At 43.6% G+C, this 265,327-nt stretch overlaps 2 protein-coding genes across 5 annotated transcripts; one reads left to right on the top strand and one right to left on the bottom strand.

The window, feature by feature from the left end:
- Positions 1 to 49,766: 49,766 nt before the first annotated feature.
- Positions 49,767 to 147,671, top strand: ADAM11 (ADAM metallopeptidase domain 11). 3 transcript variants are annotated; one of them, XM_077460087.1, is made up of 27 exons: positions 49,767 to 50,005; positions 63,235 to 63,422; positions 72,130 to 72,206; positions 75,802 to 75,865; positions 84,377 to 84,471; positions 87,459 to 87,519; positions 90,298 to 90,352; positions 92,475 to 92,530; positions 94,878 to 94,952; positions 95,699 to 95,767; positions 97,316 to 97,482; positions 100,846 to 100,930; positions 104,739 to 104,829; positions 104,923 to 104,974; positions 107,182 to 107,281; positions 108,143 to 108,214; positions 110,013 to 110,108; positions 110,706 to 110,786; positions 113,085 to 113,135; positions 116,376 to 116,439; positions 121,487 to 121,586; positions 123,229 to 123,348; positions 124,156 to 124,324; positions 127,255 to 127,369; positions 131,372 to 131,462; positions 137,191 to 137,208; positions 143,261 to 147,671. In XM_077460087.1, the coding sequence occupies exons 1-27, from the start codon at positions 49,945 to 49,947 to the stop codon at positions 143,274 to 143,276; spliced, it is 2,289 nt and encodes a 762-aa protein (XP_077316213.1). In that variant the 5' UTR covers positions 49,767 to 49,944; the 3' UTR covers positions 143,277 to 147,671. The 3 variants fall into 3 exon arrangements, with proteins under 3 accessions (XP_077316213.1, XP_077316212.1, XP_077316214.1); XM_077460086.1 differs by having other exon boundaries at positions 113,085 to 113,150; XM_077460088.1 differs by lacking the exon at positions 143,261 to 147,671 and having other exon boundaries at positions 137,191 to 137,212.
- On the bottom strand, positions 111,862 to 256,352 carry GJC1 (gap junction protein gamma 1). 2 transcript variants are annotated; one of them, XR_013263586.1, is made up of 4 exons: positions 256,270 to 256,352; positions 181,494 to 181,567; positions 163,293 to 163,428; positions 111,862 to 112,775 (listed from the first exon to the last, which is right to left on the bottom strand). XR_013263586.1 is itself a non-coding variant. In XM_077460089.1 (3 exons), exon 3 carries the CDS (start codon positions 180,645 to 180,647, stop codon positions 179,475 to 179,477), a length of 1,173 nt encoding a protein of 390 aa, XP_077316215.1. In that variant the 5' UTR covers positions 180,648 to 180,661; positions 181,494 to 181,567; positions 256,270 to 256,352; the 3' UTR covers positions 175,497 to 179,474. The 2 variants fall into 2 exon arrangements, 1 of the variants encoding a protein (XP_077316215.1); XM_077460089.1 differs by lacking the exons at positions 111,862 to 112,775; positions 163,293 to 163,428 and adding an exon at positions 175,497 to 180,661.
- Between the last annotated feature and the right edge of the window lie 8,975 nt (positions 256,353 to 265,327).

The raw sequence follows: 265,327 nt of genomic DNA, 5'->3' as shown, positions 1-265,327 counted from the left end.
AGATGAGGTTGTGTTTTTTTTTTTTTTTTTCTTCATTATTACATCACAATTTAGTGCTCCCAGGTGTTTTAGGGAAAAGGCCTGGACCAGGGCTCCTGGAGATGCAAGCTGGCCTTCTGTGAACAGCGGATTATTTATTTTACTGCCAGCATAGAGGTGTGTGTGTGTGTGTGTGTGTGTGTGTGTGTGTGTGTGTGTGTATATATATATTTATTATATAAATTTTTTATAGTATAGACTGTTGTTTTTGACCAACGTAGATTTATTGAACCTCCTGATCCTTCCCATCCTTCAAAAGGTTACATAAACGACCTCCCAGATGCAGCGTATTCATTTTCATAAGGGCCATCCCCCTAACACCAGGGTTGCCAGCTGTCAGAAAATAAGGGCTAGTTTTGTGATATTTATCTCTGTCTGTGAATATTTATTATGGAGATGCAAACTGCAGGTCCGTAAATGAGCATTCACTGACTGATGTACAAATCATGGATTTTACGAGCTGGACGTGAATTTACTGACAGTTGGTAACCCTGCCAGTCTTCAGTTGCTGGGGTTTTTTTTGTCTTTTTTTTTAACGAGGAACTCTGTAGTACTTGATGACAACTTAAGCTAATGTGTAGCTAGAGACACTGGCCTTTAAAAATAAGACCATGGAAAGGAGTGTGTCTGGTGTTTTGGAAGAAAATATAACACATTTAAAGCAGTGCAAGCTCTGTTGCACTTTTTTTGCAGTTGACTTATATACTTTTATATATATATAAAAATTTTAATACCCCAAGACCAGAGCAGATTTCTCTGTTTTGAGCAAATCGGGGAGTTGATTTTGCACCCAAACACAGTTATGACTGTCTAAGTTAAATCTCCATATGGTTTTAAGAAGGGGTTCTAGGGGCAATACTAAAACTGCAGAGTGCAAAATCTTGTGCAGCTCTGCATATAAACCAGCTTCCAGGTCGTGTGTGTGTTTTGTTTTTTTTTTTTGTTTTTTTGTCAAAGCTTAATTTAAACAAGCTGAAGTTGGAAGCTGGCTACCATGCACAGCTGCACCAGATTTTGCACTCTTCTGTTTTACTAAATCAACCCCGATGTGTGTCACGCTCCCTCTAGAGGATTGTCTTAAAGATCTGGAGTACTTTAAAAGACCCTTTTACATCCCTGTAGTTTAGTGTTTTTTCTCTTGATTTTGAGTGGAGTTTCATGGCATGGGCAGCAGGAGAGGTGAGTATTTTCTACTTTTACAGGTACAGCTTTGATTTAAAAGAAAAAAAAAAATAGGTTTAGTGATAAACTCACTTAACCACTTGCCGACCGCCGCACGCCGATGTACGTCATCAGAATGGCACGGGCAGGCATAAGCACATACATGTACGTCCTTTGCCTCCCGCGGGTCGGGGGCCCGATCGGGCCCCCGCCCGGTGCCTGCGGCGGTCGGTTTTCGTTCGGGAGCGATCCCGGACGAGGGGACGGCCATTCATTCATGGCCACCCCCTCGCGATCGCTCCCGACGAATGGAAATCCCCGGTGACATCACTTCCTCTCCTGTAATGTAAACACAGGAGAGGAAGTGATGTATTCTCTCCTCCGTGTCGGTATTTTTCGTTCCGACACGGAGGAGAGCGGATCAGTGAGTTGCACCAACACATCCCACACACAGTAGAACATGCCAGGCACACTCACACCCCCCCTTTACCCCCCGATCACCCCCCCAATTACCCCTGCCCCCCAGTCACAGTGACACCAATGTCATTTTTTTTTTTTTTTTTTTTTTTTTTGCATTGGTGTCATTTGTGACTGTAATAACTGTTAGGGCAGTTAGGGTTAGCCCCCTTTAGTTCTAATGTACCCCCCTAACCCCCCCAATAAAGGTTTAACCCCGTGATCACCCCCCGTCGCCAGTGTCACTAAGGCTGGGTTCACATTGCAGCGGTTTATGAGAACGAATGTGATTCGCACCGCACTGCAGTGCAAATCACATCCGATCTCTGTGCGATTCGAGTTCAGCCATTCGCCACACCCGCCGCACCCGCCGCAAATTCGCACGGGACCCTTTTTTTGGCCCGCAGCAGAATCGGATCGCATGGGTGTTCACACCATGCGATCCGAGTTTGCAGATCGCACTGCGATATGCGAACTGATCTGGGGGTGTCAGTAACATTTCACTGACACTCCCAGCAGTTCGCATAGGGCAGTGTGAACTGCCGCCGGGAGGCATGCGATGCGGGAACCCGCCGCGGATTCGCGGCGTTTCCGCATCGCTCCAGTGTGAACCCAGCCTAATAAGCGATCATTTTTCTGATCGCCGTATTAGTGTCACAGGTGACGCTAGTTAGGCAGGTAGGTATTTAGGTTCGCCGCAGCTTTTTATAGCGCTAGGGACCCCCATATACTACCGCATAAAGCCCCCTGATTGCCCCCTAGTTAACCCTTTCACCAGTGATCACCATATAACTGTTACAGGTGACGCTGGTTGGTTAGTTATTTTTTTATAGTTTCAGGGCACCCGCCATTTATTACCTAATAAAGGTTTAACCCCCTGATCACCCGGCAGGTGTCATTTGTGACTAATAACTGTTAGGGCAGTTAGGGTTAGCCCCCTTTAGTTCTAAGGTACCCCCCTAACCCCCCCAATAAAGGTTTAACCCCGTGATCACCCCCCGTCGCCAGTGTCACTAAGGCTGGGTTCACATTGCAGCGGTTTATGAGAACGGATGTGATTCGCACCGCACTGCAGTGCAAATCACATCCGATCTCTGTGCGATTCGAGTTCAGCTATACAGATAGTATGGCTGAATTCGTGTCGCACCCGCCGCAAACTCGCACGGGACCCTTTTTTTGGTCCGCAGCAGAATCGGATCGCATGGGTGTTCACACCATGCGATCCAAGTTTGCAGATCGCACTGCGATATGCGAACTGATCTGGGGGTGTCATTAACATTTCACTGACACTCCCAGCAGTTCGCATAGGGCAGTGTGAACTGCCGCCGGGAGGCATGCGATGCGGGAACCCGCCGCGCATTCGTGGCGTTCCCGCATCGCTCCAGTGTGAACCCAGCCTAATAAGCGATCGTTTTTCTGATCGCTGTATTAGTGTCACAGGTGACGCTAGTTAGGCAGGTAGGTATTTAGGTTCGCCGCAGCTTTTTATAGCGCCAGGGACCCCCATATACTACTGCATAAAGCCCCCTGATTGCCCCCTAGTTAACCCTTTCACCAGTGATCACCATATAACTGTTACAGGTGACGCTGGTTGGTTAGTTATTTTTTTATAGTTTCAGGGCACCCGCCATTTATTACCTAGTCTCACTAGTGTACCCCTAAATTTAGGGGTGTCTACTTTCTAAAATGGGGTCATTTGGGGGGGGGGGGGGGTTTGTGCCATCTTGGCATTTTATGGCCTTCAAAACTGTAACGCCCTTAGAAAGCCTGAAGGCGGTGCTTGGTTTTTGGGGCCCCGTACGCGGCTAGGCTCCCAAAAAGTCCCACATATGTGGTATCCCCGTACTCAGGAGAAGCAGCAGAATTTATTTTGGGGTGTCATTTCACATATGCCCATGGCATGCGTGAGCAATATATCATTTAGTGACAACTTTGTGAAAAAAAAAAAAAGTTTGTAATTTTCCCGCAACTTGTGGCAAAATATAAAATATTCCATGGACTCAACATGCCTCTCAGCAAATAGCTTGGGGTGTCTACTTTCTAAAATGGGGTCATTTGTGGGGGTTTTGTGCCATCTTGGCATTTTATGGCCTTCAAAACTGTAATAGGTAGTGAGAAGTGAACTCAAAAAATTACGCCCTTAGAAAGCCTGAAGGCGGTGCTTGGTTTTCGGGGCCCCGTACGCGGCTAGGCTCCCAAAAAGTCCCACATATGTGGTATCCCCGTACTCAGGAGAAGCAGCAGAATTTATTTTGGGGTGTCATTTCACATATGCCCATGGCATGCATGAGCAATATATCATTTAGTGACAACTTTGTGAAAAAAAAAAAAAAAAAAAAAAAGTTTGTAATTTTCCCGCAACTTGTGGCAAAATATAAAATATTCCATGGACTCAACATGCCTCTCAGCAAATAGCTTGGGGTGTCTACTTTCTAAAATGGGGTCATTTGTGGGGGTTTTGTGCCATCTTGGCATTTTATGGCCTTCAAAACTGTAATAGGTAGTGAGGCGTGAAATCAAAAATTGACGCCCTTAGAAAGCCTGAAGGCGGTGCTTGGTTTTCGGGGCCCTGTACGCGGCTAGGCTCCCAAAAAGTCCCACATATGTGGTATCCCCGTACTCAGGAGAAGCAGCAGAATTTATTTTGGGGTGTCATTTCACATACGCCCATAGCATGTGTGAGCAATATATCATTTAGTGACAACTTTGTGTAAAAAAAAAAAAAAAATTTTTTTTTTGTCATTATTCAATCGCTTGAGGCAAAAAAATAAAATATTCAATGGGCTCAACATGCCTCTTATCAATTTCCTTAGGGGGTCTACTTTCCAAAATGGGGTCATTTGGGGGGGTTTTGTACTGCCCTGTCATTTTAGCACCTCAAGAAATGAGATAGGCAGTCGTAAACTAAAAGCTGCGTAAATTCCAGAAAACGTACCTTAGTTTGTAGATGTGACAACTTTTGCGCAAACCAATAAATATACAATTATTGACTTTTTTTTTACCAAAGACATGTGGCTGAATACATTTTGGCCTAAATGTATGACTAAAATTGAGTTTATTGGATTTTTCTAATAACAAAAAGTAGAAAATATCATTTTTTTTCAAAATTTGCGGTCTTTTTACGTTTATATCGCAAAAAATAAAAATCGCAGAGGCAATCAAATACCATCAAAAGAAAGCTCTATTTGTGGGAAGAAAAGGACGCAAATTTTGTTTGGGTACAACATTGCATGACCGCGCAATTACCAGTTAAAGCAGCGCAGTGCCAAAGTGTAAAAAGACCTCTGGTCATTTACCAGCAAAATGGTCCGGTCTGAAAGTGGTTAAACATAATGTATATAAAAGTCAGGGAAAGTGAGACCCCTTAAGGTATTAAGCCCAAAAACAGAAATATATTGTAGCTAACCAATTTTTATATATTGCTATATCTTATTTTATATAATGCTAGCTTACCAATCCTTAAATGTGATGGCTGCATTTGCTTTTCCTTTTACCAGCTTGTAATTTGTCTCCTGTCTTATTGTGTTTCATCTCTGGATCGGAGCAATGGAGGCACCTTTGGACAGTAGCATTTTCATTCTGAGATGTATCTCGTTTGTGCTGGAGACCTCACTGGATCTGTCGCTAGTCGTGGGTGGGTAGTTGTGTGGGCAAGTAGAAAGGCATTCCTCCAGGAAATAGTACCCAGTATTAGATAATGGCAATGAAACCTTTTGGGGTTTGGGCTGCTGCCTTTTTTTGGTACGGCCTTATGGTCGTTTCCACATGAAGTCGTCGTTCCCCCGCCCCCAAAACGCATTGACTCAGTACTTGTCCCTACTTTTAGTAAACTCCTTTTAACCTCTTCCGTTTTTGTTTTTTTAGGCATCGTCCGCTCTTTCCCCTTTTGTACTTTTGCAATTCTGTTGGGAGGGTGTTAGATGCTAGATTTTAGATGGTTTTGACTGACCAATAAATCCAGACTCCAGGTAATGCTGCTACAACTTATTTTACTTTTTCTGGAGAAAAGGTTACCTGAATTATTAAAGTTGACCATTGTAAGCACCCTTGTCTGTGTTAAATGGGTTACCTCAGAGCAGACTAAGCTGTCCAAAAGTGTCAGAGGAAGTTAGAAAATAAGATGTACTGACAGGACCAACAGGTGAAAATAATATAATCTAAACTCCAATTTAAATAATTGGTAAACTACAACAAAATTTTTGTTTTTCGGTTTAATACCCCTTGGAGGGTTGACACACCTAGGAAGACTTTTTTTTTTTTTTTTTTTTTTTTTGATTTGGTGCACGACATCCACCACATTCTATATATTACTGTTGGTGGCCACTCTCCGATTTCCAAATCTTTTGTACAGCTCCAAACGAAAATATTAGAATTAAAAGGGATTGGATGCTGTGGGTTTTCTGAGGAGCAACTGGGTAGCCTTTGGTAAAGCCTGTGCATGTATCTGGTCCATCATCAATATTGAGACTAAACTGACATTTAGGCTCCTCACTCTTGCCCCAGTTGTGCTATACACAGGCTTGGCTTATACCTCATTAGGAACAACCAGGATTGTTAACAGATTTCCAATGGCTCAGCATAAACAATCCCACCAACTCTGAATTGTTTGTTTTTTATTTTTTTTCAAGCTTGAATTGGTTTAAATTATTTTCTAGTATTTCCCAGTACTAGACTTTTCTACCTCCAAACTGTGAAGTTGTAATATACATTTAATTTTTTATTGTGATAAAATAAAAGTTTATTTTTATACTTTGTAGTATTTGTTTTTATGAGGCCGGGATTGTGTGTGTGTGTATGCATGTACCTATATTTTTTTTTTATTCTATATATGAATCTTCTACCACATTTTTCTTGTGGAGAAGTTGTTAATGCGGTCCTGGTTTGAGGAACCCAGAAGTGAGTAAAGCTGGATACACACTATACAACTTTTATATTTAGGTATATATATTAATCTTGATCTCTAAATAAAGTTGTATTGTGTGTATCCATCTTAAGGGCTCATGCAGATGGAAGTTGTTTCCCTGTGATATTAGGGCTCATTCACACTAGCTGTTGGGGAGCACTACTGCCATCTGATCAATCCATTCAAGTGAATAAGGCGGCTCTGAAGCCGCCTGGTTGCAGTACGTTAGTGTGGGGTTAAAGTAGTTGGTGAGGAGGTGAAAGCAGTTAAATACAAGTCAGCAAAATCCATTGACTTTTACTGAGCAGTACCTGGTGGCAGTAGTTCAGAGGCTACACTGATCTGCTTTTTTATTTATTTTTTTATGCAGCATGTCTTATTCTGGTGCATTTGAACTGAATGCAAAGTGGGTAAAATATAGCCTTTCTTATCAACTTCTGTTTTTTTTTTTCCAATGTGAATGCAGCTGCATGCTTTCAAATAGAGTGGTTGACTAGGATGCTCATCAACATTGAACCTTTAGAGACCCATTTTTGGCTTTGCGTTTTTTAGCCTGCTTTTGTAACTAATCAAAAGTAGATTTTCTATTAATGCGGAGTTCACACAGCTCACGGCAGGGGTCTGGTGTGTCTCCAATCACCATTTCAGGTCTGATTTCGGCCTGTATTTGTACCTGAAACAGACCAAAAGATGCACAGGACTTCTGTGCAATTCGCACCGGAGCCGCTGCGGAGATGTTAACCGGCTCCAGAGACGGCTCTATGCTTTGTGAGGCCTTAGGCACAACTTAAACATGAGGCCCCACTCATGCCCTTAATGGGGGGAAAAAAAAACTTTTAAGCAACAAAAATGGCTGCAGAAAGATGCACGGATCTAGCACACAGTTCATCAGCACCACTTCCAGGGCACTCTCCTCACCCATCAGACACATGCAGCCAATAAGACAACTGGGACCCAGCAAGGTGACAACCCCTCTAGGAATTTTCCCTGTGCCTTGGGAGAACGACAAGGGGTGTCAGTCATTCTACATCCATATGGGGGGGGGGGGGGGAGCGGTGAGGGAAAGCGAGAGATATCCCTAGCTCTGTCCCTGTCTGCAGCCCCTTCTGTGCCCCAAGTCCCTGTCTGGGAAGGTCTGTGTGATGCTCGGTACTGTACCGTCTATGCCATCAGGTTATCCATGATGGCCAGCAGCAGGCAGGGTCTGTTCTGGATGGGGACAGTGTTCTGCTCCTTCCAGAGGATCTGTTTGGTGTGAGATGGAGTGGTCCCAATCAGCCTGTCCTGGGAGGTCTTCAGAGCTCTTCTCCCTCCAAGGCTATCAGTGCTTGCTGCCCTCACTGCTCCTCTTCCTTGCCAGGCCCACACTGGGACAAAAAAAAAGCCTAGCATTTTTGACTGAGCAGCATGATACCGGCCCCTTCCCCACTTTCCACCCTGACAGAACCCCTGCAGCAGTCAGTGGGAGAAAGGAGGGGGGCGAACCTAGAAGAGCTGCAGAGGGTGAGGGGGGCCGGGAAAGAGCACTGGGGGGGGCTGGAGAGAGTACACGGGTTGGGGCTGGAGAGTGACTGGGAAGCTTGAGAGCACTGCATTGGGGGTGGCCAAAAAGAATGGGTGGGGGGGTGGATAGCACAGCGGGGTGCTGGGGGGGGCAGAAAGCGGGGCTGGAGAGAGTACTCTGTGGGAGGGGGGCAGAGAGCAGGGGGGGGGGCTTGAGAGCACCAGGGGTGGCCAGAAAGAACTGGGGTGGGGGCTGGAGCGCACTGGGTGGTGTAGAGCATTGGGGGGGGCAGAAAGAACGGGTGGCGAGCACTGGGGGGTAGGAGTGGAAAGCACAAGGGGTGGGGGCTGGAGCTCACTGACGGGGCAGAAGGAACTAGGGGGGGCAGGAAGCACAAGGAGGGGCTGCTAGAGAGCATCGAGGTGGGGAGTGGACGACAGCAAAAGAAGTTGGATAGGAGGAAAAGCGGGGCAGCTGCATATAGAGGAATTGAGCTATTTTTCTCCATGCAGCTGCTGAATGCCTGATTTTCCTCCTCTCCTTCCTGCAAGCATTTAGTGGCTGCATGGAGGAATATGGAAAGCTCATTTTATTTACTCCTGTCTTGGCCTATTGGAGATGTATCTGCATTGCAGGCAAAGTAGGTCAAATAAAAAGCTTGTGCTTGAATATAAAAGGTTGTGGTAGACAGCAATGTCCATGTACACAAGCCATTATGGTAGTAATGGATCTGGGTTCCACCACCAGAATCAAGACGCTGTGATCAGTAAAGCCTTCAAATGATTCAACATAGTGGTAAGTTTTATACTTCAATTGGACTTTATTTTGTGTTTGATTTGGTTTGTACATAATGTAAATAACTGAATGTTTCTTTCCACCTACTCTGTCTGAAGACTTTTTGTGACGAGTGAAAGAATGACATTGAAGACTTTGTTTTGCCTGCATTGTGGTTGTTTTGCAGAGTGCACCCACTCTGCCAGTAGGACTGAAAAAATAACAAATGTGATGCAGGCAAAATCCTTGTCTACAGGATAGAGCGTGCTTTGTATAGCTAGAACAGATGTTCAATTATGGGTGGCATTGGGATGCATAACCTTTGCGAGAATAATGTATTTAGAAGGTGGGGACCAGTCTTATTTATCAAGACTTAAATGCTGGCATCCCCAGTTCTGTGTAACTTGGTGTTACTGAACCCAGGACCCTGCATTCACTATATCCGGTCTCCAACAGTACACTGAACATGGAAATGCAATTATTTGAGTAAACATAAACTGCTAAATACCTTTTCTCATCATCAGAATATGACAGTCTTGTGACCTCCGTCAGTGTTTGGCCAAGCACTGGTTAAAGCTCCTCTGTCCTATGAGCAGGGCTGGTGCAGAGATTTTTGACACCCTGGGCGAAGCCTAATTTTGCCACCCCCCTCCTTACTACACTCCCTTTGCCCTGCCCATGTATGCCCCACCTTTTTAATGAAGTGCCCATCAAAAGCGGCCTCACCAGCATCCATCAATGAATGTTTGCTTGCTTTCATTCATTTGGGAGTCAGGACACAGAGACGGTACTCATCTGCGCCTCTGACACTATGGGGGTTATTTACGAAAGGAAAATCCACTTTGCCTTGGAAGTGCAGTCGCTCTAAATCTAATTGGAAGATCTGAAATGAGTGGAAGCTCTGCTGTTTTTATCATCCAATAATTTGCTAGCTAAAATGCAGTTTTTTTTTCCCTTTACATGTCCCCCTTGGATCTACAGCGACTTTACTTCCAAGTGCACTTTCAGTGCAAAGTGGATTTTCCTTTAGTAGTTCTGTACTATGGAACCGTTCTAATAGGAGTGACTCAAGTCACTCCGACTTAGAAAAAGGTTCCTGTACTATTTTTGGGGCGACTTCAGGCGACTTGCATTGACTTCTATACAGTCGCCGTTTTGCAAGTCGCTGCTGAAGTCGTGTGCAGGTCGCGTCTGTGAGTCGCGCGCAAAGTCGTGTCGCCCCTGTGTGAACGGGCGCTCAGTGTGAAAGCACTCTGTCTTTCACACTGACTGCAGGGGAGCCGTTTTGCAGGCACTTTACAGGCGCTATTTTTAGCCCAAAAGCGCCTGAAAAATGTCCCAGTGGGAAAGGTGTGTTAGATTTTATGAGATCAAGGGGGATTTAAAAAAAAAAAATCGGCCTAACATATCGTCCCAAAAAAATCGGCATCATATATCAGCTATCGGCCGCCATGATTTCTAAATATCGGTATCGGCCAGAGAAAAACCCATATCGGTCGACCTCTAGTATATGTGCTGTATGTCAAAAATTGTTCAATAAACCTGTTCGCGGTTCAAAAACCAAATGGGGACACAAGCCCATTTTGGATGTAAGATCCCTGAACCAGCATCTATTAATCCAGTCCTTTTTAGATGGAGTCAGTCCACTGGGTAGTAGCCTCGCTCCAGATGGGAGACTTCTTAGCCTCCATCGATATCAAGGACGTGTATTTACACATACCTATCTTTCAACCTCATCAGAGGTTCCTGCGTTTTGCAGTAGTGGAATGTCATTTCAAGTTTGTGGCTCTGCCATTTGGGCTTGCCACAGCACCCTGGGTGTTTACAAAGGTCCTAGCACCAGTACTGGGTCTTTTAACCACTTCAGCCCCGGAAGGTTTTACCCACCTCTTGACCAGACCCTTTTTTGCAATACGGCACTGGGTCGCTTTAACTTTCTTTTGGTGGTATTTGATCACCGCCTACGTTTTTTATTTTTATTTTATTTTTTTTGCGCTATCATTTTTTTTATTATTATTTTTGCAGATCTCCCTCATTTAGTAATTTTTAGCAGCATTGCAGCGGAAAAATCTGACCCCAAGTGACACGTTTTGGGGACCAGTGACACCAATACAGTGATCAGTGCTAAAAACAAACTGATCCCTGTATAAATGACACTGGCAGGGAAGAGGTTAACTACAGGGGTGATCAAGGGGTTAAATGTATTCCCTGGGAGGTGTTTATATCTGTGGGGGGAGTGGATTCACTAGAAGAAAAGAGATTGTAATTCAGCTTAGCTGAAACACGATCTCCCTCTTTTCCTCCCCGGATAGAGCAGCAGTGTCCTTTCTTTACATCAGCTCACTGCTGTGGTTGCAGGATCAGAACCTGCAAAAGGAAGATCCTTTCTCCCGGGGTCTTGGAGAGTACTGACCACACACTCCAGTCTCGTGCTGGGGAGCAACCCTAGAGGGGCTTACAGCTCAGAGGAGATGGTCAAGGGCAGAATAGAGCCCGCCCATCAACATCCTGGAGTTTGCGGGCAGTGGGTCTGGCTCTACGGTTCTGGACAGTGGAGTTTCAGGACTGTCCGATCAGGGATCAGTCCGACAATGCCATTGCAGTGGCCAAAATAAACCACCAGGTGGTACAAAGGGTCGTTCAGCTCAGGAAGAGATGAACCACATACTAGCCTGGGCAGAGGGACATGTGCCAGTTCTATCGGCGATCCATATCCCGGTGGTAGAGAATTGGAAGGCAGATTATCTCAGCCGCTAGAAGATCTGCCTGGGGAAATGGTCCTTACACCTGAGGCATGTTCCAGGAAATTCCAGGCAGTGTTGGGGATGGCCACATGTGAATCTGTTTGGCATCCAGGTTCAACAACAAGCTACATCGGTTTGTGCCCCAAACAAGGTATCCCCTGGCAATCAGAGCAGATGCTTTGGTGGTTCCAATGAGCCAGTACTCCCTGGTTTATGCTTTCCTCCTGATCCCTCTCCTTCCACATTTTGTTGCGCAGGATTTGGAGAGACCACCAGCCTGGCCCAGAAAGCCTTGGTTCCCAGAGATTGTGAGATTGGCAATAGATGGGCCATGGACACTTCCACGCCACCCAGATCTACTGTCTCAAGGTCCTATATTCTACCCCAATTTACAGTCTCTAAAGTTGACAGCATGGCTATTGAAGTCAGGGTGCTGAAGCATCGTAGCATCTCTGGACTGGTGGTGTCTACTCTAGTGAATGCTAGGAAAGCGGTCACTAGTAAGATCTATCACAAGGTCTGGAAGACTTCTAGTGCTTGGTGTGAAGCCAGAAAATGGCATCCTCGGAAATACGTGATTGAGAGAATTCTCTTTTCTGCAGTCAGCTTGGCTTTGAGCACAATCAGAAGTCAGATTTCGGGCCTGTCAGTATTCTTCCAAAGGCCTTTAGCCTCCCATTCGCTGGTCCGAAACTTTTATGCAGGGGGTAACTCATTTGATTCCCCCATTAGGTCACCTAAGTGTCCTTGAGACTTAAATTTGGTGCTGTCTGTTACAGAATAAACCATTTGAGCCTATCAAGGAAATTCCATTAGTCTTGCTGTCACGCAAGCTAGCCTTCCTGATGGACTTCACCTCGGCTAGAAGGGTGTCGTATTTATTCACCACGATAAGGCGTCCTTATTCTTCACCATGACAAGGCGTCCTATTCCATCCTTCCTGCCAAAGGTAGTGTCGGCCTTTCTTTTAAATCGGGACATTGTTTTGCCTTCTTATTTATCTCAGCCTCGTTTGGAAGAGAGACGATTGCATTCCTTGGACGTCGTCTGGGGACTCAGAGTTTGTCTAGACCTGCAGAGATCCAAGGATCAGACTCCCCTTTTTTTTTTTCTTTTTTTTTTTTTTAACCACAAGGCCCGAGAAGGGGAAAGCAGCTTCTAAAACTTCCATTGCTTCCATTGCCAATTGGGTCCAGCAATTGATCATTCAGGCCTATGGGCTGAAACTTAAGGCTCCTCCCTTCAGGGTGAGAGCTCATTCTACCAGGGGTGAAGGAATCTTCTTGGGCTTTTCGCCATCGGGTATCTGTGGCTCAGATTTGTAAGGCTGCTACCTGGTCTAAAGTGCATACGTTCACAAGATTTTATCAGGTAGATGTTAGAGCAGTTAAAGATTTTCCTTTTGGCTGTAGTGTACTACAGGCTGCTGTTTAAAGTCTGGTGACTATTTTTTTTGTTTGGCAGGGTGTCTCCCTCCCGTCAAGGCTAGTGCTCTGGGATGTCCCAGTAAGTAATGAATAATAGCCCAACTGTGTCCCGTGATGTATAGTAAAGAAAATAGGATTTTTTTTCATCATACTTGCCTGTAAAATCCTTTTTCTTTGAGTACATCATGGGACACAGAGATCCCTCCCTTGTTTTTTTGAAGATTTAGTGCTTGCTACAAAACTGAAGTACTTCCTGTATGGGAGTGGTTTATATAGGGGCAGACTTCCTGTCTAAGACTTTGTCTACCAGTGTCCATTCACCTGCCGTATAACCCAGTAAGTAATGATTAATAGCCTAACTCTGTGTCCTGTGATGTATTCAAAGAAAAGTATTTTACAGGTGAGTATGATGGAAAAAATCATATTTTTAAAACACAAAAGAGATCAAAAGGACCTCTATTTAGTACAATTGTGCAAATGTATAATAACTAGACCTCTAACAACTCATCCTATCCATGTGGATGTTGAAACAAATACTTTGCTTGACTGAGTCACATAACTTAGGCATCTACACATTTCACAGAATTAGTCTGCTTCTTCAGGACCCTACAATATATTAACAGGCTAGTACTTAATTTGAAAAAGCCTAATGGTGGTCTTGAAATATATCTGCAAACAAGATGCGTACATAAAAAATAAGACAATAGAAAATAAATACCCTATTTATCGGCGTATAACATGCACTTTTTTCCCCTTAAAATCGGGGGAAATTCGCGGGTGCGTGTTATACGCCGATCCGCCACAATTCCCTTGCGATTTTTGGTCTCTGGGGGGTGGCTTTAAGCTGCCTTCGGCCCTTCTCTGCGGTTTTCGAGAGCGGCCGAAAGGCTCAGAGTGCGGCCGAGAAGCGGCGAGAGCGGCCGAAAGCCACCGAGAACTTCCGGGTGCCGCCGAGATATGAAGGACATCTAGGCTGCGCCATTTTTAAAAACAAGCTGAGGGGACAGCGATGCACAAGGCTGCAATGACGGACAGGCTGCATGACAAGGCTGCAAATGACACTGACAAGGCTTCAGATGGACACTGATAAGGCTGCATTGATGGGCATTTAAATGTAAGTGTTTTTTTTTCCTTAAATTTCCCTCCTAAACTTGGGGTGTGTATTATACGCCGATAAATACGGTATGTGACACAACATTGTATCTTGATTTTTAGATGTTTGTTAGTTTTACATCTTTAAAGAACCTGTAAGTACTAAAAAAAAAAAAATCCACTGACCTGCCAGAAATTCACTCTGTTTGCTCCTAATTTCCTGTGGACCACATGCCTCTCTCTCTTCCTAACCAATCTTGCCTTTTTAAACCTTCCTATACTTTTGTTTTTCTTGCAGTCTTCAGCTTAGTGTGGCAACCTTGGGTCTCTGCTTGTGGTCCTAATGGTGTTCACATAGTGCCATTTGCACAAACTCAGGAGTACTGTGAGCCCAAGCTGTGTGAAGAAGCCACCCCCAGTGGAAGAGTCCATGACGGCCAGCTCACAATAAATGGGTTTGGATGGCGTTGACTTTTATTCAACTTGGAAGACTGGCGACATCTAGTGGCTGCGAGGTACTGCAGGGGGCAGCTCCGCATGAAATTCTAGCTTTACAATAAAAGATGCATTTTTGTGTGTTTTATATAATTGTGAAGGATTTAAGTAAAATCTTGGGAGTTACACTTTCAGGACAAAACAAAATGTTTAAAGCTAGTAAACAAAAAAACTTTCTGCATTTAATTCTGTCCAAACTAGTAACGATGAAAGAAATATAGAAAGCACACTGTAATTACCCAGGGCCCCCTCTAGCACACAACGCATAATAATGCTTCATATGTCCCAGCACCACTCCCCTTTGTTGTAGTGGAGCTGCTGTGCTCAGCAGACTTGAATAGGCAACATCTCATTAATATTCTGATATTCTAGTGTCTTGAAAGCCTGCTTCCATTTAACAGCAATGTTGTAGTGAGTCCAAACCCACCCAGCTGCAGAGGAAGTGTGGTTTGATGTACTTTCCTCTTCTTGAAAGAGCACCAGATCATAAATCTTTGCCAATATTATTTTATATTGTACTGTATCCTTATGAGGCTGGATAAAGGGCACTTTAGTGTCTACTGCTCTTTCACAGTACTGGATGTATTATTATTCAGGATTTATATAGTGTTACAGTGCTCTACAATATAAAGGGAGGCAGTACAGTGACAACACCATTCAGTACAGGAGAGCCCTGCGCCTAAGAGCTTACAATCCATTAGGGATTTAAATTGTTTGTCCTCGAGATTTCCCTCTCTTGCTTGGCTATAATTATCAGAGTATCTATTCCACAATGGCACACAACCTGGAAGATTAATTTTGTTTGCTCTGTTCTTAAAGAAAATATTCAGTAGAGATCTAAAGCTATAGCTCAGACACAAGCACACTGATCTTTTTAAGAAGAATTCAAGAAAAAATAAGATTTTTCAGGGCACCGCTAAGGCATGATTACCTAAAGCATAGCAAATCTTCTGTTTTTGAATTCAGATCTGTTTCGTCATCCCTATTTCCTGAGCACTGTAGTCTGCCATAACATGGAAGATTTCTCTGATACGTTTGCCTCTATTGTGAGTCTGTTGTCTGCATTCCACAAGCCTCTTCGTAATTAATTTTCCCACTCAAGGAAGATACTGGTCTCATTATTAGCTGGGGCATCTGGTGGGCAGTAGGTGAGAGAATAGCGAGGGTTTGGTCTCAGTGTGACAAATACCATATTGTGCTTTCATTGCAAACTGCATCCCCCCCCCCCCCCCCCCCATTTAAGAACAGAGGATCCCTGTGCTACAGTATTAGGTCCTTTCACATTTCAGACCGCAATGCACTTTAGCTGCAAAAACAACCAGACTGGAATTGTCCTCTAAAAATTTTATTTTAAACTTCTCCACAACTTTTTTTTCTTTAAGAGATGTTAGTGTAGTTAAGCTTATCCAAACTTCTCACTTGAGATATGCCAGCATGTTCTTAGCTTACCCATTGGGGTCTGATTGACTTAAAATAGATTCTCTTCAGTCTTTAATTACATGAAATATTCACAATGCTTCTGGTAGTCAGAAAACCCAGTAAAGCGTTAAGTGCTAATTCTAAATGGGTAATGCAGGCCATACACGGTTGAATTTCGAACGAATTTTCTTTTCAAAAATCAGAAAATTCGTTTTTTTTTTGTGATCCGATGATGCCACCATTGATTTTCGAAATTCGGCCGACCAAGCCTTAGATTTCACCTCATGTTGCTACAGAAAAGAATTTTCTTGGCTGGGAATCTTCTTTTCTCTCCGTACATTTTCTTTTCTTATTACGCTTCTCGCACGATTCTCCCATCATTGATTAGAAAATCGTTAGTTTTTCTAAAAATTTCCAACATGTCCGATTCCTCTAATTTTATTTCCGCACGAAAATCGGCTGTTGCTGCAGCCCACTAATGGTGCGAAATTCATACGAAAATTCTTATACGATTTTCGAAAGAAAATTCTTTCGAAATTCGAACCGTGTATGGCCGGCATAACTCCACTTTTGTGAAAAAATTTAGCAAATCAAAAAAGCATAGCATTTACAATTGCTCCACAAGCCATACAGTAATTGAATCCTCCTTACCTTTTCAATTTGCATCAGCTGTTTGTTTTCTGTAAATGTCAGTGCTATATGGCAACTTGAAGGTATTCTGTACATAGTTGATGTACAGAACACCCCCAAATATGTAATATCCTGCTTGTGTGATTGGGTCACTAATTTTTTTTCCAGAAGTCTTCACTAAGATATGTCACATTTTAGGCATCCTCTGTAATAGGAATGATTTCCTTGGTAAGATACTCCCCAAGGGTAAATTTCATACCTCCCAAAATTTTGAGATGGAAATGAGGGACACCTAATAGAAAACATATGTAGGCATAGGAGATGCCCCCTGCCGCACCCCCTTAAAGGAGAATTAATGGAAAAAAAAGGTTAATCAAATCCACAAGAGTATTTTTTTACCACTACTATTCCTTTACATTGACTTTTAAACTTTACAAATGCAGCAATTTAGAAATTGGATAAAAGGTTTAGCACTGGGAAACACTTTTTGAACTATAAATAGTGCATTTTATATGCAACTCTATAGATCAGACCAAAATGAGGGGGGAAAGAGGCACATTGCTCCAAATCGGGGACAGTCCCTCGAAATCAGGGACAGTTGGGAGCTATGTAATTCTAAAGGGATGCAGACACTGAAACTTCTCCCAGTAGAATACCCTAAGTGCATTAACTGATTAGAATGATCACAGGCATGCCCATTCAGGAATCGTCCTTCCAAGGACATAGTAGAATATACACCTTTTTCACTTGTCTGTTTTGGGGGGTGCCCTTCTTTAAGAACAAAAACATGTGGGACTCTACTATAAAGTTTGTTAAATCCCTTACAATGTACATGGATCACCCAGAAAGGCTTTTTTTTTTTTTTTCCCCCTCAACAAAAGTGGAGTTATTTGTTGGGTGCAGTTACCTATAGCAACCCATAAGAATGCATTACCGTATTTATCGGCATATAACACACACTTTCCCCCCTGAAAATAGAGGGAAAATCATGTGTGAGTGTTATATGCCGATCTGTACCTGGCTGCCTTGGAGGGGAGTGGCAAGCACCTCCAAATTACACAGATGGATCTCCTGTTTACTCGGCACTCAGTCACACACTGTCCCATCTCCTGGACGGCTCATAGGATAGACATCATATGTCCCAGGAGGAGGAGGGACTGTGTGACTGAGCGCCGATTTAACGGGAGATCCATCTGTGTAATCCGGCAATGGTGAGGCTGCACTGTTTGGCACTAATTGGTCTGCATTGATGGGCAATAGAGAGGCTGCAGATGGTCACTAATTAGGCGGCATTGATGGGCATTGTAAAGGCTGCAATGATGGGCACTAATCAGGCTGTATTGAGGGGCTATAGAGAGGTTGCAGATGGGCACTGATCAGGCTGCATGGATGGGAAATGGAGAGGCTGTATTTTTCGGGCACTGACCGATTAAATATGGTATGACTTCAGCAGTGTGAGTTTAGACTGGCTGCATTTTAAGAAGTAAAATCTATATAAAGCCAACTTTTTTTCAGGATTGAGATATATGATATGATATGAGATATATGATATGAGATATATGATATGAGATATATGATATGAGATATATGATATGAGATATATGATATGAGATATATGATATGAGATATATGATATGAGATATATGATATGAGATATATGATATGAGATATATGATATGAGATATATGATATGAGATATATGATATGAGATATATGATATTGAGAGAGGGTGATATGGCTGTTTGTAACTAATAGATTAATGTGGGATAAATTAAACTGGGCAGTAAAATAAGTCCACATAAATCAATAAATCCATGTAAGGAGAACAATGTGCTGTCCTTGGAAGGCTGCCAGCTCAAAAGTTAGAAGAGACTATGGAACATAAGAAAGACAAAGAATAGTGCCTTCTAAGTGTAGCAAGTTAGGTAATTTAATAGTAAAAATAGATATGAAAACACTCACAAACTAGCAATATATTCCGGCACGGTATACACCAGGGGGTGTCCAAACTTTTTTCAAAGAGGGCCGGATTTGATGAAGTGAACATGCGTGAGGGCCGACCATTTTGCCTGACATTCTTTGAACCACTTAAATTCGGTCTAAGTGTGTCCATCCGAGCACTAATACACGGCCAACAAGAATTCTCTTGCCGTTGTCACGCTCGTTCCCAACACACAGACGAATGCTCTGCACTTCATGGGTACCGTTAATTCTTAATGGTACCCCACACATCGGAAAATGTAGGGTGCAGTGCAATTTAAAAAAAAAAAAAGCTTTGGAACTTCTTTCCCTGCATTTTTGTGAGTAGGGAAGTCCATTGAAATTAATGGGTTGCCCTACACACAGTACGTAGCCACACAGATGTTGCATTTACGGGCTTAAAACAGGTGGTGAGGAGGCAACGTAATGCCTCTTTACTGCCATTCAAATGCCTCTGAAAAGAGATATGTGCATGGATTGCTTTTCAGAGGAGCAGCAGTCCTGGTTAATATCACACACAAGCCCTACAAAAGAAGGTTTTGATGGGATAAGAATGGAGGGGGGGTCCAGATTAAAAGTAACATACACACATAAAGACAAATGCACGCCACAGACGCATGCGTACACATACATACTTACTTACAGACATGCCTACACATACAAACGGACAGATGCATACACATACTTGCAGACACATGCACACACACACACACACACACATACACAGACACGTGTGCACACACAGAAACAGGCATACATGCACACACATACAGATATACAGACACGTGCACAAAGACATACATACAGACACGTGCGCACACACATACATAATGACATAAATGCACACACACATACATGCAGACACATGTGCACGCACGCACACACACACACACATACATGCAGACACATGTGCACACACACACATACATGCAGACACGTGCACACACATACATGCAAGCACATGTGTGCACACACACATACAGACACATGTGCGCGCACACATACAGACGTGCACACACACATACATGCAGACACATGTGCACACACATGCATGCATACACACACACACACACACACACACACACAAACACACGAATAAAGCCCTTTTTTTTTTTTAACAGTAATTTAGCTTGTAGCATAGTACAGTACCTTTGGAGCTTCCTCATTCAGCCCGGTCCTGCACTGTAGGGGGAAGCAGAGAGCACAGCCACTCCTCTGCAATTTACTTTCACTTTTGAAGTTCACAGAGCTTCTCACAGTGCCGGGATCAGGCTCATCTGACAGCCCTGATCCCACGGCACACTAAATTGAGATAGACCAGGCGGGCCGTTCAAAACCTGACCGCGGGCTGGACTTTGGACATGCCTGGTATACACTGTTCATCCACTCTGTATCAGGGTGATGCCTTGTGTCACTGGCTGTAATGGTAGTCCGTGATCTGGCCATACTCCCTCCACACTGTTGGCTCACAGCGATTCCAGTAGCTGGAGCGATTGTGCACGGTGAGGATGTCGCTTCCGGGTACAAAGTCAGCCGGTGTGAGATGTTTCCATGTATATTTTTACTATTAAATTAACTGACTTGCTACACTTAGAAGGCAATGTTCTTTGTCTCTCCTCTTTTTCAGTAATGGACAGAGTGTTGGAGTAGAATACTTGTCAGGTTTTTATTGCTGTCTGTATTACCCTTGGGGAGATTCACCATCTCTATATTTGTCCTTGTGTCACCAAAAATGAAAGTGAGGGAAAATCCATAATTTTGAGTTGTCCGAATAGGAATGAAGGGCAATTAGGGCACCTGTTCCACTGCCTGTCTACATGGACAACTCTGCCACTAAAGACCAATTGCCCTTGACTAGATAGACTAGCTAAAGAGGGTACCTGTCTGTCCCTATGGAATCACTCCCTTTGTGACCACATGCAGTGACATCTAAATCTGTCGTTGGCCTGAACGCTGATGAATATTGATCGACAGTGAAGGGAGTGACATCTTGCTGGCTCGGGTATGGAGGGAAAGGTTTCACCACTGGGACATACAGGCAGACTCTTGGTAATCCTTCCACAGGTGAATTTGAAAAATTAACAGTAGCTGTATAACTAGTGAAAAAGTCACCTGTGTCATCAGCCTTACAAAAAAAATAAAACTTAAACTGGAGTTCCACCCACTTTTACAACTTTGTCTTAAAGTGGGTATAAAGCCTAAAAAAAACCTGCAAGACAAAGGCATAATGAGCTAGTATGCATAGTATAAGTGTCCTTATTCGAAGTCAGCAGCTACAGTGTTTGTAGCTGCTGACTTAAAAAATAAATAAATACATTTGCCGCTGGAACTCCACTTTAAAAGTGGTTTAATCATTTCTCACACTATCTAAAGATGTTTTTGCTAGTGTCCTAAATTGGGCTGTATTGTCACTTTCCAGACCTGTGTGTGCGTTAAAAGTTAAGCACAAACTGCTTTCAAGGTCCAGAGCCCTGGCACATTCCAAAGGGTGACCCAGTCTCTTCAGTTCCAGAGGACCCTGCAGTGTTTGGTAGTCTGAGGATACTACGACACAAGATTCTGTCATCATGGGTTAAGTCTGTTTAATCCATGGACAGATTGATCCATCTATAACCCAGGTTGTCCCTGGCTTGGTGGCTCAGAAATCCTTCTCTGGAGATGGGAAACTCTTTTCTTCCAGTTTTCTGGAAGATCCTCATGGTGGATGCCAACCTTTTCAGGCTGGGCGGTAGTCCTTGGCACCCTGTTAGTGCAGGAGACTAGGCCGTCTGAGGAAGCTCATTTCCCGATCAGCAATCCTGGAGTTACAGGCGATTTTGGTTGTCCTTGCAAAGCTGGACCTCCTGACTGGAATTTCATTCGATCCATATTTAGTTGGACAGCGTCACTTAACAACATGCACTAACCATCAGAGAGCATCCAGAAGTTACACCAAGAGAGGTAGAATGGATCCCATCTTGGGAAAATTTCAGGTTCCTTGTCTGTTTACATCCTAGGCATAGACCATTAGCAGACAGACTTCCCCTGCTGGCAGCATCTGGTTCCAAGTGAGTGGCCTCTACACCCAGAGGTGCTGTAGGACCTGTGTCACAGGTGAAGGACACTAGATGTGGCTCTCCTTGTCTCCAAGTTCAACAACAAACTGGAGAGGTTTACAAGATACAAGGATCTTCTTGTGGAAGCAGTGGATGCGGTTGTGGCTTTGTGGAATTGGCACTTCCCAATCTAAGCTTCCCCCCCCTAAAACTTCCTTTTCATCCAGCTGGAGGACATTCTGGTTATTCTAGTAGCTCTCGTGTGGCCCAGACAGATGTGGAACTCTAATCTGATAACAAGTAGAAGTTCTATGGACTCTTCCAGAGCTTCTGCCTAAAGGACTAATTTATCATCCTGCTTTATGGTTGCTGGCTTGAACGGCATAGCTTCTAAAACCAAAGTTCTGAGAGATGGGGGCATTGCTGAATCTGTGATTCCCATGATGCTAAAAGCTAGGAAATTGACTTCTCACGATATGTGGAAGGCATACTTTGCTTGGTGCGAGTCCCTAGGAAATTCTCCATAGGACGAATCGTCTCCTCCTTACAGATGAGTCTTGACCAGCATCTGAGCCTTCACTCTATTAAGGGTCAGGTCTCTGTGCTTTTGATCCCGTTCCAGAGGCCGCTGGGGTCCCACCATTGTGCAGGGTGTTTGCCATGAGGCTCCCAGGGTTCACTCCCCTGTGAGTTTGTGGGATCTTAATTTAGTTCTCTCAACACTTCAAAAACTGCCTTTTGAGCTCATCGTGGATCTTCCCTTTCCTTTACTTAACAAGGTTGTGTTCCTTTTTGCAATCCTGTCTGCAAGGTGTTTCTCTTAGCTGTTGGCAGCATGTTGTAAAGAACCCTTTATTGTCTTGCACGGGGACGAGGGGGTTGAGGCCTAGAACTTCCTTTTTTCTTCTGAAGTTTCTACCTTTTACCTTAACCAAGACATTGATTTTTATTTGTTTTTCGCTTTGACTGACTCAGTCACCAGATTTCCCTGCTCTGTCTGGATGTAGCTTGTGCTGTTAGTTTAGCTTGCAGCTATTGCCTCCTTCAGAAAGACTGAATCTCTTTGTAATTCCTGAGAGTCCCCATGAGGGCGAACCAGCTTCTTCTTTCCTCATTCCTTGGGAGTTCAGACAGACGAGCTATTATTCAGGCTTCTCAATTTAGTAATCAAGTGCCACAATTTCCTGTTGAGGTATACACCAATATATTTGTAAATGCTTCTTGGGCTTTTCAGCTTCTCAGATCTGTGCACACATTCTCCCCCAAGGTGGCTGCTCGGGTCTCACCTAGTGCCAGGTTCAGGCGACCCTTAGAGCTGCAGGCAGTCCCCAGTTCTGTTGGGATTTTTTGTGGACCTGTAAGTTTTTTTTTTTTTTTTTTTTTTTCTGTTGCCCATCCCTTTAGTTGAATGGCTTTATGGTGTCCCAGCAGTCAACATTTCATGTGCCCCTCAATCCTTTTTCTGATCAGGACAGCAGGCCCACTCTATTTATAATCATGCCTTTGGTACTACTTTGCTACAAAACTGAACATTGTTTTTTTTGTTAGCCAGTGTCCAGTCCTACTGTAGATGGCAGTATAACCTGACATTCAAGACTTCCTGTGTCCTTTAATGTACTCCAAGAAAATAATTTTACAGTAAGTGCAAAAAAATTTTTTCAGACCTCTAGAATACTTTTTGTTCTAAAACCAATATTCTTCATTAATGCGGCCAAGTGTCCTATTGAATCGCATGAATGACAGGAGAGGCTCTTTACAGGTGATATGCAGGTGCTATTTTTTAGCACTGTAGCGCCTCAGTGTTAAAGGGGTATAAGCCATGCATGCAATAAAGTAACAAGCATTACTGTAGCACACAGATGTGAATGGACCCTAAAAAAAGTGTTTGTAAAAGGTATACATTTTTATTTATTTATTTTTATTTTTTTTATTTTGGGATAGAGTAGGAGGGTTAGAACCCCTGTCAGGTTGTTATTGCAATGGACATTTGGGGAAGTCTTTTTTTAATTTTAAAGTTTTCTCGAACAAAATGTGATGGTAAATCAAATCTTCCACTGGGGACACCTGTTCTGGTAACAACATAAAGGAAATTTCTACAAAGTTAGTTGTTTACTGTTAGATTGCAATTATTCCCTATTCTAGCCAAAACGTAAAAGAAAAAAAAGTTGGGCCTTTTGATAGCTCCACTTGAATAGTATTAAAATTAAATTACAAAATGCCTTGTGGTTCACAGAACAAAAGGAGTTCTGTGACTGGCCAAGGGGAGAGGAGGCAGATAAACGACATTACCCCTTTAGTGTATGCGATCCACAGCTCTCAGCACAGCATGGTGGAAGTACAACGGACGTTGTATAATCTAGTGTGAAGAAAAGTATAATTTATAGAGCACAAAAAGGCCGGCTGTCATGCAGACCCTTCTGTTTTAATACGTTGAACTACTGTCCCAGAATAAGTATGCAAATAAGAAATTCTGGGCCAGTTCACACCAGGATCACACAGGAACATGTGCGCTTCCATTCAATTCCCACATGTCCCCATGTGGTCTACTTTGACAGTCCATTCATTTAAAGGGGTTGGAAAACACAGTGAACTGCGCAAAAAATGGTGCTTTCACTTTTAAGAACTTACTGCACCAGCAAGAAATTTGCCAGGGCAGCGTGTTCACCTGCTGTGCAGGAAAAGAACACGGAAAGCACCATTCTTTGAGTCCTTAAAAGTATTAGGATCAGTATAACAGTCAGGCAACTTGCATTTCCCAAAAGAGGTCAGAAAGGCAGCCCCTTCCCCCTAAGAAAACTTTGTTGAAGGAATGCTTGTATTTTGAATTTTGTGTTGGAAATTAAATGAATTTTTTTTTTGTGTGTGTCTAGTGGACAGGCTGGAGGTGTGATGGAAGATGCCTATGAATACTGGTATCGTGCTCTGGCTGTACAGTCTGACTTGAATCACAAGCGTAGCTAAAATATTTTTGCCAGGTAAAAAAAAATTCACGTATGTACATTTCAGCTGTACATTAAGCTGGCACTTGTGTATATTTACTTCCTATGGGCTCACGTACACAGGGAAGTTGAAAATGTCTTCTGAATGATGGAAACCCGACAGTGAAAACGTCCATTTTAGAGAGTTTCAGTGGCGGCTGGTGCTCCATGGGGGGGCCAAACAAACCAACCCAACAGAACTCTCCCCCTGTCAGTCATGCCATCCCCAGTTGTTGCCCCCCGTTCGGTCGGCAAAACCCCGCACTTACACCATCTAGGTTGTGGACCTGAGTAGTCTCCTGCACAGCATTTCCTCCTCAGTGTTTCATGCACGGAGTCTCCTCTTCCGCAGTGGGAAATATGATCGCTTCTCCTCTTGGCCAATCAGGTCTCAGGACCTGCTTCCTGTTGGGCCAGGAGGAGAATTAGGAAGACAATAGCGAATATTAATAAACTATTGTCCCACAACTGAGGGCTCAGGGCGCCGGTGCTCTGCGCCCCAAGCCCACCCTTTTTTGAAGCCAATTAGAACCTCAGGCTCTAATCATGTGCTTAAAAAAAACAATTTAAATCCCATGTGTCCAGCACCCTGCATGTAGATGGAGGGCGGTGTTCCGTATGGACAGGCCCCCGCTGCTGAGTTTGTGTGCGGTTTATCGTTTGAGATTAGAAGCGTTCTTTAACCACTTGCCGACCAGCGCAGGACGATGTACGTCGACAGAATGGCATGGGCAGGCAAATGGGCGTACATGTACGTCCCTTTAAATTTGCCGCCCTGCCATCGGGAGCGCGCCGCCGGCAGCGCGCTCCCGCACTGGTCGGGACCCCCATGAGTCTGGTCGCGGGACCCGCGGACTCGCTCGCCGCGGGCATCCCCGCGATCGTCTCACGGAGCGGCCGAATGGAGAAGTGCCGTTGTAAACAACATTTCTCCATTCTGCCTAGCAACTAGTGACGCTGATCTCTGCTCCATGTGATTGAAGCAGAGATCAGTGTTCACTAAATGAAAGCCCAACCCCCCCCCCCAGTTAGTAACACGCCCCTAGGAACACTTAACCCCTACACTGCCACCCACTGGTTATCCCCTTCACTGCCAATGTCATTTACACAGGAATCCCTGCATTTATATAGCAGTGATTACTGTATAAATGACAATGGTCCCAAAAATGTCCGATGGGTCCCCCACGATGTCGCAGTCACAATAAAAATCGCTGATCGCCGCCATTACTAATAATAAAAAATTAATAAAAATGCTATAAAACTATCCCTATTTTGTAAACTATAACTTTTGCGCAAACCAATCAATCGCTTATTGCGATTTTTTTTTTTTTGATTTTTTTACCAAAAATATGTAGAAGAATACGTATCGGCCTAAACTGAGGGAAAAAAATGTTTTTTTTATATATTTTTGGGGGATATTTATTATAACAAAAAGTAAAAAATAATGCGTTTTTTTCAAAATTGTCGCTCTATTTTTGTTTATAGCGCAAAAAATAAAAACCGCAGGGGTGATCAAATAACACCAAAAGAAAGCTCTATTTGTGGGAAAAAAAGGACGTCAATTTTGTTTGGGAGCCATGTCGCACGACTGCGCAATTGTCAGTTAAAGCGACGCAGTGCCGAATCGCAAAAAGTGGTCTGGTCTTTGACCAGCAAATTGGTCCGGTCTGAAAGTGGTTAAAGATGACCTCAGATGATCCTCCCAAATGCCCACACTGCATGAAAAACAAAAATCTATTTCAGCCATTCTGTGAGCAAGCAGAGTGTTTAGAGATAGCTGTCTTATTTTTTGTGTTTTTTATTATGGATCACATTATGAGGGTGTGTGTGGAAATGCTCCTTATGTTGCTGAGGCCCAAAAGACATAGAAAATTGCATGAGGGAAGCAGAGTTTGTCGCTACTGGACTCATCCTTAGAAGCAGGTAACAGCCTGTGGCGAAATTTGAGTTTTTTCCAAAAAAATCTTTTTTTATATGTTCCAAAATTATCAGAAATGTTTTTTTCCCTTTTTAAAAAGGCTTATAAATGCAAACGCACACAGTTTACCGAAGTTAAACGCATGGTTACAAGCATTTGGCGTTTGAAATGTAAACTACAGTCCTGAACGCAATTTTTCTGCTTTTACAAAATACCTGTAACCTCAACTGCCTCTAAACTACTATAAACGACTGAGTGTACATGTACACATAAGATAACCTACAGAAGAGTTCTGGGGCTGCTGAAAAAAAACAGCCAACTGCTCCTAAATTTCAGTTTAGCAGCTGTAGCGTACATGAGACCTTAGACCTACTTTATGGAATCCATGATTTCTGCATTGCTGACTGCTAATCAGCTTGAAACAGCTGTATGCAAGTTGAATAAATTACCTCTTAATAGTAAGGTGTGGCTCCAGTAAGAAGCTACATTTCACAGGATGTTAGCTGAATGGATTTAGAAAACTGATGTTCAGTGTCGTTCAGCTAACACTTCTACTAGAGTTCTAGTCTTTCCAAGAAGATCAGGCTGTGATTCCTTCAGGATGGGCAAGTGTTTCTGCACCTCATTTACCAGTTCTGTGTTGAGCAGGGGCTTAAATTGTATGCAAATTCTAACAAATTCTTAAGTTGTCCATAAATGGATCGAAATGTAGCTGGTTCAGCAGAAACTGTCTGAATTTCAATCCATGTATGGCTGTCCCCATTTGAGAGGAGTTGATCTAGTGATTAACTCCTTTAACGGAACTGTTGGTGTATTGTCGCTCGATCAGCCCTTGCAGGTGATCACTGTATTCTGGCAGCAGAAAAGTCTCGCTTTCAAAATACAATAGTGCAGTGAGGGGATTCCTCCATCCAGCTTGAATGTGTGTATAGGGGGATCGGTTCATATGCATTATTATTATTTATTATTATAGTTTGTCTATCTCTTTCGGGCGGTGCTAAAAAAATAAAATAAATTTAGGGGTGCAAATGAACCCCTCCCAGGTCCGCACTCACCCTACAAACTGAGCCCTCCAGCAGTCACATTTCCCCTGATACCTGGCGCCGCAGTTTCTGTGTTAATCCGGTCTTCTTTCCAGGTTCCAAATCCGGTCTTCTTTCCAGGTTCCAAATCTTCAGACTCATGTCCTGACAAGAAGCTGGAAACTCGATGGCAAATATTGTTTCGCTAAAATCACAAAGTGGGAGGGTTCATAAAAGGACAACTTAAAACAAGCCATTTGGGGGTGTGGTCTGGATATGGCTGCAGGTGGACGCATGTAGCTTGAGCTCCCAGCCTGCACTCACCTTGCCTGGCTCATAAGACTGATATTTGCAGAATGCCCTTGGACAGGAAGCACGAAGGGAGGCAAACAGGCAGCTAAGGCCAGCGACCGTATTGACCGTTGCCTCCCCATCTCCCAGACAGCCTCCCCAGATCACAAGATGGTGGAGCCACAAGGCTCTCCACCCACGACCTCTGGTCTGCACTCTCACTCGACCTCGCCGGCTGCGTCATCGGCCTCATACTCAGACTTCCCACCGGCGCTCCGCTCCACCTCTCAGAGCCTATCAATACAACCCTGCTCCCTTCAAATGGACGCTGAACTCCGAGCCCTTCTCCAGGCTCTTCTGACTAAATTGGATATAGAACTAAGGATCGGGCGCCCGGAGGAGAAACACTGCAAGGATTTACATATGGTTAGAAAAGACGTTCAATCCCTCTCCACCAGACTAACAAAGTCCCTGCAGGATGCCCATGTGGATGCTGCAGTGTCCCTCCATATTGAGGACGTGGAATGCAGGAGCAGACGGAATAACCTGCGGATTAGGGGTCTACCTGAAGTGACGGGCCCTGAGGATCTTGCGGAAACAGTCACCGCAATTTTTTCAGAGGGTCTCGGGAGGTGCCCTCTGTAACCAGGTGGCGTTCAACAGAATCCACAGAGCCCTGGGACCCTACTCTACTGGCCCCGCTAGACCGAGAGACATGATCTGCAGGCTGCACAGATACACACTCAAGGAGATTGTCCTCAGGAAGGCATGGGAGTTTGGGGAACTGAACTTTGACGGTGCACTCATCAAAATACTCCCTGACCTCTCCACAGCCACTTTGCAGCAACGGGCTATGCTACGCCCGGTCCTAGATGTTGCCAGTCAGTTAAACACCACATACAGATGGGGATTCCTCCCATCAGCCAACTTTCTCAGTTGATACATAGGCTGATACGTATTCTACATATTTTTGGTAAAAAAAATCACAATAAGCGATTTATTGATTAGTTTGGGCAAAAGTTATAGCGTTTACAAAATGGGGGATAGTTTTATGGCATTTTTATGAATTATTTTTTTTTTTTTTTTTTTTTACTAGTAATGGTGGTGATCAGCGTTTTTTTTTTTTTTTTTTTTTTTTTTTTTTTATTGTGACTATTATGGCAGACACATCGGACATTTTTGACACATTTTTGGGACCATTGTCATTTATACAGCAATCGGTGCTATACAAATGCACTGATTCCTGTGTAAATGACACTGGCAGTGACGGGGTTAACCACTAGGAGGCAGTGTAGGGGTTAAGTGTGTCCTAGGGTTGTGTTGCTAACTGTGGGGGGCGTGGCTGTGTTTTACACATCACTGAACTTTGCTCCAATCACTGGGAGCAGAGATCGGTGTCACTGTTGCTAGGCAGAACAGGGAGATGCTTGTTTACTTCATCTCCCAGTTCTTCCTCCCCGTGAGACGATCGTGGGTATCCCTGAGGCGATCGAGTTTGCGGGACCCGCGATCGGACTTGCGTAGGTCCTGACCGGCGCACACGATGGCACGGCGGCAAATTTAAAGGGATGTACCTGTAAGGCCATTTGCATGTCTGTGCCATTCTGCCGACGTACATCAGTGTGCGCTGGCAGGGAAGTGGTTAAAATGTCCTGTGATGTAGATCCATCTCATGCCGCCCGGCTTTTTTTTTTTCTTCCTTTTTTCGGCTCAACAGCTCAGACTTTTTCTGAGGCTCCCGCTAAGTGATGCTACTTCTCAATGACAGCTGATATTTAGCCGAGGACGGGGCCTCTCAGTGAAGTAAACGGACGATCCCGCCTTCCTCTGATGTCACGTGATGTCAGAGGGGGTGGGGTAAGCTGTTTACGTCACCACCCTCGGCTATATAACAGCTGTCATTGAGAAGAGGCATCCCTTGGCCGGAGCCTCCCATGAAGGAAGAGCTGTTGCAGCCTTTTTTTTTTTGACTTGTCGGGCGGCGTGAGATGAATCTACATCACGGGACATTTTTAATAAAGGACTTGTCCCAAAATGTTTCCTATCTTTATTACTATTTTTTACACTTTTTGTTTATAGGAAATGGGGAGGCCAAGATCTGGGGCTCACCTTGTTAAAGGGGGCTTCCAGATTACGATAAGCCCCAAGCCCGTAGACCCCCACAAGTACTGGGCAAGGGTTGTGGGAATTAAGCCCTTGTCCCGATCAACATGGGGACAAGGTGCTTTGTGTTAAGGGCATGTGGCCTGGTACGGTTCAGAGGGGGGGGCGCTCTAGAAATTTAATTTTGCTGTGGTACTGTTCTAAACATGGGAAAACTGCTACTTTACAGACATACTATAGACACCTCCCAGTCACGATAGTTAAAGGAATATTACATTTTTATTGTTTCACTTTAAACATTATTAAAATCACTGCTTCCAAAAAAAGGCATTTTTTAACACTTTTTTGGCATTGATACATGTCCCCTGGGGTAGGACCCAGGACCCCAAACACTTTTTATGACAATAACTTGCATATAAGCCTTTAAAATTAGCACTTTTGATGTTTTATGTTTGTGTCCCATAGGCTTTAATGGTGTTTGTCCAAATTTTTTGCCTGTTCGCAAGTTCTGGTTCAAACCGAACCAGGGGGGTTGTTCGGCTCATCCTTGCTTCCCTTTACAACTTGCCAGACCAGTCCCCATCCCAGACACAAATAGAAGACTACATTGCCTCCTCTCAGCTCCCTCAGCTGACCCCTGAGCTACGAGAAGATTTGGAATAACTTTAGATGAACTGCAAGATGCACTTAACAACTCAAAGACAGACAAAGCTCCAGGTCCCGATGGTTTCCCACTACAGTAGTACAAGTGATTCTTCCCACTTCTGGGTCCCCATATGATGGGTCTGTTCAATAGAATAGGTTACGAAACACTCTGCCCTAGAGATACCTTTTAAAGGCCTGTGTAATCCCTAAAGAGGGTAAAGATCCAACTTGCTGTGGCAGTTACAGACCTATCTCATTCTTGAACTGTGATGTTAAATTGTTTACGAAGATTATCGCCACGCGAATTGCACATTTACAACCACTGATTCACCTTGATCAAGTGGGATTCATTCCAACTAGAGAAGCTTGCGATGACACGCTTAAAGTGTTAAACCTTATCCACACAGCACAAGAGACATGGACTCAATGTGTTTATAATAGGAACAGACTCTGAAAAAGCGTTTAACTGTGTGAACTGGCGTTTCATGTTTTGCAGTCCTACATCGTATTGGCCTGGAAGAACATATGTTACAATGGATCACCAAGATTTACTCACATCCAACAGCCCAAGTGAAAGTCAATGGGATTCTATCGGATCCCTTTCCCATTAAGAACTGGACAAGGCAGGGGTACCCACTATCCCCCCTGCTCTTTGCTCTCTCTCTGTAACCCTTTCTTTGTACGATCCAAGTGAACCCTGACATCACTTGAGTTCAGAAATGTTGGGCTGTTAACTTTCTGTGCTCTTTGCCTGTGCTTCCTCTTATCAGTTATGTTGTTCCAAACTATCGCTAAGCACTACAGAACTCTTCTCACCTATGTTATCAGAAAAGAGGAACAAGTGTTCTGTAATAGTGTCCTTGGGTGACAACACTGCTCCTTCATAGAGTGAGTAAGCTTTGTCACCCTTGGACAAGAAGGGTGTTACTGGCAGGATCACCAGGTGAAAATAAAGGCAGTAATGCCTATTTAAAAAGAAAAAAAATACTTGCCTCTTGTTCAGTTTCTATTACTTTGTCATATGAGGAACTCCTGGTAAGTTTATAGTTATATTATTTAGATCGGGGTAGGCAAACTTTCAGAGGTTGAGATCTACCTGGACCTGAGTTAGCCATTCCCACCCTTTCCCCAGCCCAGTACTCCTAAGTACAGGAGGGACAGTAGTGTGGAATAAATTAAGGTTTAAAAAAAACTTTGGACTTTAGAACCACTTTAACCTCCTAAATGCAGCACCACAATGCATGCTTTTGCAGAGTGACTACATTCATTTGATTGGGTCATGTTCAACAGGTGGTAGTGCCCACGGAACGTGTCAGATTTTATAAATCATGCTGCAGCTACAGCATGCGTACACCTCTGCGGGTAAAGGGGGAGAAGTCGGGGGGGGGGGGGGTAAAATGCATGCTTAACACACACGCACACACACGAATAAGAACCCTCAAGGCATTATCCATATTCTGTAGCCTGAATTTTATATATATATATATATATTTTTTTCCATGATCGTATTGAGATAGGATCTCTAATATGTTGATATCTTCTATTCTAAGATGGTGCTGTCACATTTCTTTGTACCCTTTTAAGGATTTGGTGTACAATTATTTAGTATTAGGATTGGCTTGTCTGTGGCCTCTGACCGTATTCATGGCTTGACTTGCTCTGTGCCAAGTACCACACTGACATCTGTCCCCTTTCCTGCTAGTCTCCATACATACAGACTGTGTACACTTTGTTTGCTCTACTGGTTAATACACACAGATCAAAGCTTCATAAATTAATTATTCACATCCCACAGGTAGGAAACATTCTCTAGAAATATTCATTATTTATGCAGCGCAGTATGCATTAAACCCAAACATGGACTGTATCTACTCTATACTATTACACACACACAGAGCCTCCATTATTAATGCTGCCTGGAAAGCATTATTACCTAGACCTATACAAGGAGGAGGCCAATAGATCTAGGTGGAGGGGTTATGTGAAGTAATAATAGGACTTATAGAGAGTAATGGCAGGAGTTAGTGCCACTTTAGCTGCATATGGACTCTCTATCCTCCCACTTATGCAGGTCATATGGAACAATCATGTTCAAGGTAGTCATTCTATGAAGACATTACGGGAAGATGTAAAATAAAGGGAAGACATAGGGAAATTACCATTTCGAAAAATCGCCTCCCTTTTCAATCAGTCAGTACCTTACTGACACCACCAGAAGCATGTCCACATGGCACCAGCCCTTTAAAGGGCCAATATATGGGGGGGGGGGGGGGGCAGCTGTGATTGGGCGTCATGGCAGTCACATGATCAAAACTCCCAATCGCAAGCAGCGTTTGTTACCCACCAGTCACTGTACTGTTCTGTGAAGCCATCAGAGGTTTAATGTTTTAAGGTTTAGCCTTAATGAATCAACCGCATCATGAAGGCCAAGGAACACATTAGACAGGTTGGGAAGGGATAAAGTTGTGGAGAAGATTAAAGCAGGGTTATATTATTAAAAAAAAATATCCCAAGCTTTGAACATCTCACGGAGTACTGTTCCATCCATCATCCGAAAATGCAAAGAGTATGGCACAACTGCAAACCTACCAAGACATAACCATCCGCATAAATGGACAGGCCGGGCAAGGAGAAGCAGCAAAGAGGCCCATGGTAACTCTGGAGGAGCTGCAGAGATCCGCAGCTCAGGTGGCTGAATCTGTCCACAAGATAACTATTAGTTGTGCTCTCCACAAATCTGGCCTGTATGGAAGAGTGTCAAGAAGAAAGTCATTGTTGAAAGAAAAAGCCTTAAGAAGTCCCTTTTTCAGTTTGCGAGAAGCCATGTGTGGGACATAGCAAACATGTGGAAGAAGGTCAGATGAGACCAAAATTGAACTTACTAGCCTAAAAGCAAAACTCTATCTGTGACAGAAAACTAACACAGCACATAACCCTGAACACACCGTCCCCACTGTGACACATGGTGGTGGCAGCATCATGTTTTAGGTATACTTTTCTTCAGCAGGAACAGGGAAGCTGGTCAGAGTTGATGGTAAGATAGATGGAGCCAAATACAGGGCAATCTTAGAAGAAAACCTATTATAGTCAGCAAAAGACTTGAGCCTGGGGTGGAGGTTCACCTTCCAGCAGGACAACAACCCTAAACATACAACTAGAGCTAGAATGGAATGATTTACATTGAAGCATATTCATTTGTTAGAATGGCTCAGTCAAAGTCCAGACCTAAATCCAATTGAGAATCTGTGGCAAGACTTGAAAATTGCTGTTCACAGATGCTTTCCATCCAATCTGACAGAGCTTGAGCTATTTTCCTAAGAAGAATGGGCAAAAACTTCACTCTCCTAGATGTGCAAAGCTTTTAGAGACATACCCAAAAAGACTTGCAGCTGTAATTGCATCAAAAGACGATTCTACAAAGTATTGACTCAGGGGTGCTGAATACAAATGCATGCCTGCTTTTCACATATTTATTTGTAAATAATGTTGAAAACCATTTACCATTTTCCTTCCCCTTCACAATGTGTTGGTCTATCACATAAAATCCAAATAAAATACATTAATGTTTTTGGTTGTAACATGACAAAATGTGGAAAATTTCAAGGGGTATGAATACTTTTTCAAGGCACTGTATATCTTATACAGCTTCCCGTGATGGTGTAGCAACTATGCTAAACTGCTCCTAAATTCAGAGCAATGTTGTAGCTCTCAAGTAGGCTGAATTTGCTTGCACTACAGTGGGATAAAAATCTTGCAGGAGCTGTGGCTAACCATCAATTAGCACCTGGCTATTGCTTTCTGGATTGACAACGCTGCCTCTTTTGTTGTAACCCTCCCTTGGGAGCATATGAGACACAAATGAAGGAGAATTTGGCTCAGTCAGGGAAGGTAAAAAAAAAAAATATATATATATATATATACATGTTTTTTTTTTTTGCTTACTTTAGGAGGCTTGTACATCACTTTTTAATGTTGCTTTTTCATTTTTCCTTTCTCTTCAGTGTATTTACCATCATCTTCAAACTTTTTGCCTATACCTGATGAAATTCACAGTCACCACATGAAAGGCAAGAATAGAAAATATATTTGCTTATTTAAGAGTTATGCGAAAAAAGACAACACCTTGATAAAACTGTAGCTGCTACAATCGTAATTTTTATTTTCATTTTCTGCATTTCCATTTATTTTAAATCAGAAATATTTTTATTGAAAAGCCAATTTCCAACATTTCTAGAACAAGCCAAAGGAATAACATCTGGATCACATACAAACTAAAACCCATCCGTAAATCTAAACATGTTATATTATACCAATAATGCAGAACTGGCATTAGACCATACTTTTATCATACCTGAGAGAACACCCATGTCGGCTCACAAAGTACAGCTAGGTAGTCTTCCAGACATATAAAGCAGTATACTTCAGGAGTGTGTTATCCTACTAGATGTCTATTCATTACTAGGTAGAGTAGGCTCAAGATTGGGACCAGGTTTCCAACCAGGTACCCCAGAGGTTCTCATATTTGGTGGAGCCACCACTGTTTTGGTGTATATATATTTCTCCCATCACCCATACATTGCAACCATTCCTTCTGGGTAGGGGGGTATGATGACTTTCAGTGCTTTAGTTGAACCCTCTGTACCTAGAATAAGGCCCTAGCCACTGCTGCCCTAATGTAGACAGGCAGTTGGAGATCATCTAGGATTCCCAATATGCATTGTTTGGGTTCAAGTGAAAGTGAGGAGTGGAGTACACTATTCAGAGTGTGCGATTCCCTCCCAGTAAGTATGCAATGTTTGGGACATCTCCTTGATATAGCTGTTAATATGCACTGTTTTTTTATTTGTTGGTATAGCTACTCAATTCTATTTATTTTTCCACTTTTTTTATTTTATCATTTAGAAGTTTGTTTGAAATCTTTGCAAAAAAAAACGGAAAAAAAAAATCACATGTACATATTGTAAGTATTCGCAGCATTTGCTCAATCATTTATATTGAAGCACTTTTGGCACCAATTACAGCCTCACGTCTTTTTGAGTATGGCTACAAGCCTCGTTTTGGACAATTTCTTCCATTCTTCTTTGCAGGACTTCTCATGCTCCATCAGGTTGGATGGGGAGCGTTGGTGCACAGCTATTTTCAGAGCTCCCCAGAGATGTTTAATCGGGTTCAAATCTGGGCTCTGGCTGGGCCACTCAAGGACATTCAGAATGTTGTCCTGTAGCCACTCCTTTGTTATCTTGGCTATGTGCTTAGGGTCATTATCCTGTTGGAATTTGAACCTTCGCCTCAGTCTGAGGTCCAGAGCACTCTGGAGCAGGTTTTCATCAAGGAGGTTTCTGTACATTGCTGCATTCATCTTTCCCTCGATCCAGAGTAGTCTCTCAGTTACTGCTGCAGAAAAACATCCCCACAGCATGATACTGCCACTACCATGCTTCACTATAGGGATGGTATAGGCCAGTTGATGAGCGGTGCCTGGTTTCCTCCAGACATGACACTTGCCATTCAGGCCAAAGAGTTCAACCTTTGTTTCATCAGATCAGATAATTTTGTTTCTTGTGGTCTGAGAGTCCTTCAGGTGCCCTTTGGCAAATGCCAGGTGGCCTGTCATGTGCCTTTTACTGAGGAGTGGCTTCTGTCTGAACACTCTCTACTATACAGGCCTGATGGATGCAGTGCTGCAGAGATGGTTGTTCTTCTGGAAGGTTCTACTCTCTCCACAGAGAAATGCTGGAGCTCTGTTAGTGACCATCGGGTTCTTGGTCACCTCCTTGACTAAGGTCCTTCTCCCCCGATCAGTGTGGCCATGTAGCCCGCTCTAGAAGAGTCCTGGTGGTTCCAAACATCTTTCATTTACATGTGATGGGGGCCACTGTGCTCATTGGGGCCTTTAATGCTGCAGACATTATTTTGTACCTTTCCCCAGATCTGTGCCTCCAATACAATCCTGTCTCTGAGGTCTACAGACAATTCCTTGGACTTCATGGCTTGGTTTGTTCTCTGACATGCACTGTTATCTGTGGGACATTATTTAGACAGGTGTGTGCCTTTACAAATTGTCCAATCAACTGAATTTACCATAGGTGGACTCTAATCAAGTTGTAGAAACATCTCAGGGATGATCAGTGGACAAAGGTTGCACCTGAGTTCAATTTTGAGTGTCATGGCCAAGTCTGTGAATACATACATTTTGGGGTACATTTTGATTTTGTTCATTTTTTTTTTTTTATTTGCAAAGATTTCAAAGAAACGTCTTTCCCCTTGTCATTATGGGGTATTGTTTGTAGAATTTTGAGGACAATAATGAATTTATTCCATTTTGAAATAAGGCTGTAACATAAAATGCGGAACTTTCCGGATGCACTGTATGCTGCTCAATTTTGGTTAAAGGACTTCAAGACAGTTCTGAAGTGCTCTTCAGAAGCCTTCAACTTCTGGTTGCACAGACCTCATTATGAAAATTTCCAGAGTTTCAACACATGGCATTCTTATGGACAATCTAGATTCCAATTTTGTCTAATCATCTGGCCACTGTAGTCTGCTGGTGAAGCAACCTCCTATGGCTTTTAAATTTGTATGCAAGTTCTTCAATCAAATAATGGAGACTATGGACAGAAGATCATTTACAAAGGAAGTAATTTTGGAAAATGTAAGCGAGACTTCATTGCAAGTAGGGAAAACAAACTGGATGTAGGGCTGAAGGCCCTTCTCTTGAACAAGAACTGTCGTGGTCTGCTTAGGAAACCACTCTAAGATTAATATGAAAGGAAGATTAATCTTTCAGAAATGTAGGAAACTTTAACTTCACTTGACACTGTCTCATTTTTGTCCAAGCTATCAGAGAGGCCTTTGGGAAGGAGACACCAACCTCTCACTTGTGAAAGTTTTACTCTTATGTATAAAAAATTGTTTGTCTGAAATAAAGGAACATATTGATAATTAAGATCATGTAGGCAAGACAAGAAATGCAGTGGAAGGTATAAATTGACTTTGCTTCATCCTCTGAAAGTGGTTGTACGTCCTGTACAACCACTTTTACCTACAGGTAAGCCTACATTAAGGCTTACCTGTAGGTGCTTGAAATATCTCCTAAACCCGCGGAGGTTTAGCAGATATTTCAAAGAGCCGATGACTATGGTGCATGCGCCGATGACACCGGCCCATGTGCAATTTCTGTTTCTAATAGGGGGTCATGCTGTGACTGGTGGTTACCGCGCGCATATATGAGTGACATCACGCGACTCCGGCTAGTCACAGAGCCAGAGTTTGTGGCCCCGGAAGGAAGAGGGGCAAAGATGGACGCTGCCTTCAAGTGGGTACAATGGTGACATTGTGAGCTTTGTTTTCAGGTTAGTGGCACATAATGGTCGAATGCAGACCCAGCTCCGTGACACACAGTGGGAGATGCCCGCTGTGTGTGATCCAGCCTGGCAATGGTGAGTTTGTATTGATGGGCGCAGTGAGGCTGCATACATGGGCACAGTGAGACTGCATTCATGGGCACAGTTAAGCTGCATACATAGGACCATTTGGCGGGGTTTTGTGCTATCTGGACATTTCAGGGCCTCCGTAACTGTGATCGGTAGTGAGGAAGTGAAATCGCCATTTTACGCCCTTGGAAAGCCTGAAGACGTGGATTGGTTTTCGGGGTCCTGTACACGGCTAGGCTCCTAAAAAGTCTCGCACGTGTTATCCCTGTACTCAGGAGAAGCAGCAGAATGTATTTTGGGGTGTAATTCCATATATGCCCATGGCATGTTTGAGCAATATATAATTTAGTGACAACTTTGTGCAAAAAAAAAAGTTTGCCATTTTACCAAAACGTGTGGCAAAATATACAATATTCCATGGACTCAACATGCCTATCAGCAGCTTGGGGTGTCTACTTTGCAAAAAGGGGTCATTTGGGGGGTTTTAAATTGTCCTGGCATTTTATGCACAGCATTAAAAGTTTATGTCACACATCGCCCACTCTTCTAAACACTTGTTTACATGAAAAAAAAATATTTTTTTTGCTAGAAAATGACTTTGAACCCTAAACAATATATATATATATTTTTTTTAACGCAAATGCCCTACTGGTTAAAATGGTTGGTGTTGATTTTTTTTTTTTCACACAGTATTTGCGCAGCGATTTTTTTCAAACGCAATTTTTGGGGGAAAAAAACATTTTTTTTTTTTTTTTTATTTGAATGCACTAAAACACTATATTGTCCAAATGTTTGATGAAATAAAAAATGATCTTATGTCGAGTACATGAATACCAAACACGACATGCTTTCAAATTGGGCACAAACGTGCAGCAGCGACAAACTACATACATTTTTTAAAAGCCTTTAAAATCCTTTACTGGTTACAGAGGAGTTTTACTGCTAAAATTACTGCCCCCAATCTGACCTTTGCAGTGATACCTCACATGCATGGTGCAATTGCTGTTTACATATGACACCAGACTGATGCTTGCGGTCGCCTTTTCACGTGCGCATGGTGGGACAGGGGTGCTTTTTTTTTTTTTTTTTTTTTTTTTTTTTTTTTCCCGATTTTATTTAATTTTGCATTTTTATTTTTTTTAAACTGTTCCTTTTCATTTTTTTTTTTTTTTTTTTTTTTATTATCTCAGAGAATTTAAATATCCCCTATGATAGCAATAGGAAGTGACAGGTACTCTTTTTTTTTTTTTTTTTTATTATCTCAGAGAATTTAAATATCCCCTATGATAGCAATAGGAAGTGACAGGTACTCTTTTTTTTTTTTTTTTTTTTTTTTTTTTTTTTTTTTTATTGGGGTCTATTAGACCCTAGATCTCTCCTCTGCCCTCAAAGCATCTGACCACACCAAGATCGGTGTGATAAAATGCTTTCCCAATGGTGCTGTTTATATCCTGCTAAAACAAGAAATGCTCCCAGCTTCCGCTTTCTTAGGCCATAGAGATGATTGGAGCTGTTCTGCTCTCCGATCAGCTCTATAGTTAGCTTGCAGAACCACCGGCTGCATTTTCGGATTCCCAGTTGGGACAGGAGAGCCCAAGAAAACCATGGAAGACGACGGGGGGAACGTTGTAAAAGCAGTCTAGAGGCTAATTAGTCACTAGGATTGCTTTTACATGAAAAGACCGCTGGCTGGCTGAAAAGAATGCTACCAAGATGATACCTTAACCTGCAGGCATCATTCTGCTATAACCACTCAAGGTTATTATTATTATTATTATTATTATTTATATAGCGCCAACAGTTTACGCAGTGCTTTACAATGTATAGGAGGGACAACACAATTACAGTACTGTTCACTACAAAAGGTACAGGAGGGCCCTACTCGTAGAGCTTACATTCTAAAGGGAGGGGGTGATTGTACAAAAGGTAATAGCTGCAGATAATGATTTGATGGGGGCGGCTCTGGGACAGTTAGGTGGGTGTGGGATAGCCTTCCCTGAATAAATTAGTTTTCAGGGATCTCCTAAAGGTGGACAGGGTAGGGGCTGATCGGGTATTTTCCGGGGCAGGGAGTTCCAGAGGATGTGAGAGGCTCTGGAGAAGTCCTGAAGGCCAGCATGGGAGGAGGTAACAAGGGAGCTAGAGAGCAGGAGGTCCAGTGAGGAGCAGAGAGGATGATTTGGGCGATATCTGCAGATGAGGTTGATGATGTAGATGGAGGCGATGTTGTGAATGGCCTTATATGTTATGGTTAGCATTTTGAATTTTACACGGTGGGGTAGGGGAAGCCAGTGAAGGGATTGGCAGAGAGGAGCAGCAGTCACGTGAGGTGTGTTAGTCTAGCAGCAGAATTCATAATAGACTGAAGGGGGGATAGCCTGCTTAAGGGTAGGCCATTGCAGTAGTCAAGGTGGGGAATAATCAAGGAGTGAATAAGTTGCTTTGTGGTGTCATTAGTCAGGAAGGGTCGAATTCTGGAGATGTTGCAGAGGTTAAGGCGGCAGGATTTGGCCAATGATTGGATATGGGGGCTGGAGGAGAGGTCAGAGTCGAGGATTGCACCCAGGAACCTGGCATGTGTAGAGGGATCAATGGTTGTGGAGGAAATATAACAAGTTTTAGTTTTAGAAAGATTGAGCTTGAGGAAGTGGTGTGACATCCATATCAATATGTCATTCAGTAAGTTTGAGATCTGTGAGAAGATCGAGGGGACGAGTTGAGGAGTGGAGAGATAGATCTGGGTGTCGTCGGCATAGAAGTGGTATTGGAATCCATGAGAGATTATCAACTGGCCCAGGGAAGAGGTATAGAGTGAGAATAGAAGAGGCCCAAGGACGGAGCCTTGGCATACCCCAACAGAAAGAGGAAGGGGAGTGGAGGAGATAGTTATAAGTGACACTGAGATAGGTAGGAGGGGGTGGTCAACTGTGTCAAAGACAGCAGAGACGTCTAAAAGTATGAGTATGGAGTAGTGCCCATTGGTTTTAGCAGTTAGTAGGTCATTGATGAGTTTTAGTAGGGCAGTTTCAGTAGATTGTTGTGGGTGGAAGCCTGAATGTAGGGGGGTCGAGAAGGTTGGATAGGGGAGGAATTTGGATGTTGGATATCTCCTTGCGAATTGTCGATTTTTGCTATTGAAATGGTTGGCAATCGGTTGAGCGGTAAGCAAGTTTGTGGGTGGGGGGTGAAGTAAGGAATTAAGCGTAGAAAAAAGTGGACGAGGTTTGGATGAGAGGGTAAAGTCTTGCAGGGATTTAGATTTATGCCATGCTCGCTCAAGAGCACGGCTGTGTCTTGAGACTTCTGGTGTCATCTGTTTGCCAGGGTTGTGGCAGATGGGGTCTGGTTCTGCATGTAGAAAGAGGAGCAAGTATGTCTAAGGAGAATGACAATGTGGTGTTGTAGATGGAAGTGGTTAGGTCTGGGAAGGACAGAGGTGCGATGTTGTCATAAAGGCCATCAGTAGCAGAGTAAAGAAGGGAAGGGTTGAGGTTGCAAAGGTTTCTGCGGGTAGTGGTTTGTGGGTTGGCAGCATGGGATGTAGGAGACAAGGAGAGTGTGAAACGGATAAGGTTGTGATCAGAGAGAGGAAAGGGTGTGGTATGCCGCGTACACACGTAGCAGACTTTCCGGCGGACTTTCCAAACGAGCTACCTGCCCACACACGGTACTTTTGCGGCAGACTAATACGGCGTACTAAGTCCGCCGGACTATATGCCGTACTTTTGAAATGAACGGACTCGTCCACACACGCGGAGGAAAGTCCGCTCATTCTGAGCGCGTCTCCAGGTAGCCGGGACCAGCGAAGGAGGTGTCTCTGGCCTCGTCACCTGGTATGGACTTAAAGGGGAAGCCCTACGCCGAAAAAACGGCGTGGGGGTCCCCCTCTAGGTCCATATCAGACCCTTATCCGAGCCGGCCGGCCAGCCAGGAAAGGGGGTGGGGACGAGCAAGCGCCCCTCCTGAGCTGTACCAGGCTGCGTGCCCTCAACATGGGGGGTGCCTTGGGGAAGAGGGGGCCGCGTGCCCCCCCCCCACCCCAAAGCACCTTGTCCCCATGTTGATGAGGACAAGGGCTTCTTCCCGACAACCCTGGCCGTTGGTTGTCGGGGTCTGCGGGCGGGGGGCTTATCGGAATCCTTTAATAAGGGGGCCCCCGGATCCCGGCCCCCCACCCTGTGAATGAGTATGAGGTACAATGTACCCCTACCCATTCACCTGTGAAAAAAACACAACACACCAGGGTTAAAATTAGTTTATTGCACAGCTCTGGGGGTCTTCTTCCGTCTTCGGGGGTCTTCTCGCCGGACTCCTCCGCTATCTTCTGCTCTTTTGCTAGCTCTTTCACTAGCGGAGGAGCCCGGCTTTCTTCTTCGCCGCTGCCCTCTTCTTCCGACTTCGGTGGTTTTGTCCCCCTCTTCGGTTCTTCTTGCCGGGCCACCGCGCCTTCTTCTAGCTCTTTTGCAAGTGGTCATCTGTCGCCGCTGCCACTGTCTTCTGTTGTTCTCTTCTGGAGATGTTGCCTCGTCGCTGTCTCCGGTCACAATGGCAGGGATGCGGCGTGCGGCGACTTATATAGGGACATCACCGGATGATGTCCCCGCCCATTATGATGTCACAGTCCCAGAGGATGCTACCTGGAGCCGCGTTCAAAATGAGCAGACTTTTCTCCGGGCGGGAAAAGTCCGTTCATTTCAAAAGTACGGCGGACTGGCACACACACACGGCCGTACTGTCCGCCGAAATGCGAGTCCAGCGGACAGATTGCAGTGAAAAAATACTTTCTTAGTCCGCCGGACTTTTGGGTAAAAAAAGTCCACCGGAGCCTACACACGGGCGGATTGAGTCCGCCGGACTTTTCCACCGGATTGTTTGATCGTGTGTATGAGGCATTAGAGAGATTGCAGGGAGTGCAGCGATGGGAGAATACAAGGTCGAGAGTGTTGCTGTTGGAGTGAGTGGTGGTTTGTGTCCATTGTGTTAGGTTTAAAGAGGAGGTTAGGTTGAGTAGTTTAGAAGTGGTAGCAGTATTAACATTGATTGGAATGTTAAAGTCACCTAGGATGATGGCAGGTACTTCAGATGAGAAAAAGTAGGGTAGCCATGCAAAGAAGTCATCTAGAAAGCTTGACACTGTTGCAGGAGGCTGATAAATGACTGCAACCCTCAGACAAGCTGGAGAGAAAAGATGAATGCAGTGTATTTCGAAAGAGCAGGGGGAAAGAGAGGGAGGTGTGGGAAGTACCTGGAAGGTGCATTGTGGGGAGAGAAGTCCGACACCACCTCCTTTTCGTCCAGTGGGTCTGGTGGGAGTGAGTCAAGAGGAGGCCGCTGTGGGACAGGGCAGCTGGAAGAGGTAGTGTTGAATTCCTGGAGCCAGGTTTCGGTTATGGCAAATAGATTAAGGGATTTGGAGAAGAAAAGGTCATTGACAGAAGCTAGTTTGTTGAAAACTGAGCGGGCATTCCAGAGGGCACATGAAAGAGGGGGGTTGACTTGTGGAATCAGGGCAATTGGGATGAGAAGGTTGAGGTTATGAATACTGTTGGAGGAAGTAGGTGGCAATTTTGGCATTGGGTGTGGGAGGGCCGGGGTTTGGTGCGATGTCCCCAGACATTAGTAGTAATAGGAGGGTGAGGGGGGTAAGGCGGGAGTGGGATTTATAGGAGGGCAGATGCTGTGGTGGAATGGAAGTGGTGATGCTGTGTGTGGGCTTAGAATGAGCAGGTAGTAAGTGGTGTAATATTGAGTGGGCAGAAGCGAGGGAGATATGTACAGGTTGGGGGCTGGAGAGGACCTGAAAGTTTTAGAAGAGAGGACGTTGTAACAAAGATTAGTGTGAGCATTTTGGAGGGTGAGGAGAGGGGAATAGAAGGAAATCTGAGGAAAGTTAGACAGTAAAGAGGAACTTCCTGCAAAATAGCAGTGGAACAATAGTGTCTGTACCTACTTTCTTTGTAGCAGTGCCTTAGTCAAAGTGCCCGTGTACAAGTGCCAAACACTTGTTGCCGGCGAGACACATTGTGCAAGGAGTGACCAGCCTAAACCCTCGCCAGCCGTCCCAAGAAATGAACTACATTTATACTAGGAAGGTGTGGGGGTAAGATTCAAAATTATTCAATTAGAAGCTGATAACCAGGCTTGTGGGTGGGGTTTTACAACTGGCTTGGACAGATTGCAGTGCAAGAGGGGGCAACAGAATAAAGTTAAATGTTTGATCTTGGTCAGGGCAGCATAATACAAAATAGTGACGCTTTTTGAAAAACAAACAAGTATAGACAGCAGTTTCAAATTCAAGTCAATCTGCCCCTAATGTTAGGAGCAAATCGCTCCTCCTCCACCCCTGCTCCCATGCTTCGGCATATATGCTCTTTTTTCTCAACTGTGGTGGTGAAATCGCCTCCTAAAAAACATACTAAAAATAAAACATTACAGTTCTAAAATACAGTAACAATAGATATAAAACAATAAAGACTGAACAATAGAGTGGACAATAGAGAGCGAGCACAAGAATAGACAAGAAAAATAAAACCACAAGTATTTTTGGGCTTTTTTTTTTTCACTTTTATATAAAGTGTAAACATTCCAGATTTGAGTCTCTCAAAATGTGATGGCCATCTCATCTTTCGAGACCCCGTGTAAGTGTGCCATAGGACTGTGTAGTGCTGTACCCTACACTAATACTCCACTAGTGTGCGGTAGCATTTAAAACAGTCACCGATGCAGAGACCAGGTTGGTCAGGACAAGAGGGACAATAAAGCGGGTGTCACGCCTAAATCCGTGTTTTCTGCAGACATGAGGAGGTGGTGGTGTTTGGGGTGTTCGGGGGTGTTCTTTGGGCAGGGGTACCAGGGAGGACATATGGAAAATGCCTCTCATGCGGTTGGCTCACTGCATTTGTGTTGGGAAGGTGGGGCATAGCACAGTCTGGAAACAGAAGGGCTGTGATGATCTCTTCCTGGAATTTAAGGAAGGATCCAGTTCGTCCTGAAGCTTTGTATAGCACATAAGCATTCAGCAGAGCCAATTGGAATAAATATACAGATGCTTTTTTATACCAGTGTCTGGCCTTAAGGGCAAATAGGTACAGCTCCAACAACTGGTCGTTGAGGTCCACCACTCCCATGTTAAGTTTGTATTCATGGACACAGAAGGGTTTCTCCACAACACCAGTCACTATTGTATCTGCGTGAAGGGAGGACAGATCGAAAACATTCCGTGAATCCCTCCACTTCACTGCTAACAAATTATTAAATTTCAAGCAGGCTCTCGCCCCCTGTCTAAGTTGGGACTTTACAAGCCGTTGGGGGAAGCCCCGGCGATTAGATCGCACAATGCCACATGCTCCAATTCCACAATAAAAAAGGTGACTAAAAAGTGGCACACTTGTGTAATAATTGTCCACATACCAGTGGTACCCCTTTCAGAATAAGGGTGACACCTAGCGTTCCCTATATAGTCTGGGCAGTTCTCCAGCTCTATGTAATGATCTCTTCCCTCGTAAACCATAAAACTATATGTATAGCCTGTTGCCCTGTCACAGAGCTTATACATCTTGACCCTATATCTGGCATTCTTACTGGGAAGATACTGTTTGATAGACAGAAAACTTAATCGGGGAATCATTAACGCAGACAACTTGATCGGGAGTAAACAAGGCTGCAAACTGCTGGTTGATGTGGTTTACGAGGGGCCGAATTTTGTGGAGCTGATCATATCCAGGGTCACCCTGAGGATGACAGAGTTCATTGTCATTGAAATGCATGGACCGGACCGCAAGATCTGCAGAGAACACGGGCATATGTTGAATTGGGTCAGTGGACCAATATGACCGCAACTCACTTTTTTTTTTAATCATGCCCATGAGGAGGGATAGGCCCAGGAAAGTCTTAAATTCGGAAACCGTAATAGGTTTACAATTTCTGTAAAGAGTCAACTGGGGATTGGTGGCGATGAATTGACCAGCATACAAATTGCTTTGGTCCACAAGAGATCTATAGAGATCTTCCGTGAAAAACATGTAATAAAAATCAAGTGACGTAAAATCGACTATTTCCCCCTGAATTCTGGGTTGGTCCGTGAATGAGGGAAGTACGGGTGCTGCAGGAGTGGTGGACTCCCAATTCGGATTGGCACTATGGGCTTGATGGGCTTGTGTTTGTCTTCTTGGTGGCTACGGGACTCTATTTGTGCTAGCCACCTACCACCTTGAACTGCACTTATGGGACTCGCCATGTCACCAAGTGTTACTACAGTGCTGGATGCACAATCAGGATGTACTAGGCCGCTGGTACTTGCCAGTTCACCAGAAGGATGAGCGGCACTAGTACTAGCTCTCTGCTCCATACAAGAGCCCTGCGGTTCTTGCACCTCAACAACAGCAAAAGAACAGGGTCAGGTACGCCTGACCTTGGCAGGGACCACTACTCCGTCGTCAGAGCTATCTGTCAGGGTGCTGCTGCTGTCCACTGGTTCATATTCTGAGCCCGATTCAGACAAATGGGTGACTTCCTCTTCACTTTCATCTGTCAGGCTCAGAAACATGTAGGCATCTTCACTAGTGTACCGGTGATTGGACATTTTGGCCTCTGAATTTACTGGTACACTAGTGAGACTCACAGGGAAAAAGAGCACCTGACTGTCAGTGACTGCTTCAAATGCTACCAAAACAACTGTTATGCCCCATACACACTATACAAATTAAAACTCCTAAGGTTTGACCTCATATTATATGGTTTTGGTAAATCTGAAGGAAAAACTCAGCAGAAAAACTGATAGTGTGTATGAGGCTTTAGTGTTTGCAGGGATCAAGTCTGACTCTGCGAATGCTGCAGTCGTGTTTAGTGACAGTGATTGATACTGCACTTGGGTGGGCTGGGCTGGGCGGAGGGGCTAAATGCAGGAGCTAGCAGGTATCTGGGTTGATCCTGCTAATGCTGTGTTTTTGGGAACCCTAAACTATTGGGTATGCTAATATAGTTGTAATCGGATCAAACATATCGATCCGTTTAGACACTGTACTACTAAGGGAGGTGTATGGTATGTGCATGGGTGTTAGCGCTACTGGCACTAATCTGACGCTGCCTGGGGCGATGCAGACCATAACTGACGTTAAAACCTAACTGATATCACCCGCCAGGGGATCAAGGGGTTAAACCTTTATTTAGGTAATATACAGCGGGTGCCCTGACGCTATTAAAAAAAGAACTAACTAATCAGCGTCACCCGTGACACTAATAAGGTGATCACTGGTGACTGGGTGATCAAGGGGTCAAACCTTTATTAGGTCCAGGGACCCCCCTATCTGGGCCTAACACTAAGTACCCTAACTCTGATTATTGTCACAAATGACACCAGTACAGTGATCAAAAAAAAAAATGAATACTGCACTGGGTGACACAGTGACAGGGAGTAAAGGGGTAAACTGGGGGAGGTTATTGGGGGGTGACTATGTGTACTGTGCCAGTGTAGTGTTGGTGCAACTTACTCTCCTCTCACTGGAACGGAAAAGAGTTTGTCGAGGGGAGATGACATCACTTCCCCTGCCTGTGTTTACACTTACACAGGCAGGGGAAGGATTTCATTCGCCAGGACTGATCGCCAGGTGCAAGCCAGAAGTCATTGGTCTGGGCCTGGAGACTGATCAATTCTGAAGCAAATCTTTTCATCATGGCTGCCTAGGGGGCACATGCGCCACGCACCCGGCCTACAGCTAGGACGTTTCGCCCGGCCGGGCCAACCTGCCGCAGTATACCTGTGCCGGCTGGTCCGGAACTGATTGAAGAGGAACTGCAGTGTGCTCACATATTTTGTAATAAAAACATATTTGCCTTTCTGAAGCTTCCCTCCAACCACTTTGCATATTATTTTATATATACTGTGATTCTGTACCAAATATGTTGCAGAAATCTCCCTCCACTGAGTCTGGCTGCTGCAGCCATTTAAACTGTGGGCAGCTGAAGCTGCTGCCTGTTCACTTCCTGGATTTGCATAGACACCCAAAGGCACACCTCTAGCCCTGCAGCTCTCATTGGCCCTCTTATGACTCATCGCCCCCTCCCTTCCTGGCAAGCTCTCACAAGAGTGAGAGAGAGCTGTGTATGATGTCATTAGCCTAGGCTTTTTACCAGACAAGAAACAGGAAGTGGGCTGTATAAGGTATTTACTGGCAGAAAAAAAATCTAAAGTTAAAACAACAAGGGCAGAAGATTTAGTAGCTGAAAAGTTAGTAGCTAAAAAACAGCTCCTTGCTTGCTTTTATCTAGCCCATGGAGCACTATTTTATTCAATGACATCAATGAAGGGCACAATTCTTCACAATGACACCAAGGTTGGGGCACAGTTCCTCCCAATGACACCAACAATGGGGCACAATTGCTCTCAATGATACCATCGATGGGGCACAATTGCTCCCTATGACACCATCGATGGGGCACAATTGCTCCCAATGACACCATCGATGGGTCACAATTGCTCCCTATGACACCATCGATGGGGCACAATTGCTCCCAATGACACCATCGATGGGGCACGATTTCTCAGGGCAGAGATTTCAACAATCCGTGAGAGGTATGAAAAAACTACATGAAGGACAGTGTTTTTTTACACAAAGAATAGCTCATACTTGGCACAGACTTCAAAGAGAGATAGTGAGTCAATTGACAATAACATTTTTTATCAATAAGGTGTAAAAAAAACAAAACAAAAAGCAACAAAGTGTTTGAAAGTTTAAAAGAAACACTAGAGATTAATATTTACTTAGTCTTGGGTCACACTGGCGCAAACTGAAAGTCACTTACAGTGGGACTTTGCCAGGTGACTTGGAAGCAACTTTAAGACTAGGTTCACATATGTTCAGTGCGAATTTCCCCTCTGTTTCCACTGTAAATTTCCAAAGCAGCCGTTCATGAATTTTTGGAGCGGCATAGCTGGTTGTCAAGGAGCGGGCTGAGAAGATGGCCACCGCATCATTAACAACAAATGACTAATCCACTGTCAGCAAGGTTCCCCATTGACAGCTGAATGTAAAAAAGAACCTGGTGTATGGGCCACAGTTTTGGAGACCACTGCTTTAGGTCATGTGAATTTTAGGTACGGTGCATAAAAAAAAAATGCTTACTGCATCTTTGATGCACTTTTTATGAAAACGCATGTGAAAATGGTAATGCACCTAAAACACATTGCACAAATGTAAACCAGTCCTTAGCGTTTCTAAACACGAGATATGCAAGAAAACCAAATCTTATCGCTAGGAATGCAGTATGACATGCATCAGGTTGCCTGTAATTTGAAGTTCTGTGCAGACTTCTCAGAGAAGCACTAAACCAATTATAAAAAGGTGGTGAGAGGTAGGGATGTTCAGAGGACTTTTATTTGCAAGGAAAAAAAAGTGCTTTGTCCTGGCATGTATCAAATCTTTACTTGCATCAGCTGTAAATAGAATTTTCACTGCCGTCAAATGCAATGCAAATTTTTTTTTTTTGTGTAGAAATGTTTTATACATATATAATGTTTTAATCGTTTTATTTTTTTTAACACTGGAGTTTTCCTTCTAATAAAATCTGTGAAATGCAGGAAGGAGATTGATGGGAGCACAGCAGAGTGCAATGTATGAGAAGGGGGGAGGGGTGGAGAGGAATACTGAAGATGAAGATGGAGGGGAGGAGGGAGGAGGAGAATGGTCCTCACGTGTCTCTATGTTAATACTGGATCTCCCCACACGCACACACTGCAGATCCAGCATCCCTGTGCACACACATCTCTGCACTACACACCCCGATGGTGACAGGCACACAAAGGACCCGGGCTGATGTCCACTGTAGCCGTGCTGTGTGTCAGGCTGCCTGCTGTCCCTCTCCTGTCCCCTTTCCCCGGGGCTGAATGGTTATGTATGAATGATGCGTCTAGAGCTGCTCTGGGTTGTAGCTGCTGTGATCTTTGCCATGTCTGAGCTGGGTAAGTATGATGCTGCAGGAGATGGGAGGGCAACCTGCCATCCTCTCCATCATTGCCTGAGACTTGAATGTGTCATATCTGCCCCAATTACCCCAATCTTTCCACCCCCGGTATGCCCATCTGCTGTGTTTCCTAATGCAACTCTGCTTGTGTCACACATCATCTTCAATTCCCAGCATTTCCATCCTTCACTCATGATCACTAGGGAGATTCTCTGCTTCCCTTCTATTCTCTATTGCTCCCCATGCATCAATTACTCCCCCTCTGCATCCATCCTCCAGCTTCTCTTGATACCCGCTATTCTGGAGCTATCCAATTTCCCCCCTTCCTCCGACTCCTCTCTCCAGAACTTCCAGACCTGATGGTTCTCTGTTCCCTCATTCCCAGGCCCACCATTTTCCTGTACCCCGAATCCCCAGGCACACCATTTATAGCCATAGCTTCCGCTTTCTCTGTACCCCTAATTTCTAGGCCCACCATCTCTCTGTACCTCCAATATCCAGACCCATGGTTTCTTTGTAACCATAATTCCCAGGTTCACCATTTTCCTGTACCCCTAATTCCAAGGCACACCATCTCTGTACCCATAGCTTCCAATGTCTTTTTGTACCCATCATTTCCAGACACACCATCTTTATGTACCTTCAACATCTAGACCCACAATTTCTCAATTCCCTAATTTCTAGGCCAACCACCTCTTTGCTACCCTAATTCTTAGACCTATCTCCTGCTACCATATCCTTGTGACCCCCCCCCCCCCCCCATTCCTTCATCTAGCTTCTGCTACCTAATTTCTAGACCCACTATCTTCCATACCTCTAATTCCAAGACCTATTATCTTTTGTACTCCCAGCCCAATCATCCCCTCGTAACCCAATTCCTAGATACATCTCACAAGTTCTAATTGCCAAACCGTCCATTCTCCTGTACCAAATTCCTGTCTTCCTGTTTCCACACCCTACAACCCAAAAAGTTGTTCTTTTCCTGTTGCCCTCATTCATGGACCACTTTCTGGTGCTCATGTTCTCTACATTTATAAATCCCATGTCTTAGTCCTCTCCCTAACTGCTCCATGTACCCTTCCGTTAATTCCTTGTTGCTCCCCTTATTCCCATACCTCAGTTTTTCATGACTTTATTTTCATTTTGTTCCTGACCACTCCTATCCCCGATCCATTTTCTGGCTAAACCCTCTCTGTACCCCAAATTCTTCACCCTTTAACCAGTTTTCTATCTTGTGTCTGCATCCAAATTTCCCTTTAGTAATAAAATACAGTTTGTGTGATTGCTAATTTAGCTCAGCCCTGAATTTATTCCCGATCCTTGACCTATGTCACCCTCTGTGTAACCATCCCTGTCTGTGTATCCCAAATTTTTCACTCTTGTAACAAATTCCTTTCTGTATACCCCGAAATCCTCTCCCTATGTATCTTCTGGGTTTCTCCTGTACCCCACATCCCCGCATTACACCCAGTTTGTTCGTCCATCATATGCTGCCACCCCTCCTTGTCCGGCGTAATTCCCTGATGTCTATACACAAGAGTCACCTGTGCACACTTATTGATTCAGCACAGGTCATGTAGCAAAAACATTAACGGTTAAAAATCAGAGACCCCCTCCCCCTTCCAAATTTGGTATTTTGGTGGGGGCAACTCTAGGCCAGCACACAGGAGGTATAGAAACCGCAGCAGATTCTGCACTGTTAAGCCCTTGGCAGGCGCTCAGGGTTGCCTTAGAAGCAGGTGTTAAGCTGCAATCGTTCCTGGAAGGAGCAGGACTCCCCTTCCTCCCCGCGCATTCTGTAACATCAACAGATATACTGCAATGCATCAGGTAGATCTGTGCAATGTTGGGAGGAGGGAGAAGAGAGGTAGCTGATTAGAGGAGCAGGGTGGCCGATTGTTAGAAGGGAGAGGAGGTCATCCTACTGGCTCTCCTGGGACAGTAGGTGATTGGTGGAAGTACAAGCTAGAATTGTCAATGGATTTGGTAGCTGAACAGGTGCTCTTACCTCTGATTCCTGGTCTGCAACACATGTATTTACATCCGTCTTTATAGCTGTTACTCTGCATCATCCTTCTGTTACTCCCTACACTTCCATTGCTCCAATTCGCTTCTTGCAGTCCTAGAATTATTCTTGATTGTTTTTGTGTGTTTTTTTGCAATGCAAATGTTTGTGGTACCGATCTTTTACAATTGTTATATTGCAAATGTTTTAAAGGAAGCCTATCATTTTGAGAAATATGGATGCTGCCTTTTGCTTCTTTCTCTCTGACAATACTGTGTACCTGGTTGCTATGTGGATCCTCCTGCCTTTGGTTTGTTAGTCACTGGCAGCACAAGGATGCAGATCAGGAGGCCTCTCTCTTCCCTCTAGGCTTAGACTTGTTGCAGGTTAGTCATTCATAATTGAAGCCAGAGCCAAGAAGCTAGTCTTTTTAGGAGGTTGACAATGACCGTATTTTACGTGTATGTGCAAGCAAAAATAAATAAGCAGTACATCTTTGCAATACATGCACATTTCCCAGTGCCTTTTCCCTTTTAAAGACCCTGCAAGTACAGAAAAGCATACCTCCCAACACTTTGAGATGGGAATTAGCCAATGTAGGCATAGGACACCCCCACCACCACCAAACCACCCTTAACCACTTCAGCCCCGGAAGATTAGGCTGCTCAATGACCAGGGCATTTTATGCGATATGGAACTGCGTCGCTTTGACGCTGTACCCAAACAAAATGTATGTGCTTTTTTTTTCTCACAAATAGAGTTTTCTTTTGGTGGTATTTGATCACCTCTGCGGTTTTTATTTTGTGCGCTATAAACAAACGAAGAGGGACAATTTTGAAAAAAAAAACACTATCTTTTACTTTTTGCTATAAAAAATATCCCACATTTAAAAAAAAAAAGAAGAGTTTTCCGCAGTTTAGGTCAATATGTGTTCTACGTATTTTTGGTAAGAAAAATCTCTAAACGTATATTGATTGGTTTTCGCAAAAGTTATAGCATCTACAAAATACGGGATAGATTTATGGTATTTTTCTTTTTTTTCTTTTACTAGTAATGGTGGAGATCTGCGATTTTTATTGGGACTGCAATATTGCAGCGGACTAATTGGACAGTTTTGGGACCATTGACAATTATACAGCGATCAGTGCTATAAAAAATGCACTGATTTACTGTATAAATGTCACTGGCAGGGAAGGGGTTAACACTAGGGGGCGATCAAGGGGTTAACTGTGTTCCAACTGTAGGGGGGATATGGCTGTCTAGGAGGAGAGAGAGATTGGTATTCATACTTAGTATGAACACACGATCTGTCTCTACTCCCCTGAAAGAACCAGGATTTGTGTGTTTACACGCACAGATCCCGGTTCTCGCTCTGTCACAAGCGATCGCAGGTGCCCGGCCGTCATCACACCCGACGGGCACCCACATTGGCTCCAGGCACACGCCGTGGGAGCGCGTGCGCCCCTAGTGGCCAAAAGGAAAAGTGACGAAAGGTAATGTTGATTTGCCCAGCCGAGCCAACCTGCCGCAGTAAAACTGCGGCGGCTGGTCCGGAAGTGGTTAAAGGAGATTTAAACAAAAAAATTTGTTAAACCCACAAGTGGTGTAGTGGTGGGGCAGCACAGTGGTGTAGTGGTTAGCACTCTCACCTAGCAGTAAGAAGGGTCGCTGGTTCGAATCCCAACAATGACACTACCTGCCTGGAGTTTGCATGGGCTTCCTCCGGGTACTCCGGCTTCCCACCACACTCCAAAGACATGCAGGTAGGTTATTTGGCTTCTGTCCAAAATTGACCCTAGTATATGAATGGGGACCTTGGATCATGGGCTCCATCAGGGTAGGGACCAATGTGAGTGCGCAATGTACAGGGATAGGGACAATTGTAGACACCTCACTCAGGTTGAACTGGATGGACTGGTGTCTTTATTCAACCTTACTAACTATGTAACTATGTAAGTGTTTGTTTTTTTTGTTTTTTTTTAACCACTACTATTCCTTTATACTGGCTTTTGGAATTTACAAATGCTGCAATTTAGAAATTGGTGAAAGGTTTAGCACTGGAAAACACTTTTTGAAAGATAAATAGTGAATTTTTTTATACAACTATATAGATCAGACCAAATAATGAACAAATGAGGAGGAAAGAGGGACTTCTTTCCAGATCAGGCACAGTCCCTCAAAATCAGGGATAGTTAGGAGCTATGGAAAAGTACCTGCTGACCTTCCAGAAATTCACACCGTTCTTCAGCCCTGTTTTGGTCTGACAACACACAGCATTTTTGTGGACTGGGTGTTGTCAGCCTTGCCCAGGGTTTTTGCTAATTACTTTAATCACTTCCACTCTTAGATCTCTACAACATAGTCTAATTATTTTGTAGTACAAGATGAAAACAAAAGTAACTGGATTCATTTTAATCCATGTAGAGGCCGTTCCCATTTGAGAGGAGTTGATCTAGTGATGGATTTCTCCCAAATAGGACTGTCAATGTCTTTGCTTGATCACTGCTTGCAGCCAATTGGCCTGATCAGGCCACAGCGCTGTCAAAATACAGTAGCACAGCAGAGAAATTCCCCCATCCACTATCACAGTCCCACTATGTCACTGATCACTGCCATTACTAGTATAAAATAATAAATAGAAAATTCCAGTATATATACCATTGTTTGTAGGTGGTATAACTTTCACACAAATCAATTAATATACACTTATTGGGATTTTTTTTTTCTTTTACCAAAGACATAAAGCAGAATACATATTGGTCTAAATCTAGGAAGAAATTAGATTTTTATGTTTTCCTTTTTTATTGGATAGGTTTTATACCCGAAAGTACAAAATATTATTTTTTTTTCTTAAGATTGCTAAATGACCTCTTTGTGATAAAACAGGGCACAGGACAGCTCCAAATTTCTGAAAAGACGAACCAGTATTTGTTTGCACTAATCAAACAAATATAAAAAATGCTTTCAATGGTATATTTAAAATGGTATGCGATAAAAATATTGGACAAAAGATCATCTTTTTTTATTTTTTTCGTATTGAAAGCCAATAGGTTACTGAAGTTACAAATATTCTCGTAAGGCAGAATACAACTTGGGAAGTGATGTCATGTATTGTATTCTTTTATTTCCAGAATACGTGGCCCCTGGTCACATGATTTTTATTTTTTTTTGTACTATATTATATTACAAGAGAATCATTAATTCTGTTATCCTTTCAGATATTTTCGCATGAACTATAGTGATCAAAAGCTGTGTACTAACACAGATTATCAGACGATCATTCTGAAAGCGGCATTTTTTTGTCCGATTTTCTCATCACGTGTACTAGGCTTAACGGTGAAGCCTTGTACACACAATGAGAAAACCAGACGAAAAATTCTGCTTTCAACGCGATCGTACAATAATCTGATCATTGGTACACAGCTGTTATATGAAATGTTCTGAAGGGGCAAACACGAAAAAAAATTCTCGTACGATACTAGATCGTATGATTTTCCTTTTTTATCAGTACAATTTTCACCCAAAAATACAATACAGGTACATCACATCACTTCCAATTTTTTTTTTTTTTTGTCGTACGAGAATTTTCGTACTTTAGTAAGCTATTCGCAGTCGATATGAAGACTAGCATGCAAAAAATGATTAGTCTGATAATCTCATTGTGTGTACTAGGCTTAACTATGCCCCCTCCCCCTACTGATTCTTACCTAATTTAGTCTGCTCTGGCCACGTGATCCGCATCTCTGGCTCCCCTGTGTCAGCTGCAGGGAAGAAGAGGGAGCACTAGCATTGGCTGGGATGTGGAAGACTTTGAGTGACGTCATGGTTCCAGGAATTCACAGCTGTTGTTGGGTCGATCCCTTCTCTTCCCAGCAGCCACCGCTCACTGATACAGGGGACCATGTGACTGGAGCAGACTAAAGATAGCTAAGTTTACACCTTGGGTTTTTTTTTTGGTTTTTTTTACGCTGATAGATCACAGGAGGGGGAACTAGATACTTTTAAAAATAGCTAGTGTTAGGCTCAAATTCTACTAAGAAGGAGTAAATAAGAGAAGTTCAGTGTTTGGGGTTTACATACACTTCAGGTAAGTCCATTAAAGGGCTATCTAACTTTTTTTTAATGTTTTATTCGTTTTGTATATAGAAGGAAATGGTTAAAATTCCTGTAAATTTAATTTTTGTCATCTGTGTCCCATTGGGGAAATTTCCCTATACAGTGGCAAGTACAAATATTTGAACCCTTGGAATTATGTGGTTTTCTGCAGTAATTTTGTCTTAAAATGTGATATGATCCTCATCTAATTCCCAACAATAGCCAAACCCTGTTCTTAAGCTGATAACACACAAACAATTCTAATTTGTTTGTGACTTAATTGTGACTTTATTGAACACACCCATTAAACATTGACAGTTTTGATGGGAAAAAATAAGTGAACCCATAGACTAATGTTTTGTGGACAAATAAAACCAAAAGTTGAATTATTCAGGAGGAATACTCAGCACTATGTGTGGCACAGCTTACCAACATCAAAACGTCATCCCAACAGTAAATTATGGTGGAGGGAGCATCATGATGTGGGCTTGCTTCCCAACCTCAGGGCCTGGACCACTTGCCATCATCAGGGGGAAAATGTATTCCCAAGTTTACCAAAATATACTACAGGATAATTTTCAGGGTGGCTGTCTGTCAGCAGAAGTTCAGTAGAAGTTGGGTGATGCAGCAGGACAATGACCCTAAGCATTAAAGTAAATCCACCAAACCTTTTGGGAGCGGCCCAGTCAGAGCCCAGGCCCTAACCCTATTCACACCAGTCACCCTACAAATGCATCTGAGCTGAAGCAGTTTTGTAAAGAGGAATGGTCAAAAATTCCTCTTGAGCATTGTGCACATCTGATCTAGAGCTCTTGAAGCGCTTGAAGTCATTGCTGCTAAAGGAGGCTTGACCAGCTATTAGCTCCAAGGGTTAATTGACTTTTTTCCTCCAGTACTGTGAATGTTTAATAGGTGTTCTTGCATAAAGATGCAAGCAATTATAATTGTATGTGTTATCCGCTTAAGCATATTGTGTTTGTCTATTGTTTTGACTTGGATGAGGATCATTTTATGGCAAATTACTGCAGAAAACCAGTTCATTCCAATGGGTTCACCTACTTTTTCTTGTCACTGTATATGCTGTCCTGTAGACACAAGAGGAAGTATAAGAGAGGGAACTCATCTTGCCACTGGAATGTGTATTTGTTGATTCCTCTATATTCTTATGCTGGTGATAATGTAAAAGTTTGCAATTCCCATTACTTTAGGTCTCCGTGACAATGGAGAGAGGAAATCTTTCCAGGAGGAACACAGATTGGAGTAAAAATTAGGGATTATAAAAACAATTAAAAATGGTTTTACAAATGTGCCATGTCCGAAAAATAGGTTCTGCTGTTTCTTCTGTTTCTCTAGTTCTCTTTATACTAATCCATTGGCTTCTGTATTTGAGTTATAGACCTGGAACATGAATGCTGATCAGAAAAGCCAGATTTAAGGCCTGTACACACAATCAGAAAATCTGAAGTTAAATTCCGTCCAATTAACGATCTGCTGATTTTGTAATTGTTAGTATGCTGCTTTGACAGCTGATTACGAATTTTCGTCAGACAAAAACTGGATGTGCAGGCTCCAAAATTTTTGTCTGATGTGCCCACAACGTCCAATTTTTCTTTTCATTGGTACAGTTTTCGGCCAAAAAAAAAGTCTGAAGAGCAAGACATGCTCAAACAAGGCATACTCAGAAATGAAAGCGCACATACAAGACAATTCAATACATTACGTCACTTCTGACGTTGAATTCTGTTGTCCGAAAATTTTCTGATGGTGAGTAACCTCTTCACTTTCGATTTGAGACTAGCATGCAACAAAAAAACTGATGAAAATTCGTCCATTAATCTGATCGTGTGTACAAGTCTTTAGGTCAAAACTTCCAATCTGCATGTTTGTTCTGGGTCAGTGTTTTGGAAAAGTCGCAGTATATTCTTCCCATTAAAGAAACTCATTGGCAGTAAAGTGGGGTGTGTTGGAAGAGGATTGTCTTCATTGACGATTTCTGCAGGTTAGCGTGACCACTGAACTTCTAGAGGGCATTTCCTCCTGCATATTGCCCCCTCACCATGTGCAGTAAAGGCAGAAGACTAGGTTGGACATTTTAGGCTTATTGTTTGCTTAGTTGAATAGAAGTAATGCAGAGTTCAAAAATGAAAACGAGAAGTAATTCTGAACAAAAAAAACACTTTACAGAGTTCCCATGCTCCTATAGCTGCCTATAGAGAACAGACTAATCCTAGAAAATTCAGAATTGTATACATGACACTTTCCAACAATGTTTCCTGGGCCAATTTCTCAAATAACAAGAACATTCTAGCTCTTCATTATAGGGTGCTATGGAAAAGGTAACTTAACCAGCCAGGTTCTTTTTTTTTTTTCTGCCTTTCAGCATTTGTTCAGGACTGTTGTGTGCAGTCTCCATATATTGTCTTCTAATGTGCACAGGCACAATAAACAACAAAGCAAAAATAGTCCATAGGACTTTGTGTGAGGTGAGCACAGGGGCCAATAAAATTAGAAATGAACGTGGTTACATAGTTGAAATCCTGAGTAATACATGGACATGAAAGCCAGGCTATTGAGAATGGCATAATGACAGATTGCTTAAAAACATTCATATGTGGTATTATACTGGATATAAGGAGTTATATACTCAACGTGTTTCACGAGCCACTGCTCGCTTCTTCAGGAGTAAATCTTTATATTCAGTATATCTAAAAAGCAAAGTATCAATTGAAAGTATATATCACAAAAAATATCTTTTTGCAAATAGAATCCCTAGAAGAGCCCCATACTTACAAATCAGCAAAGCCGAGGTTCCAAAAAGTGATCTCTCAGGAGGCAGCCATGGGATATGTCTGGCCCAGGAGCTGAAGGCGTGAAACCAACAGCAAACCACCTGGGGAACACTTGGGGGGCAGGCATGGCTCAAAGATTAAAGGGTGTTCTCTCCGTGGTTTGCTGTTGACTCCACTCCTTCAGCTACCAGGCTAGCCATACCTCGTGTGGCTGCCTCCTGAGAGATCACTTTTTGGAACCTCAGCTTTGCTGATTAGTAAGTTTGGGGCTCTTCTAGGGCCTCTGTTTGCAAAAAGATTTTTTTTGTGTGTGTATGTATATATATATATGTATGTGTGTGTGTATATGTATATGTATATATATATATATATATATATATGTATGTATGTATATGTATGTGTGTATATATATATATATATATATATATATATATATATATATATATATATATATATATATATATATATATATATATATATATATATATATATATAAAATATATATATATATGTATATGTATATATATATATATATGTATATATATACATATACATATACTTTCGATACTTTGTTTTTTAAATATGCTGCGTATAAAGATCTACTCCTGAAGAAGCGAACAGTGGTGTGCGTTGAGTATTAGATGCTTGTATAACTCCTTATATTAATTATAAAAAGACGTGAATGTTTTTAAGCAATTTGTCATTATGCTATTCTCAATAGCTTGGCTTTTACGTTCATGTATTTACTCATGAGTTAAATAAACTATGTAACCATGTTCATCTCTACTTTTGTAGGTCCCCCGTGCTCGCCTCACTCAAAGTCCCATGGGCTATTTTTGCTGTGTTGTATCGTTTAGGGATGGAGGTGTGTCACAGGTAGTACCAGACCTTTCTCTTCTTTTGTACGAACACACTAAAAGTCATACAGGTGGAATATTTCAAGATTTTTAGAGCTACAGCATGTGAGGCCAGTCCATAAAACAAATTGTCATGATACAATGCTGTGAAAATTACAATTAATAGGTTGTTATCTCAAGATAGGGCCTGTATAATTTGAACTCATGCTTTTGGAAACCTTTGCTAGCTTGGTTTTGATGGTGCAGTCTGTAGGGTGGCCACCCTCCTCTGTGCTGCATTTTTTGTGAATCTTATGCCGCGTACACACGTAGCAGACTATCTGGCGGACTTAGTCTGGCGGACTTCCTGGCGGACTGTCCGCTGGACTTTTCGAACGAGCTACTTGCCCACACACGGCACTTTTTCAGCGGACTAATATGGCGTACTAAGTCTGCTGGACTATCCGCCGTACTTTTGAAATGAACGGACTCGCCCACACGCGCGGAGGAAAGTCTGCTCATTTTGAGCGCGTCTCCAGGTAGCCTGGGCCAGCGAAGGAGGCGCCGCTGGCCCCGTCACCTGGTATGGACTTAAAGGGAAACCCCTACGCCGATTGGCGTGGGGGTCCCCCCTAGGTCCATATCAGACCCTTATCTGAGCATGCTACCCGGCCGGCCAGGAAAGGGGGTGGGGACGAGCGAGCGTTCCCCCTCCTGAGCCGTACCAGGCCGCGTGCCCTCAACATGGGGGGTGCCCCCCACCCCAAAGCACCTTGTCCCCATGTTGATGAGGACAAGGGCCTCTTCCTGACAACCCTGGCCATTGGTTGTCCGGGTCTGCGGGCGGGGGGCTTATCGGAATCCGGGAGCCCCCTTTAATAAGGGGGCCCCCAGATACCGGCCCCCCACCCTATGTGAATGAGTATGGGGTACAATGTACCCCTACCCATTCACCTGTAAAAAAATAAATAAAAAAAACACAACACACAAGGGTTAAAATAGTTTATTGCACAGCTCCGGGGTCTTCTGTCCGTCTTCGGGGGTCTTCTCGCTGGACTCCCCCTCTATCTTCTGCTAGCTCTTTTGCTAGCGGAGGATCCTGGCTTTCTTCTTCGCCGCCGCCCTCTTCTTCCGACTTCGGGGGTCTTGTCCCCCTCTTCGGGGGTCTTGTCGCCCTCTTCGGTTCTTCTTGCCGGGCCACCGCGCCTTCTAGCTCTTTTACAGGCGGTGGCCCGGTCTGCTGTCGACATCTTCTGTTCTTCTCTTCTTCTCTTCAGATGTTGCCTCGTCGCTGCCTCCGCTCACAATGGCAGGGACGCGGCGCGCCGCGACTTATATAGGGACGTCACCCAGATGATGTCCCCGTACATTATGATGTCACAGTCCCAGAGGAAAAGTCCGTTCATTTCAAAAGTACGGCGGACTGGCACACACACGGCCGGATTGTCCGCTGAAATGCGAGTCCGGCGGACAGATTGGAGTGCAAAAATACTTTCTTAGTCCGCCGGACTTTTGGGTAAATAAAAGTCCGCCGGAGCCTACACACGGGGGGATTGTCCGGCGGATTTTTCCACCGGATTGTTTGATCGTGTGTACGAGGCATAACATAGGCCAAGAATGCAAGCTGTGAACCCAATTACCAGCGGACATTGGTATTTTGGTTGTACTGTCACTCTTAGCCAGCCTTTCTCAACCAGGGTTCCTCCAGAAGTTGGATAAGCAATTTCTGCCTCTCTAATAAGTACCCGCTGGCAAAAATGAGCAATTTAACTACCTGTAGGCCTCAAACAAAGTGCAAAATATCCAGTGCTTTCCTGCACTCGGAGAGCTAATGCATTGGTACAGCCATACCCACATGCATGGACTCCTGCAGACTGTCGGTGTAAGCTGTCTGCTCATACAAGCAGGCAGTTATACACTGATGGGAAGAAACGATGAACTAGCTAGAACGCTCAACAGCACCCTAGTAATTCATTGAGAACTACAAGCCGACAGCTGCAAAGGCTGTCTGTACTTGTAGTTCATTTGTGCACAGAAATGTGACCGTGAGTTTGGGGAAAAGATCCCTTGTTCGCTGTCACTAGAGGCCAGGTCAGGGAATGGATGCAGCAATTGAAACATGGTTACATGTTCCACCCTAAAAGTGGGTGCAACATGTAACATGTTCCCAAAGGTGAACTTATCCTTTTTATAAATGCAAATTCTTTGACATATAAAAAGCTCCCTTATACATACATACATTATGTATTTTTAATCAATGTAACATGAAAGACTCCCTCATTGGATATGATATGAATGGAAGATTTAGTTAGGCCCTCACATTAACCAGTTTGGTAAATCTGAAGAAAGCTGTACAGAGATTGTTTGTTTCAAAGGATTATAAATTGTATGGACGGTTTTAGGCTGATGAGGACAATACAGAGTATTGAAATACATTTCATCACCATCCCTGAAATATTCAACAAGTTTTGATGAGCGATGATTTTTATACAAATATATATTTGAAATCAAATAGTTTTATTTTTTTCTGGATTTCTGCCAGTCACAGTCTGTGTCACGCCCCTCCAGCCTGTGTATTAGAATAAGAGGGAGGTGAAGCCTCCATCAATCTACATGTAATTTCCTGCCCCCATTGTGTTTAGCTGGATAGTGGGCATGGAGGAGGAGGGAGGGAGTGGGCTGTCATTTACCTCTGTGTATGCACCCACATGTGTGACACTATAGTCACATGGACTGTTAACATGTGATAGGGAGGAAATGCTCAGGGTAGAAACAAGCTGAAAACTGAGCATGTGCACAGCTTCCCGACACAGCTGCAAAATCGCTAGCTGAATTGGAGACTTGGACATATGGTGGAGATAGAGAACAGTAGGGTCAACCAGCTTTTTTTTTTTGCAGAATACAGAAAATGAATCCTATAGTGACCGAGTGAGTATAAAGCTTTAAAGCGGTGTTCTGCCTCCCAAAAGAAATACAAAATAAAAAGCCAGCAGCCACATGTACTGCAGCTGCTGGCTTTTAAAAATAGGACACTTACCTGTTCTGGAGTCCAGCAATGTCGGCACCGCAGCTGATGTTTCCATCAGCTGTCGGGTGCTGTCGCCTCCATTACGGTTAAGGGAACCTGGCAGAGTAACCTCGCGGCTTCACGCCAGGAACCCTACTGTGTATGCGCAAGGCCCCGCTCCTTTCTCCTACTGGCCCAGCGACAGGGAGGGGAGGAGGATGGAGCCCCACGGTGATGTCATGGGGACTCCCAGAAGTGAGAACAGGATACCTGTCAAAAAGGTGCCAATTGTGGCACCAGAGCAGGAGAGGAGACAAATGAGCCGAAGTTCCACTTTTGGGTGGAACTGCACTTTAAGTTGAACTCCAGCCAATAAACGTTTTTTTTTTTTTTTCTCTTTTTGTCTGGACTTCAGTTTTATGTAACCGTGGTTTGTTTCATATTAGATAAGAAATTTATATTCTTACAGTATCTCTCTATGCTTTTTTGTATTAGGGTTTCCTCTGGAGAACTCTTCATTCCCCACTGACACTGCTCAGCCTGAAAGCGTCACCCAATGGCACCGGACCCTGGAACTTCCCCAAGTCACTTACCCCAGCAGGTTGGTTGGGCGGACCTCAGGATCCGAGACCCCCAGATATCAACTGGACACCTGGGTCAGAAATGAGACCAGTCCAAATTTGGTAAGTGTTTACCGACCTAGCACAATGCAGAATGCTATCACTTAATATACTACTCGTGTTTTGTTATCTACGTCACATATGGTGTATGTGGACTTTTTTAGGTATGTCTGAATTTGGCTGTAGCACATCGACAATCTCTGATGGTTTCCTGTGACCAATCCCTAAAGGTTTTGTGAGAATTTGGCAGTCTCTTGTGACAATTTGACAGTCTCTTATGACTTGTTGCAATCATTTGGCAGTTTCTGTGGATGCGTTGGTAATCTCTGGTGGTCTCTTTTTGACTTGTTGGCAATCGTGTGGCAATTTCTGTGATGTGTTGATAATCTCTGGTGGTCTTTTGTGATTGGTTGGCAACCGTGTGGCAGTTTCTGTGATGCATGCATAATCCCTGGTGGTCTTTTGTGACTTGTTGGCAATCGTGTGGCAGTTTCTGTGATGCGTTGGTAATTTCTGGTGATCTCTTGTGATGCATTGGTAATTTCTGGTGATCTCTTGTGATGCATTGGTAATTTCTGGTGATCTCTTGTGATATATTGGCAATCTCTGGTGGTCTTTTCTTACACAGAGGCAGTGTCTCACAGTTAAATGTATAACTGGATAAAACGGTGTTGTTTATGCACCGGGTGTTGAGCGTTTCTTTGTATAGTTCAACAGATTCCACGTAGAGCTGATTCTTTTCTCCATTGGGTCCTTATATTAAGTCAGGTCGTAAAAGTACACTCTTTAGGACCACTTAGGTCAGAAGTCAGTTTACCATCCAGTATGTTTTTCTTTTGGGTTGGGGGAAGAAAACCACACCACTTGCAGGAAACCTGCATAAACATAGGGAAGACCTATAAACTTCCTATAGAGGGTGTCATTGCAGGGAAACTGATCACATGACTTGAGGCAAGACTTTCAGCTGCTTTGGCACCATGTCACCTATGTCATCAGGGACACAAAGGCAATAAAAAAAAAAAAAAAAATTGTAACAAGTAATAAGTTTGTTGTTCGTAGCAATAGGTGAAGAATTGGCTTTCAATTTTTGACTTGCAGTATAAACACATAAGATCTGGAATTGCTAAGGACAACACCCCCCTGTACTCAGAGTTAAAGGTCAGCCTCAGCTAAACCATTTTCCTATGTTTGCTGATTAGCAGTGAGATTGATCTCTCTCAGAATTCTTATACATGCTGAAATTGGCCAAATGTTATGTATGAAAAGTACAGCTTTTGAAGTGATCGAATGATAATCTGATCATTATTACACAGCTTTCGAAAGCCGATCACGACAGTTCATGCAAAACTACCTGAACGGACAAACACGGAAATTTTTCTAGTATGATACCAGAACAAACTAATTTCATTTTAATCGGTACAGTATTCATCTGGAGAAAAATCAGAAGACCAAGGCCATGCGTGCTTGGAAACAAAAGAATACATTACAATACAATACAACACATTACATCACTTCTGAAGTTGTATTCTGTCGTACACATTTTTTTGTAACTTTTAGTAACCTCCTCTTTTTTGATAAGCATCCAAAAAAAAAAAAGACGTTAATTCGTCCAATATTTTCATATTGAGGCTTTAGACATGAAAAAGATTTTTCATACCAAATTTTGTATGACCATTTTATTATCTTGAAATGGGGAAAATAGACATTCTGTAACTAATGCCAAGAAATTCCAGCTCTACAGATAATTTTTTTCTGGTGCTGTTTGCCTATGAAAGATTGCTTGAAAACTGCCTGCTTCTTCAAAACAGATGTCTATGGGTAGTCATTTTACCACAAAGGCCTACCTGATTACATATACATATAAATATAAATGAACAATCTAAGCACGCAGCAGGTATGCAGACATGTGATCTCAGCACAGAGATCCCCAAGATATACAGTGCCAAGAAAACATATGTGAACCACTTGGACTTACAGTGGTTCTAAAGCCTGAAGTTTTTTTTACCTTGATGCATTTTCTGCATTAAGGTTAAAAAAAAAAAACCTTCATTATGCAGCCACTCCCCTATACTTACCTGAGCCTGATCTCCATCCAGCGATGTACACGAGAGCAGAGGCTCTCTCGGCTTTCTCCCTCCTCATTGGTTCACACACAGCAGCAGGAGCCATTGGTGAGGAATTTTTGGTCCAAACAAACTAGTTAAAGTGAAATGAAACCTGGAGATCAGCATACAGCAGTATTAAAAAACAAAAGCAAACCTTTATTATATTGCAGCTTACCAATTCCTAGATGCGATGGCTGCATTATTTTTTAGGCTTTCTTTCCCTTATTTTCACCTGGTGATCCTGCCAGTAAGTCGTCTGTTTTTGAACCGAACAAGCTTGTAAGGGGTAGGGGGTGGTTGACAGTCCACTGTTTCCCTCCTCGTTGGGCACCAAACAAGGGTCACATGAGAAGCCAACCCTGTGGGTTCTTCTGAGCTATGCTAGGGACTTTGTTACAGGGTCACTTTACATAACCAACACATGGAGTACCTTTTACTATGCGTTGTTTTCTCAATACCTTGTGACAAGTCTGAGGCTGCTGTGGAGTAATAATCAACCTTATGGCTGACCTCTACACTTGAGGTAAACGTACACCATGTACACTGCGCTGCAACTGTTCTCCAGTTAACTCTCAGTTCCCCATGACAATGTACTGTACACCTTCACAGTAACATGCATTATGGAGAGACCCATAGAGGCCTGCCCATAACCAGCTGTCCAGCGTTTTCCACTACAATCTCCAGTAGCAGAGTGGGGCCCCACCATGCACTCAGTGTAGGCTCCACACATGCACTCACTTAGCTCTCAAATTTCCGTACCTCTGTACAGAATGGGAAACCTCTGTGGTGCAATTCACTCCCATTGCTATTTGAGACAGATCACGGGCATGAGGGGCGCCAACATCTCCCTCGCTGCTAGAGGCCATGTCGCCTATAACGGGGACACGCTACTGACAGGCTGCTTGTTACACTTCCGTTACTCTTGATGGCCACTCATGGCTTCGCATTACTCTATACCGATGTCTTCATACTCCAATGTGTTAAGATACTTTTTTTAGGTGTGTGTGTGCCGGTTACTTCTGATACACCTCTTTAATCACTTCAGACCAACCAGGGACAATGGTTCAATACTTTATTTGGCAAAAGTGCAAAAACAGACATTTCAGAGTTCGTCAGGCAAGACGCTATACTTTCCTAGTTCCCTAACTATAACAATAGGCTGATGTGCTGCCTCTGCATACCTGCAAAAGTGCATTCCAGTATTCATAGTGCTTTACAGGCTCTCTCATGCAAGTGTAGGTCCTTCGGAGGTATACTCCAGTGCTGGAGTCTTTAGAGCGAAGCCCAAGTTATAAGTCTCTGTTGCATGCCATGGCAGACAAGTCTCTCCAACTCCTATGAGCCTCTTCGGAAACCATCCCCTGCGAGACTCACACTTAAGGCTGAACCCTGTTCAATAAGTGTCTCCTGTGGAACCACTGACAACTCCCCTGACTCCCACAGGGGACTTTCTCGGACCAGGCCAGTGTCCCAATTTATATCACACAGGCAAGTGGGCCAGACTCAGACAGGAAACCCCCCCAAAAAGATCAGGAGAAGGGGCAAAACATGAACCACACTAACTAGTTTTGTTGCTTTACGTGGCGGTTAATATACAGTAGGTATGTAACAACCACTTCCGTACCCTTGATTTGTCCTGTAAACCATGGCTTTAAAAGGGTTGAAATCGGCAAACAAGCTGTGATCTTGCTATATGGCTCAGGGCTATTTATTAAAAATGATCTGGGCGACTTTAGAACTCTGATTTTTATATTTACGCAACTCATAATATCCCCGGACCCTCCTCAACTCCCACCCTCCATGATTTCCAAGCTCTCCTGCTCCTCCTGGGAACCAAAGACCACAAAAACGTTGTCAGGATGATGAGCAGGAGGAACAATCAATGTTCTTTGCAGAGTGCGAACCTACAGTAGATGCAGTCAAAATCTTGGCTGCAAAGCTGAGTAAACAGCAGATCTAGCGCTCTACAACATAGTGCCCCATCGACTTACGCAGAGGGCAGAAGAGGTATTTGGGGATTATAGACTCCACCGCCAGAATATAGATTTATTAGCCCCTTTCTGATTAATCAATGAAAGTGTTCAATAAATAAAAAATAACACACACACACACACACACACACACACACACACACACACACACACACACTCTCACAAAAATGAACACACCCCTCACATCTTTAACACTTTGCTACAATGTAAAGTAGTGTGTGTACAGCTTGTATAACAGTGTAAATTTGTGTTTGGGATCATTACTGTGTTGAAATACTGCCCTGCAGCCCAGTCTCTGAAGGGAGGGGATCATGCTCTGCTTTAGTGCCATGTTGAACTTCCAGTGATCAGTATGAGAGCGTGAGAGCGATATCACCAAATTAGCACACCTGCTCCCCATTCACACTTGAGACCTTGTAACACTAATGAGGCACATGACACCGGGGAAGGAAAATTTTAAATTGGGCCCAATTTGGACATATTCACTTAGGGGTGTACTCGCTTTTGTTGCCAGTGGTTTGGACGTTAATGGTTGTGTGCTGAATTATTTTGAGGGGACAGCAAATTGACACCGTTATACAAGCTGTACACTCACTACTTTACATTGTAGCAAAGTGTAATTTCTTCAGTGTTGTCACATGAAAAGATAGAATAAAATATTTACAAAAATGTGAGGGGTGTACTCTTGTGAGATACTGTGTGTGTGTGTGTGTGTGTGTGTGTGTGTGTGTGTGTATGTATGTATGTGTGTATATATATATATATATATACATAACATTTAAAAGCACCCTTGCTGCCCCATGCACACCTACAAACATAATCGCCTACAGGGGGCACACACTTTTTTGTAAACAATTATGTAACACATATTTGGCATCGCTGTGCGTGCCAAAGTGAGATAAATCCTTTTAGCTTCCTCATTTAGACTTAAAGTGGTTGTACACCCTCCATATACCTAGTGAAGTGACTGACCTCAGGTGATACAGAGGTGAAACAAATCCTCCTACATAAGTTTTACTTGTTTATCTGCAGTCTTCTTTTCCCTATACCCCTTCAAGGGCAAAATCCATGTTAAAATCCTTCTCCATCTGTTAGTATCACAGAGGAGGGGACAGAAAGATGCAGTTACACTGTGTGAGAGCTGATTGGAGGAAAGGCACACACAAACCCCCCTCCACACAGCAAACAGGAGTGATAGAAGGCTATAGAGCTGTGTTCTGAATAGAAAAGCTGTGCGCTGAGCTCCCTCCCCCATCACAAATGTATCTCATATGTGAGGAAATCTTCTTAGAAGTAACTCATGCTGATAACAGAGGAACAAATCACCAGAGAGAAATTACAAAATCTAAGGCTGCATTTACACCCGTATGTTCTCAGGAACGCATGCAAAAATGCAGGTCACGCTTGCAGTATCATTAATTGTAAATGCGGCTCGCAAACACATGAGGCTCAATGCCAGAAAATGTCCCAGAGCTTCTTTTGGTGCATTTGTCTCAGGTATGCAGACGTTCAAAAAATCTTGTCAAATGCAACACGGCGGTATAAATGGTGCCTTCATCTTTAGATTATGAGAATAAATACACCATGTAAATTGTATGTGTCAAGTAGATCATCTTTATTTGTAGGCACTGTTTGAATAGACCTGTTTTCCTACTCACATTCAAATATGTTGAGTGCTAACATTTTCCATGGGTCTATACTTAGTTTTTTACATGATTGTGAGGGATGAGCTGATGGAGAAAATAAAAGTTTAGTTGTTAGGTGGAGGCAGGAAAGGCCTTTCTGAAGAGAAGGATTTTCAGAGATCATCTAAAAGTGGACAGAGTAGGAGATAGTCAGATAGATTGGAGTCAGGAGTTCCAAAGGATGGGAGAGGCTCTGGAGAAGTCCTGGAGGTGGGCATGGGAGGAGGTGACAAGGAAGCTAGAGAGCAGGAGGGGAGATACTTATATCTTAGATACTCCAACCGTGAAATCTCACTGCCATAATTCCCAACTCTGTTTTTAGGTTTTTGGGTCTTCCTGCCCACCGTTATGTGTTCCAGCTGCTCCTGTTATATTATCCTCAATATCAAATAATTGAATTTCTTATATCAGAAATATCAAATTAAATGTAAAATTATGTAGTACCCTTTATAATGGTCAAACCCATTATACAGAGCTGGCATCTCAGAGTAGAGGGCTTACCAGGAGAGTCTGCAATAGTCCCTAACAAGAAACTGTCAGCTAGTTAAACCAGCGGCGGCTGGTGCTAACAAAAATTTGGGTGGCATAAACTGAACCCTCCAGGTCCGCACTCACCAGAGGATGCCTGGAGACTGAGGCTTGCCTATAAACGGAGTCCTCCAGTGGTCACGGCTCCCCTGATATGTGGTGGCTTCCGTGTTTACCTGCTCTTCTTTATGGGTTCCAAATCTTCAGCCTCCTGTCCTGATTGACCAGGATGAGAAGCTGTAAACCGGAAGAGACGCGATGGCGAATACTGATTTGCTAAAAATTTGCAAGTGGGAGGGTTCTGAGGACAATGTAAACAAGCCAATTGGAGCCTCAGGCTCTAATCACATGCTTGTAAAAAAAATTACGGACCTAATGGAAACCCATTAGTCCAGTGCCCCACACACTGCAATGAGTGCACACACAGAGAACAATTGATTTTTAAATAAATGATAATATGACTCACATTTTTTTACTTTAAGATGTTATGGACTGGCCATCACTGAGTTTAATGCTATAGCATTTTCCAGGAATGGATTTCTGTGGACTGATCCTTTAAGCGAGGTATATGTAACATTAGATCACCTATAAATAACTGTATTGCATTATTCCGCATACTTAGTCTCAGGTTACACTAACCACATCGGAAGTATTATAACTGGCTAAGAAAGCACTTAGTCTGGGCTGTAATTAGGATCCCATTGATATCATTTGATATTGCTACTGCAGCAAACTGACCTGTGTGCTTAGACACCAAATTGTTACAAGGAGAGAGTTTAATAAGAACCTAATTTCCAAATGATCTGTCTAACATCAAACAGATCATTTCTAATTCTGGTTGGATGGTCATCAAATCTTGCAGTATATGGCAGTTGTTAAATTTGGCACTACCCCCACCTCCTTGCAAAGTTCTGAAGTTGGTATCTCGTGAATTGGGTTCAAGCCTGGTTTTTAGTTTTAGTGGTCACTGAGCTGTACCTCCAGAGCCATGAGCTGCTGACATCCTTCCATATAGAGTGGGTTGTAAGGCATAGTGGGTATAGTGTAAAGTAGATTCATGGGCGCCATACACTTCTTGAATTCAAAGAGATTTTATTTCTCTTGAACAGAACTTTTGAAGAGATGGTTAGGGCCAGGACACCCTTAGGCAGTTGCAATGTTAATTTGGCAGACTCTGAGACTTCTACAGGTAGACAACCATGCAGGGAAAGGCATCCAGCAAGACTCCACATCTGCATATGTAGGAATGCTGTCTCTTATGGCAATGGTTTTTTAACAGTTTCTAACACAAAATGTAACGGTTTCTTCACTTCCACTGCAATCACTTCTTGTAGTTCTTCAACCCCCTGAGCTCCCAGTCTCTCTCTCACTAGACTAGATGATTCACTGCCACTGAATATCTTGAGCTCCTCCAATCTTTACTGTAGTATCTTCCTCAAAGCGTCACCCCCACTTCTCTGCTGGGTCCCTAGCTTGGCACTCCAGATACTTCTCAGGCTTCACCACACCTGCCTGCTCAGTGCCTGGTTTGACACACAAGGCTGCTCTGCATCACCTCCACTGACTGGGTCCCTGGCTGGACATCTGCTGAAGTTTCCCGATTCTTCACTGTCCCCGGTTGGTGAGAATTCTGCTCCGGTACTTGCTACAGCTACTCACAGTGGTCCCTGGTAACAAGTTGTATGTCCCTTTAGTGGCGACAGCTTCCCCTCTACCTCTGACCATGACAGGTTCTCTGGCTGGCAGAACCGTCAATTCTGGTTGGACTGCAAACCGCAATCCCAACCCTGCACTGTTCTCTTGTTTATGGATAGGCCCTCAGACAGCCTAGAAGCCAGATGTCCATGGGATAGGCCCAAACTCTGGCCTAGCAGCCCGGGCAATATGGCACATGTCCACCCTGACAGCCATCCAGGTGGCACAGAAAACCAATCACCTGACTCCACCCAAATATATATAGGTTCTCCCAGCAGGCCAAGGGATTCAAGAAAACCCCTGCCCATTGGCTGAGATACCCCATATACTCCTAATCTGTCCTTGCTTTGCCCTTGTCTTATCTAATGCCACCAGGTACCCGGCCATCTAGTAGCAGATGGGAGAAGTGCAGCAATTCTAGACTTAGGGTGAAATCAATTGTTTCCTAACAATATGCCAAGTTAACTACACCTGGCAGGAAAAATTCAGGAGCAACCCTGCCTAAACATCAGGGTGCTACATAAGGATACAGACTGCATTCCGCTTCTCTGCACTAGAAGCATAAAACAGCTGTGCTGATTGGTTGTTATAAACTACTCAGACAGTTAATTTAGACCTTGGAAAATGTAAATGAGTAAATTCCCGCTCTCCAGTTGTGTATCTTCATATTTAATAAACAGCGTAAGGGCGATCCACAAAGTGATGAATCTTTTGCCAACTTTTTTCCTTTCGGTTTGCATTATCCTTTTCTGTCTCTGTATTGCAGTCAGCCCATCTCGCCAGAGTCAGTTTCCTGGTCCCAGCGTTTAAGAAAGAGCTTATCCTGGACTTGGAGCTAAAGCAGTAAGTACTTTCTATCATTATACAGTTATGCATTCATCCACAGGGCAGGCGACCATATGCACCTTCCACCTGTACTGTACTAAGATGAAAGAGTCCCAGAAACGGCAGATTGTGATGCTACAGGGCTGATGGATGCTTTATATTATACAACACCGGAGTAACTGGAAATGCAACAGCTAAATGTTACCACAGAGGTTGGAGACACGCAGTGACTTCTGTGAAAAAAAAACTGTGGTGGATTTTCCCAGGACCTGCACGGGACAGCTGCAGATCAATAAAGTGTCTGTTGAATGCAACGTGCTGTATACTATATACTTCAGACTGCTCCTCTCTGTGCACTGTGCTATTCAGTACATTCCACACTGTACCTCTGTGTATTGTGCAGTATATAATATACTTCACCACGCTCCATCTCTGTACACTCTGCTGTAATTACACATTTTACATCACTCTACTCTGTGCACTGGGTTGTACATTACTGTATATACTCTACATCACTCTATTCTGTGCACTGGGTTCTACATTATATACTCCATGTCTCTCCTCTCTGTGCATTGTGCTGTATATAATATACTCCACTCTGTACACTGTACCATACATGATATACTCTATACTGCTCTTCTTTGTTCTCTGTGATTTACATTATAGACTCCATACTGTTTCTTTCAACACAATGTGCTATCCATTATATATTCCACTCTGTACATTGGACTGTACAGTAAATATTTCATATCACTCAAATGTGTGTGTGCTGTGCTATACATTATATACTCCACATGACACCACTCTGTGTGCTATACGTGACATTTTCCTCATCACTCCACTCTATACATTGTATAAAGTATACTGTATGCTCTTCACTGCTATATTATTATTATTAACGATTTATATAGCCCCAACATTTTAAGCAGCGCTTTACAATGTAGAGGGGGGACAACACAATTACAGTACAGTTCAATACAGAAGGGACAGGAGGGTCCTGCTCATAGATCTTACATTAGAAAGCAAGGGAGTGGTGGTACAAATAGGTAATAGATGTGGGGAATGATTTAATGGGGTTGTTAGGTTGGTAGGCTTCCCTGACAAAGTGAGTTTTCAGAGATCTCTTAAAGGTGGACAGGTTAGGGGCTGATTGGATATATTGGGGCAGGGAATTCCAGAGGATGGGAGAGTCTCTGGAGAAGTCCTGAAGGCGAGCGTGAGAGGAGGTAACAAGGAAGCTAGAGAGCAGGAGGTCCTGGGAGGAGCAGAGGGGACGATTTGGGGGATATCTGCAGATGAGGTTGGTGATGTAGCTGGGGGCGATGGAGGCTATACTTCTTGTTACGCTGTACGTTATACATAGATCCCAACTGTCCCTAAATTTCAAAAGGCTGTCCCTAATTTGGAACAAAGTCCCTCTGTTCCTCTTCCCCCCTCATTTGTCCCTAATTTTGGTCTGATCTTTAGAGTTGGGTATATAAAATGCACTTTTTATCTTTCAAAAAGTGTTTCCCAGTTGTAAACCTTTCATCCAATTTCTAAATTGCTGCATTTGTAAGTCTCAAGAGCCAGTATAAAGGAATAGTAGTGCTAAAAAGCACTTGTGGGTTTAACTAATCTTTTTTTTTTTTTTGTATAATTCTCCTTTTAAGGGGGCATGGCAGGGTGTGTCTTTTGCCTGCATACTTTTGCTAATAGGCGTCCCTCGTTCAAATTTCAAAAAGTTGGGAGGAATGCAGTGTTGCCAGCCCACCAGATTGAAATTTACTGACACAACACCCCACATTTACTGACACAGCCAAGTTTTTACTGCCATTTTCAAAAGTTACAAAATTACAGTTTTAAGTGAACATTTTAGTATTTAGGCTACACACAATACAACATGCAATTAGCAATGTGATTTATGGTACATATTAAGGCAAAAAAAAAAAAAAATCTTATTTTATTTACAATAGTGAATACAATAGATTTACTAGTAAGTATGTAGCTCAGGAACAGGACTCAGGAGGACAAGAAATTAGAATGGGCAGGCACACACACATGAAATTGCCTCTCACAGTGTCACTGACAACAGTGTGCAGCAGCACAGATGATGACACCTCACTGACATGACACGTCCCCTCCTCATTCACAGTGACAGTCTCTCTCCATGCCAGATGATCCCTTCAGTCCACTCCAGTCTAAAGAGCTCTGTCAGTCCCGCTAGCAGCTTGCCTTGCTCACACAAGGTTCCGGTCACTCGGCTCCCTTGCACTATGACATCACACGAAATGCTCAGGCGCTGCTTCCATAAGACCCGCCAGCACTGCCCGAACACACTGTAGAAGGCACTCAAATGGTCTTGGCCAGGCCAAGTGTCACAGCCATATTTTTTATTGGCAATCTTTTCCTGTTACTGGCAGGAGAAAAGTGCCCATTTTTTACCGGCTGCCAGTAAAAATACTGGTGGGTTGGCAACACTGAAGGAATGCGTTATACACACATACCTCCCAACTTTTTGAGATGGAAGCAAGGGACACCTATTAGCAAATGTATGCAGGCATATGACACACCCCCTGCCATGCCCCCTTAAAGGAGAATCATACAAAAAATTATTGGTTAAACGCACAAGTGCTTTATTTTTACCACTACTATTCATTTATATTGGCTTTTGAAGTTTACAAATGCAGCAATTTAGTAATTGAAATTGATGAAAAAGAAAGATTTAGCACCGGGAAACACTTTTTGAAGATAAATAGTGCATTTTATATACAACTATAAAGATCAGACCAAAATGAGGGACAAATGAGGAGGAAAGAGGGACAGAGGGACTTTGTTTCAAATCAGGGACAGTTGGGAGGTAGGTTCACATGGTATACTGGTGCTGTATGTTATATACTCACTGCCATTAAACACTCTACTGTATGTTATATACTCTCATGCTGCACACTGCACTTAGATTATATATTCCATAACACTTTTTTGTGCAGTGTGCAGACTCGGACACTATATGCTTTAGCTTTAAAAAAAAAAAAAAAAGAAAGTGGTTAGCAGAGGGCTAACTGACAAATGACTATTCTCCACTACTTTCTGCAGTCTTCTCCCTTTTGCTGGTAGTTCCCCCATTTATAAATTAATTGCTTTGTTCTTCACTGTGTCTCTGTGTAGAGGTGGCCAACACACCAAAAGTCAACCTACTAGCGGGGCAACGTTAGATCAAGAATCTGCAGATGAGGTTTAGAAAGCACAGATTTGCAGAACAAAATATGTAGAGAGATCCTTGCACTGCAAGACAAAAGGTACAGCTTTATCTCCAGCAAGGTGAGAAGCTAGGGTTGCCGCCTCATCACTTTAAAGCCAAACGCACATGAACAACACAGGTTCTGGGGTTAATTTAATGCAGATAAGGTACCAAGGCAATCTAATTACCACCTTAATCGACCACAGAACCTGTGTAGTTTAATATGTGCACAGTTTTAAAGGGATGAGGTGGCAACCCTATGAGCAGCACAGTAGTGACATCACCAAATCTCACTCTCATCTAATGAAATGTGGATGTATGGCTGTTAAGCTGAAGATGCAGGTGTTGTATATTTACAATGTACTTGGACTATGATGCCTCTTTCTTTTTCAGCCATCTTTTATCATCTGGCTACACTGAAATAATCTACAATGATCACAATAATACTCGGGTGCAGGTGAGTGTTTCATTATAATGTCACTTAGGCAAGAGAACTCTGGTCTATTAGAAAATCAGGAAATGAAGAGCTGCTGAGTTCGCTAAATATCATTCATTATATATATATTTTTTTACATCTTGCTTTTGTGATTGAATAGAATTTACCATGCAATCCATTACCTGACACCCTTTCATATGCGGTGTCTATGCCCGCCCCCTCCATCACATTATGCTGATTGACAGCACAGTTTTCATTAAGCAAAGCTATTCTGTTGCCTTAGCTCAAAGTGTTAAATTGTATGAAATGTCAAACCTTTGTAAGTTTTGAAGTGAGTAGGTAATAGTTAAACACCTGGTTGTTTTTTCTCTTTTTTGTTTTTAATGTCTTTGTCTCAATAGGTAGTCTTTCCTTCATTTCCTGTTTCTGAGATACAACAGGAAGTGAAATGAACTCCCTCTGAACTGTTCCCTTTTAGACAGTTGTCTGGTATTCTTACTAGAAGATTCCCACTTGCCTCCTATTCTACTGACAACTGTAAAATGTGAATTTCCCATTAATATCCGTCTCATTGACATTGTACCCTGACCATCCAAAGCTAAATATAAAGGTTTTTGCCTTTAGATGCACTTTAAACTCATTGGCTGTTTTTGTATTAATCACTTTGTATCACATGCTAATTAACAATTAGGTGATAATACAAGTAGTACTAATATCACATCTGTGTTTTCTGCTCAACAAGGTGTAAACAAGTTTTAAATAATAATTATTTAAATTAATAAAGTAATGGAGACCATTGACCTAGCAAAGTGTATGGTATTGAACAAGATGAAGTGGTGTTCACTTTAAACCATGTGCTAAAACAAAATCCAGTTTTTAATTGCACTGTCACATGACTGGGTTGTTCAAAGTGAATGCAGCTTTAGCTTCTTCACTAATATCCACTTTGCTGGGGGAGCAGCCTATTCTGTACTCCAGGGGCGTTGCTAGGTCTACAAAAGATCTGGGGCTAGAGCCCATAGCAACGTAGGAAAGAAAGTCATACGTTTGGGCGGGCATACATATGTATATACAATAATGTGTGTGTGTGTGTGTGTGTGTATGTATATATCCCCAGAGAGCCTCCCCTTGCATCAGGGTCCCCAGGGAGCCTGCCCTTGCATCAGGGTCCCCAGGGAGCCTGCCCTTGCATCAGGGTCCCCAAGGGAGCCTGCCCTTGCATCAGGGTCCCCAGGGAGCCTCCCCTTGCATCAGGGTCCCCAGGGAGCCTCCCCTTGCATCAGGGTCCCCAGAGAGCCTCCCCCTTGCATCAGGGTCCCCAGAGAGCCTCCCCCTTGCATCAGGGTCCCCAGAGAGGCCTCCCCCTTGCATCAGGGTCCCCAGAGAGGCCTCCCCCTTGCATCAGGGTCCCCAGAGAGGCCTCCCCCTTGCATCAGGGTCCCCAGAGAGGCCTCCCCCTTGCATCAGGGTCCCCAGAGAGCCTCCCCTCCCCTTGGGGACCCCTGCAGAGACTCTGGGCTATGGGTCCCAGATTCGGGGCTACAGCCCCAAAAGCCACCACCTGGCGACGTCACTGCTGTACTCCTTTTATGAAATAGAACCCCGCTGTACCATGCAGTGCTGATCTATTCGTCATTTTAAAGCTTAATTTTCCTGTTTAGTTTTTTATTTTAGTTTTTTCCTTTCTCTCAAGAATATCAAATCTTTCTTTCTGTAGCCATCAGATTCCAGCTGTCACGTTTGTAGAGGAGTTCCAGCCTCCCACCCTAAAAAGTAAAAGTCAGCAGCTACAAACACTGTAGCTGCTGACTTTTACCATTAGGTCTCTTACCTGTCCAGGGATCCAGCGGTGTCCTCACCCGAGCTGATTCTTGAGTTGGCTCTTAGGTGCTGGCGCCTCCATCCTGACTAAGATGTTCTATTGGGTTGAGGCCAGAACTCTGTGCAGGCCAGTCAAGTTCCTCCACCCCAAACTCACTCATCTATGTCTTTATGGACCTTGCTTTGTGCACTGGTGCGCAGTCATGTTGGAACAGGAAGGGGCCATCCCTAAACTGTTCCCACAAAGTTGGAGTGTGAAATTGTCCAAAATGTCTTGGTATGCTGACGCCTTAAGAGTTCCCTTCATTGGAACTAAGCGGGCTGAGCCCAACTCCCAAAAAACCCCCCACCATAATCCCCCCCACCAAATGATTTGGCCCAGTGCACAAAACAAGATCCATAAAGACATGGATTAGTGGTTTTGGGGTGGAGGACCCTTTTGGGATGAATTAGAGTGGAGACTGCGCACCAGGCCTTCTCATCCAACATCAGTGTCTGACTTCACAAATGCGCTTCTGGAAGAACGGTCAAAAATTCCCATAGACACACTCCTAAATCTTGTGGACAGCCTTCCCAGAAGAGTTGAAGCTTTTATAGCTTAAAAAGGTGGGACAACTAAATATTGAACCCTACAGACTAAGACTGGGATGCCATTAGAGTGTGTGTGTGTGTGTGTGTAAAAGGCAGGCATCCCAATACTTTTGACAACATAGTGTATCTCTCATTACAGGTTTCCTTTAAATCTCCAGTGTTCTGCCTTCATGTTAATTAATTGGGTCTCGAATTAATTGGGACTTGGGAAAAAAAAAGTCTTGGCATCCATTATTTATTGCTGCTGAAGAGATGTGGGAAGAGGGAGCAGCTCTTGGAGCTTTGTGGATAAAATGGGTCATAGAGGGAGGTATGGGCTCTCACCGCGCAGCCCCGAACTTGGCACATCCAGTTCTTTTAACCGCGGCGCACTAATAAATGAATCTTCAGTTTACCTCGGGCCACGTTCTGTGGGGAGGTGGAGGGACCCAGATATTGTCTTATCATTATTTCCACTTCACTTCAACACTTGGGCCCGTTATGTAAGGAAAATAAAATGTTCGCGCTAAGACAGAGGACGCATAGAAGGCATCCTATTTCCACTGTGAGCCTTACCCGTTCAGAGATGACCTACATAAAACGGGAGCAAAGAGAGACAGTATGGGCTCAATGAAAAATGTATGTTCCTGTTTGTATGTATGCAGAAAGGCGCGTTCGCCTACAGTTGGCGATTAACCCACTTTGCGGTTTTTGTACATTGTCACAGTTTTGCAGCACCTGTCCTGCAGATCACACAGGCCCTTTCTATCATCTGCTTGTGATGTGAGCTGCAGAAACATAGTGGGGTCTCTAAATTAACTCCCGACTCCCTTGGTCTCTCCTTACCTATTTTTCCACAATTCTTTTTTTTTTTTTTTTTTTTTTTTTTTTTTTTTACATTTTGTGTACCTTTTTTATTCATTTTTTCAGTTTCTTTTTTTAAAAGTGTGATGTTAATAGTCAAAACTTTCTTTGCTTTAGATGGAGTTGTAACCTCATGGCAGTTTTTATTTTTATTGCTGTCTGAAATTTCACCCTCTCATCCTGGTGACTATTGTCAAGAGGACAGAAATTGAACAAGTGCAGTATTGGATTTAAATATGGATTCTCCATCAGAAGACAACTGTCCACAGCCTTGTTCAAACCAGCGAATGAGGGAGGCTAGCAGTGCTTAAATGCAGCAAAACTCCCCATGTGGGCACAGCAGCACTAGGGCCCCATACAAACTGGATGATCAGCAGAGTCTTGAACTGCCACCTCTGGGCTTTGTCCAGGGCCAGCCAGAGACCCTAACTGCAATTACCCACCTGGATTAGAGCTTGTTGGGATTGAAATTAATAGACCATGCACAGATTCCAATACCGATGTAAAACCAGCTCTATTATAATAAGTCAAGGATTCACAACATAAAGGGGTTGACTTACTAAAAGGAACTTTGCAAGGGGGAAAAAAAATCTTTTTTTTTTGCACATGATTGGATGATGGAAGTCAGAAGAACTCCCCCTCATTTACTAAGTGCTGGAGCAATTGCACTTGCAAAGTGCACAGTCTGTTTGCCTTTATTAAATTAACCCCATAGCCTCACTTGTCCACCTCCCACTACAATGCATTACACCCCATGAAGGGCTTCATCATGGAGACAACACAGTGGTTTCCATGATTAAGCCTTCTGTGGGGTAAAAGGCATTGGAGTGGGAGGTGAACAGGCAAGACTATATGTTGTGTTTCCTCTAGTTATTGGGCCTTATCCACACAGGCATACCTATGCTTCCACCTGTGCAAAGAGCTACCTGACCTTTGCCTGCACGGGATGCACAGGTGTTCCATGCAATCACATGCAGGCAGCCCTTTAACCACTTGCTGCCAGTCACCTGTCATATGACGGCCAGGCAACGCGGCTCTCGTTCTGGGTGGACATCATATGACGTCCGTCCATTTAAACAGGGAATGCACACGATCGTGTGTGTGCATCCCTGTACTTTCGGTGGCGGCGTGTCACAGAGACACCGCTCGCCACCGAGGGGGGGGGAACAGCCATTGGGCATGGCTGTTTACCACGTGATCAGCCATGATGAAGTCGTGGCTGATCACAGATGGTACTACCCCACTTTACATGTCATATACGTGCGAGCATGTCGGTGGCAGTGTGTTCCCAGGAACACTGCTCGTCACTGACGCTGGTAAACAGCCATTGGCCGGCGGCTGTTTACCACGTGATCGGCTGTGATCTTTTCACAGCCGATCACTAAATGTAAATATAGAGCAGTAAAGAGATCTTACCAGGTTCTCCTCACACACCGACCGCGTGTGAGAAGGAGATTGGGGTAACATCTCTTTACCACTTACAATGTACACCAATCACACTGATTTCCCCTGCCCAATAAAGAGGACCTGTCTCCACCCATTAAAGTACCATTCACAGTCCATATGAGTACCTGTCACAGTCCACCTGAGTACCCGTGTACCTGTCACAGTCCACCTGAGTACCCGAGTACCTGTCACAGTCCATCAGAGTACTTGAATACCCAGGTACCTGTCACAGTCCATCAGAGTACCTGAGTACCTGTCACAGTCCATATGAGTACCCGAGTACCTGTCACAGTTGATACGAGTACACCCGAGTACCTGTCACAGTCCATATGAGTACCTGCCACCGCCCTTCAGAGTACCCCAATACTAGTCACCAGCCCATCAGAGTACCCGAGTACCTATCTGTGGCCCATCAGAGTACCCGAGTACCTATCTGTGGCCCATCAGAGTACCCGAGTACCTGTCACCAGCCCATCAGAGTACCCGAGTACCTGTCACCAGCCCATCAGAGTACCCGAGTACCTGTCACCAGCCCATCAGAGTACCCAAGTACCTATTTGCAGCCCATGCCTCATAGAATATACGTTGGGGTGTTTGCTTTCCAAGATTGGGTCATTTTGTGGGCAATTCCATTGTCCTGGTGCTCAAGGACCTTCAAAAGTGTGATGGGCAGGAATGAAATGCTCAATTATGCTCCTAGAACACCTGAAGGTACAACTTCAATGTTGGACCTCTGTATGTGGCCAGGCTGTGTAAAAGTCTCACACATGTGATATCGCCATACTCGGGAAGAGTAGCAGAATGTATTTTGGGGTGTAATTTTTGCTATATAAATGCTATGTGTTAGAAATATCTTATCAATTGCCAACTTTGTGTAAAAAAAAAAAAAAATTCATTTTTTTCTGCATTTTCCCAAAATTCTGGAAAAAAAAAACTGTTCAAAAGACTCATTATACCTCATATATACGTTGGGGTGTTTTCTTTCCAAAATGGGGTCATTTTATGGGAAATTCCATTGTCATGGTGTTCCAGGGCCTTCAAAAGTGTAATAGGTGGTTGAGAAATGGGATGTGTCATTTATGCTCATAGAACGTCTGAAGGTGCTACTTCAATGTTGGTCCCCTCTATGTGGCCAGGCTGTGTAAAAGTCTCACACATGTGGTATCACCATACTCAGGAAGCGTAGCAGAATGTATTTTGGGGTGTAATTTGTTGTATGCATATGCTTCTGTTTGTGAGAAATAACCTGATAATATGTGAAGAAAAAAGTGAGATTGCGCTATGGATTTAAACCAGAAAACGAATGGGTATGAACTGCCTCTACTTAATACCTCCTCCCAATATAGGGGGGGGGGGGGGTGAAGTTTATGAAAAAAAGGGGGGAGTAGACTTGGCGCTATACCTTAAAGGCACCTGTTTTCATAACCTTAAAGTGAAAAAAATGTGTAAAACATGATAAAATTAAATAGTATATAAAAATATTAGAAAATCTGTTACTTACTCCGTGTGCCAAATGTATAAATTCAGAACATGAATCCGTAAATGAATTAGTCGGGTGAAGGTGACAGGAAAAAAAAAAATTATATATATTTTTAGATAATATCAATCACTATACGTGCATATAAATATCCAAACATAAATTTGCACCTCCAAAATTAGTGCTCAAACACATGTGCCATGAATGTGAAACTGTCTACTTATACATGCAATAAATCTTAAAGTGTGAAAAATGTTTTGAAGTAAATAGTCCAGCTAAAAGTTACAGCAAAAATCCCAAAGAAATTCTTATAGGTGACTGGTGCAGAAAGGGTATTGCCACTTCTTAAAGAAATTTCCCCGGTGCGTATATTTGCAATATAAAGTGATGCTATTGCCCTCACCAGATCCCCTGCCCCTTTCACAGTGTAAGCCCCTGTGTCGCTGCCTGATTTCTCCCTGGGAGGTCCGTTTTTCATCCGTTGGAAATACCTCATTCAAATTGTTAATAAAAGAGAGGCACATCTATAGTGTAAAATGCTTCCATGACCAATTTATTAGAAAGAAAATTACTCACATTTGACTCTGTATAAAAACGCCAGTATAAAACAGCCGCCAGCAGCTACAGTATGTGAAGGAGAGTGTGCGTCCTATGGCCACGCCCTGATAATATAACAATTTTTTGTAAAAAATTAAAAAACATTTTGCAAAGAATTGTGGGAAAAAATTGCAACTTAAAAAAACCTCCCCATGCTACTTACTTAATACCTTGGAATGTCTACTTTCTAAAAAGGGGTCATTTGGGGGGTATTTGTACTTTCCTGACTTGTTAGTGTCTCAAGAAATGAGATTCACCTGATGTACTGAAGACCTGATCAGATGTGATCAATTTTTAGTGATTGGCACCATAGTTTGTAGACTCTATAACTTTCACAAAGACCAAATAATATACACTAATTTGGGTTATTTTTACCAAAGATATGTAGCAGTATAAATTTTTGGCAAAATTTATGAAGAAAAATTACTAATTAGCAAGCAAAGAGGCATTTTTTTCACAAAATTTACGGTCTTTTTTTATTTATAGCACAAAAAATAAAAAACCCACTAGTGAGTAAATACCACCAAAAGAAAGCTCTATTTGTGTGAAAAAAAAGGACACAAATTCATTTCATAGGAGTACAGTGTTGCATGACTGAGTCATTCAAAATGTGAGAGCGCTGAAAGCTGAAAATTGGCCTGGGCAGGAAGGGGGTGTAAGTGCACTGTATTGAGTTGGTTAATGCTTGTCCCAATTTGCCAGCTGTGTGGGTGTGTGTCCCTAAAAAACGACAGTGCGTTTGTGGGTGCACACCTACAGGGCTGGCATATTGGGACCAGCAGCTGTGTCTCATTAGACATGAATGGGACTGCCTATGCAGGCAAAGCCGGTCCTTTGCACAGGTATACGTATAGGGATGCCTTTGTGAATAAAGCCTTATATTAAAGCTGGTTTTAGATCGGTAAGGGCATCGGAGTGCTGCCTGTTCACTTCTACTTGACAAGTGAAACAGCTGAACAGTAATGCGCTCCTAAGTGTGCACCTAATGAGAGCTGGAGGTACACGGAAAGAGGCAAGTTTGGAGCGGCATTGCTCCTATTGATTTGTTTGGATGAGTAGTTTGATGCAAAACAGTGGCCATTGATTTGTATAGTCTGCAGCTGTTCACACACAGGTAATTTCACAGCCTGTAAGGATCACACATTCTCTATGGCAGTATATATATATATATATATATATTGTTGTATAGAAACACAAGTGGAAAGTCCCAAAGGTGGAAAGACCTTAAGGTAAATTGATATAGAGTCCACCACAAAAAAGGGTTGTTCAGAAGTGGGGTACAACTCTAAGAAAGAATCCAGGAAATCATGCAGATGGACGTGAGGCTGGAACTCGGATGCTAAACAGCCGAAGTGGAAAGCCAAAAACTCTCATCTGAAGGGATATAGAAAGAAAAAATGCCTCCATATGGTGTTGGTCAAAAAGGTGGGTTTTATTGAAAAAAAAAAAAAAACATGCATCCATGAATATAAAATTGTGATCACAGAATAAAAAGCAATATGGGGAGCTGAAAGCCAATTGCATACAATTTTACCATGGAGAATGTAGCTGTTCTTTAACAGGAAATCAGATCACAGCAGCATCACAGCAGGAGGCCACGGGCAATAGAAGAATATAAACATTTTTTTGTAAACCAGTGTTTGTCAACGAGATCCCAATGCATGTGGCCAGCTTTAAATAAATAAGCTTTGGTTTAACCTTCATGGATCTTTATTTTTGGACTAGTGTTGTAATTTTACATGGTGTGTGTTTTGCAGAGTCCTGGTTCAGCGGGAGATCACTGCTATTACAGCGGTCATGTGCGTGGGGTAGAGGTGTCATGGGTTGCCATCTCCACTTGCTACGGGCTCAGGTGAGTTTCTCCAAAGAGATGCGCGTTGGCTGACTGTCAGTGAAGCTCTCTGCTTCTCTCTAATGACTTCCTACGATGTGGCTTGTGGCGCTGAGACATTTGGTGACAGCAGCAGGAGGTGTGTGGGGGTGGCGGAACAGCGTGGAATGTTACTGCGGAACTCTCAGTTCATTCCTTCCTCTGTGCAGAAATTTGCTACTGACTCTTTATCATTATGTCTGATGAGATCACCTGCTCTCTGTGTTCAGTCATTACTGTCATCAGAGCAGACATCCCTGAGGTCATCTATTGTAAGGACTATGGATCACAGAGACAGCTGAACAGCCCTCAAGAGAATAAAATCTATATACAGTAATTACATCACATGCTTCATAGCTGCAGGTCCTTCCAGGTTTCCAGGAATGGTTTCAAGTTTTCAGTATTTGTCTTTGGAATTTTTTTTTTCATGCCAGGAAATCTTTTGAGGTTTGAAGTCTGACAAAAAAAAGCCCCCCTTTCTTGCATGTTTGATTGAATTTGTTGATTTTATCTTCATTTGGGGGTTAAAGGAGAAGTGCAGCCAAAGTTCGTTTGGCTGTACTTCTCGTATGGATCACAGGAGCGCAGTTCGCTCTGCTCTCCTGTGACCCCTTTTCAGCAGGTAGCAGGCTGAAGTCCGTTGTCTGCTGACGTCCAGGCTCGGGTAAGATCACATACCTGAACTGGCACCCTTTCTCATCAAGCCACTGAGAGCCTGAGATGACCGCTTCCGCCCCTCTACATTACAGAGCTCCAATGAGCGAGGGGGGCAGAGCTCTCTGCTCATGAATCACTGATTGATCAGCACTGTTTGATCACAAAGTTATGAGCCTTAGAGATGGCAGGGGACAAATGCAGCATTGGACTGCTGCTGCATCCACTTGAATAAAAAAAAACAACCCATACTTCTTTTAAGTGAATATTTAACCACCTCCCACTCGGCCACTGCACATAAACGGCCGGGTGGACCTTTCATCGTTCTGAGTGGAAATTCAGGAACGCCTCTCAGAACAAGTGCTCACAGCACGGCCACAAGGCACGCTGCGGCTCGATCTTGTGATCATTATGATCACAGGATCCAGCTGAGCAGAGATTGGGATATGGCCGCTGTGATTGGCCCTCCCGATCACCTGACGGCTGTGTCCAATCATAACCGTCAAAATGTACACAGAGACGCGTGTCTCGGTGACAGTTCTCCACGCCAAGCTCATTGAGAGCTCAGTGCAGAGGGAGGGGGAATCTGCAGATCTGTGACAGCTCTCTGTGTGAGGATGATTTTACACAGAAAGCTGTTGCAGATCACCCCCCAAATACACAAAGCACCACTGATACCCCTGTCCCTATACACATTTCAGTGTCCCCATAAAAAAAATCTGTCTGTCCCCCATCACTGCCAACACAAACTAAACACTGATTTGGGTTATTTTTAGCAAAGAAATGTAGCAGCATCATTTTTGGTCAAAATTTATCAAGAGAAATTATTTGAAAAATTTTATAACAGAAATGAAAAAAATTTTTGGCCTTTTTTATTAGCATAAAAAATAAAATCCCCAGCGGTGATTAAATACTACCAAAAAAAAAACTATTTGCGTGAAAAAAATGCTAAAAATGTCATTTGGGTGCAGTGTTAGATGACCGTACAATTCTCATTCAAAATGTGACAGCGCTGAAAGCTGAAAATTGATCTGGGAGGAGAGGGGTGAAAGTGCCCACTCTTGAAGTGGTTAAAGCCGCACTCCAGACGCAAAAACTTTTATTCAAATATATTTCAAATACCCAAATCTCACAGGTGGGCTAATAATTTTGTCAAGGAGATTTGGGTGTTGGAACATACAAGATATACAGGAAGCTGGGGTTGACTCAACCTTCAAAGCGCCTCCTATTGCTGAAATATAATTTTTAAGGGATCAGCTTGTGACCTAGCATTTTAATAACCAATTTGAGGCAGATAATATAGTGAAAAATATAATAGTTCATGGCTTTCATAGTATCATGCAATTAATGACTTGCTTAAAATCAGCACCAAAAGACCATAACATTTTTATTTTAAATTTTGGCAGCCATACATATTTGCTCATAGATGACAAAACACAGTGCATCATGTCATCTAATGTCTGCAGGACCCTTACAAATGCCACTGGGTGATGCTTACGTGCAAAAATTTTGATCAGGCCTTGCATATCACAAAGCATGCTGAGTCTGATAAGAAAGCCCAGCACTACCTTGATGCCTTCTTGCAGATTGTATTAACCTATAGCTGTCCATTTAACACAAATGTGCAGCGGCAAAGAGGTGGGCCTTGACATCTTTTTTTGTGCTAAGACAGCTCTTGATCCATACTAAGCAGGGCTGACTCCCAATCATGTAACTGCTGTGACAGCCAATTACAGTGACCATGTGATCAGCCGATCCTGTGACCACTAATCCCCCCTTCCCCAGACGTAGAGACCCAGTTAAAGGGCAGGAAGGGATCAAGATTGTTTTTGCTTTTTCCCTTCCCTATGATTAAGCTTTTTAGGTCACAAGGAATTAAGATTGCCATCTTTGCTAGCATAGGAAGAGGGATCATTCCCTCCACTGGATCATTCAGATCTACCCTTAGCACAGTAGCTGCTCTCTGACTCGTTGACCACTTTGTGACTTGCTTATAGCGTCACCTACTTGGTGCAAGTGGTAAATATGAAAAATGAAAAATACGGTACCTATTCAGTATTTAATAAAATTTGTAAAATATGTTTTACATTTTTGTTAGTACTCAACGTCACATTGAAAGTTCAGAATCTGATTGCAGTAGTGTGCACCTAGCTGAAAGCCCAATCTGGCCTCCTGCTCTAGAAGTAAAACTAACTTGTGTGGAAACCTAGTTGGATGACCCATTCTATTACTTCTAGCCATGGTTACATATAGGGAGTGATCAGGATATGGCAGTTTCTGTGTAATTTTGTACCTTTTTTCTGCATCTATTGCAGTGGGGCATTTTCGGACGGCATGTTCACCTATACCTTATACCCCCAGGAACACAGCACTGAGGTAAGTGTGTCCATCTGCTTCTTCCTGTCTTCATTTTATGACAGAATGTTTAGATTTATAGCAATGCCTATGCATCCCAAGCTGGAAGATCATATTATTGCAGGGAAGTTCCATTACCCATGTCACCGTATTAGTGGGGCTGCCAGGAAATATCTCCTCTGTTGGTCTTCTCCTCTATATATGGCACTTTTCAGGTGTTTTAACGCTAAAAATAGCACCTGTAAAGCGCCGGAAAAGCACCTCTCAAGCCACCCCAGTGTGAAATCCCAAGTGTTTTCATACTGGGGTTATGTGCTTGCAGGAAAGGGAAAAAAAAGCCCTGCGAGCTGCATCTTTGGGGCAGTGTGTGAGCGTTGTATACAGCACTCCTCCACCACCCCTGCCCATTGAAATGAATGGGCAATGCTGCCAAAATGCCACAAAACGGGCACTATTAACCCTTTCCTCAGCCGCTAGCGGGGCTTAAAAGCACCCCGCTAGCGGCCAAAAAGCCCTGCTATTACAGTGGTAAAGTGGCGCTAAAACTAGCGGCGCTTTTCCGCTAACGGGCCCGCTGTCCCAGTGTGAAAGGGGTCTAAGATTTACAGGTGTCAGTTCTTGCAGATTTTAGGCTGTCCTTGTATGAGCCCACCTCCCTAGCTCAGTTTATTTTGGAGGCTGCTTGGTAGCACACAGTCCAGTTGAATATAGCTTTCCAGAGACCAAACCAGCATTTTGAGAGCTTAGTGAGCTGCTAGTTATCAAAACCACATAATTCAACAGTGCAGTTTTAGCTGTGCCAGTACCACAGACCAGCTTTTATTGTGAGTGATTTAGCTCTAGAAAATCTCACTGTTCTAATGAAGAATTTACCAGGTGATGTTAGGAAAAGGTGACCAGGTAGGGTTCCTGTGCTGTAGATCGCGACAGACCAGTCCCTGTGTCATTTATATGATTTTTTTGCTCATAAATCGTTTTTAAAAATGTAAATATTGTTGTGTCACTTTTGTATTGCTTGATAACACCATGTCATAAGAAGTGATTTAAATTGAATTACGTTTGTTCCAACATTTCCAAATATAGGGAAAAGACCCTCAATTGCTTGCTACCATTACAGTGCAAAAGGAAGCAGGATGTGATTTTCCTTTTCTCGTTCCCTTCTGTCTTCAGTGCATGTTGGGAACTCTGTAGGATGTATGCAGTGCTCTCGGCCAACTCCTATGGCAGTGCTTACATAGTTATTGCAGTTTTTCTCTCTTTTCCATTCATGCTCCCTGCTGCCACCTTGGCAGTCAGCCTACGCGTTTTGCCGAGATCTCTTGCACAAAACATGCAACAAAAATGGGTCTGTATTACCCAGCCAATCACTTGCTTTTCATTAGACATGTGCAGTTAATTTGGTTCCGAATCGAAATATTTCTGAATCACAATAGGAATGAATTTAAACAAATCTGAAATAAAATTATAATAAAACAAAATTTTGCTTGAAATCAAAACAAATTATAAAACAAATTTAAAAGCGAATTTGAAACATAAACATATTGCTGTTTTGCTGTATGCAAGTGTACCTAAAAGAGATTGGCAGTAATAGGAGTATTGAGATTATAATGGTTCCCACGACAAAGGAATATACATAGTTTATATAAAAATAGAAATTTTAATACATAAAACAACAAATGATGGGTTTATGTTTTATGTAATAAAGTTTATATTTTTATATAAACTATGTATCTATGTATATTCCTATTACTAGCAATCTAAATTCAATAGGGATGAGGTGCCGGATACCATAGTGTCACCCAACCTACCCCTCAAACCATTGTACCTAAAAGAATTGATGCTGTTTTGCAAATTTATGAAGAAATTTCATTTTTTTGTCAGGTTTTGTAGATTTTAAAGTGATGTGCTCATTTGCTTCCCATTGGCTTCAGACCATCATGCTAAAAACAAAAAAAACAAAAAAAAAAAAACACTGCTGAATCATTGCCCTAGGACAGTGATGGCACCTCAGATGTTTTGGAACTACAGTGGAACCTTGGATTACGAGCATAATCCGTTCCAGGAGAATGCTTGTAATCCAAAGCATTTGAAAGCGAGTTTCCCCATAGAAGTCAATGGAAACGAAGATAATTTGTTCCGTATTGACTTCTATTGCATAAAATACAGAATGTGGCCAGAGGTGGGGGGCGGATAGCCTCAAACAATACTTGGGGACAACTTGGCTGAACTTGGAAACCCTCAGAAACGCTCGGGAATGGAGTATTTCCGAGTGTTTCCAAGTATTTCCGTCAGGCTTCGAACAGAGACGGGTGTCCCCGGCGCCCCCACACCTCTGGCCAAATGCAGTACTGCACACCACATTAGCTTGAATTCTGCTGGTTTTGCAAGACAACACTCGCAAACTGAGTCAGGATTAAAAAAAATAAAAATCTGCCGTCTTTCAAAGCGCTTGTTAACTGCGTTACTCATTAACCAAGGTTCCATTGTACATTTCCCATGATGCTCATCTATGCTGTAGAGTGCATGAGCATCAAGGGAAATGTAGTTCCAAAACATCTTGGGTGCCAAGCTTCGCCATCCCTGCGCCTGGGGTTATTTAATAGAAGTCCCTTCCTATACGTATACCTTTTTATATATTAAAGAAACCCACTAAAATGCTGACATTGGGCAGTTGAGCTCAACGCTGTTGTATGGATTTTGTTTTATGTGCAGCTACAAAGTTTGTTTAGCTGATTTCCTGAATATACAGAGTTGGCAGGTTATAGTTCAGATCACAGACATTCCATTTCTTCTTCACAGAAGTCTCTGCCATGGCCTCATGTCATTCAGCGGACCAGGATGTGCACAGAACCAGGTATACAAACCCCCCCCATATAACACAGCTAAGGCCCCTTTCACACTTGTGTGACTTGTCCTGCAAAGTTGCATGAGAAGTCGCACCCCATGATTTCCAATGTGTACTGTTCATATTTGTGCAACTTCAAAGTAGTCCCTGCACTACTTTGGTCTGACTTTAACCACAAAATTGTCACTCTATTTTTGTTTATAGCACAAAAAATAAAAACCACAGGGGTGATCAAATATCACCAAAAGAAAGCTCTATTTGTGGGGAAAAAAAGGATGTCAATTTTGTTTGGGAGCCACGTCGCACGACCGTGCAATTGTGAGTTAAAGCGACAGTGCCAAAGTGGTCTGGTCTTAAGCCAACAAAATGGTCAGGGGCTGAAAGTGGTTAATGTGACTTGAGGACCATAGACCACAAGATTACACAGGCATTGCTTCAAGTCATGTCAAAGTTGCATGAATTTAAGGCCATACAAGTGTGAAAGGGGAATAATTGTTTAGAACTAGTTGTTGTAGTTTGCTTATTTATTTTCTTAAAGAATTACTTATTTGGAGTTTTAAATGATCCCCTTTATTGGCTAATAACTTAAGTTTTAAAAGACACAAGCTTAGATTTCTTCTTCAGGCTTTATATATGATGAAGAGATCCTGCATCCTTACTAACTTCCCCAATAAAAGCTATCACTTAAACTCCAAACTTTCTGCATGAATTGATAGCTAACGTCGTACAATATTCTACTAGTCCAGCCAGTTCATTTAATAAATGGTTTGGGAGAGGTAAGTGTAAATGTTACTTAATTGCTTTGCCACAATGTCCTGATTCCCAGCTTGGCAAAGATGTTAAAGGTTATCTAAACCAATCCAAAAACACCTGGTGATCCTGCCAGTAACACTCTTCCTGTCCCAGGATGACAACACTAATGGCCCGTACACGCGATCCGAATATCGTACGATAGATCGTACAACTTTTTTCACTTAATTGTCGCAAGTAGAAATTGAATAGGTAACTAAAGTCACAAGAATTCTCGTACAACAGAAAAAAAAAATATCTGAAGTGCTGTCATGTGTTGTAATGTATTCGTATTGTATTTTCAGACAACTTTATCGACTAAACGAAAATTGTATGATCTGGTATCGCACAAGGAAAATTTTCATGCTTGTCTGATCCAATAATAGCTGTCGTGATCGGCTCTCGAAAGTAGTGTACACACGATTCGAAAATCGTAAAAATCTTCCTCGGGCAACAATTTTTGTACGATATTCAGATTGTGTGTACGGCCCATAACTCGGTGTACTACTGTATATACCAAGGAGCAGCCCTTGGTAACTTCTCCTGATTTGGGCTACATGACTTCTCCCCATCTCCTCATCTCCATAACCACAAAAAAGTACACAGAAAATGACAAGCTCACTGGATTTCTGGACAAGTTTTTTGTTTGCACTTCAACTATATTTATTGTTAGCGTTTGCATTCACTTTACATTAGGGATCGTTAGTGTTAGATTCACGGTTTGGGTTACAAGAGAAGTTAGTGTGAGGGTTAAGGCTAATGTTAGGGTTAAAGGAAGGTTGCTGTAAGGGTTGTGGGGAAGGTTGGTAATAAGCCCACAGGAGAGTTTTTAGTGTTGGGTTTAGGAGGAGGGATGGTGTGAGAGTTGCAGAGTTTTAGCACTGGGGTTAGGGTTGGTGTGAGGGATACAAGGAGAAATAGTGTAGGGGTTACATGAAGTGATAGCCTGAGGGTTACAGGGAGGTTTGGTGTGAGGATTAATGTGGGATTACAGGGATAGTTAGTGTTGGGGGTTGATGATTAGTGTTGTGAGGGTTAAACGTAAGATTGGTGTGAGGATTACAGGGAAGGTTAGTGTGAGGAATATAGGGGGGAAGTTGATGTGAGGGTTCATGTGAGCAGGACCTTCGAGTAGAGTATGGTTCCAAGAACTCTGCACATATGTCTGTATAGAATTTTAGGGGCTTGAATTTAGTATTGGGGGTGCACTGAAGCTAGCCAGGGTCTCCTCCCCCCGTTCCCCCCTTTAGATTATACTACATGGATAATACTTTGATCCTGAGTATTGCTCCCCTTCAATTTTTAGAAGTTGCTCTCTCTTTCTCTTCTCTGATTTCCACAGATTGTGAGCACCCCACTGACATTCCAAGAAGCTCAAAAATTCGCAGGAAAAGACAGGTTAGTGCAATACATGTATAATCTACTTATGTATGTCCTTTTAAACTTTGCATTCTGGAGAGCTGAGAAGGTGCTGTGTTGTCCATGAATAAAGCATCTTTTATGATGCAGAAGAAGACCGTATTGCAAGCTAGATTTTATTCCTAGTAAAGTAAAGCAGCAGTCCCAAACCTTTTTGATACCAGGGACTGGTTTCATGGCAGCCAATTTTCCCAGGGACCGGGGGTGGGGGGGTTGTTGGATGGGTCGGAAGGATGGGATGTTCACGGAGTCTGTCCACAACCCCTTTTATATCCTTGTCCTCAGATCCCCTTTATATCACAGCCCCCGTTTACATTAGTGCCCCTTTATAGTACAGTCCCCTTTACATCACTGTGCCGCTTTACATTATTGTAACAGGGACTGCTTTGTAAAGGGGGCAACACTGAAGAAATGGCTGCACTCCACGAATCATCAAAATTCTTATTTAATGAATGAAAATCCCAAGTGTTACAAACAGTTCAAATGGTAGATGCATTTCACACACTAACAGGTGCGCTTATTCATATGAATAAGCATAATTCTCATGTTATCAACTATTAAGTACAATTCAAATTTTATTGAACAAAATAAAAAACTTACAATGCACTGTTCCAAATTATTATGCACAGTAAGTTCCAAAACACTTTATAGGTTGTAGGTTATAGGTTGTAAAGAACTGAAAATTGTCATTTGTTGTGTTTGCAGCATATTTACTGAAATCAAAAGCTATTTCAATCAAACTTTGAACAACATTTTAACTTTTTAAAAATGTTAACAGGTCACGTTACATTTTAACATCGGACCCCTTATTAGATAGCAGCTTCACAAGTCTTACATTTTTTGGACAGTTTCTTGAATTTGTTTGCAAGATGTCAAAATAGCCTCCCAGAGCTGCTGTTTGGATGTAAACTGCTTCCCACCCTCATAGATCTTTTGCTTGAGGATGCTCCAAAGGTTCTCAATAGGATTGAGGTCAGGGGAGGATGGAGGCCACACCATGACTTTCTCTCCTTTTATCTCCATAGCAGCCATTGATGCAGAGGTATTCTTTGCGGCATGAGATGGTGTATTGTCATGCATGAAGATGATTTTATTACGGAAATCATAGTTCTTCCTTCTGTACCAGGGAAGGAAGTGGTCTGCCAGGAACGCCACATACTTTGCCGAGGTCATCTTTACACCTTCTGGGACCCTAAAGGGGCCGACCAGCTCTCTTCCCATGATTCTGGCCCAAAACATGAAGCCACCACCACCTTGCTGACGTCACAGCCTTGTTGGAACAGGGTGGCTGTTCACCAACCATCCACCACTCCATCAATCTCAATTTGAAAATTAATCTTCATGTATTTTTCTGCCCAATGCAGCCATTTCTGCTTGTGAGCATTGGTTAGTGGTGGCCAAATGGAAGGTTTATGCACAGTTGCAAGACTCTGGAGGACTCTACACCTTTATGTCCGTGGGACTCCAGAGGCACCAGCAGCATCAAATATCTGTTTGCTGCTATGTAATGGTGTTTTAGCAGTTGCTCTCTTGATCGAATGCATGGATCTGGCAGAAATCTTCCTCAATGTTCCTTTATCTGCACGAAACCCGTCTGTGCTCTGAATCAGCCACAAATCTCTTAATAGTGCGATGATCACGCTTACATTTTCGTGAAATATCTCATGTTTTCATACCTCGTCCAAGGCATTGAACTATTTCACTCTTTTCGTCAGCAGAGAGATGCTTTTTCTTCCCCATGTTGCTTGAAAATGGTGCTCTGCTTAATAATCTGGAACACCCTCCTTTAGTAGTTTTTTCCTGTAATTGGGCTCACCTGGCAATCTAATTATCACAGGTGTCCGAGATTGTGTTCAGTGATCAAAAGAGCCCTGAGACACAATGCCATCCATGAGTTAAACTAAAAAACAAAATATTTAATCTTTGTGACACTGAAATAGAATTTGCATAATAATTTGGAAGAGGGTGTACAGTTTATTTTTACTAATTTTTATCTCTGAAGATAAGCACTTGAATCGCCAATTACCTGACCCATGCTGTGCCAATGGGATGGGGGGACCAGGCATACCCCTTAGCATGTGTTTTGGATTGCTCTGGGTATTTTATACTTGCTGGTTATTGAGGATGGTGGACTGGAAGCAGATGCATAAGAAGACGCTCGGCTTTCACCAACTGGCAATACACTGTCAGATCTCAGTTTAGAGCTGGCCATGAATGCATAGTCACATCACTCGCAGATATAATTTGTCCATGAATTAAATACATTGAAGGCCCATGTTACTGTAAATAGTTTAACTGCTGCTTGTGAACCTGTTTGTTCTCCTAGGTGCGCCGGATTGTACGCTCTGCTTTGTCTGAAACCAAATACATCGAGCTCATGGTGGTCAATGATCGACGTTTGGTAAGTGACACAACAGACAGAAAAATGGCAATAATGAAAATGCAGCCATATAGTTACAAAGTTAGTCCAGTTGAAAAAAAGACACAAGTCCATCTAGTTCAACCAATAAAAAGGGCGGGGGGGGGGAATCATACAATCCGATATACACAATTCTATACCCACAGTTGATCCAGAGGAAGGCAAAAAAAAAAAACAGCAAACCATTATCCAATTTGCTCCAACAGGGGAAAAAAGTCCTTCCTGATTCCCCAAGAGGTATTCCCTGGATCAACTTTACCTATAAATGTTCGTGCCAAGTTATATTACGTACATTTAGGAAAGAATCCAGGGAGTGTCCCTTCCCTCCAACTACCTCTCCTCACTGAGCTGTACAGTGTGTAATTTCGGTAAACCCTCCCCCTGTTTTCTGACAGCTCAGACAAGCTTTATAAATTCTGGACTTTGCACAAATGTAGAGAAGAGAAGACTGCAGATAGACAGGTACATCGTATGCAGGAGGATTTGTTTCATCTGTGTATAACCTGAGACCAGTCACTTGATATGTCAGGGTTTGCAACCACTTGGGGAACATTCCTCAAACTTGTTATTTTGACACCTATGTATAAAAGAAGCCAGTCTAGACAGGAAATGAACAAAACAATCTGTTTTATTTTTTCATTTACAACAAAGTAATAGTATTATAACAGAAATGATTCCCAGACCCTTTCTTTTGTATTGTTTTTAAAGCTGTTCCTTGTTTCCTTCAGCTTGATCAGCGGCAGTCTCTGGGTCTTACAAGTAGTTTTGCCAAATCAGTGGTGAATTTAGCAGACACTGTAAGTATAGCCTGCTGATTTATATTGCCTTGTATGTTATATTGTCATTGTCAGTCTGCTCAGGTGCCCTGACTGTGAAATCATTCAAATCAATGGCCGGTACCAGGACGTCTGATTGTCTATCCAGAAGCATTCATAAGGGACAGGAAGTGATGGGAAATGTCTGCAAAAGGGACACATTTTGAAGGGTTACACCATATAACAATGTGTCCATTGCGGTCTATGCATTCATGTCCTGGTGATAGCCTCTCCCTCCCCTATTTATTGTCTAGGCATCACAGGATGGTAGGATCAAAGGCAGAATCACCCCATCCAAAAAATGTCTTGAGTTGAGCGAAGGGTTTGCTAGGAGATATAACCCCTTCACCCTCCTTGACCTTCATGATCATTAAGTTTGCTTGTTTGCTTTCAGGAGTGCTCACTATTGTGCATATCCAGTTGCTTCAGACTGTTCCCTATGGAGAATTTCATACCACACATTTTCACGCTGAATCAAAAAAATAAATAAATATATATATATATATATATACACACCGCCCACATTTTTGTAACTATTTTCATGTGGCAACACTGAAGAAATTACACTTTGCTACAATGTAAAGTAGTGAGTGTACAGCTTGTATAACAGTGGAAATTTGCTGTCCCCTCAAAATAACTCAACACACAGCTATTAATGTCTAAACTGCTGGCAACAAAAGTGAGTACACCCCTAAGTGAATTTGTCCAAATTGGACCTAATTAGACATTTTCCCTCCCTGGTGTCATGTGACTCGTTAGTGTTACAAGGGCTCAGGTGTGAATGGGGAGCAGGTGTGTTAAATTTGGTGTTATCGCTCTCACTCTCTTACTGATCACTGGAAGTTCAACATGGAAGCTTGTGGCAAAGAACTCTCTGAGGATCTGAAAAAAAAGAATTTTTGCTCTACATAAAGATGGCCTGGGCTAAAAGAAGAGATTGCAAAGACCCTGAAACTGAGCTGCAGCATGGTGGCCAAGACCATACAGCGGTTTAACAGGAAGTCCTCTTCCACTCCTCCATGAAGACATTGCGGAGTTGGTGGATGTTCTTTGGTGGACCATGCCAACTCCTGTTCTGAGTGGAACCTGTCCTGTTAAACCGCTGTATGGTCTTGGCCACTGTGCTGCAGCTCAGTTTCAGGGTCTTTGCAGAGTCTGGATTGTGGCTCCTACCTGTTTTTTTTGTGTGTATGGCCTTTTATACATTTTGACAGTTGGCATAATATACTGTACAATCAAACCTGTTATTTACTTTCTTTTTAAACCTGTTTTGTTGAATTGAAGATGATTGGATAACCCCAGGAATCGGTGGATGTAGATAAGTAATGAAGACAATCCCAGCAATGGTAGTTTAGACTGTCATCTCCCTGTTAGTTCTCAATACCTATCTGAACCGATTTTCTAGTCTAGGATTGTCAGTGTTCTGCCCCCCCTCCACCCCTCACATCTCTAAAGATCCCCTCACCAGTTCCATTCCCCTCCCGTGGTTTCCCCAGCCCACCCTGGTTTATTCCTGGCTTCTCCTCTTAGATTTTCAGGGAGCAGTTAAATACCAGGATCGTGCTGGTCGCCATGGAAACCTGGACTGCAGGAGACAAGATTGCAGTGAGTGAAGACCCTCTGCAGGTGCTGGCTGATTTCATGAAGTATCGAAGTACAGAGATACCTGAACATAGCGATGCCACTCACCTCTTCTCGTGAGTCCAATGGGGTTAGCTGCACCTTATTATATAATCCATTAAGCATCCCACTGTTGTCACTCCTAGTCTTTGTACATTACGGCAGAGTTTTGTTAAAGCCCCTTTTCATCCAGTTAAACCGTGTTACTCATACATTTGTTCTAAACTGAACCTGTCCTGGGCTAAAAAGTGCCTGGGGTAACCATAGTGTTGAAGTGTAGAACCCTGTGGTGCATGCAGATATTTGAGTTATGCCGCGTACACGCGATCGGACTATCCGGTGGACTTAGTCCGGCGAATCCATCAATTCGACTGTGTGTGGGCTCCGGCTGACTTTTTCTTCCCAGAAGTCCGTTGGCTTTTTATAGAAGTCTTGACTCAAAATTGTCCGCTAGACTCGGCTTTCTGGCGGACAATCCGCTCGCCTGTGTGCTAGTCCACCGGACTTTTCAAATGAATGGACTTGCCCACACACCGAGTAACGTCCGTTCATTTTGAACGGACTCCAGGTAGACTGCACTAGCTAAGGAAGTCAATGTCGCCTCCTCCATCGGTGAGATTGACACCTTACTGGCTCCGTCACCTGGTATGGATTTTAAGGGGAACCCCTACGCCGAAAAAATGGTGTGGGGGTCCCCCCAGAATCCATACCAGACCCTTATCTGAGCACACAGCCCGGCCGGTCAGGAAAAAGGGTGGGGATGAGCGAGCGCCCCCCCCCCCCCTTTCTCCTGAACCATACCAGGCCACATCCTCTTAACATGGGGGGCGGTGCTTCGGGAAGGGGGGCGCCTTGCATGGCCCCATGTTGATGAGGACAAGGGCCTCTTCCCGATAACCCTGGCCGTTGGTTGTCAGGGTCTGCGGGCGGGGGCTTATCTGAATCCAGGAGCCCCCTTTAATACCCCACCCTATGTGAATGAGTATGGGGTACATCATAGCCCTACCCATTCAGCTGGGGGGAGAAGTGTCAATAAAAAAAACACAGGTTTTTAAAGTAGTTTATTAGACAGCCCTGGGGGTTTTCTTCCAACTTCGGGGATCTTCTTCCGACTTCTCCCGCTCTTCGTTTTTCCTGCCGGGCTCCTCCGCTATCTTCTTCCAGCTCTTTTACTAGCGTTGGCCCGGTCTTCTCGTTCATCGCTGTCGCCTTCTCCTTCTTCCTTCCGATGTTGACATGACGCTCTCTCTCGCTGTAATGCCAGGGACGTGTTGCGTGGTGACTTATATAGGCATATGGGGCGGGGTAATTGGGTGATGTCACATGGTGACTCCACCCCTTATTATGTCAGTCCCGGGGGATGCTCTGAACGTGTGTACGCGGCATTAGTCTTTAGAATGGTTCCCTGAGGAACCTCCTTGGATCCTAGGCTTGGGCTGTATACAAGGCTTCATGTTAAGCCCCATACCTATCATTTATCTGTCAAACGCCAGAACCTTAGTGGGCACTGCGGCTCTAACAATTAAATGACAGGGGCCAGAAGAGGTCATGATTTAATCTTGCTTTGAGAGAAGTCATAGCCCTTTGTACAACGTACACTGCTGATGCAAGGGGCTCTACTCAGATATGATGATCAAATTGAAGACCAACCAGGTACTTGATGCATTGAGTGTCACTGCACTTCAGCATGCTTACCTTTTTTCAGGCTCGAACAGGTTCATTTGAAGGTACTGCAACATATACAATTGTAGTGCCATTGGATTTGGGATAGTGGGGGTGTACTGGAATCCTCATAACCAAAAACATTTACCAAAAATAGCCAGATTTCAACTAGACCTCGAATGCCAAAGCAATCCACTTATTCACTATGGGCCCCATTCACCATGTCAAACCGCTGCACAAAAGAAAAATAAACTGTGGGGAAGGGGGCAGGGAGTTAGGTGGTATAACCTTTCTTTCCCCGAGCCTCTCCCAGGGTGTGATGTCCTCATCCAGACATCCTGGAGAATACGGAGTAGTCCAAATCTATGTCATGAGTTGATGCTTCAGCACAGTGCAGACTTGTCTTTTTTGCAAACTATGGGCTGCTTGGGATTTCCTAGGACCCTACCTAAAAGATGGCGACGTCACCCCCACCTAGGGTTAAGCATATTAGCTAACTTTTACTCTACACTGATTATTTTTGTGCAGCATTTTGAGATGGGAAAGGGGGCTCTCAGTGTACACATGGCCTTTGCTATATTAGTGCAATGTCTGCTTTAAGAATTCTAATGCCCTTTGTCTGTGTTCCCTGGATTTGCTAAGCCTCACAATATACCTAAATCAAGTCCTTTCTAGAACAATAAAATCATCTTGTACTATATCATATCAATAACACATGGTTAGCAATGTATTATGAGATTTCCCGGGGCACTGACCCTTGTGGTAAACACGGCCCTGTCTAGTATCAGAAGTAGTACCAGTGGGCATAACAGTCACGGTTGTGGCTTTTGTAAAACATTGGGCCTACTAGCCTATAAGTGTGTAATTTGTTTTCACTTCCCATCACATGCAAGTGTCATTGGTGCATACTGTATGTCCTCTGCCCCACAATGCATTCCCCTCTATGCCTTCTATCTTCTTTTATATCAAGTAAAGATGTGCCTATAAGAAACAAGTGAAAAGATGAAAAAAAAAAAGTGCTTCTTTGTAATGTTCTGTGCCTCATTAATATAGTTTAGAGTTAATAACCATCTTGGTTAAAAGGCAAATAATGCAAATAATTGTTTTCTTTATTGCAAGTGATGTTACGTACTTGTTTCCTTATTAGGTTTATTTTTATGGCATTCTGCTCTGATTATCTGGAATGGAGATAGTCTGCAGCATGTTCACATTGGATATCTCCTCGCCAAGTTTGCCTTATGAGGCATTGATCAACAAATCTAATTACAAACCTTAAAATTAATAACTCTGTGTGTTCTGCCCCTGCTAAAATAAATATAAAAAACAGACACACACAGAGACACGAGTTGGACAGTAAAATATGGAAAATACTATACATGATTTGCAGGTGTGAAACTGATGACATGTTTTGTGTTGAAAGTGGAAGTGATGTAACAAGGGATATAACCGTGCGATTTGATTGTGGCTTGCAACTTCATTTAACAGAAGTCTATGTCACAATTAAATCGTCAGAAAGTACTGCAGGAACAATTTTTCAGAATTGCTGTGATCTCAACGGGTTCCGTTGCCGAAAATAGCCTGTGCCTTGCGTTTTTAAACAGTCAAATCGCTTAAGTTGCACCGGTGTCAACGGGGGCTTAATCCGCTCCCCATTTTACCAGAAAGCCAGAATCCCTGTCCAATGTATAACAATGAACTTAACCTGCCATCTTGCTTTCAGCCAGGCATCATTCTCACCCAGAACCCTTCCACTAACTCTCGCTCTTTCTTGCCTTTAGAGGGCGCACATTTAAAAACAGTCGTAGTGGAGCAGCCTACTTTGGTGGAATCTGCTCTCTGAGCAAAAGTGGAGGATTGATAGAGGTCAGTGTTCTTTATTTTCCGGTTTACTCTTCTTTTACAATAAATTAAACACTGGTTTCATACAAAACTGACTTGACACATGTTCATGCTACACAAGCCTTTTTATTAAAAAGTATCTTACTATATCAGTGAGCAGCTTCACCCTCTATTTTATCTGACTGTTTTTTTTTTTTTATTACATTTTTTTTTACTAGTAATGGCGGTGATCAACGCTTTTTTTTCATCATGACTGCGGCATTATGGCTGACACAAATCGGACACTTTTGGCGCTATTTTGTGACCATTTACATTTATACAGTGATCAGTGCGATTAATGAAGGGGTTAACCAGGAGGGGGTGCTGCAGGGGTAGAGTGTGTCCTAGGGAGTGATTCTAACAGTGGGGGGGGGCTGGGCTGTGTGGCACATTGTGAGATGATCGCGGTTATCCCCGTGGACATCAAGTCCGCGGGACCCACAGATCTTGCGGTGCGCACCTGCTATGCGGACCTCGCGACATCACATACAATAACGTGATATCGTGCAGCGGAGCCAACTTGCCGCATTTAAACTGCGGCGGCTGGTCCGCAAGCGGTTAAAATGAAAAGACTGCAGGCCAGCTGCATGTTACCTACTTCAGAGAGGAACGATAATGTCTTCAAAGTGGACCTGTTGCTTTTTTCTGCTATGGACAAAGCCCATATTTGCTTTAATGCCCCAGAAGCGCAAGGTCAGCTTGCTGTAAATAATACTTCAGACACATGCCTGGAGTACTATTTACATGGTAACATTTAACATGTATTAACATACTAACATGTAATTATTTGATGTAAAGTTTGTAGACGTATGTGTACACGAGGGCAGCCATATTGACCCATTACATACCTCAGACTCTGCAGTGCTGCACAGAGGTTGTGGCTAACGGATCCTCCTATCTCACACTCAGATTGAGTTACTAAAACTGGAGAGTGCAAAATATGGTGCAGCTCTGCATGGTAACCAATTAGCTTCTAACTTAAGCTTCTTCAAGTGAGCGTTGATGAAAAAAACCTGGAAGCTGATTGGTTTCTATGCAGAGTTGTACCGGTTTTTGTGCTCTCTAGTTTTAGTAAATCAATCCCAGTGTGTCTATTAGACGGGGTCAGACAGAAGAAAGGTGTGGGGTTGGAGATCTCTTAAAGCAGTAGGTTTACTCGGATCTTATGAATCTCCATAGGCAGCTCTCCTGGAAGTGGAGTCCAAAGGTTGGCTCTTTGCTCAGAAACCACACATATCAAGTCCAGATTTAACTTTATTCAAACTTAGATCTCAAAAAGCCAATACTTTTTGGTGGTTCAAAGGGCCCCGCTTCATCAGGGATTGTTGAGCTAAGTATGTACTAGCCCAATAAAGATGAATGGGACCCAGAGGGCTAATTAGTATGACTGCTTCAGATTCCAGTTAAGCCTTAACCTTCCCAGCTTGCACACCCAGTCCCTATGGGTTTATCTTTCTGAAAACAGTCTCTTAGGATATGAAAGATCTACAATGCTGCCGGTAGTAGCACCATGTGATCTTTGCCAAGGCTTTACCTCACATGAGCTCAGTTTTCTTATGCATGGCAAAAGAAAGTTGCTTAAGGCTGGCAACACATTTTTTTAATTCAGTTTCCTTTAGATTTACCTTCATCTATGTAGTGCCAGGGCTTGTCAGGTTGTATACAAATTAAGAGTGTTTAGGTCTGACCTCCTATTATATGGTATTGGTAAATCTAAAGAAATGTTGTACAAGAAAATTGTATTATGTGCGGCCAGCCTTATGTTGTGCGCAAGTGTTTACAGCCTATTTCTTGTGCAGCTTTGTAACCACTAGATGGCGCCATGTGTGCAAGAACATTTCATGTCATCTAGGTATTGCTTGCAGAGGTTTTGCCAGCTGTTACTTGCTTTACACGGATGACTGGTGCAAGTTTAACTATCATCTCCAGGTTTTCCTTTGTTCCACCACACTGCACAACAATTACATCCCCGTATGCTTTATTAAACATTTATGCAGCATATGATTTATTTAATGTGCTGCAATTTTGGAAGTTTTGCGCTTCAAAATCTCCAAGATTTCCTCTGTTCGTTTAATTATATGCTTTTTAGTAATCCGAAAGGATTTCCAGATCTATCTGGCTTCCAGAGAGGTTGTCTCTGGAAACCGGTGCCATCTCCGCTGTGCAAACCTTAGCACTTTTTTCCTACCCACTTTGATAGAAAGTGAGAAGCAGCCAATTGGAAATCAGTGGAGCATTTGGTCTGTTGCCATGGCAACATCTGTATAGGCAATCCTGATTTTATATTATGTCCATGCTGATTTTTTTTTTTTCCCTTTAACTAAAAAGTGTACCTATCACTTGTATACTTTAATATACTATAAATATTTATGGTTAATAATGAAATTAAATACATTTAAAATAAAATATAATATTTGAATGAAATGATCATACCCTGAACTATTTCTTGGTGCCCAAAGTAATGTGTTTTGCAGCCCGAGTCTATCGGCCTGCGCCTTTTTTCTATATGCTATTTGATTACGGCACCAACACCTTAATTAAGGATGAATGATTCAATTTTTGGTCTCGCAAAGTGACCTCTTGCATTTCCCTTCCCCCCCCCCCCCCCCCCTTCCCTAAAATTAATCTATATAGGAGGAGGATAGAGATGATGGGCTTTTTCATTTTTTTATTTATTAATAATAAAGGTTTTAGAAAACCATTAGCCTGCATCATCGTATATTAGCATATTAAAGCCTAGGTTTAGTTTAAAAAAAAAAATCTGTGCAGAAGACGGTACTTTCAATGTAAAGTGTCCCATGTGCTGCTGGCTGCTCTCTTAGTTGAAATCTGAAGCCTGCTGCCCTTCCTTCAATGGTAATCTTCCAGTGCTGTGGGGGTAGTATGAATAATGGGAACTCTGGACTATGCCTGGCCTTTCCGCCTCCCCCCCTCCATTCATAGAAGCTGTGCTATATAACTTCCATCAATGAACAGTGATCTATGAATGGAGGAGGTGGACCTCTATTCATCTGCTTGTCCTCCATTCATAGAGCACCAGGTCCAGCCCTTGTATTAACCTCCACAACCCAGGAGGATTATAGCTGTGGAGGTATGGGAATGTGAGTACCGTCCGTCCCTTGTTGGTAGGTTTTCAAATGAATGTTCACATGAATATTCGTATGAAAATTCTCATTTTTTGGTGACATTACAAACGTCGTTCAAAAGTACCTAAAAAAAAAAAAAAAAAAAAAAAAAAAATGCTTATGGTGTAAATGCACTTTGCCAAAGGAAATCCGTATTCACTGTTATAAATTCGTTCATTTGAGAAACCTTTTCCATCCTTCTCTTTTGCATTTCCTCGTCAATGTGGTCGACAACAAACCTTGATTTGACCCCACTAACGACAGAAATTCTACTAGTGTATGGCCAGCTTTAGGCTTTAAGTCGTGAAGATGACAGTGATCAGATGAGCTTGTTACACTTCTACACCCTAATCTGATAGTTCCCCTGTGTATATGAGGTCCCTCTCCCTGTACTCCGACTAAAGTCCATACAATTATCTCAGACTGTCATAGGACTGTAAGCTAGAAGCCTATGCCTAGATAAAAACGCCAATATTCCATTGCTGATGTTCTTTAGAAAATGTTATTTTACTGGCTGCAATATGTTCCTGACTTTTCTGAGTCGGTGAAATTCAGCATTTGCAGTCAGATTTTTCTTGAACTGAAACTGTAGTTGCTGCACACATCTACAGAGATCTTATTTGAGGCCACAAGATGACTTTTTTTTCTGTTTCTTTTGCCCCATGTAGTATGGAAACATTGCTGCCATGGCAGTGACACTGGCACAGACTCTGGGACAAAACTTGGGCATGATGTACAACAAACCCCGACCGGCTGCTGGTAAGATCTCCCCTAGAGGGCTGGGCCTGGGTTAGATGGAACTTTTCTACTGCTGATGGGCAGTGCAGTGGTAACATGGCTTGTCCATTGCAGGCGAGTGCAGCTGTCCGGATCTGTGGCTGGGCTGTATTATGGAGGACACAGGGTAAGTGTAGTATGACATACATTTAAGGGAAATCTGATTTGTAGAATTCCCAATTCAGCAGAATGAAGTTTTTCCATCCCATAAAGTGAACCTGCCAGAATAACTTTTCTAAATGCCTGAATAGCAGAACTGCAGACATATCTATTTTGCACCTCACTATTGGTCTATCGCTATGATAGGTGGCAAAAAAGGACAGGATAGCCTGACTCTGGGAAACATTTAAATTGCCCTCATTTGTTTAGGACTAGGGGACGTGGAATAGAAGATTTACTTAACGGGTTCTCCACGCTGCTAGACCAGTCCCTGGAAAATCTTCTCTCCCTTGCTCTAGCAGGCTACAGTGCATACCTCAATACCAGTGGCATGGTCCAAAGCCTTGCATTGGATGTGATGACATTAAAAGCGAAGTACCTTAAAACGGATTGCGAGTAACGCGGTTTACGTGCGTTTCGCGATACAAGCTGGTTTTTCTGTTTTTTTAAATCCTGACTCGATTTGCGAGCATTGTCTCGCCAGACAAGCAGGATTCAAGCCTCCGGGGTGTGCAGTACTGCATGTGGGCAGAGGTGAAAGGGGGCGCTGGGGACACTCGGAGTGTTTTGGGTGTCTCTAGTGCCCCCCCCCCCCCCCCCCCCGCATTTCTGGCCACATGTGGTACCACATACACTAGCAGTGTAACTGGAACTAATTATCTGAGTTTCCATTGACTCCTATGGGGAAACTCTCTGTGATATACGAGTGCTTTGGATTACAAGCATGCTTCTGGAACAAATTATGCTTGTAATCCAGGGTACTACTATATGGGAATTTTTTTTTGTGGGGGAATCATGCTTACTTAGGTGGATGCAGAAATGGTCTCCCATTGATCACTCGGTTCTCAAACACTGCCAATCACTCGCTTCTGCTCCCTGAGCAGAGAGCTGGTGCCTCTGCTCTGCCCCCTCCCCCTCGCTCACTGGAGCACTGGGCTGTGGAGGGGGTGGGAGCGGCCACTCAGACTCTTAGCAGCTCGCTGAGAGGCTGAGCCGGGTGACAGTCCAGGCAAGTGGGCAGATCCCAACCATATGGTTGCAATCTTTTCCAAGTTAGACCAGCTCTGTAATGTCACCCAACAGTGGGCTTCAGCGGGTCACAGGAGTGAAGTACAAACTGCATTCCTGTGATCCACAACAGAAGTACAGCCAAATGAGCTTTGGCTGAACTTCAACTACCTCCCACCCACCGTATAGTAAAATGACAGCGGGCGGGATCTCCACGCATTCTGGGATGATGTCATATGATGTCTCCCCAGTGTCACTGCTCTCGCCGGAGCGCAGCAATCCTGGGTGTCCTGTATCCCTGATCTCGGTAAAGAGCAGATGACGTGGCTCTTTACCCATGTGATTGGCTGTGTCCAATCACTGATCGCATGTAAACACAGAAGTACCGTTTATCGGCTCTCCTCGCTTCACACGCACAGAGTGTGCTTGTATATTCATTTTTACATGTGAATGCAATATATACTTGTTTTTGAGTTTTAGCCTGGGTTCACACTAATGTGAACACAGACATCACATGTGATCCACACCGCATTACTGTGCCGATCACATGCAATGTCTGTGCAATGCAAATTCAGGCATACAGTTGTATGGCTGAACTCGCATTGGATTTGCACTAAAAAGGTACAGGAATCTTTTTTTTTTTTCCCCCGCACTGGAATCGGATCGCATGTGATCCGATTCTTGTCTGAATTCACAGTTCGCGCTGCAACCTGCAAACTGATCTGGGAGTGTCATTAAATTTGTATTGACACCCGCAGCGGTTCCCAGAGGGCTGTGTGAACTGCCTACAGGAGAGATGCGGTGCAGGAACCTGCACTGGAATTCCTGCTGGATCCCGCATCACAATAGTGTGAGCACAGGCTTAATAAATGCTACATTTAGACGGTGGAGCTTGGCAATCTCTCTCCCTCTTTCTTTTTGGTGTTTACATGTTCTGCTGGTGGGAATTGTCCCAGATTTTGCATGAAGGAAAGAATGCCGACGCGGTCTTCATATGAACATTTCATGGTTTTCATGGACTCGTTGTTCATGTGTGTGCATACATTAGGGTAGCGAGTGCAGTTTATCTAGGTAGCTCGAAAGTCTTTAACTCCATGTTTGTCCAGTCTGTGCTCCTCCTTGATTGTCTCTGCAAAAATATTTCCTAACTTTATTCTCTCATTACAGGTACTACCTCCCCAAAAAGTTTTCCCGCTGCAGTATTGATGAATACCGACAGTTCCTGCAAAATGGAGGAGGGAGGTGCTTATTTAACAAACCCCTTAAGGTAGATCGCTGTCTTCTCAAGCCTGACTGCTGGTTCTGATTGAGCATTGTACAAAGCAAAGGACTGCAGTGTTTTATATTTATAATGACATGGCATTTGGTGGCAGTCCTGTTCACATAAGTGTGGGTATGCCAATCAAAAACCCACCCACAAAACCTGTGTTGCTCTAGCATTGATGGCCTTAGTACATCGTGCAAGGAGCAATGTTCCAAGTCCTAGTCAACAAGAAAAGAAACCGGTTTACTTACTTGCCTAACCCACCCCCACACACCGATACTGGCATTCCACCCATCAGAGCAATATGAAATGCCTATTTGAGGAGGCATGTGACCTTCTTGGGCAGCACTGGGTCTAAACATCACCCAGAGGACAAAGATGGAAATCTTTAAAAATTAAAACCTGTTCATGTATGTACCTGCAAGTGTGGCTGTCCCAGATTGATTTCCTTCAGCACTTTTCTTTTCTTATACTCCATATGAAATAAGGACATTGTTTGCAGTAAACATGCCATACATTGGTATACTATAGTGTTACCTCCGAGGAACAGAGCCATCAGTAGCTCAAGCACTGGAGTCTGAAGCAAGGTCAGAGTGACAAAAGTGGCCCTGTTGAGGTCACTTTGTGGAATCAAATTTTTGACAAGGGTAAAATGCAATTGAAGCCATAAAGTCCATTGGGAGTATGTGCATTTATAAATCTCATCCTATTTTTCAGATCTGTGAAGTTTCCATCTGTCACCTTTGAACTTCAAAGATGACAGCTGGCTACTATGGGCATTGCAGATAGTGTGTTTTATATCAGCTCCATTGTTATGTATTGTGCCGTCCACTTGCATTATCAGTGTTCCATTTCCCCTCTCAGCTGCTGGACCCTCCATCCTGTGGGAACGGATTTGTGGAAGTGGGGGAGGAATGTGACTGCGGTTCTCCTGCTGTGAGTAAATCACTGATACCTATTTACGGTCTTCCATCTGTAAATGCCATTAGTTTGTGCAGCTCAGGATTGTATTTAGTTCACATTATAGAAATCGGAGTACAACAAGACTGAAATGTACAACAAAATTCTACACAACCTTTTATTGCAACTGTGTTTATTACAATGCTATGGTTTCTTTTGTGTGTTAATACTTACCTGGACTAGGGAAAGTGCCAGGTCCTCTATATACCAGGGGCCACAAGGAATGTATACTTACCGTCCCTGCACTCCTCCTGCCTCAGCTACTTCCAGGTATGGGTAAAAATTAGACGCTCACCTCTGCTTTCTGCAAAGCTGAGCTCTCTTGGCCTTGTCAATCATCAGAGCCAAATGTTGCCATGTGAAGACAGTAGGGCGGGTACGCAGCCTGGGCAGGTTTGGACTTTATATTTTCAGATGCTGCTGTTATGTGTGTGTATGAATGTGAATTGGGGACCTTGGATTAGAAGCTCCTTGAGGGTAGGGACTAATGTGAATGTATAATACATATGTAAAGCGCTGCGTAAATTGATGGTGCTATATAAGTACCTTAAATAAATAAATGGGCTGGGGCATCAGGAGAGCATGGGAAGAGGAACCAGTGACACTTTGTTTGGGGTCTACTATCGAGTGGACCTGTTACTTTGCTTAGTCCAGGTGAAACCAAGTAAAACACAAAAGGCACCCAGAGCAGTGTCTCTTTGGTGGTGATGACCACAACCATTGACTGAAATGAATTTAAAACAAACTTCTTTCACGTTGTCATTATGGGGTATTGTTTGTAGAATGTTGAGGAAAATAATTTATGTAATGCATTTTGGAATAAGGCTGTAACAAAATGTGGAAAAAGTGAAGCGTTGCGAATAATTTTGGATTATGTGTGTGTGTGTATATGTGTATATGTGTATATATATGTATGTATGTGTATATATATATATAATGACCTACATCATCTCGCAATAGGATTTTTAAGTCTATGTATATCATTCTTTTATGGCCCAGAGGCCACCTGTGGATGGGGAACTTAAACCCAGAGCCATGTTTCCATACTACCCTGTTTACCCTAAAATAAGACCTAGTGTGATTGTCGGTGATGGCTGCAATAAAAGCCCTACCCCCCAAATAAGCCCTAGTTAAAGTCCTTGTAGGTCTTCTTTTCAGGGTAGGGCTTATTTTTGAGGAAACAGAGAGTAGGGCTTATTTGGGTGGTAGGGCTTATATTGCAACCAACACCGACAATCACGCTAGGTCTTATTTTAGGGGAAACAGGGTACATGGAGCTGCATCACCTAAGTCAGCCAGTTGAAGGATGGGATTCATGTCTCTGCTCTTCTTTTTATGACATATAGAAAAACAAAAAAAAACACATCATAACATTTATATCTTTTTTTTTATTTTATTTTATTTATTTTTTTTATTCAAAAAGAAAAATATTCTGCTAAACCACATAAAGACACAGATAGTAGAGTTGTAGTATGAACACTGTAGTCATCACTGCATACGTCACAAAGCACATAAGGGAACTGCAGATGAAAATAGCAGCAGAGAGTGAATAAAGTTATGTTGGAAGATGAAGCATCCATGGGTGAAAAGCAGTACAGCATTAAAAGGTTATAGATCAAAATAAATAGTTTTGAAGGAAGGCAGTGCAGAAGATTCATGAGCATAACATGTCCAGCTTTTGGCTCCTGTTGGAATTCCTCTGTAAGTAGTTTATGTTGTGTTGGGAGTATTCTGGCTCTATACCCATGACTTCTGTTTGAATTGTGAATTGCAGGAATGTAACAGAACTGGAGCTGGAAACTGCTGCAAGAAGTGTACACTCAGCCATGATGCCATGTGTAGTGATGGTCTGTGCTGCCGCCGATGTCGGGTAAGGAGATTGGGTCAGACCATTTGTACAAATTATTTCCGCAGTGTAGCCGAGAAGGTGTGCAACTTGTAGCTGTGACCAGTAGTTATGTTTCTTTCCTTAATATTTACCGATGGAGCCACCAATGAGTTTTAACACCACGTAAAGGTTTGTGCAGAGATGTGGGTCATGCTGGCTGCCGTTCTGCAAGGGTTCTCATGTACAATAGCAGTAATGCCGACTTACATCTCCCCCTCCCCCCTGCTATTTATCATAGCTGAGGCAGAATAAGAGGAATTCTTCTAATGTGGCCATGCAATCTGTTACATCACCCTGGCCTAAGGGAATGCATGTGAAGAGTTCCCACAACTCTTCTGACACCATGGATCTTGAGGTTTAATGGGGTAGAGGTTTACATTTTAAAATGTGAGCCAATACGATTATTTAATCTTGCCTGTTTATATTTCAACTCCACCTACCATATGTGCTGCATCCTCATCATTTCTTCCTCTTTTCCTTAGAACTTCAGAAATGTACCAGTGCTACACTGTAATAAAATCAACACTCAGTAAAGTTTTTGTTATGACATCAGTGTGTATTATCTGTTCATATTCACAGCATGAGCCTCGAGGAACTGTCTGTCGGGGATCTGTTAATGAATGCGATGTGCAAGAAACGTGTCCAGGAGACTCCAGTGTGGTAAGGGTTTGTCTTATGAATCCTGCTGACTTTTAGTCTTCCCACCTCTGGAGAGCAGCTTGAAGAGTGGCTAAGCTGTTCTCTAAACGTTTGTGGAATATGTTGCATACATTTCTGGATCTATTGTTATGTGAACTTCCCGGATATAAAGATTGAGTCCAGCCCCCCTACACCCATACGAATAAGAGCACCACTATGGCACACTCTTTGGAAAAGATGATAAAGCTGGGTATGGATTAGTCTCAAAGGCAAGGGAGTCGAGCAACAAAGTGAAACCAGTTTCATAAGGGCACACAGAAGGGTTTTCTGGTTTGTAAAACTATATAACAACAATACTGCGCAATAGTCGGCTAGAGAAAAATGAGGATAAGCTAAAGGCTGCTGACACGCTAAAATTGGGAACTTTTTAGCTGGGAGAAAATGTCAAAAATAAAGTGTAAGCGCCCAACTTATATATATGTGACTCTTAAAGTAATACAAACGTGTGTGTACACCTGTGTGAAAAAATATGTGTGAAGTGACCCCAAAAGAGATGGGGGCAATACTGATATATGTATTGAAACAATTAATAAGAAAAAAAGTGATGACCTGTAAATATGTGCATGAAATCAATTGGGGACTGTATGAATACTTATCCCAGTGAAGAGGGAAACAAAGCAAAAACCAATCAATATAAACACATAAAAATATGATTAATAACAGTGGTAAAGTCCATAATAAGACATGCAAAATATAAAGTCCATATAAAGACGTGCAGAATGTCAGTCTCAACGTGTTACGATATCAACCGAGATCCTGTAGTGTTGTGACCAAGAAAGGTATTTCACCCTGTGACGATCCCACCACCTTATAGGGTGCAGGCTTACCGAATCAATATGACCCTAGCAGACGTACGCCTCAGGGGTCAACCAGAGCTTGTAATCTCGGCCAAAGTAGTCCCAAAATTGGATGTTCCAATCGTGCCACATACGGTTCACACAGACGACTAGGTGTGATCACTGTTTTTCATATACATGAACAACTCCGACAACAACTCAGGCATGGAAGATGAAGAAACAAAGCCAACATGGCATAATAACGTTTTAAAAAAGCCTTTTAATAAAAAAATGGTTCAAACTCACATTTCCAGAATGATCAATAAAGCATATCAGAGGAAAATAGGCAGTAGCGGAGTCCTCCCGACGCGTTTCGACCTACAGGTCATCATCTGGGGTGGGCTCCAACTACTGACATACTGCCTTATATAGGTACTTACACAATAAAGTGATGCCATTCCCCCATGTGTTGCAATCATGCCCACTTCCGGTGTATCCAAGATGGCGGGCGGGCGTGCGTTCCACGCCTCCGTTTTTTGTGCGTTCCACCTATATGTCCAATGTATTTGGACATAAGAGGCATGATTGGGGATAATAGCGGCCCCACTTCTGGTTTGTGGCAATAACAGCAGACACCTTCTGGTGGCTGTAATTAGACCAGACTTCCCCTTTTAACCTCCTCCTTCTGGCTGTACGCATATATGTGGCCTTTCAGCAGGTGGGCTTTGTTTATTTATTTTTAGCTTTCAAAGCTTTATTGAACCTTTTTTTTATATTACACGCTTAGTCACATATAAAAATCAGTTGGACTTTAACACTGAGAAGGCCACATATATGCGTCCCAAATGTAAAAATTTCTCTGCTACTCCCAGCACAGTTACCGGCAGGTACTGGAAAGCTCCCGATGCCTACTTGCGATCGGGAGCTTTCTGATCATGTGACCGCCGATCACAGCAGTCATATGATCAGAATGCCCGCCTCCCAGCATGTGGAACAGCTTACTAGTCTTTAGATGGGATGGCTGCATTACGTTCAACCTCGCTGGACTTCAAACATGTCTGCCTTTATCACCGTTGTAGAGAGGATAGGGAAATTGGTAGTTTACAGAAGGAAGGGAACATGGTCTTTGCTTTCAGTTCAGGTATTTTCTGTACTTGCTGAAAAAGTTCTTATCCTGAAAAAGAAAACACATATTGGGTAAACTACAATATACTAAAGAAAATGAGACACAACTGTAACGAGTGAGAACATTTTTGCCTGCAATTGCTGATCTCCTAAAATGCTAACCTTTGGGTCAGACTGATGTCAGAGCTTCTGATCTGCATACTCGTTTCTCCATATTTCTCTCCATACAGGTTTTATTTTATTGGTCTCAACAACTTTTTCATTAAAAATGATAATAATGTTTCTCTTCAGATTAGAAATCTTTTTCATTCATTGTGAAATTTATATTGACGATCATTATGTATCTTTGTCTGCACAGTGCCCACCCAATCTCCACAAACAGGATGGATACTTCTGCGATGATGAGCAGGTGAAGGACAACTCTGTCAGTGTCTTTATAACCAGCTGTCTGTCACTTTTTAATGCCATAATACGAAAGCAGAACTTTGTTGTTTTGTTTATAATATTCGTATTTTAAAATTAAGTTTTAAAGCCTAAAAAAATATTGACTTGCATGTAAATTCTGTTTCAATCTTTTTATTCAGTTTTCAAAATAACAGTATCAACTTTACAGTTTAATACAAGAAAAAGTGCAATATGGTTTAGTCGACTTGCATGTAAATTCAATTTATTATACAGTGGAACCTTGGATTACAAGCATAATCCATTCCAGGAGAATGCTTGTAATCCAAAGCACTCGCATATCAAAGCGAGTTTCCCCATAGAAGTCAATGGAAACTAAGATAATTTGTTCCACATTGACTTCTATCTCACGCAATACCGCATGTTGCCAGAGGTGGGGGGGGGGGGGCGCAGAAGAGCCTCGGAAATATTCGGAGACAGCTCGGCTGAAATTGGAAACACTCTGGAACGGAGTATTTCCAAGTGATTCAGAGTATTTTCGAACGGCTCCGAACCATTCCGAGTGTCACCGGCGCCCTCACACCTCTGGCCAAATGCGGTACTGCACACCACCTTAGCTTAAATTCTGCTTGTTTCAGAAGACAACACTCGCAAACCGAGTCAAGATTAAAAAAAAAAAAAAGTTGCTAGTCTTTCAACCTCGTTAACCAAGGTTCCACTGTAATACAGTGCAGACACAGGATTTTGAGTCACAGACCATGTTATATGCTGCAAACTTCAGATTAGACACTGGAAACATTATCTCCCCATCTCAGTGCACTTGTTTCTGCCATTGCTGAACAGATGTGGATCGAGAGGATGACCTGTAAGTTCTTCTCTGGAAAAACAGGTAGGAAAGAGCAGTTGTGCTTAAAATAGTGGATAGAAGTGTGCCAGCCATCAGACATTTGCAATTACATCAAAACCCCCCACCCCCAAGCAGCAATGTCGTGTGGGAAAAACCCACCACATTCAAAAAGGTACCTACAGCCAATCTACAGAGAAGAATACACACTAAATGTTACCCTCATCTTACCTTACCCATATAGGGTCTTGAAGGGGACCAAACTTTATCTGTCATGGTGGGCATACCCTTAAAGGGGTCTTCAGGGGTTAGGTGCTATAGGAATGGATGGACCTCCGCATCTGTATAGCACCTTTGTGGCTAATTACACTGATTCCACCACTTTCAAGGCGAGTGCCAAATGCAGGTTCCAGCATCCATAACGAATATTACAAGCCGGCCAACTGTTGAGGGTATAGTTGCCAAGATGTACCAGGGCAACTGATCTGCAAACTGCTGAGGCAATAAGTAGTTGGATCTTGATAAAATGTCAAAGTAGTGAAGAAAATTTTAAAAAAGTATGGTGTAAAAATGTCTCCAGAGGAGAGGTGATTCATCACCTAAGGACACTACCAAAAATCTGGAGTCCCAAGGAGTTTGTGAGGTTATGAGGGTGCACTGGGTGGGGGTGTATTTCCAGCAGAGGTTTTACCACTGTCCAATCCCCTGAAAGTAGTGGCATGTAACCCATTGTCTATGACTACAAGTCCTGTACTGTACAGTTTAATGTTCTTCTAAAGACAAAATACTTTTTTACCTTAATGCATTCCCTAAGTTAAGGTAAAAAATGTCCCAGTAGTTTTCCCTTTCTCCCTAAACACTTACCCAAGTCCTCAATGCAGTGCTGTGCCCATCTGCAGCGGCTCACTCTCTCTGCTCTCACAGGACACAAGGCAGCAACAGGAGCCATTTTCTCCTGTTGCTGTCTGTGTCTATGGACTCAGAGGGGGAGATTTACTAAAAGTGGAGCGCTCAGAATATGGTGCAGATAGGGTTGCCACCTTATCCCTTTAAACCCGAACACATATGAATTACACAGGTTCTGAGGCTAATATAATGCAGATAAGGCACCCAGTGACTTTAATTACCACCATAATCAGCCACAGAACCTGTGTAATTCATGTGTGTTCAGGTTTAAAGGGATGAGGTGGCAACCCTAGGTGCAGCTGTGCATGGTAACCAATCAGCTTCTAACTTCAGTTTGTTCAATTAAGCTTTGGAAATAATAAATGGATACTGATTGGTTTCTATGAGAGCTGCACCAGATTTTGCACTCTCCGGTTTTAGTAAAGAACTACCACAAAGTCCAGCTCAGGAGTACACCTACAGCTTGCTATGGGGGCACAGGCAGGGAAGGAGGAATGTACAGTGCTGGTGGGGGACCCCAGAACAGCATGTAAGGGACCACTCTGTGCAATACCATTTGCACAGAGTAGGTAAGTGTCTCACAAGGTCGTTATTGTGGGTAAAAAAAGAAACTAAGATTTATTGTTTAGGTTTTTGGGTAGAATGGGGGAGAGTTGCCATTTGTGTCTGTGTCCCCACTAGGGAAATTTTCTCTGTTACACCCACACAAGAAATGGTGGAAGTAGTTATCAAGACACAGGTATAAAAACATTGTTAAAAGTTTAACTCTTTCACTCTACTAGAAATACATCCCTGTTGGGAGAGATATTCCATAGTTTCCTGTCTTGGCATGAAGTGAATGGAAATCTCTCCAGCAGGGACACATACCTGCCAGGAGTGCCAATTCTTCCCTTCTCTATCCAAAATAAAATAAAAAGGGAAATATTTGCCTTTTAAAATCAACTTTCCTGATTTATGAATTTATCTGACCCTGTTCCAGTTTTACTTTCCAATCATATTTATCTACGTTTCGGAGCCGTGCAGGACCCCTTCGTCAGGCATGTGATACCACATGCCTGATGAAGGGGTCCTGCACGGCTCCGAAATGTTGCACTTTTCCTTTGTGATGGGATTCTCTTCATTAAACCTTTTGGACGAAAGTTTGTCAATCCATGGTGTTCTGGCGAATATGTACGCTTGTTTGGAGCCCAAAGGGTGGCGCTAAAGATCTAAAACAATCACATAGTACATCACTACGTTCGTAATTGTTGGCCAACATTTGTGTGACTGTGTATGCAAGACAAGTTGGTGCCAACAACCCTCGAATAAAATTCCATGGTTTTGTTGTCAGAAAGTCCGATCATGTACAGGGCATAAAACTTCCTAGAAGACTGCTCTTTTGCTTTTTGTATTTCTGGTCAGTTATTTCGACAAATGGGAATGCACATTGTTGTACTTTTAACCTAAAAGAATAAAGATAAACATTTTTACTTATCATAAAATATATTTGTCCAACAGGGCCGATGTTATGGAGGCCGATGCAAGACCAGAGATCGTCAGTGCAATACAGTGTGGGGACGCAGTGAGTGTCATATCATTTACTAGAGCCATACATGTGGAACTTTACCCAAAATCTATGTTTCGGTTTTGGGTAGAGTAGGGCAGAATTCAATCCTACACTCTGTCTTTACACTTTTGGGACATCTGCTACAATCATAAGCATGGGGGTGTGACCAGTCATGACTTATCCAACTAGTTGTATGTAGACATTCCCAGGAATTTGAGGAATCTACTTCTGCAGGTGACCCTGGAGGATAGGCAGAGTCTGGTCAGTCAACCCAGGAGAGGGAATGGCATGCTCTTGGCACAGGTTATACAGGCTGCAGTTTACACCCCCTTCCCCCACAAATATTGGTTCTTTTTGGTGCCATGAGTTGCATGCAATTTCTGCTTTCTTGTGAAAATGCTTGTTACCTGACCCCAACACTCAGCAAACATTAGCAACACATAACTTGTATTAGTAACACTTAAGCTGGCCTTTAGGCTGAATCAAGAATTCTAACAGATTCCTCCATCCACTAAACTGCTCCAACAGTGCCTTCATCTGATTGGACGCAATCACTGTTCAGTCAACTATTTTCTGTCAGACTTCTAAGAATTTTCTTCTTTTTATTTTTTTATTTTTTTTTATCAAAAGCTGTTGGGTAAAGTGATGCTTCCATTGCGGTAGATCAATCCAGCAATAATTTTCTCGGCCTATTAGTTACTGATAAGTCAGCTGATTATTTGTTTTCCCTTCCTTGTTTTCTGCATCAGCCAACATAGTTTGACACTTCGCGCTAAGAAGAGAAATGAAGGGTAGAGTAGTTGTAATGCGTCTTCCAGGGTTTTCCTGATAAATCACATGAAATCATTTGCAGGTGTTGTGACTAATATGAACCCAACATGCATATCTATACATCTCTGTCCCACTGGTTTATACATTAGTCATCAATCATTAAACCTACAGCAATATAAGGTTGTTCCTTAATGTTTACAGCAGGGTTGTTTTGCTGATGCAAGTCTAATGCCGCGTACACACGACAGGACTTAAGTCCGGCAGACTTTCGACGGAGTTCTGACGGACTTTCCGAATGAACGGACTTGGCCACACACAATCACACCAAAGTCAGACGGATTCGAACGTGATGACGTATGGCTGGACTAGAATAAGAAAGTTCATAGCCAGTAGCCAATAGCTGCCCTAGCGTCGGTTTTAGTCCATCAGACTAGCACACACACGAGCGGATTTCTGGGTCCGGCGGAGTTCTGTCGGAAAAATTTGAAACATGTTCCATTTCTAAAGTCTGTCAGACTTTTGCAAATCAAGTCCGCTGCAGCTCACACACGATCGAATAGTCTGCTGGAATCATTCTGTCAGACTTTTGATTTTGAAAAGTCTGGTCGTGTGTACGGGGCATTAAATGGCAGGTTACACTTGACTGGTAGACAGACAACCACACAAAGTTCTACCAGGCTTCTGATATGCTCCTGTGGAAGTGCATTGTATGCGTGTAGCGACAAATGTCCATACAAAATTTCCTGGGGGGGGGGTTGTTATGCAGAAATATAAAAATATTCTTAGTACTGTATACATAGCTCCCAACTGTCCCTGATTTGGAGCAATGTCCCTCTGTCCCTCATTTTGGTCTGATCTATATAGATGTATTAAAAAAAAAAAAAGCACTTTTTATCTATGAAAAAGTGTTTCCCCAGTGCTAAACCTTTCACCTCATTTCTAAATTGCTGCATTTGTAAATTCCAAAAGCCAATATAAAGAAAGAGTAGTGGTAAAGCACTTGTGCGTTTAACCAATCTTTTATTTTTTGTACAGTTCTCCTTTAACCGCTTACCGACCGCCTCACGCTGATATACGTCGGCAGAAGGGCTCGTACAGGCAAACTAACATACGTGTACGTTGCCCTTTAAGAGGCGGCCAGCGGGATACCCGCGATTGCCTCACGAAGAGGAAGAATGGGCATATGCTAAGGTAAACAAGCATCTCCCCGTTCTGCCTAGTGACAGTGTCACTGATCTCTGCTCCCTGTGATCATTTGTATAGCACTGATTGCTGTATAAATGATAGTGGTCCCAAAAATGTGTCAGAAATGTCCGATGTGTCCACCATGTCACAGTCATGATTAAAAATCGCTGATCGCCACCATTACTAGTAAAAAAAATTAAAAAATGAATTAATAAAAATGTCATAAAACGACCTCCTATTTTGTAAACTCTATAACTTTTGCGCAAACCAATCGACGCTTATTGCGATTTTTCTTTTTTTTTTTACCAAAATATGTAGAAGAATACATATCAGCCTAAACTGAGGGGGAAAAACCTTTTTTTTTTTTATATATTTTTGGGGGATGTTTATTCTAGCAAAATGTAAAAAATAATGCGTTTTTTTCAAAATTGTCGCTCTTTTTTGTTTATAGCGAAAAAAAAAAAAAAAAAACGCAGGGGTGATCAAATACCACCAAAAGAAAGCTCTATTTGCGGGGAAAAAAGGACGTTGCGCAATTGTCAGTTAAAACGACGCAGTGCCAAATCGCAAAAAGTGCTCTGGTCAGGAAGGAGGTAAATTCTTCCGGGGCTGAAGTGGTTAAGGGGGCGTGGCAAGGGGTGGGTCCTATGCCTGCATACTTTTGCTGATAGGTTTCCCTCATTCCCATCTCAAAAAGTTGGGGGGTATGCTGTATATTTAATATTCAGAAGTGAGCGGTGGGTAGGAGTGCGCAGCATTTTGCAGTGTAAATAGCGGGTGTTGTGTATAAGAGGGGGTATGGCTTAAAAGTGTTTGTAAAGTCAAAACTTTTTCTTTTTTTTTGGACAGAGTATTGGAAACAATTGGGGTTGTTATTGCTATCTGTGTCCCTGACCCGCTGTGTCCTGGACCATTGTCTCCAGAATAGTGATCGAAAATATTTAAGTTTCCACAGGAACAGTAGAGGAGACAACCCTCTAAGCCCTTGTACACACGGTCGGAGAATCCGTCGGAATGTGTCCTATCGGACCGTGTCGTCGGATAATCAGACTGTGTGTGGGATGCATCGGACTGATTCCGTCGGACCCAATTTTCCAACTTGTTGGAAATATTTTCCAACCAACTGGTTCGATCGGACATACTCCGATCATGTGTAGAGAATTTTGATCGGACCAAGTGCCACGCATGCTCAGATCAAATTCCTACATCAAAGCTATTGGCTACTAGCCTGAACGTAGTCCCATCGTAACGAAATTACGTCATTATGTTCTGAATGATCGGATTTTTCGACAACTTAGTCCGACCGTGTGTATGCAACAGTTTCGGACAAGATCCGAAGGACAAGATCCGACGGATTTGGTTGTCGAAATCTCCGACCGTGTGTACAGGGGTTAAGATGGGATAACCCAGCTTTTTGGAGAGATCGTCTCTCACTTCCTGCTGTGTCTTTGGGACAGAGATGCAGTAAGTTAAGGATAAACGCACCAATAATACATGGATAGCTATAGAAAAAAATAAATAATAATAATTGAAAAGGGTCTTAACCTTCCCTATTCTATTTAAAACTAATAATAATAATAAAAAAAACCTCTCTACTTTAACCACTTGCCGCCTGACCACAGTATACTTACTGTGAGTGGGTGGGAGCTACGGGCTAGGCAATGTACGGATACGTTGCCCAGAATTTGTGCCCTGCCGGGGGCCCCTGACGCAATTTCATGACCACTGTGTCCGGTGGATCACAGCACTCGGTACTTGGCCGCTCACCATCATGTGATCACTATGACCAGTTATAACAATCATGTGGTTACAATGTAAGCAAAGCTGTCATAAACTGCTTCCATTCATGATACTTTACTATTGTGATTCTGTGATTGGCCCACAGCTATCACATGGTACCTGGGCCAATCACAGCACCCTGTAATTGGTTGTAGTTAATCACAGCATCAAAAATAGTAAGCAAGTCATCATGAATGGAAGCCATTCATGACTGATAAAACTATTGTTTTTAACAGTGGTCCTCAAAAAAGAAATCCCTCTAAAAAAAAAATTAAAGAGAGATATATCCCTGATCACCCCCAGAGTAGTAGTATCACTGTGGTGACACTGAACTACTCTGATTACAGCATGTAAAAAATTGTTTAAAAAAAACAAACAAAACAAATGTTAAAAAAAATGTAATAGAAAATGCATTTTTTTTCTTTACATACTGTGACCAGTCCGGATGACCGCCACACCAGTCATATGATGACACTGGTGACAGTATGTAAAAAGAAAGTGAAAAAAAAATATTTTATTTAATATCTTAATTTTCCAAAAAACAGTGACATAAAATTACAACTTCAAAATATTTGCCATGCCTCTTACTAAACACTTTGGACTGTCTACTTTCCAAAAAGAGCCATTTGGGGGATATTTGCACTGTCCTGGCATTTTAGGGCCTCAATAAATACGATAGGCCATCAGAAAATCAGGAGTGATTGATTTTCAGATATATATATATATATATACACACACATACCATAATTTGTGGAAATTTAGCAGAATACATTCTGGCATAAATTTATGAGGAAAGATTTCCAAAATTTTATAACAAACTATGACATTTTTTTTTTTTTCCAAAAATGTGGGTATTTTTCTATTTATATAGCCATAAAAAAATAAACCCAGTGCTGCTTAAATACCACTAAAAGAAAGCTCGATTTGTGTGAAAAAATGATAGAAATGTAATTTCGGTACAGTGTACACAGTGCTGAACAGTAAAAAATGCCCTGGCCATGAAGGGAGTAGAACCTTCCAGAGGTCAAGTGGTTAAATACAACTGTAAATGTCTGGGTGGCCCATCCACTACCTGGTGAATATCAAGAAAATATCAGCTAAAAATAAAAGCTATTGTGCCAGCAGTTGGTCAAGGTAAGGTGATAATTTTTTTTTACTGACACGCTAAAAATACTGACATGTTTAAGACCCAACATAATTAGAGAGAGTGCCACATTAGGTTTTATTTTTTTTAAATAAACGGAGAGCGCCGGCCCTGTATTTAGGATTAAACTGGTAAAAATATCCAGGAGTTGTGAGAGCTGACACTGTACCTGTGCTATTCCAGGTGCGTCTGACCGGCTTTGCTATGAAAAGTTAAACATTGAAGGGACGGAGAAGGGGAATTGTGGGAAAGATGGAGATAAATGGATTCAATGCAGCAAACAGTAAGTACAAAAAAGATATTATCTGCGTGGCTTCTTTACTTTAGATTCCCTAATAATTCAGCAGTATGGTTGTGGGGGGTGTTCTTGTAGCATAGGGCTCACATAATGGCCTGTCTTTGTGCAGGTTTTGGCTTAGTAAGGGGAGACTAATAAGGTATTTTTCAGTAGTACAAATTTGAAGTTACTTTTGCAATAAGTTTTGCTTGCTGTTCATATTTTTTTTTATTTAAAAGTACACAACATCACACAATATACACATGACCTCATGTTAACGTTATGATTATTTTATTCCGTATACAATTTTGGAAATGCTCCACCTAGTGGTCATCTGTATACGACGGCATGCAGCTATTGCTGTTCCAATATCCTTGGGTAGTCTAAAGCTGGCCATATACTAGGAGATTTGTTTTTTAACAAATCATATGAAAATTATTATCGGTACAGTCAATGACATGGTACATTTAATGTATTTTTTTTTTTTGTTTACTTTTAACATATTTGATTTCATAGTTGAGTGAATGGACTTTCCCAGACAAAATTCACTAATACAAAACTCGTTTGTGTTGGGGAAAAAAAAAATCCATTCTGCTTGTTTGAATTTTCCCATAACTGGTTCAAAACAAATGTCCATTTTATCCCACTAAGTATTAGAATTTAGTTAGAATTTTTTTTTTATTAAAAACATTCTTTAGATTTTTTTTTTTTTTTATATAGTGTATGACCAGCTTTTATAGTGCGTCCATTGTTTTCAAAATTCTTTTACACTGCCGCACTGTGGTTTGGCCGTAGTGCAGCGTACCTGTGGTTTTCGTGTGGGTTACCCACGGTGTCCCATAGACTTCTATTATGTCTCATATTTTTGGAGACCATTCTGAAAGTAGACCAAAATTCCTGCATGCTGCATCTTCGGTGCCCTTTCAGAAAGCACACCAAAAAAAACACAGGGCACAATAGAGGTCAATGAAAAACTGGGTAACCCACAGGAAAACTGCGGGTACATTGAGCTGCAAACACCACAGCGCAGTAGTGTGAAACCGCTCTTAGAGTTCCCCCTCATCAAGTACAATATTTACAAACTAAACATAGACATCGTTTTTTATAACCTACACAGCAAACCGCAAAACCTATCGCTGCTTGTGTCTGTTCATAAGATTTCCTTTTCACTTCCTGTGCTGGGGCCAACGAAGGAGGAAGTGGAACAAATCTCCCAATGCAGACACAGACCGCATAGTAAAGACCTGATCATGCTATACACCAGGGATCCTCAAACTACGGCCCTCCAGCTGTTGTGAAACTACACATCCCATGAGGCATTGTAAAACTCTGACATTCACAGACATGACTAGGCATGATGGGAATTGTAGTTCCTGAACAACTGGAGGGCCATAGTTTGAAGACCCATGCTATACACCCTTCTCCACGGTCTAAAACAAAAACATAGTAAATAGGCTACAGTTTCCCAGTAATAAGGCTGTGGTAGTATATTGTGCAATAAGTGATAGCAACTATCGTCCTACTGCTGCAGTCAGAATCAGACATCACCTCTGATTGGCTGCTGTTGCTTATTACTCTTCATCTGTCATATTAAATGGCCCCTTGTCTATAAAACACCAGGTGACCCATCCATGTGTTTGTTTACTAGAGATGTGCTGTGCGGCTACCTCCTATGCTCCAATATCTCCGGAAGCCCAAAGATTGGAGAGCTGTACGGTGACATCACCAGTATGACCTTCTACTACCATAATCGATATCTGGACTGCAGGTAGGACACCGGCTCAGTGACAGCACTTTACATTAGGGAAGGATTTATGATTTGCTTTGGTTCCATGACAGTAAAGACTTGTCTAAAATAGAAGGGGTGTACCGCTGCGGCCATACTGAGCACACAAAACACACCTAAATGATGATATCTCAGGAAACAGAAGGGTGGGAAACGAGTCATCAAGTCCTAGTTTAGCTGGAGATGGGGCTCAGGAAGTAGAGTATAGGGTGAGATAGGGCTGCAGGAAGTCCCCTGCTAATATTATTCTCTATTACTCTGATGAGATTTATTTACCTTTGCAATTCTGTGACTAGTAAACCCCATAGGACGTATTGTATTAAAGTGCACCTGTAACAAAATGGGGCATTTTATAAGGAGACATATTAACTTATTAATTATATAAGCAAATCTTGACCTTTTTCTTGTGAAACCCAAACTTGGCCTTGCCACTACCATCTTCTGAGCCTTTTGCGTTGTTGTTTTTAGGGTTAGATGGCAATAGTGACCAATAGAGATGTGTGGGAGTGTCACCTGTACAGGGAAAGTAGTGGTTTCAATATACTGTCAGGTACCTCCTGGATTAAAAACTGGTACATATATAATTTGTCAGAACTGATATATTTTGTGATGCACATGTCACAACTTTTCTTCATAACCGACATCTGGGCCATTTTTCCCATAGATTAGTTATTTTGCCATAAATGGTGGCTAACACGTAAGAAATGTGTGGTGAGAGAATACGTTTCTGCATATTTCTGATTGACTGTTTAATTCTATTCTAATAATGCTGTGTTTTTGGTATTACAGAGGGGGTCAGGTGATGCTGCCAGATGGCTCAGGTCTGGGTTATATAGAGGATGGGACACCATGTGGACCCAACATGATGTGCCTAGATCGGAAGTGCCTACCGGCAACCATATTCAACTTCAGCACATGTCCAAGCAGTGGGAGCGGAGAGGTGTGCTCTGGCCATGGGGTAGGTGCTTAAGTGTCAATGAGTCATGGAGAACACAAATTGTGTAACCCACCATTAACATGACATGTTTTTTTTTTTTTTTTTTTAATACACTGTAATTTGAAGATTCCATTTTGGTAATCTAGAATGGTATTCATCAGAAGCCTATGTTATATTGGAAAAGTGCAGAATACAAACAGTAAATCAAACTGGCCTCTGCAGCCTTAGCATGCTGTGCTTAAAGTGAAACTGTACCCAATAATCTAACAGTTTCCCAAAAGGGAGCTCAAGCAGAAATGTTCAATAAATGTTAATAAATCTTGAATCAAACATACCAATGTTTTTATTTACATTTCGCATATTAACCACTTAACAACCGCCCATAGCCGATTAACGGCTTCAGGGCGGTTGTTTAACTCTGAGAGGCCGTTAATTAACGGCCTCCCAGAATTCTGCTTCCGCGTGCCCCCTGGGGCGCGCACACGAGAGCATCCGTGACCGCCAGGTCCAGTGGACCCGGCGCATCACGGATCACGGTAAACGGCTGCTCATCGTGGCCGTTTACCACGTGATCGCTCCGTCAAATGACGGAGTGATCAATTGTAAAGAAACCAGGTTCCTCCCTCCCTCTCTCTGTACCGATCGGTACAGCGGAGGGGAAAGAGATCGGTGTCAGCAGCGCTGTGGGCTGCATCTGCAGTACCCACATCGCTGCTCACCAAATTTAACCCCTCAATTCCCTGCCAATACTCTGCAATACCCCGCCAGTACTCTGCAATACCCCGCCAGTACTCTGCAATACCCCGCCAGTACTCTGCAATACCCCGCCAGTACTCTGCAATACCCAGCCATACACGGAGATACCTTGCAATACCCAGCCATAGACGCCCCCCCCCCCCCCCCCCCCCCCCGCATCGCTGCCCTCCGGTGCTTCTACCAACTCCACAATACAATCAAAGCCAGAATCTTTTTATTTATTTTTTAATTTTTATTTCAGGCTTCCCAGCTTAGAGGTGAGATGCGGGGTCTTATTGACCCCCAGATCTCACTGTAAAGAGGACCTGTCATCCCATATTCCTATTACAAGGGATGTTTACATTCCTTGTAATAGGAATAAAAGTGATCAAAAATTTATTTTTGGGGAAAAAATTTCAAACTAAAATAAATAAACTAAAATAAATAAAGTAAAATGAACAATAAAAAAAAAAAAAAAAAATTAAAGCGCCCTTGTCCCCATGTGCTCGCATGCAGAAGCGAACGCATACGTAAGCTCTGCCCACATATGAAAACGGTGTTCAAACCACACATGTGAGGTATCGCCGTGAACGTTAGAGCGAGAGCAATAATTCTAGCTCTAGACCTCCTCTGTAACTCAAAACATGTAACCAGTAAAAAAAATTTTTAAAGTGTAGCCTATGGGGATTTTTAAGTAGCGACGTTTGGCGCCATTCCACGGGCATGTGCAATTTTGAAGACTGACATCTTAGGTATCTATTTACTCAGCATAACTTCATCTTTCACTTTATGCAAACATTGGGCTAACTTTACAGTTTTTATTTATTTTTATTTTTTTTAAAGCACAAAACAGTTTTTTTCCCCCAAAAAAACGCATTCAAAAAATTGCTGCGCAAATACTGTGTGAGATAAAAATTTGACCACCATTGTATTCTCTAGGGTCTTTGCTAAAAAAAAATATATAATGTTTTGGGATTCTATGCAATTTTCTAGCAAATAAATGATGATTTTTACATGTAGGAGAGAAATGTCAGAATTGTCCTGGGTGCTCCAGAACGCCTGATGGCGCTCCCTGCATTTTGGGCCTCTGTATGTGGCCACACTGTGTAAAAGTCTCACACGTGTGGATTTACCGTACTCGGGAGTAATAGCAGAATGTGTTTTGGGGTGTAATTTGTGGTATGCATATGCTGTGTGTGAGAAATAAACTGATAATATGACAAATTTGTGGGAAAAAAAAAAAAAAAAATAAGGAAAAAAAATTTTGATTTTGCAAAGAACTGTGGGAAAAAATTACAACTTCAAAAAACTCATCATGCCTCTTACTAAATACCTTGGAATGTCTTCTTTCCAAAAAGGGGTCATTTGGGGGGTATTTGTACTTTTCTGGGATGTTGGGGTCTCAAGAATTAAAATAGGCCGTCAGTACTTCAGGTGTGATCAATTTTCAGATATTGGCACCATAGCTTGTGGACTCTATAACTTTCACAAAGACCAAATAATATCCACCAATTTGTACTTATTTTTACCAAAGATATGTAGTGGTATAAATTTTGGCCAAAATTTATGAAGAAAAAATTACTAATCTGCTAAATTTTATAACAGAAACGAAGAAAAATTCACTTTTTTACAGAATTTTCGGTCTTTTTTCTTTTATAGCACAAAAAATAAAAAACCGAGAGGTGATTAAATACCACCAAAAGAAAGCTCCATTTGTGTGAAAAAAAGGACAAAAATTTCATATAGGTCCAGTGTTGCATGACTGAGTAATTGTCATTCAAAATGTGAGAGCACCGAAAGCTGAAAATTGGTCTGTTATTAAGGGTGTTTAAGTGCCCAGTGGTCAAGTGGTTAAATGCATGTGCAGTGTATGCTACATTCAAGGCATGCTTCTGGCGATAACAGTTGCCAGTGTACCTCTGTCAGCTTCCAAACAAGCTCTTAAGGCCCTCAAATAGCTGATCACATGTGCAGCACCACAGCAACTGCAGATCTAAAAAAAAAAAAAAAAAAGTTAAGATGGCACCATCCTCAGCTGCAAAAGGATAGGAGGGTTTAGTTTAATGCTAACCCAAATAGGCTTCAAAAAAATCTCTTCCACTGTCGACTTCAGTTCACTCCTGGCTAGGCGCATTTCACACCTATACATTCTCTTATGATCCCTGTGCTTTGTTATTGGCAATTTAATCGTTTTTTTTTTTTTTTTCTGTTTGCAGGTTTGCAGTAATGAGGGGAAATGCATCTGTCATTTAGACTGGACTGGAAAGGACTGTAGTGTATTTGATCCTCTTCCTGTTCCTAAAGTCACCGGGCTGGTGGACAAATATAAGGGTACAGACTTGCCTCTATTTCCACATGACAAGCTGTTTGATCTGCTAATATTTTCTTCTCTTTATGCGCTCAGTTTTGGGTTTCTCTTTTTGGTTATAAATGGCATTATACATCAGTGTAGGCAAGTACTGTGACCGATTTGAATATCAGTTGTGCACAGATTGGCCCTGATCCTCCTCTTCTTAGGTCGCCAGCTGACACTCTCCACTCCTCCTCTTCTCGGTGGGCGACCATAGGAAGCTGCTTCCTATGGGGGCACACCTGCGTGTTCACTCCCAAGCCACGCTGTCTGTGTCCATAGGAACAGACAGTGTGGCTCGGCCCCGCCCCTGCTCACAGAATTTGATTGCTAGCAGCAGGAGCCACTGGCTCCGTGAACAGCGAAAGGGGAGAAAGCCGAGCACTGGCTTGAGAACAGATACGGGGTGAGGGAGCAATACTGATGCAGGCAATGCATTAAGGTAAAAAAAATTCCTGCCTTTACAACACACATTAAGCTTTCCAAACACTATTGGACATTTTTTTTTTTCTGTTTCAATATTTTTATTAAAGTTTCAAAAATCATAGCATGCCATGGTTTGCCCATGCAGGGGCATCTTCAGACAAGCATGTGAAAAAACAGCGTATTTACGTGTAATGTATAACTAAACAAAAAAACTGTTACCAAGACCATAGAGGACCAAGTTAGGTAATGGGTAGATATTACACGCTATAATACTCTACTCCTTGGAGAACAGCAATCTGTACTGATGGCCTTCATATCAAGAATGAAGGGAGAAAAGGAGCAAACTGAGAAAGAGAAGAAAATAGAGAGAAAGAAAAGAGAAAAGGAGGAGAGCGGCCCCAGGAGAAGGCATGCACCACAGACGTGGGACCCATGCAAGCAAGGTTTAAAGTCGACCATACCTAGTGTGAGGCAGGGATTGGAAAGAAAAAAATTCTCCACGGTTCCCAGATTTTCAAGATTTTTGCATGCAAGTCCCTCAATATACTGGACCATCAGAGCGGTCATTTTGACTTTCACCCCCTGGAAGGTAACAACAGGGGTCTTCCAGGCATGGGCGATGGTCCGCTTGGCAGAAATGAAAAGATATGAGGCCAATTTCTGCTAAGGTGCAAAGAGGCCTGGTACAGGGCAATGCAAGAGAGCCGGCCGGGCATCCTTTTGGACCATCACATGGAGTGAAGTCTGCAATAGGCCAAAGACTCTGTACCAGAAGCCGATCAAACGTGGGCAGGACCACCATATATGTAGGACATCCCCAAGCTGACCACAATGCCAAAAACATCCATCACTGCTTTCAGGATAAGCGCAGGCAAGCCTAGCCAGGACCCAGTACCACCGCAGGAGCACTTCATAAGCAGCCTCGAGGGTGGCAGTGTTGAATGAGCAATTTGCTAGTGTTGTCCAGGCTTTACTAAAGTCCTCCCCCTCAATACTCGATCCAAGATCTCGCTCCCATTGTATCACATATCAACCCTTTCCTAACGACGATCTACCATTAACAGAGGTGGAAAGCGTCGAGATGAGACCAGGGACACTAGTGGATTTTTGAACAAAACGTTCTTACAAAAATTCTCATCAATACATTCAAGGACATGACGAATGTTATTGGAACGTCCATGTTTAACATCTGATTTTGGATTAAATTGACTTTCCCAAACAAAAACAAAACAAAAAGTGACAAAACAAGACTGACTTCTGCATTATCCTGAATGGGAAACAATTGTGTGTGAATTGTACAGCTTTAGCTTAAAGCACATCTGTTGGGCGCAGTTAAAAATGAGTATAACACCCCCACTACACTACATAGCAGGCACCACCTGGGGCTATATGACAGTGGTTCCCAATCCTGTCCTCGAGTACCCCCAACAGGCCATGTTTGCAGGTTTTCCTTTATCTTGCACAGATGCTTTAAATCGGAGTCGATGACTTGGTATTTTGGACAGCTATTTTATCTAAGAGATATTCCCAAAACATGGCCTGTTTGGGGTACTTGAGGACAGGGTTGAGAACAACTGCTATATGACACCTTCAGCATTCTATTCTACCGGACTTTTCTTGAAGTTGGTATTTTACTTGGGCAATACAACCCCCCCATTTTCTCATGTGAACTAAGTGCATGGACTTGGCAATACAGTGAGTATAGAAAATAATCACCCCCACCTCTTTAAAATAAGCACATTTTGTTGCTTTGCAGTCTGAACTTATAACATCAATAAAATTCAAAAACAGAATCACTGGGCTGGTGATCACCCTCCTCTTGTGTCAGTATTTTGTTGAACCACCTTTTGCTTTAATTACAGCCTTTGGTCAGTTGGGATATGTATCTACTAAAGTTTCACATCTAGACTTTGCAATATTTGCCCACTCTTCTTTGCAGAACTCCTTAAGGTCAGTTAAATTTGATAGTGACCGTTTGTGGACTGCAGTCTTAAAGTCATTCCACAGAGTTTCAATGGGGTTTAAGTCTGGGCTCTGACTAAGCCATGCAAGAAAAGTCACCTTTTTTTTCTCCTTCAACCACTGTGTGGTCATTTTTGCAGTGTGCTTTGGGTCATTGTCATGTTGAAAGGTAAACCTTCCCATTGACAACTTTCTGGCAGAGGGCAGAAACACCCCCATAACAGGATATTACCACCTCCATGCTTTACTGTAGGAATGGTGTTATTTGGATGGTAACCTGTATTGGATTTCCAAAAGATGTTGAGACTAAATAATACAATTTTAGTCTCATCTGATGATAACCCCTTTTTCCATGTGGCTTCAGAATCTTCAAGGTATGTTTTGGTAAAGCTCAGGCGTGACTGCGTGTGGCTTTGCTTGAGGAGTGTCTTTTTTCTAACAACCCTATCACACAAGCCACATTTGTGCAGAATTTGTGATACTGATATCATATGCACACGATGACCACTCTGTCATAAATTCTTGCAACTACTTCAGAGTTGCTGTAGGCCTCTTGGTAGCTTCTCTGACCAGTTTCCTCCTGGATCTTTCTTCCAGTTTGGAGCGACGTCCTGATCCAGAGAGGGTCTGTGTTGTACCAAATACCTTCCAATTCTTAATAATGGACTTCACTGTGCTTCCAGGCATTGATAAGCCTTTGAAGCTTTTTTTTATCCATCTCCTGACTTGTACCTGTCCATAACTTTATCCCAGAGATCTTTTGACAGTACCTTGCTAACCATAATTGATTGCTTCATTTGCACTACCAGAAACTGAAATATTCCAGGAAAGTCATTTTTAGGAGGAGGGTGATCCTTTTTCCAACTCAGTAATTCTGTTTTTTATTTTTTATTTCTGACTTGTTGGTGTTATATCTTTCACTTGGATGTTATAAGTTGCACGGAGTAAATACAGCTGGATAAAACAAAAACTGTGTCTGTCTTTATTTCAGGCTGCACAGCAACAAAATGTTTAAGGGGGGGGGGGGGGTTTCTTTACTATACCCACTGTACATTGGTCAGACTAAGCACTTCATACTTTAGATAGTCTGGAGTAAATTTGCCTCATTCTAAATTTTAAAGCTTTGATGACAGGTGTGCTTTATCAAAGAATTTGGCGAGTTAACGCAGATGGTCCAGTGTGTTGAACGGAAAAAAAAACTGTCAGAACCACTGTACTAACTATCTGATGCTAGTACAGTGATCTCCCCTCCTGTGCCCCCTGCCAGAACACTCCGATGAGCACTCTCAGCCAGGGTGATTAACCTCTGTGCCTTTCATTGTGAGATAGAGAGAACTATTATTAGCCCCTGTGCATTACCTAAAAGTCCAAGTTCGTCTTTAACAGAAAAATAATAAATGCACATTTTTATTTTTTGTTGCAGGGAAAAAATATGTGCGTTTATTTTTCCCCGCAGGAGCCTGCAAAGCATTGCACCCACGATCAGTGCAAGTAATAGGCAGAGACTGAAGGGAGTTCAAGTGAAACCTGTTGGTTGTGTTATTACACTTTGTACATCAATGATAACCCTCATGACTTGTTTATGTTTACTGCAGGTCCAAGTGGCACAAACATCATCATTGGGTCCATTGCAGGAGCTGTGCTCATTGCTGCCATTGTACTGGGGGGAACGGGCTGGGGATTCAAGTAAGTGGCAGACTGATTTTACTATTTCTTGTAAGTTAAGGTTACAATCTGACCTAAATCACACCTGTCATAACTCTGAAGTGATTAAACGGGTAATGTAAGTGAAATGCAGTAACACAGATGTGATTGCACATACAGTACCTGCATGTCTTTTCTTCAGCACTTGGGGAGTTTCAGAACTGTGATTGATAACTTATGATTGTATCATTTTTTATTTGTATAGATAAAGAACAAATACACATTTTTGTAAATCCTTCACTTACTCTTTTAACCCACCACCCCAACATTTAAACATACATACCTTTTATTTATATAATGCACTACCATTCATTTTTCCCCTATCAAAAATAATATACCCTTTTATTTACTATACATAATTCCAAAAGGCAGAAAAGAAGAGAAGAGAGAAGAAAAATATATAATTTCCTGGAATCCACGAGAGAGAGCGCCCCATTATCCTTAATTCAACATGGCACCCTTCCCTCATCTGCTAATCCAGCATTCCCATATTTTTTTTAACATTTTGTCATTTCCCCCTTTATTATAAGCATCTTTCCTTTCTTATTGTTTTATTAACCTCATTCTCCCATTCTACGCGGATTGGTGGATTGGTGGATTTAACGCCAGCCACCTCCTTGCTATCAATTTCTGTGCAAGAAAAAGGCATCTAACTATTGCTGTTTGACTCCCCCACATATTATTATCCTGTTCCATACAACCCAGTAGGCATATCTTGGGGTCTAGGTCAAGAATTATCCAAATACCTTATTTTTCAAATAACTTCACTCCAGTTTTAAATTTTTTTGAAAGCCTGTGGCATGCAAAACAGGCTCAAAAACTTCACCCAGTGCATAAAAAATGTGCATACACATAGAGAGTGACACAAAAAAGTGCAGACGGGTACACAAACCCTCTAAAATCAGAGGGCCTTGTACTGAATCCCCCGGGGCGTTAGGCTCCTGCCAGGGACAAGGACACTTAAAACTTGGTCTTTCTGTCCGAAACCAGGCAGACCCCGTTCTTTGGAGGGTCTGCCAAAACAGACCCACCCAAATACTAGGTTAGGCTCCCCCGAAGGGAGACCCCAACCCTAAGAGAGAGGGCGAAAAAAAGCCAGAAGGCCATGTCCGCCCCCTCCCCCGACTTTCAGAACAGGCCCTGGGACCTGTGACCCTACTCATCACAGAAAACGTGAATAGTGACAAAACAAGACGTGACACACAATAAAATAAATAAAGTGGGGAAAGGATAGTGGAGAGGCGAGTGAAAAGAAGTAGCCATTGTGTAAAACAATGACCAGGCCCTCCGGCCAGGAATCAAAAATTCCTCTGGTCCCAGCCAAAAGGCCCGGCCCAAGAGGCAGGTGCTAAAAAAGGGTGCTATGGTGCAGTGACCGTGGTGCCCAAAATGAATGTGACCCTCACTCTCTCCAGTACCAATTTACCTTTGGGCATGTATTCTCTGCTTTTATAAGAAGTAGAGCCTCATATTCTTGTTGTATTTTAACCCAATCTTGAAACGCCCCAGGGGTTGGTCTTTCTATATACTGCCGTTCTGCTTCTATAACCTTATTCCCAATCATTTTTTTTTCTGCTCTCTATTCTGTCTTTTTACTCTTGCTACCTGTTGTATTAATATCCCTCTAAGAAATGCCTTGAGGGTGTCCCACACCTCCCCAGAGTGTGCTGTCCCAGCAATGTTCCTTAATGAATTCCTCTAGGGATGATGTCACTCCCTCTCCTCCCTCTATTATCTCTAGCCAGTATGGGATGATTTTCCATTCCCCTTTACAGAACTCCTCCCCTTGACTCAGTGACACAACCAGTGGAGAGTGGTCTGAGAGACACCTAGGCATATCATTTATATTCCTAACAAAATGCAAAATATTCTCACTGCTCAGAGCTAAATCAATCCTAAAGAGCGTGGAACAAGTTTTCGAAAAACAAGAATATTGCTGTTTAGTTGGATTCCTCATCCTCCAGATGTCCCCCAATCCTAATTCTCCTATAATTTTGTGAGAGCATGATCACCCCTTTTCCAACCTGATTTCCTGGTGGACATTTATCTGCCCTCCCATCCAGATGTTGAAATCTCCTACTGCTATTATTGGGACATCAGGTTTGTCAGATATAAATCTCATCAATTGATATAGTACCTCCACTTTAACCCCTTCTCACCGTGAGTACGCATACATGCGGCCTCAGCTTTAGAGGATTATACCAGGATGATAACCGCAGTGGCAGCAAGTATCATCCCGGCACTGTTTTTTTTAGAGCGGACGGTCGGCCTTCCAGGGATAGTAATTGATGTGCCTAAAAGCCACTTGTTTTTTTATCTCGGAGGAGCGGGAGGGGACATCCCCCCCCCCTTCCCGCCAGTCTTACCGGGCCTCCCGTCCCACCGGGAGACCCGATCCTCGATCCGCCATTTGCGGCGGCTAGAGACAGACTGGCATGAAGCTGGAAACGGCTTTGTTCCAGAATAGACATAAATAAATTATCAATGCCACCATTACCATTTATAACCACCATTGGCTATGGCAGGCCATAGACCGCACGTTTCTTTCCTGAAAGAAATGTGTACGTTTACCCCATAAAAACAGACAGTGGGGGGGGGGGGGGGTGGGACTCCCTATTATTCTCCAGGAGGGGTGGGTTCAGGTTTGGGGGAAGCTGTCCCCGCCAGAAGACCATGATGATTGCTAGCGGCTCTTCCAGCCGTTGGCGATAATCGCAGATAAATCTGGCAGGCTGGTTGTACCCAGGCTGATTCATTTGGCACATTCAGCCTGCCTACATGCAGTTCAAATATCAGGCGGTTCAGCAGGAATCCGGCGTGCAATGGTCTATGGCCGGCCTTGCATAGCACTGCATTTCTCACAAATAAAGTGGCTTACAGTATATTGTCTTTAAAAGTAAAAAAAAAAAAAAAAAAACAGGCTAAATTTGTCTAATAGCATGCACCGAATCCATTGTTACAGAGTGCAACAAATTGGCAATTAAAAGGACTTATCTGCCATTAGTCTCACTGCACTGCTAAACACCTCCCCAATTTATAAAGCTTTAAGTAGCTGAAACCCTCTCTACCATTTTGTAAGCTGTATAAAGGCCTCAAATTTTTCCTTGGCTCCAAGATCCACTATCTCCTTCCTGACTGCATTAGTGGGGCGGTATGGGCCCATGACAGATTACCACCAGCCATATTCGTTAAGCCTGTAGCATTTGGCTGCTATGCAATATCTGTAAAATCTGTTGATACAGTAATGTTCTGAGACGCTGAAATAGTAGATGACCCCGTCACACCTAAATTCCCACAGCACAGCCTGCCAGCACTGACCTGGTAACAGACAGGAAAGAGGCAAAAAAAAAAGTATTTGTAAATCCAATCAATAAGCTCTCCTATAAGCCTGAACATGTTCGTCATTTCAAAAATTATTTTTAAATGTGCTGCTTTATTAAAACACCTAGTGATGCTCCAATGCATACATCCTAGTTCTGCCACTTCCAGTTATAGAGGGGCAATGCTCAGTCCCTGTCTCCCAGTTGTTCTCTGTTGGGAGAGGCCCATGTGACATGGTGACCACACAGGAGAATACAGGTGGCTGTGCCAACACTTTACACAGGTATAGTCCACTGTTATCACTATCGGGAAACTCCCAATAACAAAGTGCTATGCATGTATCACCGCCATGCATATAGACCGGAAAAGGCTACAGGGAGAACAGCAGCGCTGAGGTGCATCAAAGTGTAAAACTGTGCTAAAATACTGTGTGCCCTATTATAAAAAATAATAAAATCATTTGATTTGGGTTTACATCTAATTTAACGGTGGCACACTTATTATGCAGAGAGCTGTACACTATGAAAGACTTTTTTTTAAATTTTTTTAATATATACAGTAGCTCACAAAAGTGAGTACACAAACTCACATTTTTGGAAATATTTTATTCTATCTTTTCATGTCACAACACTAAAAAAATGACACTTTGCTACAATATAGTAGTGAGTGTACAGCCTCAAAATAACTCAACACACAGCCATCAATGTCCAAACCGCTGGCAACAAAAGTGAGTACACCCCTAAGTGAAAATGTCCAAATTGGGCCCAATTAGCCATTTTCCCTCCCCGGTGTCATGTGACTTGTTAGTGTTACAAAGTCTCAGGTTTGAATGGGGAGCACGTGTGTTAAATTTGGTGTTATCTCACTCTCATACTGGTCACTGGAAGTTCAACATGGCACCTCAAGGCAAAGAACTCTGAGTATCTGAAAAAAATAATTGTTGCTCTACATAATGATGGCCTAGGCTAGAAGAAGATTGCAAGACCCTGAAACTGACCTACAGCACGGTGGCCAAGACCATGCAGCAGTTTACCAGAACAGGTTCCACTCAAAACAGGCCTCATTATGGTCGACCAAAGAAGATGAGTGCACATGCTCAGCATCATATCCAGAGGGAAATAGACGTATGAGTGCTGCCAGCATTGCTGCAGAGGTTGAAGGGGTGGGGGGGTCAGCCTGTCAGTGCTCAGATCATACGCTGCACACTGCATCAAATTGGTCTGCATGGCTGTTGTCCCAGAAGGAAACCTCTTCTAAAGATGATGCACAAGAAAGCCTGCAAGCAGTTTTCTGAAAACAAGCAGACTAAGGACATGGACTACTGGAACCATGTCCTGTGGTCTGATGAGACCAACATAAACTTATTTGGTTCAGATGGTGTCACGTGTGTGGCGGCAACCAGGTGAGGAGTACAAAGACAAGTGTGTATTGCCTACAGTCAAGCATGGTGGTGGGAGTGTCATGGTCTGGGCTGCACGAGTGCTGCCGAAACTGGAGAGCTACAGTTCATTGAATGAACCATGAATCTCAACATGTACTGTGACATACTGAAGCAGAGCATGATCCCCCTGGCCACAGAGCAGTATTCCAACATGATAGTGACCCCAAACACACCTCCAAGATGACCACTGCCTTGCTAAAGAAGCTGAGGGTGATGGACTGGCCAAGCATGTCTCCAGACCTAAACCCTATTGAGCATCTGTGGGGAATCCTAAAATGGAAGGTGGAAGAGCACAAGGTCTCTAACATCCACCAGCTCCGTGATGTTGTCATGGAGGAGTGGAAGAGGACTCCAGTGGCAACCTGTGAAGCTCTGGTGAACTCCATGTCCAAGAGAGTTAAAGCAATGCTGAAAATAATGGTGGCCACACCAAATATTGACACTTTTGCTCCAAGTTGGACATTTTCACTTAGGGGTGTACTTGCTTTTGTGAGATACTGTATGTAAGTGTATATAACACACTAATCAATGAGAAGCTGTGACTTTATACTGGTAGCCACACATCTGAGCACTTACTTGAATATAGTAAGGATGTACCTGTTCCCCTGAACAGACAGTTTGCTCTTATGTGTGGTTACCAGTATACAGCTGCAACCTTGTCATTTGTACAAGTGGCTGTAACAAACATCTGTCACTTCCAGACACAGAAATATTCATTTGTTTTTGGTGTATGGTGCTCTGCGCCTATGTGAATAAGCCCCATCCTTCACTTGTAGACAAACCCAGTACAGCCTCTACCTACTCTATCATATTGTTAAACCTGTGTTTTTTTTCTAAAGTGTTGTAGAATTTTGTTTTATATAGTGATCTTTCTAATGATGTTTAAAGGCTGCGATTTGTGGGATTTTAGAATCTAATGCATCCATTTTTCTCTTTTTACTTGGCAAGAAATATTCGGAGAGGAAGGTAAGAGACAAATTTTCTTTTACACAGGTCTCATCCTTTTACACCTATATTATACAGTATTAATAAGTGTACTGGTTAATAAATGTATTGAGAAGATGTCATTCTTTTTAATTTTATAGAACAGATATTTATAGTTTATTCCCCACACTGTCCAGGAAAATGGACAGTGGTGTGGACAAATTCTAAAGCTGATCATACAATGATAGTTCATCCTGCAGATTCCTCCAGCTACACGATACAATCATCTGCTCATTTTGACAGCCAGCCCTGCGGAATTAAAGGGCAGCAGCAACCTTAATGTTTGTTTCCCCTCTTTCCTAAGCGCGGCTATCTGTACATACAACTCCATATTAGTGCCTATGGTTTTAGAATGGGATGTCCAACAAGCCCATGAGTCAGAACATATTCTCTGCCGTTCGAATATGTGAATGCAGAAAATACAAGGTTATGGCTACTAGATGGAACTGAGGAGCATACTTAAAGTGGACTTTTCCCTAAATTTCCCACCACCATCTCCGCATGCTGATGTGAAATTGCCTTTTAATTTTTTATTTTTTTTGCTATACTTACCTTTTTTTTTCTCTTCCTGGTTTCCCTGAATGAAGTACCGTATTTTTCGGACTATAAGGCGCACGTAAAAGCCTAAATTTTCTCCCAAAAACGACCGTGCGCCTTATAATCCGGTGCGCCTTATATATGACCTGTTGACATCGCTGGAGTTCTTTGTTAACAGTATCTGTCAGATGGGCGCGCATGGAGTCACAGATCAAGTCTCTTGACGTTAACCTTCGGACTATAAGGCGCACGTAAAAGCCTAAATTTTCTCACAAAATCGACCGTGCGCCTTATAGTCCGATGCGCCTTATATATATGGAAATATCCATTTTATCAGCCGGTCGTTGCTAGTGCGCCTTATAATCCGGTGCGCCTTATAGTCCGAAAAATACGGTAATAATGTAGCCTGGGACACAAAGACAGTCACCATTGGCTTCAGAAAAATGCCATACCTAAACTGCAAGATTTCACAGTATTGTCATACGGCACATGTGCGAGATGAAGCACCTCATTTTGCACATGCGCTATATGTTACAGCCATTTGCTTTGTGGGATGGAGTGGGGGAGAAAGCTTCTCCCAGACATCTTGGGAAGGCTTTGGTAGTCGTGCCCATAAAGCAACATTCTACTCATCTACACATTCAAAATCTACAGTATAGCCCAAGAACATTCAACTTTGCCCCATTAGCACACAGGGGGAGAATTACTAAAACTGGAGCTCACAGAATTTAGTTGTAGGAGACAAAGTGGAGAGGGGGAGAGAAACACAACAACCATAGTGTAGCATGTATAGTGTCATTTTAAAAAAGGACGTAAAGTTTTTACTCTTATTTTATTTTTTTAATTGTACCTACAGGTAAACCTTATTTTAGATAAAACCTAAACAACTGGGGTATCTGGCGCTACCTTTTATCAAAAAATAATAATAATCAATAAATGCAAACACTTGAAAGGAGAGTATATTTTGGTGGGAAACCCTAAAAATGCCAGCAAATCCAATAATACACCAACTTATTCTAAGAGCTATCCTGTCTCTCAAGTAATAATCTTATATATCCAGTTACCACCACATGAAGATATTGACTCCTTGTCAAAGGAAATACAATACAATACTTTAGAACCCACTAGCTCTAATTCTGTACAAATTTAGACAAACCGGTAACCTCTGCTAAAATTGCATAGATTGACCTTTTGCGATTCGGACACAAAAATATAGTAAGTGTGACCTTATCTAGTATATTTTTTTAACATCCGTGTTGAAAGAATATGTAATTTACCAAAAAAATATATATATAAATTGAGAAGGAGATCTAAATAACAAAAGTGATACTCAATGCGACCATAACCTTAAAGTCGCATGAGTATTAATAATGTGACTTATCCAACACATCATCAGTTAAATTTGTAAACGAGTCTAAATTTGAAAGTGCAGATATCTAAAAAAGTGTATAAAGTGCAATTAAATACAAGTAAAACAATTGAAATTCAAATTAGAATTCTAAAGTGCAAAAACTGTAAACATATATCACAACAAATATTCCTAAAAAATACCCAACTAAGTGAATCACAAAAATGAATAATAAAAAATGAATAATGAAAGTAGAAATAGATAAAAACACAAAAAATGAAAAATGAAAAATAAAAAAATAAAAAATAAAAACGCAAGTAAAAAACACAAAGCAAAAAAACAAGCAAAAAACTGGTTAATTATAAAAAAGAAGAAAAGAAAAAAACAAAAAAAAACAAAAACCCCCCCAAAAAAAGTTATATAGTGTCCACTGTCAAAAATCTTCAATTGTGCAAGTCCAACAGTAAATGTTCATAAGGTGACTTTGGTGCTTGTTGTAAAATCTTCAAAGTGACTTCCGTGCTCCCCCACAAGGTGCCCCACTCACCAGCAATATTGCTCACTCTTATTGGAGCAATTTACACCACTCAGGGTTGTTCCTGTCCCCTTTGGGCTAGATAGCCATTAGCGTTTATTTAATTGTGTTTTTGTTTTTATATTTCTTATATATATTATTTTGTTTTTTTGGGGTTGATATATAAGAAATGGATCAATAACCCACGGAGTCTATGTTAAGTGGAAGTTTTTTGGACTGTGTTCCATATTGATTACCATTCTTTTTTATAGACCCTTTTCCAAGATCATATGAATTTTGTTTTTGTTTTTGTGGAAATAAACGTTTTTGAAATATTTTATCAGTATCTCCTTTAAAATAATTATTTTTAAACATATTACACTATGGAGACTATAATTTTTTTCTTATGAGGGCAAAAATAGAATTTTTTCTTCTGGATACGAATGACCATACAGCATATGGGCCAAGGAGCTGGATTTCCTCAAAGTTGGTTTAAAGGCGAAGTACCCCTGTAGGGGTGCATTCTTCTGGTGAGTGGGGCACCTTGTGGGGGAGCACGGAAGTCACTTTGAAGATTTTACAACAAGCACTAAAGTCACCTTATGAACATTTACTGTTGGACTTGCACAATTGAAGATTTTTGACAGTGGACACTATATAACTTTTTTTGGGGGGGGTTTTGTTTTTTTTGGTTTTTTCTTTTCTTCTTTTTTATAATTAACCCGTTTTTTGCTTGTTTTTTTGCTTTGTGTTTTTTACTTGCGTTTTTATTTTTTATTTTTATTTATTTTTAATTTTTAATTTTTTGTGGTTTTATCTATTTCTACTTTCATTATTAATTTTTTATTATTCATTTTTGTGATTCACTTAGTTGGGTATTTTTTAGGAATATTTGTTGTGATATATGTTTACAGTTTTTGCACTTTAGAATTCTAATTTGAATTTCAATTGTTTTACTTGTATTTAATTGCACTTTATACACTTTTTTAGATATCTGCACTTTCAAATTTAGACTCGTTTACAAATTTAACTGATGATGTGTTGGATAAGTCACATTATTAATACTCATGCGACTTTAAGGTTATGGTCGCATTGAGTATCACTTTTGTTATTTAGATCTCCTTCTCATAATTTATATATATATTTTTTTGGTAAATTACATATTCTTTCAACACGGATGTTAAAAAAATATACTAGATAAGGTCACACTTACTATATTTTTGTGTCCGAATCGCGAAAGGTCAATCTATGCGATTTTAGCAGAGGTTACCGGTTTGTCTAAATTTGTACAGAATTAGAGCTAGTGGGTTCTAAAGTATTGTATTGTATTTCCTTTGACAAGGAGTCAATATCTTCATGTGGTGGTAACTGGATATATAAGATTTTTACTTGAGAGACAGGATAGCTCTTAGAATAAGTTGGTGTATTATTGGATTTGCTGGCATTTTTAGGGCTTCCCACCAAAATATACTCTCCTTTCAAGTGTTTGTAAATATTGATTATTATTATTTTTTGATAAAAGGTAGCGCCAGATACCCCAGTTGTTTAGGTTTTATTTATTGTTGTGGAAACCCCATGTGGGGATTTTCTTTGTTTGGGGGGGGCTGTAATCTAAAAATATATATATATATATATATATATATATATATATATATATATATATATATATATATATATATAATTTTTTTTTTTTTGAGTTCAAAGTCTGGTTTTGTCTATCCTACACCCAGAACGCATTAGCGCGGTTTCCCCAATATTTATAAACCTTATTTTAGGCTTACCTGTAAGTACTGTGGATATCTCCTAAAATCTTCTAAACTTACACAGTTTAGGAGATATTCAGAGTGCATGCAGGCAATGGTGTCATTGGTGCATGCGCTCTTAAGGTCCCGCTTACTATGCCGGACCTTCAGAGCCCTTGCCATGAACCGCGGCCCGCACAGGAGTGACCTCATTGCGGCCCCAGCCACTCACAATGCCAGAGCCCGCAAACCCAGAAGAAACGCGGGAAGATGTCAGCTGTCTTAGTGTGCGGGTGCCACTGGAGGTCTTTGTTCTAATGGTCCTTTCACACGGGCTTTCCACCCTGCTGAATGGGGGATCAATCCACTGCTCCCCGCTGAGTAGGCAGATGACAGGTCCATCTCTGCTCACTGTGCTGAGGCGGACCTGTCAGAGCCCCGCTCTCCTCTACGGAGAGATGAGATGAAAACTGACCGCCTGTCTGGTTTCATCTGATCCGTCAGATGGATGGAAAATATGGTTACCATCTGTCTGGATTTCACAGACCGGATCGGATAGCAGTGGGTGTCTGTGGACATGTAGCTCCATATAGAGGTAAATGGCGTGTCCGATCAGGTCCACCAGACAGGCGGACCTGATCGGACAGCCTGTATGAAAGGGGCCTAACGTAAGTATTTCATAATGAGCTAGTATGCGATGCATACTTGCTCATTATGCCTTTGCCTTACAGGTTTATTTTTTTTTTCTGGGTTTACAACCTCTTTACTAGAAAATATTAAAAAAGCACTCACAAAGATAAAACAGAGCTCAGCATGACAGTTAGATGGGCTCTGGGACAGGGATCACATGCAACCAGGATGACTTGCCTTGCTTTGGCCACTGGCCTCAACCCGAAGAAGCAAGGTTGCTTTAAAACTCATTCTGGTTCCAGCTTTTTCCTACATAAGGTAGCTTCATACCCAGGGCCCTGTGTTCCATTCATGGCTTTGGCTTTCCAGTGACAGTGGTTCCCTGACAAGGCAGCCTGGTTGCATGTTTGATCTCTGTCCCAGAAGCCACCTGTCATGCTGAGCTATATTTTATTGTGTGAGTGTTGTGGGTTTTTTTTTTCTATTAAAATTACACTTTACATGCTACACTATGGGGTTGATTTACTAAGGGCAAATAGGCTGTGCAAAGTGCAGTTGCTCCAGAGCTTAGTAAATGAACAGAAGTTCTGTTGTCTTCCATCGTCCAATCATGTGCAGGCAAAAGTGGTGTTTTTTTTTTTCCTTGCATGTGATTGGGTGTTCTTTGCAAAGTGAAGCTTTACCTCATTTACCAATCTCTGGGGCAATTGCACTTTGCAAGGTGGAAAGTTTATTTGCCTTTAGTAAATCAACCCCTATGGTTGTTGCGTGTCTCCCCCCTCCCCACTTTTTGTCTCCTACAACTAAATTCTGTGTGCTCCAGTTTTAGTAAATCTCCCCGTGTACTAATGGGGCAAAGCCCCACTTTGTCTCCTGCAGCCACACAGCACAACAATGCTGGAATAAAGCAGCACTTCCAGCTGCAAGAGATGTGGGGAAGGCATCCTGGGTGCCCACGCTAGCATGCCCGTCATGACAGTTGCCAGAGCTCAATGCTGGAACTTGCTCTGGCACTGGCCTCAGCACAGATTCCTTGGGACGAAAGTACCAGGATAGTCTCATGTGGCCCCCTATTGGCCCTGGGCAGTGCCCGAGTGCCCTAATGGTCAGTCCGCCCCTGGTCGTTCTCAAAATCTTGTGGAACTTTTACGCGTTCACTCTTCAAGGTTATTAAAAGTACTTTTACTTATATCCGTTTATATTTTTTTTATCCTCCAAACCTCAATTAGAAGTCAATACGTGTCTTTCTTGCTTTGTCTTTAGGTCTGGAGGTGGATAGCCAACTGCCTGGGACCTCTGGCACACCCTCTTCTGGCCATTTCCCAATATTCTCTATCATTCCCATGACACCTCTAGGCCTTGAAAGACAAGATGGCGATCTGTTGGAATGCAGGAAGAATGAACGGGTTGCAGCAGGGAAACTACAATGACTATTTATGGGATCTCTCTCCCTGTCTTCCAGAACTGGAACATAAACTGTCTTTCCTGAAGGACAGTGAAGAACTGCTAGTGGGCTTCATACGGCAGAAGCCTCAATGAACTTATCAGTCTTAAAGGCTGGAGCAATGTAATCCTAGAAAGGACTGACCCCTAATTACATGTCACTGCCATTAGTCCACTTTGATATTGGGGAGAAATTACCCCTGTAAAGGAAAAGTAAAAACTATTTACTAAAATGGGATCAACAACTACCCAAATTATGTATCCCTCACCGCTATACAAGGGATATTTTACTGCCCAGCACTTAAGTACAACGTTTACACAAGGCCACAGCAAACCAGTCAGTCACTAATTTTATATTTTAAAGCTAGCCACAAACAAGACATTAAATGGTCAATTCCACAAAATGTATCAAAAAAGTATGTAATGGAGTCACCAGGATTAAAAGTCAAAGCCAGCCCAATTTAGATTTGTCACGTTTAGGTGGAATCGCTCTTTAAATGTCCCATAAACTCCAGATGTGGCACTTTCTCCACACTATTTTGGCTTCACCCCCTTACTTAAGGTAAAGTTACATTAAAGAGGTCTCTTGGGGTTGGATTCCTTACATATCTATTTTACCCAAAGGAGGAGCACAACATGGCTCTATGGCTTTCCAATGGCTGTGAATTTAGAACGGATAGTGCTGGTGGGAATAGCTCACCAATGGAGTCTTCTCTGAGATTTACTTTTTTATAACGGGTCTGACTAAAGAAAAACAGAGGCCGCCCCGTTCACTATCAGTTGCTGGGCCGTTACACTGACCCTCTGACTTCAGTACTTCAATTTTCCTGGTTTGCATACTTGTTGCAGGTCACTGAGCCACAGAGAAGTCAACAGTCCTTATCTGCATGCTTGCTACAAAATCAAAGTACTGAAGCAAAAGGTTCAGCTTGACATCCAGGTAACTAGCATTTACACATTGAAGAGCCAACAATGGCATCTTTCACTTAATTAAGCAGAGAGAAATGTGAAAATGGCCTGGTACTATATTACATGCTTTTTGGTAAAAAAAATGTTTGCACAAAGTTGACCAATGCTAGTGTCTGATTGGTTGCTGTGGCTGCAGTATTCATTTAGCTTGCATTTTAGTGAATGAGCTGTAGAGTGGTGGCAGCCTTTGTGGAATTATTCTATACCAATAAGAGCACAGCTAATCTGTTTATTAGCATAGTAGTTAATGCATAGGGCTTTGTGAGGTCCTGGACACTGGTATGGATAGCATATACCTTCTGAACAACCATTTTTTTTATAAAATATGTTCATCTACAGCCTTATAAATCCAAAAAAAGTTGCAACTCCCAGTCAAGGAGCTGTAAGCAGAGCCACACAAAGCATTCTGCATAATGGGACCACCCACACACAGTGTACATACAGGAAAAACCACAAAGCACTCTCCCTAGCATGCAGATACCCCTTTACAAAATCTCAGAAGCCTCCATAGAGTAGGCTTGTAGTTAAAGTGCCACTGTTTCAGAGAGTTAAAGCAAAAGCCAACATGCACTCCGCCATAAACATCAATGTAGTCTTTCTACCTCAAAAAAACAAAATTACCCATAAAAAAGGGTGAGAGTCAGTGTTTGAAGCATCCTGAACATGACCTTCTCTTCCTACCAAGAGTAGATATACTTTTCTAAAAGTCTTAACCTAGGTTAGGGACACCGATATGCCTATTTTTTTTTCCACAATATTGTTCCAAAATGGCTTCCACCACTAGCAGCAGGGGAAAACACTTTATGCATCACTGCCATTGAATCATCATCATGGTCCTGGAAGGGACTGTTCCTAAAGTCAACATTGCCACTGGGGCACTTTAAGGCTCCTGCAATCTGACCACATAATCAAACTGCCACGTTTATACGCTCTTCGGGAACCCTCTGTGTACAAACAGCTAGGAAGTCTTGGTTTCTACTCAAGGCACGCGCCCCAGCACTGACCATGTGGTGCCACCAATCTGATCTACCTACCGCTTAGAGAATCTTGACTTGCAATCAGAGTGTTATAAACACTTATTGCAAATTAGCACTAAACTATTAACACACACTAATTGCACTAAGAAATGGGGAGGGGGAGAGGAAATCAACAGTTCTTTACCTAGTACTCCAACCTATATGGCACACAAATTTATTATCAACAGCCTGTAGGCAAGTTAACAAATACTCATTTTCAATTTTATCTTCTTTTTTTTTTTTTAAATCCCCTTCTAAATATTATGCATGTTGGCAAGTGAAAGTCTATCGCATTGCTGTCATGTGTGCCAGAAAGCACTGCTTCCAATCAAGAACTCTGAGTGACAGCAGGCTCTTGCTGAGATTGTGATCATTGGCTCTTCATGTGCCCAACAACAAACACAAATCAGCAGCGTACAGGACTGTTGGCAGCAGCGTAGTGTATTACATAACCATCTGCTGCTGTCCTATGTATCATTCCTTGTCTATAGTGTGCTTGTTGAGGGGGAGCAGCAACTCCATATGCAGACATTGTTTTGCCTTTAAAAAAAAAAAAAAAAAAAACTAACTAAGTGTTCCAGACATATGTATAGGATGCGTTTTCGACATGAAATCGTACACATTTTTTTCAAAAACTGAATTATGGGCTTTTTCCAAATGTAATGGCTTTGCCATTACTATTGAGGTTTTATTATTTAGTACACAATTCTATGCCATCTGACTACAAATTAAAGCGGCTACAGGATGAAGATACCGGGAGGGAACACCCACCAAACGCCACAACTAGATCTCGTAATAAATCCCGGGATTGTTCAATCATTTTTAACAAAATGACACAATACTACATCATCATCATCATCCACTCCTCTGATCTGAATGTAATGCCCACCGATATTTGTGAGAAACGGATGCACTGAAAATGGCTAGACAGGTTGTTGCTGCATGGATGTACATGTGTTTATTGCTCCCATGTTTCTATGTTATTATTGAAGGATTTGGTTAATCATAGTGTCATGGCTGCCCTTTAGTTCTTTCGGTCAAACTGAGATCTGAAAATGCCCAAAACCAAGCCTAACAAACTGCCCCTCTAGTCTCTAGCATTTCAACCAACACCGGAATAGAATCTTTTTTGTTTCCCCCAAAGCAACATATCATCCCTTTTTTTTTTTTTACAAGTAACTCACTGCCAGAGCAGTCATGATTGTAAGATGCTGCACAGAACACAGACCGGCCAACGTTAGGAGGATAAAATAACCCGGGACAGCACAATACAGCAAGAAAAACAGAAGACTGGGTGGAGCCTTGACCATCTCTGTAAAAATTTAACTCGGAAAACGAGGAATGAGGCAAAAAAAAAAGGGGGTACAGACCACACAGAACGCATATTTTTGCCTATGGTAACGAGTTGCATCACCCATGTGCATACGCCATCTACTCTGTGCTCTGGTTTGTTCACGTGATACAACCGTTACCAGGATCGTTCAGCTTTGTTACATAATATATTATGGAAAGAATAGCAGGATGTAGACTCCCAATACTGTAGCAGGAGGGACACTCCAAGATCAGAGATGCAGAGGGAGAATCTTTGGCAAGTATCTGCCCATCAGAGGCCCTAAAACAGGGATATGCAATTAGTGGACCTCCAGCTGTTGCAGAACTACAAGTCCCATGAGGCATAGCAAGACTCTGACAGCCACAAGCCTGACACCCAGAGGCATGATTGTAGTTTCGCAACAGCTGGAGGTCCGCTAATTGCATATCCCTGTCCTAAAATATAGAAGGCTGCTGGCTGACCAGTGTCCAAACAAACATGAAATAACAGTTTAGAATGGACAGCCCTTTAAAATGTGCAATAGATCGTGAACCGAGGTCTGTGCAGGGAGAGGAGACTAAATGCCAAGACACACATGTAAGTTTGGAGAAAAACTGCAAGCTCTGGGACATAGTTCTCATTGTTCCATGGCTATATACAGACTTCAAGCCATCACATCCGTGTCCAGTGGGTATTTGGATTCTGGATAGAGAGAACGGGCGACCAAGACTTCCTTCCAAAGTAAACACTGAATGTCTTCTCTTCCATTATGGGTTTAGGAGAGTTTGATTAGTGAACTTGTTTCAAACTGACTTCAAAACAGCTTTTAAACTGTAATCCTACAGAATGGTTATACAGACAGGGTTAGGGTCCTAATAAATGGATTTTTTTTTTATTATTATGAAAACTAATAAATTGAATGTCCTCACAGTGACAGGTCTTTGAGAGTACATTGTTTCTTGATTTTGCATTTGATCTTGTATTATATTGGGAAATAGTTTTTTTTTTTTTTAAAACACTACTACAACCTAGTGTGGTGAAGATTATTATCTGAGAACTAAACCAAAAATATAATATTGCAGCTTACTGGCCTTTGAAGTGGTGGCTGCATTGGTTTTTCTTTTTTTCAAGCCCAAAACATTTAACACAAGTACAGGAAATACATGTTGATCTTGCCAGAAATACAGCATCCTTGTCACTTCCTGTGAGCTGCATAGAATATCTTCCTTCTTGGCCATCTTCTGTAATCTATCAATTGTCTGACCCCCATGTAATGGAGATGAAGAGGCAGGTTTGTAACCCATATCAGAAGCACAGCCACAATTGACCACCATGGCTCTCTCCATACATACATTGGAGGAGGGACATAGCTAAGAAGCTTGACAAAACAAAGACTGGAGCCATCACAACAAGGACTGGTAAGCTGCAATATATTAAATTTTTGGGTTTGGGTTACATACACTTTAAACCTATTAAAGCCAAGATGCCTAGCCCAAATTTAGCAGCGATACTGAGACATGCATGATGCATTGGGTAACTAGACTATAAACCTATGACTAATTTCCAAAGCTAGTTTCTACATACTTTTATGGCATATATGTCTTATTTGGTGTACGCTTCGATTGAAAATATAGAATTTTAAACATTTTAATACTGCAATTGTATCCGACAATCACATTAATAAACAAAGACACAGTGCCAACTCCAATTTGTATATGATCAATATGTCATAATTTATATAGTTAGTACAAGATTAGGAACCACTCTGATTGCCTCCCGGTTGTTAGTAGGGACCCATATGGTCATTGACAATGTAGTATGACAAAGGGAGGATACAGATTCATATACCTTCAGCATGGGAAATTTTTTTTTACAGCTTGCAGGTGGGAAAGTGTGAAATAAAGGAAAAAGAGGGGTAGGATTCTTACAAGACTCATGTTTCTGCAGGAAACAAAAGGACACACGGGGTTATTTACGAAAGGCAAATCCACTTTGCACTGAAAGTGCACTTGGAAGTGCAGTCGCTCTAAATCTAAGGGGTGGATGACCAGAAAAGTGTTCCTCTTTGGGACTTTAAATGGGAAAAAGACTACTTAGGGTATTAATGTGTATGTGGATTTATTTGGAGTAAACTATATGTAGGAAAAGATTCAGTGAATGATACAGGTATAAAACGTACATAAACATGAATATACAAAAAAAAAAAAAAACAGTACACAGGATGCAGCATACATCAAAGAAATGCAATACAATATGAAAGAATCACAATCATTAACTCCACTAAACATGCGAGTTACATGTACGGGGAAAAAAGACCCAACGCGTTTCGAGTAATCATTCTTCAGGGGTACCGATTGGAAACAGCACGATATAAGTGTGTTTGTAAATAAGGGCATACTTCTTGAGCCAATGAGGAAAAATACATTCATAAAGAAATATATACAGCATAAAAAAATATACCTCAACAAAGTATTACATTGTATACAGTTAAAGGGGTATGAACATCAGTACTGACCATAGAGTATTGCTGGGGAGCATAGTAGTTTGAGGTATATATTTTTTCTGCTGTATATATTTCTTTATGAATATATTTCTCCTCATTGACTTGCTCATGAAGTATGCCCTTATTTACAGACACACTTATATCGTGCTGTTTCCAATCAGTACCCCGGAAGAAGAGTGATTACCCGAAACGCGTCGGTTCTTTTTTCCCATACATGTAACTCACATGTTTAGCGGAGTTGATGATTGTGATTCTTTCATATTGTATTGCATTTCTTTGATATATGCTGCATCCTGTCTACTGTTATTTTTTTGTATATTCATGTCTATGTACGTTTTATACCTGTATCATTCACTGAATCTTTTCCTACATGGTTTACTCCAAATAAATCCACGTACGCATTAATACCCTAAGTAGTCTTTTTCCCATTTAAAGTCCCAAAAGAGGAACACTTTTCTGGTCATCCATATCTAATAGGGATGCAGGAGAATTTAACTTTCTAGACCCTCTGGACACCACCCCCTTTTCAATTAAATCTAAGGGGTAGATATGAAATGAGTGGACACTGTGCTGATTTTATTATCCAATCAAGTGCGTTTTTTTTTTCCCCTTGCATGTCCCCATCGGATCTACAGCAACTTTACTTCCACGTGCACTTGCAGTGCAAAGTGGATTTTCCTTCAGTAAATAACCCCCACGAAGTACATTTAGATTCACTCATGGATTACCACCGTTAAGCTGCTTACAATATAGGGCAGATCCAAGCAGCCACCAGAAAAGGGTAACTCAGTTGAGCTCCAAATTCCTACTAAGTGCTCCCTCAGATGCTGGAGTCAAAAGGTTGTACTTGATAAAAGGGTAACCTGTACATAAGGGACACATTCTCTTCACTGTTCATTCAATAGAAACTTCAGCATCTGATGAGTAAATGCTATGGTACTAGTTACTGCCAATGGCTCCTCTAAGAATCTACCTCAGGCAAAAAAAAAAAAAAAAATCAGCTGAGCTGGAGCAGCTAATTTAAAAAGACAAAGTACTTAATGGGAAGAGAGGAAACTGAGCAAGTTTCAAAGCTCATATTCAAAATAGTGCTAAATATATAAAAATATATACGCAGAAACTAAAAGTATTTGGATACCGGACCATTACACCTATAAGGCCAAAAGGTACATGGACAGCCCCCTACAGCTCAGTTGTTTCTGGGTAGTGTTGATGCTACAGCATCCAAAGCCATTGTACACAACGGTGTGCTTCCATCCTTGTGGAAGTAGTTTGAGGCTCTTTTCTGTTCCACCATCTCCACAAAGACTTGGTTTGATGAATTTCATGCAGAGGATTTCACATTGCCTGTACAGAGCCATGACCCAAACCCTACTTCAATGATAAGCTTACCTTTCATAACATGTTACACCCATATTCACTCTGTGAATTGAAAACTATAAGGTCCGGCAGCCATTGTGGTTGTTGGCCTGTGGTTTTCAATGAACTACCATGGCACTGAGCGCCACGGTAGTTTATTTCCTTCTACCTGTCAGCATGCATCAGCTTGCCTATCGGAGGGAAGAAGAAGCAGATACACTGACAGGTCTGCAAGAGACCTGCATGGCATCGGTGATCTGCTGATCGCTGGTGCAATACTTTACAGGCTCCTGCAACAAAAAATAATAAAATGCACTTTTTTTTTTTTTTACCTGCAAAAAAATGTGCATTTATTATTTTTTCTGAAAAGGTAAACTTATCCTTTAACATTTTAGCATGAATTGGAACATCAACTGCGAGCTAGGATGGCCAAAATTCCCTCAGACACACTCCAAAATTAGTATAAAGCATTTCCAGATGTAATCATCACAAGGGAAGGGGTGTCTACTTCATATTAATGTTCATGGCTTTGGAATGGGATATCCAACAAGCTTATATAATGTAGGTGTGACAATAAGGTGTCCACAAACATTCAGTCATACAATGTAGGTTGATCTCACTAGAAGCTGCAGCTTTGACCTGATTCCAAAGCCAAAATGGATGGTGCGAGTTTGCACTGGGAAGGGGAAAGAAGGATAAAGAAGGAGAACTGCTCTAGCAAAGTCTTGCCATGGCTTCCAAGAAGAAAAATGTGCAGATGATGTACATGTAGATGTGCAGACATGTAAAGCATGCGGACTGTCACCTGAAACTGAAATATCACTTTTAGGTGACAAATTCTTAGAAACAGAAAACGTGTGCAAAAATATGTTAGGGGGTTAGCAAAGGCTGAATACACAACCTTTCTATTGAAGTTTTATTTCCACCAAGATTGTTTTACCCAAAGTCCAGTCAGGGAAACACTAAAGTGGAGGATAGGAAAAGAGATTGTGCTATGTCATTGCAACTAGAAGGTGTGACATTTACCAAATTACTAGCGTTTTCCTGTGTGACTTTGTAAAAGAAAAAACAGGAAAGCATGTTCTATTTCTAAGGCCAAAGCTAGGAAACACCTCTCTAAGTGAGCAGCACGCTTTATTTAAAGTCTGTCATTTTACCACAGGGGGGCGCCAGTGTCATAGCCAGAGATCCCCAACTTCTGTATGCCAGATTCCCACAGCACAGGTGGACAACCACACCAGCCGATCCTTCAATACAACTTGCAGCACCCATAATAAACTCAGAATTTGATTTACAAAAGTCAAGATTATTATGGGCTACTGTACATCATTTGCAATTACACAAACATATAAAACTAGTTGGTCATGTTTAATCCTGAATGCAATTGTATACATTATGCTACAGCTACCTGACGTCATGCTTTCAAAAAAAGTTTGCAATACTGAAGTGTACCTAAGAACCCCATACACACTATTAGATTTTCTGCAGATTATTGTCTTCAGGTTTACCAAAACCATGTAGTGCAAGGGTCTGCCTGATTGCATACAAATTGAAACTCTTAAGGTTTGACCTCATATTATATGTTTTTTGTAAATCTGAAGAAAATCTAATAGTGTGTATGGGGTCTAAGAGCTGCTTGTAGTTATGTCAAAAATAGCTATTAAAAAAACAAGTACCAGACTGTCTAGAGTCTAGGTCAATGCTTCAAAACTGCAGTCCTTAACCGGTTCCCGACCGGCTCCTGCACATCTACATCGGCAGAATGGCACGGCTGGGCAAAGTAACATACCCATATGTTACTTTGAATTCCCCGCCCTGCCAAGAGCTCCATGGTTGCGGGTCCCGTGGACTCGATCACCGTGGGGATACCCATGATCATGTCACGGAGCTCAAGAACAGGGAGATGCTGAGGTAAACAGCATCTCCCTGTTCTGCCTAATGACAGGACGCTGATAGTCTGATCCCTGTCATCAGGAGCAGTGATCAGTGTGATGTCACACACAGCCACGCCCCCATACAGTTAGAAACACGCCCCTAGGAACACTTAACACCTACACTGCCACCTGGTGGTTAACCCCCTTCACTGCCAGTGACATTTTTACAGTAATCAATGCAACTTTATAGCATTGATAGCTGCATTAAAGCCAATGGTCCCAAAAATGTGTCAAAATTGTCAGATGTGTCCACCAAAATGTTGCAGTCATAGAAATTTCGCAATTATTTTGTTTATAGCGCAAAAAATAAAAACCACAGAGGCGATCAAATACCACCAAAAGAAAAAAGGAGCCACATCACACAATTGTCAGTTTAAGCGACGCAGTGCCGAATCGCAAAAAACGATTTGGTCGGGAAGGAGGTAAATCCTTCCGGAGCTGAAGTGGTTAAGAGTACACCTGTCATTTAAGGAAACCAAAATCGCCATTGTTTACACAATGCTAGTACCCAACAGTGCTTACACATACCTTCAGGAGTCCTCAAGGGACCCTTTCAAGGGAAAGTGTTGACCAGGGGTGTCAAACTCAATTTCACAGTGGGCCGCATCAGTATTGTGGTTGCCCTCAAAGGGACAGTTATATATTTAAGACTATGTATCTACTTAAATACATATAGGAGTATGCAACATACAAAGTTTAGAGTTCACAAGTGCGCTACATACAGACTGCAGAGTTCAGAGGTGAACTGTGTACAGAGCGCAGCATTCAGGAGTGTGCTGTGTACAGAGTGGCTGTGGGGGTACATGTTACACACTACCAGAAAATGTTGAAGCTTGCAGATTAGAGCATCCCATAGCACTCAGCACACTCCTGAACGCTGCGCTCTGTACATAGGCTCTTCATGACCAGGCTATTTACTGTAACACTGCACTACTTACGGTCATGCACTGCTGTACCCAAACAAAATGTATATACATTTTTCACACAAATAGAGATATCTTTTGGTGGTACTTGATCACCACTGGGTTTTTTTTCATTTTTTGTGATAAAAAAAAAATTAAAAAAAAATGTACACTCCACTATAAAGCATTTCCAATAAAAAAAAAAAGTCTTCATAAATTGTGGCCAAAATGTATTCTGCTACATGGCTTTAGGGTTCAAAAAAAAAAACAATAAGTATATAACGATTGGTTTGCGTGAAAGTTATAGCAATGAACAAAATAGGAGCTGCGCTCTAAATACATAAAGTGACAATAGTGCACATGAGTGACAATGTGTGCCAAAATTAACACAGTGACACTAATAAAAAAAAAAGTGTATAACAAGTCCCAAAATGGGTGTGTGATAAAGGAAGCAAATGAGTCCTCCAATTAAGATGTATGGGAACACCCAATGTAAAATACTCCCCCTGTGACTGTATTATTCACATTAGACAAAGTGTGAATCCGCCACCACCTGAAGTGCATGCTTACCAGCTTGCACAAGCTAGCACGTTTGTGGCTAAAACCCAGCCAGGGCCTTTACCTATAAGGATCACAACCATATGGCACATCGATCCGCTAACGCTTCTACACACCACTATCAAGTGGGTACTCTCGTGTAGTCACAGTAACACTGGCAATCCAAGGTCTTCACTCGACATTAGTGTTCATACAGCCCAAAAGGAAGGAAAGGATCGCCACAGGGAAAAACTGAGTGGTGTTTTTTATATAAATAAATAGTACCACTTCCAATAAAACGAAAGCCTACTGGCAACAATACAAACGCCCGTCCTGTCGGGACATTGAACAGCGCAGTGATGTCACTCCTCCCGACGCATTTTTTGTCACAAGTCTGAAGTTGTCCTGGGACATCAGACTTGTGACGAAGTGCATACGCTCATGACACCATGCACCAACTTTAAAAAATACAGGTAAGAATCACAGAGAAAAAAAAAAAAAAAAAGCTTTTACATGCTACAGAAATCTTTTCCATTTTTTTTTTTTTTTTTAATTCACTCGCTTGATGCCCTTAAACTTGCTAGAAAATGTGACTTGTCATTTTCCAAGTACAGCACCCTCCTGCATCTGGATGTCCACATTTAGTGTCCCCAACTGTGCACCCAGGTGTTTCAGGACTGATGTCCGAGAAAACTCTTCCAGGTCCAGCACAGGTCCTGGCTGAGTAAGTCTGCCTGCCAATTGTTCAACCAGGGGATGAATATGGCAAACAAGGCTGTTCTGTCCAGGACAGAATTTGCTCTATTCTTTTTGCCGCAGTGAGGCTTTTGGTCTCTCCCTGATGGTTGATGTACGCCACTGCCTTCACATTCTCTGAATCTGGAGTGAATGATCTCATACTAGGTCAATCAAATGCTGCAGACACAAACATCTTGGCAGTTAGGCGATTTGGCTATCGAGAGAGGAGATTCCGATGACAATCAAGTTCCCTGCACCAACACAGTGCCTCCTACCGGCATCTGTTGTCAGGATCTTCCAAAGCATAGGGTGGAATTCTTATTCTTCTGATGTGTGAACCAGACTGAAGCCACCAGGACAGGGACAGCCTGGTCCTTGGCAACAAGTGAAGCTTTCTGTCCAGTGACAGGATTGACTTGTCCCATGATGACAGAATGTCACGTTGCCCACCATTAGACCCAGAACTTTTGTGCAGCGAAGACTCGGACAGCTCCTGGACTGCAGCGCTCAAACCTGAGGCTGGAGTTTTTCCTGAGGAAGGAATACCTTGGCCTAGGGAGTGCTCCAGAACATTGGAGGTGAGAAAGCAGGGAACGAAAGCTTGTAACTCTTGGACACCACCTCCTGCACCCAAGCATCAGAAATGCAATTCTGGAACATAAAGGGCTTTCTCCAACCTGTTGCCACAAAGTTAAAAGTGTACCATTTTCGAAGATATTTTTTGTTTGGTGTATCATTAACAATACTCCTTACTGGAAACACCTAAACGCAATCGTTTTGCAATATAGCATAGTTTTAAAATTTGCGTTAAAGTGGGAGTAAACTGCCATGCATGACTTACCTATAGGTACAGTAAATATCTACTAAATGTGCACCATATATGAGAGATCTACTTTTGATGCAGTTGGAGACGTCACCTGTGGTATGTATGCTGTATGCGAGTCCTGTGCCCGCATGCGCAGGAGTGACGTCAACGTGGCTCTGACCACTCACACAGCCAAAGTCCGCAGAACCCGATAGGAAGACAGGGTGAAGATGGAAGTGCCTTCAGCGGTGACAGTGCACCGCTGGAGTGCTTCGTTCTAAGGTAAGTTTCACAGTATGGGATGCATACTAGCACATTATAGCACTGCTTTGCAGGATTTAAAAAGAAGAAAAAAAAACAAAAAATTTGATTTTTATACACAGCTTACCTGTAAAATCCTTTTCTTGAGAGTACATCACGGGACACAGGAGCTCATTACATAGACTGGTTAACCCCAATTAAGGAGAATTCCTCCCCTATATAACCCCTCCCATATGGGAGGCACCTCAGTTTTGTTGCAAAGCAATATGAAACCACGTAAAACCCAAGAGGGGCGGGAGTTCTGTGTCCTGTGATGTACTCTCAAGAAAAGGATTTTACAGGTAAGCTGTATATAAAAATACCATTTTCTTGATCATACATCACGGGACACAGGAGCTCATTACATAGTGGGATGTCCCAAAGCAATGCTCAGATTGAGGGGAGGGAGACACAGATCATAACTATAGACCGCCAGGGAGCGGAGGACCTAAACTGCAGCCTGCAGTACACTGCGCCCGAAGGCGATATCCTCTTGCCCTCTGACATCCACCTGATAGAATCTGGTGAATGTGTGGACTGATGACCAAGTTGCAGCCTTACAGATCTGAGCCAGGGAGGCCTGGTGATGCACTGCCCAAGAAGCACTTACAGCCCAATAGAGTGCGCTTTCACTTGAAAAGGAGGGATTTTCCCTTTAACACTATAGGCTTGAGAAATAACCTGTCTAATCCACCTTGAGGCCGGGTTCACACCGCTGCGAACGGGAGATCCGGACGTAATTCGCACCGCACTGCAGTGCAAATCACGTCGGATCTCCGTAGCGATGCGAGTTCAGCCATACAGATAGTATGGCTGAATTCGCATCGCTCCCCCAGCAAACTCGCACAGGACCCTTTTTTTGGTCCGCAGCAGAACCGGATCGCATGGGCGTTCACACCATGCGATCCGATTCCTGTGCGAGTCGGCAGATCGCACTGCGATATGTGATCGGATCTGGGGGTGTCATTAACATATCATTGACACTCCCAGCCGTTCGCATAGGGCAGTGTGAACTGCCGGCGGGAGTCGTGCGATGCGGGAAAACGCCGCGGATTTGCGGCGTTCCCGCATCGCAGCGGTGTGAACCCGGCCTGAGAGAGTGGATTTTGATGCCGCCTGGCTCTTCCTAGGGCCCTGTCAGCAAAATAAATAAGCAATCAGTTTTCCTTATCTGAGCAGTTGCTTGAAGATATATACCGATTGCTCAAACCACATCCAAAGTGTGCAAAGATTCTTCTTCTGCGGACTGTGGGTCCGGAAAAAGGATGGTAGGATTACATCTTGATTCAAATGGAATCCCGAAACCACCTTAGGTAGAAAGGACCTGTTGGGACTCATGACCACCCGTTCCTTATGAATAATTAGATACGGTTCCTTGCTGGAAAGAGCTGCTAGCTCTGATACTCTTCTAGCCGTGGATATGGCTACCAAGAAAACCAATTTTTTAGTCAGGAGAACTAATGAAGCCAGATGCAAAGGTTCAAAAGGTTGGCCCTGCAAAGCCGAGAGAACCAAATTCAGATCCCATGGGCATACCGGAGGTTTGACCGGCGGTCTTATCTGCATGGCCCCCTGGATGAAAGCCCGCACCAGGGAATGCGATGCAAGTGGCTTCTGAAAAAACACTGACAAGGCCGAAATCTGCACCTTGATAGTGCTTATGGCCAAATTCATTTCTAGGCCTGACTGGAGAAAGGCCAAGATCCTGCTAATGACATACTTTCTAGGATGCCATTCCCTGAGTTCACACCAGGAAACATATGCCCTCCAGATTTTGTAATAATTAAGCCTGGAGGCCGGCTTTCTGGCATTGACCAGAGTAGAAAGGACTGGCCCCGAAAGGCCACGGTCTCTCAGAATGTGGGTCTCAGCAGCCAAACCGTCAAATTCAGACTGTGTAAAGCAGGATGGTAAATTGGACCCTTTGAGAGCAGATCTAGCCGGAGAGGGAGGATCCATGGCCTGCCTACTGCCAACTTCTTGATCTCTGCGTACCATCGTCGCCTGGGCCAAGCCGGGGCTACCAAAAGGACCGATTTTGTCTCCCTCTTGACTCTTCCCAGGAACCGCGACATAAGTGGGCACGGGGGGGAAGGCATAAATCAGATTGTACTGATCCCAGAGAACTGTCAGAGCATCTGACCCCTGAGCAAGTGCATCTCTTGTCCTTGACACAAAATTGTCCAGTTTCCTGTTGAACCTGGACGCAAACAGATCTACGTCTGGAGTACCCCACCTGTGACATATGTTCCGAAACACGTTGGGGTGCAGAGCCCATTCTCCTGGGCACAACTGCTGGCGGCTCAGAAAATCCGCCTGCCAATTTTCCACTCCTGGAGTGAAGACTGCAGAAAGACACGGAACATGCTTTTCTGCCCAGACAAGTATGTGATTCACCTCTTTTTGTGCAACCAGACTCCTGGTACCACCTTGGTGATTGATATAGGCCACTGCTGTGGTATTGTCGGACTGAACCCGAACAGGGAGACCCCGTAGTCTGTAAGACCACTTTATGAGAGCCATATAAACTGCCCGTATCTCCAAGACATTTATGGGCAATAGCTTCTCGATCGCAGACCATTTCCCCTGCGAGCACATCTCCTCCAACACTGCTCCCCAGCCTGTCAGGCTGGCATCTGTCGTGATAATCTTCCATGGAAGAGGAAGAAAAGTTTTGCCCTTCCGCAAATTCTTGGTTTGTAACCACCAGACGAGACTCTTGCGTGTCCCTGGGGATAGACACATAGGAAGACCCAAGGATTGGGGCTTCCTGTTTCAAGCCGCAAGGATGCATCTCTGCAGAGGCCTTGAGTGGAACTGGGCGAATGGGACGGCCTCGAAGGAGGCGACCATTTTCCCTAACAGTCTCATGCACAATCGAATGGGGGAAGATCTCCTGCCCAGAATTAGGCGCACCAGATCCCCAATGGCCAAGGCTTTTGACCTTGGAAGAAACACCTTGCCCTGAGCGGTGTCAATGATCATACCCAGGTATTCCAACCTGGTGGCAGGCTGTAGGGACAACTTTTCTAGGTTTATAATACAACCTAGGCATTCCAGGTGTTCTAGCGTTCTGGTAACGCTGTGGTTCAGGAACGCTACTGTTTTCTCCATGAGAAGCAAATCGTCTAGATAAGCCATGACGGCTATACCCCGAGCTCTTAGGTTTGCCAAGAGAGGGTCCAGAATCTTTGTGAAGACTCGAGGGGCCGTAGCAAGCCCGAAACGGCAAGGCCACAAATTGAAAATAGCGCCGCTCTACCGCGAACCTTAGATATTTTTGGTGTGCAGGAAAAATTGGCACATGGAGATATGCATCCTTGATATCTATTGATGCCATAAACTCTTCCCCTTGCAGGGAGGAGACCGCAATGACTGCATTCGGAAGGACCAGATGCGTAAGAACCGGTTCAGATCCTTCAGAACCAGGATAGGTCTGACACTTCCATTTGGCTTCGGAACGGTGAAGAGATTCGAGTAAAACCCTGAACCCTGTTCATTTGGGTCCACTTCTACTATCACCCCCTGGGATAGTAAGTGATCTAAGGCCAGAAATAGCGGTTTTTGCCTTACTGGATCCCTAGGGATCCTTGACCTTAGAAAGCGAGAAGGTGGAATCTCCTGAAACTCTAGCCTGTAGCCCAGAGATACCGAAAAGATCACCCACTTGTCCCGGATCTCTTACCGCCAGGCTCCTGCAAACTGCAGGAGCCTTCCCCCCCACTCGGCCGAGCGGGGGTGCCCCTTCACAAGGAAGCTTTTGGGCTCTGCTTGGCAGGCTTTCGCCCCCAAGTCTTTTTCTGCCCCTGGGCCCGGCCCTGAGCCTTTCCTGTAGAGGAGGGTTGAGAAGACCGTCGCCACTGCTTAGAGCTTGATGCTCCGGGAGAGAGAGCATGCCTAAATGATGGACGTTTGCTCCTTTTGACTGGAAGGAGAGTAGATTTACCCCCTGAAATTTTTTGGACGAATTTGTCTAATTTTTCTCCAAACAAACGTTCCCCTTTAAACGGGAACCCAATCAAATGCTTCTTGCATGACAGCTCTGTGGAAATTCTGACGTGCAAAATTACTATGCATGCTCGGAAACAATTAGACGCATGCTCGGAAGCATTGAACTTCATTTTCTTGGCTCATCATAGTGTTGTACGTCACTGCATTCTTGACGTTTGTAATTTCAGTGAACTTTTGCGTGAACGTGTGTATGCAAGGCAATCTTGAGCGGAATCCCGTCGGAAAAGCTGTCATATCTTTTTCCGACGAGAAATCCGATCGTGTGTATGCGGCATTAGAGTCATTCCTAAAGGTATCAGAGGTCCATATGTTTTGTGACCTAAAATCTCAACCTCATTCTCGCAATACCCAAAGCCTGATAATTTAGTAGTAGAGAGGATGGGGACTGATTCTATATATATATTTGAGGTAGACTTTACATTTGCAGAGTGGCGGCAACACGTACTTCCTGCATTAAAAGCAAAGGCATTCAACGGATTCTCACAATAAGATAATCAGTTGATTTCTACCCTGCTGTGAAGATTTTTTTTTTTTTTTTTTTTTTATAAGAGATTATCCGTTACAAAGTCATACTGTAAACTTTAAGAAAAGACCTACCCTGAGTGATTAAAAAAAAATTTGCTATGATACATGTGGGGATCAAGGGTCGATTCACATACAACAAAACCCTCTGGCACCTGCTGTTCTTTTCATACAAGCTGGGAATCCACCTTCCATGCTGGGAGATCCAAAGTCATTTGCCGTTGGAATTTGTTTTACTCTGTAATTACATATCAGGCTATGGTAACAAGGGTTCAGTGGAGCGAGAAGATGGATAGGAACCGACAGTGAAGAGGGGAACAGGATAGCTGCAGGGGGGGAGGAACATCAGTGGCTCAGACTGAATGCTGGTGGCTAATGCAGACGTTAGCCTGAGCTCTTGTCGTAGTGGGTGGTCAGTGTAGGCAGCCAAACCAGCCACCCCTCTGGAACAGAGCACAGGCGGCGATCATAGAGTAAGTGGGGCGTGAACAAGGTCTGATCAGCCAACTCCTGGAAAATGCTCTTTTTCTTTAACTCCAGCCTGTGCACTTATTAACCTTTTCATTATGCACACACAACTAAATGCCATCACATAAGAGAGAAACATTTTGCTTCTGGCAGAGTACAACTAATGAAGACCGGGTACAAAACTACATGCTAACACCAAAGCACACGTTTTAAACACTCAAAACAAGAGAGCGGAACTAACAAAGAAAACCCGACAAGATGGTATACAGCTCAGACGTACAGACAAATGCACACAGGCGTAAATAGTTCAGTATTGCCCCTTTCTCCTTAAGCCCTGGTTCACATCAATGTGATTTGTCATGCAATTTGACAGTTCAAAATTGCACAAGTCGCACCCCATTTGCAGCAACTGAAGTCAAAACAACTTTGAAAAAGCTTCCTGCGCTACTTTTCTGTTATTTCATTGTGACTTGCATTGACGTTTGTTAAATTAAGCGGTAAGCTGCAATGAAATCGCACATCAAATCGCACTGAACGGAGGCTGTGAAATTGCACTGAAGTAGTGCCATTCCAAAGCTGCACTGGTGTGAACCAGGGATTATACGAACTTCTGAATAGCACTATAACAAGGTTTCTAATTTATCTGCAGCATTGTTGGAAGTGATATTTTCCAACACACAGGCACCATGTCCAGTAATCTATATGGAAGCACCCTGCCACCTGTATTTTTGCTGCCACCATGTAGTAATAGGCTAACCATTAAAGTTACATAAATGTACATAACTCACATTTAAGTATGAGGAGTCTTCAAAAAGTATCCACACTTTTTTATATTTGGAGTTAAAGCGGAGTTCCAATAAAAACAATAAAAAAATGAAAAGTCAGCAGCTACAAATACTGCAGCTGCTGACTTTTAATAATCAGACACTTACCTGTCCCAGGGTCCAGAGCGATGCGGGGGAACGAAGCCCCGATAGTCTTCCCCTCCTCTCTGTGGATCCAGCATTGTCACTGCGTCACTGCACATGCACGAGCGGCGCTGCATGCTGTGACTGGCCGGGCAATCATCTGGGACCTGTGACATGTTCCAGATGTGTGCCGAGATGGAGGGGGAAAGGTGATCTCACTTCCGGCACTGGGGGGCCCCCGGGAGGAAGTGGGAGCTGGAACCCTCTAAAAATAGGGTTTCCGCTCCCCCCCCGAAAAAAAAAATTACATGCTAATGTAATTTGACATATGCTGTGGTATGTCAGGGGGCCACCTTCCCTTAAAGCGGAAGTTCCATTTTTGGGTGGAACTCTGCTTTAAAAAAGAAAAAAAAAAGAAAAAAACTTTAAGGACCCTCGTAATAAAGTTTACTTACTGTTATGACCATTCTAGTTATTTTATTATTTATTATTTTTATTTTCTAGTTATTTAGGTATTTTGTCACACTGTATGGGGTACCTCCATACCACAATATAACTTGCATAGACCAGTCTGAACCACTTCCTTGATCATATAACTCACAGGGCACTGTGCATCAGTGTATAAGATTTGATTTATGTCATGCCACTAAAACTGTTGAATACTTACAAAGCCATCGACAACTCTGCCCCCAGCTTACTAACCTAGTCTCAAAATATCAACCCAATCGTTCTCCTCATTCTTCTCAAGACCTCCTGCTCTCTAGCTCCCTCATCACCCCCTCCCATGCTCACCGGCGGGACATTTTCAGAGCCTCTCCAATCCTATGGAATTCCTTACTCCAATCTGTCCGATTATCTCCTCCTCTATTATCTTTTAGACAATCCCTAAAAACCCTTCTCTTTAGAGAAGCCTGTCCTACCCACACCAGCAACTGCATTTTCATTTTCTCCATCAGCTCACCCCCCACAGCTATTACCTTTTTTTTTTTTCCACTTGACCCTCCCTCCTAGATTGTAAGCTCTAACAAGTAGGGCCCTCTGATCCCTCCTGTACTGAATTGTATTGTAACTGTACTGTCTGCCCCATGTTGTAAAACGCTGCACAAACTGTTGGTGCTATATAATAATAAAATGATCAGGTGGGGTTTGGAGACTGGAGTCCTGCTTTAGGAGACCGTCAGAAACTGGAGACGTGTTACATGAAACTGCTAGAGATCTCTGCTATTACAACCCCATTACAAATCAAAGCTATCACAGATGACTGCTTGGGTCTGGGGGCCTCACTAAACAAAAGGGCCACTGATTGGGCACCAAGGCCCTAGACAAAACAAGCACTTGACCCGTGCATAGGGAAGGGTTTGGAGGGTGGGAATAGGGTGCACTGTGTATGGCTAGGAGTGGGGCTTTAATAACACTGAAAATGACAATTACATGTTCTAGGGAATATATGATATTTTAGTTATTTTGTTTACCCAGAGAGTTTAACCTTTCAGCCAGCCTATTTTTCATGGAGTCCTTTGTTTCCATAATGAACATGTGCATTTATACAAAGCCCAGGCTGAACTCACCAATATTACTCCAAGCTGCTGTTGGTCTATGCTTCACATATTAATCTTCACCGTCTGAGTTGCCTTTCAGCTGGTTACCATATAAGGAGAAAGGAGCACATTTTTCTTCCGCAAAGGTCTCTGCTTTGGTTGAAGCCTAAGAGAAAATGCGAGGCAGAAGTTAAATGCGACTAACAGAAAAAAAATAAAAAAATAATATTTGAATAAAAAAATAAATCCTAAACTTCACACTTGAAGCTCTTATGTACAAACATTGATCCTAATATATTATTCAGTGTCATTTGCTTTAAGAACACAAGTATTTAGGATCACAGAGGTTTATTACGTTTTCTTCCACAAGTCCTCCATTTATATGCAGCATAGAAGCCTAGATGTCTTATACATTTTGTACAAAATAAATGACATCAAGGGAACAGAGAAAAGCTGGATCTCTGCTGGTATGGCAACTTCATGAATACTCTGGTCACAGACTGCTGTAGTCATTGCATGGATTGCACATCAATGTGGTCATTTCAAAATCAAACACCTCTGGGCATTTATTTTTCAAGAAAACCTACACCTGTATACTCAACTCCAGGCAGGTAGCTAAAATCTGAGTTGACATATAAATATTATATACATATTAAAAATAAATAAAATTGTCTTATGTACTTAACTGACAATCTGAAGCAGCCAGTGTTGTGATCCAGGCACTCCTGTCAGACAGCATAGCTCTCCTTTGCAGTCTGCCACCTGGATGGTGAAGGACCAGCAGCACACTGTTGAAGTCACCCTCCTGCTCTTTACTCCTGTCAGCACATGTGCATTGCAGCAGAACTGGAATGGTTCCTCATTTCTGTACCTCCCTTCCATAGTTTGTATGCTTCAGAGGAACATAGAAAGAAATATTCTTAGTTTTTTCAATATAAAAAAAACAAAAAAAAAACACATTTAAAAGATTTTTATTTTTTATTTTTTTACACACACGTACATATCTACACATAAACTGTACATGCACACATACACTTAAAAAAGTTGTAAAAAAAAAATAAATAAAAAAAAATGGAAGATCCTGTTTCTTTAAAGCATATTAAACCGCATAGTGCTTGTGCGAAGTCATTTGTCCCTTTGTATACTGTAAAATACCTGTTTGATCCTGCCTGTTCCTGTGTCCCCCTATGTAAACTGACCATGGTAATCATGGCTGCTGATCTATAATAATTGCGTGATTGGTTCACTGATTTTTCCAAAACTCTGCACCAAGATACAGGTCAGATTTTAGGCACCACTTGTAAGAGAAATGCCAGGGTAATGAGATACTACTCAAGGGTTAAATCAGTTATACTGCGGCAGGTTGGCTCTGCTACTCAAAATCACGTAGCTGTACGTGATCTCGCGAGGTCAGAATAGCGGGAGCGCACGTCCACCACGAGCTCTGTGAATCCGACTGCCCGTCCCATGGATTTGATGTCTGCAGGGATACCCATGATCGTCTCACAGAGAGGAAGAACGGGGAAATGCTGATGTAAACAAGCATTTCCCCATTCTGCCTAGTGACACTGACGACAGCTCCCTGTAATCGGGAACGGTGATCAATGTCGTGTCACACATAGCCCATCCCCCCCCACAGTTAGAATCACTCCCTAGAACACACTTAACCCCTACAGCTCCACCTAGTGTTAACCCCTTCACTGCCAGTCACATTTACACAGTAATCAACACACTGATTGCTGTATAAATGTGAATGGTCCCAAAATAGCGTCAAAAGTGTCCGATCTTATCCGCCATAATATCGCAGTCACGATAAAAATCGCTGATCGCCGCCTAGTAAAAAAAAACATTAATAAAAATGCCATAAAACTATTCCCTATTTTGTAGACGTTATAACTTTTGTGCAAACCAATCAATAAACGCTTATTGCGATTTTTTTTTACCAAAAATATGTAGAAGAATACATATGGGCCTAAACTGAGGAAAAAAAATTTTTAATATATTTTTTGGGGGATATTTATTATAGCAAAATGTAAAAAATAATGTTTTTTTTTTTTCAAAATTGTCGCTCTTTGTTTATAGCGCAAAAAATAAAAACCACAGAGGTGATCAACTACCACTAAAAGAAAGCTCTATTTGTGGGGAAATGTTGTGGTGTCGATTTTGTTCGGGAGCAATGACGTATGACTGCGCAATTGTCAGTTAAAGCGACGCAGTGCCGAATCGCAAAAAGTGCTCTGGTCAGGAAGGGGGTAAATCCTTCTGGGGCTGAAGTGGTTAACAATACAAAACATTCTCAATACACACATAAATAAAAAATACAAATAGGTACTCAAATAGATCTATCTAATGGATCTCCAACGTGCACTTAAATACAAAAATGACTCTACTGCAGCATATACTCTTAATTCTCCTGGGCCATCTAAATGACAAAAAAGAAAACAAGAGAAAAAGAGAAGGATGGGAGCAGACCCATTCCCCTATCCCCACCCCCAAAAGGGATTAAATCACTTCTAAAAAGGAAAGCAGACACGGCATTAGAACACAGAAAGTGCATCAGCCGATTTCAATGAGCCAGGCCCTCCCATTTAAAATGAGAATTGTGAAAGAAAAAGTGGTTTCTTCTGAGTAACCAAAAAGTAGAAATCTGCTACAAAGTTTTGTTAAAATCTTTGCAATGTACATGGATCACCCAGATATGATTGCCTTTTTTCCCTCAATAAAACTGGAGTTCCTCTTTAAGTTCAAACACAGCATCCTGGGAGGTGGTCACATTCTTCCTCCATATGCAGAACACTGGGTACTTCACATTGGCTAAGAGCGAGAATTTGGTGAATGTTAATTTTTCAAAAGACTCCATCATGTGCACTGTAAAAGCCTAAGTAACAGAGTCTCTACTATAGCATGCCTTATCTAGCGAGTATACCAATGTACGTACTTTTCCTTTTTCTTACCTTTTTGTCCACAGTGGTTTAAATGGCACAAGAGTAGCACTGTATAAGAGTGAACACAGAAATAGATTTAATAGTACATTGCATTCATGTTCATATTGTAAAGCGCTGCGCAAACTGTTGGCGCTATATAAATCCTGAATAATAATTATAATAATGTTAACTTACCTGAACACCACAGCCCAATAAATCCAAACAAGAACTGAAACCCCCGACAGACGTTCTAATCCTTCCCCAGTCTATACAAGATGAAAATGTTTTTGCTATAGATAACAGATGTACTACACTCCGTATCCTAATTAATACCAATGGTATTTAGAGAGAGATTCTGGTGTAAATTTTGAGTACTTCACAAACCATGTCTTTACAGAGCTGGTTTTGTAGATAGTGACACAGTCATGCTGGAACAGAGAAGGTCTTCCCCCAAAATTCAACGGTCTAAAATGTCTTTGTATTCTGAAGTATGACCAGTACCCTTCACTGCAAGCATCTGATCATGATGGAGCATCTGCCTTTTTTTTAATCCATATGGATTTCCATTGCTAACCTCACCTACTATTAAAGTGGTTGTAAACCCTTACAAACCACTTTGACCTACAGGTAAGCCTAGATTAAGGCTTACCTGTAGGTCCAAGAAATATCTCCTAAACCTATACGGTTTAGGAGATATTTACAAAAAGACAGGCACCGCTGACTACGGCGCATGTGCTGTAGACAGCGGCGCGCAGGCGCACTGGGCAGGCCGCAGATCGTGGCGATATGCTGTGAGTGTCGGCTCCCGTGTGCATGCGCGGGAGTGGCGTCATCGCTGCTCCGGCGAATCACAGCGCCGGAGCTACGAGACCCAGAAGTCACTCCGGGATCCATGGCAGCGGCGAACATGAAGACGGAGGACCGCTTCGGGGGCTTCGTTCTCAGCTAAGTTATTCATAATGCGCTAGTATGCTATGCATACTAGCTCATTATGCCTTTGCCTTGCAGGTTGCTTTTTTTTTTTCCAGATGGGTCTACAACCACTTTAAAAAATAAACTATCTACCGGCAGTCATCCTGATCCAAGAATTGTAATACTTACCTGGTTCCATACAAGTCATCAACTTATCCAGGTTACAGAATGATTTTAAACTTCCTAACTAACCTATATAGAAAAAACAAAACAAAATAATTACCTGCTTATCTATTGTCGATTCGCTCAGGTCCAGTCCAAAGATCCTGCCACTCTAAAAGGAGCATTCAACAAGACAAGAAGAGCTCTGAATTATGGAAGCCATGACATCACCCATAGGTTCCCTTGGCCCAGCCACTTTCCATGTTACCTCCTGTCCCCTGCAGAAGCTGCTCGCTGACATAGGGGAGCCAGAGCGGATTAGAAATAGTACATACATCTTTCTTACGCAGGATAGGTACGAGGAGGGAGAAGGGAACATTTAAAAGAAAGTTTTGCCTATAGTTTTACTTTAAAGGGGTTGTAAACCTTTGTGGTTTTTCACCTGAATGCATTCTATGCATTCAGGTGAAAAACCCCTTACTTACCTGAACACGGTCTTTCCAGCGACGGGGAGGAGCACACCAGCTCCAGCCATTGTCTTGGATCCTGATTGGATAGATTGATAGCAGCTCAGCGCAGCCATTGGCTCCCACTGCTGTAAGTCAAATCCAATGACGTGGGGGGGTGGGGTGGGGCTGAGTCCTGCTGTCTGTGTCAATAGATGTAGCAGCAGGACAAGGGAGCGTGCCCGCAAGAGTGCCCTGAGGGAGTGCGGCTCTCCAACGGGGCACTCGAGAGGAGAAGGAGCAGCCAGGAGCGCGGCTGATGGACCCCCAAAAGAGGAGGACCAGGGCCCCTCTGTGCAAATCCAACTGCACAGAGGAGGTGGGTATGACATGTTTGTTTAAAAAAAAAAACAAAAAAAAAAAAAAAAAAAACACACAAACCTTTAGTTATCCTTTAAAGTAGAAGAAAGCCTAACTATATCTATTTTTCTTTCATTTTGGATGGAGTAAGGGAGGATTATGACCCCTGTAAGGTTTATTTTTGGTCATCTTTGTCCCATTTCAGAGATTTTCCTTCACTTCCTGTTTTGGCTATGGGACAGGAAGTAAGAGAAAATCCCTGCAAAATAAGTGAATCTCTTGGGCACCCCCAGATAACCAGAACTAGTGTCCCCAATGGACGAATTCTCCTCTATTACTTTCTGGGGACAACCCAAAATTTGGGGTTTTCTTTTACTTTCAATTATATACAGGACAAAAAGGGTGAATCTCCCTAACAGGGGACACTGACAGCAAGAAAAACAGGAGTTTAATCCATCTCTACTCTATCCAAAACTAGTTTTGCTTTTAGTTATACTTTAAATAATTGGTAAATAGTTGTTACTTTGTGGTTTTATATTAAATACCCACCAAAAAGAGATCTCTAAAACTGCAACATGCCAAAAACTAGGTCCACTGCAAAACATTAAGAATCGTCTTCTTTCTAAAAAGCAGAAAGGGCCTTTGGCCAATTGCAGAGCTGCCGGGGGAACCAGCTATGTCCAGCCTTCTCAATTAGCAAAACAGAGGTGCCACTTTGAGGGGTCCAAACCCCTATCGGGTCTTTAAAGCTTTCTGAGATTATGGAAAGAAAACTTTCAAGGCCCACTCTGGTGGGTCCAAAAACAAAAACTGGATTGAGTGCTCTTTAAAGCCAAGACATTATTCTTGTGTTTAGCCCCAAGAGGCCCTCCAATTATCCTAAACTATTTTTAGACTTCCAGCATTTCAAGATGATAAATGTTAAAGCTTTCACTGGTCACAACTTGAAAGAGAATGTTTCTCTCCATTTTATTTCAAATTTAACAAAATGCACTTTAATTGATCTTGGTTCCAAAACACTAGACAGCAATTAGATTCATATGCAGCATATTCTATATAAAAATAAACACGCAGAGAGATTTACCAAATGAAAATGGAATAAGAAGCAGTACAGGAAGGAAATATGTGTTTAGTAAACTGACATTCCAATACATCAGATCATATAGTAAACCAGAAAGTCTTTCCCTGCAGATCTTTTCACTTTTCCAGTAGTAATTTAGCCACCAGAACTGTTGGGATGATTTCAATATATTTTTAAAATTCCGCTTCACCAAGCTGAATCATAATCCTCCGCAGGTGCCTACTTACCTCCTCTGACTGGGTCTACAAATGTACAGATCTCACCACTGTAGAACACAAAAGATATTTATACATAATACACAAAAAAAAAGTTACTTGTCCTTCCAATTTTTCAGACTGGTCATTTAAACTACTGGCTAGGGTGGATATAAATCAATGATTTTAAGAAAATAAAAACAAACAATAAAAAAATTAAAATCAGATTTTTTTTTTATTTAAAAAAAAAAAAAAATCGATTTTTTGGTTTAAAATCGATTTTTTTTTATTTTTATCAAATTTATTTTAATAAAATGCTTTTGGAGTAAAAATCTATCTAAAGATAGTTTTCTATATAAGATACATTAATAATTTAGTTTACTCAGCATGAATTGGAGCTTATAACTCATTCAATGAATCCAAGCTCGGCAAGCTGCGATCACATGCACTGCATTGATGCATTCACACAATTTCACAGTAACTATAAGATAAAACAAAGTTCAGAAATATTCCTTCATCTCATTGTTTTGCAAATCTATGTACACTACAAACTGTATGATTGAATTGCTTCTGATATTGCTCCTTTACTAACCTGACAGTTTATTATTCTAAATAGGAAACCTTTGTTTTGTTTGCAAATACTAAAGAATAGCAAGAATAAGTCCTTACATTTAAAGAGCACCTGTCATTTCAGATCCATTATAGCAGCCACTGTTAGTGGGCATCCACTCACCTGCTGCTGCCACATCCCTCACCTTGTTGTGTCACTGCCACATCACCAGCCGTCCCATTAAAGTAAATGGGACTGTCGGCGAGTCAACAGCGGGTCAGAGATGACAGTTGCTCTTTAAAGTGGTTGTAAACCCTCCCCCACAACTTTGTCCCATGTAAATCAGCATAAAAAACCCTAATGAACACTGCTTGTAGAGATCTCCTTACTTGCTTAGTATTGTTGTAATAATCCTTTGTTCTTTAGAAAAACATCACTGAGCATGCCCAGATCTCCCCTGATTTACGGCACACTCTGTCTTATCTATCTGTTATCAGGACTTCCTACGGCCCACAGCACTGAACTCCCAGGAGGCTGCTAATCACTCAGAGCTTCCTCCTACACACCATGTGACATGACATACAGTGTAAACCAGGGAATGGGACAGAAATAACTACAGTCTTATCAGCTGAAGCTGATAGGACTCATATACAGGCAAACACTAGGTAATCAGCACAAGTAAATACTATGAAATAAAACAAGTCAGCTATGAGCAGGGAAGCCGGGTTGCCATAGAAACGTTGGATTGAGAAGGAGGCTTGGTTAACAGTACAGGAAGTGCTCAATGTAAGGGCGGAAATACACTCCACTGTGGACTCAGAAAACAATACTTAAGATGGTGCTGCCTAACCCCCGGAAACAAGTTTTTTTTAAAGTTTCTTTAAACAGTGAGTAATATGTGATTTGGGCTGGATTACAGTGGCTATAGTCTGATAATTACTTATTATAAATGGACAAAATGAAAAGAAGCATCAGAGTGGGAGAGTTTACTTCCTCTTTAAAAATTATGATATAAATTAAGTTGTTTTAAATCAAGCTATTTTACAAGTGATTTAAATCGACTTGATTTAATTCAAATCCACCCTGCTACTGGCTGCAACAGACAGGGGATATATGCACCAAAATAATCCAGTACATTGTGCATACATCAAACATGCCTTGGTTATTCAACCAATTCGTTCTCCTGTTAAGTTGTATTACCTTTAGCTAAATATTTTTTTTTTTTATCAAACGATATATCCTTTCAGGAAATGCATACATGCAGCCACCCTCTCAATGTATATATTTCAATGTTACACCCTTTCCTGAACTCGTATATACATACACAAAATACAGACACAAATAGATTTCTGCTTCTCTTAACAATAATTCATTTCTGCAAAAACAGGCTTGAACCCTTTGGTGTAAATCTGTATTTTATTATTTATAAAAGAAAAAAAAAAAATCAGATCCATTGTTTGATCTGACCCAGTAATACTTTTGGCAATGAACAACAAAACAAGAAGAATACACAGCAATACAATAAACATGGAAGAAGCATTATCTGTAGAGTTTTATAAAAGACAGATAAGCTTGGGTCATACTTTATACATGCAAACAACCATAGTTATTTTTCTACATTTTCAGTGCTCTGAGAAGACTTTACAAAAAATAAATAAATAATGCATAGAAGTTTGATTCAAATAAAACAATAAGGCCCCTATATTTATGAACACCAAAAGGGAGCTTGATGTATTTTTTATTTAATTTTTAATTTTTTTTACACCAAGCCAAATGTTGAATGCATGGCATCTACGCACCAGGCTGTAGAGTTTGCTTACCGGATGATAGGTAGTGATGGGAAATGTATAATTTAGCTCAGTATATGCTTTTAGTCGCTGGGGCAGAGGCTCAGATATGCCTGGCAAGCACCCTGCAGCAACCACTGCTTAAAGAAGCCCTAACAGTTGATTATACAATTCATGGCCACTGGTAATGAGACCTCTGCTCTTCAGTCTGCAGAGCTGCTGTAGCCATCACAAGGGGCTTCCACTCTCCCTGTTGGATATATAGTTTGACTATATAATATGATGAATGCAGCTGAGAAAGTTAGAGCAGATCTCGCCACTGGAATTCCAAGGAAACATAAAAAAAAAAAATTAAGGGTTTATCTAGCCCAATAAACGTAACTGAAATATTGTTACCGTTTATTGATCATGTAGCTGCTCATATCTGGTTAATTCACTGTCAGCAGTCATTTCTATAAAGCACATGCCAAGCAGTGCCAAGAGCAAAACCATAAACAGAGGGGTGGGACTGGTGTTCCTATAGACTTTTGGGATGTCCAAAAGCAGTCCAACGGAGCAGTGATCAAAACACGAATAGGCCTAATAAAAAAAAAAAAATATGGAGACTGACAACAGCTTGAAGAGGTGCCTGAAGGACCTTGCGCCCAAAGCTGGCATCGGCCAAAGGCTAAACTTCCATCTGGTGGAACTTAAAAAAACATGTTAACAGAAGACCAGGTGGCAGCATTGCCAATCTAAGAAACAATTCTCCAATGTCTAAAAGCCAAAGAAGCACTTCTAAATCTAGAAGAGTGTACCTTGACAAGAAGGGTGCTACGCAATCCTTAAGACCATGGGCTTGAACAATAATGTGTCTGAGCCACCAAGAAAAGGTGGAGTGAGAAGATGGTTCCTCTTTGAGGTTATCTCATTTGGGATGACAAAGTCTAAAAGTCAGTCTTCTCAATGGTAGCAGTGGCTGCAAAGTAGACTCATAGAGCAGGAACTACATCCAGATAATGGAGGGGAATCTCCTTCTGATGTACTGCAGCTAGACAGATTGATTAAGTACAATGTCCTGGTTAGGGGAAAAAGTTGGAACTGCCTTGGGAAAGGAAGAGGCTCAAGGCCTCAATACAACTTTGTCTCAATGTAAAACCAGAAAAGGTTCTTCACGATGCAAGGCTACCACCTATAGATAAGGCTATAAGCATACCTCAACACCTTCCACTCCAAAATCATTATCTGTTCTGCCTGAAGCTTTAGTGGCCTTGGCTATGACAATATAAGTCAGAAATCAAAGCTGCAATTCAGCCCAAGAAATCCTGCATAACTGAACTCTTCCAGGATAAGGCCAAGGAGGGGGCTACACTCCACAGAGCTAGGACAGACTATGAGGAAGTCATAGAGACTCAAGCCGAGTACAATTTTCCAGACTATTTGAATCAGGCCCTTGAGGTGAAGCACCACAGGCCACTTCGGAATTTTTAGTGAATCGTGATCTGGAAGGACCTGATACAGCAGGACTGCTCCCCATGTAATTTGGGTCTGACATTTTGCACTGCTTGACAGGGTAAACTTCACTCAGAAATTGATGTAAAAGGCTACATTCACACTGGCAATTTAGCCCGATGCAAATTGCAGCGGTAGGAATCTTGTGATTGCTGCTACTGTGAGTGGCTAGGTGCAGTTTATGACAGGTCGCTAGCCGGCGCAGCTTTTCGCTGCTCTCCGCACAACCAGCGATTACTTGCAGTGATTGCTACTGGACGACATTTAAAAAAAAAGTTACCTTAAAAAGGTAACTTTTCATTTGACTTCCACATTTTTACTTGTGTTTATTTTTTCGGAATTCGAATAAACTGGGGATTTGTAGATTAGCTGCTAAAAGATCTCAGAAGCTCAGTGCATTTACGGACTCGCTGCTAAAAGAAACACTGTCACTTTGTCCATTCAGGCCAAATGGATAGGGTTCGCATAACCCCAAGAATACAGTAAAGTATAACTACCTTCCAAGCTCCAACACCACCTTCCCAGTTCAGAATCCTTGCCTAAACTTTGTGGTTAACTGGTGTTGAAGTTTAGTTGGGGGAATGACATCACATCACAGTGTTTGGATCTGGGGACTGGCTGCTAAGGCCGAGAACTGTCACCTAAGTGAAATCACATTCCTCCCCACACCTGGAAGCTTTGCTCATTAAGACTGCTTTCACACTGAGGCGCTATTTTTAGCACCGTAGCGCCTGTAAAGAGCCTCTCCGGTCTCTCCAGTGTGAAAGCCCGAGTGCTTCCACACTGGAGCGGTGCGCTTGCAGGACGGCAAAAAAAGCCCTGAAAGCAGCATCTTTGTAGCGCTGTAGGAGCGGTGTATAGACTGCTCCTAAAACGCTCCTGCCCATTGACATCAATGGGGCAGCTCCACCGAACCGCCGGCCAAGTGCTGTGTGGGCAGTTTTAACCCGAATAGCGCCGCTAAAACGAAAGTAAATGGCCACTAAAATAGCGGCGCTTTACCACCGACGCCTCGGTGTAAAAGCACCAGATGGTTATAAAACTTGGCTCGGTGGGTATACTTGTCTTAAGGGGGTGCGGACGATATCTGACAGTAAAAACTGTCACGATAAGTCAGTGAAATACATGTCCGATGGCAGACTGTTTTCTAGAGCCAGCCGACTCACAGCCACAGTCAAAAGAAATAGCACATAGCGCAAAAATTATTCATTGCAAAGCGTAAAGCTGCCCGCGTGTACACACATACATTATATATATATATATATATATATATATATATATATATATATACACACATATATACACACACATACACACTTAGGGGGGGAAAAAAACATCCTTAGAACCAGGTATAAAAGATTAACATATGTTGATTTAAGAAAAAAAGCCCACTAGAGCCATGAGTCATATTTATATTCCATGGATAAGGAAAAGGAATGTAAAAACAGATTTAAAATTGGAATGTTTAAACAAGTATAAAAAAAAAGTGCAATAAAGGATATTTATCTTCAGAGTAGATACCTATATACAGTGCCTTGAAAAAGTATTCCTACTCCTTGAAATTTTCCATATTTTGGCATGTTACAACAGAAAACATAACATTTATTTTATTGGGATTTTACGTCATAGAACACAAAAGTGGCACATAATTGTTAAATGGAAGGAAAATGATAAATGGATTTCAACAATTTTTACAAATAAATATCTGAAAAGTGTGGCGTACATTTGTATTCAACCCCTTTACTCTGATACCCCTAACTAAAATCTAGTGGAACCAATTGCCTTCAGACGTCACCTAGTTAGTAAATAGAGTCCACCTGTGTAATTTAATCTCAGTATGAATACAGCTGTTCTGTGAAGCCCTCAGAGGTTTGCTAAAGAACCTTTGTGAACAAACAGTATCATGAAGGCCAACGAACACACCAGATAGGTCAGGGATAAAGTTGTGGAGAAGTTTAAAGCATGGTTAGCTTATAAAAAAAAATAGATATCAAAGTCCAGACCTAAATCCAATTGAGAATCTGTGGCAAGACTTGAAAATTTCTGTGCACAGATGCTCTCCATTCAGACTGACAGAGCTTGAGCTATTTTGCAAAGAACAGGTAAATAGTGTAGCGCTAAACAAATGTGACTGAGTGAAATGACAATTAAGTCACCTCAAATAAGCAAAAATTAATCTAAAATGAATATGTGTGACATAAGAACATACACCAAAAAATGTGGAGTAATTATAATGAACCACAATGGTTCATTATTGGACCATTGTGGTTCATTATAATTACTCCACATTTTTTGGTGTATGTTCTTATGTCACACATATTCATCAATAACAGATAAAAAATTTCCAAGCAGACCAAAGGCTGGGTTCACAAATATGTGAATTGGATGCGGCTTTTTCCCCCCTCATCCAATTCGCATGAAAGAAAGTGTGACCAGCTCTCAATAGAGTCAGTTCACACAGGTCCAGGGGGGTTGCGGTCCAGATTGAAAAAGGGTCTGGTGCATCTTTGGGTCCGGTTCAGGTGCAAATTCAGGCTAAAATTCGGACCTGAATCGCACCTGAACAGGTGTACAGGAACACACTGGACCCCAGGCACCAACCCGCGGCCACACATGTGTTACCCAGCCTAATCACAGATCCAGAACAAAGCATTCAGCAACTGAAGACAAAACTCCTGACCGGCATATTTTTCTTCAGCATGGTGGTTGAATAATCCTAGAGCCAGAGAATTTGCCATACAACCCAGGATGATACATTTTCAGGAGATTAGAAAAGGCAGTCTGCATATTTATCTCATGACAGCCTGTCTTCAAAGCTCAACTCTTTCCCTTCCTATATCACAGCCATGTCCTCTGTGGTCAGCTGGAATTTTAACATTTGATGAATGTGTCACGGAAAGGGAAGTAAGAAGTCTGGTTTCCATCTAAATGCCTTCTCCCCCCTTTCAGCGAAACATGTTAGTTTGAGCAAGACAACGAGGAGGTCTACTGCAGTTTGTCATGAACAAGTTTTAAGCATGACATGAACTTAGAAGATGCTAAATATACATATACAGTACTCTAAAAAGCACCAGAGCAAGGCACATGTACTCCAAGGGTCACAGCTTAGTCCTGAGACACAGAGTCCACCAGTGGTGGGGTTAAGGCGACTATTTCTAGCTATGGAGCTCAAAAACCGATATTCTAAAGGTGTGTTCAATTAATGCTGTGATAGTCACCTACCAGTCTGGCAGCTAGATGACCCCGATGATGGCTGCTCCCCAAAATCCCTGCAATAAAGGTTTTATAACATTTGCCAGGTGGTGAGCAACATCCCTATACAACTGGCGGTTAGCCAGAATAAACATTAAAAAATAAAGAATGAAAGTTAAGTTGTCCTGAAGGGAGATACTGAGGGCTGCCACTGAAGACCTCTTTCTGAAAAACCTCGCTATCAGGTTGCTATGCTAATCAGCTGGCTTCAATACTCAGGAGACAGTCGCCCAGAAAATAGGTGATCTTAGTAATGGCAGCCTCTATGCATCTCTCTTGTGACAAGTTTTTGTTTCTCTTTAATTAGATTATTATCACAGTGGAACTACACCCCTCAAGTTAAAGGTTTTCCAAATCAGTTACATTCAAGGGATACCATGAACAATAACTGTTACAGTTCCTTCTGCTCTTACTCTAACTGTCGAGCCATAACATGGCCGATGTCATAACTGATCACATGTGCAGCACCTTGGAAACTGCAGACCAAACAGAGGCCAAGATGGCAGCTTCCTTGTCTTGTAAAGGACAGGAGGGTTTAGTTCCACTTCAAGCCTACCCATGACTGATGTTTTGATTTTGAATAGATGTCAGTGGGTACAATGAGTTGCCAACCTCTTATTGTCTTCAGGGACTCCAATAACAAGTTGCTATAATTCTTAGCTCTGCCCCCTGCAACAACAGCATTAAAAGACAATCTTGGGGGTCTGGCTCATCCTATTGCATTCTCCTGAAGTACAATCCCCCTCCCAAACAGGTTTTTATTTTAATGTTTTAGCACCTTTTTAGTCTGTTAAGTAATTGATTTTTGGTCTTAGAATTGATTGTTATGATGGGCATTATTAATTTTGGCTCGTAACAATTTTTTTTTTTTTGAGAGAAGAAAGCCTAAGAGAAAACATTTGTGCAATAAAACATTATATAGGATAGGGGAAAGAAAATATATTTTTTTTGTGGTGAAGGTTTAATGTTTAATTTAAAATACATGCAGTCTTATGAGGAGCTAGGAACACTGGTGTTATGTGACCCACGGACAGCCAGACAAAAGTAAAATATCAGTTTTGTTTGGATTGACTCATAAGTGAACCATTAGTTAACAAACACCTCTTGGCTTAAAATGTAACTCTAGCCAAAACTCTTTTATTATAATATTGGATACAGTTGCCAAGAATTTTAACCCTAGTTAGGTTTTTATTGCGGTGTTTGGTTCCATTTGACAACAGGGTCTCCTGTCAGGGACAGGAAGAAAAGGGAAATGTCTCCCAACAGGGACCCAATAGCATTTAAAATATGTGTATCGCCTCTACTCCCAATCAGCCCAGGTGAATAAATGATAAAGAGCAGCCTCAGCCTACATGTCTTCACCACACCATGCACCTTGATGCATTTCACCCCGCCCAACAAGGTTTAGTCAAAAAGGGTCTGGGCTGGTCGGGAGTAGCAGCGATCCTTTCCTCTTTGCATTTAAAATATATTATAGTGGTTTAATGCAAGTAGCTCTATTGGGCACCAATATATACAGTTATCTGTGCCCCCCATGGGAGATTTCCCCTCACTTCCTATGCAAACTTTTTCACCAGGTTAAGAAGCAAAATGAAAAACTCCACATTGAAGACCTTACAGGGTTTATAAAGGTTCTAATTTATCCAGGTAATTGTATAGCTAGTATTAGCTAGTGTAAACGATAGGCATATTCCGCTGACTGAACCTCAGAACAGACCAGCTGTGGTGAAGTGAATGAAAGTCTCAGCCTGGGCCTCTGGCTGGTCACGTCCCCCATGGCCTGTTTGGAGCCCAGGCTAAGACTGACATTCACTTCACCACAGCTGGTCTGTTCTGATGTGCAGCCCATGGGATATGCCTCTTGTTTACCAGGGCATTTGGAGCCAAGCAAAGCTCCTTCCCTGGCTGGCACTCATCAGAGGGCACAGGATCAGCATCCCTTACAACCTGAGTGTAAGACCCCTTTCACACTGGGGTGTTTTTCAGGCGTTTTTCAAGCGCTTTAGCGTTAAAAAAAGCGTCTGTAAAGCGCTTGAAAGAAGCCTCATCTGCAGTCCCAATGTGAAATGTCAGCGCCCAAAAAACGCTCGTAAAGCGCCGCTTAAACTAGCAGTGCTTTACCAGTGTTTTTCGAGCGTTATTGGGGCGCTTTTAACCCCTGCTAGTGGCCAAATAAAGGGTTAAAAGCGCCCACAAAACGCTGCTGCCAATAGCGTTTTTCGGGCGTTTTACAAGCGCTTCCCATTGATTTAAATGGGAAGGGACGTTTTAGGAGCGTTGTATTCAACGCTCCAAAAGCGCTGCAAAGAAGCTGCTTGCAGGACTTTTTTTTGACGCTCTGCCAGCGCAGCGCCTCAGTGTGAAAGCACTCGGGCTTTTACATTGGGATTGCAGTTGCAGCTTCTTTCAGGCGCTTTTTTAACGCTAAAGCGCATGAAAAACGCCTGAAAAACGCCCCAGTGTGAAAGGGGTCTTACACACCTTTCCTTTATTTGTTCATAGTATTAGTTCGTCACATTCAGCTGGACTTGTTCTGCAAGGTTGAAGAGGTTTTATTAATCATTTAAGTAGGCATTAGAACTGAGGAAGCCACTTGGATGAGCAGTGAAATGTCTTCAACATCGCAAAAGAGGTCCAAATTAAAATTGGCCAGAGTTTCACTTTAATGGTTCTATCATGTAGAGGAGGTTCAGATGGAAAGGGATTAAACACCTACCCAGCAAAATGTAAAAAACAAAAACAAAAAAACATTGGACTGTATAAAAAGTTTAGCATTTAACAAAAACAGGATTGTCAGAGTAATGGTCATGTTAGAACATTAGATATAAAAGAACAGCCTGACATACTGCAGGTCACTGTAATAAAGTCTCATGATACAAGAGAAATAAAGGACTAGCAGAACCCATAGAGTTTTTCTTCTTCTCGTATCCAGACTTTGTAGTCAGTGCTTCTCCAACATTAACAGAACCAAAATATTTACACGACTGGAAGACATCACTCTGCCTTCTGTTCCTCCCGGAGACAAGGAGTCACAACTTTCTGTTGTAGCAGGTTTAAATCCACACAGAGGTCTTTCCGTCCCCAGACCGACTGCTGATGCTGCTTTTATTAGAACCTTTTTTGGATCGTTTCTCTTTGGTGGATGGTGGGTTACTCTGACTTGTGTATGCGTGAATTGCCGTTTCCAGGCGTTCTTTTGCCATGCGTACTTCCCGATGAAGGTGTTCTAGGTCAGCAGGGAGAGTGTCCTCACTTGTTCCATACTGCTGCTCCTGAGCTATGTTGGCCCTGTTTTGCTTGTATGCCATTTTGGCATTGGTCAGTTCTGTATAATGGATCTGATCGGGTTTGACAGCTATGTTGTATCCAGGTGGAGCTGAAGGCGTGTTCCATGAGATAGGATAGTTATAGGTAGAAGAATCATCCACTTGTTTCCCCCTGTTGTTAAGTGCATCCCGTATGGTCCCAAAGCCAAGGTGGAGCATTTCCCACACATTGAGGAGGAGGCACAGGCAGCTGACACCATACATGATTAACAGGAAGATGGTCTTTTCAGTGGGCCGGGATATAAAGCAGTCCACTGTGTGTGGACAAGGCTCTCTGTGGCACTCATATCTTGCGATAACTTCAAAGCCATAAAGCAAATACTGCCCAGCCAAAAATCCCATCTCAAAAACCGTCCTGACAAGCAGCTGCAAAACATAAATCCTCAACAACCCATCAGCTCGAATCCGCCTTCGCCCATCATGCTTAATCTTGCCATGGCTGTGCTTTCCTCTGTCACTACCCAGCTCAGTCTCTGGGTACATCATAGGGTCTTCTTCATTGTCTTCTTCTACCTCCTCTACAGAACGATTCTGCTTCCACCGCATGGACAGGGATCTAAACTTTGCCTTCTTATCATACTCATAGCGCTCCTCCATTTTTGCTATTTTGTGGATTGCGTAACCCAAATATAAAAGAGGCGGAGTGGCCACCAAGATGATCTGGAATACCCAGAAACGTACATGGGAAAGGGGGGCAAAGGCGTCGTAACACACATTCTCACAGCCCGGCTGATCTGTGTTGCACTCAAACTTTGATTGTTCATCATAATAAATCGATTCCCCTCCGACAACAGTCAGAACGATTCGGAAGACTATCAGAACTGTCAGCCAGATCTTTCCAACAAATGTGGAGTGATTGTGGATTTCCTCTAGCAGTCGTGTCAAGAAGCTCCAGCTCATGTTGCCAGTTCCTCCTTGAATGGAGATCAGAGAAATCCAATGAATTGGCAAATATGTAATTGGCAGATATAAAAATAAATAATTGCAGCTCATCTAAGAAGTAAATAAATAAAAAGTCTAAATAAAAATGGTTTCAAAATAATTTAATGATAAATTTGCCCACTTGCTTAGAAAACCAAAGTCTAATGGCAGTATTAATGTAAGCCTCTTTCGTTGATTATGTTAGAGCTCATTCAGCCCTCAAACATCTGTCTGTAGCAAGGAAGGTGACTCGACCAGCAAGTATGGAACGAGTCAGGTATCTCTAATAGATTTTGGTCATCCTGCCCTTTATATATATGGAGAAATATGTAGCCTACCCTTAGTGACCTCTTCCTGAAAATGTAGCCTCTTGTTATGATGTCACTTTGGCTTCAATATTTTAAGTCACTAACCTTGAGTAATTATGCAGAGAAGTTGGTTTGCTTCTCTCTAAATTCACTGGTTGCATGCTTGTTAATTGTCAGTGGAGGTGGGAAAAGCACCTTACTTATCTGAACCTCCACAAGCAGCACTCCCCTATGCACTGACAGTGGAGTTTCCCCTCAGCGTCTTGCACTGGTCTTCATGATGGCTGAGGACCTTTGATGAAGCATAGGGGGGTGAATAAGCTGCAGGGACCAGCCTAGTAGTACAGAGGAGCCTGTGTCAGGAGACGATCAGGTAAGTAAAAATGCTGTACCCAGTCCCCCTACACATAATCCCGCAGTTAACCCTTGCAGCACAGGAGCAACCCCACTGCAAGGGAGGACTCGCAGGGTTTTGTTTTAAAGGTGTGGAGACACAGAATGAGAACACATACTATACCTGCAGTGCCTTGTTTTTTTCAGCTGGTGTTGCAGTAGACATGAGGGACTCATCTGCAGCTTCTTGAAATCCCACTAGAAGAGAAGAGAACATTTTTTCTTAACAGCACCTTAAATAACCCACACACAGGCACATACCCGCTTCTTTATAAATAACTGATCTTGTCAGTGACAGAGGTTTCATTTGCCAACCCCACCACCAATATGCTGAGCAGTGGACATGCACAGGTCCTAGTGTTCAATCCTTTATATGAAAGTTAAAACTTTGTTATGTTATAGGGAACATCTAGAAATATTTGTTGTGGCTAAGCAGTACATGAAGTCTAGGTTCACACACATGCAGTTCATAATGCGAACTGAGGCTTAAATTTTTTTTTTTTGTCAATTCCTCCTGAAATACCCCAATGTACTAGAGCTTCAAAGCTGTAGATTTGCACTGTAAGATCATCTAAGGCACTGCTGCCTCTAACGGTCTCAGAAGATTTGGAATGATATTTGACAATATCATTACTGCATCTTATGGATCACCTTGCTGGAGAGGAATACAGTACTATGTATCTGTGGACCTGCAATGCTCTCTGCTTCTGTTAGATCCATTCTGTGGATCTGTGCTTCCTCCACTTTTCTTGAAATGCTTTCCCCCTCCAGTCATTAGGGGGTCCCTCTGACACGAGGATGTAAAGCCCTGCCTCTACATTGAGAGTAAAATGCAGGGTGCCTACAGGGAATACTGTTGACTATTCTCCTTTGCCCTCTGCTTGCCTTTTCAGGCACAGCTTTCACAGTTCAGGTCTTCTTTAACAGGCAAATCTGAATGTAAACTTTGGGCAAAAATCTTGGTGCTCCATCTTTTTGTGGTGATCGAGGACCTTATACAAGTGGATCAGACTGGCTTCATGTCGAGGAAGAGCACTGACAAAATATTCATCGCCTTTTTCTCAATCTTTCGGCTGCTCATGACAATGCTAGCACAAGAGTGGTGGCCTCTTTGGATAAGGAGAAGGCCTTTGACTCTGTCAAATGGCCTTTTCTCTGGGGCGTGCTGCGAAGCTTTAGATTCTGGCCTAAATTTCTCCAATGGTTAGGCATGCTTTACAAAACTCCTAAGGCGAGCGTTCGTACCAACGATAGGATTTCAGCATTATTTCCCCTGGGTAGAGGTACCCGACAAGGGTGTCCTCTATCGTCAAGCTTATTTTCTTTGGCACTTGAGCCTCTGGCCATACTTGTATGGGACTGCCGGCTCATTGGAGGTTGGTGGATCACCCCCCTAAAGAAGATTGCTATATTCCAATGACACCTTGCTTTACTTAAGCGATGCAAGCCCCTCCCTGCGAGCTTCCCTGGCAATCTTTGACAAATTTGTGCATTTTCCCAGCATACGGATAAACTGGAACATGATGGTCCTCTTTCGGTTGGACCCTGAGGCCAAGGTCTCGGCAGCTCCTACCCCTTACTTTGGATTGAAGAATTTAAATATATTTGGGCATACGAGTGTCGAGAGATTTCAGTAAGTTCTATAATCTCAACCTCCGCCCCGTGCTGTTGCAGCTGAGGGAGAGGTTAACCTCTTGGATTAACTTGCCCCTGAATATCCTGGGTCGCATCAACATACCTAAAAGGACTTTCCTCCTTAAATTTATTTATGTATTCTGCAACTGTCCTATGTGGCTGAAAAGCTCCTTCCTCAGAGAACTTGTAAGTTGTGCTCATTCTTATGGGTAGGTGCTGCTCCGTGTCTGGCAAGGTCTACCCTTCAGCTGCTGGTTCAATGTGGTGAGTTGGCTCCGTTGGCTTAGTTTATTACTGGGCTGCTATACTCATCACTGTCCACTGGTGGTTTGTGGATTCCAGAGCAAACGCGGCGGTCTGCCTAGAAGCAGCTTTGTTGTGAAGCTCAGCAACTTGGTACACCAGGAGTTCAACAGCATATCCATCCCTCCTGCTCTCAACTAGTTTGGATAGCTGCTAGGACACGTTTCAAGAAACCCGATCGGTAGTCCCCCTATCAGCCTTTATGGGGTAATCCTTCTCTTCTCCGCATCAGGATGATCCCTGACCCACAGGTCTGGCCCAGATTTGATGTTCAGAGATTGCGGGATATTATACATGCAGGGACACTTCTGCCCTTTAGGGAATTAGCTGCTAGATATGATTTTCCCTGATGGATGTACTTCTGATATTAGCAGTTACAACGCTGCTTGCTCACAATTCCCTGACTCGCCCACATTCAAGACTGACCCGATTGAGGAGCTTTTGGCACAGGAGTCACCGACTAAACCCTTATCTATGCTGTATATAGCTCTTCTGAGTATAGAGTATCCTAAGATGGATAGGCTGTGGGAACAATGGCATGCAGATCTACCTGCGCTAGATAGGGAAGACTGGGAAGATTGTTTGAGGACAGTTCCAAGTTTGTTATAGCTTTCAGGGATAAAATTGATCCCAACAAAGTTCTTGCATAGAGCGTACTTTACACCACAGAGGTCACACAGAATCTATCCACAGTGGTCCTCTGACTGCACTTGGGGTCTTACGGCTGAGGGTACATATTTTCACATGTTTTGGACCTGCCCTTAGATGGCAATTTTTGATCTTATCAACACCCGTTTACAGCGGTCTCTCCCCTATACTCCAGAGTTGGCGTTGCTGGGCATACTTCATGATGAGCAAAGACCTGAGAATACTAAGCTACCAATATCCTACTTATTGTATTATGCTAAAAATATTTTTTTAAGTGGGCTTCCCCCTCCCCCATCACATTATCCTCTTGGGAACCTACCATAAATGGGGTGTTGCACATGTACAAAATGGCATACAGTATCTCACAAAAGTCAGTACACCCCTCATGTTTGTAAATATTTTATTATATTTTTTCCCTTTGCTACAATGTAAAGTAGTGACTGTAGAGCTTGTATAACAGTGTGCATTTGCTGTCCCCCTCAAATTAACTCAACACATAGCCATTAATGTCTAAACTCCCTGCAACAAAAGGGAGTACACCCATAAATGAAAATGTCCAAATTGGTGCCAGTTATTAATTTTCCCTCCCCGATGTAATATGACTAGTTAAGAGTCACAACGTCTCAGGTGTAAAAGGGGAGCAGGTGTGTTAAATTTTGTGTTATCGCTCTCACTCTTTCATACTGCTCACTGCAAGTCCAACATGGCACCTCATGGCAAAGAACTCTGAGGATCTGAAGATTGCCAAGACCCTGAAACTGAGCGCAACCACAGTGGCCAAGACTATACAGTGGTTTAACAGGACAGGTTACACTCAGAACAGGCCTTGCCATGGTCAACCAAAGAAGTTGGTTATTATCATCAGCATTATTATCCAGAGTTTGTCTTTGGGAAATAGATGTATGAGTGCTGCCAGCATTGCTGCAGAGGTTGAAGGGGTGGGGGGGGGGGGGGGGGTCAGCCTGTCAGTGCACAGACCATATGCGCATCACATTGTTCCGTGTGGCTGTCATCCCAGAAGAAAGCCTCTTCTAAAGATGAAGCACAAGAAAGCCCGCAAACAGTTCGCTGAATACAAGCAGACTAAGGACATGGATTACTGGAACCATGTCCTGTGGTCTGAGGAGATAAGATCAAAGATAAACTTATTTGGTTCAGATGGTGTCAAGCGTGTGTGGCGGCAATCAGGTGAGTACACAAGTGTGTCTTGTCTACAGTCAAGCATGGTGGTGGGAGTGTCATGTTCTGGGGCTGCATGAGTGCTGCCGGCACTGGGGAGCTACAGTTCATTGAGGGAACCATGAATGCCAACATGTACTGTGACATACTGAAGCAGAGCATGATCCCCTCCCTTCAGAGACTGGGCCGCAGGGCAGTATTCCAACATGATAACGACCCCAAACTCACCTCCAAGACGAGCAACCGCCTTGATAAAAAAGCTGAAGGTAAAGGTGCTGGACTGGCCAAGCATGTCTCCAGACCTAAACCCTATTGAGCATCTGTGGGGATCCCCAAAACAGAAGGTGGAGGAGCTCCGTGATATCGTCATGGAGGAGTGGAAGAGGACTCCAGTGGCAACCTGTGAAACTCTGGTGAACTCCATGCCCAAGAGGGTTAAGGCAGTGCTGGAAAATAATGGTGGCCACACAAAATATTGACACTTTGGCCCAATTTGGACATTTTCACTTAGGGGTGTACTCACTTTTGTTGCCAGCGGTTTAGACATTAATGGCTGTGTGTTATTTTGAGGGGACAGCAAATTTACACTGTTATACAAGTTGTACACTCATTACTTTACGTTGTAGCAAAGTGTCATTTCTTCAGCGTTTTCACATGAAAAGATAGAATAATATTTACAAAAATGTTAAGGGTGTACTCACTTTTGTGAGATACTGTATATAGGGTTGCACCGATACTAGTATCGGTGCCCATAGCAAGCACTTTCACAGACTGTTTACAGATGCTGTTCATCCGATCTGACAGAGCTGGAGCTATTTTGCAAAGAAGAATGGGCAAAAATGTCACTCTAGATTTGCAAAGCTGGAAGAGACATTCCCAAAAAAACTTGCAGCTGTAATTGCAGTGAAAGGTGATTCTACAAAGTATTGGCTGACTACAAATGCATGCCACACTTTTCACATATTTGTAAAAAATAAAAATAAAAAAAATTGAAAACCCATTTATCATTTTCCTTCCACTTCACAGCTGTGTCAAATGTGCCACTTTGTGTTGGTCTATCACATAAAATCCCAGTAAAATAAATTTAAGTTTTTGGTTGTAACATGACAAGATGTGGAAAATTTTAATCGAACAGCAAACTTTCACAGTAAATAAAGAAAAAAAGTGCTGAGAAAAATAGTTGCTCCATGCCTTACAGATTGTAACACTAAAGACACAAGAACAACAGACCCTTATCTGAGCACGCACCCCTGAAGGTCAGGAAAGGGAGGACGAGTGAGCATCCCCCCTCCTGGATACCAGGCCACATGCCCTCAAAATGGGGGGTGGGTGCACCCCTCCACCCCCAAAGCACCTTGTCCCCATGTTGTTTAGGACACGGGGCTCTTCCAGACAACCTTTGCCTGGTGGCTTTTGGGGTGTGCGGGCCAGGGCTTATCGCAATCTGGAAGCCCTCTTTATTTATTATACACAATTTATATAGCGCCAACAGTTTATGCAGCACTTTACAATGTATAGGGGGGACAGCTCAATTACAGTACAGTTCAATACAAAAGGTACAGGAGGGCCCTGCTCATAGAGCTTACATTCGAAAGGGAGTGGGTGGTATAAAAAGGTAATAGCTGCAGATAATGATTTGATGGGGGTGGCTCGGGGACAGTTAGGTGGGTGTGGAATAGGCTTCCCTGAATAAATTAATTTTCAGGTATCTCCTAAAGGTGGACAGGGTAGGGGCTGATCGGATATACCGGGGCAGGGAGTTCCAGAGGATGGGAGAGGCTCTGGAGAAGTTTTGAAGGCGAGCATGAGAGAAGGTAACAAGGGAGCTAGAGAGCAGGAGGTCCTGGGAGGAGCGGAGGGGACGATTTGGGCGATATGTACAGATAAGGTTGGTGATGTAAATGGGGGCGATGTTGTGGATGGTCTTGTATGTTATGGTTAGCATTTTGAATTTTACACGGTGGGGTAGGGGAAGCCGGTGAAGGAATTGGCAGAGAGGAGCAGCAGTCACGGATCGGTTAGTGAGGTGTATTAGTCTAGCAGCAGAATTCATAATAGACTGAAGGGGGTGGGGGGATAGCCTGCTTAAGGGTAGGCCATTAAAAGGAGAGAATTGCAGTAGTCAAGGTGGGAAATAATCAAGGAGTGAATAACTTGCTTTGTGGTGTCATTAGTCAGGAAGGGTCGAATTATGGAGATATTGCAGAGGTGAAGGTGGCAGGATTTAGCCAGTGATTGGATATGGGGGCTGAAGGAGAGGTCAGAGTCAAGGATTACACCCAGCACCCTGGCATGTGTGGAGGAACCAATGGTTGTGTTGTTGATGTTGTTGTGCCTTTTGGCCTTTTACTGAGGAGTGGCTTCCCTCTGGCCACTCTACCACACAAGACTGATTGGTGGAGTGCTGCAGAGATGGTTGTTCTTCTCGAAGGTGCTCCTCTCTCCACAGAGAAATGCTGGAGCTCCATCAGAGTGACCAATGGGTTCTTGGTCACCTCCTTGACTAAGGTTCTTCTCCCCGATCTCTCAGTTTGGCCGGGCGATACAATCCTGTCTGAGGACAACAGATAATTCCTTGGATTTCATGGCTTGGTTTGTGCTCTGTCATGCACTTTTAAGACCCCTTTCACACTGGGGCACTTTACAGGAGCTACAGCACTAAAAATAGCGCCTGTAAAGAGCTGCTCACACTGGAGCGGTGTGCTTGCAGAACATTAAAAAAACTCCTGCAAGCAGCATCTTTGGAGCAGTGTATACACCGCTCCTGCCCATTTAAATCAATGGGGCAGCGCGGCTATACCACCAGCATAGCTCTGCTGTAGCAGCTCTTTGCGGTGATTTTAACCCTTTCTGGGCCACTAGCAGGGGATAACAGCGACCCGCTAGCGGGCAAATAGCGCCGTAAAATGCCGCTAAAAATAACGCCGTTTTACCTCCAATGCCCCCACTGCCCCAGTGGGAAAGGGGCCTAACTGTGGGACCTTATTTAGACAGGTGTGTGCCTTTCCAAATCATGTCAAATCAACTGAATTTACCACAGGTGGACTCCAATCAAGTTGTAGAAACATCTCAAGGATGATCAGTGGAAAGAGGATGCACTTGAACTCAATTTTGAGTGTCATGGCAAAGGTTGTGATTACTTCTGTACATGTGATTTTTTTCGTTTTTATTTTTCAATAAATTTGCAAAGATTTCAAACAAAACTTTTTTCACTTTGTCATTATGGGATATTGTTTGTAGAATTTTGAGGAAAATAATGAATTTAATCCATTTTGGAATAAGGCTGTAACATAACAAAATGTAGAAAAAGTGAAGCACTGTGAATACTTTCCGGATGCACTGTATATGCCAGGCTAGTCAACAGACACGAAGCCGCCTAAAAACTTTGTTAAGCGCCATTCACTTATTTTTTGCCCAGCCATTTTAATAACCTGCAGCTTAACAATAACATTCCAACCATATTTCCTTAAAGGCATAAAGGATCAGTCAAAATTAAATCCAAGGCAAGGCTCCCACTATTACTTATGAAGGATAAGTGAATAGGGAATACCATTCTATTTTTTTACAAAGCAAAGTCTAAACATCTGCTTTAAATTGACGTATTTACAGGCTAAACAACCCATTGGGCCTCTCATCTCAAACTGCTGTGTGACAATGGCCTGTCATGCAAACTAAGCAAGACAACCTTCAGTGACAGTTAAATATAAGAACACCTAAAATAATTACTGTTGTGTCACTTAAGGCCCCTTTCACACTGAGGCAGTGCGGGCGACGGCAGTAAAGCGCCGCTATTTTTAGCGGCGCTTTACTGTTGTTTTAGCAGCGGTCTGCGTCCACTAGCGGGGCGGTTTTAACCCCTGCTAGCAGCCGAAAAAGGGTTAAAACTGCCCGCAAAGCACCGCTGCAGCAGCGCTTTCCCGGCAGTATAGCCACGCTGCACCATTGATTTCAATGGGTAGGAGCGGTGAATACACCGCTCCTTTCACCGCTCCAAAGATGCTGCTAGCAGGACTTTTTTCACCGTCCTGCTAGCGCACCGCTCCAGTGTGAAAGCCCTCCGGCTTTCACACTGGAGTGAAAGGGGCAGGTTTTTTTAGGCGCTACACATACACCTGCAAGGCAAAAGGCATAATGAGCTAGTATGCTAGTATGAAATACTTACCTTAGAATGAGACGCTGGTAACTCACCTGGTCCACGCCGAGGGAGCTGACATGTTGCCTCTGCATGTCTTCCGTGTATTGCGCTGTGAGTGGCTGGAGCCGCGATTGTCTTCACTCCCACGCGCATGACTTCTTTCCAGCAAAGTCCAGAGTCTGCCAGTGTTGTATTGAATACTGTCCCCTGTTGGACAGTGTCCGCCCTATACTGCGCTTGCACAGTACGGAGGACAATGAGACGCTGAAGGTCTCCGAAGATGAACGGTGCCTGTGCACGGAGTCCAGGTTCAAGCCCCACCATCCAAGTGGACATAGAGTTAGAATAAAAAATTGCCGAGCAAATCGAGGGGCCCTGTTACTGAGTGCTACCGTATGTCCACTTGCATGGTGGGGCTTAAACCTGGACTCAGGGCAGTAGGTACTAGCAAGTGCGCAGGCGCCGTTCATCTTCGGAGACTTTCGGAGTCTTCTTGTCCTCCGTACTGTCCCCACCCCCCCCCCCCCCCCCGGAACACCGGGCTTTCAGCCGAGAATCCCCTCTGTGCATGAGCCGCTGAAGTCAGTGGCTCATTGCGAGGAGAAGATCTCCTAAACCGTACAGGTTTAGGAGATATTATTTTTACCTACAGGTAAGCCAATAACAAGGCTTACCTGTAAAAGTTAACATTTTGACTATACAACCGCTTTAATTGAAAGCTGGTAAACTGGCAAAAAAAAAAATAGTAGTGTGCAAGGCCAGCATTTGAGTGGTCACTAGGACCAAACAAAGAGGAAATTTTTTCAACAGGGACACAGACAGCACTAAATCCAAGTCATTGGTTTCAATCTTTCCCCACTCTACTCAAAATGTAGCAGTTTTCATTAGTTTTTTTATTTCCTTTAACTCAATAGCTGGTTAAATCATCAGATGAATGTAAAAAAAAAAAAAAAAAAGGAATTGATGGCAAAAAAATGTAATAAATACGTCACAATCGAGAAAAAAAAATGGCAAGGGCCCCCCCCCCCCCCCAAATCCATACCCGACCCTTAGGTTCCCTTCTGATAGCTGAATGTTCAAACAAGCATTGTTGGCAATTAACATATATGTATGTATAATAAATTATAAGTAAAAACAAAAACAGCGTGGGCATTTTGCTGGTCGCCGCAGCTATACAGAGATTGTTATGAAGAAAAACAATGCAATACTTGCATTTTTGGTGCGGGTCCATTAAAGTCTTACATGCAAAATGCAATCTGCTGTGGGAACAAAAAAAAAAAAAAGAAGTCCCTGACCCTTTCCAAAAACGCACGAGCTGAAGAACGCATAGATGTGAATGTGTACCACAGGAAACTATGTTAACTGAACTGTAGTGCATTTCTGCAAGCCGCACTAACAAAAAATGCATAGGTAAAGATCTGAAAAAGCTCCGGAGCCAAATTTTAGGATTTGTCCATCTTTACTTAAATACAGAAACTCACAAGCTGCATTTAATATAGCTATTAAACTGGTTGTAAACCCTTACAAACTACTTTGACCTACAGGTAAGCCTAGATTAAGGCTTACCTGTAGGTCTAAGAAATATCTCCTAAACCTACACGGTTTAGGAGATATTTGCCAAAACACAGGCACCGCTGTCTTCAGCGCATGCGCCATAGACAGCGGAGTGCAGGCGGACTGAGTGCGCCGCTGTCAACGGCGATATGCCGCGAGTGGCGGCTCCCGTGCGCATGCGCGGGAGTGACGTCATCACGGCTTCGCCGAATGACAGCGCCTAAGCAGCGAGACCCACCGAGAAGATGGAGGCTCCGTACACAAGGGGACAGCGGTGACTTCGCTGGCTCCTGTGTCAGGTAAGTGACACATAATGGACTACTATGCAATGCATAGTAGTCCATTATGCTTTACCTTTGCAGGGAATCAAAGAGGAAGTAAACCCATCAGGGTGTACTTCCTCTTTAAGAATATTTCAATAAAAAAGGAAGAAAATCATAACCCAAGCAGAGCTGAAAGACAAAGGCATACCACAAAAAAAAATAAATAAAAAAAAAAACACACAATAACAACCTTAGAAAGAAACCCAGCAGAGAATTAGCATTAAGTTAATTTAGCACATATTTGACAAGCTTCCAAAAACTCCAAACTTTTTCCCGCAGGCTACAACAGAATATATAAACAACTTCAAATCTATGCCAGTCTAGCAAAACAGGAACCCTAAAATGCTACAAATTAAGAGTCCACGATCCAGCAAGACACTGATGTGGAAACCTCGATTCCCTTTCAGCAAGATAAATTGTGGCACAATCTTTACATTGGGTCACGTATAGGAGAGTGTTTGATATGAGCATTAACTCAATAATTTTCACAAAAGGAAAATGGAAATATTTGCAGTGACAACTGTCAAAAACAAATACTAAGCAGACACCAGAATCCTCTTCTTTAATTAGCTCATAGAAAACGTTGATGTCAACAATTGTCACTGTTGAACATCTTTCTGAGCTGACATGTTCTGAAGGCCGTGCTGACTCTGCAAGAAGAAAGGCGGCACATACCAGATCACCGGCTAGGCATTAAACGTCTATGATCATTTCTGGTCATAGAAACAAGTAAACACTGAAGTGTGGAATTACAAAAAAAAGATTAAATTAATAATTGTTACTTGCTTTTGTTGGACAGAAAACCACACTCAGCCTCATAAACCTGGTATTGCCTATAATAAATGTGATAACGAACACTAATAAACTCAGATTAATGATTTTGGTTTTATTCTGAGGATTGTTTAGGCCTGGATCTCCAAACCTCTAAGTGGAATATCCACCCAGAGTGTGAAATTTAAGTATCCAACCAGTAATATCACACATGTATTGATTGACTTTGTCGAAAACCATCTCCATTGTGTTGTTCATAGCCTGTGACTGTTTAGTTACAAGAAGCTTTAATCCTCTTTTCTCCCATGTGACTGGGAGCCATTTTGTTTTCTTGCATAATACAAAAGCAAACTTGGATTGTGAAACAGGGATTATGATGTGTAGCAAGAAGAATCAGACCTCCCAACCATTCTCAGTCACAGGTACATTACTCATTACAGCAAAGCAACATTCTGCAGACTTAGCAAATACCATATTTATCGGTGTATAACACGCGCCGGCGTATAACACGCACCCCAAGTTTAGGAGGGAATTTTAAGCAAAAAAACTTTTAGGAGGGAAATTTAAGAGAAAAAAAAAAAAAAAAAACTTACATTTAAATGCCCATCAATGCAGCCTTATCAGCGTCTATCTGAAGCCACGTCAGTGTCATTTGCAGCCTTGTCCATCCAGGCAGCCTTGTCAGTGTCATATGCAGCCTTGTCATGCAGTCTGTCCATCATTGCAGCCTTGTCAAGCAGTCTGTCCGTCATTGCAGCCTTGTCAAGCAGTCTGTCCGTCATTGCAGCCTTGTCAAGCAGCCTGTCCGTCATTGCAGCCTTGTGCATCGTTGTCAGCTTTTATTTTTAAAAATGGCGTGCCGAGATGTCCCGAAGGCGGCCGAAAGCCGCAAGAAGGGCCGAAGGCGGCTGAAAGCCGCCCAGAGCCCAAGAAAAAAAAAAAAAAAAAAATCGCACAGAAATCGCGAAGGATTGGCGTATAACACGCACCCGTGATTTTCCCCTGATTTTAAGGGGAAAAAAGTGCGTGTTATACTCCGATAAATACGGTAGGTATGAAATTTGGGTATCTGATGCACAAGTTAAGAAAATACAAAAAGGAGCAGGAAAGAGAGAAAGGTGTTAAAAAAAAAAAAAAAAAAAAAAAAAAAAAAAGAGTAGTGTGTTAGTTGGGGGATGTGACCCCAGAAAATGGAAAATTTATCAAATACTTACTGTAATTTTCCTTTACTGATTGACTCTATGGCAGTCTACGTGTGGGGTAAACCCACCGCCTCTCAAATGCTATAGGACCCCATTCCAATAAATTTGAGCTCACAGCCAGAGACTGCGTTCCGTAACTAGCCAACTCTTGACCAATGGGTGGGAACTCCATCTGCCATGGAGTCCATCAAGAAAGGAAAATTACGGTAAGTATTTGATAATACATTTTCAGTTTTCCTGACAGACTCCATGGCAGTCTACATGTGGGAAATAACTAGCCAGACCACATGGGTGGGTATGCTGATCAAAAATTAATTTTGCCACGTCAACCGAGAGGATTCTTAAACCAAAGTTCACAGAAGATGGAGAAGCAGGCTCTATACAATAATGTGACATAAAAAAGGTATTAATGGAGGCCCACGAGGCCGCTTTGCAGATGACCACTGGAGCCACATGCTGAGCTGCTGCCCATGAAGCCGCCATACCCCTGGTGGAATGTGCCATCACGGCCCCTGGAGGAGCCAAGCCCTATAAGCCTGCTGGATGGATTGGACAATACAGGCCGCAATCGTTCTTGTCGAAGCCCGCTTCTCTTTGTTATTCCTGGAGTGCAGGATAAACAGATAGTCAGAACTTCAAATAGGAGGAAGTAACTTGCAGGTAATCCTTCAGTATTTCCCCTACATCCAGAGGGTGAGCTTCAGTGGACCCTGGGGCCCTGAATGTAGGTAGGACAATTTATTGGTTCTCATGGAACACTGAAGTAACTTTTGGGTTTGAGCCAAGCATAGGGATGAGGAACACCTGGTCTGGGAAGAAAGTCAGGAATGGTTCTTCATGACCCAAGGACCCGATCTCAGAAACCCTTTTGGTTGAAGTGATGGCTACTAGGAAGGCGACTTTTGCAGAAAGGTCTTTGATAGAAGGTGGAGTGGATCCCGTGGTACTGGAGTCCAGTCAGTCAGTCAAGTAAAAGGGGAAGATCCCATTTGGGGAATCTTGGCCTTTTTTTGGGCCTGGAGTCTTGCCTCCCCGCGAAAGAACTGTCGGATTAGAGGATGAACGGCCCATGATGTTCCGGAGAAGACCAACAGGGCTGTGGCTTGGACCCTGAGAGAGCTGATGGATAGAGACAGATCTAGGCTGGATTGAAGGAAGCCAAGCATATCTTGGACTCCTGGATCTCTGAACAATCTACCCGTAGAGGATGAGAATTTAACAAACTTGGCCCATATTCTCCCGTAGACCTTATTTGTGCTTGCCTTTCTCAATCTCATAAGGGTGGAAATCACTCTTGCACCTGAGAGTTTCCAGCCTCTCTCTCTCAAAAACCAGACCATCAGTCTCAGTGCCCCTTGAGAAAGAAGGTCTGGTCTGAGAAGAAGAAGGTCCCAGAAGCTGAGCTGGGTCAGGAGGGGAAACCATGGCCACCACCTCGACCTCTTCCGCTTGGAGTCTTCTGTTTTTCTGGGCCCAGAACATGATTGGCTCAACTTCTTGGAGCAAGGTGGAGCTCTGGGTGCCCCCTTGCCTCTTCACATACGAGACCGCTGTGGTGTTGTCCATTCTCAATAAAACGGATTCCCCTTTCAAGAGATGAGTGAAGGTTTGAAGGGCGCACAGGCTGCCCGTAGTTCCAGGACATTTGAGCCTGGGTTGCAAAGACTGGCATCCCACCTGCCTTGTGCAAGTTCTGACCTGCAAAGGGCTCCCCATCCAGCACCGCTGGCATCGGTCGTGACCACGAACCATGAGACGGGACAATGGAGTAGCAAGTGAGCAGATTTCTGCACTAAAGCCACCAGAAGAGGCTGTTCCTCATCACTGATGTTATATGAATGTATCGATTGCTGTCCCCTGAGTTCCATTGCTGGAGAAACCATGTCTGGAAAGGGCGTAACCTCCACAGAGATCATTTGACCATGGGGGATAGAGACTATCGTGCTGATAATTTTTAGACACTGTGAGGCCCTCAGGCATGAGGATCTCAAACCCCGTGATATTCTCTCTCGAATGACTGGGATCTGCTCCACTGGGAGAGAGATGGTACTTTCCACTGTGTCTAACTGGGCCCTTAAGTATATCAGGCACTGAATTGGTTCCAGGTGGCTTTTTTCCAGGTTTAGTAGCCAACCGAATTTGAGCAGTATCGTGATAACCTGCTCCCTGTGGATCAGCAGTTGCTCCTTGTCTTGGGATAGTAGCAGGAGGTTGTCGAGTGGTACAACCGTATCCCTTTTGTTCTGATGAGGGCCACCAGGGCCAGAAGAACTTTCAAAAAGACTTGGATGAGGTTGTCAGCTCGAAAGGGAGGCAGGTGAACTGTAGATGTTCTTGCCCGATCCTGAGCCGGAGGTATTTGCGGAATTATTCTGCCACAGTCACGTGGAAATAGGTATCTTTTAAGTCGATTGAGATTAACCAATCGCCTGGCTGCATGGCTGGCTGGATGGTGGAGCCTCCATTTTGAATCTTTCATATTTTATAAACTTGTTGAGGTAAGTTAAGTCTATCATGGGGCGCCATGAACCATTTTTCTTTTGGACCCTAAGAAGAGAGGGGCGTATACCCCCTGGAACTCTTTGCCTTTTGGGACAGGCACCACAGCTCCCCGTGTTATCAGAGAATCCACGTAGGACAGTAACATCATCTTCTTTTCTTCTGACCGTGGTAGCAGGGTAGAAATAAATTGGGGGGAGGAGTACTGGTGAAGGACCATGTGTGGCCTGTAGAGACCGTCTTGATGGTCCAGTAGTCTGAGATTTAAGCCACCCAGATGTGTCAGAAGAGAAGCAGACACGCCCCCACCCAACCAGACTGGGAGGGTCCAATCTCAAAACAACTTAGCCGGCTCATGTCCGCTGGACGCCTGGCTTTTAGCAGGCTTTTGGAAGGATATCTGGCCTCTATTTCAATTCCTTCTGAAATCCCGCCTGGGCCTGTAAAAGCATGCTTCCCTTGAACGCTCCGTACTGCATCTTCTTCGCTGGGGCTTCTTCTGGCTGAGCAGACACCTATCCTGGGGCAAGAAGCCTGACTTCCCACCCGTGGCCTGGGCTATGGCGCTATCCAGCCTGTTGCCAAATGCGGGCCCTTCAAAGGGGATCCTACACCAGGCCTGCTTTGATGCTGGATCAGTGAGCCAAGGGCGCAACCATAGGGCCCACTAAGCCGTGACCGAGAACAGCATAGCCCAGGCCAACAGGCAGATTAGGCCCATAGAAGCTTCTCCCAGGAAGGATGCTGCCAACTTCAATTTCTGGACCTCCGAGCCCTGGGCCAGTTCTTCTGAAACACCTTTGAGCACGGGGTCCACATCTTCTATCCAGGCCTCCATCGCCTTAGACAGGGCCAAATGCGGGTTTGCAAGCCGTAATGGCTAACCCGTATATATCCTCTTGAGGTCTTGATCTATTCTTCTCTCAAGCCCATCCTTAAAGGACACAGCTTCCTCTAAAATGGGGAGTGACAGGTTCGGCTAATCATATTAATGCTGTGTCTACTAGGAGAGCGTTTAAGATACTTCACTTCTTCTGCCTTGAAGGGGTATAATCTGGAGGTCTTGCCTACTCTGTTCCATTCTTTGTCAATCATATCCTTTAACTCTGAAAGGAGAGGGAAATTGAAGTGCTCCTTCCCCAGGTGCTTAAAGAATTTCTTCTGCTTAGCCAGAGGAGTGGAATAATCTTCCCACTTAAGGGCCTCTTTAACCGCCTTAATCAGTGGTGAAACCAGGGCGAAGTTGAAGCCTCCGTCAAATTCATCTCCCTCTATCTTGCTGTCTGAAGATCCGGGAGATGCATCATAAGGCTGGGATGGGCCCGGATCCTTGTGGGCCCGGTCAGCCAGGGAGCCTGATAGAGTGGTAGGCTGGCTCCGCGTGCGGGTTGTACCCCACTGCTTGAGGGATTACTGCACTACATGCTTAAGTAGCTACTCCATCTGTCGGCTTTGAGCCTTTTTTTCCCTGACTGCCCGGGCATAACATGAGTCACATAAGGTCTTGCCTTCCGGGACTTGAGTCCCACATCCCCAGCAGGCTCTGCAATCAGAGCGGCTGTCATGGTGGTGAGTGTGGTGCCTGGAGGAGGAATGGGAAACATCTCCTCTGTTGATGGGTCGTAGACGGAGAATCACCCCATGTACCTAGAATGTGAGGGCTGGCTGGCTGGACGGAGGCGGTGATCTGTCCATGGCACCCTGGCGGATGAATAGGTGATGATCCTGCAGCCTTGTAGGAACACCCACACATCCTAGGAGAAAGGAAAACAGGTGGCAGTGCAGAGAGAGAGAGAAAGAGAGAACTTCACCATCTACTATTCCTGCACCATGGGCCGGGGCTGGAGCTTAACTTTACCTGAGAGCCTGGTGCCTGGAGGAGCTGCTCCAAACTGCCCACAGGAATTCTCAATGTGACAGGGGCTCAAAGGGATTTTAAAATCCACGCCATAGTGACGTCACCGCCGTGTCCCATCTGCACCGTGGCGACCTGCCATAGAGCACCTGTGTGGCCACTGGGCCCTTGGCCACGCTGCAAAACCAAGCCTCGGTTCCATCCAAGGATCGTGGAAGCGGGAGCCCTGTTCTGGAAGGCACAAGAGGTCCAGGTGCCATAGAGAAACCAAGGAGCAACGAAAGGGAAAAAATAGGGCAAGGGACGGCATGAGGGAGACAAGGACATATAAACACACAACTTGCTGCCATGGAGGAAAGCTTCAGACCTTGCTAGCCAATCCTTCATTCCTGGGCATACATAGGCAGTCCCCACTGCTGGACACAAAGGCCTGGAGCCACGCACCCCTCCATGGCTAGGAATATATGCCCGGCATCAAGCTCGATTGATTGGACATCCGTAAAACGTAAGTGCATTGCTTTTAGATCCAATGAGGAGGACAAAAAAAGGAATGCAGCCTCTGGCCGTGAGCTCAAATTTATGGGAATGGGGTCCTATAGCATTTTTTTTTTTTTTTAAAGATCGGCTCAGTTTACGGACACCTGGTACAAGAAGAAAGTTCCAGGTCAGCAACAACACATACATTTATCCAGCAAATTAATGACATAATTAGTCACAAATCTGGCTGTCTACACTTAAGCAAAGTAATATTTATTTTTTTAGGACACAAAGCAGCAAATACTTTGTAATGTACCCTTGAGGAGGGAGGAGGGAAGAGGAGGAGGAGGAGGAGAGAGCCGAGATGTCAGCTGGGGAGGAGGAGGAGGAGGAGGAGGAGGAGGAGGAGAGAGCCGAGACGTCAGCTGGGGAGGAGGAGGAGGAGGAGGAGAGAGCCGAGACGCCAGCTGTAGTGTGTTAGTTGGGGGATGTGACCCCAGAAAATGGAAAATTTATCAAATACTTACTGTAATTTTCCTTTACTGATTGACTCTATGGCAGTCTACGTGTGGGGTAAACCCACCGCCTCTCAAATGCTATAGGACCCCATTCCAATAAATTTGAGCTCACAGCCAGAGACTGCGTTCCGTAACTAGCCAACTCTTGACCAATGGGTGGGAACTCCATCTGCCATGGAGTCCATCAAGAAAGGAAAATTACGGTAAGTATTTGATAATACATTTTCAGTTTTCCTGACAGACTCCATGGCAGTCTACATGTGGGAAATAACTAGCCAGACCACATGGGTGGGTATGCTGATCAAAAATTAATTTTGCCACGTCAACCGAGAGGATTCTTAAACCAAAGTTCACAGAAGATGGAGAAGCAGGCTCTATACAATAATGTGACATAAAAAAGGTATTAATGGAGGCCCACGAGGCCGCTTTGCAGATGACCACTGGAGCCACATGCTGAGCTGCTGCCCATGAAGCCGCCATACCCCTGGTGGAATGTGCCATCACGGCCCCTGGAGGAGCCAAGCCCTATAAGCCTGCTGGATGGATTGGACAATACAGGCCGCAATCGTTCTTGTCGAAGCCCGCTTCTCTTTGTTATTCCTGGAGTGCAGGATAAACAGATAGTCAGAACTTCAAATAGGAGGAAGTAACTTGCAGGTAATCCTTCAGTATTTCCCCTACATCCAGAGGGTGAGCTTCAGTGGACCCTGGGGCCCTGAATGTAGGTAGGACAATTTATTGGTTCTCATGGAACACTGAAGTAACTTTTGGGTTTGAGCCAAGCATAGGGATGAGGAACACCTGGTCTGGGAAGAAAGTCAGGAATGGTTCTTCATGACCCAAGGACCCGATCTCAGAAACCCTTTTGGTTGAAGTGATGGCTACTAGGAAGGCGACTTTTGCAGAAAGGTCTTTGATAGAAGGTGGAGTGGATCCCGTGGTACTGGAGTCCAGTCAGTCAGTCAAGTAAAAGGGGAAGATCCCATTTGGGGAATCTTGGCCTTTTTTTGGGCCTGGAGTCTTGCCTCCCCGCGAAAGAACTGTCGGATTAGAGGATGAACGGCCCATGATGTTCCGGAGAAGACCAACAGGGCTGTGGCTTGGACCCTGAGAGAGCTGATGGATAGAGACAGATCTAGGCTGGATTGAAGGAAGCCAAGCATATCTTGGACTCCTGGATCTCTGAACAATCTACCCGTAGAGGATGAGAATTTAACAAACTTGGCCCATATTCTCCCGTAGACCTTATTTGTGCTTGCCTTTCTCAATCTCATAAGGGTGGAAATCACTCTTGCACCTGAGAGTTTCCAGCCTCTCTCTCTCAAAAACCAGACCATCAGTCTCAGTGCCCCTTGAGAAAGAAGGTCTGGTCTGAGAAGAAGAAGGTCCCAGAAGCTGAGCTGGGTCAGGAGGGGAAACCATGGCCACCACCTCGACCTCTTCCGCTTGGAGTCTTCTGTTTTTCTGGGCCCAGAACATGATTGGCTCAACTTCTTGGAGCAAGGTGGAGCTCTGGGTGCCCCCTTGCCTCTTCACATACGAGACCGCTGTGGTGTTGTCCATTCTCAATAAAACGGATTCCCCTTTCAAGAGATGAGTGAAGGTTTGAAGGGCGCACAGGCTGCCCGTAGTTCCAGGACATTTGAGCCTGGGTTGCAAAGACTGGCATCCCACCTGCCTTGTGCAAGTTCTGACCTGCAAAGGGCTCCCCATCCAGCACCGCTGGCATCGGTCGTGACCACGAACCATGAGACGGGACAATGGAGTAGCAAGTGAGCAGATTTCTGCACTAAAGCCACCAGAAGAGGCTGTTCCTCATCACTGATGTTATATGAATGTATCGATTGCTGTCCCCTGAGTTCCATTGCTGGAGAAACCATGTCTGGAAAGGGCGTAACCTCCACAGAGATCATTTGACCATGGGGGATAGAGACTATCGTGCTGATAATTTTTAGACACTGTGAGGCCCTCAGGCATGAGGATCTCAAACCCCGTGATATTCTCTCTCGAATGACTGGGATCTGCTCCACTGGGAGAGAGATGGTACTTTCCACTGTGTCTAACTGGGCCCTTAAGTATATCAGGCACTGAATTGGTTCCAGGTGGCTTTTTTCCAGGTTTAGTAGCCAACCGAATTTGAGCAGTATCGTGATAACCTGCTCCCTGTGGATCAGCAGTTGCTCCTTGTCTTGGGATAGTAGCAGGAGGTTGTCGAGTGGTACAACCGTATCCCTTTTGTTCTGATGAGGGCCACCAGGGCCAGAAGAACTTTCAAAAAGACTTGGATGAGGTTGTCAGCTCGAAAGGGAGGCAGGTGAACTGTAGATGTTCTTGCCCGATCCTGAGCCGGAGGTATTTGCGGAATTATTCTGCCACAGTCACGTGGAAATAGGTATCTTTTAAGTCGATTGAGATTAACCAATCGCCTGGCTGCATGGCTGGCTGGATGGTGGAGCCTCCATTTTGAATCTTTCATATTTTATAAACTTGTTGAGGTAAGTTAAGTCTATCATGGGGCGCCATGAACCATTTTTCTTTTGGACCCTAAGAAGAGAGGGGCGTATACCCCCTGGAACTCTTTGCCTTTTGGGACAGGCACCACAGCTCCCCGTGTTATCAGAGAATCCACGTAGGACAGTAACATCATCTTCTTTTCTTCTGACCGTGGTAGCAGGGTAGAAATAAATTGGGGGGAGGAGTACTGGTGAAGGACCATGTGTGGCCTGTAGAGACCGTCTTGATGGTCCAGTAGTCTGAGATTTAGGCCACCCAGATGTGTCAGAAGAGAAGCAGACACGCCCCCACCCAACCAGACTGGGAGGGTCCAATCTCAAAACAACTTAGCCGGCTCATGTCCGCTGGACGCCTGGCTTTTAGCAGGCTTTTGGAAGGATATCTGGCCTCTATTTCAATTCCTTCTGAAATCCCGCCTGGGCCTGTAAAAGCATGCTTCCCTTGAACGCTCCGTACTGCATCTTCTTCGCTGGGGCTTCTTCTGGCTGAGCAGACACCTATCCTGGGGCAAGAAGCCTGACTTCCCACCCGTGGCCTGGGCTATGGCGCTATCCAGCCTGTTGCCAAATGCGGGCCCTTCAAAGGGGATCCTACACCAGGCCTGCTTTGATGCTGGATCAGTGAGCCAAGGGCGCAACCATAGGGCCCACTAAGCCGTGACCGAGAACAGCATAGCCCAGGCCAACAGGCAGATTAGGCCCATAGAAGCTTCTCCCAGGAAGGATGCTGCCAACTTCAATTTCTGGACCTCCGAGCCCTGGGCCAGTTCTTCTGAAACACCTTTGAGCACGGGGTCCACATCTTCTATCCAGGCCTCCATCGCCTTAGACAGGGCCAAATGCGGGTTTGCAAGCCGTAATGGCTAACCCGTATATATCCTCTTGAGGTCTTGATCTATTCTTCTCTCAAGCCCATCCTTAAAGGACACAGCTTCCTCTAAAATGGGGAGTGACAGGTTCGGCTAATCATATTAATGCTGTGTCTACTAGGAGAGCGTTTAAGATACTTCACTTCTTCTGCCTTGAAGGGGTATAATCTGGAGGTCTTGCCTACTCTGTTCCATTCTTTGTCAATCATATCCTTTAACTCTGAAAGGAGAGGGAAATTGAAGTGCTCCTTCCCCAGGTGCTTAAAGAATTTCTTCTGCTTAGCCAGAGGAGTGGAATAATCTTCCCACTTAAGGGCCTCTTTAACCGCCTTAATCAGTGGTGAAACCAGGGCGAAGTTGAAGCCTCCGTCAAATTCATCTCCCTCTATCTTGCTGTCTGAAGATCCGGGAGATGCATCATAAGGCTGGGATGGGCCCGGATCCTTGTGGGCCCGGTCAGCCAGGGAGCCTGATAGAGTGGTAGGCTGGCTCCGCGTGCGGGTTGTACCCCACTGCTTGAGGGATTACTGCACTACATGCTTAAGTAGCTACTCCATCTGTCGGCTTTGAGCCTTTTTTTCCCTGACTGCCCGGGCATAACATGAGTCACATAAGGTCTTGCCTTCCGGGACTTGAGTCCCACATCCCCAGCAGGCTCTGCAATCAGAGCGGCTGTCATGGTGGTGAGTGTGGTGCCTGGAGGAGGAATGGGAAACATCTCCTCTGTTGATGGGTCGTAGACGGAGAATCACCCCATGTACCTAGAATGTGAGGGCTGGCTGGCTGGACGGAGGCGGTGATCTGTCCATGGCACCCTGGCGGATGAATAGGTGATGATCCTGCAGCCTTGTAGGAACACCCACACATCCTAGGAGAAAGGAAAACAGGTGGCAGTGCAGAGAGAGAGAGAAAGAGAGAACTTCACCATCTACTATTCCTGCACCATGGGCCGGGGCTGGAGCTTAACTTTACCTGAGAGCCTGGTGCCTGGAGGAGCTGCTCCAAACTGCCCACAGGAATTCTCAATGTGACAGGGGCTCAAAGGGATTTTAAAATCCACGCCATAGTGACGTCACCGCCGTGTCCCATCTGCACCGTGGCGACCTGCCATAGAGCACCTGTGTGGCCACTGGGCCCTTGGCCACGCTGCAAAACCAAGCCTCGGTTCCATCCAAGGATCGTGGAAGCGGGAGCCCTGTTCTGGAAGGCACAAGAGGTCCAGGTGCCATAGAGAAACCAAGGAGCAACGAAAGGGAAAAAATAGGGCAAGGGACGGCATGAGGGAGACAAGGACATATAAACACACAACTTGCTGCCATGGAGGAAAGCTTCAGACCTTGCTAGCCAATCCTTCATTCCTGGGCATACATAGGCAGTCCCCACTGCTGGACACAAAGGCCTGGAGCCACGCACCCCTCCATGGCTAGGAATATATGCCCGGCATCAAGCTCGATTGATTGGACATCCGTAAAACGTAAGTGCATTGCTTTTAGATCCAATGAGGAGGACAAAAAAAGGAATGCAGCCTCTGGCCGTGAGCTCAAATTTATGGGAATGGGGTCCTATAGCATTTTTTTTTTTTTTTAAAGATCGGCTCAGTTTACGGACACCTGGTACAAGAAGAAAGTTCCAGGTCAGCAACAACACATACATTTATCCAGCAAATTAATGACATAATTAGTCACAAATCTGGCTGTCTACACTTAAGCAAAGTAATATTTATTTTTTTAGGACACAAAGCAGCAAATACTTTGTAATGTACCCTTGAGGAGGGAGGAGGGAAGAGGAGGAGGAGGAGGAGAGAGCCGAGATGTCAGCTGGGGAGGAGGAGGAGGAGGAGGAGGAGGAGGAGGAGAGAGCCGAGACGTCAGCTGGGGAGGAGGAGGAGGAGGAGGAGAGAGCCGAGACGCCAGCTGGGGAGGAGGAGGAGGAGGAGGAGGAGGAGGAGGAGGAGAGAGCCGAGACGCCAGCTGGGGAGGGGGAGGAGGAGGAGGAGGAGGAGGAGGAGGAGGAGGAGGAGAGAGCCGAGACGTCAGCTGGGGAGGAGGAGGAGGAGGAGGAGGAGGAGGAGGAGAGAGCCGAGACGTCAGCTGGGGAGGAGGAGGAGGAGGAGGAGGAGGAGGAGGAGGAGAGAGCCGAGACGTCAGCTGGGGAGGAGGAGGAGAGAGCCGAGACGTCAGCTGGGTAGGAGGAGGAGGAGGAGAGAGCCGAGACGCCAGGAGGAGGAGGAGGAGGAGGAGGAGGAGGAGGAGAGAGCCGAGACGCCAGCTGGGGAGGGGGAGGGGGAGGAGAGAGCCGAGACGTCAGCTGGGGAGGAGGAGGAGGAGGAGGAGGAGGAGGAGAGAGCCGAGACGTCAGCTGGGGAGGAGGAGGAGGAGAGAGCTGAGACGTCAGCTGGGGAGGAGGAGGAGGAGGAGGAGGAGGAGAGAGCCGAGACGTCAGCTGGGGAGGAGGAGGAGGAGGAGGAGGAGGAGGAGGAGGAGAGAGCCGAGACGTCAGCTGGGGAGGAGGAGGAGGAGGAGGAGGAGGAGGAGGAGGAGGAAAAGGAGGAGGAGGAGGAGGAGGAGAGAGCCGAGACGTCAGCTGGGGAGGAGGAGGAGAGAGCCGAGACGTCAGCTGGGGAGGAGGAGGAGGAGGAGAGAGCCGAGACGCCAGCTGGGGAGGGGGAGGAGGAGGAGGAGGAGGAGGCGGAGGAGAGAGCCGAGACGTCAGCTGGGGAGGAGGAGGAGGAGGAGGAGGAGGAGGAGAGAGCCGAGACGTCAGCTGGGGAGGAGGAGGAGGAGGAGGAGGAGGAGGAGGAGGAGGAGGAGAGAGCCGAGACGTCAGCTGGGGAGGAGGAGGAGGAGGAGAGAGCCGAGACGCCAGCTGGGGAGGAGGAGGAGGAGGAGGAGGAGGAGGAGGAGGAGGAGGAGGAGGAGGAGGAGGAGGAGGAGGAGGAGGAGGAGGAGGAGGAGGAGGAGAGAGCCGAGACGCCAGCTGGGGAGGGGGAGGAGGAGGAGGAGGAGGAGGAGAGAGCCGAGACGTCAGCTGGGGAGGAGGAGGAGGAGGAGGAGGAGGAGGAGGAGGAGGAGGAGAGAGCCGAGACGTCAGCTGGGGAGGAGGAGGAGGAGGAGGAGGAAGAGAGAGCCGAGACGCCAGGAGGAGGAGGAGGAGGAGGAGGAGGAGGAGAGAGCCGAGACGCCAGCTGGGGAGGGGGAGGGGGAGGAGAGAGCCGAGACGTCAGCTGGGGAGGAGGAGGAGGAGGAGGAGGAGGAGAGAGCCGAGACGTCAGCTGGGGAGGAGGAGGAGGAGGAGGAGGAGGAGGAGGAGGAGGAGAGAGCCGAGACGTCAGCTGGGGAGGAGGAGGAGGAGGAGGAGGAGGAGGAGGAGGAGAGAGCCGAGACGTCAGCTGGGGAGGAGGAGGAGGAGGAGGAGGAGGAGGAGGAGGAGAGAGCCGAGACGTCAGCTGGGGAGGAGGAGGAGGAGGAGGAGGAGAGAGCCGAGACGTCAGCTGGGGAGGAGGAGGAGGAGGAGGAGGAGGAGAGAGCCGAGACGTCAGCTGGGGAGGAGGAGGAGGAGGAGGAGGAGGAGGAGGAGAGAGCCGAGACGTCAGCTGGGGAGGAGGAGGAGGAGGAGGAGGAGGAGGAGGAGGAGGAGGAGGAGGAAAAGGAGGAGGAGGAGGAGGAGGAGAGAGCCGAGACGTCAGCTGGGGAGGAGGAGGAGGAGGAGGAGGAGGAGGAGAGAGCCGAGACGTCAGCTGGGGAGGAGGAGGAGGAGGAGGAGGAGGAGGAGGAGGAGGAGGAGGAGGAGGAGGAGAGAGCCGAGACGTCAGCTGGGGAGGAGGAGGAGGAGGAGGAGGAGGAGGAGGAGGAGAGAGCCGAGACGTCAGCTGGGGAGGAGGAGGAGGAGGAGGAGGAGGAGGAGGAGGAGGAGGAGGAGAGAGCCGAGACGTCAGCTGGGGAGGAGGAGGAGGAGGAGGAGGAGGAGGAGGAGTGAGCCGAGACGTCAGCTGGGGAGGAGGAGGAGGAGGAGGAGGAGGAGTGAGCCGAGACGTCAGCTGGGGAGGAGGAGGAGGATTGAGCCGAGACGTCAGCTGGGGAGGAGGAGGAGGAGGAGGAGGAGGAGGAGGAGGAGAGAGCCGAGACGTCAGCTGGGGAGGAGGAGGAGGAGGAGGAGAGAGCCAAGGCGTCAGCCGGGGGGAGGGGGAGAGAGACCAGACGTCAGCCGGGGGGAGGGGGAGAGAGACCAGACGTCAGCCGGGGGGAGGGGGAGAGAGACCAGACGTCAGCCGGGGGGAGGGGGAGAGAGACCAGACGTCAGCCGGGGGGAGGGGGAGAGAGACCAGACGTCAGCCGGGGGGAGGGGGAGAGAGACCAGACGTCAGCCGGGGGGAGGGGGAGAGAGACCAGACGTCAGCCGGGGGGAGGGGGAGAGAGACCAGACGTCAGCCGGGGGGAGGGGGAGAGAGACCAGACGTCAGCCGGGGGGAGGGGGGAGAGAGACCAGACGTCAGCCGGGGGGAGGGGGGAGAGAGACCAGACGTCAGCCGGGGGGAGGGGGGAGAGAGACCAGACGTCAGCCGGGGGGAGGGGGGAGAGAGACCAGACGTCAGCCGGGGGGAGAGAGACCAGACGTCAGCCGGGGGGAGGGGGGAGAGAGACCAAACGTCAGCCGGGGGGAGGGGGGAGAGAGACCAGACGTCAGCCGGGGGGAGGGGGGAGAGAGACCAGACGTCAGCCGGGGGGAGGGGGGAGAGAGACCAGACGTCAGCCGGGGGGAGGGGGGAGAGAGACCAGACGTCAGCCGGGGGGAGGGGGGAGAGAGACCAGACGTCAGCCGGGGGGAGGGGGGAGAGAGACCAGACGTCAGCCGGGGGGAGGGGGGAGAGAGACCAGACGTCAGCCGGGGGGAGGGGGGAGAGAGACCAGACGTCAGCCGGGGGGAGGGGGGAGAGAGACCAGACGTCAGCCGGGGGGAGGGGGAGAGAGCCCAGACGTCAGCCGGGGGGAGGGGGAGAGAGCCCAGACGTCAGCCGGGGGGAGGGGGAGAGAGCCCAGACGTCAGCCGGGGGGAGGGGGAGAGAGCCCAGACGTCAGCCGGGGGGAGGGGGAGAGAGCCCAGACGTCAGCCGGGGGGAGGGGGAGAGAGCCCAGACGTCAGCCGGGGGGAGGGGGAGAGAGCCCAGACGTCAGCCGGGGGGAGGGGGAGAGAGCCCAGACGTCAGCCGGGGGGAGGGGGAGAGAGCCCAGACGTCAGCCGGGGGGAGGGGGAGAGAGCCCAGACGTCAGCCGGGGGGGGGGAGAGAGCCCAGACGTCAGCCGGGGGGAGGGGGAGAGAGCCCAGACGTCAGCCGGGGGGAGGGGGAGAGAGCCCAGACGTCAGCCGGGGGGAGGGGGAGAGAGCCCAGACGTCAGCCGGGGGGAGGGGGAGAGAGCCCAGACGTCAGCCGGGGGGAGGGGGAGAGAGCCGAGACGTCAGCCGGGGGGAGGAGGAGAGAGCCGAGACGTCAGCCGGGGGGAGGAGGAGAGAGAGACCAGACGTCAGCCGGGGGGAGAGAGACCAGACGTCAGCCGGGGGGAGGGGGGAGAGAGACCAAACGTCAGCCGGGGGGAGGGGGGAGAGAGACCAGACGTCAGCCGGGGGGAGGGGGGAGAGAGACCAGACGTCAGCCGGGGGGAGGGGGGAGAGAGACCAGACGTCAGCCGGGGGGAGGGGGGAGAGAGACCAGACGTCAGCCGGGGGGAGGGGGGAGAGAGACCAGACGTCAGCCGGGGGGAGGGGGGAGAGAGACCAGACGTCAGCCGGGGGGAGGGGGAGAGAGCCCAGACGTCAGCCGGGGGGAGGGGGAGAGAGCCCAGACGTCAGCCGGGGGGAGGGGGAGAGAGCCCAGACGTCAGCCGGGGGGAGGGGGAGAGAGCCCAGACGTCAGCCGGGGGGAGGGGGAGAGAGCCCAGACGTCAGCCGGGGGGAGGGGGAGAGAGCCCAGACGTCAGCCGGGGGGAGGGGGAGAGAGCCCAGACGTCAGCCGGGGGGAGGGGGAGAGAGCCCAGACGTCAGCCGGGGGGAGGGGGAGAGAGCCCAGACGTCAGCCGGGGGGAGGGGGAGAGAGCCCAGACGTCAGCCGGGGGGAGGGGGAGAGAGCCCAGACGTCAGCCGGGGGGAGGGGGAGAGAGCCCAGACGTCAGCCGGGGGGAGGGGGAGAGAGCCCAGACGTCAGCCGGGGGGAGGGGGAGAGAGCCGAGACGTCAGCCGGGGGGAGGGGGAGAGAGCCGAGACGTCAGCCGGGGGGAGGAGGAGAGAGCCGAGACGTCAGCCGGGGGGAGGAGGAGAGAGCCGAGACGTCAGCCGGGGGGAGGAGGAGAGAGCCGAGACGTCAGCCGGGGGGAGGGGGAGAGAGCCGAGACGTCAGCCGGGGGAGGGGGGAGAGAGCCGAGACGTCAGCCGGGGGAGGGGGAGAGAGCCGAGACGTCGGCCGGGGGAGGGGGAGAGAGCCGAAGAGTCATGTGAGAGTCTGGAAGCGCTGTAAAATAAGATAGAAATCTGCATTTTTTCATATAGCACAGACACTGGGGTACATATTGTTACTAAACAGAGGGGATTGTATAAACATATAACAATTATGATAGCAGCAGAAGGGGAAGAAGTGGGCACTGTCACGAGCAGACAGGCGGGGGCGGGCAGAGGAGAGCTGTGGCTGATGGAAGCACGTAAACTGACCACGGTATCAGATTAACCATGATACACCGTGGTCAGTTTACAGGGGGAGAAAAGAACCAGGCTAGATCAGCCAGATATTTTATATGATACAGGGCGCCAAACTACAAGCGCTGTGCTGGTATTCATGTTTAAGGAAACGGATCAGTTTTTTCTTTTTTCAACAAGCGCTTTAGTGACATCACCAAGCTCAAAGACACACTAAACCAATAAAAAAAAAAAAAAAGGGGGGGGAAGGAGTGATGCAATAATTTGGAATGAAAGAATGTTCAGCTAAAATGCCCTTTTGCGTGTTCCAATTAAAGGGAAAAATATATATTTTCTTTTCAACTTACATGAGTGAAGACAAGTCACATTGCTGACATATGACTGTAATTAGGTTGCGAGACGTTGTGGGAAACGTTATTCCCTTTATGGGTCACAGGGGTGAAGGATTGACATAAGGCTGCGCTATACACTAGTTTCACATACAAAATTTCCATGCTTCATCCATAATTCTGGCACATCAGAGACGGGAAATGCCTAATAATTTATCATTTCATCTGACTCAAATTTTCCATTCGTTTTTATAAACGTAACAATGAGCAGTAAATCTGTGTACAAAGGTGATTGTAAACTCTACAGATGATTTGTTACCATCACTGTCTGGACACTGAAAGCTGCAACCCATGTGACAAAGGGAATATCTGGTTAGTGTGGTAATCTTTAAGGCATTGCTTTATAAACAAGGGACTGTAACAAAACTGGTCCACAAAGAAAAATGTGTGGGCTGCTCTCTCCTCTCCCCTGCAGCTGCCACAGGAGAGATCATGTGACCAAACCGAGGCTACCTGAAAGAAAGCACGTACGGTACATCTTTCTTACACCGCTGGCTGATCCTGGTGTACAATATATTGTTTTGTTCAGCCTCTGGGTTGAAAGATAGAAATCTATCAGATTCCACCATCCATGCTAGACACAGTGCAGACTGCTGAATCCTCCTGCTGGGCCACTGTATTGGGAAAGCCACTAGCAGCAACTGTCAGAATACCCAAACAGCTTCTGCTGTTTATTTGATTAAAAGTGGTTTCTGTTCCGCTGAAAAAAATTTTTTTCCAGCAGGCTCCTTCGAATGGAGCAGGACTGGGAAGGCAAACACACTGACCAAATTTTGTCCGGTTCATCAGATAGATACCAACCCGAACAAGCATGCACAGAATGAAAAGCCTATTAGATGCTGCATGGGAACAGAGGGAAGGTATGAGGCACAGGTCTTTGGAGAGGAAGGGGAGTACAAAAGCGTTTATTTTTTATTTTTAAACAAACATTGTTTATTAACCTTTTTGTTAAAAGTGCAAATAATGTAAGGCATATAAGAAGTCATAGCACTGCTCCAGGACAACATTATTTAAAACCAGATTTTTTTATTTTTTTATCAAATTTATTTAAATAAAATGCTTTTGGAGTAAAAATCTATCTAAAGATAGTTTTCTATTTAGGATACATTAATAATTTACTTTATTCAGCATGAAATGGAGCTTAGTTGTGTAGCATGAGGCTGTATGTTATGCAATATTTACATTTTTTGGTAAACTCATTTAATGAATCCAATGAATCAGGGCTGAGTCCTGCTGTCTGTGTCAATGGACACAACAGCAGGACATGGAAAAAAACAACTGCACAGTGGAGGTAAGTGACATGTTTTTACTTTTTTAAACAACCCTTTAGATATCCTTTAAATTTAACAAGCAACGTATTTATCCCATGTCTGAAAAGATTATGTGTATAATTGTTTTTCTGAGTTGGGATTATGGGTGAAATACCATGGTTACACATGCCAAGGACCACATTTGACCTGTGTCCGATATATTGGTATAATTATTTTTCTACGAGGGAATTAGGGTGTTAATATTATCATCACACATCCTACATAACATACTTGTCCTGTTTATGATAGGAATATGGTTATAATTATTGTTCTACACGGAGATTATGGATGAAATATCATGGATACACTTAAAGCGGACTTACACAGAAAAATTGAACTTCTGCTTACCCGGTCCAAAGCAGAATCCACAGCTATCTACGCCATCCCCGTGGTCTTCTGGGAGACACACAAGTCCCAGAAGACAGCAAGGATCAGTCAGGACGTGCAGCGCGACTCGCACATGCACAGTAGGGAACCAGGCTGTGAAGCCACAAGGCTCCACTTTCTGATACCCTTACTGAAGATACTGGCGCCTGAAACCCGTGAGCTGAGGGACAGGTCGACTTCGGGTGAGCACATCTCGGGCGCCCTGGACAGGTAAGTGTCCTTATTTAAAAAGTCAGCAGCTGCAGTATTTGTAGCTGCTGACTTTATTTCTTTTTTTTTTTTTCCGGCGGAACTCTGCTTTAACAACGAACATATTTAATCTATTTCTGAAACAAATATGCACATAATTATTTGTTTACATTGGTATTATGGGCGGAATATCATATTTACACATTCCAAGTAACATATTTAAAAACAGTTTCTGATAAGAATATTGGAATATTTCTTTTTATACATTGTTATGTATTATGGGGGGGAATGTCATGGTTATGCTTAACAAGGAACATATTTAACCTGTATCTGAAATTATTTTATTGTTTTTTTTTTTTCTACATGGGGATTATGGATGGAATATCATGGTTACACTTGACAAGAAACATATTTAACAGGTTCTTGATAAGAGAATGGATCAGAAATAGGTTAAATATGTTTCTGTGTGTGCTTAACTGTAATTTTCCACCTATAATCCCCATGTAGAAAAACAATTATACGCAAATTATTATCAGAAATAGGTTACATATGTTTCCAGGTATGTGTAAAGTGGGGTGCCCCCTAAAAAAAATAAAAATTTAAAAAGTCAGCAGCTACAAATACTGCAGCTGCTGACTTTTAATAGTCGGACACTTACCTGTCCCAGGGTCCAGCGATGCGGGGGAACGAAACCCCCCCTCTCTCCCCGATCCGCCCGCGGCGCCATCATTCTTACTTTGGGCACCTGGTCCACCACGCGCCGTGATACGCTGCACAGTCATCTGGGACACGTGACAGGTCCCAGATGACTGTGCCGCGCCTAGGGGAAGTGATGTCACCAGCCCAGGCAATGAAGGAGGCAGACTACGAGGGACCCCCTAGCAACAGGCATTTAGAGGCGAGTAAAAAAAATGTTTCCAATTATTTTTTTTCTTCATTTGTTTATGAATTTTAAGCAATTTTTTATTTTTATTTTTTTGGTGGCAACACTACTTTAAGTATGATATTCCTCCCATAATCCCCATATAAAAAATTTAATGGATATTCTTAGTAGGAACAGGTTAACCATGTTCCTTATTAGGTATAAACATTAAATTCCACCCATAATCCCAGGTAGAAAAATAATGATATGCATATTCCTAAAAGAAATAGGTTAAATATATTCCTTTGTGTGTTTAGCTACAATATTCCACCCACAATGATCCCCATGTAGAAAAATAATTATATGCATATTATTATCAGTAATGGGCTAAATATGTTCATTGTAAGGTGTTAACATGATATTACTCCCATAAACCCCATGAGAAATAAGAACTCTACCCATCATAAACAGGTCAAATGTAATTTTTCCATTAGCAAGTGAACAGTTAGAGCCGGTTCACACTGGGGGCGATGCGAGGCGACACGACTCGCTGCGCTCTGACAAGTCGCCCCCGTTCTGTACAATGGAACCGTTCTGAGAGGAGCGACTCGAGTCGCTCCGACTCAGAAAAAAGGTTCCTGTACTACTTCTGGGCGACCTCGGGGCGACTTGCATTGACTTCTATACAGAAGTCATCTGCAAGTTTGCCCGCTGAGGTCGCGGCAGGTCGCGGCGAGGCAAGTCGGTGTCGCCTCGCATCGCCTGCAGTGTGAACCGGCCCTTAAACATTAGCAACTGCTTCTTGCAACATTGTATCAAGCACCGCAGGAAAGAAGAACATATTTTGAGAAACAACAGAGTCATTACCATATACACATGTGTATAAAGTACACTGACATCTAGTGAGAGTTCTCAGTATTGCGGCCAATAATCCAATCATCCCATCATCCCAATATGCAAGTCCCAAATAAAGGTGATCAGAATTTTTTTTAAAGGGACAGTGTAAAAATAAACCGTTTCAAACCACACATGTGAGGTACCACCGCGATCGTTAGAGTGAGCGCAATAATTTTAGTACAAGACCGCCTATGTAACTCTGAACAGGTAACCTGTAGATATTTTTAAAGTGTTGCCTATGGAGATTCTCAAGCACAGTAGTTTGTCGCCATTCCACAATTGTGGAATTGTGCACAATTTTGAAGCATGACATGTTAGGTATCTATTTACTGGGCTAACTTTACAGTTTTTTTTTTTTTATTATTATTATTCATAAAATTGTCTTTTTTTCCAAAAAAAATGCATTTGAAAGACCGCTAATTCTAATTGGTCGGTTCCATCATATAGGCGGCACTGACCAATCAGAACCCACATAGTCCATCCTGTCAGCGCTGAAGAGGAGAGAAACATGCAGGGATTTAAAATCCCTGGACGGGTAAAAAAAAAAAAAAAAAAAAAAAAAAAAAAAATAATCTACACAAGGGATATGCAATTAGCGGACCTCCAGCTGTTGCAGAACTACAAGTCCCATGAGCCATAGCAATACTCTGACAGTCACAAGCATGACGCCCAGAGGCAGAGACATGATGGGACTTGTAGTTTTGCAACAGCTGGAGGTCCGCTAATTGCTTATCCCTGATCTATGCCATGTCCAGATCCAGCCCCCCCCCCCCTTCACTGTCTTCTGGGAGACACACAAGTCCCAAAAGACAGCAGGGACCAGTGAGATTGCGCAGAGTGACTCGCACATGCGCAGTAGGGAACCAGGAGGTGAAGCCGCAAGGTTTCGCTTCCAGATACCCTTACCGAAGATGTTCCACTCCCAACCCACCTCCCAGTACGGCCCCTTTTAGAGAATACAGAACCAAGTATCATTTTGTGGTGTTAAATAATTTGTATGGAATTTGTCAATGACAACAAGACAGACAGTAAAATAGATTCCCTGTATCTTGCAAAAATGCCCCCCCCCCCCCTCAAGCAACAATAGAGCCTACCCAGTAACATTAGACTCAAACAGACAGCATCAATAGACTCTCCAGCAGCCAGAAACAATAGATCCCCTCAACAGTAGATCCCTCGCAGCAACAACTGTCCCCACCAGCAACAATAGACCCCTCCCACAAAACAGATCCCCTCCAGCAACTATTCCCCAGTAGCCAGCATCAATAGAGCCTCCAGCACACTCCAGCACCCCTTGTCATTACATACATTTTGTTCTGGAGGTGCCAGAACTACGTTCCTGCTGAAAAAAAAAGCCCTGTTGGGCTGTTCATGGTTCCCCAAGTCACTCATCTGGAGCAAGTGTAAAGAATGACCTTTTTGTGTGTGCTTGTTCCAGGGCAGAGCCTCAAAATATAAGGAACATGCAGCCAGGCAACAAGCATTCTTAGGACAACAACAGTGTCAGTTTTAATATTTCTCTCATGAAGAAGGTTACTTTATATAAAACTCAGGAGCTGTCATTTGTTTGTTTTGTTTGTTTTGTTTTTTAACACCATCTAAGGTAAGTACGTTTTGGACTTTAAATAATAAACTGATTAGCAAATACAGCCAAGTACCCTATTGATTAAGGTCATGTTAATTTTAGTAATAACTCCACTTTAGGAATCTATAGTCACAATTCACAGCGGGCCATAAACACCAAGCTGAGATTCCAGAGAAAGCAAACACATTCCTTCCCCAAAATCTGTACCAAAAAGGCCAACCTTTCCATTATTTACTGAAAATTGAATTACAGAAATCAGCAGACAGACATGCTGGCTGTGTCCTAACAGCCAGGGGAAAAAATGTAATTTTATGAAAGAAAAGCTCTCTAATGATGAACACTCATTAAAAAGATACTGGGACAAATGTACAGATAAACAGTATAAGACGCATGAAATTCATTGCAAATAAATAAAAACACTAGGCTCAATGGCTGGCCTGGAAATGTCTTCCTGGAAAGGCAATATACCCAGATATTCATAGCAAGTACTCTAATTTCCTTGTATATACAGACATCCACACTGGACTACATGTAATCATTAATTGTAAACCTCTGCCAGTATTTTATTGCTATGTCTGTACCAGCTCAAGATCCCATTTGTCCAGGTGACCGTTATCAGAGACAGAAAGCAAAAGTTAAATCCATCAATAGGAGAATAGGAGGAGAGAAGAAGATCACCGCCATTATTAGTTAAAAAAATAAAATAAATCCACTATATACATATAAATGCACAAAACACACACACACACACACACACACACACACACACACACACCATAGTTTGTAGACGCTATAACTTTTGTGGAAACCAATCAATATATGCGCATTGGAATTTTTTTTTTTTTTTTTATGGAAAATATGTAGCGGAATACAGATTGACCCAAACTGATGAAGAAATTATTGGATTATTTTTTTTTCTTGGATATTATTGATAGCAGAAAGTATAAACGTTTTTTTTTTTGTTTTGTTTTTTAATTGTCTGACAGTCTTTTTTTTGTTTATAGCCAAAAAAAACCCAATGGTGATCACCACCACCAAAGGAAAGCTCATTGTCAGTTGAAGTAACGCAGTGCCGTATCACAAAAAATGGCCTGGTAATTAAGGGGGTAAATATTCCGAGAGGTCAACAACATTTTTTTTTTTTGATTTGGACAGAGAGTAGAAAGGGATTAGAACACTTGTGTTTTTTTTTTGTTGTTTTTTTTAGCGGTGTCCCCTCACGTAATGATGATCTACCTTTCTATGATGGTGTTATAACCCTCCTTTTCTCTATCCAAAAATAAAAACAAAACAAACACCAAAACATTTTGCCTTTACTTCTAAAGCCCCATCCACACACTATCAGATTTTCTCCTTCAGATTTACCAAAACCATATAATACGAGGTCAACCCTTAGCTCCAGTACACACGGTCGGAGATTTCCACAACCAAACCCGTCGGATTTTGTCCGAAACTGTTGCATACACACGGTCAGACAAAGTTGGCGAAAAATCCGATCTTTCAGAACGTGATGACGTAATTTCATTACGATGGGACTACATTCAGGCTAGTAGCCAATAGCTTTGATGTAGGAATTTGATCTGAACATGCGTGGCACTTGGTCCGATCGGAATTCTCTACACATGATCGGAGTATGTCCAATCGGCCCAGTTGGTCGGGAAATATTTCCAACATGTTGGAAAATTGGGTCCGACGGATATTCCAACGGAATCAGTCCAATGCATACCACACACAGTGGGAATATCCGACAAAACGCTCCGATCGGAAACATTCCGATGCATACCACACACAGTCGGATTATACGATAGGACACATTCCAACGGATTCTCCGACCGTGTGTACAAGGGCTTAGAAGTTTCAATTTGTATGCAATCAGGCAGGCCCTTCCAATACATGGTTTTGGTAAATCTAAAAAGGAAAAAAAAAAAAATCAGCAGAAAATCTGATAGTGTATGGGGCTTAATAGACTCCAAATAAAGTATTTTATGGCGAATACAATAATGGGACACAGGAAGTCTTCTCCCATTGGGATGTCCTAAAACAGTTCTGCTGAGGGTTGGGCAACACAGATAGAAAACAAATAGGTCCAATACTAAATACGAATGGAAGAATCTCTGCACTACAAAAAGCTGCCTGAAACACCTTACACTCGAAGGTGGCATTAGGAGGTTTACCTGGCAAAACTTGGAGAATGTGTGAACTGAAGACCAGGTGACAGCCTTACAAACCAGGGAAACAGACTCCTGATGTCAAAATTCTCAAGGAGTGCTCACAGCCACAGTGAGCCCCGACTGGAAAGGGGGTACCTGATCCTATCGGTCATAAGCTTGATCAATAGTCTGTCTGAGCCACCGAGAAACGATGGCACTAGAAGCTAGGGCACCCTTCCTAGGCTCACCTTTAATGACTAAAGAGAATCCATCTTGTGGGAGTTAGAAGAAGTGTAAGAGAAGTGCACTTGAGCTGCCTGAGCCACATCCAGACAATGGAGAGAAATTGAATTCCGGTGAACTGAAGCTGCGTTTTATTTTCAAAGCGTAAAGAACACTGTCCCTATTGTCTACTGTCCCATCCTTCAATCATCCTTCTTCATCCATATGCATACCTCCCAACTGTCCCGGATCCTGTGGGACCGTCCCGGAACATCAACCAAGTCCCGAAGTTCTGCAGGTCCGGGCTGTATCCCAGAGCAGAAGGCCGGAAAAAGTTCTCGGCTCTCCCAACTTAATTTGCAGGCAGCCAGCAGGAAGAGATGTTGGCTACTTCAGTGGCAAGCTACGCAAGCGCCCAATATGCTACTAAGTGCCCTGTGTCTATTTAGTTCAATCCTAGCTGCACCTCCCCACCCAACCCATTTCTTCCATGTTCCCTCAGTCAGTGCTAGTACTCCCCAGGGATAACGCTTAGTAAAGTCATTTGGGTTGTTTTAACAAAACTGGAGGGTGCAAAATGTGGCACAGCTCTGCATAGAAAGCAATCAGCTTCCAGGTTTATTTTTTTTGTCAAAGCTTAAATTGAACAAGTTGAAGTTAGAATTGGCTAGCATGCACAGCTGCACCAGATTTTGCACTCTCCAGTTTAAAGTGGTTGTTAAGTATCTATGTTAAATCATGAAATCCTCTCTCTCACATTATAATCAAATGTGTAGTGTGTGTTTTAAAAAAAAAAAAAAATCATTCAAAGTACCTCATTTACAGCACAGTGGGGCGCGCACGTGGCCCACTGGTGCTCTCCCTCCTTGATCCGAGCACTACAGTGGGAGGGGCCATGTTTCCCCACTGACGTCAGCAGGGAGAAGGAGAGCAGCAAAAGGTCACGTGTGTGTGCGCGTGTGTGTGCCCCACGGTGCCGTTAAAAAGGAATCATTTTTTAAAAACACACACTGCACATCTAATTATAATGTAAGAGAGAGGGGATTACACTGTTTGTCACTAGTAATTTTAACAGCTATTTCGGCCGGAGGGGCAGGGAGGATACAGCTCACACGCAGACCCCTGAGCTGACAGGTAGGGAGGGGGGGGGGGGAGCGGATGACGGAGGCACGTAAAAAACGGACCATGGTAAGCAGGGATCAGCAGCCATGATTACGATGGTCAGCACAGACAAGGGGAGACAGAAACTGGCAGGATCAACCAGGTTTTTTTTTTTTAAACATAGAGAGGGACAAATGACAGCACAAGCACTATGCTGTGTATCCTGCTGTAAAGGATCAGGATTTTTTTCATTTTTTTAGGGTTACAACCACTTTAAGTAAATCACCCTCATTGTGTTCTTAAAGCTGAGGTCCGCAAAAAAAAAAAAAAAAAAAAAAAGGGAAAGGGAAAAACCAGCAGCTGCTGGCTTTTAATATATAGGACACTTACCTGTCCTGGAGTCCAGCGACGTCGGCACCACAGCTGATGTTTCCATCAGCTGTCGAGTGCTGCCGCCGCCATTGCGGGTAAGGGTGCCCGGCAGTGTAGCCTTTCAGCTTCACGCTGGGAACCCTACTGTGCATGCTCGAGGCCCCGCTCCTCTCTCCTACTTGTGAGGGAGCCCCAGCTGTGACGTCAATAGCTGCAGCTGAGGCTCCCGGAAGTGGGAAAGGATACCTGTCGAAGAACTGTGCCAATGTGGCACTGGAGGGAGGGGGGGGGAAATCAGATGAGTGGAAGTATAACCTTTGGGTGGAACTCTGCTTTAAACTTCGAAAAAATAGAAAACATCCTCTGTACTACAATTATTTGAACTGCAAGTGCATTGGATTCAACTTCTGTTTCTTATATAAAAGAGTTATGGTGCATGTGGATGGTGCCAAGTCAGCCTCTCTAAATTTCTGCAAATTAATTATCCAAGAAGGTAATGAGCCCGATTCAATGTATAGCAGGCTACAGAAGGCTTCTACTAGGCAGTGCAACCGGATCTAGAACAGATCTGGCCATCCATAGGAATGGTCAAAGTTATAGGTGGCTCAGACGAATGCCAAACACCCATACTGTTTGATTTACAAAGAAAGGTGCAGCATGACACCAATGCAGACCTCAAGAGATCACATCTTCCATCCCTGCCATTAGGTACATGAGCAGACATCTTTTAACTTTGCAAGGCTACTACTGCACACACACCAAGCAAATTAATAGCACAGTAGTCCTAAACAATCGTTCCCTATATATAATGTGTACACATAAGAAAACCTGGCTATACAAATGTATTAGCAGAGCCTGTCTGTAAATAATTATGGGAAACTTGTAATAAAAATCTTTTGCTACAGCTCTTCATTAGTTTCCCCAAATTCCTTAGCAAGCATTTAGTCTCATCCATTACAGATTTCCACTAATCCAACATCTACAGAAACTACAAAAACACAAAGGGGTGCAAGGGCCTAGTGCACTACCTAATGTAAATTTTATTAAATATAAAAGCCGATGCCAAATACATTCTCACAAAAAAAACAAGTGTTGTATGAGAAACCCAAGTTGCAGATGGGACGGGCTGAAGGTAGGTATTACCAGGACCTGGGCATCACCTAGACTTGCAAGCTAATGCATTTCTAAAGGCAGACCCGCTTTATCAGAGCATTCCTCAAAACGTGTTAGCTTGCCAATCTGTGTGATGCCTGGGTCCCGGTGACCACTTGGGTTCCTTGTACACAGCTTGTTTCACTTTGAGTATGCATTTGGAATTTGCTTTTATATTTAACAAAACATTTACATTAGATTATGCACTAGGCCCTTGCACCCTCGTTTGTGTTTTTGTGCTTTACCAATAAGATTCCCCTATCTGAAGAGGACTGCATTGGTGGAACTTACCGGCGTATGATGGGAATGAACACTGGGATGCCTCTTTGGTTCTCATAACACCTCAGCACTATGGTGCAATATCGGTTCATCATCTACAGAAGCCCGACACTATAACTCAGGGAATCCTCCAAGGGTGGGAGAACATTTTAGTTGCAGGTTCCATGTGAGCGGGATATAAAAAAGTCGGATCTATCGGAGGTTTCCCATCCACTTTAACAATATGAAAAATGTAAACCCAACTGTAGCCAAAATATTTCATGTTAAATCTTTACTAATGGCCGGAACACGGCCTTTATGCTTGTAAGTGACATGTGTTGCTCTGGAAATCTATAGTCTGGGAAAGTGTCACGTATAGATTTTGTGCTGTGCATTGTCCTAGTTTGACAAATGCATTAGGATCCCTTGTCTCTGCAAAAATCGCACTGCCATTTGTGTCACTGTGATATACTGACCGCAGAGCCTGCCTGTCAGTAATGGTTCCAATGTTGCAGGCCAGGTTTACAAAAACTGTTGGGAATTAGTGGTGCGATCTAAAGTTTTCATAAATACAGCCTACTGCAGGAGAAGGACCAAACCCCCCATGGACTTGCCACAAATGGTGAAACTCCTACTATATGTCCTCTGTAGATGTGACATGTGTCAAGCTGGTGACACAACAGGTTTAAGTCCTGGATCACACTGGTGCGATGTGGGAAACCCTGCAATTCATTGCCGATTCCTGTGCTGAATCGCACATTGGTTCACACTGAGATCTGCGAACTGGGATGTTAATCAGGGTGTTAATGTAAAGGTAATGACACCCCCAGATCGGTTCGTAGATCATAGCGCAAACTGTCAAATAGTGCAACAATCAATCCGATTCCAGTGCTATTCTGGGTTCTGCGCCATTTTAGTGCGAATGCGATTTCAGCACTACAGTTGCGATGTCAGTCATCGCACAAGTGTGAACCCAGTCTAAAGAAACAGTCACCTTGTCTATGGAGGGCAACTCAACAGTGTCTCTGGAAGAGGCAACCCCTAACACACACACACACACACACACACACACACACACACACACACACACACACACACCATACTTGACTTACCTGTTACCAGATTTTTCCTCCTCTACAGCAGGAGGTAAGATCAGCTGTGCTGACAACCCAGGGGTGCGGTGACTTCACCTCCCAGTCATGTGACAGTGCTTGATCCTAGGAATTGAATGGTAGGCCCAATCACCATCACAGAGCACCGGCCACATCACAGGTAAGGCATGATAAGTAAATGAGCAGGGAGCTCCCTTTTTCCAGAGACACTGTCACCTTTCCCTGCCTGGTAAGGTGACAGGGTCTCCAATAGGGCTGAAACAACGAATCGATTAATCGACAACTAATCGATTATGGAATGAATTGATTAATATTTTCATAATCAATTAAATCAGACAGCCGATTAGTTGGCCTGCATACAGAATGCATTATTTGTTTACATATCACGAAATACAGCGCACATACATCTCAGTACACCGTCCATACATGTCAGTAAGTGCCTGAGAACTTGTGAATGTGTGAGGAGCAATGCATCATAGGACATGTAGTCCTGGCCAGGAAGTTAGTGGTTCTAAAGGCAGAAGTTTTCTCTACCTTGCTATTGGGGCGATCTATACTGTACTTAACGCACAGCAAAAAGCAGTGTTGAAACTGATCAAACGCAAAACTGCATAAGGCCCCTTTCACACGGGGCGGATCATTACGGATCGCTCCGTTTATCCCCGCTGAGCCGGTGGATGACAGGGCATTCCCTGCACACTGTGCAGGGACCACCCTGTCAGATCTCCACTCTCCTCTATGGGGGAATCGGATGAACACGGACCGCCTGTCAGTGTTCATCTGATCCACTCTGCAGACAAATAGAAAAATAGGATTTTCCTTCGTCTGCAGAATCGGATCATAGTGGAGACGGACAGATGTTCATCCGCTGACACCCGCTATCCCATAGGGATGCATGAATGTCCGTATTTCATCCGAAGACTGATGGATGAAATACTGACATACTGTCCGCATGTGTGAAAGAAGCTTTATGCTGGCCATACACGGGTCAATTTTCAGACGAGAATATTCATATGAAAAATCTTTGTACATTTGCTGAATGATGTTGTTTGAAATTTTCACTTGCTTTTAACATTCAGCTTTAAAATGAATGTCATTTCTGAACAAAAACCACATACACGGTCTGAAAATTCCTTTGACCAAGAAGTTTTCTATCTCTAAAAATTCTCCTGTCACTGAGGTTGAAAACGAACGTCGATTTTACCCCATTAATGATTTGAAAATCGAACAAATGTTCTTAAAATTACATTGTTTTTGTATGGCCAGCATAAAATATATTACAGTTCTGTTTGAAAATCTGCAAAAACACTTTTTTTTTTTGTTTTGTTTTTTTAAGAAAAAAAAAAAAAGGATCAGAGTCTGATGACATTTACTAGATTCAACCTCTAATAATATCTCCTCTAATAGTATATACAGTATATCTCTTCTGTTATTCTAAGAGTGGATTAGAGATTTTGCTCCCTAACCATATAGTTGGTTATTTATATATACCACTGCATAAAGATATTTAACCACTTTGCGCCCGCTCTATAGCCAAAAGACGGCTACAGAGCAGACGCTATCTGCCGGGAGGCCGTCCCTGGACGTCCTCCCGTTTACTTCCCCAATGCGTACCGCCGCGGGCACGCATCGGGGAAGTTCTGTGTTGGCCGTGTCCCTCAGACACAGCCAATCACAGATCGTGCTAAATGGCCAATCACAGTGGCCATTTAGCACTCGATCGCAGTGTCCAATGAGAGATGATCTCATATGTAAACATATGAGATCATCTCTCATCGCCGGCTCCCTTCCTCACACAGAGACAGCGTGTGAGGAGGGAGAGCTTCCGTGCTGCAGCTGCAGCGTCAGCGAGTACACACACACAAGCACGCACACGCACACACACACACGCACACGCACACGCACACACACGCACGCCCACCTGTCCCTAGTGCCACCTATCAGTGCCATCTGTCCCATGTGCCACCTATCAGTACCATCTGTCCCCAGTGTGACCTGTCCCCAGTGCCACCTATCAGTGCCATCTGTCTCGAGTGCCACCTATCAGTGCCATCTGTCCCGAGTGCCACCTATCAGTGCCATCTGTCCCGAGTGCCACCTGTCAATGCTGCCTGTCCCCAGTGCCACCCAACAGTGTCATCTGTCCCCAGTGCCACCTATCCGTGCCACCATGAAAAAGTCCCACACATGTGGTATCGTAATACTCAGGAGGAGTAGCAGAATTTATTTTGGGGTGTCATTTGTGGTATACACATGCCATGTGAGAGACATTACCTATTACAATGACAATTTTGTGGGAAAAAAAAAAAAAAGAAAAAAAATCTTCATTTGCAAAGAATTGTGGGAAAAAATTACAACACCAAAAACCTCACTATGCCTCTTACTAAATACCTTGGAATGTCTACTTTCCAAAAAGGGGTCATTTGGGGGGTATTTGTACTTTCCTGGCTTGTTCGGGTCACAAGAAATGAGATAGACCACCAGTACATCAGATGTGATCAATTTTTTATGATTCGCAGAAACAGCTTGTAGACTTTCTAAGCCCTTGTACACACGGTCGGAGATTCCGACAACCAAATCCGTCGGATTTTGTCCGACGGATTTTGTCCGAAACTGTTGTATACACACGGTCAGACAAAGTTGTTGGAAAATCCAACGTGATGACGTTATTTTGTTACGACGGGACTACGTTCACGCTAGTAGCCAATAGCTTTGGTGTAGGAATTTGATCTGAGCGTGCGTGGCACTTTGTCCGATCGGATTTCTTTACACATAATCGGAGCATGTCTGATCGGAGCATTTTGTCGGAAAATTTTACCGACATGTTGGAAAACTTGGTCCGTCGGAATAGTCCGATGTAGACCACACAGTGTCGGAATATCCGACAAAACGGTCCGATCGGACACATTCCGTCGGAATCTCCGACCGTGTGTACAAGGGCTAACTTTCACAAAGACTAAATAATATCCACTAATTCGGGTTATTTGTAACAAAGATATGAAGCAGTATAAATTTTGGCCAAAATGTATGAAGAAAAAATGAATAAATTTGCATAATTTTAATCACAGAAACAAAGAAAAATTCGTTTTTTTTCAAAATTTTTGGTCTTTTTTCATTCATAGCGCAAAAAATAAAAAACCCAGAGGTGATCAAATACCACCAAAAGAAAGCTCTATTTGTGGGAAAAAAAGGACAAAAAATTAATTTGGGTACAGTGTTGCATGACTGAGTAATTGTCATTCAAAATGTGAGAGCACCGAAAGCTGAAAATTGGTCTGGGCAGGAGGGGTGTTTAAGTGCCCAGTAGGCAAGTGGTTAAGAATAAATTGCCTTTTTTTTTTTTAAACTTTACAAAATAACTAAGTTATACACCACACTTTTTTTTTTTAAGGTTATTAACCGATTAATCGAAACAATAAAATCGGCCAGCTAATTGATGATGATAATAATCGTTAGTTGCAGCCCTAGTCTCCAATTCACTAAGCTTTATTATATTGAAGGTTATTTTCCATAACAAACTCTTTATTCTGCAGGGAAAACCAAATGCCGCGTACACACGTAGCGGACTATCCGGCGGACTTAGTCTGGCCGACTTCCCGCCGGACTTTCCCGAACGAGATACTTGCCCACACACGGCACTTTTTCAGCGGACTAATACGGCGTACTAAGTCCGCTGGACTATCCGCCATACTTTTGAAATGAACGGACTCGCCCACACATGCGGAGGAAAGTCTGCTCATTTTGAGCACGTCTCCAGGTAGCCGGGGCCAGTGAAGGAGGCATCGCTGGCCCCGTCACCTGGTATGGACTTAAAAGGGAATCCCTACGCTGAAAAATCAGCGTGGGGGTCCCCCCCCCAGGTCCATATCAGACCCTTATCCGAGCACACTACCCAGCCGGCCAGGAAAGGGGGTAGGGACAAGCGAGCGCCCCCACCCCAAAGCACCTAGTCCTCATGTTGATGAGGACAAGGGCCTCTTCCAGACAACCCTGGCCGTTGGTTGTCGGGGTCTGCGGGCGGGGGGCTTATCGGAATCCGGGAGCCCCCTTTAATAAGGGGGCCCCCGGATAGCGCCCCCCCACCCTATGTGAATGAGTATGGGGTACAATGTACCCCTACCCATTCACCTGTGAAAAAAAGTAAAACACAACACACAAGGGTTAAAATAGTTTATTGCACAGCTCCGGGGATCTTCTTCCATCTTCGGGGGTCTTCTCGCCGGACTCCTCCGCTATCTTCTGCTAGCTCTTTTACTAGCGGAGGAGCCCGGCTTTCTTCTTCGCCGCCGCCCTCTTCTTCCAACTTCGGGGGTCTTGTCCCCCTCTTCAGTTCTTCTTGCCGGGCCACCGCGCCTTCTTCTAGCTCTTTTACAAGCGGTGGCCCGGTCTTCTGTCACCGTCTTCTGTTCCTCCTCTGGGACTGTGACATCATAATGGGTGGGGACATCATCCGGTGATGTCCCTATACAAGTCGCCGCGTGCCGCGTCCCTGCCATTGTGACCGGAGGCAGCGACGAGGCAACATCTCCAGAAGAGAAGAACAGAAGACGGCAAAAGAAGACCGCCACTATTACAGCAGTAAAGCGCCACTAAGATTAGCAGCACTTTACCGCTAATGCCCCTGCCCCAGTGTGAAAGTACTCTAAGCCCTTGCACACACGGTCGGACATTTCAACAACCAAATCCGTCGAATTTTGTCTGATGGATTGTGTCCGAAACTGTTGCATACACACGGTCGGACAAAGTTGTCGGAAAATCCGATTTTACATAACGTAATGACGTTATTTCGTTACGACGGGACTACGTTCAGGCTAGTAGCCAATAGCTTTGGTCTAAGAATTTGATTTGAGCATTCGTGGCACCTTGTCCGTCGGAGTAGGCTACACATGATCAGAGTATGTCCGATCGGACCAGTTTGATGGAAAATATTTCCAGCAAGTTGGAAAATTTGGTCCGACGGATATTTTGTCATGTTACAACCAAAAATTTTAACTTTCAATTTAAAACTGTATTTTATTGGGATTTTATGTTATAGAATGACACAAAGTGGCACATAATTGTGAAGTGGAAGGAAATGATAAATGGTTTTCCAAATTTTTTACAAATATCTGAAAAGTTTAGCGTGCATTTGTATTCAGCCCCCTTTTACTCTGATTAAAATCTAATGCAACCAATTGCCTTCAGAAGTCATCTAATTATTTATCAGAGTCCATCTGTGTGTAATTTAGGCTACTTTCACGCTGAGGTGTTTTACAGGCGGTTTTGCTCTAAAAATAGTGCCTGAAAAGTACCTGTAAATTGCCTCTTCTGCAGCGCCAGTGTAAATGCCCGAGTGCTTTCAAACCGGTGGAGTGTTTTTGCAGGACAGGAAAAAAGTCCTGCAAGCAGCATCTTTGGGGCGGTGCATACACCACTCCTGGCCATTGAAATCAATGGGCAATGGCGCTTTGTGGGCACTTTTAACCATTTATTCAGCCGCTAGCGGGGGTTAAAATTGCTCTGATAGCAGCCGAAAAGCGCCGCCATTACAGCGGTAAAGTGCTAAAACTAGCGGCACTTTACCGCTAACACCCGCCCGCCCCAGTGTGAAAGTAGCCTTAATCTCAGTAAAACTACAGCTGTTCTGTGAAGCCCTCAGAAGACTTGTCAGAGAACCTTAGCAAATAAACAGCATCATGAAGGCCAAGGAACACACCAGACAGGTCAGGGATAAAGAGTATAAAGGTTGAAAAAAAAAATAGCCCAAGCTTTGAACATCTCACGGAGCTCTGTTCAATACATTATCTGAAAATGGAAAGAGTATGGCACAAATGCAAGCCTACCAAGACATGGCTATCCACCTAAACTGACAGGCCGGGCAAGGAGAGCATTAATCAGAGAAGCAGCCAAGAGGCCCATGCTAACTCTGGAGGAGCTGCAGAGATCCACAGCTTAGGTAGGAGAATGGTACTTCTGTATTGGGTCGGCAGATTTTGACACCATCGACCACTCTATACTTGTGGATAGGTTGAAGATGGTGGCGGGAATGGATGGCATAGCTCTGGCATGGGTTGCCTCGTTCCTGCGAGACAGGGTTCAGAAGGTAAAGCTGGGACCATTTTATTGCTCTGATAGTTCCCTGTCTTGCGGGGTCCCACAAGGAATGGCTTTATCTATGATCCTTTTTAACATCTATATGAGGCCGCTGCTGTACATCATTCACCGTCACAGCCTCCCATTCCATGTCTATGCTGACGACACCCAGATCTACTTCAAATTATCCAAGAAAGGGGAGGATCAGGTCATGCTGGCCTCCTGCTTGGAGGAAATCCAATCCTGGATGAGCGCCAATTATCTAAAACTAAATGGCACCAAAACTGAATGCATCATCTCCAGTAACCAGGTGTATTCCAACTTGTTTCCGTCCTGGCCAGAATCTTTTAAACCTTTTCCGATTCCGGCCAATCAGGTCAGGGACCTGGGTGTCATCTTTGACTCTAGGTTGAACCTGCGCCCTCAGGTAAATCAGGTGGCAAGTTCATGCCATTTCTACCTGAGCCTCCTGAGGTCGACTTTTCGCTATATCGCAGACTCCGATAATGGCATTGACCATGGCGATCTTATCAGCAGTTGACTGGACTACTGCAATGCCCTGTACCTGGGTTTGCCTGCTTGTACCATCTACAAGCTCCAATTGATTCAGAATGTCGCAGCTAGGTTATTGACGGGTGCTGTTCATCGTGACCACACCACTCCATTTCTTAGAGCCCTGAATTGGCTGCCCGTGAAAGAACGTGTTCTGTTCAAAACTGGATGTCTTGTCTTTAAGGCATTGCATGGACATGGCCCAGAGTAACTGAAGGAAAAATGTATCAAGTATGTGCCTACCCGATCCTTGAGATAGACGAACTTGGCCATATTGAAGATTCTAAAATTTAAAAAGAAAACAGGCGGAGAGAGAACAAGTGAAGTACAAGGAGCTGAATTTTGGAACTCATTGCCTCTGAAATTGAGACTTTAGAATGACTTTGAAATTGAAAACCAAACTTTTTGTACAAGCTTTTGGAGTCACCTAATTTTAATGGGATGTGATGGACAGACCCCCAGGTTTTGATTTTGTATGTTGTAATGTTGGCATGTTGGCTCTCCTAAGGTCTTTTAATGTCAATGTCTTTTGTTTTGCTCACCAAAGCCTTCAGGTAAGACTGCGTAGGTTAAGCATTTTAAAAATATATATAAATAAGAACTATTAGTGGTGCACTCCATAAATCTGGCCTTTATAGAAGAGAAGCAAAAAGAAAGCCATTGTTGAAAGAAAACTATAAGGAGTCCCGTTTTTAGTTTGCGAGAAGCTATGTTGGAGACATAGCAAACATGTGGAAGGTGCAGTGGTCAGATGAGACCAAAATTTAACTTTTTGGCCTAAAAGCAAAACGCTATGTGTAGTGGAAAACTAACACTGCACATCACCCTGAACAATACCATCCCCACCCTGAAACATGGTGGTGGCAGCATCAGTTGTGGGGATGCTTTTCTTCAGCAGGGACAGGGAAGCTGGTCAGAGTTGATGGGAAGATGAATGGAGCCAAATACAGGACAATCTTATGCCGTGTACACACGACCGGACTTTGACAGCAAAGTTCAGACGGAACGAATCCGTCAGACAATTGAATCGTGTGTGGGCTTCATCGGACCTTTTCTGTTGAAAAATCTGACGGACTTTAAAAATAGAACAATGTTTCAAATCTTTCCTCCAGAACCAGTTCCTATCGAGAAAACTGCTCGTCTGTATGCAGGTCCGATGGACCAACAACAATGCAAGGGCAGCTATTGGCTACTGGCTATTGAACTTCCTTTTTCTAGTCCCGTCGTACGTCAACGCGTTAAACGATCGGACTTTGGTGTGATCGTGTGTAGGCAAGTCCGTTTCAGCTGAACTCCGTTGAAAAGTCCATCGAAAAGTCCGTCAGAGTTCATTCGTGTGTACGCGGAATTAGAAGAGTCTGCAAAAGACTTGAGACTGGGGTGGAGGTTCACCTTCCAGAAGGACAACGACCCTAAACATACAACCAGAGCTATAATAAGATGGTTTAGATAAAAGCATATTCATGTGTTAGAATGGCCCAGTCAAAGTGCAGTCCTAAATCCAATTGAGAATCTGTGGCAAGACTTGAAAATTACTGTTCACAGACGCTCTCCATCCAATCTGACAGAGCTTGAGCTATTTTGCAATGAATGGGCAAACATGTCACTCTCTAGATGTGCAAAGCTGGTAAAGATACATATCCAAAAAGACTTGCAGCTGTAATTGCAGCGAAAGGTGGTTTACAAAGTATTGACACTTTTCACATATTTATTTGTAAAAATTATTTGAAAACCATTTATCATTTTCCCTCCACTTCACAATTATGTGCCACTTTGTGTTCGTCTATCCAATAAAATACATTTAAGTTTTTTAGTTGTAACATGACAATGTGGAAAACTGCAAAGGGTATGAATACTTTTTCAAGGCAATGTATACCTGGCAGACTGCAAGGTTGAATTAGTAAGGGCAGTGTAATGAATAGTAAAGTCGCGTTTAGCCTGGGTGAGAAATGCATAGGAAGACAGAGTTGCCTGCAGCAAATAAAGCTTTGGCTTCCGTGACCCTGTCCTCCAACTGGATGGTCTGTGAGGTGTTGGAAACTCTAGCAGCTTTAATCCCCGAGATATAATCTCCACGAGTAGAGGCATTGAAGGCATCCCAGACCATAAACCGAGGAACAAAATCACCATTGGTCTCTCCCAGTACAAAGCATGATCCATATGTTCTTCAAATCTTTGATCCTGGATCCGGCTGGGGTCTAGACACCAGCATCCTCCATGTCTGCGATCACCCAAGGTCAACTCAGGACAATCTCGAGTAGAGAATGGTCTGAGATTCCTGCTGGTAAATAAGAAGCCGAGGAAACCATCAGCAAAATAGGTGCCGTGCCAAAAGCCAGATCTATCCCTTCCCCTGAGTGATGAGTAGCAGACAAATTTGAGAAAATCTTCTTATCTTCAGGATGCTTCCAGCACCAGATCTCAGTTGAATCTAGAGAGGTGGCCCATAGGGACAGGTCTGGATCAGGGGATCTGTGGGAGTTAGAAGTATCAAGTGTGCCATCTAAAATGTTATTAAAATTCCCAGCCAACAGAACCCTGGTAAGCTTCAAGGAATTTAACTTGCCATATATCTCACAGAGGATAGAAGAATTGAATGGTGGTATATAAACATTAACAAAGGCAAAAACAGAACCTCCGATAGTGGCTAGCAGAATATTACATTTCGCCCCATGTCAGTATAAACCTGATTCACAGAGAAGGGAAGCGACTTGTTAACCAGGATGGTCACCCCTCTGGAATAATTGAAGTAGGTGGCCTGGAAGGCCTGCTGAACCCAGGAGCATCTGAGAACAAGGACTTTGCTACCCATAAGATGTCCACCAGTCACATGGAGGAAAGGTAAATCCAGGATTAAAAAAAAATAAAAAATAAAAGTCAAGGTAAAACTCCAAGTTCAGAAGCGACCGACGGGCGGAGTGTATCCAGATGGCTGCATAGCGTCTCTGCAGCATCTGCTCTGGGAGAAGAAAGTTGGGAAGGTATAAAATAAAATAAGTGCGTCCCAAACAGCACAAGACGCCATAAAGCAGGGAGGGTAGTAAGGGACTGGAGCTCTTTCTCTAAAGTGCAATAGGCTCACATTTGTGTAGGTGAAATTAAACCCCAGCAGGGTAACACTGAAAAACATGGTGGCAGAACATCTGAGAAATCTCCCGAGATCCCCAAGGGGGAACATTCTTACCGCAGGGCAAGTAACCAGGTAGCAGCCTCCTCTGGTGTGTCAAAGAATTTTACCAAGCCATTGCACCCATAAGCGGCTGGGGTATAGCATGCTATACTGATCCCTTTCTCCTGAAGATGTCTGTGGACTTGTATAGGTTTCCTGGCTTCCCTGTCATGGTAGTTAAGGAACCTCACAAAAAATGGATGCGCTGGGGCTCCAGGAGAATGTCTGCCCACAGGGATTCTGTAGGCCCGCTCTACCACATAAGTAGGTGACACTTCCATTATGTCCAGTAATTCCTTGAATTCCCCCAGCCCTCTCTGGGAGGCACATTGTTGCGCTGAAAATGGTTTCCAGCATCATCCGCCTTAGCAACTAAATTCCGTACCGCGTGCAGCAGGCTGTCCAGTAGACCGTCATGTTGGGCCGTGTGATCCTCTGTGGAGTAGGTGCAGTATTCTGTCTCAGAATGAGACAGAATGGCCCCACATCTTATCCAGGTTAGCACAGATAAGGTTGCATTCTTCAGCCAGCTGGTCAAGGTGGTTTTTAGCAGAGAAGTCCTACTCTGCTCAATCGCTTTGAGGATGAGGGCTGCGTCACCTGCTGGTTCCTGAGTAGGAGGAGAGGGCTCCCTCCCTGCATCCGCCACCATGTCCAGCTTTTCTAGTAAAGCATGAAGTTTGCTGGCCAAGATGGCATCAGGACATGCAGCCGGAGCTGCCAGAGGCCTTTTAGCCGAGATAAGAGTAGCGGTTCGGAGGCGGGGCGCATTGACAATGATCGCTGCCACTTCAAGGGGATGTCAGCCACTGGCCTAACTAAAAAGACTTACAGATGGAACGACAGGATGAGAAATTAGTTACAGGATAGCGGGAGCTCGATCCCCTGGCATTGTCCTCCGTCTACATCGCTCTCACACTTTGAATGGCAAATTAATCAGTCATGCAACACTGTACCCAAACAAAATGTTTATCTCCCCCCCCCCCCCCCCCCCCGGTTGCTAAAACCTTTTTTTGTTTAGATTATAAAATTTTGCTGCCACAAATCTTTGATAAATAATAACCCAAATTATGGATATTATTTAGTCTGTGTGCAAAATAGGCTACTTTCACACTGTATCGGTGACGACTTAGCGGTAAAGCGATGCTCGTTCTAGCAGCGCTTTTAACCCCCAATAGCGGCCCGTTTCGCGGCGCTTCCGAAGCGCTGCAATGCATTACAATGGGCAGGGCAGTTAAGGAGTGCTGTGTACAGCGCTCCTAAACCATCCCAAAGATGCTGCTTGCAGGACTTTTTGTAATGTCCCGCAAGCGCACCCCCCCAGTGTGAAAGCACTCGGGCTTTCACACTGGGGTGACATGGGAGGCATTCTTCAGGCGCTTTATATGCGCTATTAGCACTAAAATACCTGAAAAAACCCTTTGGTGTGAAAGTAGCCTTAAGCCAGGTTCACACTGGTACAACAGGACAGTTGTACAACTGTGGATCCGACTTTTCCCTGTGGCTTGAAGTACGAATTCAATGAACGGGCATTTGACTTTGATCCCGAGAATGCCAAGCACTGTGTCTGGTATGAATCTTTAGGGGAAACTCCACACAAAAAAAAAAAATGGCATTGGGTTCCCCATCCAAGAGCATACCTGGCCCTTCGGTCTGGTATGGATTTTAACCACTTCAGGACCGCCGTATTGCCAATGTACGTCAACACAATGGCACAGGCAGGCACAATCACGTAAATGTACGTGAATGCCTTCTAGCGGGTGGGGGGTCCGATCGGACCCCCTCCCGCTAGATACGGCGGTCCCTTTCGGTGCCGGAGCGATCGGCGATGAGGGGATGGCCGTTGGTTTCCGCCCACCCCCTCTCGATCGCTCCTGGCCAGTGACGAACTTCCTCCCCTGTGAAAATGTAAACACAGGAGGAGGAAGTGATGTCACACTCCTCGTGGCGGTCTTTTTGAACCGGACAGCGAGGAGTGAAGACGTTCAAGTAAGTGCACCAACAGTCCACTGACACATAGGTACACACAGGCACACATTTCACCCCAGTCACCCCCCGATCACCCCCCCTGATCGGCCCCCCGCCCCCCCCAGTCACAGTGTCACTAATGCAGTGTTCATTTATTTATTGATCACTACATTTAGTGTCAGTTGTGACTGTAAAAAGTGTCAGGGCAGCTAGTGTTAGGCCCCTTTAGGTCCAGGGTAGCCCCCTACCCCCCCCTAATAAAGGTTTAACCCCTTGATTGAAAAAAGGGGAAAAAACTGCGCTACGGAATACAAATGGTATTGAACGGAAGCTGCAATTCAAAATGTACACCAAAAATACACCAAACAGAAATAGAAAAAAGAAAGAACTGCGCTAACCACAAATACCCAAATGTGAGTAGGGTATGTATATGTGCCAGACCCACGATATGGGTCTTGGTGTCTTAATATCTCCAAGACCACCTCCAAAGTATAATGAAAACCATATACAAATAAGTGCAATTTAAATGCAAAAACAAACCATAAATACGTGTCAAGAATGTGAGTTCCCCAAACACAGTATGAGTAAATCAAACTCAGTGCATATACCTCTAAAAATAAAGAATTAAGAAATAGAATAGAATATGAAAAAAATATTTGCAATTTTTTTACATAAATGAAATATCAAGAAAAAAATAATTATATTTAGAGACACCCTATATAATGTCCATATAGTTATATGTCAAAAAAGATAATAATAAAATGTCCATGTAGTAACAAACACCAGTGAAATAAAGCTTCAAGTGGAGTGCAGCAGTGAAGGACAAACTTCAAACAGCTGAGTTATAAGTACACAAAATGAAATCTTCTCCAAAGATGTATTGTGCTTTTCCCAACACCGAATGAGTGAATTTGCTTCTTACCAGATCCAAGCGACCCCCGTTACAGAGGGTCACCACAGGCGACAATAGTCAAAGAGTATCCGGATAGCGATTCCTCCTCAAGCGATCCTGGATCTTTCACGCGGTAGGGTTATGGCTGTTAATCCACATATCACTCCCAACTCAACGTGGTATCACATAGGGAAAAACATAGGCTCCAGATAGTGTAAAACCAAAAGACTTTAATTTGCAAAAACGAACGTATACACTTACATAAAAGACTTTAAAAGCAGGTTCAAAACAGAAGCGTGCACCGGCCGGATGCACGCCAACGCAGAGACCAACCCGTCCTTCCTGGTCCAAAAAGCACGAACACGACTGGGGTGACGTCGACACGTTCACACCGCCCTACGCGTTTCGTAATAATTTACGTCGTCCAGGGGCACGGGCGGCGTGCGACGTCACCCCTTTTATAACAATCAACTTAACCAAGCCTCGCTTTGGGTCAGCGGCCATCTTAGATATCACTTAAGCATTAGAAATCAGTGACCATGGGCCAAGCCTCACTATCAATCACGAACGTCAGATGTACGTGTCTGCAACGAACGTCCTATGATTGTAGACCATACCTCGTTTCCATACGAGCGTCATATGGTCATAAACCAAGCCTCACTTTCAGGTAATGACCCTATTGGACGAGAGACGTGGCAAAAGCCCTCATTTCAAACTACCCTTCCTATGTCCAAAAATAGGGCATAGTGTAGGTCAAAAAAGAGGGTGAACTAAAGCAAAAAATCAATACATTGAGAAATAGTGATAGATAATAATAGAATAAAACCAAAAAATAAAATAAATAAAATAAAATAAAATACCGCAAATTGGTATAGAAATACACCAAAAAAATAATATTTTGCGTTTCTTGATGTATTTGTATGTCCATCAAATACAGTTAAAAACTGGGGCTACTGTAAACATATGTTTCAAAAACCTTTTTGACTCACATTTTACCCAGAGATTAGCCTAGGGCATCCCAAACAGATATCAAGGAATGCAATTAACAGTGTAACGGGGGGTCGCTTGGATCTGGTAAGAAGCAAATTCACTCATTCGGTGTTGGGAAAAGCACAATACATCTTTGGAGAAGATTTCATTTTGTGTACTTATAACTCAGCTGTTTGAAGTTTGTCCTTCACTGCTGCACTCCACTTGAAGCTTTATTTCACTGGTGTTTGTTACTACATGGACATTTTATTATTATCTTTTTTGACATATAACTATATGGACATTATATAGGGTGTCTCTAAATATAATTATTTTTTTCTTGATATTTCATTTATGTAAAAAAATTGCAAATATTTTTTTCATATTCTATTCTATTTCTTAATTCTTTATTTTTAGAGGTATATGCACTGAGTTTGATTTACTCATACTGTGTTTGGGGAACTCACATTCTTGACACGTATTTATGGTTTGTTTTTGCATTTAAATTGCACTTATTTGTATATGGTTTTCATTATACTTTGGAGGTGGTCTTGGAGATATTAAGACACCAAGACCCATATCGTGGGTCTGGCACATATACATACCCTACTCACATTTGGGTATTTGTGGTTAGCGCAGTTCTTTCTTTTTTCTATTTCTGTTTGGTGTATTTTTGGTGTACATTTTGAATTGCAGCTTCCGTTCAATACCATTTGTATTCCGTAGCGCAGTTTTTTCCCCTTTTTTCGCTTCTTCTGTATTTTCCAATTATTAATTGCTGCTTCGGTTGTCTTGGGTCACACCAATCTTGTGATTATGGATATCTTTGAATTTCGGGCAAAAAGGGTTGTAGACATAACTGGAGTCTTTGACTCTACCCCACCGTCAATGGGCTCCGATACAAGTGGTCTTTTCTTGCGGCTTAAGAATTTGACCACATCTGAGATCCATCTCCAATGGGACATTGCCTTCCTGGAAACCTATATTAGGGAGGCAATGGTCCCCAGGAGTTTGAGGTGGAATGTCAGTCCCCAACAAGGGGAACCGGATTTAGAAGGCTGGCATAGATATTTTAATGAATCAGGGGTGAGCTTATTACGCTTTTTAGCTCAAAAAAAGAGCGAGAAAGCAGCCCGATTAGACATAGAGATTAAGGCCATCAGAGATTCCCTATTACCTCTCAGGGACAGTGAGGAGTATAGGGAATGTTCCAAGAACCTATTGAAGGTGCTTGAAAAAGAAGAAAAAGATCAGAAAATCAAGAAAAAACGGAAATATAATAGGGATAAGGAGGATTACAATACTGGGATGGTTTTTTCTTGGCAGAGGGATTTAGTTTTGGAAGAGGTGGTGGAGGTCCAGATGGACACATCACAACAACTGAATTCACTGGGCGTAGTAGGAGGTGACCCCGCACAACCACCCCCCGAACAACACCCAATCCAATCCCGGCACCAGCTATGGTTTTAGGAGACCTGTGAATAATCAGAAAACTCCATATCAGACTAGGAATCAATATGTGGGAGCTCCTCAACAGAGAATCCCCAAAAAAGGCCCCAAGTTGAACGGGCCATACCCTCACCGAGCACCTTTTTCTCCGAGAACAGGACGACCCAGCCATCCAGGGACCTATGGGCCCCCAGATTGGACTCAGGGTCCTTACCAAGAGAATCTCCCCTATCAGAATAGAGATGATAGGAATTATAATTACAATGTCCCCATTCAAAATCGTTTTTTTCCCCTCCTGACTCTGAGACCCCTAGGGGATCGGGCCGAGCAGGAGGGAACTGGAGGGCGGACCCCAGACGGCACCCTAATTCTTATATCCAGGGGAGTCCTGGATATAGACAGGGACACCAACAGCCTGCCTATGAGGGAGGGCCCCACACCAGTGGAAATAATAACCAACATTTTTTTCCCAGGGACAACAGAGGCCTGAAAAGGTCCGTCGAACAAAGAGAGGGGTTAGAGGGGGGAGGCGAGCCCAATCAACAAAAAAGAAAGAGGCCATAGGAACTGGAATTTTTAATCTAAGCAAACAGGAACTCACGGCTTCTGAAACTAAATTACTCGATAAAGGTTTGAAATTTGCTCCACCCAGGTGTCTGAGCAAGTTTCAAACTTATATGGACGTACACAAATTTGTCCGCAAATTGAATATAAAACGATATATGTTGGGTAACCCCATCAGAGAGAATACCACGAGAATAACGGAGTTTCAACACTCCAACCTTTCAAATGCGTCCCTTTTTAATCCTCCAGGATCCCTTGCACCCAGTATTAAGGTGTTTAGGGATGTGGTACTACGTGACCTGGAGGATATTAGGGTGAGGAAAGTCAAAATGCGTAGAGACCTGGAGATGGGCCTAGACACTTTGTGTAACAACAAGTCCCTGGTCATTAGACCTGCCGACAAAGGAGGGGGGATCGTGGTACTAGATCGATGCGACTATTTGAAAGAGATGTACCGCATCTTGGAGGATAGGGAAACATACACTATCCTTAATCGGGATCCAGTGGACAAATATAAGAAGGAACTGGGTAGGATTGTGGAGGGAGGTCACCGGAGGGGCATTCTAAATGATAAAGAAAAACTTTTTTTGATACCTTGTGCCCCCCGTACACCTGTTATCTACTACCTCCCGAAACTCCATAAGAATCAAGCTTGCCCCCCGGGACGACCCATAGTCAGTGGTATTGACTCGGTTACGTCCCGGGTGGGCAAGTATATAGATCACTATTTGCAACCTCTGGTCCAAAAGGTCCCGTCATATGTCAAAGACACCAAACATATAATCAATCTTTTGTCTGGCATCACCCCTGGAGATGGTCTTTGGTTGGTCACGGCAGATGTTAATTCATTATACACCATCATCCCCCACTCATTAGGAGTGGAGGCAGTGAGACTATTCCTAGAGAGGGGGTCGGGTCTTCCTTCACCTCAGATTGATTTCCTAATAGAACTTCTGGAATATGCGGCCGGACACAACTATTTCTGGTTTGACCAGCAATTTTATCGCCAGGACAGGGGTGTGGCCATGGGGGCAAAATATGCCCCCAGCTTGGCCAACCTTTTCATGGCCAAATGGGAGGAGGACATCATTGATGCCCCTAGAAGGTCTGAGATAGTCCTGTGGGCGAGGTATATCGATGATGTCCTCCTCCTGTGGGAAGGAACAGAGCCAGATTTGCGGTCGTTCATGGACAGTTTAAATGAAAACAACAGAGGGATCAAATTTAGTTTTGAGGCCAGCCAGGACGAGGTCAATTTCCTTGATCTCAATATCAGGAGGGTTGGAAATGAGTTCATCACATCCACATATTTTAAATCCACCGATAGGAACTCGTATATCCCTACCGATAGTTGCCACTTTCAACCTTGGCTAAAAGCTGTTCCCCTGGGGCAATTTTTACGCCTCAGACGGAACTGTTCGGACATTGCAAAATATGATGAACAGGCAGCGATTTTGGCAGGTAGATTTTTGGAAAAGGGATATGATCCCGTTTCCCTTGATGCAACCATGAAGACTGCCCGGACTAGAGATAGATCTTCACTACTGGCAGATAGACAAAGTGCTAGGGCTTACATACAGGGTGGTGTACCGTTTGTTACGACTTTCTCAGTCCAACATCGCGGTGTAAGAAATTTGATTCAAAAACATTGGCACTTACTCACTAGTGACCATGTTTTGAATCCAATTCTACCCGTTAAACCCCAAATAATTTTCAAAGGGGCCTCTTCACTGGGAAACAAGATTGCCCCCAGTGTACAAGACCCGCCTAGGGCCAATAGGTGCTTCTTTCAAAATCTAATTGGTTACTATAAATGTAAGAACTGTCAGGTCTGTACCCTGAATCTACATAGGGGCACTAAGATTTCTAGCATTGCATCTTCAAGCACCTCTAGAACATACGAAATAGAGTCTTTCATCACTTGCTCTTCGGAGGCTGTGGTTTACCTTTTACAGTGCCCTTGTGGCCTCCAGTACATAGGGCGGACCAAGAGGGCACTCCGCGTCAGGCTGAACGAACACATAGGCAACATCAGACGTGGGTTTGATAAACACCCTGTGTCCAGACACTATGACCAGACACATAAGAGAGACCCATCAGGCACCCTATTTGTCGGTTTAGACAAATATAGGCCCCACTGGAGGGGAGGGTCCCTGGTTAGGGAAATATCCAAGCTCGAAATGGCCTGGATTCATAAATTGAAAACATATGTTCCGTTTGGCCTTAATGTGGACACCGATGTAAATGCCTTTATTAATAACTCTTGAGGTGACCTGTTTGATATAATGCTTCTCTACCATGGCTCTTGTATCATTTTCTGTGAAATACCATTTTACTGTACTTTTTTCTTGCTGTTTTATTCTGGTATGTATTATTGTAGAACATATCCCTGTTTTTCTCCTTTTTGGCCCCTTTTAGATGGCAGGCCTGGCTTTGGGTTTGGCGGCCCTCTGGATGTGGGGACTCACTGTTAATTGCATTCCTTGATATCTGTTTGGGATGCCCTAGGCTAATCTCTGGGTAAAATGTGAGTCAAAAAGGTTTTTGAAACATATGTTTACAGTAGCCCCAGTTTTTAACTGTATTTGATGGACATACAAATACATCAAGAAACGCAAAATATTATTTTTTTGGTGTATTTCTATACCAATTTGCGGTATTTTATTTTATTTTATTTATTTTATTTTTTGGTTTTATTCTATTATTATCTATCACTATTTCTCAATGTATTGATTTTTTGCTTTAGTTCACCCTCTTTTTTGACCTACACTATGCCCTATTTTTGGACATAGGAAGGGTAGTTTGAAATGAGGGCTTTTGCCACGTCTCTCGTCCAATAGGGTCATTACCTGAAAGTGAGGCTTGGTTTATGACCATATGACGCTCGTATGGAAACGAGGTATGGTCTACAATCATAGGACGTTCGTTGCAGACACGTACATCTGACGTTCGTGATTGATAGTGAGGCTTGGCCCATGGTCACTGATTTCTAATGCTTAAGTGATATCTAAGATGGCCGCTGACCCAAAGCGAGGCTTGGTTAAGTTGATTGTTATAAAAGGGGTGACGTCGCACGCCGCCCGTGCCCCTGGACGACGTAAATTATTACGAAACGCGTAGGGCGGTGTGAACGTGTCGACGTCACCCCAGTCGTGTTCGTGCTTTTTGGACCAGGAAGGACGGGTTGGTCTCTGCGTTGGCGTGCATCCGGCCGGTGCACGCTTCTGTTTTGAACCTGCTTTTAAAGTCTTTTATGTAAGTGTATACGTTCGTTTTTGCAAATTAAAGTCTTTTGGTTTTACACTATCTGGAGCCTATGTTTTTCCCTATGTGATACCACGTTGAGTTGGGAGTGATATGTGGATTAACAGCCATAACCCTACCGCGTGAAAGATCCAGGATCGCTTGAGGAGGAATCGCTATCCGGATACTCTTTGACTATTGTCGCCTGTGGTGACCCTCTGTAACGGGGGGTCGCTTGGATCTGGTAAGAAGCAAATTCACTCATTCGGTGTTGGGAAAAGCACAATACATCTTTGGAGAAGATTTCATTTTGTGTACTTATAACTCAGCTGTTTGAAGTTTGTCCTTCACTGCTGCACTCCACTTGAAGCTTTATTTCACTGGTGTTTGTTACTACATGGACATTTTATTATTATCTTTTTTGACATATAACTATATGGACATTATATAGGGTGTCTCTAAATATAATTATTTTTTTCTTGATATTTCATTTATGTAAAAAAATTGCAAATATTTTTTTCATATTCTATTCTATTTCTTAATTCTTTATTTTTAGAGGTATATGCACTGAGTTTGATTTACTCATACTGTGTTTGGGGAACTCACATTCTTGACACGTATTTATGGTTTGTTTTTGCATTTAAATTGCACTTATTTGTATATGGTTTTCATTATACTTTGGAGGTGGTCTTGGAGATATTAAGACACCAAGACCCATATCGTGGGTCTGGCACATATACATACCCTACTCACATTTGGGTATTTGTGGTTAGCGCAGTTCTTTCTTTTTTCTTTAACCCCTTGATTGCCCTCCCAGTTAACCCTTTCACCCTCTTTTACCAGTGTCACTAAGCGATCGTTTTTCTGATCGCTGCAATAGTGTCACTGGTCCCGCTAGGAAGCTAGTTTTTTTTTAGGTTCAACGCCAGGTTTTTATACCGTTAGGTACCCCGATATATAAACCTAATAAAGGTTTTAACCCTTTGATTGCCCCTAGAGTTAACCCTTTCACCAGCGATCGCTGCATAAGTGTCACTGGTGACGCTGGTTAGCCAGTTAGTTATTTAGTTATTTAGGTTCCCCGTCAGCTTTTTATAAAGCTTCAGGTACCCCCATATAAATACCCAATAAAGGTTTTAACCCCTGATTGCCCTTAGTTAACCCTTTCACCAGTGATCACCGTATAAGTGTTACGGGTGACGCTGGTTAGGTAGTTCGCTTTTTATAGCATCAGGGCACCCGCCATTTATTACCTAATAAAGGTTTAACCCCCTGATCACCCGGCGGGTGATATAAATTTGGTTTTAGGGTCAGAAAGGGTCTGCGTCGCCCCAGGCAGTGCTAGGTTAGTGCCAGCACCGCTAACACCCACGCGCAAAGCATACACCTCCCTTAGTGGTATAGTATCCGAACAGATCAATATCTGATCTGATCAGATCTATACTAGCGTGCCCAGCAATTTAGGGTTCTAAAAAAACGCATTGTTAGCGGGATCAGCCCAGATACCTGCTAGCACCTGCGTTTTGCCCCTCTGCCCAGCCCAGCCCAGCCCACCCAAGTGCAGTATCGATCGATCACTGTCACTTACAAAACACAACACACATAACTGCAGCGTTCGCAGAGTCAGGCCTGATCCCTGCGATCGCTAACAGTTTTTTTTGGTAGCGTTTTATACAGTCGCTGACAGGCTAGGTGCTTTTTTACCTGTGAGTCTCACTACTGTACCCCTAAATTTAGAGCCCAAAATGGCAAAGCGAAGGTACACTAGTGAAGAGGCCTACACGTTTCTGAGCATGACAGATAGTGAAGAGGAAGACACTGATCTGTCAGATTCAGGCTCAGAATACGAACCTGTAGAGGACAGCGCCTCCATGTCAGATAGCTCTGACGACGAAGAAGAGGTCCCTGCTATTGTCAGGCGTACCCGACCCCGATTTTCTGATGTTGTTGAGGTGCAGGAACCGCAAGTCCCTCGTATGGAGTATAGAGCCAGTACTAGCGCCGCTCATCCTTTTGGTGAACTGGCAAGCACCAGCGGCCTAGTACACCCTGGACGTACATCCAGCACTGCAGTATCACGTGGTGACGTGGCGAGTCCCATAAGTGCAGTTCAAGCTGGCGAGGTGGCAAGCACAAGTAGTGTCCCGCTGCCACCAAGAAGAAGACAAAGACAGGCCCGTCGTACCCATAGTGCCCTTCCTGCAGAATTCGCCTATCCCAATTGGGTGCCCACCACTTCTGCAGAACCCGTACTTCCCCCATTCACTGCCCAACCCGGTATTCAGGTGGATACAGATGATTTTACGCCACTCGATTTTTATTCTCTGTATCTCACGGAAGATCTCTATAGATCTATTGTGGACCAAACCAATTTATATGCTGGTCAACGCATCGCCGCTAATCCCCAGTTGCCGTCTCTTGCCAGAGATTGGAAACCAGTTACGGTTTCCGAATTTAAGACGTTTTTGGGCCTTTCCCTCAACATGGGCACACATAAATTTATGCGGATGCGGGCTTATTGGTCCACGCATCCGGCTGACCACATGCCCGTGTTCTCTAACTCCATGTCCAGGAAACGATACGAGCAGATCTTGCGGTTCTTGCACTTCAGTGACAATGAACTTTGTCGTCCACGTGGAGACCCTGAATACGATCGGCTCTACAAAATTCGGCCCCTCATAAACCACTTCAACCAACGTTTTGCAGACTTGTTTACTCCCCAAAAAGTTGTCTGCGTTGATGAGTCCCTGGTTAAGTTTACTGGTCGCTTGTCATTCAAACAGTACATTCCCAACAAGCGTACCAGATACGGGGTCAAGCTCTATAAGTGCTGTGACAGGGCCACAGGCTATGCATGGAGCTTTATGGTTTATGAGGGTAAAGATAGTTACGTAGAGCCGGAGAACTGCCCTGATTACATAGGAAGCGCTGGCAAGATAGTGTGGAAATTGGTGTCACCCTTATTCGGAAAGGGGTACCACTTGTACGTGGACAACTATTACACCAGCGTGCCACTGTTTAGTCATTTATTTGATAATCAGATTGGAGCATGTGGCACCGTGCGACCTAATCGCCGGGGCTTTCCCCAGCGGCTTGTAGATTCCCGTCTTAGGCTGGGGGAGAGAGCCTGCTATCGGTGTAATAATTTGCTCGCTATGAAGTGGAGGCATAATAAGAATGTTTTCGTTCTTACCTCCCATCATGCAGACACGACGGTCCAAATTTCTACGGCGACTGGTATTGTGGAGAAACCCCTCTGTGTCCACGAATATAACAAAAATATGGGAGGGGTGGACCTCAATGACCAGATGTTAGCGCCGTATCTAACTTCCCGTAAGACCAGACGCTGGTACAAAAAAGTGTCTGCTTACTTATTTCAATTGGCTTTGCTGAATGCTTTTGTGCTATACAAAACTTCAGGCGGAACATTAACCTTTCTTTTCTTCCAAAGAGAGGTTGTCACAGAGCTTCTGTTTCCAGACGGTCCTGTACCTCACCATTCCCAACCAAATGCAGTAAGCCGGCTGCATGAGAGGCATTATTCTTATGTCCTCCCGAGTACCCCTACCCAACGAGCCCCCCAAAAAAGATGTCGTGTCTGTAGCAAGCGCGGATATAGGCGTGACACCCGTTCTTATTGTCCACGCTGTCCTGGCAATCCTGGTCTTTGTCAGGGTGAGTGTTTTGAACGCTACCATGAACTAGTGAAGTATTAGCGTAGGGTACAGCATTTCACAGGCTAGGCACACTTACACAGGGTCTCCCAGGATGCCATCGCATTTTGAGAGACCCGAACCGTTACAGTTACAGTTTACAGTTCAAAAAAAAGTGTATAATAAAAAATAAAAAAAAAGTAAAATAAAAAAACCAAAAAATATATAAAATATAAAAACCAAAAATAGTTGTCGTTTTATTGTGCTCTCTCCCTCTCTCTCTCTCTCTCTCTCTCCTCTCAAATTTTTTATACTTTACTGTGTTATTGTTAACCATTTTTCATGTTTTCAGGTACGCCATTCAGCTGCAGCGTGGATTTATTTATCTTGACAGCAACAGCGTTTGCTCCCACGATACATAAAGCCGCGACTCCAGTGCTGTAGGAGGTGATTTCACCACCACAGTTAAAAAAGAGCATATATGCCGAAGCATGGGGGCATAAGGGGTGGAGGAGCGATTTTGCTCCTAATGCCGCGTACATACGGTCAAAATTCCGACGGAGGGCTTGCCCGTGGAAAAGTTTGAACGTATGTACGCAGCATAACTTTTTTGCGGGAGGATGCCCCCATGCTTCGGCATATATATATTTTAGGCACAGGTTGTGTTAAAAAATGTTTTATTTTTTACTGTTTTTTTTGGCAATTGCTTTGCAGGTATGGTATGGTAAGGTTTTACTGGGATGTTACTTTGTTTTAACGTTAACCATAATTTGCTTAGCAGGTACGCCATTCAGCTGCAGCGCGGATTTATTTATCTTGACAGCAACAGCGTTTGCTCCCACGATACATAAAGCCGTGACTCCAGTGCTGTAGGCGGTGATTTCACCACCACAGTTAAAAAAGAGCATATATGCCGAAGCATGGGGGCATAAGGGGTGGAGGAGTGATTTTGCTCCTAATGCCGCGTACATACGGTCAAAATTCCGACAGGGGGCTTGCCCATGGAAAAGTTTGAACGTATGTACGCGGCATAACTTTTTTGCGGGAGGATGCCCCCATGCTTCGGCATATATAAATGGTGCATGTATGTCCATCATTAGAAGTGGGTGGATGAAGGGAGGTATCTAATGGTGGGCATACCCACCGATCAATCTCTTTTTTTTCGTTCAGACAACATGACTCTCAGTAAATAGCTTGGGGTGTCTACTTTCCAAAATGGGGTAATTTGGGGGGGTTTTGTGCTATTTTGGCATTTTATGGCCTTTGCACCCTTAGAAATCCTGAAGGTGGTGATTGGTTTTCGGGGTGCCGTACGCGACTAGACTCCCAAAAAGTCCCACACATGTGGTATCCCCATACTCGGGAGAAGTAGCTGAATATATTTTGGGGTGCAATTCCACATATAACCATGGCATGTGTGAGCAATATATCATTTAGTGACAACTTTTTGTACATTTTTTTTTTTTTTTTTTTTTTTTAGTCATTATTCAATCCCTTAGGACAAAAAAAATAAATATTCAATGGGCTCAACATACCCATCAGCAGTTTCCTTGGGGTGTCTACTTTCCAAAATGGGGTCATTTGGGGGGGTTTTGTGCCATCTTGGCATTTTATGGCCGTCAAAACTGTGATAGGTAGTGATAGGTAGTGAGGAGTAAAATAAAAAAATTATGCCCTTAGAAATCCTGAAGGCGGTGCTTGGATTTCGGGGTCCCGTACGCGGCTAGGCTCCCAAAAAGTCCCACACATGTGGTATCCCTGTACTCAGGAGAAGCAGCAGAATGTATTTTGGGGTGTCATTTCACATATGCCCATAGCATGTGTGAGCAATATATCATTTAGTGACAACTTTGTGCAAAAAAAAAAAAAGTTTGTAATATTCCCGCAACTTGTGGCAAAATATAAAATATTCCATGGACTCAACATGCCTCTCAGTAAATAGCTTGGGGTGTCTACTTTCCAAAATGGGGTCATTTTGGGGGGTTTTGTGCTATTTTGGCTTTTTATGGCCTTCGAAACTGTGATAGGTAGTGAGGGGTGAAATCAAAAATTTGCACCCTTAGAAATCCTGAAGGTGGTGATTGGTTTTCGGGATGCCGTGCGCGACTAGACTCCCAAAAAGTCCCACACATGTGGTATCCCCGTACTCGGGAGAAGTAGCGGAATATATTTTGGGGTGCAATTCCACATATAACCATGGCATGTGTGAGCAATATATCATTTAGTGACAACTTTTTGTACTTTTTTTTTTTTTTTGTCATTATTCAATCCCTTAGGACAAAAAAAATAAATATTCAATGGGCTCAACATACCCATCAGCAGTTTCCTTGGGGTGTCTACTTTCCAAAATGGGGTCATTTGGGGGGGGGGTTTGTACTGCCCTGCCATTTTAGCACCTCAAGAAATGAGATAGGCAGTCATAAATTAAAAGCTGTGTAAATTCCAGAAAATGTACTCTAGTTTGTAGACGCTATAACTTTTGCGCAAACCAAAAAATATACGCTTATTGACATTTTTTTTACTAAAGACATGTGGCTGAATAAATTTTGCCCTCAATGTATGACTAAAATTTAGTTTATTCGATTTTTCTTATAACAAAAAGAAGAAAATATCATTTTTTTTCAAAATTTTCGCTCTTTTTCCATTTATATCGCAAAAAATAAAAATCGCAGAGGCAATCAAATACCATCAAAAGAAAGCTCTATTTGTGGGAAGAAAAGGACGCAAATTTCGTTTGGGTGCAATATTGCATGACCGCGCAATTACCAGTTAAAGCAGCGCAGTGCAAAATTGGAAAAAGACCTCTGGTCCTTAAGGTATTTATTGGTCCGAGGCTGAAGTGGTTAAGGGGAACCCCCACGCCGAAAAAAAACAGACCCTTACCCGAGCACACAACCTGGCAGGTCAGGAAAGGGGGTGGGAACGAGGGAGCGCCCCACCAAACCATACCAGGCCACATGCCCTCGACATGGGGGCCCAGATCCCAGCCCCCCACTCTATGTGAATCAGCATGAAGCAAGGTCAGCAGGTGATGTCATCCGCAGGCCTCGCCCCCTTATGACATCACCAACCGGGGCATGATTGGGCAGTGATGTCATAAGGGGGTGGGGCCTCCAGATGATGTCACCCAGTGACCCCCACCCCATGCCAATATAAATAGTGGCTAACCATGCACCCAGCATCAGAGCGGGAGAGCGCCGAGTCAACATCGGAGGAAGAACAGGGGGAGATGACAGCACAGAGACGACACAGCGGACAGAGGGAGAAGAACCAGAGAGAGCTAGAAGACATCAGCGGAGAAGAACCGGCAGAAGCAGAAGACATCAGCGGAGGATGGAGAAGAAAATTGGAAGAGACACCGGAGCTGCCTTAATAAATTACTTTAAAAACCTATGTATGGCTTTTTATATTTTTGACTTTTTTTTTTTTGAATGTACCCCATACTCATTCACATAGGGTGGGGAGCCCGGATCTGGGGGACACCCCTTGTTAAAAGGGGGCTTCCAGATTCCAATAAGCCCCCCGCCCGCAGACCCCAACAACCAACGGCCAGGGTTGTCGGGAAGAGGCACTTGTCCTCATCAACATGGGGGCAAGGTAATTTAGGTGGGGCTTGCTGCCTGGTTTGGTTCAGGAGGGGGCACGCACTCGTCCCCACCCCTTTCCTGACCTGCCACAGGCTGTGTGCTCGGATAATGGTCTGGTATGGATCGGGGGGGGGACCTCATAGCGGGTTTTTTTCCGGTGTGGGGGTTCCCCTTAAAATCCATACCAGACCAAAGGGCCTGGTATGCTCTTGGAGGGGCGACCCATACGGTTTTTTTTGTATTGGTGTGGAGATCCCCTTCAAGATCCGTACAAGTCGCATGCCAAAGTTGGATAAGTTAAGATGGCAATCTGACTTTGATCCAACTTCAGTGATATTCAATGGGCTGAAGTAGGATCAAAGTCGGACCAAAAGTAGTACAGGGAGCATTTTCAAAGTTGGACCGACTTGTGTCGGACCAGTTAAGAAAGCTCACATAGGGAAACATTGATTTGATTTTCACATGTCATGCGACATGAGCTCCCAATGAGCCATCTCTTAAGGCCCCTTTCACACATGCGGACGATATGTCCGTATTTCATCCATCCGTTTGCAGATGAAATACAGGCATACATTCATCCCTATGGGATCGCGGGTGTCTGCGGATGAACATCCGCAGACACCCGATTTCGTCCGCCTCCGCTACTGTCCGATTCTGCAGACGGAGGAAAATCCTATTTTTCTATCCGTCTGCAGAGCGGATCGGATGAACACGGACAGACGGTCCGAGGGCATCCAATCCCCATAGAGGAGAGCGGAGAGCTGACAGGGTGGTCCCCGCACAGTGTGCGGAGACCGCCCTGTCCGCAGCCAGCTCAGCGGGGACAACGGACCGATCCCCGCTGAGCGAGCGGATCATCACGGGGCGGATCATTACTGATCCGTCCTGTGTGAAAGGGGCCTTAGGGTATCTTTACCCTGATCGGGGATGGGCTGTGTCCTAAGGGAAACACCTGAACCCCGGGGGCACACGACAGCGTCATATGACGCCCACCCAGAGGGAAGGAGGGTTCCTTCTGGTGTCGTCTTACAATGCGCTGGTAGGGAAGGGGTTAAAGGGGAGCTCCAGTCCCCATAACAGATTTTTTTTTTTTTTAAACACACACACACACACACACACACACACACACACACACACACACACACACACACACACCTAGTGTGAATCGGCCATAAAAAAAAAAAAAGAGTATGGAGCAGAGTAGACACTTGAGACCTGGATGCTACTTTGAAATCGCGATTTCAAAGTAGCAAGGTCAGCACAATTTCCGGTGCTACTTGATAGACATCGGTGTGGCATCATACACAGATGTCTATTGAAGTCTATTGAAGTCTGCAAAAGTAATGCAGGAACTACTTTTGCAAATCTGTGCAGCACTGCAAAATTGGTTTTGCACCGATTGGTGGCAATGGCCCTGTTCCAATCGGCTGCGATTGTCATGCAATTTTATCTCTCAAATCGCATGACAAATCGCTCCAATGTGAACCTAGGCTAAATAAAAGGGTTAGCGTACAGTCTTGTTTACACCTTGCTTTTGCTTTAAGGTAAAAAACACGAGCCTTTACAACCCCTTTAAGGCCCGTACACACGATATGATGGGTCTGATGGAAAAATTCATACGCGGAGCTGTTTGCCGATTTTCGGATCGTTAGTACGATGCTTTTGACAGCCGATTTCCCTTTTTCGTCAGACAAAAGCTGGATGTGCAGGCTATAAATTTTTTGTCGCATGTGAACTGATTTTCTTATCATTAGTACGAACAGAATAGGAAAAGCAAGACTACACATGCTCAGAAACGAAAGAATACAAACAAAGGAAAATCTAAACGTGTGTACGAGGCTTTAGCCCAGGTTCACACTGAGCTGTGTCAATGAAGCCGTGCAAGTTCAACTCAACTCGCACCATTTCACTCCCGCATGTCAGTCCCAATTTCAGCCGCGATTTCAGAGTTTCTGCATAGATGATGTCAATGTAAATCGCAGCCTGAATTCACAAAAAAGTAACACAGAAACTACTTTTTAAATCAGTGCAACGCCGCACATGTGGTGTCGCACCAATTAGGACGGTGCTATTGATGGCAATTGCCGATGATTTGACATGTCGAGTCGCATGTCAAAACGCTCCAGTATGAACCAGGGCTTAACCGCTTCACCGAATGACACAGACAGGCAAATTGGCCTACAGGTACGTCCATTTAATGCCGGTGAGTCCGACCGCGGGTCCCGCAGACTCGATCGCCGTGGGGATATCCGCGATCGTCTCACGGGGAGGGAGAACGGGGAGATGCCAATGTAAACAGCATCTTCCCGTTCTGCCTAGCAACCAGTGACACTGATTTCTGCTCCCTGTGATTGGAGCAGAGATCAGTGATCTGTAAATCATAGCCACGCCCCCCACAGTTAGAAACACACCCCTAGGACACACTTAACCCCTTCACTGCCAGTGTAATTTACACAGGAATAACTGCATTTGTATAGCAGTGATTGCTGTATAAATGACAATGGTCCCAAAAATGTCTGATGTGTCCGCCATAATGTCGCAGTCACAATAAAAATTTGCTGATCGCCGCCATTACTAGTATAAAAATAAATAAATAAAAGATTAATAAAAATGCAATAAAACTATCCCCTATTTTGTAAACGCTATAACTTTTGCGCCAACCAATCAATAATCGCTTATTGCGATTTTTTTTGCCAAAAATATGTTGAAAAATACGTATCGTTCTAAACTGAGGAAAAAAAAATTTTTATGCATTTTTTTGGGGAGATTTATTATAGCAAAAAGTAAAACAATGTGTTTTTTTTTCAAAATTGTTGCTCTTTTTTTGTTTATAGCGCAAAAAATAAAAACCGCAGGAGGTGATCAAATACCACCAAAAGAAAGCTCTATTTGTGGTACAAAAAAGACATCAATTTTGTTTGGGAGCCACATTGCACGACAACGTGCAATTGTCAGTTAAAGCGACGCAGTGAAAATCGCAAGAAGTACTCTGGTCTTAAGCCAGCAAAATGGTCCGGGACTTAGGCTGGGTTCACACCGCTGCGGCAGCGAGAACCGGATGTGATTTGCACCGCACTGCAGTGCAAATCACATCCGATCTCTGTGCGATGCGAGTTCAATCATACAGATAGTATGGCTGAATTCGCATCGCACCCGCCGCAAACTCGCACGGGACCCTTTTTTTGGTCCGCAGCAGAATCGGATTGCATGGGTGTTCACACCATGCGATCCGATTCCTGTCCGAGTTTGCAGATCGCACTGCGATATGCGAAGTGATCTGGGGGTGTCATTAACATTTCACTGACACTCCCAGCAGTCCGCATAGGGCAGTGTGAACTGCCGGCGGGAGGCATGCGATGCGAGAACCCACCGCGGATTCGCGGCGTTCCCGCATCGCTCCAGTGTGAACCCAGCCTTAAGTGGTTAAGGTGAGAGTTCTGGGAGCATAGAGGTGTCACTAGGAGGAGAAAGCACACCAATTTGTTTTTATTTATGCACGAAAGAAGCACCTTTTTTTGGAAAATCGTGATTAATATTGGGCACAACACCGTTGGAGTATGAACTGTTTAGGCAGCCGATATTCACTTTTTTTGAAGTATCGATCACAAACGTACTGATGATACAACTATTGCTTCAAGGGGTTGTACCGGGGGGGGGGGGGGGGGGTTCATGCAGCTGCAGACATCACCCTGATACTGTTCTTTAGAGCGGACAGTCAGCTTTCTTTTAATAACATTTGATGTGTGTGGGAGGGGACACCCCCCCTCTCCTGCCACCTTCCACAGCTCGATCGGGCACTCCCTTCCCACCAGGAGGCCCGAGACACCAGCCGGCATGTCCGCTGACTGGCCACAGACCCAAACAAAGCAAATCAGCGGTGTGCGGGTCCCGGAGATCGTAATCAGGAAGCAATGTCATGACATCACTTCCGGATTACCGGCATCCTAAAAGGCGCCAGTTTTAAAAAATACAAAGTATTCAAAAACATCGAGCTTCATTTTTTGAATAATTTCAAGTACAGAGGAGGGGTTTGGGGTCTTATAGACCCCCGATCCCTCCATAAAAAGGGATCTCACTGCCTATTATTGTCACGAGGGATGTTTACATTCTTTGTGACAGCAATCTTTTTTTTGTTTTTCAAAAAAGGACAGTGTAAAAATAAAAAATTTAAATCTACAGAATATCGGCACCTCATATCAGCCTGAACGGCAGCCGAAAAGTCAGTATCGGCCCTGAAAAAAAACGATATTGACCCCTGGAACTGTTATATACACTTTCATTTTATCACACACTTATGCAATGGACTGCAATATGTGATGCACTTTGTGTTTCTGAATATATATATATATACACACACACACACACATATACATACATACATACATACATACACACACACACACACTATATATGTCTGCGCAATGCCATCTTTACACTTGTGGGAACACAATAGGTGGATGCAGCGGCTCGTCTTTATCACCTTCACAGTCATCAGTTCATTTTATTTGAACATCCAAGTTTTGGTTTTCTTACATTTGTACGCTTGGGTAGCACAGAGGTACATTTACACTTATAGTCTTAAAGGGTAACTCCACTTTTGTGGGAAAAAAAATAATAACAGAGCATATGCAATTACCGTACTACACAAGTCATATTGTAATTAAATGTGATTAAAGCTGACCTTTCCTTTTCAATCTGCAGCTCTGTAGTTCTCTGGAGAAATTGTGTATATGGAGCCCCCCGGAAATGTCATTTGTGTGATTGGCTCACTGATTTCTCCCAGAGGTCTACACGAAGGTCGGCCATACGCGGCTCAGCAGGGACCGCCCCACATTTGTACTGTTAATGGGAAGACTGAACGTACCAAGTTGATCGATCAATGTGGGTACAACCAGCCTGGCGGATTCTCTTGCGATTATCGCCACTGCCAATAATCACAAAAGCCCAGCAGAAGGGATTCCCCCATCAACGCGGTCTGTGCAGATGGGGGAAATCAAGTGAATTACTATCTTACAATCCCCGGTTGCAGGAAATAAATTCTCTTTGTGTATGGCCGGCCTAAGATACAAGTCAGATTTTGAGCATCCTCTGCAACAACGCCATTTTGGGTGAGATTCTCCTAAAGATAAATTTACATCTAAAGGATGCAGACCAGTCTATACAGCGCCAGTACAGTATGTATATATATAGTGCAAAAGAAAACTCTGTAAGGATAAATCGACCCCACCAGAAGATGAGCTAATCTATCAAGAAAGAGTTAAAAACAGCGCATATTATTCTAAATCCAGACAATAACGGTAATATGCATAAAATAAAATAACTTCCTCAAAATATTTAAACCCAAAAAATATGTTGCAAAAAATTCCAAGCTCAATATTTCATATTGTGTCCATTTAACCAATGTCCGGCTAAAAGTTAGTGCTTGGTGACGAAGACATTGATCTCAAAGTCATTCAACATAGTTCATTAAAAGTTATATATAATCTATATTGCACTATTGCCCAGAATACACCTCCACACGTGTGCACATGCAAACACGGAGGACATAGGATGGAACATCAAAGCCCAGGAGAGAGGTGTTGCAGTCTCGCAAAGGAGAGCTTGCAGATAACAGCCAGAGAAAGAACTGCCTTAACCCTCAGATGATGTCAATACGACGAAACGCGTCAGGGTGGAACCATATGAGATTGAACACAGCAGGAGTGACAGGAGTAAGAAGGGGAGAAGCGTCAAGCCGAGAAATATCAGCGGAGCGATCTATCGCTGAGGGCGGTAGGACCATCCTCTAAACTAAGCTGTCTCTATCTGATCCTAGCTGCTAATCCATATATTGAATTTACGCGTGGAAAACTTTTTACGTTTGTGAGTGCAATGTTTGTTGGTTTTTAATTTAATAAAGCACTTTATTGGTTTTACGGAATTACACTATATGCACTTTTCTTTGTAATTATACTTCCTATGGAGACTGAGTGGAGGAGCATATGAAGGAAGAAAGGAAGACACCTGCATTTTTTCACCTATGAGGATTTCTTAATCAGCTGTGAGAAATCAGCTAAAGTCTGGTAAGAGAAATACCTAAGGGGGACTATCTCTTCACTGGCAACGATTCCGGGCGGTGTTTGCATGTGCACACGTGTGGAGGTGTATTCCGGGCAATAGTGCAATATAGATTATATATAATTTTTAATGAACTATGTTGAATGACTTTGAGATCGATGTCTTCGTCACCAAGCACTAACTTTTAGCCAGACATTGGTTAAATGGACACAATATGAAATATTGAGCTTGGAATTTATGCAACATATTTTTTGGGTTTAAATATTTTGAGGAAGTTATTTTATTTTATTTTATGCATATTACCGTTATTGTCTGGATTTAGAATAATATGCGCTGTTTTTAACTCTTTCTTGATAGATTAGCTCATCTTCTGGTGGGGTCGATTTATCCTTACAGAGTTTTCTTTTGCACAATAGTGATAGGGCTGTATCAGTGTATAGAGCCTAATTAAAACAGCTGCTTAAATAGGAACGAAATTCCACACCCCCCAGAATATATACACACAGTTTAAAGTGTAAGCGCTTGTTATATTTTTTTGCATCTGGCTAGGCGGCGCTAGGTGTAAGAAAATTGGGGTATTTGAGATTATATATATATATATATATATATATATATATATATATATATATATATATATATATATATATATGCCTAGTCTATACAGTGTCAGTATATTATATATGAGCCCAGTCTCTACAGCGTCAGTACAGTCTATATGAGTCCAATCTATACAGAGTCAGTACAGTCTATATGAGCCCAGTCTATACAGCGTCAGTACAGTCTATATGAGCCCAGTCTATACAGGGTCAGTACAGTATATATGAGCCCAGTCTATACAGGGTCAGTACAGTATATATGAGCCCAGTCTATACAATGACATTAAAGTATGAGTCCAGTCTATACAGTGTCAGCACAGTATATATGAGCCCAGTCTATACAGCATCAGTACAGTATATATATACACGAGTCCAATCTATACAGTCAGTACATTATGAGTCCAGTCTATACAATGTCAGTACAGTATATATGCCCAGTCTATAAAATGTCAGTACAGTATATATGAGCCCAGTCTATAAAATGTCAGTACAGTATATATGAGCCCAGTCTATACAGTGTCAGTACAGTATGAGTCCAGTCTATACAGTGTCAGTACAGTATATATGAGCCCAGTCTATACAACATCAGTACAGTATATATATACACACACACACACACACACGAGTCCAATCTATACAGTCAGTACATTATAAGCCCAGTCTATAAAATGTCAGTACAGTATATATGAGCCCAGTCTATAAAATGTCAGTACAGTATGAGTCCAGTATATACAGTGTCAGTACAATATATGAGTCCAGTATATACAATGCCAGTACAGAATGAGCCCAGTCTGAGTCCAATCTATACAGTCAGTACATTATATATGAGCCCAGTATATACAGTGTCAGTACAGTATATATGAACCCAATCTATACAATATCAGCACAGTATGAGCCCAGTCTATGCAATGTCAGTACAGTATATATGAGCCCAGTCTATATAATGTCATTCCAGTATATATGAGTCCAGTCTATACAGTGTCAGTACAGTATATATGAGCCCAGTCTATGCCAAGTCTATACAGTCAGTACATTATATATGAGCCCAGTATATAAAATGTTAGTACAGTATATGTGAGCCCAGTCTATACATCAGTACAGTATGAGTCCAGTCTATAAAATGTCAGTACAGTATATATGAGCCCAGTCTATAAAATGCCAGTACAATATGAGTCCAATCTATTCAGTGTCAGTACAGTATATATGAACCCAGTCTATACAATGTCAGTACACTATATATGAGCCCAGTCTACAGTGTCAGTACAGTATGTATATGAGTCCAATCTATACAGTCAGTACAGTATATATATGAACTCAGTCTATACAATGTCAGCACAGTATGAACCCAGTCTATGCAATGTCAGTACAGTATATATGAGCCTAGTATATAGTGTCAGTACAGTATATATGAGCCCAGTCTATACAGTGTCAGCACAGTATATACGAGCCCAGTCTATACAGTGTCATTCCAGTATATATGAGCCCAGTCTATACAGTGTCAGTACAGTGTATATGAGCCCAGTCTATACAGTGTCAGTACAGTGTATATGAGCCCAGTCTATACAGTGTCAGTACAGTATATATGAGCCCAGTCTATACAATGCCAGTAGAGTATGAGCCCAGTCTATACAGTATATATGAGTCCAGTCTATACAATGTCAGCACAGTATGAGCCCAGTCTATGCAATGTCAGTACAGTATATATGAGCCCAGTCTATACAGTGTCAGTGCAGTATATATGAGTCCAATCTATACAGTCAGTACATTATATATGAGCCCAGTATATACAGTGTCAGTACAGTATATATGAGACCAGTCTATAAAATGTCAGTACAGTATATATGAGCCCAGTCTATACAATGTCATTGCAGTATGAGTCCAGTCTATACAATGTCAGTACAGTATATATGAGCCCAGTCTATACAGTGTCAGTACAGTATGAGTTCAGTCTATACAGCATCAGTACAGTATACACACACACACACACACACACGAGTACAATCTATGCAGTCAGTACAATATTTAAGAGCCCAGTATATACGTCAGTACAGTATATATGAGCCCAGTCTACAGTGTCAGTACAGTATGATCCCAGTCTATACAGTGTCAGTACAGTATGAGTCCAATCTACACAGTCAGTACAATATATATTATATATATAGTCCAGTATATACAGTGTCAATAGAGTACATATGAACCCAGTCTATACAATGTCAGCACAGTATGAGCCCAGTCTATGCCATGTCAGTACAGTATATATGAGCCCAGTCTATACAATGTCATTCCAGTATATGAGCCCAGTCTATACAGTGTAAGTACAGTAAATGTTAGCCCAGTCTATACAGTGTCATTAAAGTATATACGAGTCCAGTCTATAAATATATATATATATATATATATATATATATATATAAGTTCAGTCTATACAGCATCAGTACAGTATATATACACACACACACACACACACACACACACACACACGAGTACAATCTATACAGTCAGTACAGTATATAAGAGTCCAGTCTATACAGTGTCATCAATGTATATGAGCCCAGTCTATACAAAGTCAGTACAGTATGCATGAGTCCAATCTATACAGTCAGTACAGTATATGAGCCCAGTATATAGTGTCAGTACAGTATATACGAGCCCAGTCTATACAGTGTCAGTACAGTATAGATGAGCTCAGGCTATACAATATCAGTACAGTTTATGAGCAGTCTATACAATGTCAGTACAGTATATATGAGCCCAGTCTATACAATGTCAGTACAGTATATATGAGCCCAGTCTATACAATGTCAGTACAGTATATATGAGCCCAGTCTATACAATGTCAGTACAGTTTATGATTCCAGTCTATACAGTATATATGAGTCCAGTCTATACAGTCAGTGACTGGTCTCGTATGATGTACGGACACTGGGTACATATACGCTGCCGGTGAGTGTCGGTAGGTACACGGTGTGTGCGGTACTCACTCAGGTCGGTTGCTCGGCGCTCCCATGAGGTGTGTAGTGTCCGCTTTCCTCTCCTCTCTTCTCTCGTTCTCTCCCATAGTGGAAGTCTCAGCGAATCACCGGCCGTCCTCCCTCACGATGCAACTCCGCCCAGTCCCCGCCTCTCATTCCCACCCTTCTCAGCTTTTTTGTTTGTAGCGGTTCTCTAGCGTTACCGCCTTTTTCCTCCGCACCAATCAGTTGCAGCACTGAGGCGGCCGTGTGATACCTGAGCAGTAGGCGGCGCTGCAATCACCTGTGTGTAGTGCGGTAGCCTCGGGTGTATTACTGACTGAGTACGGTGTGGACATTCTAGTCACATCACCGCTATGTCTCTATTATTCCTCACAGACACAGAGCTCCCCACACTGTACACTCACCTCACTCCCTCCCCCGAGGAGCTGACACTCTAATGTCCCTAAAGCAGGTCATAGATGAAGCCATGTTCTTTTCTCCACCCCACAGATTGCAGGAAAGAAGATCCCTCCATTCCCCATCTACACTCAGTGTTGGGGGAATCCCTCCCATTGCACTATTGTGTTCTGCCAGCAGGAGCTTTCCCCTTGGAATACAATGATCACTGCTGGTGGCCATAGCCGCTGTCAGCGATCGCCAAAAAAACTCTGGGAGGTTGTACTGAAGTCAATCGATAGATCAACCTCAGTACAACCAGCCTGTCCATACATGGTTCGAAAGTCGTCCGAACTTCAATCCATATATGACAGGGGTCTCCAAACTGCGGCCCAGGGGCCGGATGTGGTCCTTCGCATGCTTTAACCATACATATACGGCGGTTGGCTCCTCTGCACAAATCACTGTGTATGTACGGCGGCTCCTTTAACCACTTCAGCCCCGGAGGATTTTACCCCCTTCCATACCAGAGCACTTTTTGCGATTCGGCACTGCGTCGCTTTAACTGACAATTGCGCGGTCGTGCAACGTGACACCCAAACACAATTGACGTCCTTTTTTTCCCACAAATAGAGTTTTATTTTGGTGGTATTTGATCACCTCTGCGGTTTTTATTTTTTGCGCTATGAACAAAAAAAGAGCGAAAACTTTGAAGAAAACACAATATTTTTAACTTTTTGCTATAATAAATATCCCATTTTAAAAAACAATAACACATTTTTTCCTCAGTTTAGGCCGATACGTATTCTTCTACATATTTTTTGTAAAAAAAAAATCGCAATTAGCAATTATTGATTGGTTTGTGCAAAAGTTATAGCATCTACAAAATAGGGGATAGATTTATGGCATTTTTTTTTACTAGTAATGGCGGCGATCTGCTTTTTTTTTCGTGACTGCGACATTATGGCGGACAGATCAGACACTTTTGGGATCATTCATTTTTACACAGCGATCGTGCTATAAAATTGCACTGATTACTGTGTAAATGTGACTGGCAGGTAAGGGGTCAACACTAGGGGGCGCTGCAGGGGCTAATATGTTCCCTATGGGAGTGATTCGAACTGTGGGGGGAGGGGACTCATAAGGGGAGGAGACCGATGGTGTTCATCTGTACTAGGAACACACCATCGGTCTCCTCTCCACTGACAGGACATGGATCTGTGTGTTTACATGCACAGATCCACAGTCCTGCTGTGTTTCCGGGCAATCGCGGGTGCCTGGCGGACATCGCGGCTGCCAGGCACACGCACCGGGTCCCGAGCGATGCTGCGGGTGCGCGCGCGCTGCCTAGACGGCCGGGAATATATCGCCCACCCAGGACCGCCTATCAGTGCCCATCCGTGCTGCCTATCTGACAGAGACTCTTTACCACGTGATCAGCTGTGTCCAATCACGGCTGACCACGATGTAACCGGGAAGAGGCGTTGATCGGCTTGATCGTTGATCTGACAGACGTAAGTAGAGGAGAGCCGATTGGCTGCTCTCCTGACAGGGGGGTCTGTGCTGATTGTTTATCAGCACAGCCCCTCCTCGGATGCCCGCCCAGGACCATCAGGCTGCCGTCCAGACCACCAGGGATGACCACTACACTGGGCCACCAGGTATGCCACCCTAGACCACCAGGGAAATGCCAATCAGTGCCCAGGCAGCTGCCAATCAGTGTCAGTGAAAAATGCCTACCAGTGATGCCTATCAGTGAATTTCAGTGCCCATCAGTGCCGCGTATCATTGCCCAGCAGTGCCTTCTATCAGTGCCACCCATAAGTACTCATCAGTGTTGCCTATCAGTGCCCACCAGTGCCACCTATGAGTGACCATCAGTGCCGCCTATCAGTGCCACCTATCAGTGCTGCTTATCAGTGCCCATCAGTGTCGCCTATCAGTGCCCATCGTCAGTGCCATCTCATTGGTGCCACCTCATCGGTGCCGCCTTATCAGTGCAGCTTATCAGTGTTGCCTATCAGTGCCCATCGTCAGTGCCACCTCATTAGTGCCATCTCATCGGTGCCGCCTTATCAGTGCCCATCAGTGAAGGAGAAAACATACTTATTTACAAAATTTTATAACAAAAACAAAAAAAAAAACGTTTTTCATTCTGCTACATATTTTTGGTAAAAAAAAATTGCAATAAGCATATATTGATTGGTTTGAGCAAAAGTTATAGCAGTAACAAAATAGTGGCTAGATTAATGGGATTTTTATTATTATTATTTTTTTACTAGTAATGGCGGCGATCTGCGATTTTTATTGGGACTGCGACAGTGTGCTGGACAGATCAGACACTTTTTTGGGTCCAGTGACATTTATACAGCGATCGGTGTTATAAAAAATACACTGAATACTGTATAAATGTCACTGGCAGGGAAGGGGCTAACATTGATCAAGGGGTTAAGTGTGTTCCCTGGATGTGTTCTAACTGTGGGGGGAATGTGACTGACTAGAGGAGGAGCCAAATTGCTGTTCATATTTAGTAGGAACACACAATCTGTTTCTCCTCCCCTGTCAGAACAGGAGTGTGTGTTTACACATACAGATCCCTGTTCTGGTTCTCGTGCCCACGGGTGGCCTGTAGGGGTCCCCCACTGTGTGAAGCATGTGCGCCTGCTATGGCTTTTAACCACTTCAATACCAGCCACTTTTGCACCTTCCTGCCCAAGCCAATTTTCAGCTGTCAGTGCTGTCACTTTTAAATGACAATTGCTACACTGTACCTAAACTAAATTTTTATCGTTTTGTTCCCACAAATAGAGCTTTCTTTTGGTGGTATTTGATCACCTCTGCAGTTTTTATTTTTTGCTAAATGAATAAAAAAAGACCAAATTCTTTATTTATTTATTTTTCAGAAAATTCCTTTTTTTACATTTTTTGGGGGGATAATTATTATAGCAAAAAGTAAAAAATTTTGTTTTTTTTCAATATTGTCGCTCTTTTTTTGTTTATAGTGCAAAAAAATTAAAACGGTGATCAAATACCACCAAAAGAAAGTTCTATAAAGGATGTAAATTTTGTTTGGGTACAGCGTCACATGACCGCGCAATTGTCAGTTAAAGCCACCCACTGACACCAATGATTGGGTATTATTCCTCCCACTGACACCAATGATGAGGCACTATTCCTCCCACTGACACCAATTATGGGACTCTATTTCTCCCACTGATACAATGATGGGGCATTATTCCTCCTACTGACACTAACAATGGGGTACTATTCCTCCCACGGACACCAGTTAGGAGGTACTATTCCTCCCACTGACACCAATTATGGGACTCTATTTCTCCCACTGATACAATGATGGGGCATTATTCCTCCTACTGACACTAACAATGGGGTACTATTCCTCCCACGGACACCAGTTAGGGGGTACTATTCCTCCCACTGACACCAACGATGGGGCACTGTTCTCCCATTAATAGCATAGATGGAGCACTTTTCCTCCCACTGACACTAATGATGGGGCACTATTACTCCTACTGACACCAATTAGGGGACTCTATTTCTCCCACTGATACTAATGATGGGGCACTATTACTGCAGCTAATACCAATGATGGGGCATTGTTTACTCCCACTGACATCAGGACATTTTCCTTCCCCACTGGCCAAAGTCTGGCCCCCCTAAAGTTTAAAGGACAGTAAACTGGCCCTTTGTTTATAGTTTGCAGACCCCTGGTCTATGATCAGCTTATATCACGTATTAGAGCCATTTTAGCCAGGAGCCAGTTACCCTACCAGTGTGTAGGGAGAGGAAACCCACACAAGGACAGGGCTAGAATGCAAACTCATGCAGTGTCCTGACTGAGATCTAAACCATGGACACCAGTGCTGTAAGGCAGAAGTGCTAACCACTAAGCCCCTGTTCACACACAACCAACTGTCCTACATCCCACATGGATCAGGACCATCTCAGCATTTGAACAGAATCCCATGAGTCCAGGAAATGCCCTGCCATGGAAGCAAGCAGACGAACTCAGGCCAACAGAAGTGAAGGAGCTGTCCACTATGTAAGAGATTTGGTGGCCACACGGCCAAAGCGGTCCACTATAGAAGAAGCGAAAGGGGCAGAGCTGGGCATGAGCTGTCCATTATACAGTGAATGAGTGCCACCAGGCTCAAGCTGTCCACCAAAGAAGTAAATAGGTGGCGGATGAACCAAGCTATCTGCCATATAAGTAAATGAGTGGAGGATGGGCCACGCTGTCTGCCATAGAAGTAAATGAGTGGAGGATGTGCCAAGCTGTCTGCCATAGAAGAAAATGGGTGGAGGATGAGCCAAGATGTCTGACACAGAAGTAAATGGGTGGAGGATGGGCCAAGCTGTCTGCCATAGAAGTAAATGGGGGGAGGATGGACCAAGCTTGCCATCATAGAAGTGATTTGGTGGCCACAAGGCCAAAGCAGTTCACTATAGAATAAGTGAATGGGCAGAGCTGGGCCTGAGCTATCCACCATGCAGTGAATGGGTGGCCTCCAGGCCAAGCTGTCCACCAAAGAAGTAAATAGGTGGAGGATGGACGAAGCTGACCACCACAGAAGTGAATGGGTACAGATGGGGCAACACTGTCAACCATAGAATGAATGAAGAGGCTGGGTCAAGCTGTCCAAGGACTTATTGCAGTTACAGGACATCTTACCGACTACCGAATCCCAGATATTATTTTCCACCTATGATATTGGGGTATTTTTGAATATACAGTACCTATATAATTATGTCTCTTTAAATTTATTCTGAAAGAAAAAAACCTTCCCCCCCCCCTTTTCCCCCTCATGCCGCGTACATGCATAGCCGACTATCCGACGGACTTAGTCTGGCGGACTTCCCGCCAGACTGTCCGCCGGACTTTCCGAACGAGCTACTTGCCCACACACGGCACTTTTTCAGTGGACTAATACGGCGTACTAAGTCCGCCGGACTATCCGCCGTACTTTTGAAATGAACGGACTCGCCCACACACGCGGAGGAAAGTCCGCTCATTTTGAGCGCGTCTCCAGGTAGCCAGGGCCAGCGAAGGAGGCGTCACTGGCCCCGTCACCTGGTATGGACTTAAAGGGGAACCCCTACGCCAAAATATCAGACTCTTATCCGAGCACGCTACACGGCCGGCCAGGAAAGGGGATGGGGACGAGCGAGCGCCTCTTCCTGAGCGGTACCAGGCCACGTGCCCTCAACATGGGGGGTGCCTTGGGGAAGGGGGGGGCCGCGCTGCCATTAAAGTTCATGATCGTGTAAAGGCGGGTGTCCCAATACTTTTGGTAATATAGTGTATATACTGTACATTCCCTTAGTCCCTGCCTGTCAAGGAGCTTACAATCTAAGGTCTCTAACTCACATTCATACATATACTGTACATACTAAGGCCAATTTAGATAGAAGCCAATTAATCTACCTGCATGTCTTTGGAGTGTGGCAGGAAACCAGAGTACCCATAGGAAACCCACACAGGCACGGATAGAACATGTAAACTCCAGACAGGTAGTGCCATGGTTGGGATTCAAACAAACAACCCTAGTGTTGCTAGGCAGAAGTGGTAACCACTTAGTCACTGTGCTGGTTAGCTCTGGTGTAGCGCCGGCTCCTGACGAGCATACGCTATATGTCTTTGAAAATTAATATTCCTGAAACCACAGTTGGGCTTTAAGGCTAATTTTGCTAAATTATGGTTTCAGTAACAGTCTGGCTGGATTGCACTGAGTTCTCCTTAACCGCAGGTGTCGCTGTCACAGCGGTAAGTGGTTAGAACGCAGTCTAGTTGAGTGTATTAAGTGCCACATTTTCTCGGAAAACCAGCACAGTGGGCGTGTTCTCTTGTTGTGCACTCTGGGGGGTGGTATTTAAGGTACTGAGATCATGGATTCCGGTCCATAAGATATTTTCTGTCTGCTTGGTCCTGGTCTTCCTGACCAGCCCCCATGGCCCTCCTGGCCTGGGGTGCGGATCCATGCAATTCCGAGTCTCGGGGCTGGATAGTCCGAGGCAAAGTAACTGCAGGGACTGAGGATTCAAAGGTGGTCCGGTCTCAACTAAGGAGAGTCCCAGCAACTGGAGAAGCATCCAGGGGAGGACTCTTCAGGAGGAAGCCATGAACAAGGCTGGCTTCTCTGAAGGAGCCTGGAGGCTCAGTTGAAGAACACTTCATGGACTTACAATCTTACGGTATCGCTGGACTGGCTGAGAGATACTGGTACCGTATGATAGTTCTCTAAATTTGTCCATGACTCTCAGTTATGCTCAAGTAATTCATATCCAAGTCTGTGGCAGAGACTTTGCTCAGGTAATTCACATTCAAGTCTTTGGCAGAGACTTTGCTTTACCTAACGCCCTACCGGCTGCTAGGCCTAGTGAGAGGAGGTCTATCCGGGGGTTGTGAGAATGCAGCTGTGAAACGGTTAATCTCTGGATTTCTTCTATAAGAGACTTTCTACTCTTGCAGTTCCAAAAGTACCTGAACTTTCTCCTAACCCTCTACTCTACATTGAGAGACTGTTTTATCTTCTAAATAAATAACTCTTAAAGCGGAGGTCCACCCTAAAGTGGACCTTCCGCTCATTGGAATCCTCCCCCCCTCCGGCGCCACAATTGTCACCTTTCAGGGGGGAGGGGGTGCAGGTACCTGTACAGTACAGGTAACTGCACCCACTTCCGGGATAGCTCTCTGCGGAAAGGGGCGTAGATTACGCCCCTTTCCGAAAGTCCCCCGCTGCCTGATGGGAAACACACAGATCCCAGAGGCAGCAGGTCCATCCTTAATGCGCAGCGCGACTCACGCATGCGCAGTAGGGAACCGGGAAATGAAGCCGAAAGGCTCCACTTCCTAAATCCCATACCCAAGATGGCGGCGGCAGCACCCAAGAGACGATCGAGAGATCGGCTTCGGGTGCCGACATCGCAGGCGCGCTGGGCGGGTAAGTGTCCTTATTTTAAAAGTCAGCAGCTGCAGTATTTGTAGCTGCTGGCTTTTAAAAACAAAAAAACAGCGGACTCCCGCTTTAAGAAGATCCAGTGTCAATTTCTGCATTTCTTTGGGTCATCTACCTCGGGAAACCCTAGACAGAGACGAGGTCAAGAAGGTAACAGTAAGCCCAACAAAACCAGCAGTTCCTTCGGGGGTTAGTGCTACACTGGTAACATAGGTGAACAGCTGGAGGGATCTTAGACCCAAGGACTGTTAGGTGTGACCTCAACAAGTCACCTATTTGTCAGGTTATGTTACCGTTTCCCAATTGTTAGTTAGAGTTCTTATCTAAGCAAAGAGACACGGAGGTATTCAGTATTTCTGCTCAGAAGTCCGTCGTAACTCTGACTCTCTCTGACTGACTCTGAGCTCTTTATTACTTCTCTTTTATAGACAGAAAAGGGCAGACATCAGCAATGTAAAAAAAAAACATTTTTGCAAAGAAAAAGCAATTCTCCGGGTGTTATCAGCTGATAAGACAATCTTCTGGGCGTAGACTGCTTTTTAGGGCTGATGCGGCCTCTTCTTGATGAGTACGTGACTAAAGATGACGAGTCCTTATTTTACTGAGAAGTATAGAGAAAGACATGTATTTAGTAAGACATATTGTCAACCATTTTGTTTAGACACCCCTTAATCCTTACATTTCCCCCTTTGACATCACCCCTCCCTCTTGCCCTGGGTCCACCTGAACAAGTTCTAGTCAGCCTATATCCAGAGTACTCTCCCCGACCGCGAGTTGTCAGAGGGGTATACACCCATCCCCCTGGACAGTACCAACATCTAAAATTCAGGAAGAGTGGCTTTTCTGACAGATGGGTGATGTCAAGAAACTAAATCTACCTATCTTCACAAAAGTTCCATCTTTTCCGCATCATTTACCTTGGCTTTCTTGCAAAAGCACATGAGCAGTTTAAAGCATGCATAAAAGAAAAATACGAATAAGAGCACCACTATAATCGTCATTGCTGCCTTCTTAACCCAAGAGAATAACCCTGAGAAACTAAAAGTTCCACCAAACGGATCCCAGTCGCGACCAATATTTCGGGCCTTCTCTTGTAAATTCTTTACTTCCGTACGGTGTTGTGCAATGATGTCATAATAGTCAGGTACCTCAATGCTGGTGTTATGTATCCAAGTACAGCACTCATAGTCCTCAGTAGTTTCACAGAGTCCTGTCAGTGCTGCACTCATACTTTCAATTGCTAATTCATGTAATTCTAATTGTTGTCTGATGGCTCTGGTCTCCAGATTTAACTTAGTAATGTCATCAGAGTTTTTCTCCAAAACATCATTAATAATTCCTGTATAGTTATTTAGTCTTTTCATTAAGTCTATACCCCATCCTGTCCAGGACGGGAACCAAACCCATGCCATGTCCTTCTTCAGGAATATTTCTCTTTTACTACGATACCTGAGGGGATATCTAGGGTGCATGCTAGCTTCTAATAGGTGATCACCTCGTTCATCACCTACTACTCCCATTACTGGTACTAAACTTGCGAGGTAGCACCATCCCTGAGCTCTTCTAGGTATCCAAGTATAACATTTATCCTCACAACAGATGTATATATTGTTTCCTAGAGCTACTGATCTTGAACTGATATCATTTCTATAACGAGAGGTGTATCCATAGAGGGATAAGTTGGATACTAACCACCTAACATTATTATCCACAAT

Source organism: Lithobates pipiens, unplaced genomic scaffold (assembly GCF_037356315.1).
Source record: "Lithobates pipiens isolate NorthernLeopardFrog02 unplaced genomic scaffold, aLitPip1_a1.2 Scaffold_28, whole genome shotgun sequence".
NCBI lineage: Eukaryota > Metazoa > Chordata > Amphibia > Anura > Ranidae > Lithobates > Lithobates pipiens.
Note: the sequence above shows the minus strand (reverse complement) of the source record. Positions and strands in the feature narration are given on the sequence as shown.

Bases quoted from the DNA above. Each gene is read 5' to 3' on its own strand.
- ADAM11 (XM_077460086.1), top strand. From the start codon at position 49,945: ATGATGCGTCTAGAGCTGCTCTGGGTTGTAGCTGCTGTGATCTTTGCC. The intron at 50,006-63,234 runs GTAAGTATGATG...TTTTTGTATTAG, and splicing joins CTTTGCCATGTCTGAGCTGG to GGTTTCCTCTGGAGAACTCT. The intron at 121,587-123,228 runs GTAAGTACAAAA...TTTGTTTACTAG, and splicing joins TGGATTCAATGCAGCAAACA to AGATGTGCTGTGCGGCTACC.
- GJC1 (XM_077460089.1), bottom strand. From the start codon at position 180,647: ATGAGCTGGAGCTTCTTGACACGACTGCTAGAGGAAATCCACAATCAC.